The following is a 288,358-nucleotide window of genomic DNA, read 5'->3' on the forward strand; positions in this document are numbered from 1 at the left end:
GCGAGCAAATGAATTCAGAAACGTATCTCAATTTCTTTTTGATTCTCTGACGAGGAGAACATCGTCAGCTTTTGCATTTGTCCGTTCCCCGGTGGCGCTGTGTCAAATTAGACGCCCCGAAGCACTTTTCGGTTGCGCTTTTTATTAGTCGCACTGGGCCATTGGCAGCGCTCGTTATTAGCGATCCTGGTTATTTCCCCTTTGGTCGTCAAATAGGAGGTGGCGCTATTGTCAGTTTAGTCGACCCTACTCTTTCTACAAGTATAGCTTGTATTGTTTGACAAAGAAGCGGGGGGAAAGCGAGCACATAAATAAGATTACGCTTTAATAAAGGAAGAAGAAATTCAAAGAAAAAGAAGAAGAAGCTATTTCCATATTAAAAGAAGAAGAAGTCTTTTAGAAGAAGAAGAAGCCATATTAAAAGAAGAAGAAGCCTTTTAAAAGAAGAAGAAGCCGTTTCCATAAGAAAAGAAGAAGCTTTTTCCATATTAAAAGAAGAAGAAGCCTTTTAAAAGAAGAAGAAGCCTTTTAAAAGAAGAAGAAGCCTTTTCGATTATACATATACATATATTTTCTCTGTATTTTGTTAAGTTCTCAGAATATAGATCCGCATTTTACTATATCCTCTTGGCTATAAAACGCTTTCTTATTTGGAATTCTCAAACAAAGAACCTATCCCCTGAGATTAAGATATCTGTAGCCGTGGTAAATAACATTTAAGTACGTACCCACAAGGGGCGTAGCATTAGTGGCGACCAACGTTGCGGCTAGCAGAATTGTGACTAAGAAAGCGAAAAAGAAAGAAAGCCAAAATGGAGGAAGAAAATAAAATTGAAGGCGAGAACAGAGAAACTATAATGGAGGAAATGGAAGACAGAAAGGAAATATTAAACTGTTGTGGAAAAGAGGGAAATAAGGAAGAAACTATCCTATGCAGCTCATGCAAAGAAATGAAACATTGGCTATGTGAGAAGATAAGAAGAGAAAAGTACATAGGAATAAGTGAAAGAGGAGATTACGTATGCAAAAATTGCAAGGAAAAAAGGATAAATGAAAAGGAAGAGAAGAAAAGGGAAAAGGAAGAAGATAAAATGAAGGAAAAACTAAAGAAGACAGAAGAGGTGAACATGATAGAAATGTTCCAGAAGTTATCGATGCAGATAGAAGAAAGTAATAAAAAGAATAGCAGAGAAGCAAAAGAAAATAGCAGAAGATTAGAAAGAGAATTAAAATCACAGATGGAAGAGAATAACAGAGAAGCAAAAGAAAATAATAGAAGACTCGAAGAAAAGATAGATGAAAGTAGTAGGAAGGCGGATGAAAACAATAGAAAGATAGAAGAAAAGCTGGAAGAAAATATTAGAAAATTAGAGGAGAAGTTTGATGAGAATAATACAAAGTTAGAAGAAAAATTAGAAGAAAGAAATAAAAAGATGGAAGAAAGGTTCGAGGAAAGCAGCAAGAAATTGGAAGCCGTGAGGACCGAAACCCATGAGATGTTCTTGAGATTGAATGAAACGTGTGAAGGAAATAGAAAGTCGCTGGAAAGCAAGATAGAAGAAACAACGTTGTTAATCGAGAGTACAAGTTTTGATATAAATAGAAGAATAGAAGAGGAGGTTTCGAATCTCAGAGAGGAAAATAAACAAAGAAATGAAAATTTGGAGAGAAAGCTGGTTGAAAGTAAATCTCAAATTGAATTAGCCGGTTCAAGAATAAAAGAAAACGAAAGCAAGATAGAGGAATCTAAGCTCCTGATAGAAGATAGAAGTCTGGAAATGAACAATAGAATCGAAAGGGAAGTTTTAAAACTTAGAGAAGAAAACTTGCATGGACTTCAAGAAGCTCAAGAAAAAACTCTAAGTATAGAAAAGGAGATTGTGGAAAATCGAGCCAAAATGAATGCAGCAGATAAGAGAGGAAAGGAAATGGATAGAAAAATAAACGGAACAGTATCCAGGATGGATAAGACAGAGAAGAGAATGGAAGAAGTGGAAAGAAGATTAGGGAATATATCAGTAAAAGAAAGGAACGCTAGATCCAGTTTTCGATGCAGCGAGGAAGAGACTTATATCAAGAAAGAGATAAAAGAAGAAAGCTCTAGCGATGAGTCTACAACAGAAGAAGAAAGGAAAAAAGATTATGGGAAAAGATCTTACCAAAGGAGAAAGAGAAAATGGAAGAGTAGTGAAGAAAGTAGCAACAATGAGAAATTTTTAGATACGCTAGAAGAAGAATACAAAGGCTGTGAAAGATATAAATCAAGGATACCTAGACCACAGGAATTACAGCATATGCCTAAATTTAATGGGAATATATCAGAGAAATGCCCAAGGAAATTCCTGAAGGAGCTTACCACGAACATACGTTTAATGAGAATCCCAGATCACATGACTCTTAGTCTCATTGACACGTGTTTCGAACAGTCAGCAGCCGGGTGGTACCAATTAAACCAACACAAATTCAAAGATTTTCGAGAATTCAGTAGAAAGTTTTTAGATTACTATTGTAGCAAAGACATCAAGGAAAGGCAATTGGAGGCCCTAAAAAGAAAACACATCGACTGGTCGAAAATTGAAAGTCTGGAGGAACGTACATGGGAAACCTTGAGAAGCTTTAAGAATTTGAAAGAAGGATGCAGTGAAGAGGAATTAGTGAAACAAGTAATCCAAACGCTACCAGTAAGAATCCAAAGAGCCATAGCAGCGGTGAAAATAAAGAAAGTGGATGATTTAATAGAATACCTAAGGACAGAAGATATGTTGAAGAAAACTCAAAACTCTTGGGATAGAGAGAGGAACGACAGGGATGGTCGACCTTATTCAAAGAGACGTTATGATGACGAAGATAATAGCAACAGGCAAAAGTTCCGAAGACAAGAGCTCGAGGTTAGAAATCTGGATTTGAGAGGTCAGGACCAGGATAGAGGAAGAGGAACCAACTTGAGAAATAGGAACGATCACGTCAGGAATCAAGAGTTTGTTGGAGATGGAAGGTACCAGGGATATGATAGGACATATAGAGGCCGAAATAGGTTCCAAAGATATGGCAGAAGGGGAAGTCCTAGATGGAGAGAGGAAAGAGAAGAAAGACAGCAGAATGGACGAGCATCCAATGATGAAACTGAGAGAAGAAATATATCTCAGGACGAAGAGAGAAACGAGGCAATGGAGCTAACAAGAAGCTATTGTAATGATGGAAGAAGGTTCCAAGAAAGATCGCACGGAGGAGAACATTTGGAGAACGCCCAAAGTAATCGAGCGTCAAACATGTAATGCTCTTGCAGCAATCCCCAGGTGTGAGAGCTAGTGAAAAGAAACATGAAATGAGGGGAGAAACAATAGAGAAACCCAGCGACAGTTTAGAATTATGTTTAGTAGGAGAACCAGACTTTGGAAGACTAAAACCTGGGAGAACGTTTTATGTTAAAGCTAAAATAATAGAACTGGAAGTTAAATGTTTGGTAGATTGTGGAAGCGTAGTGGAAGTCATGAGTTACGAATGCTGGAAGAAAATAAGAGAGAAGTACCCGCAAGCTAGATTAGATACATGCGAGAAAGACAGGATTAGATTGGTCATGGCAGCCGGCAAGGATGAATACAAGATACAGGGATCAATAAAAATCATGATGAATATTCAAGGTGAAAATTTCTCAGTAAATTTCTTAGTGGTGAAAGGATTACGGTGTGAGATTATTTTAGGAGTGTCTTTCCTAGAAAAGTATGATGGGCACATTCATGTCAAAGAGAGAAGGCTAAATGTTGAATTGGAAGAGTCGTGTAGACTTGATATTCCTATGGAGACAATGTGTGACGAGTCAACAAAAGAAATGTGTGTTCGAAAACAAGGTCTTGTGGTTAACAAAAGGGACGTTATGTATAAAGAAAGTGAATACGACGAAGATAAACATAGAGAAATAAAGAAAAAAGAAAATGAATATGTGGCGTCCGTTAAAGAAATACAAGATAAAGTGAGCGAATGCATAGAAATCTCGGAAAACGAGAGAAGAGAATTGAGAAATGTACTTGTCAAGCATAGGAATTTATTTAGCCAGCGACCTGGACTTACGAATGTGTATTCATATGAAATAGAGGTAGACACAAATCAGCCCATAGTATCTAGGCAATATTCTATACCTTTTACCAAGAGGAAAGCTGTTGAAGAAGAACTACAGAAATGGCTAGACTGGGATATCATAGAAGATTCAAATAGTATTCACATAAGCCCCATGCACGTAGTGGATAAGCCAAACGGAGGCGTGAGACCTGTTTTGGACCTGAGAGAGCTAAATAAGCATGTATTACTACCACGAAATCAAGTAGAAAAAATTAATGAGTTATTGCATTCATTTGCGGGAAGTAAGTACTTCACATCTTTTGATTTAACGCTAGGATACTTCCAGGTGGAGATTGAAGAAAAGTCTAGAAAATACACAGCATTTAGATATGGATCCAGGTTATTGCAATTTAAAAGACTACCTTACGGACTAAATTCATCGGTGTCGGCATTTACAACGGCGCTAAATAGAATATTTGGTCTGGAAACAAAGGCATGGTTAGCAATATATGTAGATGATATGTGTATACATTCAAAGGACTGGATGGATCATATAAGCAAAATAGACTGGGTTTTATGTAAATTGAAAGAAGCAGGACTTACTGTTAAGTTAGAAAAATGTTCGTTTGCGAAGAAAGAAATCAAGTTCCTAGGGCATATAGTGTCTGGAGGAAACGTAAGACTTTGTAGCGATAAAAATGAGGCTATAAAATGTTTTCCAAAGCCTACAACCAGGAAACAATTGCAAAGATTCTTAGGGATATGCAATTGGAGGAGCAAATTTATTAGGAATTTCGCTTCAAAGGCCAAGCCTTTATACGATCTTTTGAGAAAGGAGGTGAAATGGAAATGGGCACAAGAGGAGGAAAAGGCTTTTAATGTACTAAAAGAAGACCTAACATCTAGTCCAGCTATAGGCCAGCCAGATTTTAAAAGACTTTTCATCATAGGAACAGACGCATCAAATATAGGTCTAGGGGCCTATCTCTTCCAGAAAACCGAGGATGGAGAAGATGTTGTAATTCAATATGCGAGCCGTGCACTGAAGGCGTTCGAAAGGGCGTATACCATTAGCGAACTGGAATGTTTGGCCATTATATTCGGTATTGAAAAGTTTGCGGTTTACTTGAAAGGAAGAAAATTTAAAATTCTTTGCGACCATAAGAGTCTTATATGGTTAAACTCTGCAAGGCAATGGAATCCTCGCTTGACAAGATGGGCATTACTTCTCCAGGAATACAGTTTTGAAATAGTGGATATTAAAGGAAAGGACAACAAAATTGCAGATGCCTTAAGTAGATCCCCTTTACATATGACGCAGGAACCGGAGGAAGTGTTGAAGTTATCCATAAACGCCATCATGGATGAAGAACTCGGGAACATATCGAGACAGGAATGGATAGAAAGCATGAAGAAAGATGAAGAATTAAGCGGCATCTTAAATGTCTTGAATGGAGATAGAAATGAAAACGAAAAGAAAATGAGAAGAGCGAAGATAGAAGGAAAATATGTAATTAAGGAAGGAATGATTTTTAGAGTAAGCATAGAGAAATCTAATCAAGTGCAACTCTGCGTACCTGGAGCATTAATTAAAAAAGTACTCGCAGAAGTGCATGAGAAGTCTGGACATTTCGGGATCGATAAAACATTGAGACTTGCCCGGAGATTTTTCTTCTGGAAGTGTATGAAGAGAGACGTGGTGGATCATGTAAGAAATTGTATGCTATGTATCAAAACTAAACCTTCAAAATTAAAAATGGAAAGAGAAGAGTTACACGTAACTGCAAAAAATCCTCTAGATATGATATCTATAGATTTGATTGGACCTCTCCCAAGATCGCGAGGATTTACATATATTCTCACATGCGTCGACGTGTGCAGTAAGTTTGTAATATGTTATAACCTCAAGAAGGCTACAGCAAAGGAGATAGTAAAATATTTAGAAGAAGGATTTGTCAAACACTATGGAGTTCCATTAAAAATTCTAACGGACAATGGTACACAATTTGTATCGGAATACTTTAAAGATTACTTGAAGTTTAAAGGAATTAAGATGATAAACGTTACTAGGTATCATCCAAGTTCGAACCCGATAGAGAGATATAACGGGGAAATAGTAAGAATTCTAAGAATGTTATGTCATGACAATCATACGAAGTGGTCTACAGCAGTTAACAGAACCATAAGATGGATAAATAACTCTATATCTGAGGAAACAAAGAAGAGTGCAGCTGAATTGTTTCTGGGATATATGGAAGAACCCGGAATCTTCAAGGAATTTGATTGGCCGAGGGAAGTAATATCCAAAGAAGAGACTAAGGAAGTATTACTAGACATATACATTAAGAGAATGAAGAAAATGAACAAGAAAGCAGAGAATGGTACGAAAATAAAATTAAAAAAGGGAGACTTAGTATTTTGCAAAACACACCCAATGAGCAAAGCATCAGAGAAAGCAATCAAGAAATTGTTCTTCATATATGAAGGTCCATACGAAGTCATGAATTTGTTTCGGAACACAGCGGTAGTAAAGCATACAGAAACAAAGATAGAGAGAAGGGAGAACCTGGAGAATATCCGGAGGTACAACTGCACGGAGGAAGTAAGAAAGAGCTTGGTTAATGAATAATAGAAACAGTAAGAGAAGTCAAATGAGATGTAAAGTGGAAAAAATTATAAATTTACAAATGAATTTTCCAATATATAAATTTTTTATCCTCAAGGAGGGGGATATTGTGTCACGTGCCAGTTTCGCACGACACAATGAATGTTGCAAGGAGGAATGGTTTCTCGGAATCGACGAGAGATGGCAGCACGCTATATAAAAGGAGCAAGGGAAATTATAAAAAACTTAGAGCGGAGAAGAGGGATTATATATAGTATAGTAAATTGAGAAATATATAAAAGAAGAGTTCAAATATTATAAAAGAAGTAAATAGAATGATGTATATAGTAAATTAAAAGAATAAAGAATATGGCCGTATATGAAACGTTTAGGAAAGTCATTAAGCGAGCAAATGAATTCAGAAACGTATCTCAATTTCTTTTTGATTCTCTGACGAGGAGAACATCGTCAGCTTTTGCATTTGTCCGTTCCCCGGTGGCGCTGTGTCAAATTAGACGCCCCGAAGCACTTTTCGGTTGCGCTTTTTATTAGTCGCACTGGGCCATTGGCAGCGCTCGTTATTAGCGATCCTGGTTATTTCCCCTTTGGTCGTCAAATAGGAGGTGGCGCTATTGTCAGTTTAGTCGACCCTACTCTTTCTACAAGTATAGCTTGTATTGTTTGACAAAGAAGCGGGGGGAAAGCGAGCACATAAATAAGATTACGCTTTAATAAAGGAAGAAGAAATTCAAAGAAAAAGAAGAAGAAGCTATTTCCATATTAAAAGAAGAAGAAGTCTTTTAGAAGAAGAAGAAGCCATATTAAAAGAAGAAGAAGCCTTTTAAAAGAAGAAGAAGCCGTTTCCATAAGAAAAGAAGAAGCTTTTTCCATATTAAAAGAAGAAGAAGCCTTTTAAAAGAAGAAGAAGCCTTTTAAAAGAAGAAGAAGCCTTTTCGATTATACATATACATATATTTTCTCTGTATTTTGTTAAGTTCTCAGAATATAGATCCGCATTTTACTATATCCTCTTGGCTATAAAACGCTTTCTTATTTGGAATTCTCAAACAAAGAACCTATCCCCTGAGATTAAGATATCTGTAGCCGTGGTAAATAACATTTAAGTACGTACCCACAAGGGGCGTAGCAAAGAATTTGGAAGATAACCATGTTGTGCTGGGTTAATGGAGGAGGATGAGAATTTCAGAAGTATATTTTTTAGAATTTTTTCACACACAATAGAAAGTGTGGAGAGGAGAGAAATGGGCCTGCAACATGTAGTATCGTTTTCATTGCAAAATAGGAATGATATTTGCTTTCTTCCATTGAGTGGTAAAGCAGCCTTCAGAGAAGCACCTATTGTATAACATTGCAAGAGGAGTAGCTAGGGAGTGGGCTGTTTTTTGAAGGAAAATAGTAGGAATATTGTCTGGTCCAGATGCTCGGTGAGAAGAAAAGGCGGTAAGGAAGTGCAAGACTCATGGACGTCCGCAGGATTTTTTCCAGGGAGGGGCAAGGAAGGTATTTTTTCCAGGGGGGGGGGCAAAAAAGTCACATTTTCCCCTAAAAGAGTGTTGTTCCCTAAAAAACATTGCTTAAATTTGAATTTATGTTGTTCATGCAATAATTAACACATATTATTGTGGCTAAAATGAAATTTTATGTGTGAAATACATAATTTTTGGAAGACTTTCATTTTCCAGGGGGGGGGCACGGCCCCCCCTTGTCCCCCCTTCCGGACGCCCATGGCAAGACTTCACCTGGTTCTGTAAAGACGGTAGAAAGAGAGTGAGAGCAGATAGATTTGATATGCGGGTGATCTAAAATAAAACATCATTTGAAACAAAATTATTTTGAAATGTTAGATTGAATATTTCAGCTTTATCATTACCAACCAACAGCTGAAATGTCATTGTGCGTTGTTTCCAAAGGGATGCGTTTGGTTTGTCCCCCTGGATTTATCAATGTTCAAAATCTCTTTGAATTAGTAAGGAGCTTGTTTGTGACTGTGTTTACATATTCGGTGTATTTCTGTTTCATAAGGTCTTTACTATGCTTTCGAAGGGCTTTGAAAGTGTTGTATGTGTGGGGATTGGGGACACTTTTCCACAGTTGCATGCTCTCTTTTTGTTGTGTAAGAGATGCTGCAACTCTTTATCAAAAACCAAGGGGGGAACGTTTTACATTTCATTGTTTTATGTGGCATACAGTCCTGAATTAGGGCATGAATCACGTCCGTAAACAGTTCAACAGCCCCGGTGACGCTCCCTTCGAAAGCAGGTTCCAATTGAAAAGGTCAATAGCTCGACCGACGGTGTCCCATGGCGTTTTCTTCCACAAGGGAGTCTTATGCCCGGGTTGCAGAAGGGAACTTCTCTATTTGTTACTATGTTACGATCCGAGGAACGACCACAGAGGAACTGCTCATTCACTTCGAAGGAGCGACCAGTTCACAGTTCCCAAGATTGAATCGTTCAAAAGGAACGACTAGTTTCAACAACGACCCAAAAAAAAAAAAAAAGTTTCTGAAATAAATATAGATGGCAGGAAAACATTTGAGAAACATACTTCAAATGTACTACAGAATAGTTTTTCTTCAACTCATGAAATAAACAACCAAATAAAGAATAATTGTTATAAATATAAAAATAACAAACATAAAATCAAGTCATAAAGAAATTCAAATTAAATACATACAAAATATTTACAATTACAGGAAAAAAAAGAACTTTCTAAATTAACAAAGAAGAAACGTAAAACTGTACATGCATAAAAACGATAGACAATTATTGTTTATAAATATCTATTTAATGTTCAGAATTCGATACATACAAAACCTTGTAATTCGTTATACTCCGAGGACATAGAATATTACTATTTATCAATATCTGGCCAATTCCGTATTATCTGAGCCCATAGACAATTATAGTTTATCAATATCTTCCTTTGGATATCCGTTGAGGGCGTAGACAAAAATAGTATCAATATCTGGAGAATTTGTTCTCCTCTGAGGCCACAGACAATTATTGTTTCTCAATATCTCCCTTTGGATGTCCGTTGAGAGAGTAGAAAATTACTGTTTATCAATATCTGGCCAATTCGTTCTCCTCTCAGGCCATAGACAATTATTGTTTATCAATATTTCCCTTTGGATATCCGTTGAGGGCGTAGACAATTACTGTTTATCAATATCTGACCAATTCGTTCTCCTCGGAAGCCATAGACAATTATTGTTTATAAATATCTCCTTTGGATGTCTGTTGAGGGCGTAGACAATTACTGTTTATCAATATCTGGCAAATTCGTTCTCCTCTGAGGTCAAAGACATTTATTGTTTATCAATATCTCCCTTTGGATGTCCGCTGAGGGCGTAGACAATTATTGTTTATCAATATCTGGCCAATTCCTTTTTCTCTGAGGCCGTAGAGAATTATTGTTTATCAATATCTGGCCAATTCCTTTTCCTCTGAGGCCGTAGACATATATTGTTTATCAATATCTGGCCAATTCCTTTTCCTCTCAGGCCGTAGACAATTATTGTTTATCAATATCTCTCTTTGGATGTCCGCTGAGGGCGTAGACAATTATTGTTTATCAATATCTGGCCAATTCCTTTTCCTCTGAGGCCGTAGACAATTACTGTTTATCAATATCTGGCCAATTCCTTTTTCTCTGAGGCCGTAGACAATTATTGTTTATAAATATCTCCCTTAGGATGTCCGTTAAGGGCGTAGATAATTATTGTTTATCAATATCTGGGCAATTCCTTTTCCTCTGAGGCCATAGACAATTATTGTTTATCAATATATCCCTTTGAATGTCCGTTGAGGGCGTAGAAAATTACTGTTTATCAATATCTGGCCAATTCGTTCTCCTCGAAGGCCATAGATAATTATTGTTTATCAATATCTCCCTTTGGATGTCCGTTGAGGGCGTAGACAATTACTGTTTATCAATATCTGGCAAACTCGTTCTCCTCGTAGGCCATAGACAATTATGGTTTATCAATATCTGGGTAATTCCTTTTCCTCTGAGGACGTAGACAATTGTTGTTTATCAATATCTCCCTTTGGATGTCCGTTGTGGCCGTAGACAATTATTGTTTATCAATATCTGGCCAATTCGTTCTCCTCGGACGCCATAGACAATTATTGTTTATCAATATCTGGCCAATTCGTTCTCCTCTGAGGCCACAGAGAATTATTGTTTATCAATATCTCCCTTTGGATGTCCGCTGAGGGCGTAGACAATTATTGTTTATTAATATCTGGCCAATTCCTTTTCCTCTCAGGCCGTAGACAATTATTGTTTATAAATATCTCCCATTGGATGTCCGTTGAGGGCGTAGACAATTATTGCTTATAAATATCTCCCATTGGATGTCCGTTAAGGGCGTAGACAATTATTGTTTATCAATATCTCCCTTTGGATGTCCGCTGAGGGCGTAGAAAATTACTGTTTATCAATATCTGGCCAATTCCTTTTTATCTGAGGACGTAGACAATTATTGTTTATCAATATCTGGCCAATTCCTTTTCCTCTCAGGCCGTAGACAATTATTGTTTATAAATATCTCCCATTGGATGTCCGCTGAGGTCGTAGACAATTATTGTTTATCAATATCTGGCCAATTCCTTTTTCTCTGAGGCCGTAGACAATTATTGTTTATCAATATCTGGCCAATTCCTTTTCCTCTCAGGCCGTAGTCAATTATTGTTTATCAATATTTCCCTTTGGATGTCCGTTGAGGGCGTAGACAATTACTGTTTATCAATATCTCCCTTTGGATGTCCGCTGAGGGCGTAGATAATTATTGTTTATCAATATCTGGCCAATTCCTTTTCCGCTGAGGCCGTAGACAATTATTGTTTATCAATATCTCCCTTTGGATGTCCGCTGAGGGCGTAGACAATTATTGTTTATCAATATCTGGCCAATTCCTTTTCCTCTGAGGCCGTAGACAATTATTGTTTATCAATATCTGGCCAATTCCTTTTTCTCTGAGGCCGTAGACAATTATTGTTTATCAATATCTCTCTTTGGACGTCCGTTAAGGGCGTAGACAATTATTGTTTATCAATATATCTCTTTGGACGTCCGTTAAGGGCGTAGACAATTATTGTTTATCAATATCTGGCCAATTCATTTTCCTCTGAGGCCGTAGACAATTATTGTTTATAAATATCTCCCTTAGGATGTCCGTTAAGGCCGTAGACAATTATTGTTTATCAATATCTCTCTTTGGATGTCCGTTAAGGGTGTAGACAATTATTGTTTATCAATATCTGGCCAATTCCTTTTTCTCTGAGGCCGTAGACAATTATTGTTTATAAATATCTCCCTTAGGATGTCCGTTAAGGCCGTAAACAATTATTGTTTATCAATATCTGGCCAATTCATTTTCCTCTGAGGCCGTAGACAATTACTGTTTATCAATATCTGGCCAATTCCTTTTTCTCTGAGGCCATAGACAATTATTGTTTATCAATATCTGGCCAATTCCTTTTCCTCTCAGGCCGTAGACAATTATTGTTTATCAATATCTCTCTTTGGATGTCCGCTGAGGGCGTAGACAATTATTGTTTATCAATATCTGGCCAATTCCTTTTCCTCTGAGGCCGTAGACAATTATTGTTTATCAATATCTGGCCAATTCCTTTTTCTCTGAGGCCGTAGACAATTATTGTTTATAAATATCTCCCTTAGGATGTCCGTTAAGGGCGTAGACAATTATTGTTTATCAATATCTGGCCAATTCTTTCTCCTCGGAGGCCATAGACAATTATTGTTTATAAATATCTCCCTTAGGATGTCCGTTAAGGGCGTAGACAATTATTGTTTATCAATATCTGGCCAATTCGTTCTCCTCTGAGGCCATAGACAATTATTGTTTATCAATATCTCCCTTTGGATGTCCGTTGAGGGCGTTGACATTTACTATTTATTCATTTCTGGTCAATTGAACTCTTCTAAGGTATGCGTTTTCCTATCTTTAAAGGAAGATAGATTGTGTTAGAGTGTACCAATTTTTTGTTGTTTTAAATTGTATGTATAAGACATATATGCTAAAGTTCAAATCCATTTTTATGAGTTTCCAATCTAAAAGTTTTCAAATTTTTATTAGGTATTTGTCATTTTACACCGTAAAGTTCAATTTATTTTTATGTTTGAAGTATGAGAATGTTGCATCTGGTGAAGCTTTGACTATGCGTTATATATATATATATACCGTGCGTCCATTTCGATCTGCAGCCGAGAGATCGGGAGAAGCGTGGCGGGCGGCGCTGGCGGAGATGCCGACATTTGCGGCCTGAAATGCCCGCTTATTTTTTTTAACATATGCAGACATTTATATAAATATTGCAAAACGAGCACTAACCTGTGTTATAAGAGTATGGTTTTAATTTTAGTAGCTTAGTGGCTGTATGTGCTGATGATTTTGACACTACCATCTCCTGTGAAACACGGCGTAGAGGTTTGTTTGGATAACTTTCTAACGCTGCCCCAATTTCATGGAGTTCATCGAGGAAGCTCACGAAAACCATTGACTTTTAATGGTTTCGTCGGCAGCGTAATCTTGATACAGTGTTGCACATTCGAAACCTCCAAACGATCCCCATCGACACAAAACTCTTTCAAGGATATAAACTTAAGCAGGACGTTGCTGGTCAAAACTATGATTAAAATGTTTTATTATCTGTGACTCTTATCGTCACTTCTAAAGCGTATTTTTTTGTGTATATAATTGCAGAACTTGGATGAATTACAGATGATGAATTATAACCCCGGTTAGTGCTCGTTTTGCAATATTTATATAAATGTCTGGATATGTCCGTAAAAATAAGCGAGCATTACAGGCCGCAAATGTCGGCATCTCCTCCAGCGCCGCCCGCCACGCTTCTCCCGATCTCTCGGCTGCAGATCGAAATGGACGCACGGTATATATATATATAATATATATATATATATATATATATATATATATATATATAAAATATATATATATATATGGGGGGGGGGAGGGGGGGATTGGTGTGTGTGTGTGAGAATGAATAATCTAAGCCTCAGCCCCTTCCATAGTATTGAGTATGCTTTTCAAAAAATTTATACTTTTTATGATTATATCTTTTTTTTAAAATAAGAAATGTTAAGATAAACTTGTTTCGTTCGAGACTGAAGCTTCAGTTTAAAGGCAAAAGGAGCAATACACAATTGTTCCTTTGGGAGGATCGAATCCTGGCTTCTTGTTATGTTACTCCTGGTTATAAGCCGATAACGTTTCCTATAATTCAGTGACGGGGCTCAAATTTGTAATATCCTCTCAACTACTAACTGAAATTAAAGCGAAATCTCGGTAGGGCCAATTTGAAATTCTGGCCAACACCAATAAAGTACGGATACATACATTACCTATACCGATAACCGATATAAAATTCCAAATTATTCTTACGAACCTGAATGGTTCGTTGACCTCCTTGATAAATATGTGTTACGAGATGAATTAAGATTTTTCAATGTAAAAAGAAAGCTACGCATTAACACATTTACTTTTAAAGAAAATACGGAATTGAGACTATTACCTTTGTATTAGTGCCGAGCCCATACCACTTTGAACCGATGCCAATACCCTTACAGATTCCCACCGATACCAATGCTTGAAAATGACAATAATCAAAATTTGTTCAAAATATTGATAAATATTGGAGTGTAAATATTCTTTTCCAATTGCATGCATCCATTTACCAAAGAATTTGCTTTAGAATATTCAAGAATTTCATCAGATTATGAAAATAGATTTCAATTGCAAAAATACAGCTTTTCGTGCAATATTGGTGCACAATAAAAAGGAAAATTTGAATTTTGCACATATTTTTCGGCATAATCTAACTCCGCGAATGAGTTGCGCGTATTTTGCAGACCCAGTGATAGAGCAATATGCCTGAAAAATATCGGTTGGTATCGGTAAATGAATTCCAACCCAACCTATACTTTCCGATTCCGATATCACTGGTACCACATCGGCATCGGCTCATCCCTAGTTTATATCCATAAAAATTAAATTATAACAAAAGGGCACAATATTGTACTAAATGGTAAGGTATCTATTTATAGACACATCGTATCTGTAACTATTGGTGTTGGGTTGATGCGTAAGTTCGTAGCGTTTATTTCACAGTGACATAAGTATTTTTATTTGATACTAATTTGAGATGAACGAAGACGTAAATTAATCAGTAATATATTTTCCTTCATTGTATATGACTGGGGCAGTTTTTTAATTCAACGCCTAAAAAAAATCAGCTGATTCGGGGTTATAAGCATTGTCAAGCCAAGTTTGAAGAGCATTTTCGTCACCAAAGGAGCTTCCTTGAAAATTGATGGATTGAGAGCTGAAAAGGTAGCAATCCAAGGGCGCAAGATCGGGTGGAGTAAGTAGGATGTGGGATAACCACCCAACCAAGCTCCCGGATAGCAGCTTTTGTCATGTTAGCGGAGTGTGGACGTGCATTATCATGTCGCAGCACTTGATGCTGTCTTCCTGGACTACTCGCTGACATGGTTGTTTTCATTTAAAGCGTGGGGTATCCTGAACCTTACCCATGGAATGCAAGTGTTGCACGATGGTTGAATGCAGGTCCGTAGCTAGAGGAGGGCAACTGCCCCCCTAAGAGCCTGCTTTGCCCCCCCCCCCCCTGTTAAAAATACGGAACACATTCCTACCTGGAATTCTCACTAATATTTACAATTATATTATGTGTTACTCTAGCATCATAACAAAGACACTTATTGATTTTGTTATTTATTAGGGTGTATGGGGTTCCGTATAATGTTGTATCAGGATTGTGGGGGGGGATTCGCTTCCAGAGTCAGACTTCGAGATATTATTTCGCAATTTTCAGTATCTAGAACAGTTCTGACATTTTGAGCAGTCTTGTATTAAAGGTGCCTAATGTGTTCGGATGTTTTTTTCTTGGATGTGTTACTTGGAACTGCTTAAATTTTTGTTTCCCAAGTCTACCTTTTGGTAACAGTGATTCATGTGGTAGAGAGAGGGAATGGATATCTGATTTTTGTTACTTAACGTTGCTTTTCTGCCACTTCTAGCTAATCGCAACAATGAGTGATGACGTGAAATTGATGAAGACACACTCATAAACAGTGCTGCAACCACAGGGGGGCTGGGGGCATTGTCCTCCCCCCCGAACTTGGACGGAAGTCCATTCTAGGGGAAGCAAGCATTGAAGTAAAAAAAAACAAGACTAGGAGAATCTAAGAATAGCAGGACAATTGGATGATGGAATTCGTTTTCACGTGTTCCTTCCATTTTTCTTCCAGACGGCCAAGGGCACTTGCAAGGGGCACAGAGGGGCAATTGCCCCCCTCCTCGATTACAAATTTTATACAAGTAAAAGTACATTTCGTAAAATTTTCTTGCTCGCTCCACTCGCAATGGATACTATTCTTATAGTCCAAGTTCAGAGTCATAGCTATGGGGCGGCGGGAGTCGGCTATAGGAGCCAAACGATCTATATAAAAGAAAAAATGTTAAAGAGAATACCATGGCGCCCCGTAAAATTATTTGCGCCATATTAAAACAATTTATTTCTATGGAACTTATATGAAATATTAATTATGACACTGTAATCCAAGAAGTCATTGATCAATCAAAGGATTCCTATTTGTTTATCATGTGTCAAAGACATGTATTTCACCTATGATTGACACAATATTTTGCAAAATGGTTAACATAACCAGTAGGCAAACATTGTCTGTAGTCATGCAAGTGACTCCCGTTTGAAGGAAATAGAGTCCGTGGTGGACTAAGGGACCAATGTTTTAATGTTTTAGCAAGTACAAAAATGTATTACAATTTTGTACAAAATTCATCAAAGTGTAGATAATATGCAACCATTATTATTTAATTAATTCGATTTTTCTTGCATAACACAACACAATGGTGTTGTTCGATTCTCGTTAGATTCTTTTGTGCGTAAAAATCTTGCATACTGGAAACTAGAGGGAATCATTATGAAGCATGATTTATAAAGGGCTCCCTTAATCAGTTCTGCAGAAAGGCACAAAGCTGTTAGTACATATTAATCGTCTATTAACATTATCGACCTGTAAATATCAAGTAGATACAGTCCCTATTAGCCCATGTATGTTAAACTTTATAGTCTTTGGCAATCTGGAAAGGTCATTATCGAAATATTGCTATTTGATGTTGCTCGAAGTTTTTTTGTTCGTTAGAGTTTCAAGATATCACCCCTTTTCTGTTACTTATCTCTTTTGGGAAAGGGGGCAAGTGCCTCTGTGTACCCTGCTATATCTGCCAATGCGACACCGTATATTAAAAATTTGCCCCCTCTAGGATTGACTTCGCCCCCCCCCCCCCCACCCTACAAAGAATTCCTGGCTACGGGCCTGGTTGAATGGTCACAGTTCATCATATTTGCTGATTCTCTAGTCGACTGATGTGAATCTTCGTGGATTAAAGCATTAAAACTGTCTTTATGAAAGCCCGATGATCTTCCTGAACGTGGAGAAACGCTTGAGTCAAAAATGCCCTCTTTGAAATGACAAAACAATTTTCTTGCCCTGCTTTCCCCGTTGGCATTCTCCCCGTACAAGGGGCATATGTTTCGAGCCACCTCCACTGCCTTTGTCCATATGTTAAATTCAGATACCAAGCGAACAAAATCAAAACAACTAGTTACCATGACAACTGCTGTGTGGTTTTAACGCACACAGCTGGAAAATGGAAATATATACTATATATACACAGAGCATTCCCTGACATTCGCTACGAGACTCGGCGGCAAGCGGCCCGGCATCAGCGCCTGTATTTCCCGTCGAACGGGCTCCGCGACAGTCGGTAGAGTCGGCTATTAAAATTACAGTTTTCATATTGTGTAGCCTACTAACCTTGACTAAAAAAGGTGTTGAAAATGATGTCCCTCTGCTGCAACACATTCCTGGCATCTCCGAAGGAAATTGGCATTTACACGTGCAAGTTCGTCTACTGCAATTCTCCCGATTTGTCGTACAAAACTCTCTTTTAACTCACGGACGATGTGCGGATTGTAATTGTATACTTTATTTTTTAGATTTCCCATTTTTCTTTCGAGGTTTAATATAGTGGTCCTATGTGGAATGGGAACACCAGGAAATTTTGTTGCAAAACGTCGTCGCACTTCTCCACAATTTCTCTTTCCGAAGTAACACTGGACAAGATAAATCCTTTGTTGTAATGTAAACTTTTGTGGTGCCATATTGAGCCACAATCTTCAACACACGGACGCGACACAACACAACTTCCGAGGGAGGAATATACTGGCGTCAGTCTGCAACGTCAACAGAAAGCGAAAGAGAGCGAAGGCAGGGAGAGCGAGAAAAACAGACTGTGTGCGACTGTCGCAGACCCCTTCACCGGGAGAGAGATGCTCTGATGCCGGGCCGCTTGCCGCCGAGTCTCGTAGCGAATGTCAGGGAATGCTATGTATATGTAAAAGTTTGGATATTGCCAAGGTTGCTTTTTGGCCGGTAGCCGGGGAAGCGAATTGGTTTGTTTTCCCTCAACGGCTTTACCGTTTGAAAGGTAACAATAAAGCCTTCCGCCCCGGTGGTTGGGGAAGGGCCAGTTTGTCGGAGCTCACTCAAACAGTTGACGGCTCTCAGTCACAAGGCCCGATGGATTGCGACAGTTTTTTTTATACAATTGCACAGAGCCAGATGGGTGCATTGAGATGCACAGAGTGTGAGCGCCGTATGTATAGGGACCTCTGCGTGATAAACTGCGAGGGGGGATTAGTGCTATGCTAAATAGTGCGTTGCTGGAGTGAAGTCCTGGAAGTCCTGTTAAGTTCATTTCTCTGTTTTGGAGCGAAAGCCAACAGGGAGCAGTTGTTAATGGATTGTAACGGAAAGATGCATATACGGAGAACGGCAGCGGTGTAAATAAAGGTGTACATACAAGATAGATCTCCACGAGACGCCTTTTTATCGTAACAGAATGTGGGGCTTCTCAAAACATAATGGAGGCTCGTTGCCGAGCATAACGAAGGCTCGTACACAGTACTGAATTTGTTGAATTGAGTGTTACGCTCGATACTTTCTCGACCACGGACTGCAATCTAGGACATTGCATTCTCAGGCACGTTTAAGACGCACTTTTTGACTCTCTCTGCACTCACGTGTCTAGTTGGTTACAAAATGCAACACCGAGTCGTTGATTTGATGTCACGTAATGTATTTAGTTGATTGATTAATTTAGTTAAAATTTTGGTACTAGTTAGATATAGCGAAAACACATTTAACTCGTTTATTTTCAAATTAATTTCATTTGTACTTACCTCATATGCATAGCGGAACATTTTTCAACTTGGGATTACTTTTTTTCCACTGAAAAAAGCGTTATTTTTAAAATTATAAGTATTTATTGGTCGTTGCTAATTGGCGGCCAAATCTTGACTCACGTTGTCTATCGTCAGCTGATATGCAGTGTTACCAAACTTATGAACCGATAAATGCCGCACAAATTATTCACAAAAGGTTTTTAAGTGATAATTGATCCACAAACCATTCACGGAAGGTTAGGTTAGGTTCAGTTAGGTTAGGCAAACATGGAAAATTGAATTGAAAAAAAAAACGCTCACACGTCATCTTGTAAAACTACCGCGTGGTTGCTACACTGACAGGGGGTTACATAATCGAACGCACGGAACATTTGATTCACGTAGTCGACGGTAATGGTGGGAAGAGCTATCGTGAAACGGAGATACATTAATGTCAAAAATGACATTATTTACCGGCCGAATAAGTTGCACGAATGGAAAAAGCACTATTCCCAGCTTCCAAAAGTCCACAGGAACTCAATTCCGTAAGTACTTTCCCGTCTTTTCTCCTGTAAATGTGAAGAAATGTGTTTTCGCTATATCTAACTGTTACCAAAATTTTTGGTTCCGTTGGCACGTATCGCAAATTTGCACCTTTCAGTGTGTACTGGAAAAAAAGCCTACAATTCTTACCTAAGACTTAACATAATGGGGTGTAAACAAACATTTGGGGAAATTTAAAAGTTTAAGGTTATGAACGAATCTGCACAGGACAAACATAATTACAGGGTGATTCAAAAGTCTATCGACATTTTCCTTATATCGTTAATGAATTGTTTTCATTTGCAGATGATTTGATTAGAAGAAAGAACAGCAGTCGTTTCGACTCGTCTGCGAGGAATAACCTATGCACAGATCCAAGGAGATTTCCATCGAAACTTCAAGAAATCAGGTCCTAGCAGGCAAGTCATCAGAGATATGACTCCCCTAGACTTTTTTGTTTGGGGTTTCATTAAGTCTAGGGTGTACCAAGTAAAGATCAACACCCTAGAGCAACTGACGCAGCGAATAGCTGCAGTAACAGGGGAGATCACGTCAGATATGTTCGAGCATGTGTTCCGGTCTACGCAAGAGAGGTGAGTGCTAAGCCTAGACTTACAGGGTCACCATATTGAAATGTGCTAAGTTTGTATTCTATTCTAGAGTACTTTTCGCAGTACTGTCAATTTTATCTATAAAATGAGTTTTTACTAAAATGTCAAGAGACTTTTGAATCACTCTGTATTAAAAATGTAAGAATACACTAAAAACACAAACACAGAAAGAGGAAGAGACCTTCTCTTCTAAAAAAAAAAAAAAGATGAAGCTAAACAGGGATAATAAACAGCTAGGAAGATCAAAACTGTTTGCACTATACGTTGTCACGTGGTACGTACTAACCAATCATATAAACGTTGAAAGCTTTAGACAGGCATTTGTTGAATATTTTGAGCTTGATCATCCTACAGATACTTTCCTTGCACCAGACTGACACTGGGTTCCAGATGCACTACACATGGTATCAAAAAGTGTAGCAAATTATACGAGGCAGATACATGTAAGTTGGGGGTAAGGGAACTCCTCGGTCAAAGCAAATCAATCAATCAATTTCAAGACAGGTGGATGAGAGGCGAGAAAATATCGTAACGCAACTCCCATGCTGCGTTTGGGATCGAACCTAGAACCTCTAGATTTAATTGGGTGATGTAGTTATTTGTTATTCATCTCTCAGATGGTTATCACTCGCTTGGCCTAAATGTGATAAATGCAAGAGGTTACCTTTTAAAGGAATGGCGATAGAAATTAGCTTAGATTAAATATGGGTTTTATACTCTCCATGACTGAACCGATATGGATTGGTTAAGGAAAGGATATTACTTGCCTTACAAATATATGGAGTATAAAACCCATATTTAATCTAAGCTAATTTCTATCGCCATTCCTTTAAAAGGTAACCTCTTGCATTTATCACATTTAGGCCAAGCGAGTGATAACCATCTGAGAGATGAATGAGGAATAGCTACATCACCCAATTAAATCTAGAGGTTCTAGGTTCGATCCCAAACGCAGCATGGGAGTTGCGTTACGATATTCTATAGTGACAGGAACTAGGCAACGAGAAATTATGTCACATTCAGTTACCATTTCCTCTATCTACTTCACAAACGAATTCATCCGAGAGGTTCCGTTACATGCCTTGTTTGGTTTTGAATAAAGATTATCACATATTTTATGTCTAAAAATCGATAAAGAAAAAAGGAATGTAAATTTGTTCTATAATGTATTAAATATTGAATACTTACATTTACTATTTTTCAGTATAGACCCTCCAAGACGTTTCATCAAGTTGAGTGTTTCGATACTCTTTCAAAGGCATCGTTGGAAACCGTGGCGGTACAACAATTGACATCGAATTTGTAACAACAATTGATTACATTATAAGTAAATCTTCACCGGTTTTGGATTTTCTACTTTTATTGTACTGAAATAAGACTCATATCGGTCTAGTAACGAAATTAGCGAAGATACAGTGATCAAAACATTTTTTAAAAAAATCGAGATAACTCCTGTGTAGACCTTACGAGACTTTTCGAGAAAGAGAACGATACAGACCTCTGTAAGATTGAGATGAAACGTAGTTACCGATCCTCTTGGTCTCGTTCCAAACGTTAGTAAATCATAAGCTGTATTTGAAAACCAAAATTAAAGCTATTTCGAGAAATTATCAAGAAATATGTAAGCTTCCTAACTCACAAATGTCTGCATTTCAATACAATTTCTTTAAACATATCATAGCTCATAAAGGACTACTTATGGTTTTGTGTTGCAATTTGATTTTATATTTGCAAAAACACATAATCTCTAAAGTATTTTAATATATAAAAGACAAAAATCCAGAGGGGGCCACTCCGCGACTTGCACGTTATTGGCTAGAGCTTGTGACGTCACCAAGCGGACACGAGCGGAAGAAAGCTATGCGTAGAATGTAGCAGAAAGCCCATGAAACGCTGTGTTTTCATGCATCTTTTGATATTATACACCAAAGCTGTTAATTTAATTTGACAACAAGAGATCAAATACGCGATAGAAGAATACACTTATTCCGAAACAATGCATAGTTTATTTTTCATACATTATATGCGTGATATCTTCCTACAGTGTAGGCTGTAGTCCATTGCCAGCTTTTCTTTCCAGCTAACCTATTGCATTTATTTTAAATGTCTAATTCTAAGGAAAGTTCTTGTCCGGGCATATTCTGATATCACTTTTTACTGAATATCCTGGAATTTCCCTTTAATATTTTTACGCTACTTTTCAGATTCTCCAGTTGATCGCCACGATGAGGATAAATTTGTTTTTGTTACTTTTGGCTAATCGCGACGATTGATTGATTGATTTAGTTTATTTTACTTCGCGTTTTGTGCCTCTTGGCTAATTTGCGAAGATGGGGATGAGTGATGAAATGATGAAATTGATGAATGGACATTCACAAACAACCAAGCCCGACCGGGATTCGAACCCGGGAACCTTGGCGTCGCAGCGCGATGTGCTAACCACTCGGCCACAGGGTCGGGCAGGTTAATCGCGACGAACAGGATGAGTGATGATTAGTTTAAATTGATGAAGGGACACTCGCAGCAGGCACGTATCCAAGGGGGAGCTTAGGCGGCTCGAGCCCTCCCGAAAGTTTGCGGTTTACAATAGTTAAAATAAGGTTTTTTGTTTCTTGTGGTGTGAAATAAAATTAACGTGACGATAATTTAAGGACAGAAATAATTATCGAGTCAAGCACGTATGCAAGGTGGGAATCAGGGGGCTCCAGCACCCCATTCAGGAAATTACGCTACATAAAATTAGGTTCATGGCTTCTTAAATAATGTGATGCTAATTTGAGATAAATAATTTTCGAGCCAAGACACAGAATGTTCTATAACCCTGTTATTGTTAATAGCGCGCACCCAAGGTGGGATCAGGGGGCTGAAGCCCCCCACCCCTTAATTTTTTCAGTTTACACTACATAAAATTAGTTTTTTTTATTTGATTTTACTTCGCGTTTTGTTCCTCTTAGCTAATTTACGAAGATGGGAATGAGTGATGAAATGATGAAAATGATAAATGGACATTCACACACAACCATGGCCGAGCGGGATTCGAACCCGGGACCCTTGGCGTCGCAGCGCGATGTGCTAACCACTCAGCCACAGGGTCCTGCAAAATTAGGTTTTTGTTTTCTTGAATAGTGTGCCGATAATATATAAGGAGAGAAATACTTACCAAGGCAACACGGATAATGTTCTATAACCCTGTTGTTGATAATATTGCATTAAAACTTTTCTTGCGCTTTCGGTGTTGTCGCATCACTATGCAAAGACTTGTCAGCATTTGGAAGCTGCAAACGTAGCGCCACACGTAATGTTGTAATTGTACACATTGTAATTTTTTAATCTCTGGAAAGCGCGAGAGGAAACGTTCTTGAATAAGAGAAGGAGTCGACTACTGGCAACATTAACGAATCGTTTTATCTGTGGAACGTTCTAGAATATAATGAGGTTAAAATACGCGGCTTCAATTTCCAGGTTGATCTGTACAACAGAATCGGTTAATGAGTATTCAAAGGTAAGTATGATAGTTCATACAGTCGATTAGTGATCAGTCAGTGTCTATTGGTGGCTTTATAAGATCTAGTGATTCGAAAATGAAAAGGACTAAATACCATAATGTAACGAAGTCTACTACTAGTTCCAGTTCGGGTCCAAAGCAGAAGACATTAACGACAGCGGAATTTCCGGAGCCTCAGTGTAGTGCTAGTTCGGGTCAAGGGTCGAAGAGATCGAAGGTCTCTCTCTAAAGTGAATATTTAAGCAGTAACGGGTATTGGAGCGGTTAATTAAAAAAGAAATAAGCTGCACAGATCAACTGAAAATCAAAGTTTTGAGTGATGAGTTAGTTGTACCCGGACCAAATTTTCCCAGAATTTTAGAAGTGGAGGGTTATGCATACTATTTTTGGTGGTCAGTCCTCATTTTGCCATCTTTTCCTCTCTTTGACGTTCATTTTTTAAGGAATACTTGGTCAAATTGGGTTATGACATTACCAACCCTCCCTTGGGCACGTCACTGGAGATAAATGAGTAAGCATTTAATCATATTGGGAGAAGAAACACTAGATGTGTTGGGATCGGAAGGGTTTTCATTGTGAATTAATTGTTTCGAACTGTATTCGAGAAGACCTACTTTGTTTTGTGCCAATATATGACAAGACTGCGGAAGTTGTGACAGACAATTCTGAACACTTGCGAGTGCTTAGGCCTCAATATGAATAATTTGGTGGGTTTCGGTTTTTATAAGAACTGTAAACATGGGAGGACAAGACACAGTAGTGGTGTTCAGGCTCGAATCAGAGAGAAATATTCGAGAAATTTCTGCGTCCAGTTCGCAGCCCACAGTTTGAGTCTCGCGTTGTCGAGTGGATTGTCCATCCCGTGCGTGTGTAACAGCTTCGTAAAAACACTCGAAGACGCCATAGATGTTTTGATGTCTGATGATAAGAAATGGACAAACACACATACTGAGATGGTTCCGGCACACAGTGTTAATGCATGGAAACAGAGGAGTTGAGTGGTAAAAAATGTTCCGATTTCACGTTCTGAATAATTTGGCAGCCTTGAACAGTGGCGACGATTTTGGGAATAGTTGCTCCCCATTTTTTTGCCTTCACACTATCACATCTTTATGCTAACCCTTGTATACCAAGGAAAGAGAAAGTAAACTTTTCTTGTACCCCCACTCCCGTTTTGAACCCAATTGCCACCATTGGCCTTAAATTGTGAGGTTCTATCTATACCCCTTAAAAATATGGTGTTTACCCCGCCCCACGAAAGGAATTCCTGGATATGTACCTGACTCGCAGAGAACACCTATGTCCATGCTGGGATTTGAACTAGGAACTTCGGAGGCGAAATCGAAAGTCGACCACTTAACGCCATCGGCTACCGAGCCGGTGAATGAATTAGATAATGGCTATTGTATAAATGGTGTCTTTTCGGGAAACATTCAAATAGCAATATTTCTTCCAGGTAATATATCCTAGGGACTTCAATCTTGCGGGCTTACTAGATTCTGGCATGTGGGCCAACAATCTGTGTAGTACTCTGTACTGTTTGTGATCCACATGGATTTGTGATCATCCATTTCATCTACTCACCATTCATTTTCATCTTTGCGATTAGCCAAGGGGTAAATTATACTTGAAATAAAACAAAAGCAATACAAATACAAAACAAAAATAATGGAACGATTATGCTGTTACGTTTTCCTGTATTTTAGGCACGTCGCATTTATCAGCCAACAGTCAGAGATTGCTTTTCGGTCGAATGATACTTCTAATAATCGGAGGTAAATGCAAGCTGAGAATTATAATTTGATCTCTTATCCACCTGAGTTGAGGATCTGAATTTTTGGATTTTATTTGTAACAATATTTACTACTGCGAGGAATTAAAAAAAAAACTTACGGCTAATTTCGTCACTGGCTTCCTATTCTGTAATAGTTACATTTGTTGTAAGAACATAATACATTAATTTACTTTGTATAAATATTACATTATCCATCGCTTTTCCTAATTAAATCTCATACCATATCCAACACACACATAAAATGTGTTTTAATAATAATACAGGTAGGTTTTGTTTGAGTTATTTTTTTAAGTCTACTTTATGCACAGTAAGGCTAATTGGGAGTGGACCCACAGTTTAAAGTGGGATCCGAACCACTTTGTGCTTCCACCGTGTATTGAACCCGGGACCCCTTGATTTCAAGTCGATGACGCTACCACTGCGCCATCGGGGAGACGTGTTCCTTGCATTTTTCTTCCAGACGGGCAAGGGTACTTGCAAGGGGCACAGAGGGGCAATTGCACCCTTCGATTTAAAATTTTATACAAATAAAAATACATTTCGTAAAATTATCTTGCTCGCTTCGCTCACAATTTCTTCTCTTCTTATAGTCCAAGTTCAGAGCCATAGCTATATGGGGCGGCGGGAGTCGGCCCTGGGAGCCCCCGTAAAATTATTTGCGCCCTATTAAAACAATTTCTTTCTATGAAACTTAATATCAAATATTAATGATGATACTATAATCCAAGTAGTCATTGGTCAATCAAGGGATTCCTATTTTTTGTCAGGTGTCGAAACATGTATTTCAACTATAATATAATACAATTCACACAATATCTTGCAAAATGGTTAACGTAACCAGTAGGCAAACATTGTCTGTAGGGATACAAGAGTCTCCCCTTTGAAGGAAATAGAGTCCATGGTGGACTAAGGAAGCCATGTTTTAACGTTTTAGCAAGGTCAAAAAAAGTATTACATTTTTTTCCACAATTCATCAAAGTGCAGATCCTAACCATTATTATGTAATTAATCCGATCTTGCTTGTACAATACAACACAATGGTGTTGTTGGATTCTCGATAGATTCCTTTCTGCGTAAAAAATCTTGCATACTGGAAACTAGATGGAATCATTATGAAGCATGATTTATAAAGGGCTCCCTTAATCAGTTCTGCAGAGAGGCCCAAAGCTGTTCTTAGTCATCAATTAACATTATCGACCTGTAAATATCAAGTAGGATGAAGGCACATAATGGTTCGGATCCCACTTTAAACTGTAGGTCCAGTCCCAATTAATCTTAGTATGCATAAAGTGGACTTAAAACACCAAATAATTCAATTACAATATCAAGTACGTACAGTCCCTATTAGCCTATTTATGTTAAACTTTATATTCTTTGGCAACCTGGAAAGGTCATTATCGAAATATTGCTATTTGATGTTGCTCGAAGTTGTTTTTTTTTTTTTTTTTTTTTTTTTTTTTTTTTTTTTTTTTTTTTTTTTCGTTGCAGTTTCAAGATACCATTCCTTTTCTGTTACTTATAGCTTTTGGGGGAGGGGGACAAGTGCCTCTGTGTACCCTACCATAATATGTGCCAATGCGACACAATATATTAAAAATTTGCCCCCTTTAGGATTGACTTCGCCCCCCCCCCCCCTACAAAGAATTCCTGGCTACGGGCCTGATTGAATAGCTTCTTTGGTCATTATTTACATGACAGCTCTTCTCATTGATTGACGAGAAGATTGAAAGGATGTGCAGGGAAGAAACGCCTGTCCTGTAAGTCGTACATTATATTTTCAGCACAATTTCTCAACAAACGCACATAAAGTAAAGTAACAGTGCAATTGTTAATTAGTGTTCGCTACCTACGAGATGTTCAAAGTATTATTTTCGCGGACGATGTTTCAACTTCAAAGCTAATAAATCTTATCTTGCACTCAATATTCAATGAAGCAATGCTTAGAAACTGAGTTCCGATTGTGTAAAGGTTTTTGAAAGTTGCATTGCATACGTGATGATACGGAAGGCGAGTGTGGAAGATAAGGCCAGAGGCGCAATCACGAATTTTTATCTGGAGGGAGACAGTACCAGGATAAACGTACCAATAATAATAATAGTAATAATAATAACATTAATAATGGCATTATTATTACTAGTGGTAGTAGTAGTAGTATCAAAGACGTTATTATCCTCATAAATTACGCAAAAGGGAGGTAGATGTCTGTACTAAAGCATTTATTTGGAACAAACGATTTGAAATATTTTTTCAACACCAGAAATTTTACATTAGCTAATAATTGAAAACAAGCACACAAACTGTATTTTTGAATGGCAGAAAATGAATGATAAATGCATGCCAAAGATATTTTTTTGTACATATAACATGTATAACTTTCATATGTTTTACACATATGCAACATGGAGCGACATAAAATAAGAAAATACATATGCAAGATGCTAACACTAAATTACGTACGTATTCAAAGTTTTTTTCATTACATATATACAAAACATATTATTTAAATACATCACATTACAAAAAACAATTATATTGCGAGCGAAGCGAGAAAGAAAATTTTTTGATCCAATTTTTACAATTTAAAACAATATTGATTTAATAAGGAACAAATAATATCACATGGCTCCAAGGCATTCTCTCTTTCACATTTTTTTAAAAAAATAGATTATTTGGTATCCATGGCATACTCCCGACGCTCCCTAGCTACGTCTCTGAACTTGACGAGACTGAGAAAAGCTGGCACTGCAAGCGAAGCGAGCAAGAACATTTTACGAAATGTATTTTTATTTGTATAAAATTTGAAATAGAAGGGAGCAATTTCTCCTCTGTGCCTCTTGCAGGTGCCTTTGGCCATCAATGTTTGCCCCCCCTTCTAGAATTGACTTCCGTCGAAGGTTGGGGGACAATGCCCCTGCCCTTCCCTGTGGTTGCACCACTGAGTAAGTCCGAAATTTGGAGGAACAAATTGAATCAATCCTGCTACAGCAACTTTTTGGGAAGCGATGATCACTTTATTCCAGGCGATTTCCTTCTATTATTATTGCACGTGGCAAGAGCACAAACAGGTTGATTTGTTCTCATTCTACCGGCATTCAAGAAAAAGTGTGTATAAGTAAATAATCAACCCATTTATCTCAAGCTTCCATATACGATAACGAAGTAAGTTCCATTCTGTCCTCTTAATGACGTCATAGCGCGCACAGAATCATGGGAGAAAATCTCGGAACCTCGGGAATGGCATACCTTATAAAGGTACCTTGGGAAAAACTTTTAAATGTGGTGAAACACAGATTACTCTAGGTTCATAGCGATAATGTAGAGGGGCTCCAAGTTAATGCTCTTTGTACAAGGGGAGGAGAACATTTTCTCCAAACACGTTACCGATTAGATTATATGAATCTAATTTGGGATTGTTATATTTTTAATTAATGTTGACTGAATTGTTAAAATTAATGTTCAGGAAGTAATTACTTTCACTATAAAACATTAATTACATTTTATTAAAAAAGTTAATTTGGAAATTTCCAAATTTGCGATTATTGAGAATCTTGGTGTTCGATTTGACATGCATAATCAAATGGAAAAGGGGGAAATTTTGCAAATTGCAACAATAGTATAAGTATAACTTGTACTTTTTTAAAATTTGCATAGCTTTGTTGCACGTTGTGACTAATTCTGACAATGGTGATAGTCGTAAACAAGTAAATATACTTCACCCATATTTTGATAAATTTAGGTACATAGTACTTCAGACATCCTTGTCCATTCTAGAAGTCATTGATCCTGTAAATTTGTAATGCGATTTCCTTATATTTAAAACCTGTTATACTTTGCCGATTTTCTCTCGGGGACAAAATCAGATGCAATTTTTATTTGCAGATTCCCTGACTATTGAAGCATCGGACATAAAAGTCGAAAAAATGTATTTATGTATTTTCACTTCCATACAAACACGGGAAATAACTATTAACTATTGTAGTTCGCCTTTCAAAACTGGCAGGTCCCCACAGATAATGTCATAATTCCCACACAAGGGAGAGCACCTAGTCAACGGCGCCCGCAGGTTTTTTTCTTATTACTACTATTATTATATTGATATTATTTTACTACTACTACTACTATTTATGTTTTCTAAAAATTACATTTGTAATTTCCATATTCTGTGTATCTATATATAATTTACATAACTGTATACTGACAAAAAACTGTTTTTTATAGTTAGATAATAATCAGTGTAAAATAGACTGTAAGCTTAAATGTAACCCTACTTCAAATAATAATAATAATAATAATAATAATAATAATAATAATAATAATAATAATAATAATAGTTGCTGTAACTTATGGCCTCCAAGTCACAGGAAACAACATGTTTTGTTGTAAAATATCGCTACAATTTCACCATTCCAATTACATTAACTCTTTACGGAAATTTAAGGGGGAGGAAATGCCCCCCTGGCCCCTCCCTGCGGGTGCCCTTGCATCTAGTAGCAAAAGTGATTTGGAAACAGCTAAGGTTAATGAATTACTAAGGAAATATGTTGATTCTCCCTTCCCCGGATCAGCACACATATTGTAGCTTAGTAGCAAGCATAAACTTTTAAATATCTTTAATAATAATAATAACATTTTAATAAAAAATAGAAAAATATATACATGTTGAATATTATTTTATAGAAAAAATACACCTCCCCTCACAAGTTTTGATGGCAATGTTCGCGCTGCTATACCCCCCTGAAGCCACTGCCAATTGCCACAAAATCACCATGACCTGTGGAAGGGAACATACATTTTATGCGCGGCAGTCGACTTGTTAATACAAGTTTCGCGCCAGAAAGAAAATCTCATTAGAATGAATTTGCTTTTGTGATTTAAGCACTATATTCTACTCTTACTAATTCAACCTATATACGGTCCCGGGTTTTGATACCCGGTGGAGGCACATAGTAGTTCGGGTCCCACTTTAAACTGTAGATCCAGTCCCGATTAGCCTTACTGTGCATAAAGTGGAATTAAAAACATTAACTCAAACAAACAAACTCATACCTAAAACATGAGGTAAGGAATTAATCACGCATTACATCAAAATATTTCAATGCTCATAAGGTCAAACAAATTTCACCCACCATATCACTGATTTATAGTTTATAAACATTCTCTGTACGTAGGCAACAAATTCAAAATTACTTACCTCAGGGAAATTGCTGAATGCAGTGACCACGGGATGATGCGGGATGAAGAAATGCATGGGCAATTCTCGAATAGGCCTCTACATGATGCAGGATGAAGAAATGCATGGGCAATTTTCGTATAGGTCACTAGACGATGCAGGATGAAGAAATGCATGTGCAATTCTCGTATAGGCCCCTACATGATGCAGGATGAAGAACTGCATGTGCAATTTTTGTATAGGCCACTAGACCATGCAGGATGAAGAAATGCATGCATAATTTTCGTATAAGACACTAGACGATGCAGGGTGAAGAAATGTATGCACAATTTTCGCATAGGTCACTAGACGATGCAGGATGAAGAAATGCATGGGTAATTTTCGTATAGTCCACGGGATGATGCAGGATGAAGAAATGCACGCGTAGTTTTCGTCTACGCATGCATGATCAATCTTCGATTAACCCACCGGACAATGCGCATAAAAGAGGGCATGTATTTTGAACAGTGTTTATTATTGTATGCTTCAATTTTTTTCATAACAAATTTAATGTAAAATAATGCTTAATAGAAATACATGTATTATTAGTTAAATTTGATTCTTTTTTTTTACTAATTAGCAGGCGACGACGCCACCACTGCTACATCGGGGAGGCTCCACAACAGAATTTGAAAGATATAAAGTGTCTTCGGGACAAAAAAAATCGCGTTGTTTTTTACCAACTAATTGCATGAACCTTAACGCCTCATTTTGAATCATTACCTCCAGTTGATCTCGTTGCTAACCTATTCTCATAGTTCCAAATGATGTCAGCAGAATTTCAGCGCGGATGTCAGTTTGATTTTGCTGATGGCGCTGTGAATGCTTAAAAGTAAATTGTTCATGTCATTGAAACCTGAACTGCACCACACACCCTTTTCATTTGGTCACAGTTTTCTTGTTTCAAGATCTCTAGTAATTCCTTTTACTTTCTAATGATAACGTTAAATCAGCTTCTTATGGGATGATAATATGTGAACATTTCTAGTATAGATAATTTTCATTAGTAAAATATACATGTAATGAACACCAGAATACACTTCTTTATTGCAACATTCACATATCTTTAAGTATATGTACTTAGTGAATTTGATTGGGTGGGCGCTTGCCCATCCCTGTCGCCGTCCTTGTTCGGGATGGCGTAGTGGTAACACAGCAGCCTTGTTTGATACCTGGTGGAGGCACATATAGTAGTTCGGATCCCACTTTAAACTGTAGGTCCAGCCCCGATTAGCCTGTCTGTGTATAAAGTGGAACTAAGAGCAAAGTTCATTTCAAAATAAGACGCAAAGCCATCAGTAGAGGTTGATGCTCTTCTGTTGAGTTGAATTGGTGTTTTAAGTCCACTTTATGCACAGTAAGGCTAATCGGGACTGGACCTACAGTTTAAAGTGGGATCCGAACCGCTTGTGCCTCCACCGGGTATCGAACCCGGGACCCCTTGATTACAAGGCGGCTACGCTACCACAGCGCCATCGTGGAAGCCCTGATGCTCTTCTGGAAATTACCTATTATTCCACATTGGCCTGGATTAAACACATTTTTTTCTTTATTACACCCGGTAGAGTCTAAATCAGGCATAGGTCTACCAACAGAAATAATCTCTCTTCTCTTCAAAGCTTCTCGATCTCAGGCCCTGGACGAAGAGTGTTTCCAGCACTCACCTATACTCTCTCCCACATAATTAGCTATACTACTCGCATTTCCTGCCGGCGGCTGGGAAAGAACGAATCAGCGATCACTCGAATTATATTCGACTGACATCGGGCATGTTCGTGTCACAAGTCCCCGAAAGTTCCTGGCGGGACGAGACAAATGAGCGTCGGATACACAGTATGTTGCCAAACGTACTGTAAAACGGGGAGAGAGATAGAGTTAAATAGCGCCGTTACTTGACAAAAGTTGTACAATAGTACATAGCACGGAGAAATAGTACACAAAACCCTGTACAAACAAGCTAATAAAAACAATTGACAAAAACAGACGAACGCTTGGCAGCGTTGTAGCGGGAGTTTGTTGAGACTCATCGGAGGAATTTTGAAGAACTATGCGTAAGCCACAATGCCGTGGACACTGGATGACATGTGACATTCGATAGAGACTACCTGTGCTTCCCTTCCAGTAAACATATCTCTTGTTTGTCGAACTTTCGCTCTGTTCTGCAGAGCTGCAGTCGTTGATACCAACGAACATCTATAACTTTAAGGTATGTGACACGAAAAGGAGTTCCTACTTTCTGTTATTAGTGTTCTTGTTATTAACGTTCAAAGAATGTGAACATTATTGTGGGACACTCTGTATGTTTTTCATACAAATTCTATAAATAACGCACTTGGAATTCACTGGGATAACTCGCAACACAAAATTCGCTGTAAATGAAGAAAACGTATCACAATATAAATATTTTTATGCAGATTTAGCTGGAAAGAAACTATGAGGCTGAAATGAGTAGCGGCGAAGCCTTCCTTATGCCGAAGATATACGAAGAATGACGAACAACGTGCAAGGTAGTAGGATTTAAATACGTCATTGTGCTGATGCATCTTTCTACGTGTACGTGGTTGAATAATTGCATGCTGATTTAATTTTCGATGCAGTATTTTTATAGCAGTACAATGCTACAATTAATTACTGTATGTCTATTGCTCAACTCGTTACTTCTAGTGGTAAGAGGCAACTACAAATAATTATTTTTTGTTAAATTCTGTAGTCCTCCTCCGTGGCCGTGTGTTCTGAGGCACCTTGCTATCGACGGCGACTGCGGGACGACATGGGTTCGATCCCGGGTTCAGTCATAGGGAAATTTCGCCCTGTGTATAGGGCCGATGGCAACCCACCATCGTGAGGAAATTGGGGAGCTTCGAATGAGTAAGCGTAATCCGGTCGCGAAGACAATGACTATTCCAATACTGGTTGAAGATCTCCATGCTTAGAGGTGACGAAGGAAAGCGTGGGAGGGAGACAGGCAGTCGGTAGGTAAGCCAAAGCCCCTCATGGGCTGTAACGCACAGTATTGTTATTAATTTCTGTAATTGTATCTTGTAAAACTTTGCATCAAATAGTTTTATCTAGCTTTTGAAGAAGGTTTATGACAATTAATATTGTGACGCCCGATTCCCTGATAGTTTGTTCAATTTATTGCTGAAATATCAAAACGTGTCACTAAATAATTGTGTTTGTCGCAAGTATTATTGTGCTCATATGTGAATTTTGAACATTTAAACTGAACAGATAAAGTGTAGACACAATTTCCAAAATATCAAAATTTCCATTGTTCAGTGGAGAAGAATCAAGGATTGTACAATGATAAACATGTGCAAGATTAAAAACGTAGTTAAGTTTTGATTTTCTTTCTTTGAAAGATTTGGTACATCTTGGAGGGCTATATTTTCTTCACCATACGAGGGGAAATTATTGTCATTCTTTACACAACATTCATATTGCAGTATAACAACAAAAAATTGATAAGAATGATACTTCATTATCACTATCACAATCACTGTTTTATATGTATTTTTATGTTATATAGTGAAATACATAGAAACTCATAAGTTGATTTCTGTGTATTTATATCACAAACTTTGATTTTGTGAGTGTTGCTAATGTAAAACCCAACAGTAACATGTTTATATGAATTTATGAAATAAATCATCTTGTAGAAATACATGCGCAGTTTTCGTGACTAAAACATTTGTCATTTCTTAGGTATAATATAATTTTAACTTTCTTACTACAGGATCTTGTAATTGCAAGTCATAAGGCAATTACCACATTTCAATGTTGGCTTTCAAGCAATCTATTAATGTTTGTTGTTATTGTTAATTTTAATCCTGTATCTTTTGATAATTCTAAGGCATATATATACCTGTATGTACACATTGCGTTGATATGGTGTCATCTGTGGAGAAAACATGTTACCTTTTAAACGTTATTAATTGTCCAATTTTGTTGGAATAATTTCGATGCAAAAGTTTATATCTTGAAATTATCAAAACTGGATCTCAATCTATCTATTCATTTTACTTGGATAAACTGTTTGTACAGTGATGGGCGCTTCTGGGTTGAAACGATACCATTGATACACAATGGGATTCTTACAACCAAAAATATCCGTGACGGTACAAGAGTAAAGTTATTTTTTTTTAACAGGAATTGCCAAAAGTACGTAACTTTTCTTTGATACTTCCTCAAGTGCCTTACAGCGAAATCATGATAGGAACTCAAGCGAGATATGACGTCATCAATATGGCTGCCATATCATTCTGCTCTATTTCATTTAAAAATAGTGATAATTTCTCACTTAGTAAAGATACAAAGGAGTTTCTTAATGTATTGGCAATAACAAAGGAATGTTTTTTTCTTATTTCAAGTCTTTCTCTAATAGAATTTATAGACAGTAACTTGTCAAGAACTATAAAAAATATGCCTTTCCTTTTTCATTACGGTTTCTTTTATTGATTAAATTTATAACCATGAACTTAACCGACAATTATCCTGCGCCAGAAATGCTTTATTTGACGATATTTTAATTGTCTGATACCATTATGTTTGCTACTTTTATAAGTAAATACGTTAATGGAATAAGACAGAATATCATTGCAAAGCACGCACATAATTGTAAGGATGGAAAAGATTGGATTGATCTTGCCCAGGATAGCAGGGTTTGACCGGGTGGGCCCAGCCCAGTTTTCCCCATGCGGGTTTTTTCAGAAAAACCCACCTTGAAAAACACCACCAAGAAACCCACTCAAAATGTGGGGTTTTTCAGAAAATGTTGTAAATTATTGCTTTTAATAATTGTAAGGTTCTATAATTGTCAACATTTTGAGAAAATTGTAAAATAAAAGATTAGCCAAGCTTATAATACTCAAAATAATTAATGTGGTACAAGTCACAGTGGTTTTTTTTTCAGGATATTTTTCTCAAATCATGCTAGAAATAGGCTTTTAACAAAAATACGAATTTACATGCAAGAAACAAAACAAAATTGTCTGAAATATTTAGATAAAACTTTGAAGGAACAAGGCTTATAATTTTGAAATTTTGAAATATCAGTCACTTCCGTATGTGCGCAAGCCACATAGTTTCACCTATCACTATCAACTTTTACAGTAAATTTTTCCATGGATAAAACATTAAAAAAAGGAATTGAGTACATGATATTGAAATGTCGTGAAAGTAGAATAAAGTTAATTGTGGTATAATTAAACCAAACACTTTTCAAATGATTCATTTCAGTTCTCAAAATTTAGTATGTGCGCAAATGTTCTGTTATCTTTCCAATGCCTTCCACGGAGAACGAGACCCTCCCTCCCTCCAGTCCAGTGCATTGATTGAACAGAATGGGCTGCTTGCCCATGTAGGATAAATGTTATATATGGTTAGGAGTTCTATACCCAATAAGTCGAGCATGCTCATAATCTACCACAATTTATTTTTATCTTAAATATAGGAGGTGCGGGGTACTCAAGTAAATACAATGCATACGTATATTTTCATATTTTGACCATTTTTGGCATTTTCAAACCATTTTAGAGACTACAATTTCGAGCTTTGATCATAAAATTTTCAGGAGCATTGTGACATTACTTGCACTGTAAATTCACAATCAAATTATCGAAACATAATGCACGATTTAGGAGGAGCATGGGTGGGGTGGATGGGCAAAGAAAGACAAGTCATCTATTTAGTGACCATGATAACATGTTTCTGCAGCTAGAAAACTTGACAGACTGCAATGGTATTACATGTGAGTGAAATTGAACAATGTGTTTCAAGATGGTGAATGAAAAACTGATTTTCCTCATGTTGCACGCACGCTCTATACCATGCTCTCTTTTTCCCAAAAATTGTCTACAATGCATTTTTAGAGTATAAGGAACTAAACTCAGTCATTGTAGATAATTCGTCGGTCCGCAATTTTGCAGTAAAACTTTTAAAATTATATTTCATAGTTTAGGAGAGGAGTGGTGGTAAAATTGCAAACACACATTTTGCCATAAATGTAAAGCTTTGGAGTTGCAGTTTTTAGAGTTACAAGATAACTTAAAGGATTGGTGTCATATTGTATTTGACAAAAATTTGTCACCATGTTTAAATATGGTGGACGACAGACTGATTTAACATGCCTTGCGAGAGCTTTAAGTTATGCAAATATTTGACGTTAGACTTTCGTAGATTAAGAAAACCAAGTCTCAGCTACGTTAGGACATTACTTGAGCTTGAAGTTTTTAATAAAAGAACTGTAATATAGTGAGTGGTTTCGGAAGGGTCAGCAACTTGGGGCCGCGATATCTGTAGCAATTTTAGAGTTTTTAAGCTGAAATTCATGTCGCAAATAGATACACCCAGGGAATTATTCTATTTTGCATTTGCATTTGCATTTGTTGAAAGCATTTCAAGATGGTGGATGAAAAATTGATTTTTCATATTCTGAGGTAGCTCCACTTTCAACTATCTGCCTAAACTACATTTTTGGACATTAAGAAAAGACACATATTTTATGGCATTTCTTTAAGCTATGGCTTGACAAATATTTTTTTTAACAATATAGTAGTGCATATGTATGTTGGGATCGAAATGGGGGCCACTAATGTTTTGTCCATGGGAACTGTTAGTTTCATAGCAACCAGATATTTTGGAGGATGGATACGGTATTCCATTTGGATGAAATCAATCAAGACAATTAAATATGCCAGCCTTATTTGGCATGGTTAAAACACGGAGGATCAAATTTTTCACATCAGACAGACCCTGGAAAAAAAGTGGGAATATAATCAAAATGTCCATCAGCTATTCATTGATTTGAAAAAAAGCATATGATTCGGTCAAAAGAGAGAAATTATATAATATATTAGTAGAGTTTGGAATACCTAAGAAGCTTGTTAGTATGATAAAAATATGCACCAGTGAAACAAAGTAAAATTCGTGTGGGTATTAATATGTCTGACAAATTTACAATTCATGATGGGTTAAAACAAGGAGATGCATTATCTCCATTGCTCTTTAATTTTGCCTTAGAATATGCTGTTAGGAAGGTAAAAGAAACTAAAGAAGGACTAAAATTAAATGGTGTGACTCAGTTGTTAGCATATGCAGATGATGTAGACTTACTGGGGGATGATGTGAATACAATTAAGAATAATGCTAAAATATTTTTCAAAACTGCTAAAGAGATAGGTTTGGAAGTTAACAAAGAGAAAACTAAATATATGCTTACAGGCCGAAACCAAGTGTTAGGTAATAATCAAAATCTAATTATTGATAACAACTCGTTTGAACCAGTTTCCAAATTCAAATACTTAGGAGTAATATTAACAAATGAAAATTATATTAAAAAGGAAATAAAAAGTAGGCTTAATTCAGGAAATGCATGTTACTTCTCTCTTCATAAACTTTTGTCTTCTCGTTTAATATCTAAGAAACTAAAAGTTAAAATATACAAAACCGTAATTTTGCCTGTAGTATTAGATGGGTGTGAAACTTGGTCCCTTACATTGAAAGAGGAACATAAATTGAGAGTATTTGAAAATAGGATCCTTAGGAAAATCTTTGGACCTAAAAGGGATGAGGAGACAGGTGAGTGGAGAAGGTTACATAATTTAGAACTACATAATTTGTATTCATGTCCAGACATTATTAGAATAATTAAATCAAGAAGACTTAGGTGGGCAGGCCATGTGGCACGAATGGGAGATGAAAGAGGAGTTTACAGGATTCTTGTTGGGAAACCTGATGGTAAGAGACCAGTAGGGAGGCCAAGACGAAGATGGAGGGACAACGTTGAGATGGACCTAAGGGAAATCGGTAGGGATGGAAAAGAGTATATAGATCTTGCTCAAGATAGGGAAAGATGGAAGGCCTATGTTGCTGCAGCCATGAACCTTCGGGTTTAAGAAGGCTAGAGAGTTAGTTAGTTAGTTAAAACACGGAGGAGATATTTAAACTTGAAACATCCACAAAAATAATGGGAAAACACAACTGTGAACAAACTGTATTGAAGCAGATTTAAAAGTGTGTGTGCAGCTACCGTATGTTGTATAGTAGGTAAAGGTAAAGTTCCCCGTGCATATCCAGGGTGGCTACTCACCGGGAATTCTGGGAATTATTTGTGAATAATTGGCTCCGGGAATTCTGCATGAATTCTTCGTGAATTTTTCTCCGTAGACGTGAAAAATTGCAACATTTATTAAATCCATATCCCATTGAGGGTATCCCCGATGGCGCAGTGGTAGCATCGTCGCCTTGTAATCAAGGGGTCCCGGGTTCGATACCCGGTGGATGCACATAGTGGTTCGGATCCCACTTTAACTGTAGCTCAAGTCTCAATTAGCCTTTCTGTACATAAAGTGGACTTAAAGCACCAACTCAATCAATCAAACCATATCCCATTGAATTTATAAATGCTCTGAGGCAAGTTTTTAACCGATCAATATTATTTTTATCGAGGAAGGAAAAGAAAGCTACGTGAAAAATAAAATTGAATTCTCTTGATCCGTTTATTTTCTTAGTGTCCTTTGTATGTGATAGATGCAAGATTATTGCAAGATATATCCTGAAGTTGAATAAGTAAATTTCAGCTAAAAATTCTTAAACAATTAACAATTTTCCTACATTAGTATATCCCGTAACATTAGTAACGTGTGTTTGTAGATGTATTTTGAGTCTGAATATGCGAAATCCAAATGTAAACTCTGCATCTTAAATTTAATATTTGAAATATAGCTACATATGTGCCGTTTATTTGAATTGATTTAGAATTTTTGGATACATTGGAATTACACAGACCCTATATATTGTTAATATATTTGTGTGTGTGGTGATAAGCGGTAATACGTAAGGTTGAAAAAGAGAAAACATCTTCTGGTGACCTTGAATTTTTGGAAAGTTCACCTTGAAAACTGGAAATTATACTTGAATTTTATCGTGGTCCTGGAGTGGCCACCCTGAAATAGCACCGCGCCATGAAGGCACATTCAGGGGATATGGGGGTAGGGCCCGACATATTCTTGATCTTGGCCGTTTTGGAGGTGATGTGATCACAACAAAACTCCGGCTGCCTTTACCCCCCCATGACCCATTGATTTGAGGCTGGGTGAGTTCCAGAGCTGCTTTATGCAGGGACACGTCTGGAAAAATTCCGACCTTAGATCACCCACCCCAAGATTCGAACCCGGGGCTTCTGCATGGCCGTCAGCCAGCCTGTCTACTATTTTTTACGTAATAATTTTCTGTATTTTCTCTGCATTATCACTGGGACAAACACAAACATCCACGTCTGAACCAGGATTCAAACCCGGGACCCCTGGCATTGCAGCGTGCTGTGCTAACCCCTCTGCCACGGATGTTAAGTAAACCAACACAGCTATCAAGTATTAGTGTAGTATTGCAATGCGCAACCCTGGGAACTGACCATAGATATATTAACTGTTACGCCATCCAGCAAGAGTAGAATCAAACTGTTGGTCAAATTTTTCAGAACATAGTATTTTAGATAATTTAATCACTTGTCCCGCACTATGGTTGTGCGGTCACGGTTTGGGCTCCGGCTATGGGACGCGTGCAGGTTTGAGTCTCCTTGGGGAAACGTAACAGCTTTTCTCCTGACATTTCGGCCTGTATATGAGACTGGTGAACTCACCATCATGATTAAATTGGGAAGCTACGAATGAGTAGCGTAAGCCGGTCATGAAAACCTACAACGACGACTGGGGGTTCGTCGTGCTGACCACACGTCACCCCGCAATTGGTTGTATGATCTCCCATCAGAGTAGGATCCGGTGAAATTGTGGCCGGCAGTTGGTAGGTCGGCCTGGGGCCTCAATGGTCTGTTGCGGCACGGGTTATGTATGTTCTCATTTTAATCATTTCAAGGTGTGAGACCTTCATTGTCAATTCTTAATTATGTTAACAGAAAATATTAAATAGTTTTTGATTCAATGAACTAAAACAATACAAATTGAATTTTCCAATATATTTCTATCAGGGAAAAATTTATTTCATTTTTAAAATATATATATATTTATAAACATAACATGAAAAAAACTAATAAAACCCAGTTTTGCCCGGGTTTAATTGGGTTTTATCTGAAAATAAAAACGAAAAAACCCACCCGGGTTGTTTTTTTTAAAAAAAAAAACGGGCAAAATGCCAACCCTGCAGGATAGAGACAGATGGAAGGCTTGTGTTGCTGCAGCCATAAACCTTCTGGTTTAAGAAGGTTAGAGAGTTAGTTAGTTAGTTAGTTAACCTACAATATAACGACAAACAGAAAACGAAGATATTATGAAAACATTTCTACACATTCACAGATGTTCACTTACTAAAGTAGCCTACGTAATGGCAAAAATAAAACTTGGTTCAAGAAATTTTTCTGTGAAAGAATCGTTTTGTTTACTCACTTCTTGAGATGAAATTCTTTCATTCTTGCGTCATTTTAACTCAATTAGAGTTACCAACCGTCCGGTTTTCTCCAAGACAAGTCCTTTGTCCGGGATAAAAACCGTAAATCCCCTTCATTTTGAGACACAATATGCGTTACGAAAATACGTCTTTCTGTTGGAGAAACGGAAAAAAATTACAGGGAAATTCGAGAAATATTTTGACAAAAATTTACTCTTCGGACCTTTACATGAGTTATTGGGTATATTATCCTCAAGAATTCATTACGAAAGCGTTATTTTTGAACTGAAAAAGTGTCATATTCATATTACTTGCTAAAATTCTATACTATAGTATAATATTATTACTCATATTTACACTGTGAAGTTCACGGTTCTCACATTTTCATTTAGTTGTTCATTTTTTTAAATAGTGCCGACATTTTTATAAAGTCATTTGGTAAACCCAAACCTAATCAGCTTCTTACAACGTGCAAATGCAATCTCACCGATATCATATAGTAAACGGAAGCTTCAGAAAGAGAGTAAGCTTGCCGACATTTTTGTACATAAATTTACAATACAAATTGTTATAACTGGTCGCATTTCCATCTGGCGGCTGACTTTCATGGCTCTTTCTGTCCCCCAATCGTCCTCGGGGACATGTGGCTCGTTGGTTTTCAACAAACGCAGTTGCGAAATAAAAGTTATAGGGGTAACATCGCTCTCCCGAAGCAACGTTGCCAAGCGTACTTATGTTTCTGCCAGTTGCATATCGACCTGTGGATGGTCTTTCCGGAATCTTCACTGTGCAGGACCACGCGTGCATTTGCCGTTAATCCCTGTTGGCTTCTGGTGCTGACGATATCGTTGGGGAGAACTCTCTCGTTATACAGTACGTTTGGCAACATGTGGTGCATCCGACGCTCATTTGTTTCGTCCCGCCAGCAACATTCGGGTGCCTTGTGACACGAAAATGCCCGAAGTGAGTCGATGAGAATTCAACTGGTCGCTGATTCGTTGTTTCCCAGCCGCTAGTTGGAAATGCGACCAGTATAACTTTCAATGGTTTTGGAGAAGCAAAAAACACAATCTGTCTCCAATGTAAAGGAGTAACAGTTCGATTCCTGGTAGGTTCTATAGTAAATATTTCAGGTGAGAATATACTTCAATATGCTTCGACATTCACACTAAGGTGTGGCGAACTCTCGCCCATAATTTATCATTACGCCAGGTGGCAGGTTAAAAAAGTGGAAAACATACCAATCATATAATAGGAAGATACTATATTAGAATGCCCATTAAATTCAATACACTATTAACAAATTTGTTAGTTTTCATGATATGACAAAGAAATCACAGCATTTTACTTAAGTTATTTTCATACATGTTGTATATATACACATAAAATAACTCGTTTAAGCTTTCTAGCGAAAAATATTGCAGAACACTATACTCTTAAGAAGTTACTATCATTAACTGTACACGAAAGTTATACATTTACCAGCTAACATGTAATTGTTTCAACAAATTTACAAACATTAGCCAAATTATCCCAATCTGCACCACCAATTTTTTTATTCTATACTCATGGTATTTATGAAAGGAACCATCATAGTTTGTATTCTTACACGTTTAAAGATTGTGTTTTTTTTATTAAGGTAGAAAGCTTGGGTTTTGGGAATTTAAACAGATAAGCAGTTATTAACAATTCAACTGATTCGGTTAAGCCATTTACTATTGTTTCAGCAGAAAACTTAATAACAAAATTCTATTGATTATCAATTCGGCCCAAGGAAGACCTTTCAAAGGCACCTAATCCATCCTCAACCGATAAAATTCTCACAGATTCACATCAAAAGGCACAAACTGTACATGTCAAGCTGCCAGCTCGTAATCATTAATTCAAGACAATCATAGCCTACTATAAAAACATTAAGAACCAATGTTGTTTCCTAATCTCACAGTTCCTAATCAAAATAATAACATATGAACCAGAAGACTACTGGATACTACGTTACTGATTTTTACAAATTGTTATAACTTCTGATCCGTCATAGGATCTTGTCAGTGCTATATTCTAATCAATGCATTGCTTACAAACGTTGTATTAAATTGTTACCGTTAAGATGTTACAAATCGATTGTTTAGTAATGTAATGTAATATCTTGAGCTAAATCTTATCTGTCATTTCTTCAATTTAAAATGTACTATGAACGTCTATCATTCTTACGATTTGAACTGTCTGAACGTTAGACTGAAGTTAAATTTTGCATTGTAGATGCGTATCAAGATTTTTATTTGATCTGCATGTCCATACTACCATTCTTAAATATATCTGCCCGATATTTGATGTATGCCTGCCCTTGCACAAGACTGATTTGGTCTAAATGATCATACTATCATTCTTAAATATCCCTGCCTAATATTTGATGTGTGTTTGCCCTTGTACAAGTCATACCTTTCTCATTATCCTCGAAACTTCTAGAGATAAGAACATAATTATTAAACAAAAGACTGACTCCAAGATCTAAAATAGTAGAGTTCTTCTCATCAACTTTCCAACCTTTTTACACTTCTGTTTTTGGTGCAACCGTAGTTTGGCTTACAATAACACCAGAAAGAGAAACATTTCAATAAATGAAACTACAACGTGCAGATATCCTAAAGAATCTTTAGGCATTGTGTACAAGTTGAATGCAACTTTCTTTTACAATTAGATTCATGTTTTTAGCATACACGAAGCAGGTTGCACTATATTTACGTATTGGTTTTCTGAATTTGAAAGAATTCTCTAAGAAGTTTTTGTGCTTGAGAATCCCTTTTCATTATTGTAATATCATTTCTAATATTATTATTATTCTCATTTAAGTACTTATTCTTTTAAAAATCCAAACTAACATCTTTATAATTATTTGGTTACAAGTTTCAGTATCAAATTCTAGTTTATGTACGAAGCCCAAGCCAAAATATAAGTCATATACAAGTTGTTTTTAAATATATACTTATATAGGCCACACTCATATGCACACACGGAAGATTCTCAAATAGATAGTCTAAACATTGAGGAAGTAGAAAAAAGATATCTTCTGCATGCAGTATAAACTCAGCTAGGTTGTCGAACAAAATATGTGCCCACAATTGAAGAAAGGAAATACATACACGTACTACAGTTGTCATCTTTTTAAAAAATTGTGTTTCACACTTCTCACGTACATTATTTTTTGGCCAAAGCATTTTTTTTGCATGTGAATTCAGCTTCTATTTTTAGTCTGTAGTAAAACATCTTTCTATTTTCATCAGTATTCGCAATTCAGTCACTGTCTTGTCTATTGAAGAATAGGTAATAACAGTGATCAACAACAATGTTCTAAAACACGTAAACCATTAGTATTATTAATTCTCCACACAGAACCGTTCCAGAACTTTCTTGATATTCGCAAAAAAACATACCACTTCCACTTTTACCTGCTATTCGCATCTTTTCGGTTTCATGGTCTCTCATTATTTACCCAGCACCAGTCGTTTTTTTTTCTTTTCACTTGTACACTTCATTCCATTCATTCTTCTTCAGATGCATCCGGAAGTAATGTAGCTTTGTCACCATATTGGAGATCAGTGGCTATTTTCTGAAAAGAAAGAAGATGAACAATTTCAATAAATATTATAGAATATTTATGATCAGGGGTGTCTTCAGAAAAAAATATTCGGTAGGAGTTTTGATAAGGTCAGTTTTTAACACATAAATAGGAAACATACATACATATATACATAGACGTATATATATATATATATATATATATATATATATATATGTGTGTGTGTGTGTGTGTGTGTGTGTGTGTGTGTAAGTGTGTGATTAATACTAGTTTAATTCCTTTGTTTCGAAGTCAAATTTCGAATGGCCTTGTATTAATAGCGCCATATACAGGGTGTCACTTTAATGGCGCCCACGGACCACGGAAACGTACACAGGACATCAAGACAAACAACTTTTCTTGGTAACATTTTCCTCGTTGGTGCGTAGTTTCGGCGCTACAGTCGTTCAAAAAAAGTCAATTTTGACGCCTGAATGCTGGCAACCACACACAACATTTGATCGCATCTGTGACGCCAGTTCCTGCTGCGAAACAGTGTACGACAGTGTTGCAAGGAACACACAAAGTTTGGGGAAAATGACACTACTAAGCACATTACATTCTGTAAAACTAAGATATAATCGCGTCGAGTAGACCGAACATCTAGGGAAACACAGTCTACCAGCCAGAAGACCAGCAGTCATCACAGGGAAAGGAGGAAGTGAACCAACGATACGAAAAATGGTAGAAAAACAACTTATTCAAAATGAAGTGACAATACCGGATTTTGTCTCAGCCTAGATGTCAAATATAATCATCATCAACAATAAATTTTATAGGACTTACAGTTTACATCTGACTGTTTACGACCAGCTACATGTCAAATATTTGCAAATCTGTTTGCAAGGTTGCTATCTACAGGTTTGTATATCCAATTGCCCGGATTCATGCATTGTGGTATTGTGGTGCTGATAGCAGATGTATTCGAGGTTCACGCTGTTACGTTATGGCTAAACACGCACAACCACGGGTTGGTAGGTTCTTACAACCTAATCATGAATCAGCAGGGAATACACTGCCATATTCACAGTAATGTTGCAAACTATTATATGTGTATCCGGAGAGCTTATTTTACTACTACTTATATCACTTCATCTTCAACCTTTTTGCCCCATGCAGCACAATGGCGTGTTACTTACCTTTGGAATTTTGAGTTCTTTCATTTCTATTTTGTCAACTGTTCAGTGTGTGACAGACAACTAGTATCAGAAGGATGAAGTGGATAGACTAAATTGTAGATGCCAACTTGTCAAATATTTGACATGTAAGCTTGACAAAATTCGATACTAGCCAGTGACGTGCACTGAGTAGTAGCTAGTCTAGCAGAGATAGATTAATCAATCTCATATCTCTAAATCTTTTCAAATCACAATATTTTATTGTCTTGTTAAAACCACAGTTCATATCCAACACTTTCTTTTTCACCCGCTTCTCGTCCCTCGGTGTGATCCGCGGGCAAAACTGGCCTAGCTCCCTCATATTCCGCCTTAGCAGTTACAGGTAGAAACGGCCGCCCGAAGGAAAAGGGAAGATTTCTGCCTCTACATCCCTTGCCCCTTACCTCCCGCTACAATGGTTGAAGGCCCGTGCTTTCAGGTCCCTCAGTCTATCACCTATAGAACAGATAGGGGATTAGTTTCCCTTCGACTTCTTTGTAAATCCTCTAAAGAACTCAAGGGAAAATTTTCTACAGTACATATGTTCTCTGTATTTACAGAACCTTTTACACGTTGTGCAATATGTATGTACTATAATATGGGATGTAGTTTAAATATTTATGAAATGGGAACGTGTTATGTGTAGACAATAATGTTATGCTTTTTTTTTCAAGTATGGAATATACTATAATGATTAAATTACAAATATATGTGCACGGGTTCCCTCTCGCTCTCGTTTTAGTAGTGTTTTATTTAAATATACTAATCTCTTGGCCTCCAACGGATGTATTTACGTGGGTAAGAGAACGCACGTCCATATTGTTGTTGGTTTGGTTTATTTTACTTCGCTTTTCTGCCACATTTGGTTATCGCGAAAATGAGGATGAGTGATGATGTGATGAAATTGATGAAGAGACCTCGAACAATCCAGGACAGGATTCGAACCCGTGATGAGAGTGCATTGTTGTTCCTGTGTTGTACTCTGCAGTGAAAAATGAAATAATTTGAAATGAAAAAGTATCTCTGAACTGAAGAAGCCAAATTAATATTATTGAAGAAACTACAAAAAGTGTGTTTGTTACCTGTTTTGTTTCTGTGCATAATGTGGACTTAAAACACCAAATCAACCAACCGTGGGGGAGTGGTTATCACAGCGCGCTAGGACGCAAGGAGTTCCGGGTTCGAACCCCGACCTGGGCATGGGTGTTCTTTGCGTTTGTCCCTTCATTAATGTATCGTATCATCTTCGCAATTAACCAAATGATTGAAAAAAGCGACGCTAAGTAACAAGAATCAAGTCAAATCATTGATTGATTGCTTGATTTGGTTTATTTTACTTCGCTTTCCTCCACTTTTGGCTAATCGCGAAGATGATACAATATAATTGATGAAGGGACACAATCAAAGAATACCCATGGCCAAGCCGAGATTCGAACCCAGGATCTCTGGCTTAGTAGTCAAATCAAATCCTTTTTATTTTGGAATGGGGTGGGGGATACGTGTACTTTTTTAGTACTCATTCATCATTTTGCAATCTTTTCCTGTTATTGACGTTTTATTTTTAGGAATACTGGACCTAAAGGGCCTCCCACCAACCCCCCTTTGATCACGCCATTGATTGCTACCTCAAGTGTCGCCGTCACCGCACGTCACTGAATTCTATTTGAATTCCTTTTTTTCTACCATTCTTCGTATCGTTCGTTTACTTCCTGTTAGGTTACAGAACGTGTTTTCTCGCTTTGTTTTACGGTACATAATGTGGCTGATTGTGGCTATTTCATTTTTCACAGAATATGTGTGTTCCTGTCAACCCTGGAACGCATCGCTTCAGGACAGGAAATTACGTCTCAAATGCAATCAAATGTTGTGTGTGGTTGCCAGCATTTAGGCGGCAAAACGGGCTTTTTTGAACGACTGTAGCACCGAAACGACGCACCAACGAGAAAAATGTTACTGAGAAAAGTTGTTTGTTTTTATGTCTTCTGTACGTTTACGCGGTCCGCGGGCGCCATTAAAATGACACCCTGTATATATTCAAAAAATTTAGGACGCTTGTAGTCTTAGAGAAAACTTCAACAATTGGGCGCTATTAAACATGACCATTCGAAAATTGACTTCCATGTGTTATTCTAGACACTCATGACAGTGACAGTGTACAATGGTAATGATGGTAATATTTGTAATTATTATATTTAATAAATAACTGCATATATATAAACTGCACTGATTCAATCACAAAATGGGTTCTTGATAAAAAAAGTTTGGGACTGTGAGACCTACGCGTGCCATAGTTTGGGAAACACTATACTATAGCTCTTTTCTACTCATACGGCGGTCTCTCTATATGCTGGCAAGGGAAGTGGGGAGCGGGGAAACGACTCATCCAGCGCGATAATAAAAGCAGCAGCCTGTAGAACGATGTGCACGTAGTAGTTCCTCCCCTCGACGTCGTAACTCTCGGCGCCACCGCTGTTGTCTGGTTGGTCTGCGGGGTTTTCCCAGCTCCCCACTTCCCTTGCCAGCTTCTAGAGCGCCCGCCGTATGAGTAGAAAAGACCTATAGGGTGTAATACCAAAGACTATAATACCTAGTGAACAGCATAGGTATGTTTTATGGAGTTGGAATAGAGAATGGGAAGTATCTAAAGCGCGGGGGGGTGCAGGGGGGGAGAGAAAGAGGTGGGTGGAGCTTTCGGATCAATAGTTTGACTCGACCATAAATACCGAAAAAATGGAGAGCTTCCACTCCGATATTAACTGGTGCCTCTGTAATGTGTCTGTCTAAAGGATTCTGTGCAGATTGGTGGAGAGGGAGATGGGGGAAGGGGAGGCGATAGATTTCGTGGGAAATGGAGGAGGGGGTCGTTTTGTCCTGTTCAAAAGGGGGTGGCTATTACAAGAGCGCTTTCTCTCGTTACTCATTTTGTTCGCTGTAATTACTAAAAAGAGAGAGAGAGAGAGAGAGAGAGAGAGAGAGAGAGAGAGAGAGAGAGAGAGAGAAAGTGAGAGGAAAGGAAAGAGTAAGAGACAGGCAAAAATAGAAAAAAGTAAAGTGCCCCATGTGCTTTGCACCACTTTATACGACGCTGGGTGGGCGCCGGAGTCGCTTGAACAGGTTGAAAAATTCCGGTTCTCCCTAGCCGGGGATCGAACCCAGGTCTCTCGCATGGTAGTCAGACGCCCTAACGACTTTCTTTTTTTTTTTTTTAAAGGAATACCCCTATGCGGAAGTATTCCCCGACAAACACAAACATCCGTGTCCTAACCAGGATTCGAACCCGGGCCCCCTTCGCTACAGAGGCCGACAAAACGACTGAGCTATCGCGGCTTCAAAAAAGAGGAAGACCAAAAGTTTAGAGAAAGAGGAAGAGAAAGACAAATAGAGGGGAAGTGATAGAGAGAGAGAGAGAGAGAGAGAGAGAGAGAGGGAAGGAAGGAGAGTGAGAGAGAGGTGAAGAGAAAATCGGAGAAAGAGAGAAGGAAATATAGAGAAGGAAATAAAGAGAGTGAGAGAGGGGAAAAGATAGACGGAGAAAGAGAGAAGGGAAGAGAGATAAGAAAATAAAGAGAGTAAGAGGGGGAGGAGAAAGATGGAGAAAGGGATTGAGAAAATAAAGAGAGTGAGAGAGGGGAAAAGAAAGACGGAGAAAAAGAGAAGGGAAGAGAGATAAGAAAATAAAGAGAGTAAGAGGGGGAAGAGAAAGATGGAGAAAGTGATTGAGGAAATAAAGAGAGTGAGAGAGGGGAAGAGAAAGACGGAGAAAGAGAGAAGCAAAGAGGGAGATGGAAATAAAGAGAGTGAGAGAGGGGAAGAGAAGGGCGGAGAAAGAGAGTTGGAAAGAGAGAGAAGGAAATATAGAAGAGGGGAAGAGGGAGATAAAGATATAATGAATGAGGTAGTAAAAGAGAGACAGAGATAAAGAATAGTGAGAGAGTGGGGGAGAAATAGAGAGAGAGAAAGAGGGAGATAGAGAAGAAAGAGAGAAAGAGTGAGATATACAAAGAGTGATAGAGGGAAGAGAGGAAGAGTGAGAAGGAGAAAGGGGGAGAGACCAGCAGTGAAAGAGAAAGAAGAAGAGATGAGTGAGTAGACTAATAGACGGAGTCAGAATAACAATGGTTCATTACTTGGAAACCAAACCTAAGATCTTCACTAGAACAATTGGAAATCAGTAATTTATCAGCATTTTTTTTGATTCAGTCATTTTCTGGATAAAACATTCCCTAAATGACTATCTCTTGCATTTCTTACACATTAGAATATTATGGCAAGTTTAACTTGAAATATGGAGGGAGAAGAGGTGGGTAACGAGGAACAGTTGAGCGAAAATGCAGACACTACAGAAAATAAGGTTTTTAATGTGACATAATGCATTCTGTTGACCTCACTCAGGACACATACATGGCTACAGCAGAAACATCAAGTAAAAATACACACGTAAAAATGAGAGAATAAAGTGAACTTGTAGTGATTCAGTAAAGGGCGGGTAATTCCAGACGTTTTCCTTTGCCAAGACAGATCATAAGTAAGATGAATGTCATCTGGCTCTAGTCCAACACATTCTTCCTGTGCCCAACACTTCCATTTACAACACCACAATCCATTTTTCTTCAAGAGATTCATTGAGTCCGGAGCAGTGATTTATTTCCTATTCAGGACTTCCCAGCTCAGGAACTATGGGATACCAATGAAAACACTGCCATTTCAGGAACTGATTTTTACCAGTGAGCCCCAGAGCATGCAAAGATACTAATGAGAAAATTCCACCCCAGACGAGTCTTCCACGTGCCATTCAGGCACCCTACCGACTGGACAAGCCCTTAAGTATCAGGACGATATGTCGCCCAATGTACCCTTATGAAGAGTGGAGAAATTGAGGAAGTCAAAATCAACTTTTGGACACTTCATGGGTCTCTTTGGACCACTGTGCATCGCCCCGTTGGAACTGAGATATGCACTTGAAAATAACCCACGCTTAGCTATTATTCTCTGCAGTTTGTGCTTAAACCTTCTAGTTCTTGAAAATTAGTACAAGGGTTAGATAAAAAGTAATGGCAACACTGGTATAATTGCTACTTGACTGTATTGGCAGAGGAGCACGTGTTACATTCCTTCAATGTAATCGCCCCCCCCCCCCCATCTTTACGACCTTCTGCCACACGTATGGAAGGCGTCGTACACCGTCAGCGCGTCCATCTCTGTCGATGTCCCGCAGTGACCGCCCTATAGCACGTATGATGGCTCCGCGCGTGTCGTACTGCTTCCCGCCCAGTGGTTCCTTCATTTTGGCAAAAAGGTCGTAATCACACGGTCTCATACCGGTGAATACGGCGGATGTTCCAGTACCTCCCACTACCAGTTATGCAGGAGCGCCGTCACAGTGTTCGCAGTGGGACACTTTGCATTGTCAAGCAGGATGATGGGACACCGTGTCGTCGCTTCCTTCTTAATGCGAGACGAAGGTGGTGTTGCAAGAAGGTGCAGTAGTAGGCTGCGTTGACCGTCTGCCTAAGAGACGTTGTTCTTCTTGCCTAAACATATTGTTAGGGCGCTTGCACTCTCGTCCTCTGCTTCAGAGCACTGCTGTTTTTGACTGAATAACATACAATCGCTCCCACTCACTATACTTCCTCGTCTGACATTCCTTTATCAACCACGAAACGGTTGTGGCGCTGTGACTCGCCCCTTTCACGGGACAGCAGTGTTGCCATTACTTTTTATCCAACCTTGTAAATAGCCAGGCTAACTATTTAACTTAGTGAGTGCTCTATCCACTTTGTGCTTACGCCTCTTAATCCCTCTATATAGGTTAATGCTAGTAGATAGGCTACACAGTCAACTCAGTCATCATTCTTTGTCTGTATCTTGTACTTAAAAACTTGCAGGTAGGGCCGGATTAAGGAGGGTGCTATTGATGCAGAAGGATTAGGCCCATTCCTGAAATAGGCCCAGATTAAAACAGACGAGAATTTTCCGAAAGCTGAACAGTTTTCTTTTGCTATATTAACTGAAAATAAATCTTAGAATGAAATTTCGAGCCCCAATTTAGGACGCCTAAACACAGCGTTACTTACTATACAGTTACTATTATTCTTTGCGCTGTGACGTAACGATAAGGTCAAGTTAATGCTTTCAATTGATGCAGCATCACAGACAGTTAAGATACTCAACATTAACAACTGTTGACGTTTGTTCACCTTTATAAATTACCAAATTTAAACTTTTGCCGGGAGAACAAATGTCATTCTGAAATTGATTTGCTATTCATTTGTTAAAACAGAATTTTGCACATTTTCTTCTTCCATAAATTATACTTCTTTTATTCTGGCTTAGATTGAATATTTCATTGTTGAGCAATATTTTCCTTTTCCTTCAATTTTCGGTCAAGTTTTACAGCACCATCTAGGAGCCAACTCAAGAAATATCTCAAACTTTTCTCCCGAGGAAAACAAAGAACAAACGTTGCTGGATCGCTGCCCTTTCTCATATCTAAATCCCCCCGCAACAACAATAAACCCATTTCCTATCAATCCCCCTCTCCCCTTTTCAAAATTCCCTTCTCTTTCTTTTCAAGAGAGGCAGCGAAAACGACAAAGGACGAAGATTGAAGAAAAAGGGATAGTGTCAACACTTATGAAGTGGGGAAAGAAATTGAATGTAAGAAAAAAAAGAAGAACGGTTTCGAAAATTGTTGGCAACTTTGTATGAGAAGTTTCGCGTTCGTACCAGGCAGAAAATGAAATCGAGCACACTGTAGAGTAGAAGAAGAAGAAGAAAATGTGCAGGATACAACCGTTGAGTCTGAGTTTGGAAGATAACGTTGAAGTTAGCCTTGCAAGAAGACTTCAAGGTTTGCACTTCTGAACAAACTTCTAGAAAAAAGAAGAAGAAGACAATAGTAAGAGCCTGACGAAACATGTCGAGTGGGGTTGTATTCTGTGCCTCGCTACGTATTCGTCTTGGTTTTGGTAACTTTCCACAATGAACACATCTCACTCAACTCCACATTATGCAGTGGGAATAAATACAATGGATTTGCTATAGCAGTATGACGGATATGTTCTGTGTGTGTACGTCCCTGAGGAACTTGGTAGCAGCGTCGAGGAAGGAAGGGTCGCGATATCTGGAGGGCGCCACTCAACAAAATTTCAAAGGCTAGTTGACACGTTCTTGTGGTCAAGAGTACATGGTTTAACTAAAGTACAACAAAAAAATGATCACATGAAGACTCTCGGCATTCACGTGATGCTTCTCAGGGTATGGGTAATATCTCTGTTCGTTCGTTGGTAAAAAAAATAATAAAGTCAAGTTTCCACTAGGAAAAAAAAAGATATTTTACTTCTTAGCAAAAAATAAAAATAGGTATGTGCATAAATCCATTGGAATATCGAAGAAATAACAGCTCCTTACAATTCAGTTTGACCACTCTTTCAAAACTCAAGTCAAAACACAGTGGGAATTCCCATAGCATCAGCTCATACAAGATATGTAGATAAAGGTCAGTCACTATCCTGACACTATGAGTGATAGGTGTAAATATTAAATGCCACAAGAATCACAAATTAAATAACAGAGATTAAGATTAATAATAATAAACATTTGTACAACGAGAAAGGTAATTAATAACAATAAATATTAGTGCAATGGGAAAAGGACGTGTCATAATCTTCGTTGAAGGGCATAAACGGAAATGACGCAGCTTTATTAAAAATGAAAATAAAGAAACACATTCAACTGCACTGACATACCTCTAGTTTCCTTGGGCGAATATTAATTCCAAGATTTCAAGTTTCAAATTGCATTCTTTTGAAGAACGGCGTTTCCTTTTGATTTCAGTACTTTTGGAAAATGTCTATAAAAATCTGATCTTCCTTTTTGCATTACATAAACATTGCAGATAACAATGTGCCATCATCGTGAAATAAATTTGGACACTCTTAGTCAACAGGAAGATGGAAGTTACTAATGGAATTATCAATTGTTCAATTTCAAAATTTTCATCAATATTACGAGATCACATTAATAGATTGATTTGGTTTATATTACTTCGCTTTTCTGCCACTTTTGGCTAATCGCGATGATGAGGATGAGGGATGATATGAGTAAGTGAATAAGGATGGCTAAATGTTCAACTAAGGCCAGATTTAACTTAACAGTTAATATTCTGTGAGATTGTTGTTAGAATGGAGTGAAGGAATGGTTTACATGTTGTACAGTGATTATTTTGTAAATTTAGTGTTTATTTATCAACATGAGGTTTTAATAGTAACAGAAGGGACACACAAATAACAATAACAATCTGGCCAAGCCGGGATTCGAACCCGAGACCCCTGACCTTCGTAGCGAGGTCTACTTTGCCATGGAGGCAGTTTGAATTGTGAGGGTGGTTAGGGATCAAATTGAGGATTTTCCATTTCATTCTTCGTATGTCTAGATGTTGAAAATAGTAGAATTTTACTATATATAAAGCACTGAATGTGTATTTCGGGGGCAACTATATTGACAAAATTAATTGTGTGATTTGCTTTCATCATGTGTCACAAGAAAATACCCTGGTTCATTACAGGATGACTACTTTTATGTGACGTTGACTACAAGATGGCGGCCATCTTGGTAGCATGTCCTGGTTGGTTTTACCCTGACTCACATCATGTTTTGCGACATTGGATTGGTTTGTATCTCATATAGGGGTTGTTCCAAACTATTGGCCCATGATACAAACTGACCAATTATGTGTGAAAAATTTGAAGTTACGATAAAACCGATCTTACGATCGTATTTCTTGTAAAATTTTAGCCCATTTTGATATGTTACCTTTTCATTTGAAAATTATGTTGACTCCAAGATGGCGGCTTTCAATATGGTGGCCAACTTGATAGAATTGCCTGGATAGTTTGCAACATTGGATTTGTTTATATCAACTCGCTTGTCTTTCAAATGAGTGGCTCTAAACTATTGGCTCACCCCGTATACAAATGTATGTAAATCTTATAATTATATGTTGTAGCACCAAAATTCAGCAGTTTTCTGTAATGGTAATAGTAATAAATATAATCACTGTCAATCCCTGTAGAGTTATAATAAATTAAGAAAAGTCTTGGTAGTGTGCAATATCAATGCTTTTAATTCAAGTCTCCATTAACGTGTTTCCTAAATTAGCATAAACTTTATACATAAACCATCGAAATCCCACAAGTTCAAAGGACCACTTTTGCACAATTCTGAGAAAAACAAGAAAAATCGTATAATATTGAGAGTGTAAGAAAGAAATGTGCTGTTGTTGGCTCAAATTTTTAGCATAATGAATAGTTAATTTTGCAACCCTAAATGCGGCCTCCTGCAGTATGCTGCTAGAGACAGAGGAGATGAAAAAGTTGTGACTCCGATACCTCAAAAATGTGACTCAGGTCCCTTTCTGCAATAAGCCATTCATATATATATATATATATATATATATATATATATATATATATATATATATATATATATATATATATATATAAGTGTCAATTATTCAATAATCAAATTACGTATATTATATAATATGCAATATATTATATCAACTGTTCCTCCTTCAAATTGTAGTTGTAAATTGAAGATTTTAATATACTACTAATACCTGACTAAGGGGCAGGCGCAAAAATTAAGATACGTTAAGAAGATAATAGAGCAGATAAGGGTATATACTCTTATATGTGATAAAATTCAAATGTAAATGCTATTACGTGCTGTGTTAATATACTTATATACTTTGCGGTAGCTAACGAAAGGCGATGAGAAATGGAAAAAAATAACAAGTCGGAATAATTTCTGTGTTCTGGGGATTTCTGGGTTTAGTGTCCTTAGAGGTGAGGCTCTTTGTTGTCCGTTCTTTGCGTATGTTTTGGATCTTATTCCAGTAAAGTATATTCGACTCCAAAACTAAGTGTTTATGTTTGTTGTCGAAACAACCCCCCCCCCCGAAAATATTGGTGCGGGGAAAATTTCAGGACATGATCGTTGGTGGGGGGATTTTCCCTCTGTCCCCCCGGGATTTCGCACCCTGGTCTGGAGCGACATGTATAAGCAAATCCTGAACTCCTGTAACTGTAAAAGTACATGGCGCAGAGCAGAACAAAATTCTAACCCAGGTCAAAACTGAAAGTGTACAACATTTCGTTGAAATTCGTGTCGGTGGGTGACATTTCAAATCTTTATTGGGCGAATTGACATGGAATGACCCATACAGGAATAGTGAAGAAAAATATAAGGGGACTACAGAGGCAGGTACAGGATAGAGTGACAATTTCGCACCAGTTGTGCGTTTATTTCAATATCCTCGGTATGGGCACTGCTACTAAAAGATCCTTCACTATACAAGAGAGTATGAATCCATATTGCAAGTGGAAGCGGTGTTGTAAGCGGTTTTTTAAGCTAGTCATGATGTTTGAAAAATATGATCAGTAAGTATTTACAGAATCCCATGTATTCCTTATGGAAAATCACCTTCAACTTCAAGTTGCTGCTAATCAAATGGGAGTTTCGACTTTTCCTTCGAGTAAGACATTCTTCAACGTGCCCTTTTTCCGTCCATGTACTTTTCTACGTTATTGGATGTTTGATATTCCCAAGAGAACGAATAAAATAATGTTCCCATAAGCGTCCTTGGCTCCTACGGCCAGCCTGGCAGTGTTGCCAAATCTGATGCGCATAAAAGATATAAATTTCACCTTAAATGGAGCTAAAGATGACTTTCAAGGAGCTAGATTTAGGAGGGATGAATAAAGCGCCTCCTAGGGTAATTTTAGGTGTCAAAGGGATGGGGGCGCTGCTGTTACCGTTAGCTTTAAAGTGATGACACTTTATTCTTAAGTTTTCACCGTCTAGATCTGGCGACATCATCCACTGATGGTCGTATGAAACCGAAAATAAAGGATTCCGTGACAACACTATTATGTCATCTTCACCTCAACCACGGCGCTACATAAAAGAAGCTGGGGTCGTAAGAGGGGATGGGGCGACGCAGCCAATATAACAATATCACGTCACGTGCACAATGTATATCTAATCATGGCTAAAGTTGGTCCATGTTGGCCGGAGCCAGTGGGCATCATAGTGGGACAGGGGGACGGGTGCCACAGTTCACAGTCAAACGAGTGCACGATAGAGCCAGATCTGGCTCCAAAACAGCTAAGTTGGCAACAGTGCTCCCCAGCCGCCTCGGAGAGAAGGAAATCGGGGAAATTGTCACTCTTCCCCTTAAACAAATCGCTCATGGTGTGAATTACGAAAGTCACAGAGATGAAGACATTAGGGAGCGAGGAACAAATGGAGAAATGAAAGAATGTAAGAATAACATAATGTATACAAATTAAGCAGCCCTTTTCTGTAAATATGAAGGCACGGGAAACAAATAAAGTAGAAGAAAGAAGAGAAGAAGAAAATATGAAGTGAACAGGGAAACATTTTCGAAAGGCAAAGAGAGAAAGGAAAAAAATATTTTAGGAAAACCAATCTCAGAGTTGAACACTTAAGAAGAGAAAGAAGAAGAATTCACTCATAAGGCGACATTTGTTTATTATGTTAAATCACCCTAAAATAGTAGAAAAAATTTATTTTTAAATTAAAAGCATGCAAAAGTTTAAGGTAAAGTTGGAATCCAAGCGTACCGTGAGGAACTGAAGTAGTGGGCAGAATTGCGAACGGTGGAAAACAAATTTCCCCGTGGACCTAAGTGAAACTTCCGGTTTCGGGGGCGAAACGGGCTTCCGTTCCGACAACAAAATACAATTGCCAAGGAAAAGGGATCATTCTTACTCTAAGACCACGAGTTTTAGCCCGTTGCCTAGCAACCGGTCTCTCTTTTGTTCGTCCCGGCAATGCGGGGGATAAAAGTAGTTTGCTGAATGCGGCCCCGCTATGAATTTCGTGCGCCAGAATTTCAAAGGAATGGAAATCCGAAATTGCCCGGTAACGCTGAAGTTACCCGCTTGACATTTATCCAGCGCCCTTTGTCCTTTTCCCCTCTCCTTCTCTGGGGGTTTCGGGGGGGGGGGGGGGGAGAAAGAGAAAGGGTAATGTTCTCCCACAATACAGTGAACGGAATCGTGCCCGAGCACCTGACAATGGACGCCGATGTAGCAAAATAAACTCGCTGTTGCCGGAGAACGGGACCGTGCGTTGCGCTGCCACTACGAAAGCAAATTACAGCATGATGGTGCGCGTTCACATCGATATTTTTTCCCTCTCAAAACCTAATCAACACTTCATATTTGCTACTGGCGTCAGCTTTGAAAGGTTTGCAAACAGGAAACTGTTTTCTCTGTGCGTCAGCTCTTGCATTTTCACAAAACACATACACACTCTGTGACAAACCTACTACAAAAAATTAGGTGAGGTTGGGTGGGGGTGTACACACTGTAAAGGGAAATTAGTCAGATGTATGATGATGAGGATAAATATTCAAGCAGAAAAGCTGGAAGTGTCCAATTTGGAAGGGAAGAGCTGAGAATTTCTCCTATTTTTTCTTCCCAGGTTTCACGCTAGGAGTGATAGATTTGGGATCCTCTCTCTCTCTCTCTCTCTCTCGCTCTCTTTGTCACTTTTCTTTCTTTGTGTCTACGTCTATCTTTATTCTCACTCGCTGCCACTATCTCTTCATGTATCTTGTTTCCTATCCTCTCTCTAGCTGTGTGTCTCCATGTCTTTTCAATTCCAACAGTTTGCTAAATCCACTTTAAATTTCATAACAAAATATTAACAGCACAAACCATCTCCCTACTTTTGCCAACGACTTTATAACTGTAATTACTTCGAATCACGAATGGATCTTTCAATTGCACTAGTTCTAGTAAATAAATCCCCCGTTGGGGTAAATCAAAAAATAAGGTGAATTTAGCTGTATAAGCGATTGTTTTCATGTGTGTAATTATAATTTCTTTATGTTGTAGGTGTAGTACGTATATAATTATGGACAGACTTAAAACCGCCATACGCCCAAAACGCAGAGGAGCACTACTACAGGGTGTGGTGTTCTTGCACGACAATGCGAGACCGTATACAGCCGAACGCACCTGTGCACACACCCTCCGTACAGTCCCGATCTCGCTTCCTCGGAGTACTATCTGTTTGGACCCCAGAAGAAACACCTCCGTGGAAAACGTTTTGACACAATTGAAGCAGTGCAAGAGGTTACCGTCACCTGACTCAACAGTTTGGAGCAAGAATCTTTTGCGACCGGGTTGGACGATATGGTTTCCCAGTGGAATAGATGTTTGGTCGCGAGTATGTGGAATTGAAGTGTGATGCCATGTGCATAACATACTATTCATATTCGAACTCATTCACGTTTCGGAATAAATTCAATATTCACCTTACTTTTTGATTCTCCTTTGTATAATCAATCAATTGATTGGAAAGGATCGATCGAAGATCAATTGCAGAGTAGGCGAAGAGGTTATGTGAGTGGAAAATGATGTCACAAAAACTATCATTTTATTGGTAGCGAGGAAAATGGCATCACAAAAAATCTGAATTTGATTGGGTAAAGGGTATGGTAAGGTCTCCTTAGCTTCCAAACTCACCGTGCCGATTAACATATGGATGTAATGAAGTCATTAAAACAAGAAGAGTGAAAAACGGTATGGTTAAAAGTACAGAATAACTTGGGAGAAATCGGAAAATTCATAAACCAATATCTAGTATTATAACAGAACATAGAGCAGAGCAGAGATTGTTCAGAAATACAATGTTCGGAATCCGAAAACAATTTTAGAATAAGCGCAGGAGTAGATGGGCTAGAAAATATAGTTTTGGAAGCTTCTAGGGAGGAGAAATTTCAAAGTTCAATCAGAACCATTTAAGGTAAATGGAAATATTGATTTTATTTTTTATTGATTTAGTTTATTTTACTTCGCGTTTTGTGCCTCTTGGCTAATTTGCGAAGATGGGGATGAGTGATGAAATGATGAAATTGATGAATGGACATTCACAAACAACCAAGCCCGAGCGGGATTCGAACCCGGGACCCTTGGCGTTGCAGCGCGGTGTGCAAACCACTTTATATATGTATGTATGTGTGTGTGTATATATATACAAGGAATACCCCTACGCGGTGGTATCCCACATCATTCACACTTTCTCAATTTTCACACTTATCATTTTTTTCACTATTTTCAGTTATCTCATTTGGACAAACACAAATACCCATGCCTTACCCGGGACTCGATTTAACAACGCGATTTAAAAATACAACCGTATTAAATAATGGAAACCAATATATTCTTTTTAAGGACAGAAACGTACGATCCAAATGATGGTATTTTAAAGTAATTTATAGTCTCAAAAATTTTAAGGAATACAAGGCGTATAAAGAACCAACTATCGGCTTTTAAAATACATTACAAATAGCTTTGCAAAGTATACCGGATGGTGCGGTTTAACATAGAGTTTACAGCGCCATCTATTATATGTAGACCATATTTGTATTTTGGTGTTATTCCTAATTGATATCTCTTTCATATCTCCTTAGTTTAATCGCGACGATAATGATGAACGATGATTGCTTGAAGTAGATTAAGAGAAAAAACCAAAGGAATTCTCGGGCCTTAGAGGACTCGAACAAAGAACCTTTGGTGAGCGGAGCATTCTAAGAAATGTGCAACAGATACGAATTTATGCGGTTTAAAATATAGAAACAATTAATACACAGAGCAGTGTATCTGAGTCGGTTTCAAATTCAATGACAATCGGTGCACAACAACATTCTTATTGGAAATGTTAAAACAAAGGCCTACCACAATCTGAAATGCAGGTGTGCGTATGAAGGTTGCTATGCGTATTTCAACACTATTTACATGCTTATTTTACTGTTAATGCTATTATCATTAATGTTTTTCACTAAAGTTGTACTTCTGCATTATTGATTTCTAATTGTTTTGTAACTTTACGGAGCAAATATTTGCCATACACACAAAAATATAATGTTCAGACTTATCTAACATAGTATGGTAATAATGTATAAGTAAAATATAGATAATGGAGCCTCCCCGGTGGCGTAGTGGTAACGTTTGTAATCAAGGGGTTTCGGGTTCGATACCCAGTGAAGGCACATAGTGGTTCGGATTCCACTTCAAACTGTATGTCCAGGCTCGATTGGCCTATCTGCGTGCAAAGTAGACTTAAAAGCAGAAACTCAAGCAAGGAAAGTGTAGTGAAACAAAAAGTATTTTAGTAAGTAATTTACACAAGCAACTAATTATATAAAACATTATGAAAAATAGTTCATTACTACTTTAAATGTTTGTTATATTACACAGAGGCTAATGGAGACTGGTTTACACTTTGGACATGTATATGGCCACCGATTTGCAGGAACATATTACGCTATTGCAATATGTACTATAGTAAACTTGTTTTCATGTATATTTATTTATTATTTTGTTTTGAATGCCTTTGGGTCTAAGGGGTAAAATTGGCACTCGTACACGATCAGAGGAAAAATTGAAGCAATGTAAAGTTTTACCGAAAGATGGCAGTGCGTTCGACAAGAAGAAATAATTTAGATTAACCGTAACAGAGATAACCTGATGGTAAGAGACATGTAGGAAGTCCAAGACGAAGATGAAGGGGTAACGTTGAGATGAACCAAAAGGAAATCGGTAAGGATGGAAATGATTGGATTGATCTTGCCTAGGATAGGGACAGGAAGGCGTGTGTTGCTGCAGCCATAAGCCTTCGGGTTTAGGAAGGCTACAGAGTTAGTAAGTAACAGAGATAGTTAGTTTCTTTCTAATGGAAACTGGGTGTGAGGAAGTCGAGATCTTGTCCAGTATTCGACCACATCATGGGAAAAGCCGTTCGCTCCAAAACGAAGTAACTTGTTGCCGCTATTCTTGAGACTGTGCTATGGACCAAAACGAAGGGGAGCGAGGTGTTTGCTAATGTTGAAGCCTTGTCTGGTAGAATGTTTAAAAGCTCCATCATCTTCAACAAGATGGCAAATTACCCCTCCATCCATTCATCTCCTGAAAGACATCCTTGGGGAACTCCATAAATCAAACGTCGAAGGCTCCCCCTTTTTCAGATTCGGGGATGACGTCACTGCTCTTGGAGAACGATATCAATATCATTTATTTCTGACGTCTGGATCTGGAAAAAGATATCTTCCAGGAAATTTAACGCTCGAGATGGTCGTCTCCCTATCTCTATTCAGACAAGATGTAAGGAAGGGATGTTGGAAGACAGGAGCCTCAATAGGGAGAGAGGAGGTTCTTCCAGGACGTGATAGAAATTTTCCAACGTTGTAGAGGGAGCATCGCGGTTCGAGATAAAAAGGCGCCCCAAGCTATTGCTCGCTATCTTAACCGCTTTAAAACGATGTAACTAAGCAAACGTGCTGCGGAAAATGTGAGGCAGACGCGAGTATTTTCCATGCTCTACCGAACGTATTCGTACAAAGAAGGTTTTTACGTCCGTGGATATGTTCAGAGGCTTGTTAACACGCGCATCAAAAATTGCTACTAAAGGTCGTTAACCTGAAAGTTGTTTTTTTTACACGCTCTCTTCTTATCACTCAATCCTACTAGAATAAAAGGGGAAGCTCCACGATGGCGTAATGGTAACGCCATCGCTTTGTAATCAAGGGGTCCCGAGTTTGATACCCGATGGAGGCACATAGTGGTTCTAATTCAACTTTAAACTGTAGGTCCAGTCCCGATTAACCTATCTATGCAAAGTGTGGACTTAAAAAACAAAAACGCACTCTTGGAAAAAACAAGGTCCTCTATTGTTAGAGTTTGAGTTCACTTATGCACAGATAAATTATATCTATTATTTTTTATAATTACAAATAATAACTCAAATCGTACAGGACCTTATTTCTTATACGAGTTTTTGTTTTTCTTATTAAGTCTACTTTTTGCACACGAAGGCTAATCGGGACTTGACCAAAAGTTTAAAGTGGGATCTGTACTATGTGCTCCACCTGATATCGAACCCTGGACCCCTTGATAACAAGGTGACGTTCCCAATACGCCCTGATGGAGGCTCCTTTATTGTTAGAATTTATAGAAGGAAAAAAACAATTATCTGGTAATTAAATAAAATAGATGAAAAATAAAGAAGACACTCTCGTAACTAGATAAAAAGAGATGAAAGGGCAAATATGCAACTCTATGATTAGATGAAGGACAATCGCCATGACCCATAGTTAGATGAAAAAATACAAGGGCTTCATGGTTAGATTAAATAAATAAAAGAACAAAGACAATAGCTTGATGACTGGTTAAAAATATATATAAGAATAAATATATTATTCTATGATTAAATGAGGAATAAACGCAATCCTAGTAATGCCTGCCTCATGCTTAAGTGAGAATCACTGTTGTTTGTTCTTGCCCCCCCCCCCCAGCCTTTTTCAAATAAATTAATGAAAGACAAACATATTGTCAAATGATTAGACGAAAGAATAACTGCAATAGAGTGTGATTAGATGAAAGAAGAATACAATGGCTCGCAATTAGATGAAATAGATGACACTACAAAATGCATTTTCTTTCCTGGTTTGAATGTGGAACATTTGGAGGTAACGTAGTTGATTGAAACAGATAGATAACTCCTTTACATTTTGTAGGGGGTGTTAAGGGACTTTTGACTCGTCATAGTTCATGTAATGAGGCTTTTATCAGTCACATAGTTACACACATATTATTTTGTATCTACTGATAACATTCCAGTCTCGAAATGATTTTTTGATATGTTTTAGAGTATGGCATGAGATACTAAATATATTCTTTTCACGATTTTTGGTAATGACATGTTTTGAGATATTTGAGGTCAAAGGTCAAGGTCACGTGACAAAATTATATTGTTATCCAAAGGTAGGCTCGTTATATATCACTGGAAAGCTTGTTCAATTCCCTGTACAATAAGCTTTATTTGAGCTTCCTAGGCGAAATAGGGGTGGAGTTACAGCACATTTAGTAAAAAAAAGGGCAATTTATGCGAACTTTGACTTTGAATAATTAACAATTACAATCAAAATTTTCATAGTTACTAAGTTCCATGCATAGTTTGAACTCCCCATATTTCATGAAAATCGGAGATGGTCAGGTTGGAAATTGCACATATCTGTGTTGATTGGGCATGGAATGACTCATAAATATGTATTTACATATAAATTCGTTCCCTGCTTATAACATTAAGCTCTATTTCTAGGTCAATATAAATTAAGTAAGAATTTTGGTTAAATTCAAGTATGTACGTACATTGCAAACATTTAATTTAGCAAACGAGATTGAGAATATATGTATATTCAATATGGCTTATGTATATTTCTCTCATGCTGTTACTTGATATCAACTTTTAAATAGAAACATAATTTGCCAAAATATAATACATAACAGTTTATTACAAGTACTAACAAGGGAAGGAGGCCAAAGTTTTATCGCCTAATTCCGAATTTCTGTGTAGAGGATAGATCATATCGAAATACAGACAGCACAAGACTTGTAGCTGCTAGGCACAATAATCATAGGAGCTATAAGTCTTGAAATATAAACCCTGCCTACATATTGATCAGGCCATCGTGTGAATGATCTAGACAGACGAAAACGGCTCCAGATTTTGAATGGAACGGCCAAGTATTATTCACGTAACTTATTTTTTTTGGTGTTTATGCAGCAAACGAAGTAATATACGAAGTATAAATTTCCTCGATTGAAATCCGGTCTTTATGTGGTGATACGGCATCCGGTGACGTAGTCTGAATTTTGGCCTGGTTTACAGCTACAATTCTTATTTATTATACAATTAGATATAATAGAAAAAAACACCTAAATTAATTAATTTAACTTCATGTAATTTTAAATTTTAATGATTCGGTTGTCATAAAATAGTGCACGCAACTGCAGTTCATAATCAATATTTATCTGCTCGTACACGCATTATACAAATTTAAATTTAAAAAATGATGCACCCGATTTTGTCAATTAACGGGCAGATTGTTAAATTTGACGTTAATTTCTATAAGTTTAGGAGTTAGGAATGGGTGCTGTAAGCTAATTACTGTAAAGGTACAATGTGTGTATCATCGAAGGAAAATATCAATTCTCTATTTAAACACTTTATTTATCTTGAAAAACTAAATATGCTGACCAAGGCAGTAATTTATTTTATTAAAAACATAAACTAAACGTAACGTTTCAACCTTCTAGCAAGGTCTTCATCAGACTCTGTATCAAGTACAAAAGCCTTTTGTACTTGATACAGAGTCTGATGAAGACCTTTGCTAGAAGGTTGAAACGTTACGTTTAGTTTATGTTTTTAATAAAATAAATTACTGCCTTGGTCAGCATATTTAGTTTTTCATAATCATGGAAACAAGGCTTAATGGTGTTATACTTTATTTATTTGTTATTTTATAGTTGTTTTAGCACTGCAACATTACATTATATAACAAAGCTTACATATTTATTTTTATAATCGTTATAACGGATATGTATCAGATTTTTATCCTGCATATAAAAATAAATAACTATGGATATACAAACATCCAAAAACTCAGCCATCTAGGAGGCACTTATAATATTAAGAGCTGTAGCTCTACACAAATATGTACTTTAGTTAATTGCAATCAAGTATATGGAAACATTAAATTTCACAACAGACATTGATATTAAATATTCTGTATATTTGTATTTTTTTTCATGGTAAATGTGACTTGTTATTCTTGCTACTTCATATAAGCTTTTGATAAAAAATCATGATTTGCCAAAAAGACAAGCATAATACGTTTAATTTTAGGTGAAGCCCTATGAAAATTATAATGTAATTTTAATTTGTTATTTTACAGTTCTAAAATAACTATATAATAATGATAAAGCACATACAAGTAAATAAATATATAGCTAACTGAAATTCTACTTTCAATGAAAGAAAAATCGCACTCCCTTATACTCGATATAATTTTAAAAATACCTGAAAACTGCGAAAATATTGAAGATAACACGTAACGTAATAACATATCCAGAAAAAAACGAAATCCGTAACTATTTTATATGGGAAGCTACCTAAAACAGTAAATAAATTGTTTCTGAGTGGTTGTTAAATAACCTTTCATGATTAGCCGTCAAACCTGATAGCCACCCCTCCCCAACCCGCACACACCGTTCAATTTCGCAAATAATTGAAGAGGTTTATAAAAAAAATACTTTCTTGTAGAGAAATTCGGCTAAGAACCACATGTAAGCGTTTCTGAACCGAAACATAACTACATCTGCACTGAAAATAATATTTGGGATTTTTGATCGATGCTTTTGCTAAGAATAGTAACGAACTTGTATTCGCGTGAGAGAAATAACGTATTTTGTATTTGAAAATAAGTTTCTTTCCTTGACATACACTCAAACGAAATTCTTTCATTTTCTTTCTTTCTTGCCATAAGATGGTGTGGTGTCCCTGAAGTAAAGAAAAAATGAATTGTGATAATGGCTCCTTGTTCAACCAGTACTGAGTGTTCTTATAGAGATTAAAGCCTATTAAGTTAATAAGTAGTACTTACGTTCAAAGTCCGATTCGTGTAAAGCAAATTAAATTTCATGCTGGAAGTTTATTTCTTGGGATTAGGCGCATTTCTACAGAGTGTCCCAAAATGATTATCTGGGTTTCAAGTAGACTTAGTTTGTATATTGCAACAGACGAAGGTGAATGTTTATATCGTACATGTACGATAATTGGTTGATTTGTTGTTTTAAGTCCTCTTTATGCACAGTAAGGCTAATTGGGACTGGACCTACAGTTTAAAGTGGGATCTGAACCACTTGTGCCTCCACCGGGTATCGAACCCGGGACCACTTGATTACAAGGCGACGACGCTACCACTGCGCCATCGGGGAGGCCTACATGTACGATAAGAACGGCTGTGGAAGTTTGCTACCCTGAGCGCTTATCATTTGTTTTCCATCAGTGTAGCGAAGATGTATTACAAGATGGCGACTTCCGTGCAGAAGTCATTTTGTGTCATTGAATTTGCAACGTGGTTTCAGTTCAGCGAGCTTCTCGACGGCGATTTAGAAGTGATCCTCCGTCCGATAACAACATCCGTCTATGGTTTAGTAAGTTTCAAACAACTGGATGTTTCTGCAAAGGGAAGAATTCTGGACGTCCAAGTGTGTTTAAGCAAAGCGTCGAGACACGTTGAACTACCGGATGGATATGTGCCGTGTCACGAAAGAAGCTCACATTGAACATTTATAAGGTACACTATGTAAATGTATTGAGCTGTTGTTTACTCCCATATAAGCTTTGTCCTTGTAGCTCACATGTAAGGGAAATTAAACGACTATGAAAACCAGATAATTATTTTGGGACACGCTGTATATCAGAACAGTAATTGGCTAGAAAAAAAAATCGTAGATGATCCCTTTTGAGCCATTTCCAACATTCAGCTATTTTGAGGTGGACTAAGATTATGTAGCTTTCTAGACATATAGAGAGATTCTCAGATAAGGAGGCCTGCGACAAGCACTGGCGTACGCAAGAGAAGGAAGGGGAAGGTAGCTGATGGTACTGCAACCTCCTCAGAAATTTTGAGAAAATCAAATTTTCATTTTTCAAATGAAAGCAGGGGAGGAAAAAAGTGGTAAATACAAACCTCCCTTAAAAAGACCACCGATTACCATTACTGTCTTTGCACAACTTTTAAAACGATGATTGAAGGAGAAGGTCTAAATATGGGTTTTGGAGTTATCAGCGCTCCCAGGTACTGCAGCCTGGCAGAGGCTATGGGAACTGGTTATCTGTCAAGGACAAAGGTTGCGGCGCCAATTCGCAAGAGAAAGTGCTGGTTAGTTTCGGCCTTGGACGCTGTTATAGAATTGCGACTTCCGAAAACTTTTTGCAGGTATGTTAAAATTCAGCGTTTTCTGAATCCTCATCTGCTTTGTGTAGGTTATGATATTAGCGGTACATAAATCAAATGTGGGCTTTTATATGATTTGTTTGTGAAATATGTACCACAGACAGCGAAAATAAATTGAAGAAAAAAAATAGCGTGATGGTCTAAATATGGGCTATGGCATGAGGTCTAATGTTGAGATCACATTTTCAACAAATATTTGGATGTTTTTCTTAATTTCGATTTTTCCCATTCCGCGTGATTTTCAAAACAACAGATTATTAAAAAATGTGAATTTTATAATGTTTTAGCGTTAAATGACTGTTTTTTTTAATTTTAATTGCTTTTCGTGATATTGCCACTAGTAGCCCATATTTAGACCACAATTTTGAAATACATCATTTTACCGTTTTTTGGAAATTGTTTTTTTTAAAGAAAATTGAGACCTTCTGTACTATTACATTTAAGTATACTTTTCATAGATATGCATTTTAAAGGCAGGTGCTTGATATATTAATTTTTTTCCTCCGAAAATGACATAAAAAGGGGGCACCATAATTAGACCTTTTCCTCTACGAAATATTTTATTATGTATCCTATCCCAACCTAAAATGCAGCTGCGCAATATCCAGCTTTATAATTCCAGCTCCCCTAAAAAATCCTGCGTACGGTATAGTAGTGCCGCCATAAGAACCGGCCCTCATTCACAGCGCAGAAAGGTTGATTTCACAAAATCCTGTTTCCCTGCTGGCTGCTTCGGGGAGTAGGGTTTCAAAGGTTGCCGCTTGTTTTCCCAACAGGGGACAGTGTTGGGCCTAATTGGCTGTTTGACCGCAACTTCCTTTATAGGTAAACGCGGCAACAGAGGGTCACTGCCATGTAGGTGATTTCCGCGCCGGCTGTTACGGCTGCCTCATTATAGTGGACACAAGCGACATAAGAAAATATCGATTCTTCAGGCTCAAGGCGCTTTTTTTCTCACTCTATTTCATCTTCTGTTTATCTTTGTATTTTCCTCTCTTCCATTCCTCCTCTGTCTAATTCTACAACTTTCTATGATTTTTTGCTCGTGTATGATTTTGCCTATTATACATCTGAAAATATGGTGTTCTACTGACCACACTCCTACTCGAAAATGTTTAGCAATGTACAGAATAATTCAAAATAAATGGCACAAAAAGAAACCATGCCTGTGACTGCTGTATTGAATGTAATTCACAATTATCGACATAACATGAAAGGTCAAATCATCAAGTTCTTCGTACACAAACTACACGTTTCTACGAACATTCGTCGACAAGCATTTATCTGCTGTATAGTCGACGAGCTAGCTACGTTAACGACCGGCTGGCTTTGAAGTCCACGGAGCGCGCCCACCAGCTACAACAATCACATTCAACGCACAGTGTTGCGACACATCTACTCTACGCCACCTTTTCCCTCCGCGCACAACCACCTTCCCACGGTCTCCACATTGAAGTTGCAAAGTACGACAACAGCGTATCCGCAGTCATGTGACTGGGACTCCACGTGGAGTAGACGAGCAGAATGACAGCTGCGCCCATTGGCTGAAGGTTGAGTGTGATTGGACGAAAACAACTCGCCCGCTATTTATCCCCACCCACGTTCGTGGCGGCGGCTTTCTTCAGTTCTTCGACGTTAAAGAAGTAAACGCGTGGACTATACAAAGTAACAATGGTTACAAAATAAGCCTTTTCTTTCGCTGATGCCGCCATTTTGGAAGACGAGCTTGTTTTGTTTCAGTGTTGCCAGATGAAACCTGGAAAGTTATATCGATAATTGTGTAGTCACAGATATGGTTTCTTTTTGTACCATTAATTTTGAATTACCTTGTAGTATGATATTTTTACTACAATGTTAGTTCACAAGAAATTAAAACCATTTCATTATGGTGATGCAGTTAAATATTGAAAGTTCTTAAAACTGGTTAAAACTTAGGTTAATCGCGACGATTACAGAACATAAATGTATGAGAAATCACCTATGCCCAGGTCAGCGCTGGAATCTTGAACGAAAATCACACACATAATAAAAAAAAAAATATTTTTGTTAGAGTCATGTTGGTATTATAAGCAGGAAAGTGATATCATGCAGAATACGCCACTTAGAAAAGGTGAAAATCGTCATACTCTTAGAAATGAACTTTCTTATTATACGATATTTCATTAACGTCAGTTGGGGGCGGAAGGGGGGCGAAGAGTCTGACTGGGGGGGGGGTTGTTACCTGAGTTCAATATCTGCTCATAATACATTTATCTATGGCCATAGTATTACAGGCGATGTAGACTCCTGTCAGATGTTGCCTGAGTTCCAACGTATACGATACAACAATATCGAAAGCAAATCGACCTTTGTTGAGTTTGACCTTAATAACAGCAACGCAGTGGCGTAAATTGCACCCCCGCAACCCCCGCGGTGTGGGGGGGGGCGCAGTATGAATGATAAATTAAGAGAGACCATAAATTCACAAAAGTTTTCCTATTGGCGTTCAACCAAACAATTTTTACGCCCCTACTGCAAACAGAAAATGTTAATCACTAGAAAAGCAGAAAGTGAATTACCAGATTAGAAGAAAGCCTTCATTAGCTGAATAGTTTAAGTCATCGAAGGGTAGACGACAGGCAAGAAAATGCTGTGGAAACGCTGACTTTCAACCTTGCAACGAGATTTGCAAATAATTGTGCATGTAAACTAAAAGACAAAACCCGATATTACCACTTCCATTTCAATACCTTGATTTACTACCATTTTTCGTATCCTTGGTTCACCTCCCGTTGGTCTATTTGACGCGTTCCTCGGTATAATGTGGTTGGTGTTTTGTCATTTTTCATGAAAAATGTGTTCCTTGCAACACTGCCGTGCACTGTTTCACCGTAAAGAAATGATGTGATGTTGAGTTGCCAGCATGCAGGCTGCAAAGCGGACTTTTTTGAACGACTGTAGCGCCGAAATTACGCACCAACGATAAAAATGTTAGTGAGAAAAGTTGTCTGTTTTCATGTCCTGTATACGTTTCTATGGTCCATGGTCACTATTAAAATGATACCCTGTATATTTTTTTCACAGATTCTGTTGTATTAACCTTTCGTACTAGTTTTTACACTGATTCAAATTACATGTATGTATTTTTATATATCTAATATAAATGTAGGCTGTAGAAAGAAAAGCTTTATTTTTTAACGAGTAGGGGCGCACGACTGAAAGTTGCGGGGCGGGGCGGGGGGGGGGGTGCGCAGAGCATGTTAGTTACGCTACTGCAGCAACGTCTCATATTTTCATGCTCCCGTCAAGGACTTCCGTGCCAAAGAGAGAGAGAGTTGATTGATTAATTTCAATCCACTCTATCATACAAGTACCATGCACCATGATATGGGATAGGTCAATAACATTAATGTCTAATTTTGAATACACAAAAATTAACCTATACTTACATCTACTTAAATAGTAAAAACAATAACGTTGGAAAATTTTACATATAATAATATAGAAAAAATATAAAAAAATGTAATAATTTGGGAAAGTTACAAAGTAATGTAATAATAATTAAAAAATGGTTTGAAGGATAATGTAACCAAAATAATTTTCTGTGCAATAAAATAAATGTTTTATTAACAAGCTCTTTACTGTGTTTTAAATTCCGATGGATTTGATTCTTGTAAACCTCTGGTAACTTGTTACATTATTAGATAAATAGGCGTAACTTGGAGGGGGAACTTGCCCCCTCTCACATTTTTTCAGATTTATTAAAATTTACAAGTTAGGGAATCTGAGGAACAAAGCAATAAAGAGTAATATTTGTGATTTCGCAAACGTCACAGTTATTTAGCAAATAATCCTAGAAGCTGTTTTTATTGGATGGAAAACTTTTCGAGTCTCTTTCCACAAAAATTGAGCCCCAGGTTTGATTCTGCCCCCCCCAAAATTAGGTCCTAAGTTACGCCCATGATTAGACACCTTGAAATCTAGACCACTTAGTGTTTTGGATGTTCAGACAGTTGGGAGGTGAAGGGAGTTATGGATACGAGTGCTGTACTTGTGCATATTCATATCTTTTTAGAACATTTCACAATTGCTGTGATTAAAACACCATGTTTTTAGTTTGTAACGGAGAGGTAATATTTCAAATTCACTGAAAATTTGTTTTGTTGACAATTTTGTTTCATGGAGAGTGGAGAGCGAGAGAAAGAGTGGGAAAACGCAAGAATGGTGGGAGGAGCAACAGACCGATAGAGGGAGGGAGAAAGAGAGAGGGGGAAATTATGAGAGAGGGAGAGATACGAGAGAGAAAGAGAAAAGATAAAGAAGGCAACAGAAAGAAATAAGAAGAAAAATAATACAAATACAAAGGAGAAATTGAGTAATCAAGAATTGAAGAAGGAGAATTATGAAGTAAGGAACGAAAAGGGACAAACAGGGAGGATAGAACTGGGAGAAGATAGTGAGATAGCAGAAAGGAAGAGAGACGGGAGGAAAGAAAGCAAAAAGGAAGAAGGTGCCGAGGGGGAAATCGAGCGAGATAGAGAGAGATAATCAGAGACATGGAAAGAGAAGTGGGAAGGAGGAAGGGTAGACCGAGAGGGAGAGAAAGCGTGTGAGAGATACGGACAAAGTGGGAGGGGGAGAAAGAGATGCAGAGATAAGGAGAGATAGTACAGATAAAGATGGCTGAAAAAAGAAAAATAATACAAGGTGTCTATAAAGTCACTTAACATTTAAATGAACTAATGACAAATCTTTTATTTTCTTTTTTCCAAGTGATCTGATAAAATGTACTCTATAGAAGAGAGAATAGCCGCTGTTTGTGCTCGTCTGCGTGGAATGACGTATGAACAGGTGCGGACGGACTTCACTCCGAAATTCAGAAAACCAGGCCCCACCAGGCTGGCTATTAATATCAACAAATTCAAGTGAATAGGTAGTGTTGAGGATGAAGAACGTCCTGGTACGCCAGCAGTAACACCACAAATTGTGGAAAATGTACAGGACGCGATCGCACGTAGACCCACCGCATCGACCACGCGACTCAGTGTCCATAATCCCAGCGTTTACCAACTGTGGCTTATAGCACGATGGATTGGGGCACACCAAGCTTCTTACTATGCACCAACAGGATGGGGCACCACCACATCTTGCCATCATCGTTCGTGATCACATAAACTAAGTTTTCACCGGTAGATGGATTGGTTGTGTCTCGCAACGGGGAGTTGCTCCCCCCCCCCCCCCCGATCTGATCCCCTTAGACTTGTTCATTTGAGAGTTTATCAAGTCTAAGGTGTACGGGGCGAGGATCTTGATCATAGCGCAGTTGAAACAACGCATTACGGCCGCAGTTGCTGAGATTACACCAGCTATGTTGGAGAAGGTGTTTCGGGCTGCGGTGGATTGTTGCCATATGTGCCTAGACTTGAGGGATGGTCACATTGAGTTATACTGATGTGTCCTACTGTCATATATGTTTCAGTACATATTGTATTTTATACCATAAATCCTGTTTATGCAGAAATGTTAAGTGACTTTATAGACACCCTGTATAAAGTAAAGGGAGAAAAATCAGGCGAAAGACTAATCAAGAATTGAAGAAGGAGAATGATATAGTGAGGAAAGAGAAGGTAGAAGACAGAGAAATAGACGAAAGGAAAAGAGACAGAAGTCGAGAGAGTAAGAAAAAGTGAAAGAGACAGAGAATGTTAAAGAAAAAAGGAAAATGACGAAAGATAATTCGAAAGAGACGAAACAAAAAGATGGTTGACCAAATGACATAGTATAGAAAAGGGGACGAAGCGAAGAGAGGTAAAAAGTTGTAGGGTTGGATGAAGTGAGAAGAACATAGAGATACACATGTCTGCATCTTCAACAGTAATTTGCATGGAGATACAACTTTGACGCATATCGTCAGGTAATGAACACTTTTCTGTATGCTCTGCCGGTGCGAAATCAAGTTTCGAAAAAGTGACCCGCAGTCAGGTAAGGTTCCAGCTTCTCGACCCTTAACTAGAAACGACACCGAACTCAAACTCTTCACTAAGTTCACGAAGACTGAGCATAATCTCCACGAAATGACTTCCCAGGGAGGGAAAGCAAAAAGAAGTTTCGCTCAGTTTGCAAGATGGCGGAGGCGGAATTAAACACGACTCCGAGAAGGAAGATTCTGGAGGAAATATGAGACGGCGAGGACCAAGAAGGATGAAAAGTTGGGTCGTGGTTCTTGAGCATTCTGACTGTAATGAGAACTCTCTGGTTACATATGTGCAAGGAGGGTGAAACAGGAAATGTGTGGCATGTAATTATGCGACTTGGTTTACTTTTCTCGCAAGAACGAGCAAAAAAAATATTCAGTAATAACCAGTGTTTCCAACTTGAACAGTAAATTTGTGGTCACGATGTTATGTCTCTTCACATGACTGCGTAAGAAGTAATGCGGGTATTTTCAACGCCGTAACAACATTTACACTGAGGTAAAATTCAGGAATTATACCAGCCGTCTTACCAAGTCTATTTTGACATATTATAAAATTGTGACGTTATTCTGGGCAGAAAAACTATACCTTGTCTCAGGTGCATGCGATGTTGCCACGTCTTTACTCCGCTGAATAAAAATCTGTATCAAAATCTGTCTCGCAATGTGAAATGACAATGATAACGGACTTTAACAACAGATGCAAAGAGCTTCAAACCAAGACCAATGTTGTATTTGTAGGACCACCCTGTACTAAGAAAAAGTTGTTTCGCAAAATTAATAAGAACAGTTTGTTGACAAATTTTAAAAATCTGAAAATTAAATACAGGGTGATTATAAAGTCTCGATCCATTTCTGTGAAAAAACAGATAGAATCAAACGAACAATGACAATGGAAAACCTAACACTTAGTAACCCATAATCTATCAAAACTTCTGCAGATACTGTAAACCCAACCTGAGAGTAACACATAACACTGGTAAACACACTTTTTATTGCAAACGAAATTATAATCATTTTAGGGTATGTTTGCCATTGTGATTTCGAATATGATATCAGTTCTTCTAAATTGGCTCTAGTTTTTGAGTAATGGCTGTCCTTTAAAAAAACATTAAAAAGCATGAAATCTCATTGTTAATCACTCTTAATGATGAGAAAGACGTTGTTTCTGAGATTTTCTTGTGTGTAGGGTGTCGGAACAATCACATTGAAGATCCCAGCAATAGTCTGTCCCACTAGCAACGATTGGGTGCCAAAACGGAGAGGAGGGAGGGGCAGGTGAAAGGAGAGTTTAGTCTTCCTTAGTAGACATGACTTATCATTAAGAGGCCATAGTGCAGAGGCAAAAGTGGGTGGGAAATGTCCTCCACACCCTTCCTAATCGCCACCATTGATCTGCTATCTCGTATCTGTCCCATCTACTTTAATATTTCCTCCATCATTTCCTTTATATCTTGGTGGGACCTCTCCCCTTGTTTTCCATTAAAATCACTAAGATTATCTGGAAAACTGTCAAAGTGGATTTGGAGGAAATTTATCTTTATGCTCATATTAATTACAAAATATTTGAAGTTTGTGAGCAAGTCTTGCACCAGTTCTTCATATTTTTCGTGTTTGTGACTGCCGAAGAATTTCTTCACAACTCAGACATAACTGAATCATGTAGAAGCTTCAATATCATTCTTAAAATTTGAGAGATTTGAATCGTTAATGAGTTTACGAGTTTGAGGCCCATCAAAGATCCCCGTTTTTCGTTTCTCAATACTCAGTCCATGAAGGGATCTATAGATGTAATGAAACACTCACCACCTTCATCCAAGACACGTAACAAACTACTTCAATATGCAAGATATGCTACATTTACAAAGTCAGTGACTGTTTTCTTTGTTTCTGCACAGAATATTCACCACAAATGCAGCCAATCTATCAGAATCATTTACGCGGTTTGCTCGTGAAGAACCTTTTTTTTTATTCCCCTCAAAAATCAAAATAAAACAAAAAAATAAAACAAATAAAGAAAAACGAACTTTTAATAAATATATTCTGTGTAATGGATGGACTAGAGAAATATTTTTATGTTCTAAAATAAAAGCCATGTTCTATTTCATGTCAACACCTACAGCTCTTATTGAGATAAACTTAAAATCGAAGGATATTAAGTATCTCAAGAACTAGAGCCAACTTGGCAAGACTGTTGTTAATTTTGGATTTAGCACAACCAAAATGCCATAAATTCGTTCAAAAATCTTTGGCAACTAAAAAGAATTTTTTTTTGTAGACCTGTGTAATCCATCACAGGTTGCACTTAGACTTATTCCATATGACCACCCTGCACGCCCACGCAACCTCCCAGCGGCGCACCGCTGCACGAAACACCTTTTCTAGCATTTCTAGCAGAAATGGATCGAAACTTAAAACCTTTCTGCCTGAACCGTACTAAAATTTCATCACGATCGAACAATCCATTATTTATTTATAGAATTACAAAAAGATCTATCGTTCCCAAAACTAAAAAATGGCACTCTTATTTGTTCTCACGACGATAAAAAATCAGAAGGCTAGTCAAATAAAAAATTGTTAGCATAGGTTGACGCAGAATTGAATAAACTAAATTTTCATTGACTCGTTTTTACGTAGGTCTACTGGTCAATTTTTAATTGAAGTTCAAACCCGAGTATCTATAATTTTTAATCTGACAGTAAGTGAAATTGTTGCGCACAGGGAAATATTGTTAAGATGCTGTAATATTATTTTGTTATTTCTCTTATAAATTGTTGCCAGAACACTCGCGTATCCATTACAGCATTTACGTTCGTTCTATCCATGTAGTCCTTATGTCACAAGTTCGCGTGTTTGTTTGTACGCAAAGTATTGAGTTATTATTCGGCGAAGTTATTATTTTGCTGCGTGGAAATGGCAAGTGAGTGCTGCGTCTTCATAGTTTCGTCAGAGTAAGAAGTTGACGCTCTCAAACACATCGGTAAGAAGCACAACTTTCCTTACTTCCCTTCTGAATGTACTAGCGTGATTTCGACCATTATTTGCATCACAGATTTGTAATTTTGGATATTTGAAGTCCCTTATTGCCTCTCTGGGTCAATCGCGATTTATCCCCACCTACCTCAGGGAGAAGATCATATTTAGCATATGTGATGGTGTTTCACTTGCTCTCAGCCCCATAACTGTACTGCTTTGTTACTGTACTGTAATCACGAACCACTGATTGTAAACACGAACTTCCAATCGAACCCGAACAAACACAAACCACACTCAGGTGCGTCAAAACAGCAGGGCCAAGAACTCAGACTGAAAGCACACGCCCGTATCGTCCAGACGCACGCGAATACCCACGCAAGGACTATAAAGACTGTGGCGCCATCTCCAATAACGTCACCAAGGTATGTGCAAATGTCTAGAAATTTCGAGATAATATCGTTCATTTCGTAAACGCAGTTTCGTAGATGTGTCGGATGTTATGATCGATTTGCGAACATTGTATATTATAACAATGCTTGTGTTTATTATTTTTCAGTCTCAGTTTTTCAGTTTATTATTTAGCATAGACCTACATTAAGTATCTTGTTCAGCAGAAGCTTCACTCATTATATTTATTGAAAATTTATTAATGTTCTTAGAGTCCTCCTGTGTCTCCTTATCAACCCACGACTCCTTGCTTATTACAAGAGTTGCAGCCGTGAAATAGACCAAGATATAAAATATATTGATGAAGTGAATTTTGCGAGATAACACACAATTTAGATGCGAAATACAGTTTAGAATGTAAGTTGATATGAAGGCTTAATTAGATAACGGCATGGGACCACTTTCGGTTTAAAATAAGCGTTCGAGTCTCCGACGCGTAGAACCAAATATCATTTCAATGCAACAATAACCGTAGAAATATATACCTAAGTATGTACTGTAAATCCGTCCTGTTTTAGCCCATAAGCATCTATCCACTTTCATAAATGGGTCATTCAACACCAAATCAACGCAAAAAAGTAAGATTTTGACACCCACCAACTCCGATTTCGATGAAATTTAGTATATGGTTGAAAGAAACCCCCTAAATTTTTCTCACTCTATCTCAAACAGTTTTCATTTTATAGCACTTTGAAATGTCATCAAATCAGTGTTGTCTGTCACTCTTGAGACCCTCGACACAAGATACCCTTGCTTACATTTTATTTCTTTTCTCCTTAACCAATCATCAGATCTCTTTGAAACTCTACACAAAGTTCAATGAAGTAATGAGAATTTCAGAAAAAATTTACAACTGCCTATAAAAAGACTAATAATGGATTTGTATCCTAATTTTTGTGGTGGGAAAACTCTAAGAAAATTATAGCTCTCATATTTCATTGCTTACCTACTAAAAAAATCTATCCTGTACATTGATTTCCCTTCAAAATTGAATATCAGTCAGTTTTGACCCTAAATTTCAGCCATTTGCATTATATGTGGTGAAAAGGGATACGGATCATAAAATGTAGCCTGAAATGTACTGAAAACAATGTTTTTTACCCCAGATTTCTATAATTTTTCCTAGCTGAGTTATCATAATTATCGCAACTGTCTACATAGGCCAAAAATGTTGCAAGTCATGAAACAAAAATGGCCGCCATTTTCAAACGAAGTCCAGTTTTAGATAAATAATGCCTGTTTTGAACTACCCTTGTACAGGAGTTACGACGACAAAAAAATGAAAAATTTTAAAAATGGTCGAGCGACCAGTGCTGAACCATTTTGCACAGATTAACCCTGAAATTTTAGGCAATTTTCAAATAACGTAAAAATTTCGTTAGAAGGAATAAAAAAACCAAAACTTTTATTTTTTGTAGAGAAAGAGCATGTCTTTGCAATGATTTTGAGCATCAAAAGTTTTTGGTTCCATCATACCCACATGATGAAAATTCAAATTTTCGTAACCTAGTTTTCTCACCGTAAAAATTAGGATACAAATCCATTATTAGTCTTTTTATAGGCAGTTGTAAAATTTTTTGAGTGCTCGTGTATTTTTTTCTGAAATCCTCATTACTTCATTGAAATTTGTGTAATATTTCAAAGAGATCTGATGATTGGTTAAGGAGAAAAGAAATAAAATGTAAGCAAGGGTATCTTGTGTCGAGGGTCTCAAGAGTGACAGACAACACTGATTTGATGACATTTCAAAGTGCTATAAAATGAAAACCGTTTGAGATAGAGTGAAAAAAAATTTAGGGGGTTTCTTTCAACCATAAAGGAAGGGTGTATACCAAATTGCATCGAAATCGGAGTTGGTGGATGTCATGACCTCGTTGAAATGGAGTGGAATGACCCATATTGCTATGTATTGGTAAGATAGGCTAAACTACATTTTAACGTGGAGACAGTGGCGACGATTAGGGGGCGAGGGGGGCAGTTGCCCTTCACTTTTCGCCACTTTTCCCCCTCACTATGCTAAACTTTATCTACAAAGGGAAATAAACTGTCTTTGCCCCCCCCCCCCCAGTTTGGAACCCAATCGCCGCCACTGCATGAAGATGATTATGTTCACAGGGTCTATCATTTAACGATCCATGCTTGAGGATCCCCTACCACTTGTCTGAACAAGTGTTTGGTTGCCAGAAACTATTTTTGGTTATTCCAAATATTTTCTGAGGAAAATTGGAAAGGGAGTGCGGAAGGAGTGCGCCCTTGCATCATAGAACACTTTTTTAGTAAAACAAAGAAAAAACGGCATTTTGATATGAAAATCTCAGGGGGTGGGCTCATTCAGTAGAACAGCCTCTGCGACATGTCGTTCCCTTGACAAAAACTGAAGACGTTTCGTGATAGAAATACTTTTCTGTCCTTCCATTAGATCCTGTAAAATTGATTGCGCATGAAAGCTCTCAAACGAAAATATTACCAACTTATGCTCTCCTAAATAGAAAAAGAAGAAAAAAAGTGGCGAAGTAGTGAGCTGGAAAGAGATAACTTCGTAACAAGCGCAGAATCGACTCTGATTGTGCAGCGGAAATTGCGACATTTCGGCACATAACGAATAGCAGTGTTGCCAAGTCGTAGTTGCTAAGAGATGGCGCGGCGATCGCAGAACCGGAGAATTAGAAAGATATCATTGAGCTAAAGTCAATCTGCAACAAGTAAGAGCATACATACATAGACTTTAAAGCAAGAACTTGCAATGATTTCCAATTCAGAGCATTGTTTTGATACAAAGATCAGCGACATTTCAAAAATACGATAAATCTAAGTAAATAGGTCTGGAAATTTTCCTATTAATAAGTAAACAATTCTATGATTACGTATTCTGGCCTGAATTTATGTTCATTTGTATCGAGAGTAGTCGAAATTAAGAATCTAATAGAGAAAAGATATACATATTGACACTGGCGGCGATTTGGTGCCAAACTTGAGGGGGGGGGGGCAAAGGCAGTATACTTTATCTTGGTCGATAAGGTTTAGCATAGTGCAGGGGCAAAAGTGGCAAGAAGTATGGGGGGGCGACTGTCTCCCCTAATCCCCGCTACTGGTGCAGGGCAAAACGTTCGGGTGCGGAAACTGTCCCCTAATCACCGCCACTGCGTAAGAAATTGCCCTGAACTGCACACAAATATTGCATAAGCACTGAAATTGTAGGTGAAGTAATTTCTGTCGTACTTGAAACATGGCGTGTTTGGAATGTTAACATCTCGATTAGTTAGAATCAGAAAAAAATAGCCATTTACTACATTTTTTCTCAAATTCATACAATATGCATAAAATGTATTTCAAGTCTGAAATGAAACTACTGTTTCCAATTCCACAATAGAGAAAAAAATATGTATTTTGTATTTAAGCAAAAACCTTGAATTTGTATATATTTCCTTTCTCTCCAGAAAATTGGATAACTAGGGAAGAATAAAGTGGATTAAAGGTAAATGGGAAGTTAGGTTAGAGAACGAATAGAAAAAGGAAAATAAAGTAGACGAACATTTATACTAGGTTAAAGGTTCAGCAACAAGGAAATAGAAGAGAAAAGAAGGTATGTAAAGAAGCTGGAAAGTAAGAATATATATGGAAATGAAAGAGAATAGAAGATTTTAAAAGTTGAATATAAATAGAACGGAAAGAGAAAAGAAGATAAGGGAATTAAAATGAATAAAAGAGAAAATGAAAGATCAGAAATGGATAGGAAAGAGAAAAGAAGAAAGAACAAGTGAAGAAGTGGATAGCTAAGTGATATGAAGAAAAGATAAGTGCAGTGGATAGGGAGGAGAAAATAAGAAAAGAGAAGTGATGGAGTAGATAGGGAAGAGAAAAGAAGAGAGAAGAAGTAAAGAAGTGGATAGCTAAGAGAAATGAAGAAAAGATAAGTGGAGTGGATAGAAAAGTGAAAAGAAAAGTGAAGAAGTGGATAGGGTAGAGAAAAGAAGAAAAGATGAGTGGAGTGGATATGGAAGAGAAAATAAGAAAATAGAAGTGAAGGAGTGGATAGAAAGAGAAAAGAAGAATACATAAATGAAGGATTAGATAGGAAAGAGACGGAATTGAAAAGGAAAAAAGAAGAGAATATAAAAAAGGAAAGAAAAAAAGAGAATTAATAGGAATAAAAGAGAAAAGAAGAGAGGCGAGGAGAAAAACAAAATGAAGAGAAGAAATTAAAAGGGAAGATAAAAGAAGAAAAGGAATAGAAAATATGAAAAGAGAAGTGAATGAATAGGAAGAGAAAAAGAGCAAATAATAAAAAAGTGGACAGAAGAGAATAAATGGGATGAAAAGAGAAAAGAGGAGAATGATTAGGAAAAGAAGTCGATAAAGTGGAAAGAGTAAAGAAGAGAAGTAATAATGAGAACAGAAGAGAAAATTAAAGGAACGCAGAACGGAGATAAAAGGTTAGAGATAAGAAAACAAAATAAAAGGGAATGGAAGATCAGAGGGAAGAAAATAAAAGACAAGAAGAGACAAAGAAAGGTAAGATTGAAGAATATGGGATCAACTTACGAAGATCATATTGAACTCCATCTTTCGAAGTAGACAACAACATACGTATATCAAATTACCAAAAGCTCACTTACCCCAATCGTTTCTCGCCTTAGTGTTTTCTGCCTACGCCTCCTGAGTGTGTAGCAGATTCCGAAAGCTGTGATGAGAATCACTATAGCACCTCCCAGGAGGAGGGGCATTATTAAGCTGTCCCTGTTGTAGCCCTGAAAACAAGAAAGAGAAGACGTTACAACATATTCCTGCATGTGGTGGAATAATGTGATACATAGTGCGCATGCATGAGTCGTGACCGTCGACGCAAGTACGCTTGCGCAAGTACGCACGTACGCTTGCGCCAACTGGACGAGTCCAGTGACAGAAGAGGGGTGACGGATCCAAGTGGAACTCAGATTGGGAAGCGGGTTGTCTGAAACCTGTAATTGTTCCACCTGGAAAGGGTTTATTAAGAATTTGTAATGCATATAGGCAAAATACTGCTTTAAAAACCCACACAGCAGGTTCGTGAATGTTTCTACCTATTCCCCCTTTTCGCGTGTGGACTCGCCCACTCCAGTTAGGCGAAACGGTTTACCTCGTAGAAGGGCACTACGGCTTCTGAACTTTAGCGGGAGTACTCACTGTGCGAATTAAGCGTTTGCTTTAGGGGGAAATTCTAGCCTGCTTTGATATTTCACATCAGGCTCTTTCCTTTGAAATCCTTGCGTTGAATTCAATATGGCGGTCAACAATATGCCGGACCTGCACTTGACACACACAGCTAGAGATCTCCCTGTGCCTAACCTATTTCTTTCATGATCAGGATAACTCCTTTACATTTTGTAGGGGATGTTAAGGGACTTTTGACTCGTCACAGTTCATGTAATGAGGCTTTTATTAGTCACATAGCTATACATATTATTTTGTATCTTCTGATCCCATTGCAGTCCCAGAATGATTTTTTGATATGTTTTAGAGTATGGAATGAGGGACCAAATATATTTTTTTCACGATTTTTGGTGATGACATGTTTAGAGATATTCAAGGTCAAAGGTCAAGGTCACGTGACAAAATTATATTTTTATCCAAAGGTAGGCTTGTTATATATCACTGGAAAGCTTGTTTAATTCCCTGTACAATAACCTTTATTTGAGCTTTCTAGGTGAAATAGGAGCGGAGTTACAGCACATTTAGTGCAGCTAAGCGGGCTCAAAAAGGTCAATTTGTGCAAACTTTGACCCTGAATAATTTAACAATCACAAAACAAACGAAACTAAAAATTTTCATAGTTACTAAGTTCCATGCATACTTTCAACTCCCAAAATTTCATGAAAATCGGAGATGGTCAGGTTGGAAATTGCACATATCTGTGTTGATTTGGCATGGAATGACTCACATATATTTACATTCTGAGGTAACTCAAACTCATGCACAAAAATAGCTATCGAAATAGTAATCCGAAAACTTGACCGGGTATCTATTCCCAAGTTCAAACTTAAGTGGAAAACAGCCTGTTGTCGTCTCGGCTCCGTGAGCTGTTCATTTAGGAAACGGTGTCCTTTTTTTAATCTACACAGCAGCATGCTTTTTCGGCGGGGGAGAGAGTAATAAAACATTTCTAGCAGGGATAAAAATAATCTTCTTTTGCCGGGGATAAAACGTTTTGTGTATGGGGGGTCCCCTGTATCTCCCCGTTAATTCGCATATTGGGTGTATTCATTTATTTTTGCATTATCGGTGCTTTAACACTTATTTCTCCAGTGGCATGACTTGACAGTTTATTCAATCAAAACTATTGCAAAAATCAACGAACGCCCTGTGAATAACTGAAAACAAAGCACGTGTCTAACGCCTAAAATGCACATACTTATAAACTGAAGCTAGATGGAGTCACTCAGCACAAGTAAACACTGACAGATGAGTATGTGCGTAAGGGGAGGGGGGCATGGTTTATACCGAGGAGTTCGCGTATCTCTGGGTGAGAATCGTTATTTTATTTCACCTAATTATGATTAGCTTAGAGAGGTGACGCAGCTAACTAAATAGTCAAAGCATAAATGCAAACAAGCCACATCGGGTATGTAAGTCATATCTTTTCATTCTTTGTACAGTGAACGGCAATAAAAATGGGACACGTAGATCCTGAAATACTAGCTTTTCTGCAAGGCGTTATGTGTGTTGCCTAACTTTACGGCGGTAGCAGAAGTTGGCATTGAAATATGTTATTAAAATACTTTTATCGCCGTTGAGTTAGGCAACACACTTTGCAGAAAAGCTAGTATTTCAGGATCTACGTATCCCACTTTTATTGCCGCTGACTGTACATCAAGATGAATAATGTTATATAATAAGTTATTTAAGTTAGTACGAGCGGCGTTCAAGTCAAACCGGGACATTTGTGTTTTTTCAACAAAAGAACGAATTTCAAGCAGTGGAAACTGCATTTATTTTTCGACATACTCACCTGCTACATTTACACACTAATCCCAGCGTTTAACTAATGCCTGGAAAGCTTTATCAAAGAAAGTTTTGTCAGTACGCCTGAACAGGAATGGCTGCTATGGGCTGGGAATCACAACCACCGGGATTGTCACTGACGGACGTACGGCCATCTTTGAATCGTTTACACCATTCAAATGTTTTACTGCGGCTTAGATTCGCAGTTGAAGTCTCCTCTATATCTCCGCAGATTTTACGCCTTCGTTTACAAGAAACATCATCACCACACACTGTTCTATGCATGCAGTAACATTGTTGTCTATCATCTTCATTAACCGTCTCTGGACTGGGCCACGACATGTGCGCCACCATCAGTAATAGAACACACTAGCCACTTACTCCTACGTCTAGTACCGCCACGCCAGCACACAATGTTGTACCTGTAAAATTAAAAGTCCTGCTTTGATTTGAACGCCACTCGTATATCAAGAAAGAACTTTCTCCAAAAGTGATACTAAACAGAAAATCAGGTGTGTTGAAAATGTATATGTGCAAGTGTGATTCGAACATTCCGTTGGATGCCGTACTGTTTCCGGAAAACTAAGAAATATATCCTGTCTCACATGCTCGTTGGATTCCATTGTAAATCAACAATGTTGTATTTGGTTTCCTATTAACTTGTTTTCGATAGATGGCAGGCGTGTATATGTGTATGTGTTCGAAAATCCGTCATTTCGAGCCACTCCGTTAGAATACACACCAACGTTTCGAGGTGTTCTGTGTGTGTATGATCATTTTCCGATCAAAATATAGCTTGAAATTCTATACCTTAAAGCGCTACGCTGGAAATTTATAAAACATAATACCCTGTTTGAAATTCGTTCGGCTTCGCATAATTAGGTAACTGAATTTATAGAATTGGTCCCGTAATTAAATTTCAACTCAATCCATCCCGAACGTGACGCTTGCATTGTAGCCTCTCTGAAATTAGTAAAGCACAATTAGTCGCATACACCAGCGTTCTCTGAAGTTCCGAATGGTCCTTAAATGAAATTGCATCTGCCGCAGGCAATTAAACTTTACTGGAGAGCATGAGGGAGGAATTATGCGTCCAGAGACATTGTCTGATTCATTAACTTTCCTCTAATGAAGAGCACAAAGGGGGAGGAGTGGGCAACGTTAAAATTAGGCTAAAATAAGTTTGATATGAATTTTGTGTGAGCTAGGATCATGGCTGACACAATGTGGTCTGTTTTAAGGGTATTATATTGCCTAAACTTTTACTTTCTCGTTGAGTGCAGGGTGTACCAAAAGTCAGGAGTAAAACTGCGATATACTTAGAGGTGTTCACCATCCGGAGGGCGACCCTCGTGAGGGTATACCTCACCTCACTCTTGCACCAGTGGTGAGGGTGAAGGCGCTGAAGGCAAGGGCGGGTCGTGAGGAAGAACACCTTTGCGACATGTACAGGTTGGTTATAATATCACAATTTTTAATATAGTGGTGAAGATTTGGGGAGGGGGGGTGAGGCAGTTGCTCCCCCCTTTTTGCCCCCGAACTATGACCGCTTATGCTAAGCCATGTCTACCAAGAGAAAGTAAACTACATTATAGGAATTGTAGCTTTCCTGACGACGTGATTCGAACAAGTGTTATCGGGTTACCAGCCAGGTTAAGCCTATGTTGGCTTCCGACGTTTAAAGCGCATACATTACTCTCATCTTCAGAGAATATAAAAATGGAGACCAGTGTAGGGTTAACCTTTACTCGGTCAATGGGTCACATGTGACCCATAGAAAATATAGGCGTAGTCGGCCGATGGGTCACTGGTGACCCATCGTGCTGATTAAAAAGTTCATGTGCTTTTAGCACCTTCATACTTGTATGTGAGGTTGTAAACGCTGACAGACGTTGAGATAAAACTTTGAAATGTCATGTGGAAGAAAACCCACCCACCCAGGACTCCCCCCCCTCCCCGACTCCAAAGTTATATATGGAAGCTGGCGCGAATTTTAAATTTGTACACTTATTTGACAAAAAAATGTTATAACTTGTAGACTATTTCACCAATCTATTTCGGGTAACTCTTCTTTTTCCGCTAGAACATCAGGGCATGCAGCCGTGCAGGAATCAAAACGCCAAAGCCAATAAAAGTGGTTGGGTGGCCCGCGGCCCCCAACTTTCAATGAAAAAATCATAAAAACGGGGAGTTTGCCCCTCTTTCCCCGCTATTTTTGGAAGGGGAGGCAAACTTTAGCCTTATTTTGAAAGAATGGTCCTTTCTCAACCAAATGAAAGTCATTTCATGTTCCTGAGTGCTTAGAATATGTGAAAAAACTACCCATTTTTATTATTTTTTATTGAAAGTTTGGGACCGCGGCCCACCCAACCCCTCTTATTGGCTTTGGCGTTTTGATTCCTGCACGGTTGCATGCCCTGATGTTCTAGCTGCAAAACAAAAGTTACCCGTAGTAGATTGCTCAAATAGTCTCCGAGATATAACGTTTTTCTGGAGAAAAAAAAGTGTAAAATTTAAAAATCGCGCGCAAAGGCGACGGCCAGAGAGAGGTTACTTTCGAAAACCAAATTAGGTATGACAATTATGGTACGGAACTGCCAATGTCCCGCAGTTTTGGCACCCAATCACCGCTACTGGTGGTAGACATGGTATTAGTCTCCAGTTCGCTTCGTCATGTGTACTTTTCATTGCATGCATGTCCAGGAATAAGGCAAGTTTATTAGTAGTTAATGGAACAGTCAAACATGAAAGTTCTTTGCAATTTTGCAAATGAAATATAAATGAGGGATGTAGTGCTAATGGACGATTGGAATGGGAAAGCTCTCTCTCTCTCTGCGCAATGTTGCCGCAACCAGTGAGCAGAATTTCGCTTTCCCAGATACAAAACTTCCCTTCTCATATAATTTTTTTCTTCTTGGCAAATAATTGAAATATCGATAATAAAAGTTACTAGTATTTCCATTAATCCATTAGAAACGTCAATTTACAATTGATTGATTGATTTGATTTTTTTACTTCGCTTTTCTGCCATTTTTGGCTAACGTGGCTAAAAAGTGCAGAAAGAAATAAAATTTACAAACATGAAGTGTACTCGTAGTTAGTATATTTTTCTCAAAGCATAAACTTCGCAATGGGTTAGAATTATATGTGCTACAACAATAATTTTTAAAGCTAGATCATGGAAATCCTAAAACAAATTAGGAATTTTAATGAAAGTATTTTTGAGGGAATGAATTTCCCTGCGAAAAAAGGACCTGATTTTAATATGTACGAGCCGAATATCCTTAGATTTCCCTGTAATTTAGATATTTTTCATATTATTTTCTAAAATGTTATCCAAATTTCCCTACGGCTAGGGAAATTTTATTTCATATGGCAACACTGAGTGCGTTTTGAGCTAGCCAGCTGTTTTGGAACTCTAAGGAAGACAAGCGCCATCTATAGTCTATTACGGTGGCGGTTTGAAAATGGAAAGCCACGTCTAAAAAAGTACCAACCACAAAAAAGTCCAGCATTCATTTGCACTTTATAATATCCCAATCTTCGGTAAGGCAAAAGTCCCCCCCCCCCCATTATTCCACTCGCACCTCATGGAAATGTTGCTCTGCGGGAAGGGAGGGGGGAGCCGAACGACCATTATTGCCTCTTTTTCATTCCCCCCCCAACAATGGGTTTCCCGACGATGTCACAGGGTTTGTAATCTCCGGTAACTGGGACTCCCAGGCTCGTTCACGTCCCACGCACTTTGCTGGTGGCGACGCCACGCGGCTCTTGGCGAATTTACGGCTCCGGGATTTCACGACCGACCGAGGACAGAATGTTCGCTCTCGCTCTGCTCTCATTGGCTATAATCCTGCTTTGGCGAATGTTCTGTTCGTTTCCGGGAAGCCATATGCAGTCGCAACTGTCAAAATGGATCCGTGGCTATTAATTCGGGTCGCGAACCCGATACGTTTCATTCTCAACTCATTTTGAGAATTCTATCTTCAAAATAACAAGTTACGCCAGCGTTTCATTAAAAAATCCCAACAACTGATGATGTTTTATAGTGACTAAAATAATATATTTTGCTTGTTAGAACCTATTGTAGGTTAATGCGCCTAAATCAAACCCCTTTTTAAGATCTTTATAGATTTTTGAAGGTTTAACATGTTTGAAACTGTCGATTTCCTTCCTACCAAGTCCATCATGTTCTTTCAAGGTCGGTATTGCTGCTACAACCATTTTTCGTCTTCTTCTTCTCCTAAGGGAACCAAACCCAACTAGCCTAAGCTAACCACCACAGATTATTCACTACCCCAAGAACCTACCAGCCAATGGGAATGCTTGAAACTGTTGTAGCAGCAATCACTATCTTTCCAAAGCTCCAAACAATGTAAAATGTCTGGCACCACTGTCCAAAGTACAAACTTCTGATCCGTGTGGTCTTGCTCACTTACGCATCTGTTCGGAGCTTTGTGGCAATCACGCCTTGGGAAGTAACGCATTCAAATTTGCACCAGTCCTATGTTTCTGTTGAAAGATCATTTTTAGCACGTGCGATGATCCTCACAGTCAAAAGGAGGAGTTTGGCTAAGGATAACATGAAAAAGATTGTTTGTGCACCAAATTATACCTACGTAATTCACTTTTCATATCAACAAGTAACTTTTGCTAAAAGCAGAAGTGTACCTGTAGATATTACAATAATTTGTGGATAATTTTGAAAGTGATGTATACAAATGAAAATTTGGTTAGGAAATTAATATTTCCTTGTTAAAGTTAAAGATACCCACTAAAATCATGTACGATCCTTTTCAAATTTTGTTTTTAACAATTGCATTTTTCAGCAATTTTGAACCATTTTAAGTTTATTGGAACCTACATCAGGATTTATCGAGGCTATTTTAAGATTTTTTAAACCTATTTTATGATTTTAGAGCCTAATTTAGGAACCTCAAAGCACAGTTTAAGAACCTAAAAATTCGACAAAAACTCTGTTCACTTCCCGCCACATCAGCTGTTGCTGCTGCACCAACGCCATCTGAGCCACTTTTGCCTAACCGCGACGTGATGAAATCGACGAAGGGTCACTCACAAAGAACATCCATGCCCAGGCAAGGATTCGAACCCGGATCTCTGTCTGTTGACGCAGATAAAAAAATCCTAGGCTCCTGTTGCGTAGAGCATTGAGACACAAATGGCCTTATCCGAAAAGAGAAGTGGCTAACACCGGTTCTAGGATATATTATTCAAATGCTGAAAGGAAGAAGATTACACTGGGCAGTGGGATATATTTCTGAACCGTACAGAGGGGTAGATATCCGATCTAAAAGATAATCGTAAGGGGGTGTCTGGTTGTAGGGGTGTGATAACATCGTTCTCGGAAGGGGGGGATTCTTCACCACCTCCTCGTGACAAATATGATTGACGTGGAACACTTCGTGTGTTAATCCTAACTTACCCGAGGGTCTATCAGGCTTACCACCTCTATTCTTTCAATTTTTCAACTGTGAAATTTTTATAAAACAATTTACATAAATTACATTGTTCCGTAAAGTGTTCCCAATATTTCTGTATTACTTTTGTTCATAAAAACATACATGTAATGTAAATAGGAAAATTTTTGAATGCGTGTCATTCGGGACACTCATACCAATGACAGTGCATAATTGGCTGGTAGTGATGGTAATTTTTGTAATTATTATAATTAATAAACAACTACACCTCTAAAAACAGAAAAGCATGAATGAAAAAAAAGGTTTTGGAGAGATTTAGTGAATGGTAAAATATGTGTGTGATACTCATGCAATAATTGGTTATTATTTTTATTAATGACAGTTATTATTGTAATTATTATAATTCATAAATAACTGCACATATATAATCAACAAAGGAAGCAGGGATTCAATAACAAAATGGTTTCTTGAATTTTAGTAATAATAAATAATGTTGGCCTGTGAGGGGCTCCCCCACATGGAAGCTCGGGTCGTTGTTGTTTTCTAAAAGTCAAATTTATGCACAGAAAGTTAATCGGGTTTGGACATACAGTTTAAAGTTGGTTCCGAACCACTGTGCATGTGCCTCCACCGGAAATCAAACCTGGAACCCTTTGATTACAAGGCAACGCTGTTATCAATACGCCATCGGGGAGACCTAGAAGCTAAGGTTAAGAAGGGGGACAGTGGCTCGTATGTGAGCAAAAAGGGATGCCTCAGTACGACATCTTATTATTTTGTTGGGGTGCGTTCAGAGGGTGGACGAACCATTTTCAGGTAAGCTTTGCCTGCTTTCGTGGTGATTCCCTTTCTTATCTGTTCCCAAAACCTCTCTCTCTTTCTTTCCACGTTTGCATATTTATTTTCCTTTCTTTCCACATTTCTATCTGTCTTACTCTCTATTTCTTTACACGTGTTCTTTCTTTCTCTTTCTGTATTCACACACTTCTAACTTCCATTCTCTTTCTTCCAAGTTTCTTTCTTTTTATCTCTGTTTCTTTCTACTAGTGTTTTTATTCCTGTGTTATCTTCTTCCCTCTCTCTTCTTCTATTGTTTCTCCATCTCTTTCTGTCTTTTTCTCCGATATTTCCTGTACTTCTGTCCATCTTTCCTTCTCCCTGTCTCTCTCTCTCTTTTTCCCTTCGTTTGTTTTCTCCCTCCAGTTCTCTATCACTTTTTCTATATATCTTCTTCTCTCAGTCTGTTTATCTCTTTATAAACCTGAGCGTTATTCTTGCTCCATTATAAATAATTCTTAAAATTTTTCGTGTAGTCTATTTGGATAGACAGCAGGGTGATCTTCTCCTCTATGGTCGAAGGGTCTTTTCACGGCCCCTCGCCACGGAATGCTCTGGATTCCAACCCCACATGGATTATCATTGTGTGCGTCTCTTCCGGTGACGGATTAACAACATATCCTCATGAATTGGGCATAAATTCATCTTTATTAACTGTCATCCTTTAGATTAATTTAATGTTTATCGTTAATTTAGCACGTGTGGTGAAAAGGGCGACGGTCTAATTTTAAACGTCAAGGTGGGGTCAATCCATTCATTAAGTGATGATTTGCTGTTAGTTGCAGACGATTTGATTGCCGCTTTCATCATCTCATAACTTTAGTGTAATCACCAGTTACCCTCGTCGTCCCAATTAGACTAAAAGAGCAAAGCATTCTACATAAAATAGAATAAGATACAAATATTAGTGAGTAACAGGAGGGGATTTATAAAATTTGGACCCTGGGCTATCCTTTGTTTTGAACCCAGCCGACATTATTATTATTATTATTATTATTAACAGTTTTGTTATCATGATACTTTACTTCCACTAATTTGCATAATATGCATGTTTTTCTTTTTCTTTTTCACTTTCCATTTGATAAGCGCCACTTGCACTACGCATTTCGCCACACAGCACTAATGTCGCACACGCACTGAAGGAAGGCACACGAACGGTATCCACACTAGCCGCGAATTGAGAAAAAATATGTTGATTTCAACCGTCAATATCCTTTGCTGTCTTCTATACATACGTATTTGCAATCCGGTTAAAATACAGTACTGAAAACAGGGTCATGATGTAAGAAGTTATTTAAACCCTAGAAACTCCTTCCTTCTATCTTCTTCCATGATATAATCAAGTAAAAGGACTTGACATGTTTTATTTTGCTATTATCACAATATTAATTAATTTTATTAGTCGATGGTCTCTATCACTTCTGCCCCTTCAGCGTCTCAATTTTGTGCGGCCACCTAAACTTGTGGCCCCTAGACTAAAGCCTAAGATAGCCTAGTGGCAACCCCCTCGCCGGTGAGTAATATGGAAAAGTTGCAATTTCAGCTCCATATATCCTCACGTGGTGGCCGCGGTGGCTCAGTCGGTAACGCGTCTGACTACCATGCTCAAGGTCCCGGGTTCGATCCCCGGTCGGTTCAAATCCGGGAACTTTTCTAACGGTGGAAGCGGCCCCGGCGCCTACCCAGCGTCGAATAACATGGGTACCTGGGGGAAACCCTGGGGGGTAAAGGCGGTCAGGGGCGTGATGCTGATCACATCACCCCCACTCACGACCGGATCAAGAAAGTGTGGGGCGTTACCCCCACACCCCCTATACGCCTTAATGGCGTGGTGCTATGCACAGGGGAACACTTTACCTTTTTTTTACCTTTACCTTTATATCCTAGGTTGGAAACATTGGAAGAATAAAAATTTGTCCTCGCGTGAATATAATAAGAATATATTCATTCACATAAAGAATCGTAGATTCGTAATCGTATTTTGGGGTGGCTGAAGGAAGTTAGGACGAACTGCATGACAATGAAAAGTGCATGTGGCTTGCAATATCCAGAATTGGAGCAAGCATGCGAGGCATCAGTTATCTGATGCGAACCTGGACTGTTTTACTGAGCTCCAGATTTGTGTGACGTTGTGGTCTGCAGAGCATGCAGAAACTATGGCTCCTGCAGCCAGGAATGCAACGAATGCTTTGTTTTCTGCAGGAATTCCCAACGGTCAAGTTTAGATATAGCACACAATAGCTTGGCAGGAGGAAATTTCCGTTGGCAGCTTGGAAGCGAGTCTCAGCGGATGACTGACAGTGTTGCCATGTGCATTTTAAAAATTTGCCAAGAAATTGAGCAGGCATGGTAAGGTCAACTGCACATGTGTATTTTATTATACGTATCTACCTACACGTGGGAATATTGAGGAAAACAACTATAAATTCTTGTTATAGCAGTTGACAGAAGTAACAAAGATAAATGCAAAAGTTATACTAGATTAACAATAAAAAATAGAAACAGTAACAAAGAAAACATATTATAAAACGAGAAACGTACGTCTCATAAATTTAAATTAGGAAATGTCATGATATACTTTGAAAATGTAATAAAATAAAATTAATAGTAGGGATTGTGAGACGAGACTTGTCATAGTTTCAGAACACTATACAAAGTGATGCGTTGGAAAGGACATAAAAGTATAATAATACATGTCTATGGTAATCAGTTTTACTTTTTCGTTTTTACATGTGTATAGAGGAATCGTTGGCGAGAACTGACATTGGTATGAGTGTTGAAGATGACCAGTAGAGGCGCTACTGTAGCACAAATTCCAAAATGGCTCCAAGTTCCCAACAACGGGGACAATGTGTCAAATGGCTTGGCTTCGTTTTAAGTGCACTTTATATACAGATAAGCTTGTAGAGACTGGACCTACAGTTTACAGTAGGATCCAAACCGTTATGTGCCTCCACCTGGTATCGAACGGCGGACTGCTTGATTACAAGGCAACGATGGGGAGGCTCCTGAAGAAATGTTGTCCTTTGAAATAATACCTTTTACAGGTTTCTTCAAGTAAAACCGAACAATACTTTTGTCGTTTTTATTAATATCAGAGATTAAAAAACTTCTTCATATAAAATCCACATTTCCAGATCGTCAAAGTAAATAACACTTCAAATTTCTGGACTCTCTCAGAAGAACAGTTGCGAGAATTACAGAAGAAGGTTCTAAGGGTACGTTTCTATGAAAAGCCGTTCTGTGGATATACACGCAGTTTGGTAAACACAGATGGAATTCAGAATACAAGTATCAAGTTTTTACGCAGATATTACGTCCGCTTTCTATCGTGCGTCTCCGTCAGTAGAGACCAGTATGCAATTGCGCATGCGCTGAAACTGGACGAGTCCAGTGGCAAAATTAGGGGTGTGGCTGCGGACACGGGAACCAGGTTCCGTCAAAATTGTCTCCTGCTAAAACAACATTGAAGTTTCAAACGTGGCCGGTAAAATGTGTTAAGGGGGATGTTACGAGTTGTACCAGTCATCGCAAAGACAACAAAATAAGCGATAGTAAACAAAACAACCGATTGCATTCAAGGGAAATACTGATTTGAAACCTCCAGCGTTGTTTCCTGCATGTTTCTACCTGCCTACCCTTACGCGTGTAGATTCGCCCTCTCGAACTAGTCTCGTCTTCTGCTGGCGGAGAGTATTAAGCCATAATAATTATAATAATAATGTTTATTATTATTAGATTATAGGATATTGTAATTAAGCGCCCCGATAATGCAGTGGTAGCGTCGTCGCCTTATTATCAAAGGGTCTTTGGTTCGATACCCGGTGGAGGCACATAGTGGTTCGGATTCCACTTAAAGTATAGGTCCAGTCCCGATTAGCCTTACTTAGGTGGACTTAAATCACCAACTCAATCCATCAATCAATATTGTAATTAATTGTGTCGTGCATTCGAGTAACTTTATTCACTTTAAGGGCTTAAATACGTACATATTGAGTTAGATTTTGGCGGTTCGCGACAAAGAACGATATTTAATGAAGATCCTTGATAAATGATACGTTAAGAATCGCGGCAGTATCGTATTATACTAGTGTTGCCAGGTGCAACGAAATTTTCGGTTGAAGGGAAAATAAATTCTAGTACAGAGCGTTTCAATAAAAAGATAACTAAACATGGTGTGTTTTGGATACTTTGAGTTACCTTTTTATTTAAACACCCTGTACCATTTTAGCACACCATGAATAAATGAATAAAGAAGTGAGAGCATGACTTTTGAATAAGAGGAAACACATTATTTCTGACTTTATTGTAAGAAAAACACGGCAAACACTGGTTGGAATTAAAAACACTTTAGGGTCTTTCCTAAAAACGTTTCTTGTGTTTGAGAAATGCTACGGGTGTATAACAAAGCAGAGGAATTAAAAGTTAAATAACTGCAGGTTAGAGACCCATGTGCATGTTCTCGGCCCTGAAACAAAAATTTCACAGCAGCAGCTGCACAAAATACCACCTTCACTGGGAAAAAAAGTGTGATTTATCACTCCTTCCACTTCTTGGAGTTATGCAAACCCGCAGTACTTGCATGCTCTGCGTTTGCATGCATTTACATATCTCTTGCGAGTGGATTTGAGAGCCGAACCGAGCTCCACCGCAGTATCTCATGAGGGCGGGTGGAATGAGGGGGGGATGTTTCTTATATGAATTGCTTACATAGTGCCATATAATCAACCCAACAAGTGATTCACGTCTATGCGTAAATAACGATAGTCGACATCTACGTTTAGGCAATGTAATCTATGTAAACAGCATGCCTACCAGCAGAGCATTAACAACGGGATTGTGGAAATGAAATACTGTTCGACCACGGACGTGGAGTGGACGAATCCAAACACAAGGGGAAGGGGGGAGGTAGAAAGATGTACGAAACTACGTCATGGGTTTCAGACATTGGCGTCGCCAGGAATTTTTTGTAGGGGGGATCAGGAAATTGCTAAAACTTGAATAGTAGAAATAATAATAATTATTATCATGATTATGACTATTAGAGCCGCGGTGGTGTAGTCTGTATAGCGTCTGACTGCCACGCGGGAGACCCGGGTTCGATGTCCCCGCATACAGCGGGGCTCACCCAGCCTTAAATCAATGGATACCTGGAGGCATCCCTGGGGAGTAAAGGTGGCTGGAGCGTGGTGCTGATCGCATCTCCTCCAAAAGGCCGAGATCCCCCATAGGGTAACTTCGGTGAATAACGCCAGGCGGGAAACAACGCCATTTCAAAGTTTCAACTCTGAAAGCATGGACGCATGTAAAGTTAAAGGGTGACTCACCGTTGTGCGATAAACAATGGTGTCTGGTAGCATTGCTGATAAGAACGGTTGCCATTGTCGAGCCTTCATTTAAGAGAAACAGTTTGAACAGTGTAGATGTTTGAGTTGCGTTTCGAGGAAAAAGGGTCCACATTTTCATCGCGCCGACAAAGATGAGTGTTTTTCTATTGAAGGATTAGATTTTAAATGTTAACAATGCTGTACGTACACATTACGTTTATTACGTAAGTGAATGATGTGTGTACGGTTTTCATGGTCGGTGTCGTAAGTTTAGAACAGTTGGTTAAACTGCAATCTGTTGTTTCGGGAAATAACGCCATCATCGTGTCGAGGAATAACGCCAGTCAATTTAAACTCAAATTTAAGGAAATGTTGATTTCGAAAATAGGTTTATCCTTGCCCAGTTACTTTCGAGGCGTACAGATATATATTCTCTGTTAATTTCCTCTTTCAGATGGCGAGGAAATGTAGAAATATACGGGCCAAATGGTCAGTAGATGACTTGAGGCAAGCTATGGCGCCCATCAAACAAGGGATGAAGATAGCATGTGCTGCACGTTTGTTCCAAATTCCTCGCAGAACTTTGAGGTACTGGGTATCGCGAAAAGACAAACAACCCATTCGCAAACTTGGTCGCGACTCTGTGTGACTCCTAGTACAGTTTAGTAAAGAAAATGTGAATGTTTTACTTGTAATTAAGATAATGTGAATGTTTTACTTGTAGCCTAATTAAAAACATGGCGTTATTCCCCGACAGGTCTGGAAATAATGCCATTTTGCATTAACACAGAATTTAGTATTTTATTGCTTTCATTATAACAGTGCAATCAATATTTTATTTTTACACAATAGAGGAACGTTCATTCTCCTATACATGTACGTTTCATGTTCCTAACAATATAAATGTATGAGTTCTAGAACGAAATGACCAATTGGTGGCGTTATTCACCGAAGTTACCCTATCCCCTAAATTGGCCTTCATGGCACGTTGCAAGGAGAACCTCACCTTTACCTTTATGACTATTAGTATATTCAGTAACAACTTATAAACTAATACAAATAAACTAATTTTATTTCAAATTTATTATTATACTCTTGGGAAGACTTCTACTTCTCGATACACTCGATGAGTTCCATCACAGCTGTTTTCCATTGTCTTTTTACATCTCGTACTACAGTGAGTGTACTGAAATACATAGTTAAACTATTCCATTACTAACTTTCGAAAATCTCTTTCAAAGAAAAATGTTTAAAAGTTATGAGGAAGTTTCAATGGGAAAGCTTTGCTGTGTGACATAAAAACTCTAATTTTTTGAATTTTGAAAACTGTGAAACCATTTATGAAAATAAACTACCCCCCTGTATTTTAAAGTCAATATTTTCCATCTCAAGCGGTTATTACTTTTGTTACTCTGTTTCAATACTAAGTACCCACAATCCCCGGCAAACATATTAATTAACGGTTAACTAAGTGTTAATTAATTAACTGTTCACACAGACAAGTTCGATATTGTAGCCCCGGCAGCATATTTACAAAATCCACGTGGACACCGCAACCGTAAGCATGGATTATGCTGACAGCCCAGCAGCGTAACTTGGGGGCTAACCTTGGGGAGCAGGACATGAACCCCAGCTCCAGGAGACTAAATCAATACCCGTAATTGTAAATTATAATAAGAATGAAAATTTTGAGGGGCGAGTGTCTCCTCTTGTCCCCCTGCAACAGTAGTGTTTCTTACACAACGAAACGCTTGATACAAGTAACGTGCCAATGGTGGGTGAGAAAATCGTTGCGTAGTTGGCCAAGGCTTAGGTGCGTTGATCTTTGATGTTTTTATAAAGCAGTTTGTCCGTTGTTGTCATGTTTGATTCTGTTAGTACATTTAGGTCTGATTCAGCTAGCAATTTTCTCATTTTATGAATTAGAATTAAAATCCTGAGACCCTTTTGTTTCACTGTTTAAATTCATTCATATAGCAGTCGACGTAGCTGATGGATCATTGTGTTGTGTAAGAAGATCGCTACTATTCGCTGTTGTCATAAGCCACAGTTAGAGATGCGATTATCACGTGGGATTTGTAAATATTTGACCTGTACATAGCATACAAGATTGTGTAGTATAGGGCACTTCCAAATATAATGGGCAAGTCCTTTCGTACAGTGATCTGGTACATGGTCGTTGCCAGAAATTTTTGTAGGGGAGGGGGTCAGTCAAGTCCTTGATAGAAATAATAATAATGTATTGTTATTATTATCATCATGGTTATGATTATTATCACAAAATAATAACTATTAGACTATTATCTAATAAAGAGAAATCAATGTTATTCCAAATTTATTATAATTGTTGTTATTATTATTATTTAATCATTAGGAGTATTCGATCTACAACATGAGTGAATATCCAGCGCACTAGGTTTTCATTGTTTTTCACACTTCATACAGTTCGTATATCGAAATTCATAGTTACTCTATGGAGGGGTGTAATGAGTGACACTTCCATGTAGTACACCCAAATGTCAACTTCACTTCCACGTAGTACACCCTGGACTACATTTTGCAGACTAACTAGGCTAGGGTGTCTGGACCTATGGCCAGTATAATCCTTCATGGGACTTATGTGTTTGTGATTGATTGATTGATTGATTTGCTTTCTCTTACTTCACTTTTCTGCCACTTTTGGCTAATTTGCGAAGATGGGGATGAGTGATGGTATGATGAAATTGATGAATGGACACTCACAATCATCCAAGCCCATGCCGGGATTCGAACCCGCAACCCCTGGCGTTATTTGTTTGTGATTCTCCCTTCATGCATCTCATCTTTTCACCATTCAACTTCATCTTACCGATTATCGAAAAATGATAGAAAAGGGAAATAAACAAAACTAAATCAATCAAACATATACCCTGTCCCAGATAACTGTGGAGCAGGGCTGCGCATAGCGGCAGAGGAGGAGAAGGGAAATCGAGTGGTGAAAGCGCAGTGTTGCCAACCGTATGGTCCAGACCTTAGTCCGTACGCTAAATGCACGGCTTATCAAAATTTGCACTTGCTGTTCTATCCCTAATATTTCCCTAAGAATTTCTTAAACCAAGCGTACGGACCTGGAGACAAAAATACGGCCCGTTTGCCGTGTGCGTACGGGATTGTCGCTTTCAAACGTTTGCAACGCTGACCGAGCGAAGCAGGGAAATCGGGTAACTCCCGTCGCCCATTACGCAATCCCGTTTCTCTCACTGTTCATTGGTGGAGCCGTCTCGCGTCACTACTTTCGCAGAGACTTGTTCTCGTTCGTCTGGTCTACAGTTAGCTGGTACAGGGTTTAGTTCAGTGATGTGCGTCTACGTCTAAACAACGATAGTCTACATTCTACACGTAGACTATTTTATACACGTAGATTACGTAATCTATATAAACAATGGCGAAAGTTGATAACTTAGCAAAGGGCGCTGTGGAAGTAAAACAAAATTATACTACGTATCAGTTGCTGATGTGTGAGGAGAACTTTTCATACTCTTTTTTCAAAATTCGAACAATTTCTCATTTAGGAAGAAACCTAATATAGGAAATATTCTAGTGTTTTATGGGGAAAAGACCACTCTTGCCTCACGATTGCCATCTGTTGTTGTTCTTTGCATACTATTTATCTTCTTCCATCGTTGATAGAAGAGAAGAGAAATTTTGTTGTAAATAGTATTCTTTTCATTTCGTTAGGAACCAATATAGTTGAAAATGTCACTTTCCTTTCATGAAACCATTGAAAATTAATATTAATGCACTTTAGATTGTGTACGTAGTCTATGTAGACTATAGAACCCAATGTAATCTACGCGTAGATTACATACAGACAACGCATGTAGACGTAAACTTATAGTCTACGGCACATCACTGGTTTAGTTACTCTATTCTGTTATTAACTTATACATACATCGTTCAAGAAAAATCTTAAAAAGTTAGGGGGAAATTTTAGTCGTAAAGTTCACGTTGTTTGAACTTTCTTATGATGTTAATTTTTAGAATTTTGAAAGCTTCGGAACTTATACTCAGTGTTTTCGATCTAACGTAGTTTTTACTTTGGATATTCTGTTAGAATACTAACTAAATCGATCCACGCGTTTCAAGGTGACGGAAGAAAACTTTCAAGATGGCGAAAGAAAAATCTCAAAATGGAGGATGAAAACTTTCAAGATGGCAGAAGAAAACTTATCCCTGTTACGCTCAACCTGCTTACATCTGTGTTTTGTTGTTGATTTAAAAAATAAATTCAATATGCTTCATTAATCTGAGAAGTTGCAATGCTGCTATTAGAATAATTAAATGAAGAAAACTTAGATCGTCATGTAGTATACTAGGAAGAATAAAAAAATACAGGAATTTCATAAGGAAATCTAATGGTAAGATACCTTGTGCGAAGACCAAGACAAGATGTATCTGGAGAAAATTGCCGCCAGACAAAGCGATAGATGGAGCTACTGTATTTTTTATGATACTGAACCGTTGTTGTAGAAATGCCACAGGGTCATTTATTTCTAAAATAAAGTATAAATGATATACAAATATATGCTTTTCCAGATGTGATGACACAGCCTGAACAGTACCTTCAAGATTGACTATTCTTCTTTATCTTTATCTTCTCCGTGTTCTTAGACTTAGTGTATTATTACTAAATTACTAAGGTAACATTGCAACTCTATATATACTATATAATGTACTATACTTATTCCAGTAGAGTTTTGTGTACTGAAAATTGATTTTTGTAAAAAAAAAATAAAAAAAAATAGAGCAGCCGATTTCACATTGTATAAGTTAGTTTATAAAATGTATATATACAAAATAAAGCCATTTTTTTTAAAATTTTTACTGTTAATATTAACGGAAACAGAAATTATATATTGCATAAACAATTCAAAGTAGTTACATATTAAATTATGCAATGATGTTAATCGGGTAAAATAGTTGGTCCTATACTCCAATGACACTTGTGTTATAAAATAATGGCGTTAATCTCATATTGATCGATGTAATCTGTATTTATGTTGTATTGCTCCAACTCTTAGCATATCATTTAGGCTAATCCCTTTACTGTTATTTAAAATGTGTGATTTCATAATTATTCTCGTTTATGTGAGGATGTTAAGCCATATTATTTGAAATCTATCTGAAATGGCGTTTTATTGCGGTGTAGCTATTTAAGCACTGTAAAATTACGAGGGCAGGTTGAAAAATTCGTCCGCAGAGCAATCTTAGGACTTTTATTTGCAAGGTTTGCAAGCATTGCAGGAGGTATGTGATGAGTGTATTGAGTTAGGAGAAGAATATGTTGAATAATACCACCAAGGACTGACGGGCATATCCATGTCTTATAGGGCAGGCCGCGAATTTATCGACCTACCCTCGTATTATAATTATGATGACATACAACTTTTCTGCTTTGTCGAGTGATCATTATCAAACTTCCAAGGTGTAATTTGCTCAATGCTAATTAATCAAAGCTTTATGAGGTGACGATCATGAGAAATGTTGACAACAAGAACAGTGGCAAATTAATCATAGGCAAATGTATTAATGAGATTTTAATTACTGTTTTTGAAAGAAAACTGGGTCAGAAATGTCCGTTGCCTATATAGAGCATACAAGCAGAACTAGCGGTATAACTTTTGGAGAGTCATCCATGTCTTGAAGTAATTATTTCTTTACATGTGTAGTTGTACACTGAACAGCTGCGCCATTAACTACACAGTTCTGCATTCGATGTGTGGAAACTTGTTTTTATGCCTTTCTAGGGACTCACTCCCTCCTATACTGCTCGTATTTTCAGCTGGCGGCTGGGAAAGAACCAATCATCGATCAGTTGAATTCTCTTCGACTGACATCGGGCATTTTCGAGTCACAAGACGCTGAAAGTTGCTGGCGGGACGAAACAAATGAGCGTCGGAAAGACAGAATGTTGCCAAACGTACTGTAAAACGGGGGAGAGAGAGAGTTCGATAATTGTGCACGGAAAATTAGTACACAAAAGACCCAAACACTGTACACACAAGCAAATAGAAACAAATGACAAAAGCAGACGTACGCTTGGCAACGTTGTAACGGGAGAGCGATGTTACCCCTACAGCTTTTATTTCTCGCCCTCTTATTGGCTGCTGGAAAATTACGATGCTATGAATGCGAGAATATCTTGCTTTACTGTCACTTGCATTTTGCACGGTGATGTATGCAAGTAGTAAAGTATAGACAAAGTAATCACGAGGGTTTCATCTACGGGCACTCTTTGCTGAGACCATTGATTACTAAGAGCCCTCAATCTGGCCATGCTAACCTATCCACATTTGCATTTATAGCAATTACAATTCTTCCTAGTTCTAGCAATTGCCCGCAGACTGACTCGTACCATGAGTAACTTTGCAGCAACCAATCAGAGTAAGGACGTATTTAGGAGGGGTCCAGGGGGTCCCGACCCCCCCCCCGAAAAACTTACCAAATACTAAATTAAAATAATAAAAATGTACTTTTCAACATATCTGTACGCAATTGTACCATACTCGATGGTTATTTATTTACTATGAACTCAGAAGTCAAGGGTTATTATTATATTTATTATTCATATTATTATATTTGGATCATTCTGCTTTGAAGGACAGTACAGAAGAAGATTTATGATAATATGCATAAAATATTAATCAGGAACTTACTTTTCGTCAACTGGTTCTAACATACTTTTTTTATTATTTGATAAATATTCAATTCATTATCTATTTGACATAAATTTCCTTGCATTTATACACATTTTGGCGATCTTAAGTACACGCAAGCTAGATAATAAATACATTATGTTCTATATAGTATATTCTTATACCATTATTTTACGTATTCGTGTAATAATAAAAATTAAAATATTAATAAATTTACATATATAATTAATATTTAATTAATTATAACTTATTTTAATTTAAACATTATTATTATTAAGACACTTGGTTCGGACCCCCCCCCCCGAAATATAGTTCTAGATACGTGCATTATTCAGAGGTCGAGAAATGAAACCCAAATCACAAGTTAACTAGATAAAACAGTAGCAACCAGGCTAGGTTTATGTTCTTAGCGTTTTGCCATTTTCACGTGGTACAGTCAACGGCAAAATAAAGGGACATCTAGATCCTGAAATACTCCCTTCCTTGCAAGCCGTTATGCGTGTTGCCTAGCTGTACGGCGGTAATAGGAGCTGCCATTCAAAATTTTATATTAAAATCCACTTATATCCGTAGAGTTAGATAACACACACAACACCGTTGCAGGGAAACAAATACTTCAGGATCTAGGAGTCCCATTGTTACTGTTCGTAACTGTACATGAAATAGCTGGGCATACATTTCACGCCTGTTTCTCGAGGCCCTAAAGAAGGCATAAAATCACCCATTCCATTGCATACAAAACTGTCCATCAGATAGTATTACCACAGATAAGGGTATATAAGAATGTGGACCCAAAAATTGGTCCATTGGTTGCTTCCGTTTTCCTGTTTGTTCTGTAGAAGGAAAAACTTTAATTTTCATTTTGGACTTGTTAACTTGATTTCTCATTGTTCAACGAAACACGTACGTATTTTCCTCATTAATATTATGTGACGTTCAAAATATAGAACATTTAAGGTAAAAAGGTAGGACATGTCCGGGAGAAACCGGCTTTCTGGTAACCCAAAACCACGTGGTAAATTGCTGAATTGGTTCTTGAAAAAGTGCCGATTTTATTACGTTATTTCTTCAGTAACTGTGAGGAATGAGGACATCCAGGTATTCTCCAGAATCTATTATTTACATAGATGTACATCATACTATTGTTTCCTAACAATAATTGTTTCCTAGTAAAAGTCACGCCTTCACCCCAATTTTCAGTAGCGAAGCCATCGATGCACTGAGGCTTCACAGAATAGCAGGGTGCCGTTTTCTCGTTAACCCCCAACCCTCCGGGGAGAGGGGAGTGTGGTGACGTCAGTTTTTGACCTCGACAGAGGAGAAATACAGCAGCGCCATCTCTTATTCTTTTTGGGCAGAATAGGTGGAAGCAAGAGTGCGAGTGGTGCTTCTCAGCGCCTCTCAACGGATTATTACAAAACTTCTTGCGAGTGGCGCTTCTCAGCGGGAGGTCAGTGCACCGGGTTTCTTGCATCTTTCCAGATCTGCTTATATACCCTTATCTGTGGTATTACCCTTAACGAAAACTCCATCTTTCTCTAGAGTGGCGTCACACTGATATCTCTGAACGAAAATATGCCCGTAATTTGATACGGATACATTGAGAAATATCGGAGATATGAGTACGAGAGAGAACCAAAATAGAGCTTTTCCCTACTGCATTAGGTAATAGCATATAAGCAATGGAATGTAGTGGAACGGACAAATCTATTTCTCGTGAAAAGAATAGACACTTTCTTGGTTACCGCAAAAGTTTTTCAATAACACTTTACTTCGAGGGTTAAAACTAAGTAATCCAGAAAATATATTTCCCAGAATATGAATGGAATAACTATGAGATTTCACTTTTAAAATATAGACAGTATTCACTGCATACAAAGCAATTCATGCACCCCTCTGCTTTCTTTGCCATGGACGTATGCACACATCTCGTAGTTTAAGAGCCTCATAGCTGTCCTCTTCAGAACGTGGATTATTCAACGAAATTGGATTAAACTCGAAATGAAAGGGAGAACGTGAAATAAGAAAATATAAAGAGAAAAAAATCTTCTCAGTCATTCTGCGTCGTAAAAACCGGGACAAGACTGGTATAAATGGCAACTGGAAGGTTTGGAGAAGTTTGAGAGAGGGACGGTTGCTGGAACGCTTCCAGCTCCAGTCCAAGGTTTCCAAACTTTTCATTGCCCTTGGCACAGTGCTGTCTGCAATGCCCGGAGACTGGCTGGAAAATCAATAGTCGTGTGGAATTCCCATGAATGGTACAGGAGCAATTGTGCATAGTTATGTAGACATGCATAGTAATTGTATACGGTGGATGTTCTTTGGAAGATGGAGCCGGGGGCGTGCCCCCCCCTCCAGAGATATCTGAAAAACTTCAAGTAATTGGAATGGTTAAATTGTACCGTAAAAAACATGGACGAGGGGTGCCCTGAAAGACTGATGCAAATCATCCTAGTGGTGTGGATGCTTAACTGGGGAAAGCATCACCTTATGTTTCCCCACTTTGAGCACTGCTGCCCCCTGAGAAAAAACTCCCTCGGGTGATCTTGCTCAAGGCGGTTCGTTATTATAACACACACACATGCATGGCTCTGTTCAGTTTTGTAATGTGATCAAAGTTGCTCGCTAGATGGCACTGAGATGCTGCTATATGAGGTATTAGTCATAAGCATGATCTGGACCCAGTGTCTTCGTGTGTGTTTGAGCGGGCGCTGCGCGGCCACAAGTGGTGGTAGTTCGTCGTCGTAAAAAGATGTGCTTCTTGTGTAATACTCCAGTTATTATAATGCTTTTTTGTATTCCTAATTTGTGTGACATGTGAATGTTATGCCATGTATTTGAATGCCAAAAGGCCTTTGTAAAATATCTCTATTTACATCAATAGGAAATTTACTTATTTGAAAGAAATGTATTACGAACCGGAGCATGAGGATGAGGACATTATGAGCAACAATGCACACCACACATAGGGAAAGAGGAGGGGAGGGGGAAATAGGTAGATAGAGACAAGTGACGTAGTGGTGCCGTCGGTTGACAGCCACGAGGGGGAAACAGATTCGATTCCGGGTTGGGTTACTGATTGGGAATTTATCCAGAAATGTCCATCCATGAAGCTGCTCTAGGGTTCACTCAGTCTCTAATAAATAGGAGGCGCCAAGGGATATTGTGTGGTGATGATTACATCTCCACAAATGGCTGACATTGTGAACATGTGTGGGTCCCCACCTCCACTAACTTCGCATGTCTCCCAGCAGAAATAAAAGTAATTTAAATCTATGAATTTAAAGAACGAAATGTTGGTCTTTTAAGGAATGACTTAAACATACATTATGCAGATGAACTACTTACGAGGAACAAAGTAAAACACATAGAAGAATTACATTACTACGCCACTGATAAGAGATGAGTCCTTTCAACATAAACACAATAGGATTGTCCTGACGACTGGTTAAGGCGCCAGTGCCTCGTTTGCTTGCAAGAATGCAGTATCCTCCTCTTCAATTGTTGTATTACCAACCACGATAATAATCCAGGCAGATTCGTTCTTATATAAAACAACAATTGAATCATTCTTGCCTTCTATTTTGTGGCCCACACCGCCTATATTGTAGTTTCCAGCCAATGTTGTTGTTGTTATTGTGGTCCTCCGTTTTCCATTGGACTCTGTGCAAGAGATGTGATGTGGTTCGGCGATGCACTGAGGTTATGTATTTCTCGGGTTTCCTTCCTATGTTACCCACTATGATAGCACTTTAGCACTTTTCTCTAACACTGAATACCCAGGGGCGACGCTAGGGGGTGCGAAAGGGTGATTGCACACCTTTTAATTTTCTTCCGCGCCACCTTCCGCACCCCTAAAACCTATCGAAACGCTATCAACTAATGCTGTGCCATATTACGACTTATTAAAACCATATCGTTATATTGAGCGGCAAATATTAGGAATTGAAGCCAGACCGCTATTATATACAACAGGCAAGCCATTGGTACTAATCTGAAAGAAAATCTGCATTTATTTTCCTGTACATGTGTTTGTTGCGAGTAAAGTAAGGAAAAATTAAGCGTCACGAGTAGTATTAAGTTTTTGGCATATTTTTTTAAAAAACCTTAAACGTTGATTGGTATCTTATATAGTGATTGAGGCATGTTTCACCTTTTCTTTATTATGTACATCGCACACCCTAAACTTTATTCCGCACCCCTTTAGCACCCCTAGATGATTAACTGGTGCCGCCACTGTGCATAACTCACTTGTTTGCCTTGGCAACACTGTTAATCTGTTGTTTAATCCATATCTCGAAATCATACAACGACGAATCAACAAGACAAATAAAACATTGGCAAAGATGTTTCCAAATATTCAATAACTTATTTTCTTCTCTGATACAGTATTAAGTAATTGGATTTTGTAGCGTGACTGATTTCTTTTATTATTTATAATATCTATTATTCACCGTAATAAAGTGATAGAATCCATTTCGTTAGTTGAAAATTTAATACATACGGCGCTGGAATTGTATGAAAAAAGTTTTATGACGTCGAGGAAGCGTTTGCGAGAGCATCCGTTCTTCACAGTGGAAATCGTGCTCCGAAAGCAAAGCGCCTGGTTGTTATGCAACCCGGAGATCGGGCTTGAAGTTTGGGTCAACTAACATCTAAGGATAGGACTATCAATCTCGGGAACTCAGCCTTAGCTCCTTCTTTGGGCAAACGGACAAACATCCCAGAGGCCACGCGGGTGGAATCGAAATGGAGGCTAATTAGCTCATTCTTTTCCCCAAATTTTATTTTCTCTTTTCAGCATTTTCTTTTGGTCTTTATGGTGTAGTGGTTGAACGTTTCTTGCTTCTATCGTGCTTGGGAACCCAGAACAAGGAATTGTGTTGTGTATTTAGCGTATATTTTGTCTTCTCGAGGTTAACCGCGACGGCGAGATGAACCAGGAAAGACGGGAAGAAAGAATACGGATCATGGGTTTCCGGTTTCGATTTCTGATGCACGTACACTCACCGGCAATAAAAATGGTACCCGCTTCCTTGCAATGTGTTGGGTGTGTTGCCGAACTATAAGGCAAAAAGAGGGACTCCTGGCGTCGTAGCACGATATGCTAATCACCCGCCACGGGGGCTGGGCGTATTGAAAAATGGATCTTTGATTATTTTTAGTAGCGTTGCACAACATTAATACCCCAATACCCAACACGGTATGTGTATTTTCTATAGTGTAATCATGGATAGTTTTAAATTACGCCGTAATGGAACGCGTTCATTTTGCTCAATGTAAATATGAGTCATTACTCCCAAGATATTCCAGTCACTGAGTTGCAAATTTCAGTTCAATATCTGTTTAATTGCAACAAGGAAATTCGAGTATGTTGAATCTTAGTGATCGATATAGTCCAAATACAATATCAAACCACCAGCCCTCAAATAAATTTCAACTAAAATGCTTTATTTGTATGTGCAGACACACACATACACATGCAGCTGCGGTGGTACAGCGTATGACTGCCACGTGGGAGACCTGTGTTCGATTCTGGGGTATATGATTTCAAGTGGCTACTTTCCCCGTGATGACTCTTCATGAAACAACTCTACACAGAGAAAAATGTTTGTTTGGATTAACCAAAAAAATGGTAGTGGTGAACAAATCGTTTGTTTAAATAGGCATCAACCAAACAATTGTTCACCAGTACCAAACGATTTGGTCAAGTTCTATTTGTTTGTCGTAAACAATTTTTTGGTTACCAAAACCAAATATTATTTTGGTAAATCTAACAAAATGTAACCCATTTGTTTAGGAAAACCAAATAATTTAGTCAAAATTACCAAACGATTTGTTAAATAATTTATTCATAATTACTTATGTTATAATCTGGCTAATTTTAGCTAGGGTGGATAGTTTGTAGAAAGTAACTGATCTCAAAATACACATTCAGAATAGAAAGTTCACATGAACTAAACGTTTTTGGAGCGTGTTCGTTTTTCTTCGTCACTTAACTTCTACCTATATAGTCCAGAATCAAAAGGTTTGGTCATGGGAGATTCACTTTTTTGCACTGCAGTACATTTTCTTATTTAATTTGTAGCTTTGATATTCACATATCTTTTGAAAAGTGTTAAAGCACAATATTCCACTATGATTAGAATCAAACGTACCATTATTTGTTGTACAAAAACTTATGTTTCTTCTACACATTTTGACTGAACCATCTAGTGGCCGGTGTAGGAAACTCAGTATAAAGTAAATAAATCCTGAGCTTTGTTTTAAGAATATTAGGTTATACAATAACATAAAGACTTGCTTCGAGTAATTATCTATCTACATGAGTTTCAATTTTCGACAATGGACTTTCATACTACACTTGACGAAACTGGACAATCGTTATTTCAAATTCAAAAGCACGCTTAGGCACATATAGTAAATTTAACCAAACGTTTTGTTTCTCTCTACCTACATATGTATCATTTTGTTTACGAGTACCATATTTCGTCTGACCAAATTTTTTGGTATTCTTAAACAAAATTATTTAGTAATTACAAGCAACATTTGGTTATCGGAAACAAAAAGCATAACCAAACAACTCAACCAAAGTTTTTTGGTAATTCCAAACAAAGCAGTTTTTTCTGTGTAAAAAATGCGTACCTCACTACAAACCACCGGTGAAGGTAGAGACGGCCGGGACGTGATGCTGATCACATCACCTACGATTGCGAATACGAGGAGCCCTACCTTTCAAATCCCCATTCATGCACTGTACGTAGCTTTACCTTTATATGCGAGATTGAGTTTGTTGATACGTTTACTTTATGCACAAAAAAGGACGATAAGGACTGGACGTACAGTTTAAAGTGGTATCCGAACCACTATGTGCCTCTTCCGTGTTTCGAACCCCGGACCTTTCGATTACAAGGTGACTACGTTACCGCTATGCCAACCGGAGGACCCTTATACAGGATGAGTCAAGCAACACTATATTGGCCATCTTCTCTGTTCCTAGATTTGTCTGCGATGTGAAAGGTCTCCACACCTGTGTACTTTTGTTAAAAATTGAGAAATAACTATTACAAGAGTCAAATAAAAACCTTAAAAGTCCAATAAAAATTGTAGTGTAGATTATATACAGCTCAAATTTACATGAGGTATCAACTGTTATTTACAAAACGACCTCAAGGCTGCAACACTGATCAAGTTAGCTTCAAAATGTCATTATTGTTATTTTAAAAATGGCGTCTCCTATACATACTTGTACAAATGAAGAGGAGTGATATCTTGCCCCCTGTCAGCCTAAAACTTACAGAAATTTCTCGGCAAATGAAAAATCAATATCTCTGTGCATGCTTACCACACCAGCAAGTTTACTAATGGAGGAGAAAGTTCGTCAATGGCCTCAGTTCGCAAGCAGATGTGTGGAAAGGCTTTCGCAGTGGCTCATAAGTGACTGCACGTGGACATTTTTCTTGAGGTACACAGGCACTAACTCAAAGTTGAAAATACGGTATGCGCCAAAATATACAGTACCGAAACTCGCGCATCTCGAACACGTGGTTGCGTTTGTCGACGGGGCATAGCTCCAGCTGCACGTGTTCGCAGTAGTGAAAAGGAAGTTGTGTTGTGCAGTTGTTGTTGGAAATGGGTCTCTCGACGGAGGAAAACGTATTCATAGTTGAGCATTATTTCCGCTCATACGGAAGCGGTCGTGAAGGTGGACCGAGTTTGAAAAAGGTGACTGGTCTATATGCAACCCAAATGACAATCGTCCACTCCTAACCTAACCTTAGGTTTCCTGACAGTTATGCAACCTAAAATGCACGATTGTTATTTGGGTTGCATATAGACCAGTCACTATATTGTAACATGTCCTATACTTTTGTTCATCTTTTCATTTCAGTACTGTATATGCAGATCAGCAATAGGTCTGTGCTAAAATGCAGCAGACTTGTGCAACCCTACATTCAGAAATCTACTCAATAAGAAACCAAAACAAATTAAGGGTTTCACTTTAATCACCCTTGTAATATATTGTGAATCCAGTTTAATAAATAATAAATACTTATATAGGTAGTCAAGTAAAACAGTTGAGTCCTACGAATGTATTCCTCCTTTTAGAAAAAAATCATGATTCACATTCATCCATTCTGTATCATTCAAATATTTCAAAGAGCTTCAAACATTCTATTCCGAAGCTTTTTCTTTGATAATGAATTTAGATTGATGTAGGTAGAGCCTGTACACCATTTTATCCTAAATCTTTTCCCTGCTTCAAATTTGCATCAGGAGCGCTGCAGAAGAACAAAAAAAGAAAGTTCCGCTGGAAGAGTTGGCCGGCCTCGAAAAGGTAAAATTTTCTAATGTGTTTACTTTTTTTTTACTGCTTTGGGGGGGATTTGCATCAACCGTAGTACTGCGGAGGACTTTATTGTTGCGAGCCGGGCACAAAAAAAGGGGGAGGGGGGAAACGTAGTTTCGGTCGGGCGGAATGTGAGGAGGGGGGGGGTTTATTCTACAATCAATATCGCTCTCACGCGAAATCCGAGGCGGGAGTTGGGGACGAATTGGCTTCGTTTAAAGCAAAGAGTCCACACACTGCTTTTGCCGTGTTCATTATGTTCCCCGCGAAAGCTCGGCTGAATTTATTTCGGCGTTCGCTTTTTCTGTTTTTGTTGCTTCTTAATACAGCCTGAAAGGGTTCGACTGCATATTGAAGCTAATAGAGGAAAAGCGCTTGATTTCTTTCTCCCTTTTTCCTCGTTTCTCATTGGTGCAAAAGCCCGATCGGCAGAAATATGTACAATGCAATTCGACTCTGCGAAATATAATTCCTGTGAAAGGCGTGTTCTTGTATTTGCTCTCCCTGTATATCGGTTTCTTGCCTAGCGTTGAATACCGATTAATAGAGCTCGGATAGTAATGCACTAAAAAAAACACAAAATATGCACTAAATAGTGTAAAATATGCACCCGTTTAATTTATAAATGCTGTATATTACAAACTATGAAGATTGCATGCCAGGAAATGAATATGCATTATTCTGAATGCTCATTCGCTACACAGATTCTTCAATTAATACAGTTCTGCGTTAAATGAAACACAATACATTACAGATCAAGATCATGATTGCATTATGATTGCATTTGATAACAACATGATGTCTCAAATTTCCAAACTTGAAACTCCTGTTTTCAGCTAGAATAGTCTTATATTCAGAAACACACGTTCCACTTCGCAAGATACAAGTGAACTGTATTTTAGGGCAACAAAGTCAGACACATCAAGTGTCAGATCATCCACACGTTGTCCATTTGTATGCAGAACTTTGCAAACTTCTTTCACCATTGTTGCATACCCACTGTTCTTTTTCAATACTGCATCCAATTTCTGTACATACACAGGATCTTCAACCTGGGCGAGGGCCTCTTTAACGTCTTCTATAATTTTGATGCTTGTTTGAAGTTGTAACCCTTTGCATGCGGAGTTGCCAGTTGATTGTCTAGGTGAGTGAAGTGAGAATGACGTACTTGCCACATTTCATACAACCAAGGAAAAAGGAAAGAAGAAAGAAAGAGAAAAGATATATGAGAAGAGAAGCGAGGAGATGAAAAATAAATACAGTATATGCTCGGTGTTGGTTGTGGGTACAAAAATTTGCACATCAACTTATCTTCATACAAATATGCACCTTCATATGAAATATGCATTTTTAATTAAAAATCCTTAAATATGCATTTGCATATGCAATATGCAAAATGCATAATTATCCGAACCCTACTGATTAAACTGATGGACTCTCGGGAGACCCGGGTTCAATTCCTAGGGTGGCTGATCTAACGTCGGAATTTTTCCGGCCTTGTCCCCGCATAAATCGGCTCTGGGGCTCATCCAGCCTCAAATCAATGGGTACCTGAGGGTATTCCTGGATGGTAAAGGCGGCCGCAGCGTGCTGATCACATCACCTCCAAAATAGCCGAGATCGAGAATGTGTGAGGCACTATCCCCACATCCCCTATACATGTGTAAGGTTTCCTGTAACTGGAGATTTTTCTCTGTTGGAGGCAAATAAATACATAATTAAATAAATGTGCCTTCATGGTACAGTGCTACATACACAAGGGACATTACCTTACCTTCTCTCACAATGAAATTATTATGTCCAGATCTTGCTCAAACCTGAGACCTTCGATGTAGAGATGAATGCAAGATTTGAGCTAACAAGGTGACTAAACGATTTCTTGTTTTTTGGATTTTTCGTAGTGCACGTTACTGTTTGCTACTTTTGCTTCGAGAAAGGATGAACGATGATGAAATTAAATTGATGAAGAGATATTCACAAATAATATCACATGTTCAGTGAGTTCTTCTCGAGTGAGGAATATAATATTTATACACACACACACACATTACTTTCCTAATAATGAAAAAATATAAATATGCTGACCAAGGCAGTAATTTATTTTATTAAAAACATAAACTAAACGTAACGTTTCAACCTTCTAGCAAGGTCTTCATCAGACTCTGTATCAAGTACAAAAGTAACAAGATACCAAAAACAGGGCATTATATACACAAAACATTACTCCCTCCAGACTAATAGAAAGTTGTTTTGGAACTTTCTCGCAGGTGGCTTTCACTATACTTTCACCTAAAAGGCGAAAAATATATACTTTCATATCGAATGTGAATTGGGCTTTATATATCACGCTCTTTTTCCTTCATTTTCTTCCTTCTCCTCTCCTCTTACTCTCTTTTCCTTTCCACTCTTTCTAACACTTTCTTCCAGTCTTTGTTTAACTTCAGTCCCCCATTCCAGTTCATTGTGTCTTCTTCACCTCTCTTCTCTATTTCCTTGGCTTCCTTCCATTTTCTCACTAGCATTCTCTTCTCCCTTCCTATCTGCTTAGCCTCATCCCACTCTATGTCATGTCCTGTTTCTCTCGTGTGTTTAAATATCGCATTTCATATGGAAGGGAACAAAGAGGCAGCTTGACATTTTTGCCAAAGAAATACAAGATGAAGAAAGAGGGATTTTATTGGAACTTGAAATAGAAGAAGAAGGCAAGTTAAGCTACCTTGTTATATTGATGAAAAGGAAGAGAGGAGAAGAAATTGAAACCGCTTGGCATCAGAAGAAGTGTGCAGCAGGGGTATTCTGCCACAAAAGAAGTGATGTAAGTGAGGTGACAAAAAGAAATTTCATAAAGAATATGGAGGACAGAATAACGAAAATATGCACGAAGGAATGTGAAAAAGAAGGCAAAATAAATAGCCTATGGAAACAGCTGGAAAAGAATGGCTATGAGAAGCAGGATAGACTGGACATAAACAGAAGAAGGAAGAAAAGAGGAAGGGGAGAATTGGAAGAGAAAGAGAAAGATGAAGAGAAAGAAAAAGAGAGGTGGTTTGGAATAAGGAGTATGGGTGAGACCACAGAAAAGATATGCAAAGTGCTTAGGAAAGCGGGCATTAAAACTTACAGGAAGGGAGGGAGAAGCATCTTAGGAATAGCGAAGAATGCAAACAAGAAAGAGGAAAACAGAGAAGAGGAAGAGGAAGGGATTATCTACGAAGTAAAATGTAAAGAATGTCAGAGTGTGTACATAGGAGAAACGAAAAAGAGACTGAAAGATAGGTTGAAACAACATAGGGATGATGTACGACTTAAGAGAGAGAGAAATGCGATATTTAAACACACGAGAGAAACAGGACATGACATAGAGTGGGATGAGGCTAAGCAGATAGGAAGGGAGAAGAGAATGCTAGTGAGAAAATGGAAGGAAGCCAAGGAAATAGAGAAGAGAGGTGAAGAAGACACAATGAACTGGAATGGGGGACTGAAGTTAAACAAAGACTGGAAGAAAGTGTTAGAAAGAGTGGAAAGGAAAAGAGAGAAAGAGGAGAGGAGAAGGAAGAAAATGAAGGAAAAAGAGCGTGATATATAAAGCCCAATTCACATTCGATATGAAAGTATATATTTTTCGCCTTTTAGGTGAAAGTATAGTGAAAGCCACCTGCGAGAAAGTTCCAAAACAACTTTCTATTAGTCTGGAGGGAGTAATGTTTTGTGTATATAATGCCCTGTTTTTGGTATCTTGTTACTTTTGTACTTGATACAGAGTCTGATGAAGACCTTGCTAGAAGGTTGAAACGTTACGTTTAGTTTATGTTTTTAATAAAATAAATTACTGCCTTGGTCAGCATATTTATATTTTTTCATAATAATGGAAACAAGGCTTAATGGTGTTATAATTTCCTAATAAATAGATAAACCATTTCGATACACATTTATAACATTATTTTTGACTTCCTGAAATATTTTGAAAGAATATTGATCACCGAGGATGAAGCAGAAGTCATAAAACAAGGCAGTGTCAGTGGCGCTTAATGTACACTCTTGTACAAGTCCTGTAAAAATTGTTCGCTGTGTCTTTCATAAAGTTTGCACTGAAATATAATAAGGTTCGGAGTTGCAATATATTCACTGGTGAAGGCACTAAGTTCTTTTAAAGGTGAGCTGCGGCGATAGTATGATTTAACCTGCAGCGCAATATAGTTGTGAGGGAACTTCAGGAGAATCGAACATATTTGAACATATTCATATTGAGGTATGAAGTTAGGAACTTACGATAGTGTCGTGAATCCCAAAGCTTCTTCCTAAGTCAGATGACGTAAGAAACTGCAGAAAGCCCCTGGTGTCGCGAAGTCCCAACACCTCTGTCCAAAATTCAGATAGTGAAAGATAAACTGGAGCTTGGTAGTGTCGATAATCACAGCATTTTAGTCTAGAATCCAGAAAGTGGAAGAAACTTTGAGCTTCTTGGGAGGAAGTCGAGAATCCCGACAGAGTAAGTTAATTAGACAAAATACACCTCAAAATACCGGGGTACTCATGCTCTCAGCCTCGAACCCTTAAGTTCTTTCATGACATGATGTTGTAACATGAAGTTGTTACATGAAAATAATCTGAATATACATAGTTGAGTCTTGTGAATAATTCAAAGTGAACTGACATATTTTTTTAAGTTAGCAAATCTTCCCATATTGAGAAAATAAAATGTCAAATACATAGCCATTAGTTCGTTACATAAAGGTTAGTACATTGAAGGAATAATTTCATGATTGGCCAATCCACGCTTACATCATAAAGTTATGTACATCTGACAAATTAGTTTATAAACAAGCTTTATGGAATCTCTTCAATATTAATATTTTTAAAATTGTGACTTGTACCTATTTGAATTTATGAAATTGTGCAAGGGCGTGTAATCGTGGTTTATTTGAAATGATTGCGGTTGATCTGTCCAATAGATACATTTTTAGTGCGTCACACTAAACGCAGTTTTTGGAAACGTACTGCTTGATTCTCTGTGTATGTTGATGCACCAAAAGTACATCATTACAGGGCAAAAGGTGTAACTTTACTGGCTGTACACTGTAATCACTACTACGCTATCGTTGAGTTTCGAGAGCAAGAGACAAATAGAAGAGAAATGTAAAAGATGGAATGAGATTAAAGAGGAAATGCGAAGGAGAGAATGGAAAGGGAATAGAGAGAGAAGATAAAGAGGGGAGGGAGAGGAAGGGGAGAAGACAGATAGATAAAGTGAAAGCGAAAAGGAGAAAAGAAAGACAAGTGACGATAGTAGAGAAGAGAGACAGAGAAGAAAAAATAGATAACAAAAGAGAGAGAGATAGTAATTTGTCACCTTTTAAGTTCTCTTTATGATCAGCATGCAACGGATTTGTATGTAAACACATATTTATATATGAAGCTGAAATCAGTCATATTTTGTATTACCTTTGCACATCATGGCGTGTAAACTCGAAAAATTCAGTCTTTATTTTCCATATTTGTACATGTATTAGGTTTTGGCTCACATTTATCATATTAAAATTATTTTTACATATTATTTCTATATATCCGAACATTTCTCATCATATACTCCATATTCGCTGAACAACTACATGTGTGAATTTCTTGCGAATAACTGACAAATTTGAAATACGAGGGTCACTATTTATATTTTGAGCCTTTGGCAATACTGATTGAAGTTAGGCGCGATTTGACGTTTGCATGGAATCGTCTGGCATTATTGACCATAACGTACTTCAAATGTTTTGTCAATAGCTTCATTTGTGTTGTTTATGTTGCCTTGGAGATTGCGCGACAACAATAAAATGGAATTAACTCGTGAACATTTTCGTGCGATGATTTTTTACGATTTTCGACGTGGATTATCAAGACAAGAGTGCATCGATCAACTTACTTCCACATTTGGCGATGAAGCCCCATCCTTTGCCACTGTGAAACGCTGGTATAACGAATTTAATCGTGGCCGCCATTCGCTCACCGACGAGATTCGCGAAGGTCGTCCAAAATCAGTTGTTGTTCAAGAAAACATTGATGCTGTGCAAAACCTAATACTGCAAGATCGTCATGTGACATACTGTGAGATTGAGGCAACCATAGGCATTAGTTCCACCAGCATATATAAAATATTACATGGTCATTTAGCTGTGAGAAAGGTATGTTCTCGTTGGATCCCACACAATTTGACAAAAACTCAAAAAGACGCTCGCGTCAATTGGTGCAAACAAATGCTCAATAAATACAATCGTGGTGCTTCAAAAGACGTATATAAGATTGTAACAGGTGACGAATCATGGATATATGCATATGAGCCGGAACGTAAACAGCAGTCGACTGTATGGGTGTTTCAAGATGAACACAATCCAACAAAACTTGTTCGCGCTCGAAGCACATCGAAACAAATGGTCGCCTGTTTTTTCGGGAAAACTGGTCATGTGGCAACTGTGCCTTTAGAGGAACGTAGAACGGTCAACTCTGAATGGTACACAACAATTTGTTTGCCAGAGGTCTTCGGTCAAATACGGAAAACAAACAAACGCCGTCGGATCATTCTTCATCAAAACAATGCCAGCTGTCACACATCTCGTCTAACAACCGACTTTATGAACAGTCAAAACATCGAAATGATGGGTCATCCGCCGTACAGTCCTGATTTGGCACCCAATGACTTCTTGTTCCCGAATGTCAAGAATAAATTGCGTGGACAACGAATTTCGTCGGCGGAAGAGGCCGTTGATGCGTTCAAAAACTGCTTTGACAAATGGTTCGAACGAATGTAAAAGTGTATTGACCATAAAGGAAAATACTTCGAAAAACAATAAAGCAGTTTTCAATGCCAAATTCCTGTTTTTTCATTGTTAGGCTCAAAATATAAATAGTGACCCTCGTACACTCCCATTACTTCTTGCGATATTGAACCCAGTTTTGCTCAATGTGAACCCATCTTAAGAGGCAACAGAAGGAAATTCACGTTCTTACTTCAAAACAACAGAAAAACATTTTGTATTGTTTAATAATTAATGTCAATGTAAGCGTATTGTATTTTATGTAGCTTGTGTAGTGTCTTCTGTTATTAAAAAGGTAAATTCTTACAATTTTAAATCCATATTTAACTCCATATTTTGGCGAAAATAACTAAATATGTATTTACATTTTTAGCACATTTTTACTACATATAGATCTGTTTCCTGATGATCAGATAGGTAAAACGGGACAGGGACGTACAATTTTAAAGTAGGATTCGAACACTGAACCTATGATTACAAGACACAGAAAGCCAAATTAATGACCAAAAATGAATGACAATGTGTGTTAGTAAGGCAAATCCTATAATCATCGAAATCGTTAAACATCCATTTTGGTGCCTCTGCTTCCATACATTCGCAAACGTTCTTCCCGAAATGCAATTTTTTATGCAACACCAACCACGAATCGCATGCAATCGAGATGCATGTCCACAATCGCCTATGACGTCATTACCAGAGCCAAACATCAATCTTTCACCCGTGCAGCTAGAGTTTACGTGATCAGTAAAAGGGAAAAAATGCACCATGAGCCTAATGGAATATCACGTTATAAGTCCCGTCTGTTCTTATGGCGCCATAAAACTTGCCTTTAGACATCGATGAACGCCTCGTAGCGTCCGTTGCCGCGAGAGGTCGGGTCGAGCGCCTGGAGGTATATGCTTCCCGCAGCTCATATTTCTGGTCGAGTGATAAGCTGGGTTGATGGCTTAGCGTTTGCTGGGCGGGAAGATATGAGGTAAACTCGTGGTGGAAAATATTTGAAGCCGCACGCGGTTCGGAAAACATATCCAAGAATTTGTGTCGCCCTAGTCGACTACGCATTTTTGAATCCCTAACTGTTCTATCTGTGTAAGAATAATCTGTGGTCAACTCCGATTTCTTTAAAAGATGTTTAATTTCTTTTAAAAAATACTTTATTGTTAATACCATGTACATAAAGGTTGTTCCAACAGATTTCTTACTAAATAATAATGTAAAAAAAAATATCTTGCTGATACAAGAAAATTGTACATCAATATAAATTTCTGTAACTATGAGGACGTGTAACCAACTATAGTGTCGTCTTGCAAAAATGTAAACCAATTTTCTGTATAGAAGGGGAAAGCTCTGTAAACTCGGGGGATACTTTCCAGGTTGCTGAAAAGTTGGTGATTCATGGGATGCCAGGGGAAATATCTTGCCGTGCTCTTCGAGGCGGCTTTGGTGTACGCTAAGGTGGATATTTCTAACCCAGAGATTAGATTCCCCCTCCACGCAATCCCGTTTCCTCTCACGTGTTCATTGGTGAAGCCGTCTCGCGTCACTGCTTGCACAGAGACTTGTTTTGGTTCGCTTGCTCTAGAGATAGCCGGGATAAAGTATATGTATGTATGGTGTAAGTGGTGTGTGTATGGTGTATAAGTGGTGTATGATACGGTGTATAAGTAGTAGGTGCCCAATGACAGAGTCAATTATGATGAGAAAAATAAGACCAACGTTCAGAGTTCCGGAAGATGTTGCTAAAAATGAGAAATGTATTTGGACAGTTCCACGTGATTTTGTCCCTGAGAAAAACTACAAAGTAATATTATTCTCAGAAATAAATGTGAGAAGCAGTTTAGTTCGTGATGTAAACATTTAACGTGCATGGAAGAGGCATCTAACATACTCTTAGATTTGTTTGTGAACAATTTTTCGGTCACAACAAGTTTCAAGTAAATCTAACCAAACCGAGTTCACTTTTTTTAAGAAATACTAAATAATTTACAAATAATTACCAAGTTAGGTTAACGTTATTGTTGCTTCCAACATAATTTGTTTCGAAATTAAATCAACGTTTAAAATGTTATGGCCACATCTACCAAAGCAGTTTCTTAGTCTAATGCAAGCATTCGATGACATACATGTAAATTACACATTGCATGTAATTTACACACATTTTCAGTTTAGAAATATGCTGACTGAGGGAAAGTTATACAACTGACAGTGGCGTATGCTGAGTCCAAAACATGGACTAGCTCACTATTTCACGTTCTTCTAGGCTATGCAGGAAGAGAGAAGACTAGGCTTGCATAAACTTCCGGTATAAGTGTTCTCACACCCATTTTGCTTGCTCTTGACTTCTTCAAGGAAGCCACGTTGCCATCACAGCGGCATATATGTTGCAAACTTCTAAACATTCAGGTTGCCAACTCCTAAGTATTCAGGTTGCAAACTTTTAAGAATTCAGGTTGCCAACTCCTAAGAATTCGGGTTGCCAACTCCAAAGAACTCAGGTTGCCAACTCCTAAGAATTCAGGTTGCCAACTCTTAAGAATTTGGGTTGCCAACTCCTAAGAATTCGGGTTGCCAACTCCTAAGAATTCAGGTTGCAAACTCCTAAGAATTTAGGTTGCCAACTCCTAAGAATTCAGGAGAATCGCAATGAAATTTCTTATTGAAATGAGTAAATTAATTGTTTCTAATTGTTTGTTACTGTCTATTTTACTGTCTAGGCTTCAGGATTCGCAGATAGCCTAGCTAGCCGAGAATAGACAACTGGACCTAATTTATATATGCACACATAGGTATATATTGTTATTTTCTGCTTCTTTAAACTAATCGAAGGCTACTGGAAGGCAGGTTGATACTTAATTATGTTATACTGCACTTAAATGCAAAGTACGCTGTGTAGAAAGCACATCGATGTAATATTCGAATGTAAACTTATCTAAGATAACTGTTTCAAACACAAACGTTTCTCACACAAAAGCACACTTTTTCATCGAATTATGCTTACGTGAACCTCAAGGCTCACTATGTGGTTAATTTTATAATTTGTTATCTGATTTGATTATTATTAGTATTATACTGTATTTTTAAAGCTTGTTTGTAATTTTCATGTATTAATTCAGTAATAATGTTTATTATGGTTCAAAATTTACTAATATTCTTCACATTCTATTAACCGAGATTGTAAATACAGTCTATGGAAATGTTTCAAATGTTAATTTTACAAGCAAACATCAAGTTCGAAATATTAATGCTTTTCTCAATGAAAATGTTAATGCTCTATATTCCTAAAACTCTTAAAATACTGTCACAGATCTTACTTACAACAATGGAAAGGTTCAATCTGTTCATTTTATATCGTTTAGTAAAATCAGTAGAATCAAAATTACAATATCAAACGATTTACGTTTAGTCTTTATTGACAGAATTATATATTTACCCTTGCACAAATTTGTTTGAAGTTCCTGCAACGTTATAGAGATCAAGTTCTTGATATTTAGATTGTATAGCTACACAGAATGTTTATACGCCTGGTTGATTAGTTTTGCGTTAATTGGTTGGGAAACTTCCCAAATTTGCTGTTAACCTAACATGTGAGATTTTAACTTATTATATTTATTCTTTTTTTTTAAAGTTACTTAAGTTCTTACAAAAACTGTAAAGAGTTTACTACAACTTACAAATATAACAGATAGGGTTTCACAAAGAAATACAATTATTTTTTTTCCGAAAGGAAGTTTCCAACGATTTGTCATTTTTGTGCTAAGGTCGGAATTTTTTTGCGTTGACCATAGTGGCTTCGGGAATGGAAATTTCGGTGTAAATATTCAATATTCTTAATTGATTTTACATCGCAATTCTGCAACTTTTGGCTAATCGCGAAGTTGAGACTGAGTCATGGTATTATGACATTGATGAAGGTAAACTCACTAATAATACCCAAGCCCAGGAAAGGTTTCAAACCCGGGACCCCTGGCGTCGTAGCGCGCTGTGATAGCCACCACGGAAGCCGGCTATTCAATATTCTTCATTTTCTTCTAATTATATTCTGTGAGGGGTGTATGTCAAAATTTAACTTACTCTGAGAGTCAAGTCCTTCCGAAAAAAGAAATTAACACACGTTAATTCTTTACAATAAAATACTAACTTCCTATTACGAGAGGTTTGCAGCGTTAAGACGATCGACTCCAGACGATGACGTCAGGACTGGGCGCTGAGGCCTGAACCTCCAAGATGGTCTTGGTGAAAAACGTTTAATCGTAATTTGTCTGTGGTAGTGGAATCTAAAAAATTGTTCGTGAAGTGGAAGACGCAGTGAAATTAAGGCTTAAGTCATCATCTCAATGTTAAAATGTGATTTTTGATACTTTAGCAATACACAGTAATGTATGAAAATTAAATAGATGATTGTGGGCTGAAACTGCCTAGGTGAACTTTTTTTACGTTTCTGAGATTATTAAATGATGTTCGAAGGTATGTTATTACTGTATCTTATTACTTCACATAATACAGCCACGCGTTCAAATATCGAAAAATAAATTAAAAATCATAAATATGGATAAAAACAGGAATGAAAGAAAGTGATTCCTTGAGGAAATTTGCATATATCCATGTTAAGAAGAAAAAGTGCGACCTGGCAATACTGCATGTTTACAACATTGATTCCGATACAGGAAAGCAGCTTTGGTAAGTAATGTAAGAAAGAATTTTTTCACGGAACTGGAACTTCTAAAGTGAAAAATCACAGTGGCAACTCGAAGTATGAATTAAGTACTATTAGTGAACATATATTATTTGAAACTGAAAAATACAAGGGTCGCTTCCACAGAATAAAAAGTAAAAAGGTAAAGTGCTCCCCTGTGCATAGCACCACGCCATGAAGGCGTATAGGGGGTGTGGGGGTAACGCCCCACACTTTCTTGATCCGGTCATGAGTGGGGGTGATGTGATCAGCATCACGCCCCTGACCGCCTTTACCCCCCAGGGTTTCCCCCAGGTACCCATGTTATTCGACGCTGGGTGGGCGCCAGGGCCGCTTCCACAGAATAAGCATTCTTTTCTATAATAAACAATGATGTTGTAGCGATTGATAAATTTTGTAAATTTCTTTATTATTCAAATTACTTTTCGATAGCCCTCGTATAAATTCTTTTGTAGTCTAATCCTTTTGAATGTATATTTTATCCTTGTTAAAATTTGTAACGCAGTTTCTGCCAAGCGAAAAAGAACGCAAAGCAAGTTGAAGCTTGCATTCTTTTTCTTTCTTAACAACAATGGGTTCTTTTTCGTTCGGCGCTGCGCGGTTCTGTAAGTAAATTTTGCTGCATTGTGTTTCTCGATATGCCTTTTTGGAAGGGGTGATTGTTGAAAGCTAAAAATAACTTTACATATGTCCAAATCTTTTGTTGAGGAATAGAATTGCGCAATCCCGCGAGTATAAATACCAGCAGTTTCGCTGGCAAAATAATCAGAATAGCAGTAGATTCCGGAATCTTTAGGTGATTAAATCGCTTGTCGAGGTCCAGGGCTGGGAAAATACGGGCGTTGTGTGGGGAGTGGCTGGTCCGCTCTCCCTTCCACAATGTCCGAGGTTTTCCGTAAGCCACCTTTCAGGATTTGTGCTGGTCAGCATGATCCTTGAAGGGGATTTTGGCAGGCTTATAAATAATTCATATATAAATATTTAATCTTAATAATTTGAACTTAGAAATTATTCATAAATTTTAAATCCTGTCGAAGTTGGCACTGGTCAGTGTGGCTCCGATGTAAATTCAAATTAAATAAATTAGGCTCATCAAAGATATACATCCTTCTCGTCAAGTTAATTTTTATTCTAAATCATTCTGAATTCTCCTGGTCAGGAGGTTCAATTAATTAAAAGCTTATTTCTTGTTACTTTAATCCGAGAGCATACCTCTGGTCAGAGGGTGCCTTTTAAATCTCGCAGCTTATATAGTTTTCATGTCCGTTTTTAAAGTCTGAGTATCCGGAACGTTAAGGAAAGTTTATTGGTTTCTCTTATTTAGGTTTATATTAGATGTAATTTTGAAACAGCTATAATAGGTGACCGGTCGAGTATATGTTTTTCTAGAAATTCATTTAATGTAAAAGTCTATTGTTTTGCTTTTGCAATGTGAGTAGCCAAAAAGGGTAGACAAGAGTCCCCTATTATGTTAAGGAATTCCACGTGGACATTTGTAATTTGTGGCCGAGATATGGCTTTGATATTGGGTAGAGAAAGGCTCCCCTTATATTTTGTTATGAATGTTATTGGAGGTTGGCCCTGAAGATGGTAGTATACCTCATGAGTTCTAGAGAACATAAGGCAGATGTGAAAATATGACAGAAGCACGAATAGAAATTTACGGAAAGATGTTATGCAAATTTTTCTTTGGTTTTGGTTAATAGGAATTTTGTCGACCTTTAGTTAATAATTTGTCACCGTTATTTGAAACCAAGTTCAAGCTGTGTTAGTTCTATGATGGGATATGGACGTGTAATATAAGAGAGAGCTCTCTGGGTTTTATGTTTACTCTAAAGCAAGTTTCAGTCTGTTACGGAGTCGTTATTGATCTAAATTTTATTTTAGCATTGTAGTTTTCTTTTGATCAGAAGTTTGTATATTTTTCTTTTAACTTAACTATGTTTGGATTTGTAAATAAACTTGTAGTCGTTAATGGATATTTCCTTATAGTAAATTTGGTTCATAAGTACAAATTAACTGGCCTCCTTTTGTTTTGATGAGGTGTCCCGCCGTCACTGGTCAGTGAGGCGGAGGATTTATCAATCCATAAGATGTCAGTTTAGATTATGCTGACTTCGCTCGCGACTCGCATGAGTATCCTCGCTGGTCAGTGGGATGCGGGTGCGATCACGATGGAAGTTTAAGCGTAAGGAAGGTTACCTACTTTAGAGTTAAGGTTCTTAGATAAGTAAGCATAAATTTAATTGTAATTTTGTTATTCAAAAGCAGACCCTTACCCGAATTTTGGGATGCGGACTCTCATGCACCGCAGGAACTGAGCGTAGTCGTGGCATATATTATAACAGAAAGATAATTGTAGGCAGCGACGCCCGGTCTTGGTCTTTCGAGGGGACCGAGCCGGTGTGTCGTGCCTTGGCAACGGGCTGACGGCCTTGATTGTGGCAATGTACAGGTATGAATGAACTGAGGCCATTGTCATACTTTCTCCTCCATTAGTAAACTTACTGGTGTGGTAAGCACGCACAGAGATATTGATTTTTTATTTGCCGAGAAATTTCTGTAAGCTTTAGGCTGGCAGAGGGCAAGAAACAATTCCTCTTCACTGGTACAAGTGTGTATAGGAGGCGCCATGTTTATGTAACAAAAATGACGTTTTGAAGCACATCTGGTTACTGTTGCAGCCATGAGATTGTCATATAAATGACAGTTGATACCTCATGTAAATTTGAGCTGAATACAGTCTGTCCAGTAATTTTTGTCGTACTTTTGAGGTTTTCATTTGATTCATATACAGTAGGCTAATACATTTCCAAGGACAAAACGTGTCAATTTCGGTTTGATCAAAAGACATCTCGAAGTCGCCAGAGCTGCCGAACTCACCTAAAACAGAACTGGAGTTACAGAACTGACGTGGAATGCAAGGAAATCAATAACATACTGTATTTCCTCTGTTTCCTGTTCGCATTCTCTTTACATATAAAATTCTGACATTATTGCTGCAACTCACAACAATGAAAATGACTATTGCTGACTGACGTAATAATTCATGCTAGCTGACACAACTATGGAAGCATCTCCGTGACAACGTGGTGACGAAAGACTGTTAGACAGTGCGAAATAGGCGAGGAAGGAAAAGTGTGATATAACAGACAAATTTCTCAATAGCGCTCAACTCTCAATTAGCGTCCCATGGAACTTCGTGACAAGAAGAAGAACCAAGCCAATAGCAGTAGCAACTTTGGCCGGAGACTGCAGAAGAAGCGGTGTGGCCCAGTAAACAGGACAAGAACAAAACTCTCAACTCCGGTACTCCAACGGAAGGCCCTCGATCTAACAGGTTAGTGCGCTGATTAACTAACTCTCTAGCATTCTTAAACCCCAAAGGTTTATGGCCTTTCATCTGCCCCTATCCTGGGCAAAATCAATCCAATCTTTTCCAGTCTTACCAATTTCCTTTAGGTCCATCTCAACGTTATATATCCATCTTCATCATGGCCTTTCTATAGGTCTCTTACCATCAGGTTTCCCAACACGTATCCTGTAAACTCCACTTTCTTCTCCCATTTGCAACACAGGGCTCGCCTAAGTCTTCTTGATTTAATTTAATTATTCTAATAATAATTCAATTTCCTAGTAAATGGAAAACAGCTATTATCTCTCCAGTACCCAAAGATAGACAAGTAGACTCGTTGACAAACTAAAAACCGATTTCCATCAAAAATGTTGGAAAGTATTATACGTATATACTGTTGGATTAAAAATTATAGATACTCGAGTTTGGAATCAAATTAAAAAGTAACTAGTATACCTACATAAAAAGGAGTTCTATCAAAATTTAGCTTATTTAATTCTGCATTTCTATGCTAACCATACGTATTTTCAAGTGTGACATATTACTTATCGTCGTGAGAACAAAAAAGTGCTCTTTTTTGTTTTGAAAACGATCGTTCTCTTTGAAATTCTGTAGATAAAAAAACAGTGGTTCGATCGTGATGAAATTTTAGTATGTTGCAGGCAGAAAGGTTTTACACACAATTCTCAATTTTCAGATTTCTAAAATTTATCAATAAACCGTTCTTAGCAATTTTGCGAAACAACTTTTTCTTAGTTTTGGATAGTCCTAATATTACAATATTGGTCTTGTTTTGAAGCTCTTTGCATCTGTTTTCAAAATTCATTATCATTGTCAATTTACATTGCGAAACCGATTTCATACAGATTTTTATTCAAGGGAGTAAAGATGTACGTGCAACGTGACAACAGCGCACACGACGACTCGTATTGACAGCCAGCAGTTTCCACGGTTCAACGGATATCGCTGTGTGCCGTCTTACCACGTTCCACGTACAGCTTCACTCCTTTGTATAAAAATCTGTATGAAATCGGTTTCGCAATGTAAATTGACAATGATAATGAATTTTGAAAACAGATGCAAAGAGCTTCAAAACAAAACCAATATTGTAATATTAGGACTATCCAAGACTAAGAAAAAGTTGTTTCGCAGAATTGATAATAACGTTTGTTTGACAAATTTTCGAACTCTGAAAATTAAGAATTGTGTTTAAAACCTTTCCGCCTGCACCATACTAAAATTTCATCACGATCGAACCACCCGTTTTTTATTTATAGAATTGCAAAGAAAGCAATTGTTTGCAAAACTAAAAAACCTGCACTATTCTTGTTCTCACGACGATAAAAATATATAAAATTCTGTTCGCATAGATTAACTCAGAATTGAATTATCTAAGTTTTGGTGTAACTCGTTTTGATGTAGGTTTACTGATTAATTTTTAATTTAATTTACAAGAATTACATTCCTCGCTGCTAAATTGAGGAAGTATATTTTAAAAAAATATTCAAAATTGTTCAGAACGTGGGGCCAATTAGAGCACATATTACCAGGAGTCAAAGTGTTCCACGCGAACGATAACCAGCACCATGATAAGAGCGAAAGGGATAAACGCGAAATTAGAGCGAAAATTCCATTGCGTGGGCGACCCTTCCGCATTTTAATTCCCACCGCAAATTGCTTTTTTTTTCGCCAACCTCTCTTTTTGTTCCCAATTTCAACAGGGCGATGGAAAATTTCTAACATCCCCCCTACTCCCCGGACGTCTGCCGCAATTGCAAACCAGCACGGCATCGGCGTTTTAGTTAATGGAGCCTCCAGAAACCATCCCCTGGAGGATCTGTCTCCGTAATAACCATCGACAAAGATGACAGGGAAATGGAGTTTGTAATAATCTTGGAAACGGCTGGATGGCTGGTCTTTAAGTAATTTTTCATCCATAATTGATCCGCCTGACAACAGGCTATTAAGGAGTCAGAAAAGGCCCAGAACCTTTTTATTGGTTCTGCTAGATTTTACGAGGGGGTGGATGGAGGGCATCGGCTGCTCGTAGAAACTGCGCAGAGACGTCGAGAAGTTGGAAGGAAGGGGTGCGGGGTTGGGGGTTGTCTTCCAGAGAAACGAAGGCGACGGATTCTATTATCATAATCAGGAAATGCCCACTTCAATCTTTGTCCTTAATGGTTTAATATCTCTGTTTCTCCTCATATTATTTTGGTCTTTGTTTTCCCTCCTCTCTTTTCCGTGGAGGAATATTACGAAGAATCCTTTCACAGAACCGCTCAAAGCATGATTTCATTTCAGTGGCTGTCTGTTATAGTTGAGGAGGAATATGACTCTATTCTCCGTTCACTGATGGACTAGCGTTAGCGTAAACAAATTTACATGACTTGTGATACATCCTATTGGATAATTCCGCACGGGAGTTATCCTATTGGATGATTTTCCTCAAGAATTTTGCGCTAGAAATAATATTGTAGCACTTAAACTTTTACACATGCCGTTCAAAAGTCTTCAGTAGCGACGTGGGTGTGTTAGTGTGTGTGTGTGTGTGTGTCCATTTCTGACATTTTCCAAAATTATGTCCAGCTACATTTTTAGAGTTTATTGAAAAAAAAAATTACAGCAGTGTTTCAAAATTCTCTCTGCGCTACATTTTTAGATTTCATATTTGTTATTTAGCGTCGTTTCTCTGCCACATTTGGCTAATCGCGACGATGAGGATGATATGGTGAAATTGATGAAGGGACACTCACAACGAACACCCTGCTCAGGCTGGCATTGGAAACTGACACCCCTGGCGTCGTAAGGCGATGTTCTAACCACTTCGCCACGGAGAGCGACACCTTAGTGAGGCTCAGCTATGTAGTGCATCCTAACCAGGTGTCTTTCTAGAGAAACTGGGTGAAGTGTCCGTTTCCCATTCAGGTCACGTCTCCGAGTTCTCCATGGTCCACCATCCGATTTCGGGGAACAGCGGAAGGAACGAGAATGCCTTTGGTTTGTCTTGGAATTAGAACTCAGCGTGTGTTGTAAAACGCAGGCTGCTTTTGTCCTACCTTGCTTGCCAAAGAAGAAGAAAAAAATGCATAGAAAATGCATCATTTGCTTTCGTCGGCCGCCAAAAGAGGCTAGCAATGAGGCAGTATGGAAAAGACTCACGTTGCGGGAACATCGCATGAAGGAACTTCCCCGTTTTTACGTCCACACGGTCAGATGAAATGGGAAGCTGGTATGGTGAAAGGTCAGCAAGAAAGTGACCCATCATTTTCTAGTTTATTCTGTTTTTCCATGGCCGTAACGCGACAGAGATGCATTCAGTAAGTTCGCTCGAACTTCTTCGCTTGACATCTTCACTTCTTTGTACACGAAGGAATATTTGGGGTATTTCCCTACTTCTTCCTGTAGAAGTGGTTCTGAAAAAGTCTCCAAACTTTAGGGAGCAAACATCACTCTCCTCACCTGGAGACTTCAAAGCATTAGTGAAGCACATAATGTTTAGTTTGCCACCTAAAAGTAACGTGTTACTAAACCAAGTGCCTAAAAGTAACGCGTTACTAAACGAAGTACGAAAAAGTAACGCGTTACTAAACCAAGTACCTAAAAGTAACGCGTTACTAAACCAAGTGCCTAAAAGTAACGTGTTACTAAACCAAGTGCCTAAAAGTAACGCGTTACTAAACGAAGTACGAAAAAGTAACGCGTTAGAGAACCAAGTACCTGAAAGTAACGCATTACTAAACCAAGTACGTAACAGTAACGCGTTACTAAACCAAGTGCCTAAAAGTAACGCGTTACTAAACGAAATACGAAAAAGTAACGCGTTACTAAACCAAGTACCTAAAAGTAACGCGTTAGAGAACCAAGTACCTGAAAGTAACGCATTACTAAACGAAGTAAGTAACAGTAACGCGTTACTGAACCAAGTACCTAAAAGTAACGCGTTAGAGAACCAAGTACCTGAAAGAAACGCATTACTAAACCAAGTGCGTAAAAGTAACGCGTTACTAAACCAAGTACCTGAAAGTAACGCGTTACTAAACCAAGTACCTAAAAGTAACGTGTTACTAAACCAAGTGCCTAAAAGTAACGCGTTACTAAACGAAGTACGAAAAAGTAACGCGTTAGAGAACCAAGTACCTGAAAGTAACGCATTACTAAACCAAGTACGTAACAGTAACGCGTTACTAAACCAAGTGCCTAAAAGTAACGCGTTACTAAACGAAATACGAAAAAGTAACGCGTTACTAAACCAAGTACCTAAAAGTAACGCGTTAGAGAACCAAGTACCTGAAAGTAACGCATTACTAAACGAAGTAAGTAACAGTAACGCGTTACTGAACCAAGTACCTAAAAGTAACGCGTTAGAGAACCAAGTACCTGAAAGAAACGCATTACTAAACCAAGTGCGTAAAAGTAACGCGTTACTAAACCAAGTGCCTAAAAGTAACGCGTTACTAAACAAAGTACGAAAAAGTAACGCGTTACTAAACCAAGTTCCTAAAAGTAACGCGTTAGAGAACCAAGTACCTGAAAGTAAAGTATTACTAAACGAAGTACGTAACAGTAACGCGTTACTAAACGAAGTGCGTAAAAGTAACGCGTTACTAAACCAAGTGCCTAAAAGTAACGCGTTACTAAACGAAGTACGAAAAAGTAACGCGTTACTAAACGAAGTACCTAAAAGTAACGCGTTAGAGAACCAAGTACCTGAAAGTAACGCATTACTAAACCAAGTGCGTAAAAGTAGCGCGTTACTAAACCAAGTGCCTAAAAGTAACGCGTTACTAAACGAAGTACGAAAAAGTAACGCGTTACTAAACCAAGTACCTAAAAGTAACGCGTTACTAAACCAAGTACCTAAAAGTAACGCGTTAGAGAACCAAGTACCTGAAAGTAAAGCATTACTAAACGAAGTACGTAACAGTAACGCGTTACTAAACCAAGTGCCTAAAAGTAACGCGTTACTAAACGAAGTACGAAAAAGTAACGCGTTACTAAACCAAGTACCTAAAAGTAACGCGTTAGAGAACCAAGTACCTGAAAGTAACGCATTACTAAACGAAGTACGTAACAGTAACGCGTTACTGAACCAAGTACCTAAAAGTAACGCGTTAGAGAACCAAGTACCTGAAAGTAACGCGTTACTAAACCAAGTGCCTAAAAGTAACGCGTTACTAAACGAAGTACGAAAAAGTAACGCGTTACTAAACCAAGTACCTAAAAGTAACGCGTTACTAAACCAAGTACCTAAAAGTAACGCGTTAGAGAACCAAGTACCTGAAAGTAAAGCATTACTAAACGAAGTACGTAACAGTAACGCGTTACTAAACCAAGTGCCTAAAAGTAACGCGTTACTAAACGAAGTACGAAAAAGTAACGCGTTACTAAACGAAGTACCTAAAAGTAACGCGTTAGAGAACCAAGTACCTGAAAGTAACGCATTACTAAACCAAGTGCGTAAAAGTAGCGCGTTACTAAACCAAGTGCCTAAAAGTAACGCGTTACTAAACGAAGTACGAAAAAGTAACGCGTTACTAAACCAAGTACCTAAAAGTAACGCGTTACTAAACCAAGTACCTAAAAGTAACGCGTTAGAGAACCAAGTACCTGAAAGTAAAGCATTACTAAACGAAGTACGTAACAGTAACGCGTTACTAAACCAAGTGCCTAAAAGTAACGCGTTACTAAACGAAGTACGAAAAAGTAACGCGTTACTAAACCAAGTACCTAAAAGTAACGCGTTAGAGAACCAAGTACCTGAAAGTAACGCATTACTAAACGAAGTACGTAACAGTAACGCGTTACTGAACCAAGTACCTAAAAGTAACGCGTTAGAGAACCAAGTACCTGAAAGTAACGCGTTACTAAACCAAGTGCCTAAAAGTAACGCGTTACTAAACGAAGTACGAAAAAGTAACGCGTTACTAAACCAAGTACCTAAATGTAACGTGCTACTGAAGCAAGTACCTAATAACTAACGCGTAACTAAACAAATGCCTAAAAAGTAACATACTGAAACAAGTAGCTAAAAGTAATCGTGCTATTACATCAAGTACCTGAAAAGTAACGCGTTACTAAACAACTGCTTGAAAATTAGCATGTTACTAAACAAATATCTAACAGCTAACAAGTTACCACAGCAAGTACTTAATAAGCAACGCTTGACTGACGTAAGTATATAAAAATTATGCGTTATTAAGTGCAAAGAAGTATGCCCATTAAAGCGAATACCTAAAAAGAAATGTCTTTCTAACGGAAGTGGCTAAAAAGTAAGGTCGTGCTAACACAAGTACCTAAGAAATAAGTCTAACGAAATAAGACTAACGAGGTCTATAAATTTTTATTATTTTTCTTTTAATATATAGTGAGGTGTTTAGGAGAAGTGGAAGGAGTCAAGTCGCCAATGTAGTGGCAACGTTAACTCAAAATGTAAAACTTCGGCGTGAATTGTTCACTACCACCTAATTGACTTGGAGGACCTGTCTAGCATTGCATTTGAGCGTAATAGGTGAAGGCTTTTCAAGATGGCTTACATGCAAGTAGGTGGAGAGGTAAAAATGAATGGTTTTTCATGTGCGTATCTTAAGGATCCATAGCAAGTCCTGCTCTATATCTTCTGCCTGCAATTTTTCTAATGCTGTAACCACCTTTGGAAAGTACACTTCAGACTGTTTATGCCTGAAAGAGATATTTTAAAATCGAACACTTGTGTATGTCTCAATGGTGGGCTGAACTAAGCAAAAATAATGTCATTATAACACTACAAAATGCAGCGTGGTATTTGGAAATTTTCCAGAGGAAATTCCAGTAACTTCTCTTGAAGCATGTGGATATTATATAAATTATAAACATGATTGTTCAAAATGGATTTGACAATTCTAAACGCTTGTTGTAATAGAGGTTCATAATGGTTGATATATAAAGAGGCATCTAACCACAGCTTATCTGGAACAATAAGTTCTCGCCTTGTGCTCTGCGAGTAATCGGTAATCTTACACACGTCAATGTGATAGTCAAATTCAGCCAATGCTTTTCTCCAATATGGACTTGCGTGATGGCTTCCTATATGTCTTCAGAACGTCCTCTAAGATGGTATTGAGGGAGAGGTGAGACAAACACTAAGGCTGTGTCCGAAAGGTACAGACTTGAAGTAAGGTCTTCACGGAAGTAACGTCACCTGGTGCGTTTCGAAAGCGCCAAGTACACAAGCAATCGAGACCGTAGCTCGGAATACAGATCGTTGCACACTCAGTCACGTGATTTCCGCACTCGTTATTCATTTGTTTAAGGAGGTAGAGAGCCAGCAACACAGGCTCAGACCATCAAGTTGTTGGTTAAAGTTCTTATAATGTGTAGAAATGTATGTGTAAGAACATTTGAAAATGCTATGTGATTTCTGTGGTGAAAACAAGTGTTTAAACGCGAGGAAAACAACGAGTACTCAGTTTTATCTACTGATCGTATTTGGCCCTGCAGTCGAAGGCAATTCGAAAGACTTTCACTTCCAGTCCACGTCTTAAAGACCCCACTCCAAGGCCATACTCGGAGGATGCTCGCTTGAATTATGGTCTTGCACCTTTTGGACACCTACGTCTTTCACAAAATCCCAAGTAACAAAATCTATCGCTGTACGACAGAGATATCCCAGCGATTAGCCGCAGTTGTAAGTTGGTGTTAATTAATTACTCCGCAATATTGTCGACTTTTTTGTGGATAACCCTGTATATATTTATCCCCTGAAGTGACAAAAAAACATCAACTGGAGGACATACACAGTAAGTGGAAAAGAGAATTCTCACTTAATCAGCCTGATTCCATGTGCATAATAGATAAAAACTGACCTATCATATGAATGGTGCCACTTATTATTATTTTTTCTTAAAAAAAAAGAAACATTTAATTTACTGCATCAAATGTTGATGGTTCAATAACAACTGCGATATTTTGTTAACTCCATAAATCTTTATAAAATGTTTTTGTACACCACGGTTCATGTAGACGCATGAATCACCGTTCTGTATCCGATGTTTTGTCCAATCTCGCAACACAGCGCCAGATGGTTCGCTAAGCAGCCCGCAGGGGGTAGGGACTGCATTCATCTCTGTGCATGTTGCGACTCGCTAATTACCATGTCGCCAGGCAAACACCACACACAAACATCATTTATTATGATGCTGACGACGCTTAACTAATGTTACTTGACGCTCAGGTCATGAACTGCGGAATATTTTTTTAAAAAATAAGTTGCAATTGCGCTGGCAACGTCAGTCGTGGAACGATCAAAGAGTTATTTTTAAAAGGCAGTCTATTTACCGTCCTAGTCTGCAAGGCCTACTATTATAATTTTTCATGTAAATTTCCCAATATCCTAGCAAAGCTGAAATCTGCACACAGATCGGATTTTGATTATTTTGTATATACGGAAGCGGTCGTGAAGGTGGACCGAGTTTGAAAAAGGTGACTGGTCTATATGCAACCCAAATGACAATCGTCCACTCCACATGCCCTAACCTAACCTAACCTTAGGTTTCCTGACAGTTATGCAACCCAAAAGGCACGGTTGTTATTTGGGTTGCATATAGACCAGTCACTATATTGTAACATGTCCTATACTTTTGTTCATCTTTTCATTTCAGTACTGTATATTTTGGCGCATACGGCACATCAAATGTAGAAAAAGTATTTTTGTGACCAGTGCCTTGCCCAAGAGGGTTTGGTGGAGATCAAACCCGTCCTCCCTTGGCCAGTATTCCTTTAAATAGAAGAATGTTAAAGTCAGAAAAGGTGGCAAAATGAGGACTGACAACTAAAAACAGTATGGCCTATGTATCCCCCTCCTTTCAAAATTCCTGGGCACGCCATTGTTTGCGGCTATGCTTTTCTTATTTATTAAAAGTTTCGACACAAATACATTCATATCAAATACTTTGATTGATTGGTTTGATATTTTAAGCCCGCTTTATGCATAGTAAGGCTAATCGGGACTGGAACTACAGTATAAAGTGGGATCCGAACCACTATGTGCCTCCACGGGGTATCGAACCCGGCACCACTTGATTACAAGGCGACGACGATACCACTGCGCCACCGGGGAAGCTTACATATCATCAAATACATATGCATCTGTGTCAAACACAAATAATATTTTAGAAATATATACAACCAAGAAAGGTTCGTGACTGTACATCTGTAGGCTTTTCGCTTAAGGCGAGGAGGGACAATTTCCTCTAGATCTTTCTCGCTGGGGCAGCTGCCGATCACTGTTGCCAACTTTGCTCTTTTGGAGCCACATCTGGCTCTTTCGTGCACTCGTTTGACTGTGAACTGTGGCACCCGCCCTCTGCCCCACCATGATGCCACCACTGGCTCCGACCCATAAAGACCAACCTTTGCCATGAGTGTGCATTTTGCACGTGACGTGATATTCATATATATGCAGCGTCACCCACCCCTTCTTTCCTCCACAGGTATTTTTATATATAGCGCTGTAGCTAAGGTGAAGATGACAATATTATTATCCGGGAATCCTTTATTTTTTATTTCATATGAACATCATTTGATTATTGAGATGGGTGATGCCGCTAAATCTAGGCGGTGAAAACTAAGGAAAAAATGCCATCACTTTAAAGCTAACGGTAATTGCTACGCCCCCCCCCCCCTGGACGTCTAAAATTACCCTAGGAGGCACTTTATGCAGCCTTCGTTAATCGAACTCCTTGAAAGTCATCTTTAGCTCTATTAATGGTGAAATGTAGCTCTTTTATGCACATCAGGTTTGGCAACACTATTTTGATGGCCGTATGAGGCAAGGAGAAATGCATTAGGTTTATAGAAACATTATTTTATTCGTTCTCTCGGGAATATCAAACATCCAATGACGTAGAAAATTACATGGACGGAAAGAAGACACATTGAGCTATGTCATAGTAGTAGGAAAAGTCGAGACTCGCATTTGTTTAGCAGTAACTTAAAGTTGATTTCTCATAAGGAATACATGGGATTCTGTAAATACTTATTAATCATTATTTTTCAAACATCGTGTCTAGCTTACTAATCAACTTGAAAAACAGTTTTCACTTGCAACATGGAGAGAAATTCATACTCTCCTGCATACTATTCCCTCTTTTAAATAGCAGTGCCCAATCCGACGATATTGAAATAAATGCACAACTATTGCGTAATTGTCCCTCCTCGCCTTAATTGTATTTCACTGTAGGAGGTACTCTTCGGAGTGTTGCTTCCCTCAGAAGTAACTCAGTTACAATTACTTGACTCAAAACTAACTCAGTTAGAGTTACTTGGCTCAAAGTAACTCAGTTCTAGTTAATTGGCTCAAAGTTAACTCTTTTACAGTTCCTTGGTTAACCCAGGAACTTGGCTCAAAGTTAACTCAGTTACAGCACTTCACCCAACAAAAGTTACAGAGTCGCTTCGCTCAACAAAAGTAACTCAGTTACTGTTATTACCTTCACAAGATAGTGTAACTTCTAGTCACTTAAGATGTCTATGATATCTCGGGTCTTGTAATCTAGGCGTTCCGGGTTCCATCCCCTGTGGAAGCACAATGCAACATTCTACGAATCACATTTAAAATATGGTGTAAAGGGCAAAGTTTTCGAGAGGTACACAAATGTCAACCTCGCTTCCACGTAGTAGAACCTGTATTCAGTGGCGGCGATTATGGGGTGCGAGGGGGGCAGTCCCCCCACTTTTCGCGACTTTTGCCCACGGACTATGCTAAAACCGTATCTACAAAGGGAAATATAACCCAATCTCCGCCACTGCCTGTATTGCATTTTGCAGACTAATGAGCTGTGGCGTCTGGACTCTCAGCCTCTGTGGGTGCTTATGTTGTCTCCTGTCCATGTGTGTTCGTGACTGTGTCTTCATCCATTTCATCTTATCACTATTCATCATCTTCGCGATTAGTCAAAAGTGGCTGAAAAGAGGAGTAAAATAAAACGAAATCCATTTAAACAGTAGGCCCAGTTAAGACAAGCTTATCTAAGATCGATTGATTTGCCTTATTTTACTTCGCCTTTTGTGCCAGTTTTTGGCTAATTTGCGAAGATGTTGATGAGAGATGATATGATGAAATTGATGAATGGACACTCACAAACATCCATGCCCAGCCCGGGATTCGAACCCGGGACGCCTGCCGTCGTAGCGCGATGTGCTAACAACTTCGCCACGGGGACCGGCAGCTTATCTAAGAAAAAGTGGTCTTAAAACAAATTTGAATAACTCGTGTTTAACATATCTCATGCACGAACAGCGAGCAAACTGTTGTTTTTACTAAGATCAATTTTCACTCAATTATAAATAACTTCATATGTTTAAACATGAAACTGTAGAGACAAGATAATTCAAAGAAAATCATTAACTTGGAAAAATTACATCATGCAAAAAAAACCACAAAAAAAACATTTGCTCATAAAAAAATTACAATTTTATTTAATTTTAAAATAGGTAACCGTGTCACAGTTACTCTTTTCAAAAAGCAACCAGTTGCGGTTACACAAAAAAAATAACTGTTACTTTCAAAGGCTGGTTGCACTATAGCATGATGCTAGGGTTCGAAACTGTGATGCAAGTCTTTGGATCAAAAACGGTAGACTGGACAACGTTGTGAACGGATAAAGGATTTAAACGTAGAAAATTGAACATCACGAAGAGGGTGGACATTACAAACTGGAATATGGGAATTGAAAGTAAAGATGAAGAGTGGTGTCTGAATGAGAAGAAACTCATTCATACGCATACCAAGGAAATTAGCCGAGAGAAAGAGAAGATGAGATGCTGGAGGATCCTGTTCCAGTTTGCAGCTTCCGGATTTCCAATGTCTTGGTTTCTATGGTTCTCGAAGAGAATGTTACAGCCTGATGAAATAAACCACAGCCCTTGTTAATCTCAAGGCAAGGAGGATCCAAGAGAATACCTTAAGGGCGAGAGGGACAATTTCCCCAGGTCTTTCTCTCTGGGGCAGCTGCCGATCACTGTTGCCAACTTCACTCTTTTGGAGCCACATCTGGCTCTTTCGTGCACTCGTTTGCCTGTGAACTGTGGCACCCGCCCTCTGCTCCACTATGCTGCTACCACTGGTTCCGGCCCTTAGAGACCAACTCTTGTCATGAGTGTACATTTTGCACGTGACGTGATACCTCCCCAGCTATTTTTATTTATTGCGCCGTGCATTAGGTGAAGATAACAATATCGTTATTCGGGAATCCTTTATTATTGAGATGGGTGATGCCGCCAAATCTAGGCGGTGAAAACTAAGAATAAATTGCCATCACTTTAAAGCTAACGGTAATTGCAGCGCCTACACCCCTCTGACACCTAAAATTACCCTAGGAGGCACTTTATGCAGCCTTCGTTAATCTAGCTCCTTCAAAGTCATCTTTAGCTCTATCAATGGTGAAATTTAGCTCTTTTATGCACATCAGGTTTGGCAACACTGCTAGGATGGCCGTAGGAGGCAAGGAAGAATGCATTACGCTTATGGGAGCATTATTTTATTCGTTCTCTTGGGAATATCAAACATCCAATAACAGAAAAGTACATGGACGGGAAAAGGGCACGTTGAACAATGTCTTAGCCGAAGGAAAAGTCGAAACTCCCATTTGATTAGCAGCAACTTGAAGTTGAAGGTGATTTTCCGTAAGGAATACATGGGATTCTGTAAATACTTAATAATCATATATTTATAAACATCGTGTCTAGCTTACTAATCAACTTAAAGAACAGGTTCCACTTGCAAGATGGAGAGAAATTCACATTCTCTTGCATACTAATCCCTTTTATAAATAGCAGTGCCCAATCCGACGATATTGAAATAAATGCACAACTGGTGCGTAATTGCCTCTCTTCGCCTTAAGATATCGTCCTGTAGTGACGCTCCACACACACACACATGCTCTAAAGGATGTTATTGTGAACATCGGCAATATATACCAGCAATAACCGGTCAAAACCGGTTTACATATACAGTCTACTAAGAACTTCTCCTGACATCTGGTGACAGCGCAGCACAATTACGAGCGGCTAGAGAACGCTTTGGCAATGTGTTCCTTATCTGATGAGCACGCTACGTTAACAGCACTAAATCTAATATACCTAATCTATTCATATGCTTATTACTGTTATTACATGCACGTCAGTTTACTATAGCTGTCGCTTGCAGCTCGTGCACAAATTAGCTGCACTGTGAACAAAAACACTTGATGTAAGAGTTTGATTGCTTCATTGCTTTATTTTACTTCGCTTTTCTGCCACTTTTGACTACGCAGCGAAGATGAGGATGAGGATATGATGAAACGGATGGAAGAACAATAACAAGAACACAACACGAGCACCACGGATGATTATACTGGCCGTGAGTCTAGACGCCAGAGCCTCGATAGTCTGCAAAATGTAGTTCAGGGTGCATAGGCATAGCTAGAACTTTATATTAGGGTGTGCACAAAGAAAAGAAGATGAGGTCTTGTACCTTTTTAATAGCATATTTTGCGACACAATCACTTGGCTCTTTAACTGCACTGATGTTTGTAAAGGAATATAAATTCACTAAATGACAGTGTTGAAAATTTCTGAATATATGTAGTAGAAAAATCAAATTGCATAGAAATTACACACACACACAATGTTCATAAATGCAAACAAATACATCAAAATACACGTCATCTATAACAAGAGGCGTTAGTCAAAATGTGCAAAATGTCCTTAAACTCATCAATAACTTCATTTACATCAATAGACTAAGCTTTTTCCTGTTCCACAAATAGCAAGAGCAGGGTTTCCAATCTATCCTGCTTCTGAGTTGATCTTAATTTACTTTTAACTTGGGTAAGCTTGGAGAAAGCTCTCTCACACGTGCAGCTTGTGGCAGGTATAGAAGAAAAGCGCTGTAGTACAGAGTATAATTCAGTAAATATCGAAAATCTATAGACACTCGTTTCATCAGCGATAATGCACACGTTTGTACCAAGTAATGCCATTTTCAACTTCTTACAAACTGCCGCTTATTTTCTCTCTTATTGAAATATCTGTCTTTAATTCTCTTTGATAAAGCAGACCATTAGGGTATGCGTAGGAACACCCGGCACACCCCGTAGCTACGCCTATGTCAGGGTGTACTACTTGGAAGGGATGTTGACATTTGGGTGACTTTCAAAAGGTACACCCCCTTCTGTCAAAGTGTATACTGCGGTACAAAATTGTATTCTGAACCCGTAGTGAGGAACTTTATGAGGGGGTAGAAAATACCCCGCCCCCTGGCAAAGTCAGCACCTATGCCCTCTGGGAAAAATAGCCTTAGTGCTGAGGGTGGTGAAGGCGCCGGGTAATGCAAAATTCACTTCACAGCAACGTTTCAGTTGTTGTTTTTTTTTTAAAAAAAAACAAGCTTTTGAGAAGCAGGGACCATGCTTACAAAAATGTACCAGCATGAAAGCTACGAAACGTTCGGTACTTATCACATCACCACGGCGTAGGAAACTGTGATGTAAGCACCCCGCGAACCTAACCTAACGGAAAAGCCTCCTTATCTCTCAACTCGGCGCTCCATCCTCGGCAAAAATCTCAGCGTTAACGAACTTTTTCGGCGACGACGGTCACGTTCACACGAAGAACACTTTGTCAAAGAGCATTTTGCTCCCGAAAGAAAAACCTCATCAGCTTTTGGAAGGGGCCATCCCCCCACTTCCCCTTCTAATCTCCTCAGCACGGTGCAATTCCCCCTTTTTATCCCCTCCTCGTCTTCTTCCACTCCTCTTACGGGGTATAAAGAATTTCCCGCTTCCATGGAGAGACAGCCTCTGAGGACAATGAAAATCATATCTCGACCATAAAACAAAAGGCCGAGGGTGGGGGAGGGAGTGATATTTGACACTCCAATTCCCCCTCTTCAATCCGTGGACGAAAATCTCTCAGATTGAATTTGCTTAATGTTGTAAGGCTTGAGATAAGCGCAATAGGTTCTGTAGGAGATAGTAGGGCATCCGAGATAATCCTATTTTTAAAATCCTTGAGGCGAAAATCGCAGCTGGGGAACTCTTTCGAAAAGTACTTGAACCATAAAGCAATCGTCACTTTCCAAGGGCGTACGCAAGAGGATGGCTCAAATTAAAGTGGGAAAACTAAACAGCAAACAAATATTTTCCGTTACATACATGCAAGTTATTGGGATTTATCTCTAGAAGTATAAATTGCAATATATTTATTTTTAATGTATTGCTTTAAATATACTTGTTTCATTAATTTACAGTTTTACACAACTTCCATAGTGTGTTGTTCATGTTGTTGCACAATACCAATGTGGGCACTAATGTATTTGTATTGTAACAGATTATTTACAGAACGTTCCGGGAAGAAAGAAGCAAAAGGAATCGAAACACCCCTTTTTGAAATAATAGACTGAGTCCGGTACACAAAGGGAAGTAAGCGCTCGTGGAGTTGGCGCGGAGAAGTTACAGCAGTTGGCGCGGAGATTTTGACTGGAAGGTGGTCGCGCAATTTAGTGCTCTATGTCTTGAGTTTTGCATACCTCCGGTGACATTTTCTTCTGGCGAAGTGGTAAAGTAGTCTCTTCAGTCGGAAGACCACGCTAGTCCGCCGTTGTTTGCAGAGGCATAAGAAACGTTAAATCGGCATTAAGGCTCTCCGGAAAAGAGATCGTGCGGAAGTGAACTCACTCTGCAGCGGTTTAGCAGATTTTCAGTCAGTGACGCCGAGGTTGCAGAGAAGGATTTTCTCCAACGACAAGACACCAAGGATCGTCGGAAAAAAAGACGGAACAACGAGGATTTTAGTGAAGGGATCCCCAGTGTCGAGAGCTCTTGTGTTATAACCCCCACAAGCTCGATCTTCTGATGAAAAAATCCCACTAAATTTTGAAAAGCGCTAATTCTTTCTTAAGGCCGGCCATGTAATCGTGAGTAAAAAGGTTAAATTTGTTATTTTTTATAAATATATGTGAGAGTGTTTTTTTTCTTATATTTCTTTTACCAAGATAATCTAAAGTACTGGTGTCAACTCTTGTATTGGCTTTACTCATGTAAACCAAGAACCACCAGCGAATCAGTGTGAACCTTTAATTATTTTTTTTTGTGAAGTTTTTTCTTAGTTTTCTTCTGTAATAAAAGAAAGTAAAGGTAATTGGTTATTCTTTCCTTCAAACATTAAAAATCTATAATAATTGTTGAAATCAGTTTATCTCAAGCGAACTGTAGTTAAAAAGCAAAGCTAAGTCTAATACTAATAATAATAACGATAAAATCACGTTTTATCGTTATAGTATGTATATGCACTTCTAATTAAGCTATTTCGAAACTCTCTGAGTCTTATCAATCAAAAAGCTAAAAGAGTATCATTATGCAGTGTGTTCCGTTCAAACCTACCACATTTCAATTCATCATTGCTAAAAGGTTATGAAACATAATGGAATGCGAGTGGTACTAGACTAAAGGCACTGAAGGAATGCTTGTAAAAATGACACCGATGTTTCCCTGTCAGTCTCTCTGATCGAAATGAAGGTAGACGGGACGGGGAGCAGAAGGTTTTAATGGAAGGGGGTGAAACAAGAAAACTGCCCCTATTGGTAGTCTGCCAGACGACGCGACGCTTTAGCTTTCTAGTTCGAAACTTCTTTTACATTTTAGATTATTTTGTAAGTGAACGTAACCTAACACAAAACAGCACAACAATGTTTAACATGCAACAGTTACTGTTCATTGTTGAACTTCGTTACAGTAGCTATGAAACTACATCCAAAAACTGGCGACCAGACGCGCATAAGAATTATATTGTGGTAAAGCTTCAACATCGGATTTCCACTCAAAAATGGAGAGATGCTGGCAGCTGCAGGATATTACGTAAGTTGTTGAATATTATCATCTTCAGTCGCTTTCTGGCTAATAACGACGATGCGAATTTAATGATGACGTGATTAAATTCAAGAAAGAACACTTACAAGGACACCCATTCCCAGATCGAGATTCGAACACGGGAACTCCTGTGGCAAGATCGAAACACACTCGGTCACCGAACCGAAATGTTTATGTTATTAATGCGACATTGATTTGGCTTATTTTACTTCGCTTTTCTGCAACTTTTGGATACTCGCGAAGATGAAGGTGATGGGACAGTCACAAAGAAAACCCATTTCCAGGCCGGCATTCGAACCAGGGACCCTTATTAATGTTATATACGTATGTTTAAAAGTGTTTATCTGTAAAATAGATAAACCCTGTCGCCAACAGGTCTTAGAGTGCCAAAGCCTGCCAACCATATTTCAGTTACATGGCACCTAGTCATCCCATAGAATCCCATCACCGCTGCTGTATACAGCTTCATGGATTAGATTGCAGAATGTATGCTAGTTATTCTCTTTATCTGCTATTCTATCTACTAACAAAATATAACACACGGGATTTTTTTCCTGAAGTAACTTGGATTCTTGCTGTAACACGATTATGCTTTGTTTCCATATTAAACACACTGTAGTTGATAACCAAAGCAGTTTTATTATATATATAATTAAAAGCACTTTACGCGTTACGTTTCCACCCTATATCTCATGGATTCTTGTCATTCGGAAGGCAAGAAAAACTGTAGGATCTTTCCCGATAAGGTTTTTTCCCTACCGTTTGGTAGGGGACCTCGTGGAAGTTCCACCTAGGACAATGGGCCTGCCTATGCGTTGGTGGTCCTATACTATGGTGTGATAGTACATGAGGTTTTCCGAGCTAGTACGAGTTTGTCTGCTCTGGAATGTAGCTGGGTCGGGAAGGTCCTATGTTTGCTCAGCATCCACTTTTGTTATGCTGGGGTGAAGGCCAGCTTGCCACAGTACAATTACAGTAATGACAGTAATCCCTGAGATTTCTCCATGTCACTTCAGGAAATGTACAAGGGTCGTTCAAGGTTGACCGGGATTTTCGTACGTAAAAAATCGATGAATAGCCGAATCATGATGAAACGTGCGGGTGACGTAATGTATTCCTTCGCGAGTAACTAGCGCCCGGCATGACGTATTTCGCGCATGCGCAGCAGTTGCAGCGAACATGGCGTCAAGCAGTGTGTCTGTGGCTGTGGAGCAGCGGTGTGTAATCAAATTTCTCGTGAAGGAGAAAGTGAAATTAGCTGAGATTTTCAGACGATTGCAAGCACAGTATAGTGAACAAACGATGTCGCGGACAAGAGTGTACGAATGGTGTGAGCAGTTTCGCGAAGGACGGGAGCTGGTGAAAAATGAAGCGCATGGACACATTCGCCCGACTGCAGTCACACCAGTGAATATCGCACGTGTTGAGCAAATGATTCTTGAGAATCGGCGAGTAACAGTGCGGGATATTGCTGCCGAGGTGAATATCAGTGTCGGGAGTGTTGAGACAATCATTCACGACCACTTACGCTTCCACAAAATCTGTGCAAGGTGGGTTCCCCGCCAGCTGACATTCGATCAGAAGTGGACACGCAGGACGGTCTGTGAACAGCTTCTGAATCGGTTTCGAGCAGAAGGTGATGAATTGTTGCAATCCATCATCACGTGTGATGAAACATGGTTGCACAATTCAACCCCAGAGACCAAAAGACGCAGCATGGAGTGGCGGCATAAAGGTTCCCCGCCCCCCAAGAAAAGCAAAACGCAGCCGTCCGCTGGAAAGATCATGGCAAGTGTCTTCTGGGACATGAAGGGCGTTATCCATGTGGATTTTCTGGACAAAGGGAGCACGATTAATGCCCAGTATTACTCCACATTGTTGAGTGGTGCTGTACGAAAGTCTATTCGCAAGAAAAGACCTGGGATGTTGTCTGGAAATGTCATTCTTCTCCATGACAATGCCCGCCCTCACACGGCCAATGTAACAACAACAACTCTGGCCGACATGCGCTGGGAAGTTCTGCCCCATCCCCCTACAGTCCGGATTTAGCCCCCAGTGATTATCATTTGTTTGCACCCCTTAAAGACCATCTGGGAGGGAAGAAATTCACGACAGACGAAGCACTGCGGAGCGATGTTCTCCAGTGGCTACGACAACAACCAAGTTCTTTCTACGCCAAAGGAATTCGGGAGCTGCTAGAACGATGGCAACGGTGCCTCGGCGCGCACGGAGAATACTTTGAAAAACTGACGTAGTTTGGTGTTTCTTCTGCTACCTATATCCTCTGAAGAAATAAAAGTCCCGGTCAACCTTGAACAACCCTTGTAGTTATGTAATGAAGTAAGTCTTCATAGCCAGTGTGTATGTAGGTATGCAGATAGTAGGTATATACTATAAGACCACTAATGGTTCTTCCTTTTGGGTCTGCGAATAAATTCCTTAAGCTAGTAGGTTACGTTGAATCATAGTTATTTCAAGTGCTTTGTGCAATTTTTATTACCTTAGATTTAAACATGTCAGTATTTGCAGAATCAAAAGGAAGAATGGTGTATTATAAGAGATCGCTGTGAACATGAAAGCGAGATCTTGTTATACACAGATGCAATCGACATTTATATCGAATGTATTTGTAAGCGATATATCAAGTCGATTGCGGTTGGTTCTCCGGCGCAAGGCTGTAAGGTACAAATGACTTTGCGTCCCTCTCCCAACTGAAAAAAAGAGGCCCTCACAGATGGTGGAGACGTTGACGGCGTTGTGAGGCTTTAAACAAACATCTACCTGTACCAACGCTAGTTGGCCCCATCTTTTCAGGACCTTGAGAGACATAGATTGCCCACGAACCATGTCAGATGGAAAGCACCTCAGACGTATAACTTCACGGCCTCAAAATCAACAACGCAAGGATCCATTCTAGATCCCGAGTTGTGGAATCTAAACTTGGAGCCATCTATCAAAAAATTAGGAAATATTTCGGAGATCAAAAGCACACTAGACTTTGCAGATCACGTAATAATTCTAATGAAAGGTAATTCAAGAATAGAGTTGGAAAGATATCAGGATTGCGATAAACTCTCTCGAGGACTTGCGTGATACGGTGAAATTGACGATTGCCACCCAGAAGACCTACTTTATAATCCTAAAGGGTAAGTTGAGTGCTAATAAACACCCACAGATAAAACTCAGAGAAAGATCCTAGAAGAGTAACGGAAGCTATATATCTAGGTGTAAAATTACGAGAAATGCAACGATGATATGAATTACGTAACATCAAAAGCTGAGACTGCAATAAATAAATTGGTAGCAATAGGTTCGAACACATTCAGACCCCTTATGTCGCTTACAAACCCATACATATTCAAAATCTAAAACGCAATAGTTTCTTTCGACGGACCAATCTGAGAAGACTACCTAGAATATACAACATATGTAACAAAAATAACACCATCACAAATGAAGACCAAACACATAACCGCGATATACTGGTGCAAGGAAAGCGAAGAAAAGAGAATTTACAAAGTAATTGGCAGATATGCCCCTACCATTGCAGAATTAACTCCCAGATCATCCAGGAGTGGAAGTAAGCCTCTACGGCAGGAGACTGTACCACTTCTTCCCATGTATAAGATAGAGGCTGATAACAACAGATTGCTGTCCTTGACGTCTCCAACGACGAACAGACACTTCACTCACTGTAAATGCTTCTGCCTCTCCATTTTTATAACCCGTTTGATGTGCACTTTGCAAAAGCTGACTCACTGAACACCTATTTACAGAAGCATCAGCATAAGAACAAATCACAGAGCTCACTACTAAAAATAGACTGACTATTTGTTGTGAAATGTTGTTTGTTCTAACACAACAAATTTAAGGAAAACAAATTTTCGTTAAGGGTGATTTCTTTTACCAATACATGTACTTCGGTAAAACATCCAGGAGAAAACTTGATTACTGAAATTTCCAAACACTTCATTCTATATTACACTAATTCCATGGTATATTTAGCCAAAGGGTTAGAATTCAGGTGCCAGTCCCTTTTCCTCCGTCAGGAGCCAGCTCTATTTTTCTTATTTGCAAATATGGTCTAAGGAAGCCAAGAATCCAACCAAGATAAAGCTACACATTTTGAAATATGATCTTAAAACATTTAATGTATTAATTGGATTGGATTAAAAGTAATTAATTCTTGGGCGAGAGTGATTTCTCAAGAATGCTCAACTGGTAACATGAAAAACTATGCACTAATACTAATATATGGCCGACTCTACCATATCGCCAAAGATTTTAAAATTCGGCTAGCAACAGTGGAAAAAATATAATGGCATGTTTATTATGATGATGTAATGTTACACGTGATACAGAAAACACACAAACATTAAAAAACACATACTGTGCTCGTTATTTATTTATAAAAAAGATCAATTTCCATAAGCGAAATAGAAATATTTTTTAAGAAAAAATTAGCACTGAATTTGAAAATTCAGGATGCAGGTGAAAATTTTCAGGCGTCCTATATTTTTCTACCCTTGTCTATGCATACATACTCTGATCAATACACCATCGAATCCAAGGTTTACCTAAATTTTCAAGATCAAAGACCCGAGAAAAGGGTACACCTGGAATTCGAAGAAATTCGGTATTTAAATTTCATAATTCCTTTGCTGACGCATGCCTGAGGATTTTGCATCTATGCACTTTGAGATGTAAATTTTAAATATCGGATCGTGGCTTTGCATTCTGATCTCGCCAAGGCCCCGCAATATGTTGCTACGCCAATGGATAACAATGTACAATAATAACCATCTCTTCCGCCCTGGATCCCTTAAAAGAGCTAATACCTAGAGCATAGTTGTCTCCTGCTAAAAGAACCATATAGCTATTTTCATATAAAGCAGTGCAAGCAGTACCCGATTCTGAAATTCGCCCCTCCCAATAGTATTTTCTGAATCCGCCACTGAGCAGTGTGAGCAACTCGTGTACTATAGAACAAATTACCACACTGCAGAATTTATTTTACTTTATCAAAGTACTTTTCATTTGCTCTACAAATACCATGTTGAAGCGTAGCAAGCATTGTTTGCAGTAAGAACGCAGGGCTCAACAACCACCCGTCCATCGGTACACCACAGGTGCACCAGGAGGAAATAAAGTAGAAACAAACTCAACCAACAGACATCGTTCGCACCTGTACAAGCAGTTGAGGTAAAAACTGCAGATCTCAAAGCAGATCCAACTTTTCCACCCAGTCTCCACGCCTCCCTTTGTATTGTGTGGAAACTTCGACTTCGATATTGCCAGTTCCCGACACATGCATCGCTTCCCACAACTTTGGCAGTGTGCCGAATATAGGCCGAGTTCACCACTAATCAAAATACATCTGCTGCGTTGAAGTTTCTTCATAGTGATGGTCGCGTATAACAACAGGCAATTCCAAAGTAGGAATATTTTCCAAGCTTGTGCAGTTTTCTCAAAAACAAAATTATAAGTGTATATTAGAATGTTAAGAAAAAGAAGACAACTTGCACGTTGTCAGGATGTATTCTGTTTTGTTGATTTGGAATATGTCGATATGGGAGTGAATGGCAGTATGAATTGTGTGCGTCTGTACTTTAAGCCATTTCGTACTCTTCAATGTGCAAATTATTTATTTAAAAAGTTAAAAAAAAGGGTGTAAAAAGTCCCTTGGGAAAAAATAAAAGTGCACAATTCCAACACAAAACATTAAAAAGTAAGAATCAACTAAAAGCTTCCAATCAGACAGTGGAAGAGACCAGCTCTTCTAAAATATCTACAAACATTCGATAAAACACTTGTCATCCCCAACAGGGATGACAAACAGCTGGGAAAATTAAAAGTATTGTTTGGTTAATAAAACAATACCCACAAACAACCAGGCATTGTACGCTTCATTATGTACGAAATTTTCAACGTTCCTCATTTATATGGTTCGTTGGTAGGATGGATAAACTGAACATAGATCGTTATAGAAGTTTTGAAGTGTGGATTACACTAACGTCATCACGCGAAACGTCAATTGTTTCAAAGTTATGGTTCAGCAAACAGAACTGTCAGAATTTGACACAATTTATTTCGATTTACAACAGGATTAGTTAGTCAGAACATTGGTACATCATTAGAAGAAGATTCGATCGAAAATCCTTTCGTAGGCAGAATTTGTCATGAAGTTTATCGCATTTATATGCCTCAGAATTTGTCTTCGAAATTAAGAAGGTTATTTATTATTCTCGAAGATTTTGTTAGTTTCACAATTATATGCATGGATTCTGTATAGAGATTTTGCTTAATGAACCAACTTAATACCATGTTAACATCATTATTCGCTCAGTTCGTACATGAACCAGCTAATCTACTGTTATATGTGCAATGGCAAAATGTTAAGTTGGATATCATTTGTGACTTAGTACTTTTTGTTGTGTTCTGCGATAAAATCGGAGTAAATAAGGTATCAAAGCAATGTATAAAGCAAACTATCATTACAGCGTCGTTAGTTCGAAGATTGTTTGCTTGCAATTGAGAAGCAAGAACGGTATTAACAGCTAACTGCTAATCCATAAAATGTCAAAATTATACATGTACTGAAATCAAAATGATGTTGCTTGAACCAGAGTGTAATATTCACAAACTAATGACTGTTTTGGTGGACTACCAAAGAGACTGACTGTAGAAACAACAGCTGCACATTGTCAGGATATATTCTGTTTTGTTGATTGGGAATGTGTCAGTAATGAGAGTGAATGGCGAAAACACGGATTGTATAAAATATTGTTTGAGATTAATAAAACCATATGCATAAATAATCAGCCAATGAACACTACACTATGTATGGAATTTTTTCAGCGTTCATAAAATATCTTGCACCAATGCTTTATTTTAAAGTTGGGTAAGTTATAAAATGGGTGCGAATTTACAATATAGAGAAAGTCTCCAATTTTGTTAATTTTCGGTATACTAACTAATTTTGACCTCCTAATCACGAATCTGTTGAAAAAACCGGGGGTCACATCTGAAAATTTGAAAAAAAGCCGATTGAATTTTTTTTATATATATAGGTGTATATGCGTAGTTTTACGAACAAAAATGTAATCTCCTGTCATTGTGTCCAACCACGCCGTTGTTTTACAAGAAAATGATTTATGATGTTCAATTCTAGTACGATCCCTATTTTTTTCGATGAATTTAGGGGTGAAATGAGGGCTAATGGAACCTAACCTAACAGGCCTAACCTAACCTCGTGTGAATGGTTCGTGGGGCTAACGTCAATGGTTTGTGGGGCTACCCGTGGATGGTTTTTGGGGCTAATGTCAATGGTTTGTGGGGCTACCCGTGGATGACTTTTGCCGCTAACGAACAATTTTTGTACAATTTCCAGACGTGACCCCCGGTTTTTTACAACAGATTCATGATTAAGAGGCCAAAATTAGTTAGTATACCGAAAATTAACGAAATTGGAGACTTTCTCTATATTGTAAACTCTTACCATAAAATGTAACGAGTGAGAGTTACATGTTGCCCTTACCTTGTCAGACAATAATTTAAGTTTTGCACAAGTTTGAAACAACACTCTCAAAGCATGTTTCTTCCTGGTAAATAAATCCTCTAGTTGTGAATTTATGAAGGTAATGCAAGAAAGATAAGTACCGTTACAATTACAGATGTAACTTTGGTAATGAGTTACTGACGCAATTATCTAAAGAGTAATGCACTAAAGAAAGTGCTACCGAAGAAGAAACTGTACACCCTTACATTCTACTGAAATTCTAATTCACACAACACGCGAACGATGAGCGAGACTTTATACAAGTTTAAAATTTGATCTTGAAGTACTTACCACTCAACTGGGTTTTTCTATTATACTATCCAAGTTCCGTTGCAAGAATTGAGACACACTTTATACTTCGTAGCATACCATTTCTCTTTAATCGGTTATGAATGCAATTTACATTTAAACACAAGACGTTTCGTTAAATTGACATTTCTACTCAACAAAAACGAATCGAAATCAACGAATTTGTAACAGTGGCATTTATACAGCGTTCTTGACCGCAGCGAGTCCCTGTTAATAGTCACACGTACAGTGGAACTCCAGCACTGGTTAAAAATCGAGACCGAACTTTAATTTTGGAGAGATCATTAAATTTTATTGTTCCTGAAAGTTATATTTTAAGATCACCTGATTCAAGTTCATTTGATCAGAAAGTTATTCAGCTATAGTTACAGCTTACACATTTTGAAATGTAACTCAGTTAAGGTACCGTGCGTAATAACTACATGTTCATGTGTGCGATACGTTCCACGAGTTAGAAAATGTAGATTAGTGTTGCATGGATGAACTGTAAGTGCCCTGTTCTCCCCTTTAACAGGAATTGAATTATTGAAATTCAAATATGTTCAAGTTTTGTTAACGGTGTAAACTTAATACAACACTGAATAAATTTAAAGTAGCCCCTTATAATTAACAATGTAAAATATCTTATTTCATCAAACCAATGCATCATTTTGCATCTTAATACTTGCCATATACACTAAACTGTTTGATTGATTTTGCTTGATTGCTTAATTCTCTTTATTTTGTGCCACTTTTCGCCAATTTGCGAAGATTTGGATGAGTGATGATGTGATGAAATTGATGAATGGACACTCACAAACATCCATGCTCAGGCCGGTATTCAAACCCGGGACCCCTGGCGTCGTAGCGCGAACTAAACTGTGTCATGCAATGAATCTGCTGAGTATAGTTAATAAATTTCTGCTTCAGCTTATTTTCATACAGTTGTGTTTTTTTATTTATTTTCTTGCCACCATCACTTAATAAAAACATGACCATATTATATATATTTACGATTTTTGTGTTTTAAGTTCACATTATGCACAGTAAGGCTAATCGGGACTGGACCCAGAGTTTAAAGTACGATTTAAACCACTATGTGCATTTACCGGGTATCGAACACGGGATCCCTTGATTGCAAGGCGACGACGTTACCACTACGCCATCGGGGTGGCTCTATTGTATGTATGTATTTATTTAATACCTACCTACATAATAATATCATACATGGGTCTGTAATATACTTATTATGTTCTGCAGCAGTAACTTCAATTACTTTTTATCTACAATAAGTTCAACTCTTTTCAAAATAAATGACCACGCTCATATAATCAGAAATAAACTTCCGGCGCTACTCAAGGTAGGTTTGGCGCCCCTTCTCAACGCCCTTGGCCTCAGGCTCGAATTCCTGTCGCGATTAGCCTGTCTGTGCTAATCTCTTTGCGAGCAACACTACGGAGAACTAGAAACGATCTCCAAATGCAGGATCTTCTTCTTTGGATACCTACCATCCGAGCGGTACACTAGCATAGAACTCTCAGCCTCCTCGTATTGATTTAATAGCCACCACTTCAAAGAGAATGCCTAATTAGTGAGCAACTGAGCCCGGTCGCCCTAAATAACCTCGGCAGAAACTTCGTCTAAACACCCAACCTCTGTCCCCGCGGAAGAAGGTACTCCCTGCCCGCAATATGCTCGTAGCTCACCGCCGCATCAAAGCTCTGACCAGGCCGCTTGTTTCTGGGCATAGCGGTGGCTTCCGTTGCGGAGTCCCAAAGAACCCCAGTGCAAGAGTTCTTGCAGAAACTGCTTCGGCAGTACTGATGACATGATAGAGAGGGATTCTGCTACATTGTGCAACGGTAAGGAATGCAGACAAGACAAAACTTGGCAGTTTCGCCTGTCTCGAATTGCACATACTGTTGCTTTTTCCTCGGTCTCGTCTCAACAAACGATCACGGTCTAATGTCGACATCTAAATCCAAGTGGTCAGACAATTTGGTCGGGTGGGCTTCAAAGGTGGAGGAATTTCATGTGGGGGGTCTGCTTTATGGGCTTTGAGATTCTATCTTTCTTTTCCTATTTAATCTCTTTCTTTCATTCATTATTCTCTTGTTTTTTCCTTTCCCTCTTTCTCTCTTTTCCTATTTACTCTTTTTCATTCATCCTCTCTCTCTCTATTTCTTTCTTTTCGAATTTGCTCTTTCTTTCATTCTTCGTATCTTGCTCTGTCTCTCTTTCCTTTCCTCTTTACTCTTTCTCTCTTTCTTTCATTCTTTATGTTTCTTTCTCTTTCCATTTCTCCCATTGTTCTTCTATTTCTCTACCTCGTTCTTTCTTTCTACCATTCTCTCCAGTTTTTCCATAATTTCTCTATCTCGTTTCTCCTTCCTCCTTTATTTGTGTCCTTTCTTTCTCTGTTTATCTACTCGTTCCTTCTTTCTTTAGTTTATACATATTCTCTTTTTCTACTTCTTTCTTTCTCCCTTCCTTTATCTGTTTCTCTCTCGTTCTTTCTATCTTTTTCTGTCATCTTAAGTTTCTTTATCTCTTTTCCTCTATCCTCCTTCGTTTCTTTGTCTATGTCTTTCTATCTCCATCTCTCTCTCTTTCTCCTGTTTATCTGCTTCTTTACTTTCTCTATCTCGATCTTTCTATTGCTTCCTTTGTGTCTCTATCCTCCTTCGTTTCTGTATCTCATTCTTTCTTCTTTTGTTTTCTATAACTCTCCTTTTCTAACTCTGTCGGAAATCGACATACCCCATGCAGTTTTTAAATCTCTTTCTACATTTTCAGAGTTTACGAAATAAAAATCGCACCAATTTTAAGCCATACTAACGCATAAGCCAAAATTCCTCTAGATAACAGTTATCACTATTGTATATTCCCTAAGGAAGAAATTTTGAGATATAAAAAATTGTTTTATTCAGCAAGATAACTGCTGTAAATTTGTAGCTTTACAGCTCAAGTTCTTACAAGACACTGGTCTGGTATTGTATTGCAACAAATCGGTGCAGGATTTTAAATATGGCGTACCGGAAACCTACCTTATTTACAAATTTATTTATAATATAATACAATAGTAAAGAATAACGTACTTCATAATTTATGCAGCCTACTTCAAAGAACGGTGTATTCTCCTCTAAATTCCATAAAAGTCACGAAGAACATGTGGATGTGTTTAGCTATACCTATTTTCTACAGTATTGTAGAACACACTGTAATCTGAAAAAAAAATATTCATGTTTCCGTTGTGGCCAGGCAGCACGTATCGTGTAGAATCAAGTGTCTAATTGTAATTATAGTATAAAAATAGTAATATGACAGCACGTATTCAGTATTTAGCTTACCTAGTTAAGGTTGGCAAAATTTGTAAAAAAAGAAAATAAATAAATAAACAACTGACGTTCCAAGGAAATTAGTGTCAAATAGATAAGTAACTGAATTTATATCGAATATCAGAAAAAGGATGTTAGAACCAGTTTACGAAAAGTAAAGTTCCTGGTATTAGATTGATTGATTTGGTGTTTTAAGTCAACTTTATGCACTGTAAGGCTAATCTGGACTAGACCTACAGTTTAAAGTGGATCCGAACCACTTGTGCCTCCACCGGGTATAGAAACCGGGACCCCTTGATTACAAGGCGACGACGCTACCACTGCGCCATCGGGGAGGCCTAGTTCCTGGTAATGTTTTATGAATATTATTATAAGTAGTAATAAATTCATGCCTTCCAAAAGTTATAAATAAATAACCCTCGATTAAACAACAAGTACTATATTTTCATTATGTAATTTTGCTTATTTACTTAGTAAGTCTTTCGGAAGGGGTCCGGACCCCCTGGAACCCCCTAAATACGTCATTGGTCGTGGCAGTGTTTAAATATTTTCCAAAGTATTATCAGCTCACATACTTGCGATGAGCTATATCCTTTGAAATTATTATACGAGGGTGCATCAAAACATAAGTTACACCTGACTATTGCGGGTCAAGAAATGTATATCAAGGTATGCAGCAAACTTCAAGAGAATATGGATACCGTGTATGTATTCTTCCGTGTCTAGTTTCTGTAAGAATGTGTAAAAAAAAGGTATCTGAAGGTTCGATTCCCTTCTTGGAGTAACTGAGGAATGGAGGAATCCGCAAGTGGTTTTTGATAACAATGGGAACTACTTGTCAAAATTTCCATATCTTCTGCAATTCCAACACTCTTTAATGGCCGTTCTTACAATCATTCAAACCCATAGGCGCCGACTCCATGGGGCTTGGGGGGCTCGAGCCCCCCCCCCAATGTTAACGATGTGGGTGCAGAGCCCCCAAATAATTTTGCTTAATATAATCTAATGTATTATATTGCTTCTCTTGTAAAGTTTACTCTGAATTGTGTCACATGAACTTATCTTTAAATACACATTTGAAATGTTCTAGACCATCAACTTTGGGGGCTGAGTCTGCTAAACCATCAACTTTGGGGGGGCTATGACCAGAGACAGCAAAACACATGACTTATTACTATATACTAAGTATATAATTATGAGTATTATTAACATTTTTACTAAAAAGAGTGTCAAAAGAAGATGTGCATGAACTAGGAGAGTGGATGGGACGTTCGGGCTACAAATGGCTCTCACATGACATTCAGAACGAGATCATTGATATATTAGGGAGGTCTGTTTTGCTCCCCGTGGTAGCAGATATTAAAAGTCGGGAATATTTTGCTATTATGGTTGACGAAACTTGTGACATATCAATCCGTGAACAATTGGCATTTTGCATTCGAACTGTAAATGAAAATTTTAATTTAATATTTTTGAGGAATTCATGGGCTTTTACGAGATTCCGAACACTAAGGCTAAAACTTGAAAAAACGGAGGGAGTGAGTCTTTCATTAATTTGTTTCAGTGATCAGAGCCCCCCCCCCCCCCAATAATTTTGACAAGTCTGAACCCCTTTCAAACCCTTGCGACTCTTTTCAAACTGCTAACAACACTTCACATTGACTGATCGTGACGCCCCATACTCCACTGTTATTTCATTAATTATGTCCCAAGTTCAACTAACAATTGAGACTTTTCGACCACAGAAATGGTACATTTCATGGCCTCGAACTTGGAGCAGTAACCTTCCAGCTGACAGTTGGGAAAAGTGGTCGTGAACTTCACTCTACGCATGCGCACACTTATTGCGCATTCATAACAAGAGATGGCGGTAGGGGCAACTTATTTCTGAATTAACAACGCGTGAATAAAATATGTTCACACTCCTTCTAGTTTGTATTTCATGAAACGCGACACATCTTTACCTACATATATGTTAAACTTATAGTATGTTTCTAAACTTCTGCGTTCCATACGAGCGAGAAAACTCGAGTTTGTACAAGAAGAAATTGTAGAGTAATGTTTGAATAACTAGAAAGGATCTACTCTATCGAGAAATGAATTTACTTAATTAGGACGGTCTTTGTACTCTCAATTTATTATTGAACGTTAAATAATCAAACTATATTTTGCAGTTTCGACTTTGTAATCTATACACTTCATATAACTAACTAACTAACTCTCTAGCCTTCTTAAACCCGAAGGTTCATGGCTGCAGCAATACAGGCCTTCCATCTGTCCCTATCTTGAGCAAGATCTATATACTCTTCTCCATCCCTACCGATTTCCTTTAGGTCCATCTCAACGTTGTCTCTCCATCTTCGTCTTGGCCTTCCTGCAGGTCTCTTACCATCAGGTTTCCCTACAAGAATCCTGCAAACTCCTCTTTCCTCTCCCATTCGTGCCACATGGCCTGCCCACCTAAGTCTTCTTAATTGGATTATTCTAATAATATCTGGACATGAATACAAATTATGTAGTTCTAAATTATGTAACCTTCTCCACTCACCTATCTCCTCATCCCTTTTAGGTCCAAATATTTTCCTAAGGATCCTATTTTCTAATACTCTCAATTTATGTTCCTCTTTCAATGTAAGGGACCAAGCTTCACACCCATATAATACTACAGGCAAAATTACTGTTTTGTATATTTTAACTTTTAGTTTCTTAGATATTAAACGAGAAGACAAAAGTTTATGAAGAGAGAAGTAACATGCATTTCCTGAATGAAGCCTACATTTCAAGTAAGAATTCTAAAGTTGTTTACCGTTGTCTACAGCGTGACTAGAGATATAGTACAGTGGCATCCATAAGTATTGATTGATTGATTGATTGATTTGGTGTTTTAAGTCCACTTTATGCACGGTAAGGCTAATCGGGACGGGACCTATAGTTTAAAGTGAGATCCGAATCACTATGTACCTCCACTGGGTATCGAACCCAGGACCCCTTGATTACAAGGCGACGACGTTACCACTGCGCCATCGGGGAGACCTGGATCCATAAGTATTGCTCAGCAAATTGTCCATGACTATTTTCGTTGCTTTCCATCTTCATCCTACATATTTTTAAGGACTGCATTTTTACGTATACTGGTTCAGAGGTTGTAAGCAGATCGTTTGGTGTTTTTAAACGAGGTGATTGACAATTGAAGACTAAACTTGGTAAACGCTGTAAGTGCCACTTACAACGTTTACCACTTTTAGTCCTCAATTTGCTTGGTAATACTTATTGATCCCACTGTAAATACTTCATTAACACGGATGGTAAGCGGGGTAAGTAACCGATCTCGTTTTGAGAACGTCGCCGTGTTTTGAACTGTCACCATTACCGTTGACTTCATAAGTGGCACGTAAAGGAAGGCAGGGTTGGCAACGGCCACTGGGGTACCAGAAGGAGCTGATGGGGCTACAACCCATACAGAAATTTTCAGAAAATCAAAATTTTCCATTGGAAGCAGTAAAGAACTCGGAGGGAAAGGAAAGTGAAAAATCAAAAGCCCCCCCCCCCCCTAAAATAACTGTCTTTGGACAACTTTTACAACAAACGTTAAAAACAGTTATTACGAAATATTTTATAGTGAGTTCCCCTCTCCTAGAACGCAGGTAGGTAATATAAGCCATTACAATTCCAGCCCCCTCCGAAAACAAATGCTGCGCATCCTACAGTGGCCACGGTAACTATCGTTCTTGCCCCGTCAACTTTTCACAAGAAATGTATGGCTATTAATATGTATATTACCATATACAATGCTATCGGACTTTGAGAACCTGGATCTCAAAGAAAACATTCGTGCTGCATACCACGCTATCACAACAATATTACGCAATGTACAAAGAGCTTTCCATTCTCGTATCTTTACCTGCAGGGCTCAAGCTTTTCCTACCTGAAACAAAGGCTACATTATCAATATTCAACATTCATCACTTCAAGACTTCCGACTTTCCCTATGAGATCGGACTTTTGGAACACCCTGCATACATAAAGAAGTGTTCTGGCAGAGCTAATTGTTCGAGCTAATTCCCGATACTGTGACATGGAGGATGGGGGAAGAGACAGATTGCTGAGAACCGTAATCGCATTTCCCTGCCTGAATTCTAATGGATATTAGTTCCCAATTTCTAAATCGTTTTAACATTTATTGGATTTATTCGATGCACTATGTCTCTCGTTTGTGTTTCAATGTCTATTTCCCTTGATTTAATTCATGAAGAGTCATTGTCTACCATCCCTTTTTATGGGATACCCTTTCATCGTCTGAGCGAGGCTAAACTTGTTTCGATTTGTTTTCGAGAAAATAAGTTGTTCCCTTTCCTTGCCAGCATTCATTTTCGTCTTGGAAAAATATTACAATTATCTCGAATAATATATCATTCTCTTTTCTTAATGTGTATTTCAATGTTGTTTTCGAAATAATGAAAATTCTCACTAAGGTTGAAAAATAAACCTTTCTTTTACGCACAAATTTCAATAGCTAGCAACCGGAAGTTCAGATTTTGCCGGCACTTAGCAATACTAGCGACCTGCCGGCGGAACACATGAACTATAGACCCACCAAGGCATTTGAAACACTGGGCATGGGAGCAGTGGAGCTACTGTCGCGGAACACAGCGTTCACACCTTCTCTTCCATACGCTATAACATTCCAATACTGTACAGAAGCCACGTATAGCGTATTGCGAACACTGTTTCCGAAATTTTCCCACATACATTTGCAAACGTTCTTTCGGTGCCACGTCATCGTTCCGACATTAGGGGGGTTGCATTCACGTTAATCCCATCACAGCTTCCGCTCGTGGCTGGCTGACGTGCCTGATGGATTACAGAGACCACGTATCTGAAAAGCGAGTTTCTGGAACGCGGAGAGATATCGAGCTGGCAACGTAGAACATGCAGTTTGCGGTAACACCTAAATAAATAACGCCGGCCTGTTTCCAAGCAATATCGCGAGTGACGACGGGACGTGAAGGCAATATAAAACCTGGCGACCCCAAATGGTGCCATACCCTTAATGGAAGAGCATGGTGGGTTTTATTCGAAAGTGTAGTCGGCTGGTGCTGCATAAAAGTATTAAAGAGCACTAAATGTACGAGAAATTAAGGGTTAGCTACTGCAGAGTATTCGAAATTAGCTGCAGTGAGCCTTAAAATGTGACAGGAATTTTTGTGTTTTGTTTCTATGTAAGTTTTTCAAGTCGTCACCATTGGCGACTAGACAGGGACGTGTAGTCAGTCCCCTTTCGCCTAATTGCTTATCAGTACAATACGATATGATTTATGACTTTTCCGCCGTTTTAAGCGAAACGGGATATTCCCTTTCGCCAAATCCCATTTCGCTTGAAGGGAAATATTTCAACTTAGGGAAATTTAACGGTCTCTCAACAGGTAGATGCGTGCTCTGTTTAGTTAATTCATTCTTGGCTTTCCTTGTTGTCACACACCTGATCTGTCCAGCCAATAGAAAAAGGACAGAGGTCTCCCCGATGGCGCTAGTGTCGTCGCCTTGTAAACAAGATGTCCCGGGTTCAACTTTAAACTGTAGGTCCAGTCCCGATTAGCCTTACTGTGCATAAAGTGGACTTAAAACAACAACTCAGTCACTCAGTCAGAATAAGGACAGGTTAGGTTAGGTGTATGCTTTGTGTATATTTTATTTTATCTCATTGTAAAAACGACAAACGCCCCAGGCTGATGGATTGTGTGACAATGCGCCTTTTTAAGAGTAACACCTGACTATTTGACTGGACAGATCTGACTGACTGTTCGTAATTAGCATCGGCATGTTTCGAATTGTCTGGTGTTTCAACGTCACTCGCAATAATTCCCTTCCAACCGCTTCAGGCGAAATAGGATTAGGCGGAACGGGATATCCCATTTCGACTAAAATGGCGGACAGCTGTCGACAACGACGTAAGTAGCGGCTCCGATGGCGGTTCACTAAGATCTTTTGTCTGCAGTCACAACCACAGCCTGAACTTTTTTCTTTGCAACTTGTGACATCATATGTATGTATGTATGCTCAATTCTAATTGCCAATCCTCATGTATATAAAAAGATAGGGCTGAGTCGATACCGGTATCGATATCGGAAAGTATCGGTTGAAATTCATCTACCGATACCAGCCGATACTTTTCCTGCATTTTGGTATTTCAGGGGGTCTAATTATCCTGGAAATTATTCAAAATTCAAAGTTTTTCATTTTATTTTGCACAAAGTTTGCACGAAAACTGTACTTTTTATTACATAACATATTCTAATGTAATTCTTGAATATTCTAAAGCATTTTTTTTGCTAAATCGATGCATATAATTGGCGAGAAATATTTACACGCCAATACTGATCAATATTTAGAACAAATTTTAATTATTGCAATTTTCAAGTATCGGTATTGGTTCAAAGTGGTATCGTCTCAGCCCTAAAAAAAATGAATATGCAATAGTATTCTGTTTTGTTGCTTAGCAACAAGTTGCTGAAAGCAAATTAATATGAATAACATTTTGGAACAAGTCCTCGTGTGAGAAGGAGAGCGACGTAACTCAAATTTACCAAATTCACAGCAGAAATAATGTATTCTCAGAAATACAGGGTGGCCCAAAAAAAAGTAACCCAACACAATACAACGGTTGTAAATTTCGGTTGCCTTTTTATGGGCCACCCTGTATGTGTGACTCGTAAAAAAAAAAAGTCAGTAAATTGGAGATACGTGACTTCCTGCTAAGTATTAGAAGTTTCGATATGTCGAACTTACTCTAATACAGTTCTTCAGAGGAGTTTATTTAAACGAAACTAAAAAATAGCATTTTTGAAGTTACGTTCCGCTGCTTCTCACACGGCGAAGTGTTCTCGGATTACCAGACATGTTAGATCGATCTTAGTGTTACACGCTAACGATGATATAATCTGGCTGGTTATACGATAACACTTGTTCGACAGAGGCGCAACCACGAATTTTAGTCTAGCGGGCAAGTACCAGTATAAAAGTGCTCTAATAATAATAATAATTATAATGACATTATTATTATTACTATTATTATTAATATTATTAATAATATTTTTGTAGTAGTAGTATCAAATATGTTATTATCCCGGTTATGTTGCCTCATGAACACATAACCAGCCACCATAGGCGTCGCTACATAAGGGTAAAAGGGGGCATTTGCCTCTCCCTGGGTGTTTCCTGAATGCTCGTTCCTGATTCTGCAGGGAAAATGCACACAACAAATTTTCAGAAATGTACGTTGGAGTTCAACAAATTTGTGAGCACATTGATGTGGTACCAACACGACTTCGTTGCACTTCACGGCAACAATATCGTGAAAATTACCCATCAGAAAGTGTAGAGGAGTACTTTCGTCTACCTCATATTTTTATAATGTGTTCATATATTTAGTTTTGTGTTTAGTGCTTCAGTGTTAGAAGTTACCGTGAAATTTACAATATTATACCGTGAAAAATTTAACAGCCTGCCTGTTAGTTTTAGAAAACGGTATACAACCGTTTCTTATTTCAATTTGAATATTTTATCATGCATAAAGATAAATAATGATTATAAATTACACTTGCTTACACCATAAATGTATTGTTTAAATTACATAATTAGGGTAACTATATCAAGGCCGTTACTACTTTAAAAGCGGTCAAGATATTTTTTTAGCGGAAGTTGAACGCCATCCAATCCAAGATTCACGTAAATTTTAAACATCTAAAAGTCGAAGAAAAGAATCCTGGACACATTCCCTGCCCAAAAGGAAAAACGAAAATTGTCTGTCATCTTTTTACAGGGTGCTTTTCCCCTAGTTTGCCCCCTCCTGCAAAAACTCATGACGGCGCTCATGCCAGCCACATACTTAAGTAATCCATGTTCGCATCCATATAAATATATTCATTTTCTGTGTACATATACTCACGGAATATATAATATACTGCATCAATTTCTTGTATGAAGTCGGAGTACTCACCTGAAAGAAAAGAGAGAATTTTAATGGAAACATTCAAATTTGATAAATTATTAGAATTTATTTGTCATGTTTATCATACAGTCCAAGGGAGAAACATTTTCCGGTTTTTACACGAAATCAAATTCAAAATTTCAAAACTTATTACTTTAGCATATTACACCATTTTTAAACTTTCATATTTCTCAGGGCTAGACAACGCAAATTAGACTTATCGCGTTTTTCCCTTGTACTTTTCAATTATAACTCTTATCTACTCTTACGGCGGGCGCCCTACATGCTGGTAAACGAAGTGGGGAGCGGGGAATACGCCGCAGACCAACCAGGCGACAGCGGTGGCGCCGAAAGATACGACGTGGCGGGAATAAGTACTACATGAACCTCGTTCCACAGGCTACTACGCTGCTTATCGCGCTGCATTGGTCACTTCTCCGCTCCCCACTTCATTTGCCAGCATGTAGAGCGCTCGCCGTAAGACTGGACAGCGAAGTTTATGTAAACAAAATAGTTCCTTTCCTATATGTTAGTTCTGGTAACATTCATTTACATGAATACAGGGTAATTATAAATGATTCATCGGGTTTGAAAGGGCTGCATTAAAAAAATATATAACACATACAGTAAAGAATGATACATGAAAATAAACAGAAACTATCCAAGTTTCAGACTGTGGCTTCCTTTCGTCACACGACACACATCTATGCGATATTTTATATCAATCAATAATCTTTTATATCGAGACGAAATCGACATTCTCCTTTCGAAGAATGCATACAAAACCGAGAACGAAATAGACCGAGTGTCTTTTCGTCTCGTAGAAGTTTTTATCCCGCATTTTACACCAACTACCCCCTGTAGAATTCACTTTTGTCTTTCATCAGCCTCTGAACCCACATCACGATTGAAAGGCCAACGGTTTAATTTCCTGAATTTCGTGTGCAAATCACATTCCAGCAAAACTTCAAAGTCACTAGAGGCCACATCACCCCCGCCTCCACCAAAATACACGTTGGGGCACGTGGTATCGACCAGTGATAATGCGATTACTTCCTATCAACCGAGCGGCAAAATCATTGATACCGTTTCCCTTCAGGTAACTGGCGCACGTTGGGTTGCAATAAATGTCGCCGGCTTTCCTGGGGAAGGGGTTAGCGTGTTGTCCTGATTTGTATTGCCTGAATCATCCGCTCATAACTCATTTTCATCGCCATGATTATCCTAAGGGGATTAACTGGCGGTATACGAATGCTACAAACAATGAAATCAATCAATCCATTTGGAATGATCATATGTTGACATGGTCCGGAACAACACCAAGGCGACATTCCACCAGGGTGCAAAAAAATCATTTTTGTTAATTTTTTTTATTTCAATCGATTATCTTTATTAAAAAAACACGCTTAAAATTCCTTGTATGGTTTTTGGCACCATAGTAGATATATTCTTTATGTAGTTTACAACTTCAATAATTGATAATTATTTATTGGAACCACATACAGACTTGGTTTATATGTCATTATGCAGCAAAACACTTCAAGTTTTTTTTATTAGAAATCAGTTATGGTTCAATGTGTGCACCGTTGGTCATCCTGGACACATCCCAACGAAAGTCAATTTCCTGCCAAACATTAACCAGCATTTCAGGGGTAACATTAGCGATGGCTGTTGTGATGAGATCTTGAAGTTCATGAAGATTATGAGGTAGGGGAGGGGTGTACACCCTAACTTTCACAAACCCCCACAAAAAAAAGTAGAGTGGAGTGTAATCTGAAGACCATGGCACTTAGCTCTTTCCGCACCAGTGAAAGTCGCCATTTTCAACGATAGACCGGTGGCGCCGCATGTGATCAACTCCGCAACTACACACTACGTGAGTCAAAACGTGAAGTGTTTTACTGAATAATGACATATAAACGAAGTCTATATGTGGTTCCAATAAATAATTATAATTTATTGAAGTTGTAAACTACATAAACAATCACCCTATATATATATATATATATATATATATATATATATATATATATATATATATATAGAAACGCTTTCTCTAGTAAACGGCGTTGTAAAATATTTGAAGAGTTTGATTAAAGCAAATAAAAAATATACGTAAATATACTTCATTTTTCTGCTTCTGATAGTACTGTATGTATGAACCTACTAGGGAAAGGTTTGTTGAGTGTGCTAATGAAACTATAGTATTTTCAGTACCTTTTTTTCCAGTGAAAATAAAACATTCTGGATGTACTCCATAATTGTAACTCAAAATAATAACTTAAATACTTTTAGTGTCTTTGTAGCTGAAATTTAGAGATAGAATTTGAGTTTGAAAAATATCAGCTACCATGATTATTTACAGTGTAATGATAATGACAAAATTTACGGTTTAACATTAGTATTATGTTTATTTTTCTACACAAAATATTTGCTATTTTTGCCTATAAAAATTTTTGAATTTTAAATGAAGAGAAATGTGTGTTTAAATTTCCTTTCGTATGAGCTTCACACCATCAGTACATATTTTATTTATGTGCATTATTCTATAAATTATTTATTTAAAGTGATTTAAATTGCGATTTTAATCAACCTGATTTTTGCTCGAGACAAGAACCACATCGTCGCTTAAAATGCGAAACTACAACGTCATCAGCTTTGGAAATTCTAAACGAGAAGGACATCAGTAGAGACCGGATGTTAGGCAAAATGCCTATTCTATACTCTTACAGATGTCATACAAATGATCAATGTAAGATCATGTCAAGGTATTAAGGTTTCGTACACAAGTTTATTTTGCCTATTTGTGCCTATTTTCACGTATAGTGCTTATAAAATGCCTATTTAGCCTACTTGATTTTCGAAATAAACTTACGAGCATGGCAATAAAACAGTTCACATGCACAGTATCGTAAAAATTCCCCTTCATATTTTCCTTACGTTTCCGGCAAGCCAAAACTTCTTTTTGGAAGGACGTGGATTTTTTTATTGAGTTGGTGTTTTAAGTCCACTTTATGAACAGTAAAGCTAATCGGGACTGGACCTACAGTTTAAAGTGGGGTCCGAGCCACTGTGAACCTCCACCGGGTATTGAACCCGGGGTTCCTTTATTACAAGGCGACGACGCTATAACTGCGCCATAGGAAGTACGTGGTTTTACAAAGTCCTGGCCTCTATTGTACACCCAACGGCAAAAGAAACAGTAGACGAATTGTCCACCCCCATTTTCATTCGGTCTGTATTACAGAATGTGATGACAATGAATTGAAATAAGCAGAGAACAATGCCTAATTCGAACCAGCATAGTTTCATTCCTTAAAACAACACAGGATGTAGAATAGCGGTGGACAATTTGCCTACCACTATCTTTGCCGCTGACTGTACATGGTCAGCCGCCGACTTAAGGTAAAGCAAGCGGCGCCATCAACGTCCCTAACCCTTCCTTAAGCTGCCAATCACTTTCATGCAAAATTTGATGACGTAACTCGTTGCCCTGTACGATCAATGACTATTTCTTAACGATTGATTCATTGATTTGCTATATTTTATTTCGCTTTTTATGCCACTTTTGGCTTATTTGCGAAGATGGGGATGAGTGATGATATGATGAAATTGATGAATGAATTATCACAAACATCCGTGCCCACCCCAGGATTCGAACCCGGGACCCCTGGCGTCGTGGTGCGATGTTCTAACCACTCCGCCACGGGGGCCGGCTTCTTAATGGCCAAGGGCTATTGTGTCACAGTTATATAGTCTTCTAATTATAATATCAAACATGTACGAGCTTTATTTTTTTAATTAGGGGCCGTTTTGAAATAAAACGAAAACATGCAAAGGAAAAAATTTAATTACCTCTGTGGCTGTTCATATGTACATTCAGCTACTTCTCAACGTAGTTCCCATAGTTGTTGAGACACTTGTCGTAGCGGTAGATGAGCTTTTGTAGATCCTCATAAAATAAATCTGTCGCCAGGTCAGACAGCCAATCCGTTACGGTCTGTTTGGCTTCATCGGCGCTGTTGAATCGCTTCCCAGCGACGAAAGTCTCCAAGTGGAGGGATAGGTGATAATCGATAGGGGCGAGATCCAGACTGCACGGAGGGTGGTCAATCCGCTCCCAGCCAAATGAGTCAATGAGCGACTGTGTGGCAGCTGCAGTGTGTGCCCGTGCGTTGTCGTGCAGCAACATGATACCGGAAGACAGCCGTCGTTTATTCTGTATTGCTCGGCCAAGTTTCTTGAGTGTGTTGCAATACACGGCTGCATTAACTGTTTGTCCATTCGGCAGCAATCAGGAGCACCCCAAACCTGTACCAGAAGAAGGTGAGCATGAGTTTCTTGGTGGAGGTCGCTTGCTTGAACTTCGCCTTTATGGGGGATGATGTATGGCGCCATTCCTTGGATTGTTGTTTTGTTACGGGAGTGTAGAGGGACACAGATGACTCGTGCCCAGTGACGATATGGCTCAACAGTTCGTCATCTTCCCTTTGGTACCGTGTCAAAAAAGACAATGCACTTGCCATTCACTTACTCTTGTGTTCCTCTGTGAGCATTTTGTGCATCCACCGAGCACACAGCTTCCTGAACTTCAAATTCTCCACTAAAATCGTGTACAGTACAGAACGTGAAGTTTGTGGAAACAAATCGGACAGCGTTGACACTGTCAAACGGCTGTTGGCTCGTATCGCGCTCTCAACATAATGCACCTAAGAGTCCGTTATGATTGAGGGGCGTCCTGGTCATGGTTCGTCATGAACATTCGTTCGACCGGCCTTGCCTTCAACAATGACATTCTCACCATACCCCTCATGTAACTGGCGACAAATGTCTGCCGCTTTCAAACTTTTCGCGGTCAAAAACCTGATCCCTGATCGTATCTCACACTCGGTGAGATTTTCAATCACCTGCACCACTTCCATTGTCCGCCACAACCACACCAAGCGTTTCACAACGTGCAAATGGCGTCTGTTTACGAGAAGGCATGTCGGTAACTAACGCACATGCGCAAAATGCTAAGCACACAGTGTTGGCAACGTGAGCGCAAAACGGCCCCTAATTAAAAAAATAAACCTCGTATTAGTTTCTTTGAATTTGGTCCCGGTATATGAAGTGTGTTTTCATAATTAAATAGAATATAATTTAACGACATATTTCATTTGGTAGCATGCATTTAGTGCCTATTCTTAAGATTATTTATTCCTGTTTTAGTGCTATGTTCTAGATTTTAGTGCCTTTTTGCCTGCCCATTTGTATGTTTAGTGCCTTTTTGCCTGCCCATTTGGATGTTTAGTGCCTTTTTGCCTGCCCATTTGGATGTTTAGTGCCTTTTGCCTCCCCATTTGGATGTTTAGTGCCTTTTTGCATGCCCATTTGGATGTTTAGTACCTTCATTGCGAAGATGAGGATGTTGATGGAATTGATGAAGTGATACTCATAAAGAGCACCCATGCCCAGTCCGGGATTCGAACCCGGAACCATTGACATCTTAACGCGCTGCGCTAACTACTCCGCCTTGGAAGTCGACATTGGAAATTTTAGATGATTAAGGTTTTACCGTTGAAAATTCCAGACGAGAACGCATCGCTGTTTGTAAATTCGAGATTAGAACGAGAATTTGAAATTCAAAACGAAAACGAGAAATTAAATGAAAAACAAGAAGGATATCACTGTTTGAAATTAAAGACAAGATGTCACTTTATGAAGTTCAAGGAACAACGACACAGGGGTTTGAAATTGACAAAAGGCCAAAACTTGATGCAATTAGTATTTATAAAAAAAACGCCAATATATCTGCTTCTAACAGACGTTTGCAGTTTCCTACTAAAATAATATACCCAGAGGGTAAATATTTGCAACCACAAGAGTGGGTGCAAGTGTTCAGACCAGTAGCGGTTTCTGCCTATTTGCACATTCGCACGTGCACACCCAAATAAATCTGTAATGCAATTAATTTTTATTATACTTATTCACTGAATACTATCTCCTTTAAAACATCAAATGTTCCCACACCCCATCACCGGTCATATAAGCTATTTATTACCAGCGCCTACAGACTGAGGTGCGTTCGCTTCGCACAAGTCGCAGTGTGCTCGTTTGCGCTGTTTGCAACACGCAAGGATAGAGAAGGGATTGGCGCGACTGTGGCTTGCAGTATTAGAGGCTTTATGAGCACTGCTAGTGCTGTGTTCACAACAGGCCCGTAGTCAGAATTGGTCTCCAGGGGGGCTCACAGGTTTTCAGGGGGGGCTTACAAACAAAGTTCATTTTTATAAAGTTGAACAGTATTAAATTAAGGTAAATTATGTGTGTCGGGGTCGTTAAGTTAATGTAAAATATAAAATTTAGAGATATTCAAAAAGTAGTATTTGTATATCTTCTAAAACATCTCTTGGAGTGTTAATTGACTGGTCGTGACACCATCCCTTGATGCACACTCCATACTATTTTTGATACAGTTATTTATATCATACAAGTAAAAAGGAACAATATTCACTTCAATCATAGTGTCTACCACTCCCAGCCGATGCAATAAAACTCCCCTTAATTCCCAAACTTGGGATCTGTTGATATTTGACGCAGATGTTGAAGGAATGTTCATGATAACGTCAAAGTCACAGATTTCTGTCAAACGAGAGGCTGCAACAGGGGCTGGGAAGACCCTCTCCTCTGGAAGAAGTTTCTAAAGTCTAGAACTGGGATTCTCACACTTTTTCGTTTCACGGCGCCTTTAGTATTTCAAGATTTTTCCGCAGCGCCCAAGTCAGAATGTCGGCCTATCCAACATTAGCATCGTTCAGTTAGTGGGGTTGGGTTGCTTGCCTTACGTTAAAAAATAAACACACGTTTCAAATTCAGAAACATGTTATGTGTAAAAAGTACTAAATAAGCAAATACTTAGAAAAAATCATATTATTTATGTGAATATATTGGAACATGTGGCTGCTCCCTTGCAAGCTAGCCACAGATCCCCAAGCGGTGCGGCGCACACTTTGGGAACCACTGGTCTAGAGAATCTTCTAAGTGATCGCTGCTACTTAGACTTCGGCTCATAAACAAGATTGAACGATTATATAGCTGACGTTCATGTTCTGTGAATTTATCTTTCATTTAGTTGTGAGCCAAATAATATCTGCTGTCTAAATTTTCACTCTTCACCTCAAACAAATTAGAATACAAAATAGTTTGACCTATTGTCAAGGTGGCTGGCGGCATTACCAGGGGGGCTGGCAGCCCTGCCAGGGGGTCTCAGCCCCGCCTGGCCCCTGCCTGGCTACGGGCCTGGTTCACAATGCAGTGTTGCAATCCCATTCCATTCGAGATCATGTGGCAGAGTAGAGGCAGCCCACACATCATCGTAAATCGAAGGATTTGTTTTTGGAAAAGGGACATTTCTATGGTATCTTCGTCCACCCTGTTCCGAGCATGGCAGGGGAAAGAAAGAAGGAGAGGAAGGGGGTTAACTGAAGGCGAAACGCGTGTTTTAAACAATGTCTTGCATTCCCTTTGCTTCGTGCAGCTTGGACAAAATAAACTGTCCTTGTGGCGCTGTAGTCGATCAACCCGCTCGGGGGGAAAAATTGATGAGTCAGCTATTTTCATTGTGTGCCTGTTCATGCGTTGCAAAATTGTTGCACTGTCAAAAGTTCGTTCCTGTTTCAGTGCAAAGTGTTTGATTTCATGATGAAAGGGAAAACTGTACACAGCTATAGCATATACGTAATATTTAACGTTGTTGAATATTTGGAGGAAAGTTAGCTACAAAGCGCGCAGCGACTGTAGTAATAATACGGATACAGCGGAAGGGAAAGAACAATTCTGAAGAAGTGGCCATGTTATATATGTACGGTTTTGATGACGAAAAAGTATAGCCTTATTTTAAAAATACTTTTGAGTGTTACTGTTAAAGAACATGTTTATGGTAGATATGTGAGTATGTATTTATTTAATACCTACATAATTACATAAAAATAACAGTAATATCTTGGCATAAATTCTTACATGATTTAGAAATATGCTAATTAAGTGATTCAGCAGTGACTTCAATTAATTCTTGACAACAATAAATCCAACTCTTTTAACAAACAAATAGGCACGCACCCGGTGGGTGCACATAGTGGTTCGGATCCCACTTGAAAGTGTAGGTCGTCACTGCTTGCTTTTCTGTGCTCAAACAAATAAATAGCCACGCTTAGAATTTGTCTCTAATCAAGTAGAATGATTCGATATTCACCCGGTCCTGCTTGTTTGATGTATTTAGAAATTATTATTCTTGTTCACTATTATCAGCGGAGCAAGGAGGGAAGTTTTTACTAAATATTTTGCAAATCGACAATAATTTTCAATATTGTAGATCGGTATTTATATGTTTTTGAGTGATTTTGTCAGGTTATCGATTGTTGAATTATCTATACCCAATATCGCTCTTCTCGAGTTCGACGGAAAATTCACCGAGGTTTTTCAAATTTGTATAAACTAAGATTGTGAAGTACAACTCTCCCATTACCTCATTTTCAGTGAAAGGTGGGCATAACTTGGTTTGCCAATACATTTAGCATCATTATGTATGCAAGAACTGGTGCGAGTATTTGAGAGAGGTGACTTATAACATTCTTCTGGACGCAAGGCTGATGTGCACACCCACAGAACCAGACCACAGCCGCCACTGGTTCAGAGTAACTCATAATCTACCCTACAACAAGTAAAAGAAGTAAATTGCTGTTCAAATAGTACATTACCCCTTTATCAGTCCTACTGGAAATTTTAGACCCTTGTAGAGATAACTAGAAATATGAAGTTTAGGCCACCTAAAGCCACTGAAAAGTTGTAAATGGCGTCATTTTAGGTCGACAAGAACTCGTGTTATTATTTTTTTTGTCCGGAAAAATGGAGAACGCAGGCCATAAAACGTGTGCGTAAATCGCGGTAACGTTCCAAAATAAAAGGGCCTGAACGTCACGACGCCGCTTGTGCGATTGATGAGAGGCTATTAAAACCCTCGTCGCCATTTTGAAGTGGTCAGCTGGTGCTTATCTCTTGCAGTGTTGCCAGTGCATAAAGAATTGCAGTGAATCTAGAGGGGGGAATATTCTCATGATTTTTGAAATATTTAATGCAGCAATATCGGCTATGATAATAATGGTACAGTACTAGGGAAGGTAATGTGATATTGGTAGTCTCGTCTCGTTCACAGTATCCTCCGGAGTTGTAAATGACTGTCTCATCATGCTCGTCTCGATTTGTAAATCTTGTCCCGTTTCGACCTCCTAACTCCAGTCACGTTCTTGGATCAGTATGGTAGACCAGGGGAGTTGCCCATAGGGGCAAGTTGGCAAAGTCCAATTTATTCCCACCAGTCGAGAGTTGGCAACATTGCAGGTTACTGTCAATTTGTGGCATCTCTAGAACCAACTCACAACTAATAAGTTGTTCACAAAGTTTCTAGTGCATGACATATATCAATTCTTACTTGCGAAGTAAATTTTCTCAACTCTATATTATTTCTCATACGTTTTCAGAGTAAGCAAGCACATATTTTATGCTAAGGCTATCCACAAGACCATGGTATTGTACCGATACTACATTCGGATACTTTGTTAAACTGCAATGTTTAGCAGCGATATGACCAGGAAGTCCAATATGGCGATCGGGGTGAGTTGACAATAGGAAGGAAGGGGCTAGTTGACAATACTGTAGGCCTATTGAGAAAATTGTTCTTCAATTAATTGTTTCATCAGAAACATCTTAGCATATAGACACATTGTTTGTAATAATATATATTAGATTAGGATTATAGAACAGTATATTGCATTTATATTTGTGATATAACAATAAACACTGGGTAAAAAAATCAGTAAACAGTTTTCTAAGCTTTTTTTTAAAGTTTGGAACATTTATGTCTCATGTTATACAGTTCATTTGAAGACATTTTTGTAATCCGTGATTTTTAAGGCAGTATATTGTTTGAAATAAAATATTCCAAGCCTTGTTGTCAACTGACCCCGCACATATAGTCAACTCATCCCATATTCGGGGTGAATTTACAATACTGAAACGCTTTGAAAAAACAAACAATAACTTTACAAGTTTTAGCATCATGGTGTAATAAAAATTCACAGTGGTCAAGGAAAGTACAGGTATTGCTCGTAGCATTTCATCAATAGTATATAATTATTTTTAAGATCTGCAAAGATTTAAACATAAAAACATGCTCAACTCATCCCGGTCTCCCCTACTTAAGGGGCAATTCTCGATCACGTGGTCTCGAGTCTGAAACAATAAAAATGAAGTTAATGGGCAGCCATTTAATTGATTGATATTTTGATTTCCTTTCTGCCACTTTTGGCTAATCGCGAAGATGAGAATCAATTGTGATAAGTAGGCCACGATAGTTATGCATTTTGCATATGTAAATGCATTTTTCAAATGTTTTTTGACAAATGCATATTGCATATCCAAATGCACACATAGCTATCCATCATATATATAAACTTATTGCATATCTTAAAGCCAATAAGCACTACAAAAATTGGAATTTACGTCTGTGCGTTTGGTGTAATGTCTTCTTATTAAAAGAACTTCCAATTTCCTTCCCTCACTGCTGTCTTTCCTCCACTCTCTCTTACAAATCAAGGAGATAGGACTTCTCTCGTCATCTTTCCTGGAACATTCAACAACTGCTCTTTCTTTTTTTGAGAGAGAGTTTGAGTTTTCATTTTTTTTATTTTAAGTCCACTTTATGCACAGGAAGGCTAATCGGGACTGGACCTACAGTTTAAAGTGAAAGGAAACACTTGTGCCTCCACGGGTATCGAACCCGGACCCCCTTGATTACAATGCGACGACGTTACCACTGCGTCATCTGAGAGGTCCTTTTTGAGACAGAGAAACGACAACAATGCAAAGGACGGTCTGTAGACGATCTTGAACTTTACATGTCAAATGTTGCCTTAAAAGATTGTCTAATTGCATCTTGTGAAATACAGCGAGGTTTTTTTCTGAGTATAAAAATATTATTGCCTAAAACAGGAGTTTCAATGTTGAAAATTGAAATATCATGTAATCAAGTGCAATCATTATCTGTAAGGAATGCAATTCTTCTTCCACATATGAAACAGCAGTATAAAATAAACAACAGCATGTGTATGAATTAAGAATTGCAACTTTTTAATTTATTGCATGCTAAATCGTATGAGCTGAATAAAGAAGAAGTGTCTGTACATGTAGGGTATTTGCGGTAACTGAAAGAAAACATTTTAAAAAGGTAAGGTGTTTCTCTAAAGCGCATATTTATTTCGCATTCGCAACACAGCCTGAATGTTAGACAACCAGAGAAACACTATCATTGTGCGGATTGCATAGAGTCACGGATGTCTGTTTGTGCGGAATTTAATATCGGTCGTTTTCTATTATTTTTACATCTCACCCCTTCCCACCCCACCCCTAGGGATGTCAGGGGTGTATTACCTCCACAGTATTTATTTCCAGATTGCAAGTTGTAACGACCGCCATGTTAGGCAGATTTCAGTCGTATATTGGCATTTATCTTTTTCGTATACTTTCAAGTTAAAAACTTGGATTAAATTATTTATACTTAATTGTTTTCATAATTCATGTATATATTTACGTTTTATCTTATGTTATAATATTATTTGCGTATTTTTGCAACATTTATTCAGAATTTATAGGCTAATAATTATCCCAAATAATATATGCAACGTTTTCATTGTTTTTCAAATCCAAAATGGCTAGGATTATTAATATCTTTCACGCAAATTTTGTTGTTTAAGCACAAGTTAAATACATTTCTTCTTAATATCGATTTTTGTTCAACAATGTACAAGATTGAAGTAATTTGTCTTCGTTATAAACTAAATCTTTATTTAATCATTTTTATGTGCAAAGGCAAATATGAATTATTTGATAAAATCAGTTTAGTTATTTCTATATAGTTTAATATTGTAATATTATAGCAAAGTATTTCTCCCTCGTTTTCAATAAAATATCGTTTTCCTATTGGCTGTTTACGTTAGGAGTTTTTGGCGATGTAAAAACTTCCACGTTGGCATTTTTAATTGTTGCCAACCTGAACTTCAGCTTACTATCGCTATTTAACATTGATGTGTTATATAAATTATCAGTTTTTCTTGTGTTATTTTATGTTATGAGTTTGTATTATTGTAAGATAGAACAATCTGTTATGCTGCGCTTCGCGCTTGAGGTAGGCAGATGAGGTCTTGCTATTAACTGCGAAGGCGGTGCGCGGACTCTCGTGTTAAATAAGTTGCTTATCACTGCCTACGAGCATGCATGACCCAACAAAATATAATTTTAACATGTGCGAATCAGTATGTACGCGCGTGATTCGTGATTAAAGATTTTGGACATTTTCATTTTAAAGTATTTGAATTTTATTTACTGTCACGTGTCGCAATTCGGTGGTTTCCTTCGTGGAGGAAGGGTGGATCGTCTTAATCCCGATCCCTGGGTGAGAACTGGTGCTCCCAACTGACCAGCCGGAGCAAGGAGCGGTGTGTTGCCAATTCGGATCTCCATGCCCTGGAGTTACGAGTGGTGGCACGTTGCAAAGTGATACGTGTACCAAGTTTGGTTGAAATTGCTCCAGGCGTTCGAGAGTTATGCCGGAACAAATATACACACCCACACACACACATACATACATTTATATATATATATAGAAGATTGTTTGCGATTCCCTCTGAGTCTTGCGCCATGTTGGAAGTTTTACCATTTGGCGTGATCTTACGGATAGAGCAACACGATTATGTTTTATACAAATCTATTGATGCGGTTAACTACTACTAGAATGACCACGCTTGCACACAAACTGAAGAATCACAAATGCCTAAATCCAAGTATGCTGATGTAGTGAAATGTTTCTGTCGCTGTTGCGAGCTGACAAGCACCATCCCATATTCACGTCACTAAATCAGAAATCCGTGTTCTCACGAAGTTCGCAGCGGGTGGAAAATAAAAACAAATGAGGAGAGGAATGCGAATTACATTGAATCTTAAACACATATTTTGCACTTTTTAGTGCATAACTGTCCAGGTCCCAGACGATCACAAACATATATAGACTACACAACACATATCCCACAGAGGTTTATACTGACTGTGAGCCCAAACGCCAGAGCCTCGTTAGTCTGCAAGGAATGCAGGCTCGGGTGTAGTACGTGGAAGGGAGGTTGGGTGTCTTTAGAAAGTGTCACCCCCTTACACCGTGGTAGTTATTTGAAATGGAAGTTGCAGCGTTCAAGAACAGAAGGGCGGCGTGGTCATTTCCATGTCCAAAATTCCATTATTTACAAGTATAATTGTTACTAAATTTTACTACGATATACAGTTATTAATGCACAAATAAATTTGCATTTCCCATATTGAATTCTTAGGTGCGTCACTGTAAGGAGGTGAAACTTCTAACCAAAGACTGCTTCATACGTAGAACAACTAGGTATATTTACTGTTACATCGCTGAAGAGTATTGAACGGTAGATCTCCATATGAATGCATGCAAAGTCTCCCCTTTGCTCATATGTATGCGCAATACGTTGATCTCGCATGATACAGTGTCCTGGCGCTTGGGGAACCAAATCTGTTTGTTTCGCACCGGCAGTTGCACGGTTATCCTTATGAATATGCAATACAATATCGTTATTCTTGGTGCTTGCGCCCCTGGCATGCACGCAACCGGTAGAACTTATCTTTGCTGCGGGTTGCCTGATAACGCAGGATTCTTTGGCACGGTGCCCGCAAAGAGGTTGGAACTGCAAGCATAAATGTGAAATGCTTCGTGGTGATTTAAAGTAGTTATCGTGTGTATCGAGATGGTAGAAAATCGAGAATGCAGACTTGTTGAGACAAGACTGAGGAAGAAGCAGACGTTTGTAAAATGTATCATTCAAAGGAAAATACACAATTACGGAGATCATCATGATCAAATCTGATCTCCAGTCAGTATTTTTGGGAGCAATATTGCAGTGTAGAACACGAATACACATACTGTTCAAAATATCCTAAGTATACAATTCCACATTCATCCATTTTTTACATCCAAACTTAGTGTGACAACATTTTTCAAAGGTTAGCGAATGAAACTCATTCGAATGTTAGAGCAGCAATGTCGTTAAAATCTGAGGGCAGGGAATGAGGCAAAGAGGCTTGTTACCAGTTTTGCGACTGGAATAACTCCCTATGCCTCGACGCCTTGTAATCAAGGAGGCACAAGTAGCTCGGATCCCACTTTAAACTGTAGGTCCAGTCCCCGTTAGCCTTCCTGTGCACAAAGTGGACTTAAAACAAAAAAAGTTCAAATTCGAATAATTCCGCAAATTTATACAGAAGGTAGACCTTCAGCTGAAATTATCATGGCAGTGTGATACCATCTAAGACTAGTGTGTTATTTATTTCATTTCAGTGAAAATGGCCACCGTGTTTCAAGATTTTTTGATTTTGATATTAAAATTTTGGGTGCGTCAGCACTAAGGCTATTTTGCACCCGTCACATTATACGTGATCCAGCCCCTTATCGTTAAACATAGCAACTCTAACGTTGCATATCTAAAATCATAAAATATTAAAATCGTCTGACTTTCATTAAAAGCTGAGGCTGTAAAGGAGCACTCAGCACAAATAAGGACAAAACACAGGACAATACAAACAAAATTATACTGGTCATGAGGCCAGTCGCCAGAGCCTCGTTAGTCTGCTGTCCAGGGTGTACTACATGGAAGTGAGGTTGACAAATGGGTGCACTACGTGGAAGGAGCACCCCTTACACCCCGTGTTTCAAGATGGCGAACGAAAAACGGATTTACCCCGTTGTAGGAGGTCCAAATTCTGCTGATAATTTCAAATTTGTGTTTATACATTTTCTTTAACATAATAGCAATAGGACATCAACTTGAGTACAGTTCGGTAAAATATACTTATCTGAACTTCTTGCATGATAAAATGGTGAACTTTAGCAACACAATGCAAAATAGACTTGGCGTGGTTGATGCGGAAATATTTAATATATATATATATTATATATATATATATATATATATATATATATATATATATATATATATATTAGGCGCATCCAGACAGTAAGTTTCCCACTCGCCCACAGGTGGCAGGCCATGCGTATTGAAACCGGTTTTGCGCATGCGTGAGAGGCACATGCCCTGGTTAGTGATTGTCCTAGAAGACACCTCCCGAAAGTCCTCAGTAGCGTCGCGGCAGCGGTGAAACATGGCAGCTCTTATTCCATCTCCCGCCGCGTGCGAGGTTCGTTCGGTGATCAAGTTCTTGAACGCACAAAACATACAGCCGATCGAAATTCATCGTCAGCTGTGCCACGTGTATGGGCCAGACGTCATGAACAAGCAGATGGTGCGTCGTTGGTGCAGGACATTTACTGAAGGCCGGCAAAATGTGCATGGCGACGAGCGCAGTGGGCGGCCATCGGCCGTTATGGACGAGTTTGTGGAGCAGATGCAGCAGCGCATATTGGAGGATCGTGGCGTCACGATCACGGAACTCAGCAGCCATTTCCCGCACATTTCTCGGTCGTTATTGCACGGCATTTTTACCAAACGCCTCTTGTTCCGGAAATTGTTTGCTCGCTGGGTGCCGAAACAACTGACGCCAGAACACAAAGGAAAACGCATTGATACGGCGCTGACATTTCTGCGGCCTTAACATGATGATGAAGATTTTATCATCCGGATCATCACAAGGGATGAAACGTGGGTTGCATACAGCACCCCAGAAAGCAAGCAGCAGTCCATGTATTGGCGTCACAGTGGATCTCCATGCAGGACGAAGTTCAAACAAACTGTGTCGGCGCGAAAAGTGATGTGCACGGTGTTCTGGGACAGACAAGGCATTCTGCTCATCGAGTTTCTGCCCAGAGGTGAGACTGTGAACGCTAACCGTTACTGTGAAACACTGGGAACATTGCGACGAGCCATTCAGAATAAGCGACGCGGTAAGCTCAGTGTCGGGGTGATCTTGCTGCACGACAATGCGAAGCCGCATATGGCTAGACGCACTGCAGCCCATCTGGACAGGTTCTGTTGGGAGGTGTTCGATCATCCATCGTACAGCCCGGATCTCGCTCCCAGTGATTACCATCTGCTCTTGCACCTGAAGAAATTCCTGTCCGGTCAACATTTTCAACGAAGAGGTTCAGAGACGGCTGTCACACAGTGGTTCGGCGCCCAGGTGGCGGACTTCTACGATGCATGTATAAAGAAGTTGGTCCCACGTTATGACAAGTGCCTGAAATCCGGCGGGAATTATGTTGACAAGTAACTGGACAAGTGCTGTATCTGTGGCAATAAATCATTGAATGAAATAATGTTTCCTTTTTGTGCACGACCCCAGGGAAACTTACTTTCTGGATGCGTCTAATATATATATATATACGTATATACACAAGCTTTATGAATAATTTCCTTCACTTTATTCATGAATCACATTCATGATATTTTAAACTGAAGAAGTTTTGTGTAACTTAACATAAACATATTCGATTGCTTCAGCTATCGGTAACATAGCAGATCGTTTTATAAATATGTCTGAACGATTGTTGTACTGAACATTCTGAAATAGCATATTTTTTCTGGTTACTAAATATTACTTTTTGATTTACAAATGCATTACGGCTGTAGTTATGCACATTTGTAACTCGTCGTCAAGATGTGTCGAAAGGTAGATTTAATAGAAGTTATCAGAGACGTCGTCAAGATGGGGTTCGGAGCCACTGAGCCCTCGAAAATTTCATGTAATCCTTGCAAACTTTTCCGTGACTTACAGGAAAATATACATTAATACTTTTCAAAATTCCAAATTATTTATTAAAAAATTTTACAAATAGATCATAAGCAGTTTGACCTTTTTGTAGCTCTTGCACTTGTTGGATTATAGAATAAGTTGAATTAAACATATTGATGTGATTATTGCAGATATTCGAAGAAATAGCCAACGTGTAATATGTTATTTTAAAAAAAAAAAGACTGGCCCTTGACACACACTTCACTGTTCATTTTGTATCTTGTTGAATAATTGAAATCTACTCTTGTTCATACAACATACATACATACACACACACACACACATAAACACACACACACGTATATAATATATATGCATTAGATGTGAATTTTAGACTTCTCTTTCGGATATTAAAACTGCTACTACTGTATATACAGAGTGTCCCACAAAGGGGTTTACACTATTTGAATGTTAATAACAGAGAAAGTATTACAGATAACCTGATGGAACTTGTTGTATCTGGATCTGTCATGATCAGTGCTTGTTGCCATTCATTTGTTTTTCTTTCATTTCAGTTCAGTTGCCAGTGGTGACAAGTAATTGACAAGATGGCTGGGAACCTTTCCGTTGAGCAACGGAAGTGGATTTTAAAGTGTTTTTGGAAATGTGAGAACGTGAAAGACATGCAGAGACGATGGCGGGCAGAATTTGATACTGTGCCACAGTCACGTGTAACAATTACGAAATTACGCGATACGTTTGAGAGGGAAGGAACTGTGTGTGATCTGGGACGGTCTGGCAGGAAGAAATCAGTATCGGACGAAAGAGGGATGGAAGCAGTGGTACAAACTTTCGCAATATCCCCCAAGAAGTCCATACATCAAATTCTGCCCGCCATCGTCTGTGCACTTCTTTCATGTTCTCACATTTCCAAAAACACTTTAAAATCCACTTCCGTTGCTCAACCGAAAGGTTCCCAGCCATCTTGTCAATTACTTGTCACTACTGGCAACTGAACTGAAATTGAAGAAAAGCAAATGAATGGCAACAAGCACTGATCATGACAGATCCAGATACAACAAGTTCCATGAGGTTAGCTGTAATACTTTCTCTGTTATTAACATTCAAATCGTGTAAACCCCTTTGTGGGATACTCTGTATTAATAAAACGTAAGGCAAATATGATGTATTCTATACATATAATGTAATTAATATTATTTATATATAGAAAATAATATAATATTTGTAAGCCATATTAAGTTTCATATTTTTAACTTATATAACTAAGTTATACATATGCAAATTTGCTCACCCCCCCAAAAAAACACCAGCCGACTTATGTTCAGGCCCGTAGCCAGGCAGAGGCCAAGGGGGCTGAGCCCCCCCCTGGAACTGCCGTGAGCCCCCCCGGCATTGCCATCAGGCCCTTGACATTAGGTAAACCTATTGGTATGACTTAAGATGACCGGACCCCTCTCCGATTTTTTTCATATTTGACATACTTACTAATTGAGGCCTGCTAATGACCAATCTCAAGTTAAAATTTGTCGGAAACGTCTAGAAATTGAAAAATAATTGCGAACCATTGACGCTATCCCCACGAACCATTGGCGCTAGCCCCATGAACCATTGACGTGTGGTTAGATTAGTTTCGGTTATGTTAGGCAAACATAGTTAAAATTTGGTGTCGTGGTAGTATCAAGAATATATATATTTCCTTGTGAAACAAAAAATTTCGCGAAAATCGACGGTTTCCATTCCGAAAACTAACGACTTATTTTCGCTTATTTTGCAATTTGTAGACGTTTCCGACAACTTTTAACTTCAGATTCGTGATTATGACGCCTCAATTAGTGAGTATGCCAAATATGAAGAAAATCGGAGAGTGGTCCGGTCATCTTCAGTCGTTCCAAACTGTTTTGTACAATTTCTTTGCACTGAAGAGTGAAAATGTAAACAGCAGATATTATTTTCTCAGAACTTCGGTGAAGGATAAATTCACAGAGCACGAACAGCAGCGGCAAGTATTTAGAAGATTCTCTTCTGTAGACTTGAGATAGTTCCTTCATAGAGAAACTTATTTATCTGTACCTTCGCTGCCGCTGTTGCAAACTAACGTTTAGACAGAAATCTGTGACTTTGACGTCATCATAAAAATTCCCTCCGCATCTGCGTCAATGGTTAACAGCTCCCAAGTTTTGGGAATGAAGGGGTGTTTCATTGCTTCAGCCGGAGGTGGAATGTACTGTAGGTACTATGATTGAATATTGTCCATTTTCTCTTGCATGATATAAATACGTATCTGTATCATCAAAAGTAGTATGGAGTGTGTAGTAAGTAGGGGCGTGCGGGATCCCGAAAAGTCAGGGCCGGGATCGGGAAAAGAAAATTCCCATCCCGATCCCGACTTCGGGAAATGACTTCCCGACTTTTCGGAATCCCGAGCAGTCGGGAAATACCGATTGGTCATTTGAAAAAGTTGTTAATTCTCGACGTTTTCTCCATTGCAAGTGTCTGGAACTTATCGGAAATTGCTTGTTTTTATTCCAACAATTACTTAAGTTGAAAATGACGTGTAGAATTCGAGATTCTCATAGATTATATCCCGTCCCGAATTTCGGGATTAAAAACATTTCCCGTCCCAACCAAAAAAATTCTGTCCCGCACACCCCTAGTAGTAAGGGACGATTTCAGTAGTATACAATTAACATATTAAGTGGTATTTTAAAAGATATAGAAAAAAATGTGTAACTTAATGACCCCCTTCAACACACACACAATTTGCCTTCATTTAATAATGTTAAACTTTGTAAAATGGACTTGGTTTACAAAGCCACCCCTGATAACCCTTGAGCCTCCCTGGAGATCAATTCTAGTTACGGGCCTGCTTATGTTCCTGGAAGTTATATCCTCTCTTGTTTGGCAAAGTTTTTATATGAAAAATAGATTTTTAACCTCCCCGATTACGAAATACTTCGGCACCCCCGATCATAAACCACAATAATTAATGTAAATAAGTTAATATTAAACCCTACACAAATCCCAAACTTCCTACTGGCCGACAGGTTATTACATTAATATAATAAGTAAGATTATAAGGCAGGGTGCACGCAAAGGAAATAAATCCACATAGTAAACATACATTATGCGCAATTTTCGATAATTTCTCCACCACTAGCAACCCTGGAGCATGTGCCACAATTATTTTTCCACCTACAAACTATCATTTCCCAAAGGTGATTTCCTGTGTTATTTTATTGCAGCCGGAGAAGGTAGCCCCACCCTGGAGAGGGGAATGTTGGATGAAGATTCCTTTCTTCCCCTTCCCTTACCCACCCCCTAACCCATCTTCCCTCGCTTTCAGCTCTTCAATATTTGAAGTGTTCATTCCCGAGAGGCATCTCGCACACCGCACATTAATCTCGTAACTTTTGGGAATTTTCGCATTTGGCGCAGAGCTGAGAAAGCAGCGATATATCACGCAGTGTTGCCACCTTCACATTTATTATCCTTCCACTTGTCTTGCTACAGTGATGAGAAAATACATTTTTCTCTATGGATGTCACTAATATTGTTTAGAAATTAAATTACGGATCCGTGAATTTCCAATAAGGCTATTATGATCAGTTAGTTTCGCGTTGTTGGGAAATTTAAAGTATTGGTTACCTTTCCGCGAAGAGAATTCATAGAAAATCATCGTTTCAAACACAATAAATTTGAATCTTAATTTATTTCACTGTAATGTCAGTGGCGGCGAATAGGGAGCAAGGGGGGAAGTTGCCCCGCCATGTTTTGTCATTTTTGCCCCCACTAGGCTAAACCTTATCTAAAAAGGGAAAGTAGTCTGTCCTTGCCCCCTCCAGTTAGGGCACCTTGCCGCCCCCAGTTTTGAAACGCAATCACCGCCACTGTGTAATATTATCTGTTTTCCTATATGGTAGCAAAATGTGGCTAGAAGACTCGTCTCGAATGTTCATGATATTAGTTTATGCTTACGAAGTATGTTGATACTAACTATTATAATGTGTAATTACGATATAAATTCACTACTGTGTCAAAATTCAATGAAAAGTAAAAAAATATGATAGAGAACGTTATTGTATATGTATAATTAAAAACCGCCACTTCGATAAAATAGAACGTTACCTAATTCCAGAAAGGGGGGGGGGGGTGTCGAGGGATGGGCTGGACCCCTCCCCTTCCCTTCCATCCAGATTCAATTCACTGGGTGGGTGATATCAGGGGCACTTTTTTCCGGTAGCGCCACTACCCAGGTACAGGGTGACTGAAAAGTTACATAACTTTTGTACAAAAAGCGATAGATACACAAACATTGCGCTGCATGTTAGCTTTGTCAATGTGGATATTTCTTAAACATTTAACAAAAAAATCATTCTCTACATGAACGTTCAGCGCGGGGAAAAAGTTGCTAGATGTAAAGTAAAAAGAATCATGAATTAAAGACAGCTATGGAGTCGATTGCAATAATTATCGATGTGTATCTCTGTGGGTATTTATCGTATTGAAGAAAGAACGATAAATTGTTATGCATTTTATGCACTGCAGACGATTTATGGGGTTATTTATGACATATTCATAAAAATGTATGTTTTTTAAAAAAATACGAGGTGCACTGGCAACAATGGTCGTGTCAGAGGCCAGTACCAGGTCTGTCCGACATTTGGCTCTATGTTATTTAATCAATACCCAGATGAAAGAGTTGAAACTTGTCGTACAAAAAGATAGGTGGATTTTCAGAGGTCAGGTAAGCATCTCTGTACAATGGGTTGCCTAATTAGTAGGGGTTTTCTTGGAGAGGATCGAAACTACTTACGCCCGTGGCTGTACAATCTCCTCCGACCTGTAACCATAACAAATGCTAAGAGGGAGAAGGCCAGATCCTAATCACGCAGCTCCTAAGCCCAGCCTGACCTCTCTCTCACACCTGGGACTGAATACGAATGGTCCTTTTCTTTTCCAGGGAACAAGTTGTTTTGTTGCACCCCCTGCGCCCCCTAGCTACTTCCAGCTCCGGAGTCCGGAATGGCCCTGGAGGAAAGGAGAGCGCCTCCCCCCACTCCGGGGAGCGATTCCGGGAGGAGGAAACAAATAAAAGAATACGTTTTCTCGAAGTTTCTTTGTTTCCCCCTTAGCTTATCGGGTGACAAGTGAAGGTGCCGCCGACCGGATCAAGTGGGTGTAATGGAGAAGAGGAGGTGCGGGAAGGAAGAGGAATGAGAAGGCAAAGGAAACCAAGTCCATCGATTTTCCGGTGCTCGCCTTCCTCAGAGATATATCAGGAATAAAGGTGAGCCGCTGGAACATACGGTTGCGGTGTGAGAGTAAGGGCTTGAGAGTCGAATATCGTCGGCGTAAAACAAACACATCGTAAAAGAACCATTCTAGACTGGAACATACGGTTGAGATATCGATAAGAACTTTAGACACTCGAATATCAACTGTGTACAATGTAATATATTGTAAAACAATCATTCTAGACTGAGACATACGGTTGAGATATCGATAAGAACTTTAGACACTCGAATATCAACTGTGTACAATGTAATATATTGTAAAACAATGATTCTAGACTGAGACATACGGTTGAGATATCGATAAGAATTTTAGAGACTCGAATATCATCTGTGTACAATGTAATACATTGTAAAATATTCATTCTAGACTGAGACATGCGGTTGAGATATCGATAAGAACTTTAGAGACTCGAATATCATCTGTGTAAAATGTAATATATTGTAAAAGAACCATTCTAGTCTGAGACATACGGTTGAGATATCGATAAGAACTTTAGACACTCGAATATCAACTGTGTACAATGTAATATATTGTAAAACAATGATTCTAGACTGAGACATACGGTTGAGATATCGATAAGAATTTTAGAGACTCGAATATCATCTGTGTACAATGTAATACATTGTAAAATATTCATTCTAGACTGAGACATGCGGTTGAGATATCGATAAGAACTTTAGAGACTCGAATATCATCTGTGTAAAATTTAATATATTGTAAAAGAACCATTCTAGTCTGAGACATACGGTTGAGATATCGATAAGAACTTTAGACACTCGAATATCAACTGTGTACAATGTAATATATTGTAAAACAATGATTCTAGACTGAGACATACGGTTGAGATATCGATAAGAATTTTAGAGACTCGAATATCATCTGTGTACAATGTAATACATTGTAAAATATTCATTCTAGACTGAGACATGCGGTTGAGATATCGATAAGAACTTTAGAGACTCGAATATCATCTGTGTAAAATGTAATATATTGTAAAATAACCATTCTAGTCTGAGACATACGGTTGAGATATCGATAAGAACTTTAGACACTCGAATATCAACTGTGTACAATGTAATATATTGTAAAACAATGATTCTAGACTGAGACATACGGTTGAGATATCGATAAGAATTTTAGAGACTCGAATATCATCTGTGTACAATGTAATACATTGTAAAATATTCATTCTAGACTGAGACATGCGGTTGAGATATCGATAAGAACTTTAGAGACTCGAATATCATCTGTGTAAAATGTAATATATTGTAAAAGAACCATTCTAGTCTGAGACATACGGTTGAGATATCGATAAGAACTTTAGACACTCGAATATCAACTGTGTACAATGTAATATATTGTAAAACAATGATTCTAGACTGAGACATACGGTTGAGATATCGATAAGAATTTTAGAGACTCGAATATCATCTGTGTACAATGTAATACATTGTAAAACAATCATTCTAGACTGAGACATATGGTTGAGATATCGATAAGAACTTCAGAGACTCAAATATCATCTGTGTAAAATGTAATATATTGTAAAACAATCATTCTAGACAAGGGGGCCTGCAGGATTTCTCCTTGAGGGAGCAAAGTAAGATTTCATATCTTTCCCCTCAATCACAGAATCTTTATTATTATTATTATTTTACAAATCATAAAATTCAAATTCAATTGAAAACAATTTGTCATTGCATAAAAGTTCGGATTCGAGTTTCCTGCTTCGAAACTCGATTCGCCATGCTTCCTTTCAGTGGCGGCGATTGGGTTCCAAAACTGGATGGGGGGGGGGGGGGGGGGGGCAAAGACAGGCCGTGTCCGAAAGGTGCAAGACCGTACTTGAAGCGAGCATCCTCCGAGTATGGTCTTGGAGTGCGGTCTTGAAGTCGTGGACTGGAAGTGAAAGTCTTTCGAATAGCACTTCGACTGCAGCGCCAAATACGAACAGTAGATAAAACTGAGTACTCGTTGTTTTCCCCACGTTTTAAACACTTGTTTTTCACCATAGAAATCACGTTGCATTTTCAAATGTTCGTACACATAGCCTACATTTCCACACATTAGAAGCACTTCAACCAAGAACTTGCTGACCCATAATGTATATTTAACCTGTGTTGCTAGCTTTCTACCTCTCTGATTTTAAACAAACGAACAACGAGTGTGGAAATCACGTAACTGAGTCAGCTTCCATCTGCACTGCGAGCTGTGCACTTGCGTACTCCTGTTCTTGGCGCTTTCGAACTGTACTAGGTGACGTCACTTCAGCCAAAACCATGCTTCAAGTACGTACTAATCGCCGCCACTGCTTTCTTTCTATAAACATCACTTTGGGGCCTCCCTGATGGCACAGTGGAAGCGTCGTCGCCTTGTAATCAAGGGGTCCCGTCGATTAGCCTTACAGTGCATAAAGTGGACTCAAAGCACCACTCAATCAATCATTCAATATACACATCACTTTGTTAATGAACAGTTCTTTTTGTACTTTTTCACAAGACACAGATATCAAACAGTGCCCTTCATGGAACCTCTGATCTATGTTTTTACGTGCAGAAGGGTTATGTAAAAAAATAAAATAATGATTCAAAATGACGAGGTGTGAATTATCTGCACTATTATAAGTGATTGAAAATTGTTGAAATTACAGTTTTTATTCCAGAAGTGCAAAAACAACCACTTGAACTGGAATAGTGTACAATTCGAGATTTTCACTGCAGTTTCGAAGCGTGTTGTGCTAACCAATACATTAACCTGACATTCGCTACGAGACTCGGCGGAAAGCGGCCCGGCATCAGCGCTTGTCTTTCCCGGTGAACGAGTCCGCGACAGTCGCACGCTACAGTCTGTTTTTTTCGCTCTCCCTGCCTTCGCTCTCTTTCCAATTCTGTTGACGTTGCCGACTGACGCCAGTATAATCTTCCCTCGGAAGTTATGTTGTGTCGTGTCCGTGTGTTGAAGATTGTAGCTTAATATGGCACCACAAAAGTTTACATTACAACAAAGGATTTATCTTGTCGAGTGTTACTTCGGAAAGAGGAATTGTGGAGAAGTGCGACGACGTTTTGCAACGAAATTTCCTGGTGTTCCCGTTCCACATAGGACCACTATATTAAACCTCGTTAAAAGGTTTAGAGTAACAGGGTCAGTTCTGAATAAAAGTGGAAAGAAAAATGGGGAAATCTAAAAAATAAAGTATACAAAGACAATCCGCACACCACCCGTGAGTTAAAAGAGAGTATTGTACGAGAAATCGGGAGAATTACAGTAAACGAACTTGCACGTGTAAATGCCAATTTCCTTCGGAGATGCCAGGAATGTGTTGCAGCAGAGGGACATCATTTTCAACACCATCTGTAGTCAAGGTTAGTACACAATATGAAAACTGTAATTTTAATAGCCGACTCTAGCGACTGTCGCGACCCGTTCACCGGGAAAGACAAGCGCTGATGCCGGGCCGCTTGCCGCCGAATCTCGTAGCGAATGTCAGGGAATGCTCTAGATGTTTCTATCAGTTATTTTTCAATATTTTAATACGTTTTAATAATATCCAATGCATTTCTGTTTCTACTTAAATGAGTAACCATTGTACACACAGTGTCCAAAACAGCACAATTTTTGACTCCATGAACACATTAAAATTCAGAAACAACTAATGATGCATTTTCTATGCATCTCAATACACAGAAAAATGCATAAAATGAACACTATTACTTTTAAATAATTATTTAGTTCTAAAATAATAGTGTAATTTAAAACTTGCCACCAGGGGACACTACTATCAACTTACGCTACGTAGATAATATATAGTAAGTTTACCATATTTTTTTACTAGATAGAATGGAAACAATATTTGCAAATCTTCTTGATCTAATTTCGTGTCACCATAGATAAAGATACAGGAAATAACGTTCACAGATAAGGAGTTAATTGCATGCTTTATCATGAACGTCTTGCTATAATTCCTCTATGAATTAAGCAAATTAGAAAAAGTGAAATTCGTTGACGCTTCATGAGACGAGAAAAAACCGACCAAATTGTTTGAAAAGTAAACTTAAAGAGGAAATTGGTTTACCTATGTTGACATCCTGAAACTTAATAAAAATTAATTACGTATCCCATTATTGATTAATGGTTGCATACCGATTGTCACGAGGTTTTTCAGTGTCAGTTTAAGAGATATTAAGGTAAGAAGTGAAAAGTATTTTGGTGCAGGTTAGTACTTTTAAAATACCTATATGCACTGATAATTACATTTTCCACTGGAGTGTGGTATCATACAAATCTTCCATTCCGAAGTAACCATTGACGTTAATATACCGTGGTGGGTCGAGGCTTACAACATTAGAAGTAATCAATTTGTTACTTCATAATAAACGTGTGTCAGGTTAGGCAGCCAGGTTCAGTCTTCCTTCCGAAAACATATTTACTTTTCTCAAGTGAAAAAAAAGGTTTCTGCCTTACTGGTGTGATATTTCGCACCTTCTAGAACACATTTAAATCCTTACCATGGAAAAAACACAGAGAAAAAAATCATTACATGAATAGGCGTAACTTGGCTGGTGCAAGGGGGGGTCACTTATTCCCTGGGAATTTGCAGGTTTATTAAAATTTACAAGTTAGGAGACTTGAAGAGCAAAATAATAAACAGTAATATTTGTGATTTCGCAAACGTCACAGTTACTTAGCAAATAATCCTCGATGCTATTTGTGATATGGAAAACATTTCGGGACCCTCCTGCCCCCCCCCCCCCCCATGAAAGTTAAGGCCAAGGGTTGATTCTGCCTTGTCAAAATTAGCCACCAAGTTTGATTTGCCGCCTCAAAATTATGCCCTACCAGAATAAAACACATTTTTGCCCAAAGGCAAGGATACACTCTGATGCCTAGTGAAAGCTTACAGTAATTCAGATCCCACTTTAAACTGTAGGTCCAGTCGTGATTAGCCTATCTGTGCATAAAGTGGACTTCAAACAACAACTCAACACTCCAGTATTAAAATAATAAGAAAATGTGGATGCTGGTTGCAAAATTGGAAGGAGGGGTGGTGGTGGTAAGAATTAGCTTGTAAGTAATTTTAGCGGGTGGAAAGTGTTAACGTATTGTATAAAAATAATAATAATAACAACCCGTGGCTCTACAGCCCTTGAAGGGCCTTGACCTTTCTCCCGGCTGCCACAATCCTACCTAGAGGTGCGGAGATCTTCAACCGGTGACGTGGGGTCAGCACGTCGAACCCTCAGCCGTTATAGAATATATCCATGACCGGGCTACGCTACTCACTCGTAGCTCCCCAATTTCCTCACGATAGTGAGTTGCCACCGGCCCTATAAAAATGCCGAAAACCCACGCGGACTCGAACACATGCCGTCCCGCAGTAGGAGCCCAAAGCACAGCGCCTTAGGCATCACTGCCACGGAGGAGAACTAACGTGTTGTATGACGTTATTTATTCGTAATACGCTCATGTCCATAAATTAAGTGTCATGGTACATCAGACCCATACAGCCATCTAACCAATTTGGTTTACGTATGTGAGATACAACTAAACATGAAGAAAATACAAGAAACCAACAATCGTAGCGGAAAGCAATTGTAAAAATGGAAAAAGCAAATGTAGAGCCAGCCACATTGTGATTGGTACGTCTTCGCACGAAAGCAAAGTTGAATGCCCCAAAGAAATTATAATAGCGAATATGGTGTTCGCTGACAGCGATGCAAGCCATACAACGATGTGGCATAGTGCGGGTAAGAGTATTGAGCTGTTTCTGAGAAACAGCATTCCACTACTACAACAATGCTGTACGCAGCTCTCGAGGGGGACGAGGAGGGTATTTCGTCCTGCAACGAGTCGCTTGAGCATATGTTTTAATGAGTTCAGATCGCGGGAACTCGCCGGCCAATCTATGCGCCGGATATAACCTGATTCCAGGGAGTCATTGACAAGATCCGCTCTATGGGTACGTGCTATTGGTCCATTAGCAGGAAAGCAAGTCCCATTGCACCCGCGAATAGGCGGACGTATTGTTGAATAATCTCTTCCAGGCATATCTGGCCAGTGACGTACCCCTAGCAAAGGCGTGGAGAGGTGTACGAGAGCCCATACAAGGATCCCAACACCTCTGAAATGATCACGTTCAATGATGTTCTCCTGGTTATATCGACTTCCACCCAGTGAGCGAATTAAGGGAGGGGGTGTCGGGGATTTCCCCCTTAAAACATTTATCCTCGGCAAAATAAACTTATTTTTATCTCTGCCAGGGTCCCTCAAATAAAAAAATTTCAAAGCATATAGTATGCCTTCTTTAAACCATGTAACAAAACACAGTCGAAAAATCATTCGTCTCCATGGCCCAGTCATCAAAGTATGCAGCCTTGTGGATTAAAAAGGACACCATTCTGTAACTGAACAACTTACAGAGCCGAGACACAGCAGACTGTTTTCCACTTAAGTTTTTATTACATAGTGTTAATATTTGACGTGTATTAGAGTTCACAACAACTTTTAGGTTAGTGACATGAACATTAAATTTGAACTTGGCAATAGAAATCTGGTCAAAATTTCGGCGTTACTAGTTTGATGTCTCTTTTTTGTGTATGAATTTGGGTTTTCTTAGAGTCTAAATTACGGTTTCCATATGATTTAATGATCTAGGTTAGAACCAATGCTGAAAGGAAATAGTTTAGTTTACTGACTGGTAGGCTATCACATACAAATTTGCACACCCAAATGGAATCACAAATACGCCACTGAGCTTCCATGTGACCACCATATGTACACACACCTCGTGGTGTCGATATAACCAGTGGCATAAATAAGACCCCCGCAACCCCCGCAACCCCCGCCGCGCGGGTGGCGCACGAGCTTCGTGGGCGCAGTAAGAATGATAGATTAAGAAAGATCGATAGTTCACAAAGTTTTCTTTTCGGCGTTAAAATATATTTCAACCAAACATATATATTTATGCCCCTCCAACTGCAAACAGAAAATGTTAATCACTAGAAAAGTAGAAAGTGAATTACCAGCCTTCAGTAGCTAAATATTTCAACCTTCGATTGTTAGCACTAAAACCAGAGATATTTTGGTTATGTTACTCATCTACGTATTGTACATGCTGTTTATTGTGAACCGTGCTGGTTGTTTGCCGATGCATGGTGTTGAATTAATGATTGGAAAGGTTTAAATAAAAAATCAAAAAACACGAATTGTGCTGAATTCACTTGAACGCATGTATGGAAAAATCATAAAGATATTCAAACAATTTTGCAGCAAGTGGCGTGAAATCATTAAAAGAATTTTAGATTACATTATGCATCTGTACTTTGACTCTCAGAGGACATCGACATCATAGACTTGTTAGCGAGGTATGAAACCCATGTATTTTCATATATAATTTTTTAGTTTGTCTGTCGTCATAACCATTCGTAACAGTTTCTCCATTCATTCAAATTACATGTATGCATTTCCATATTTTTACATACCCCTAATATAAATATAGGCGGGAATTAATATTTTAGAGGGCACAGAGCGTGTCAGTTACGCTACTGAACCGGGAAGACACCATTGAACGTCATCATATCAGAGTGTATTAACCTAAAGACATTTTTACTCTGTTCGTAATGTGGCTACACATTTTTGTCCAGCTACGGGTAACATCTCATAACTCCTTTGTGCACAGGTGCCATTGAACACCTAGCACGGTACGTCCCTGAACTGAAATTAGAAATTGCAACACGAGAGGGAGTCTTTCGTCTTTAATTAACACCCCAGCCGACGAATGCAACCCAACGAACTCGAAGATTAAACCCCGTTTTACGGCCACTGGTCAGGAATTTAATTTCTCTTTGCGCATTATCACCTGCAATTAGTAAGTCTTCCTCTCTTGTGGAAACAGCAGACACAATTTCTTGTAGTAAAATTCTCTTTTCATTCTTGCTTTGCTGTTACATACAAGTTTGTTCCTCTTCTTCTTCTTTGCGTTTTATAGAGATCTTTCTTGTCCAGTAACAGAAATAAGAATAAACAAGGTATTTATGTTGCTTCAAATGTTTTATATTTCTGAATATTCATGATTCTATTATCGCCACCTGTTGTAAAGATTTGCAATGGTCTATGTAAAAATTTTAACAAATGCCTGCTCATTTTCAAAAGCAGGACACAAACAAACAAGAAACACACAAATATATTTATATTTGTATATTTTTGGGTGTGTATCACTTCCATGTAGTACACCCTGGCAGTGGCGGTGATTAGGGGGCGAGGGGGGCAGTTGCCTCCCACTTTCCACCAATTTTGCCTCCGCACTCTGCTAAACCTTATATATAAAGGGATATATACTGTCTTTGCCTCCCCCAGTTTTGGCACCTTCCACCCCGGTTTTGGAACCCAATCGCCGCCACTGCACCTGGACTGCATTTTACAGACTAACGAGGCTCTGCCGTCTGTAGGGCCTGTGTTGTGTTCTGCCCATGTCAGGCACGTAACCAGGCGGAGGGATAGGGATGCTGAAGCCCCCCCCCCCAAATCCTACAAGCATCTATTTTAAATAGTGCATAGTGGTAATTAATTTCACTTCATTAGCAGGATTAAACATCTTGTATAATAAGTTGTAATATACTGAGAAGTTTATCTTCAGGGCTTCTACCCCCCCCACCACTTTTTCGACATGGATGCACCAACTCACGAAATAAAATTCTGGCTACGGACCTGGCCCATGTGTGTGTGTGAGTGTCACTTCATGCATTTCATCACATCACCATTTATCCACATCTTCTTGACTAGCAAAGGTGGCAGAAAAGCAAAGTAAAATGTAGCAAATCAATCATTCAATGTGTGCGCGTGTGTATCTGAGGAGCAAATAAAAATGGTTCGTCCCCTTTTATTTAATTTCGGTGAGAAATTATAACACATTTCCATCATAGACTGGTTCCTAGCTATCAGCCGTGTCATGCGGGAGACCTGTGGGGTTAAATATCTGCGCTGAATGGAAAAGATAATTATGTGAGACCTTTCGTTAGCGGCAGAACGGATGCTGTCAACGATAAGCTTCTTGTTTCACAATCATCTGTGGTAGAGGGAATTAGAACTGCCTCGGTGGCCGAATGGAGCAACGAGAACTGAAGGTTCATTATTATAAATTCTGTTCTTAACCGATTCTAATAATGTCTAATGAAACGGCAGCCATGTTGCTTTCGAAATCATCTGCAAAGAGGATTTGTCTACGTCATGGTTTCCAGAGAGTTTTATTTTTTTCAGTAATTGTCTGTTCCGTTATTTGGGAATGTTGCCGAGGAGCAGTTGCGGCGATTGGGCGCCAAAACTGAGCGGCAAGGATAGTTTACTTCGTCATGTAGACAAGGGCAAAACGTGGAAGGCAAATGCCCCCCCACGTCCCCACTGCCGAGGAGGGATGGTGCCGAAGCGAGACAGAGAGTCAGGCAGCCTTGTGAAAGACGAGGCGAAGAACTAAACAGACTTGTCTAAAATTGAAACGAGGCAGGAACTTCGTTTCCTATAATCTCACTATCTATAGATTTTGGTGTTATATTTGAAGGACCTGATGCAAATTTATTTAACTATACAACTTCTTCAGATATACCAAGCGGATATCTACGTTATATTATTTACAGATAAGTCACATATTTTGTTTACGGTAATTGGAAAATCAATACGTTAGTGGCAATTGTAAACATGTTCTGCGCAGTTGCAGATATTCAGGATAAAGGCCATTTTCTCATGGTTCGTAGCGTCGAAACAAGGCTTAAAACAGAAAGACTTTAAAAAAAGTGTTGTTTGCCTTCATGACCACTATATAAGCTATGAAAGCTTGTGAAGTTACGCACTGTATATGTTGTTTATTGGTATCATATTTCGAGACCGACATTTATTATCCGAGACAAGATGAAACGGACACTTATTATCCGAACCAAGACTAGAGGAGATTTATTATCCGAGATGAGATTAGACGAGACTTATTATCCGAGACCAGATCGAGACTCATTATAAAAGACAAGGTGTGACTGAGACTTGTTATCCAAGACGAGTGAAAAACCAAGACTTATTATTCGAGACCAGACCTAGACGTATTATCCAAGACGAGACCGAGCCTTATTATCCGAGACCTTACCGAGACTTACTACCGAAGACGAGACGTGACCGAGACCTGCTATGTAAGACGAGACGTGACCGAGACTTACTATCGAAGACGAGACGTGACTGAGACTTACTATCGAAGACGAGACGTGACTGAGACTTACTATCGAAGACGAGACCTGACCGAGACTTACTATCGAAGACGAGACGTGACCGAGACCTGCTATGTAAGACGAGACGTGACCGAGACTTACTATCGAAGACGAGACGTGACTGAGACTTATTATCGAAGACGAGACCTGACCGAGACTTACTATCGAAGACGAGACGTGACCGAGACTTACTATCGAAGACGAGACCTGACCGAGACTTACTATCGAAGACGAGACCTGACCAAGACTTACTATCGAAGACGAGACGTGACCGAGACCTGCTATGTAAGACGAGACGTGACCGAGACTTACTATCGAAGACGAGACGTGACTGAGACTTACTATCGAAGACGAGACCTGACCGAGACTTACTATCGAAGACGAGACGTGACCAAGACCTGCTATGTAAGACGAGACGTGACCGAGACTTACTATCGAAGACGAGAAGTGACTGAGACTTACTATCGAAGACGAGACTAATTATTATCCGAGACTATAGACACAGACTTATAATCCAAGGCGAGATGTAACTGGGACTTGTTATCCGAGACGAGAGGAAGCCAAGAATTACTATCCGAGACGAGACCGAGAATTATCTATCCAAGAGTCTCGTCTCGTTCGAGATTCGAATAAATCAGAATCGAAGGCAGATGATTTTTTTTGTCCAGAATATACAGAGTTGTTGAGATCCCGTATACCCAACTGTTCAACGTTCTCGTCTTTGGTTTCGATCCACGGTGCGAGTTCCAAAATATCGGTGTTTACCCAGCAGCGGGGTGGCAAATCGAGGTTACACAAACATTCTCTGAAGTTCAAAAGTGATGTATAATATTGACGTTATATATTGATAGTTCTTACTTTTTCTTTCAAAACGCTAGGGAACAGGGGATTTCTTTGGCTCCCTTCAGGGTCGGAACTGGTGCAATACTAAACAGCAAGTTTATATTTGAACAAACATTAGGTGATTCAACTGTTTCCACATAGTAGCCGATCTGACAAGACACAAGAAATGCTACCTCACTGATATAAACTTATCACAGGAATCATTTGTCATTCATTGGTTACCAATGCAACTACAAATGATCACAAAAATCACAACTTGAAGAAAAATCGCAACTACAGAAGTAGTGCAGTGTCCCGGGTTCACAAACCGAAAATGGGGCTCCGTGGGGCTCGCAGTGTTGCCAACTCCTCACTCGAAAAATCACCAAGGTTTTTGTTTTTGGGTATAACCTAACCTAAAGCAAGAAGCTGGCAACACTGCTTGAGTTTTATTTTCTCGCAGTGTTGCCAACTCCTCACTCAAAAAATCACCAAGGTTTTTGTTTTTGGGTATAACCTAACCTCAAGCAAGAAGCTGGCAACACTACTTGAGGCTTGCCCTGCAGTGTTGCCAACATCTTACTCGAAAAAATCACCAAGGTTTTTGTTTTTGGGTCTAACTTAACCTAAAACAAGAAACTGGCACTTGTGTGCTTGCAGCGTGGCCAACATTTTACTCAAAAAAAATCACCAAGGTTTTTATTTTGGTCTAACCTAACCTAAAACAAGGAGCTGGCAATACTGTTTGAGGTCTGCCTTACAGTACATAAAGCAATTTGCCAACCTACTGGTATTTTTGCCATAGTTTTTTACAAAAAAAAAAGAGGAGAAAAAGAGAGAGAGGGAAGAGTTAAACAACCGACAGTATTACCAACACCTACCTACAGCTTTTTTTTCTTACTTGGCAAGGGCTACCTTGCTTAAGGCTTAGCCAATTTATATACTGGCGTAACATACATACACTGAGCAAGAAGAGCCGGCAACAAATATATACTGCCGTAAAAGAGAGAGAGAGGGATGGATGGATGGATGGCAACACAGTATGTGTGTGTGTGTGTGTGTATAATATGTAGCATTATTAACTAGAGTGTGTTGGCAACCCACCTACAACTAAAAAAAAGATAGAGATACCAACATTGATGTAAGATGAGGAGGGGGAGAGACCTAGAGCTGGCAACAGTGGTGAGCGAATATGCATTATTTCCAAGTTCTGGGTGCCAATGTATATCGTGATTTTTGTAAACCTCTCTCGGGGGAACGATGTGCTGCACACGCGCGCGTGCTGGTGCCTCTTATTATTTTTCGTATTGTGACGCAAACAAACAAATAATAATTATTGTTTTTTTAGGATGCCTGGCCCCTAACCCCGCCAGGGTGCGTGGTGCCCAACCCAAAAAGGTTCTAACGGCTGCGGCTCTAGATTACCGCACCTCTGTAGGGTTTCACGTGTTTTTTTTTTTTTGTATGGTAGTGATGGTGCTGGCAATAGTGGGTAGGTTAATTGTTGTTGTAGTATTTTGGTTATTTGGCAGAGTGCTGCTGGTAACTGGAGGAGTTAGCGTGGGAACGTGAGGCGGTGGCGTCTGATTGTCTCCGCCGCTATTGTTCCCACCGGAAGGTCCTCCCGGCTCAGTTCCGGTCGGTCTTTGTACGGGTGGCCTCGACGGTATTGTGTTGATTCCACCGCCGGGCACGCCAGGTACACTCGGGTATTGATCAACATCCGGCGATCCAAATCATGATGGACAGGTGTGTTGTTTTTTTTGTTATTATTTATCGTCAAAGGCCATGTACACGTAACTCGAACCAACCTTGGAATTTTAGCTACCGACAGGTATAAGTTTTTATTAGAAACCCCGCGCACATCAGTTGCAGTCGAGTATTGCTACTGGGTAGTCGCATAAAAGTGTACGCTATACCAAGTGTAATATCAAGTGTAATAGAAACCGAATTAGTTTGGTCTGTCAGGTGAGTACCATATCAGCATAAGTTATACGCACACAAGTTGCTTGACCAGCTATAAAACTAAAATTTACGCAATTATACTACTGTTTTGTGTGTGTTAAATTGCTAGCAGCTTTTTGTAGGTAAGTTTTGTTTTTTTGTTATTTTTTTTTTTGCATGTGTGTGTGTTAATAATAATTGCGAGCGGCGTTAGTGAACAGAAAGTGTTGTTTTGATTAAACAGCGAAATTACGCTAAACAAAAAAATATGAGCATATATAACATGTGCTTGAAAAAAACTATTCTTCATCGCAAATAACATAAAAGCGAGGTAACAATTGGAGGGAGAGGGGGTAATGATTATGATCATGTTAGTTTACTTATAGTGGATAGTATTGACGCGTGTACACTGGGTTGGATTTGTTGTTTTAAGTTTATTTTATGCATAGTAAGGCTAATCGAAACTGGGTCTACAGTGGGATCCGAACCACTTCCACTGGGTATCGAACTTGGAGTTTACAATTATACAAGTGTACAGGGGAAAACTTTATTTTTTTGAATTTGTTGATACTCTCGATTGGATTTTGTTGTTTTAAGTCTATTTTATGCATAGTAAGGCTAATCGAAACTGGGCCTACAGCGGGATCCGAACCACCTCTGCCGGGTATCGAACTTGGAGTTTAAAATTATACAAGTGTACAGGGAAAACTCTATTTTTTGAATTTGTTGATACTCTGGATTGGATTTTGTTGTTTTTAAGTCTATTTTATGCACAGTAAGGCTAATCGAAACTGGACCTACAGTTTCAAGAACCACTTGTACCTCTACCGGGTATCGAACCCTTGATTACAAAACTATTGCTGTGCTATTGCAGAGGCTAGTGGAAGTACTGATTGATTTGATGTTTTAAGTCTACTTTATGCACAGTAAGGCTAATTGGGACTGGACTTACAGTTTCAAGAACCACTTGTGCAGGTATCGAATTTTTGATTACAAGACTATTACTGTGCCATCGCAGAGGCTAGTGGAAAGTACATAGTTATTCGAATCTTATTTATTTAAAATATTTAGTTTTTTTTATGCACACTTATTGATTTTTAAACCTAAAGTTAAATAAAATCTGGCAATTATATCCAAATATACTTATAGCTACAACGAACATTCACAAAAAATGGCTTGAGATTTTTTTTGCTACGTAAACAAAATGGTCGACATGCCAAATATGAACAGGCTATATAGATTTGAGAGATGGATAGAAAAAAAAGTTAATTAAAATTTAATTTCATGTTTGCAACACGGAACTTAATAATTGATTGATTGATTGATTTAGTTTATTTTAACTTCGCGTTTTGTGCCTCTTGGCTAATTTGCGAAGATGGGGATGAGTGATGAAATTGATGAAAATTGACATTCACAAACAACCATACCCGACCGGGATTTGAACCCGGAACCCTTGGCGTTACAGCGCGATGTGCTAACCACTCGGCCACAGGGTCGGGCAAGTACTAGTATATACATAGACCAAAGTTACATAGTTCTAAGCCCCATAGGAGTCGAGAAAATCAATGTCTTGGAAAACGTCTTAAGACAAATATCTTAATCTTTAAGAAAGTCGACTTCCGGTATCTCAAGATGTTACTTCCGGTCTGTCAAGAAAATTTTCTAAAGACAAAAATCTTAAGACGTTTTCCAAGATATTAATTTTCTCGGCTCCTAATTGAGCTAGGATGATGATTTTAGGTTTGTTGGATAGGATTCGACGAAAACTATTCGACTAACAAATAAAATCGATTCCACCCCCTCAAGTTTTGGAAATACAGACAATTTTTTTTATTTTTTGAGAAACTTGATTTGCCGGCTTAGTTTTTACTCTAATTCGAAAATTTTAATGATATTTGATAAAAAATTGAAGGTACTCTGCAACCTATTGGAAACATAATGATTAGTGCTTACTGTTTTCGAGTTATTTTAAATTTAAATTTCAAGATGTAAGTTGTTTTGTAACTCGTAAACTATGGGTCGTAGAAAACCCATTCTTGTTTTATCTGCTATTGCTCGACAAATACTATAAACACAAATAATGTTTATTGTTTGATTTAAAAAATGGAGATCGAAAATAACTTTGTTTTCTGAAAATAAAAAATGTGTGTATGGAAAAAAATACGATTGTGTAATTTTTTATGATGTAGGTTTGCATGTAAAAATAAGTATACCTGAAAGTTTTAGAATTTCAAAATAGCTATATATATATATTTGCTATTATATCAGCCAAAATAATAGAACATATATAAACAAGAATATTTTCATAGTTTCATACCTCTACTAGATTGGTGGAAAAATATACTAATGGGCAATAAAATCTGAAGAAAATTTGTGTCTAACAAAAATAAACTAAATAGAATTACACATGCATACAATATTTATTGTGTTTTTTTTTCTATCTACAATTATATTTTTCTTATATATTTTTTTTATTTTTTTATAGAGTTGATTAAAACACATATTTGAGGAAGGCAACACTACCCATATATAAATAAACATACCCCGAAAAAATGCGCTCCATGAAAAGTTGCCCTGTGTGCAAAAAAACTATATCCAGCAAACATTTTGCAAGACATTGTCGCACCTGTGTGCCAGGCAAGCATTTGGCTGCCACCGAACTGTGTTCCGGATGCAATAAACACATTACAATTGCGTATGCCAAGAAGCATAAGCTTACTTGTCTAAGCAAAAGTACATCTGGGGCTCAACCGTCGACCAGCTCAATCAAGAGGAAAGCGGAAGCCGACTCGTCACCATCCGCCAAGCGCATCAAGACTGTGGCTAAAGCGAACCAGTCTGCTTTCCAGCGTTTGTTAGAGGACTTTCCCCTTACTTCGGAGGGCTCATGCGACGTGCGTAGTTTTTTGGAGAACGTGCAAGCCCAAATTATTTCCATCCTCAGCGATGCACTGGCTACGCACTCCTCCACTAAATTCTACGCATCGCTACGTTGCTGGTACAAGAAGCCGTCTGGTGAAATTTACAGGTTCTGCCACAACACCAAGGCAAAGGCGCTGCATCTGGCGGATGTCGACAACCTCAAGGTCATCTACAGCAAGTTTGTCGAGGAGCTGCTAGCAAAGCAAGAAGAACATGAAGCTAAGGGCTCGGGGGGTTCGCTGTGTGGGGAGCCTCACGAACTGCGCGTCAAACTTTCCAAGTTTGTCCCTCTCTCTGCCTCCAGCTACGTCCCCTTACCAGAAGCGATTGTGGAAAAGAAGGCCGTCCTGAACATTCAGAACAGTGACGCCAAGTGCTTCGTTTGGTCGGTGCTTGCAGCGTTGCACCCTGTTCACTGGAAAAAACAACCACGCCGAGTTAACCACTACCTACCCTACGAGCCAGAGCTGGAAGATGCGATGGCTGGTATCGACTACCCGGTGGAGGTCTCGGACATTCGCAAGTTCGAGGCCCGTACACACAACCCTCAGTTGGCCATCAACGTTTATGGCCTCACTGACGAAAATGTGGTGTACCCCATCCGGGTGAGCGACGTAATTAAATCCAAGTTACAGACTTTGGAAGATACTATGACGAACCTACCATCGTCAGACGAACTGCAGGTCATCGGCAAAAGCGTCGCGAACATAAAAATTCAATTGGAGGCTTATCAAGATTTCGAACACATTCAAACCACCATCGCTACGCTTCAGGCGTCTCTGGAGTTGATCAACGAAGAAATTAAAAATATTCACGCTGAAGCAAGTGCGTTGACGAGCATACAAGACACGTTGAGCACGGTTCAGCAGAAGATCGAATATTTAGAAAATTTGAACGTCGAATCGAACCTTGCTCATTTTCATCACGTACTGGACAACATACAGGGTGACTTGGAATCGTTACGGACGAGCGTACCTTCGAGCGAAGATTTGGAAAAATTGAAATCGGCGGTGACGGCACTATCCGATTCGAGCGACATCAAAAGTTCATTGAGCGATCTCGAGAGTAGGGTGGCCAATCTCCCCACCTCAAAAGAATTACACGCTTTGAAAAGGAGCATATCACGTATGCTGAAACGATTAGAAACGGAAACGGCGAACGTGGAACAGATTCGAGACGAACTTGCTTCGCTGGTGTCGACGCTGCCCACTTCGCAGAGCGTTGCCGACCTTCACACGCAGTTTACCGAGATGCGAAGCATCGTGAACGATCTTACCGAGAAAAGTTCGAAATTGAATCAAGTCGAGAACCTTCAGAGTATCGTCGTCAACATCAGAGATCAAGTTGGAGTGCTGGAATCCACGCAGGAATCGACGCTGGCCTCTTTCGGTGCCAAGTTGCAAGAACTCAACGAAAACTTCAAGCAGTTGAACGTGGAAGTGAAAATCAAACCGTCATTTTCTACAGTAACGGATACCATCGTCGAACATTTGTTGCCCGTACAAAATACACTGGGACAGCTTCACAGCAACCTCGTTAGCGTCGATACTAAATTCGCTAAACTGCATTCTCTGCAAGCCATCGAAATCAACAGCGTACCCAATCAACAAAGAATCTCCACGTTCGTCGAAGGTAACAAACTGTACATGTTACATCCTTATCATCCGTACTACAAGTTTCTCCTCGATGGCACGATTCAGATAAATGAATTTTCGTACTGGTCTCACGGCAGAAAAGCTAGCATTCCCACCATGACCTTGATATCGAATCGTGGTGTCCAGAAAGCAGGAAACATTCCTCTGGCACGTTGGAACGAGACGCGCAACATATATGAAATACACGAAGACGAAGATCTCACCGTTTTCGACGTGAGTGCCGGCGATAAGCTGATCATTCAAAACACTGGTGAGGTGCCACCCTCTTTGAATCCCATCACGCTTGTGCTTCTCTTCAAACGTAATCTCTAAAAAATGTCTAGGCAAGCCATCGTCGAAGAATTGCATAAACCTGCACGCCGCAACTACAAACGTTTAGCTGTGGTAACCAAGGGAATCGATGACCTTTGGCAAAGTGACCTCGTGGAGATGAGTAGCGGCAATCTAAAAAATGTGCATAAATTGAACAAGGGCAACAAGTACCTCCTCACCGTCATAGACAAGTTTTCGAAATTCGCATGGGCTCTACCTTTGAAAGCCAAAACAGGAACATGCGTCACGGAAGCATTCAAGACAATTTTTCGCGAAAGCGACAGACAACCCCGGTTTTTGCAAACAGACAAGGGGAAGGAATTTTACAATGCCGTATTCCAAAAGTTTATTCAAAAACATGACATTCGACATTATTCAACCTTCAGTCACATCAAAGCCAGCATCGTGGAAAGATTCAATCGAACCTTGAAAACACACATGTGGAAACGATTCACGCTTCGAGGAAATTACAAATGGGTCGACATACTGCCGGAACTCGTCGACACCTATAATGATACGGTACACAGAACGATAGGCATGAAGCCAGCTGATGTTACGAAATCTGACGAGCAGCGTTTAATTTCTACAGTTTACTGTCCAAAGTACACTCCCACGACTACCAAGAAATCAAAATTCAAAATTGGAGACCAGGTGAGGATCAGCAAATTCAAACGCACCTTCGAGAAGGGGTTCACAAAAAATTGGAGCACGGAACTTTTTACGGTGGTTCGAGTTTTACCCGGAAACCGACACACGTATATAATAAAAGATAGTAGCGGCGAGATTTTGAAAGGAAGATTTTACGAAGAGGAACTTTCTAAAACAAAACATCCCGACACGTACCTCATCGAGAAAGTTTTGCGTAGGAAAGGCGACAAACTGTTTGTCAAATGGCTGGGACTTCCAGAAAAGAGTTGGATCGACGCGAACTAAGTGATCTTATGAGTACGTGGAACGTGGTGAAACGTCTACCGGATTCGGAAAGTCAAACGAAAAAAAAGAACGGCAAGTTGCTTCCCGACAGCATCCGTTGTCTGATCGTAGGTCCTTCGGGGTGTGGGAAAACAACACTGCTCGTGGACAATTTTCTCCTCGCACCGAATTGGTTAGATTGGAAGAACAGGCACCTCTACGTATTTTCGAAAAGTCTCGAACAAGCGAAATACCAGCAACTGATAAAACTGTACGATGGTCTGGACATTGCAACGTTCGCTTCGGAAATAAAACCACTCGACGATTGTCGTAAAAATTCAGTCGTTGTGTTCGACGATGTTATCCTGGAAAATCAAAATGAAATTCGCAATTTTTTCACGCAAGGTCGTCACAAAGGAATAGATTGTTTCTTCCTAGCTCAAACGTTTTCCAAAATTCCAAAACAGTTAGTACGCGACAATGCTAATTTCATATGTTTGTTTCGTCAAGATCACACCAACCTCAAGCACGCGTACGATGACTACGTAGGCGGAGACATGAACTACAATCAATTTTCGGAACGCTGCTGCTCCCACTGTTGGAACAGTGACGATTTCGGATGTGCGACGATCGACATGACGAGAAAACCCAACGACGGAAAATACAGAAACAAAATCAACGACTTTCTAAACGTTGCAACGTTGTGAGAAACGACGTGTATAAATAACGTTATGACGAAACGAAAAATCGAAGACGAAAATCTCAAGCTTCGCGATTACCTCGCGAAACGCTTCAAAGGTTGGAAATCCGAGAATCGCGGATTCTACGAAGAGAAGAAACGTCAAGATCAACCTGTGATCGACGCCATCAGCGATCTAGGTAAAGAAATTAAAGGCGTCACGGAACAAAATAAAAATTTGATCAACGAACTCGTACCACTTGCAGCTAAAAGTTACACCGTACCCACGCCCATTTCGAGCATTCCTTCGACGCCGTTCGAACTGAAGGACGTACCGGCCCAACGTCGAGCCATAGGTAGCACGTCGTCGTCTTTGGATAAGATCGAGTTGGGACCTTTGGCACGAGACTACCTGAGCACGGGGAAATTCGACAAAGATGAAGTGTTCGGATTGTATCCAAGCATGGAGAGCAACGAAGGCGACGGTGTGGTTTGGAAGATTGGAAAATCGAAGGTGAGCTTCGAAGGCAACGACATTAAAGTTAATTTAGGCGAGAAGGATAGTTGGACCAGGTATCCGGGTACGGTGGGACTGTGGGAACTCGTTGCCAAAAAGCAGCCGAAAGATTACACCGACGAAGATTACCAGAGTTACAAGGAAATTTTGATCATGACGGATGCCTTATACCAAAACAACGACGCTACGCAGAATAGGGTCAAATCCAGCAGCGGCGAGAAGTACAGGAATCTCATCAAACCGATTTGGAACCAGGTGAAAACAGGCAGCGGCGTCAAACTCTACAACACCCTGCCCAAAGAGTTTGTGTGGGTGGACGACGTGCGCAAGCTCATAGACAGGTTGTTGGTTATTGCAGGAGAGGAGAATGCAGGCAATCGTAATTTCTACAACGAGAAGGTAGGAATTGTGGACATGATCAGCACAAAACTTTCCAACTTCATCGTGAACGACGACAAGGGCATAGGTTACCTCATTAAAATTATCAACACGCTGCCTCCGAGATTCTGGAACGTGGCCGAAGGAAAGGGACTCGTGAACAACATCATCAACAAGTTACCTTTCGAGATGCATTTACCCGGCTACCAGCTCTGCGGACCGGGTACCAAACTCGAGAAAAGATTGGAGAGAGGAGACAAGGGAGTGAATCCGTTGGACGCCGCATGCAAAGATCACGACATCGCCTACAACACCACTCGCACTGATCTGGATGCACGTCACGAAGCAGACAGAAAGTTAGAGCACGCAGCTTTCGAAAGATTCGTTAGCAGAGACGCTTCGCTGGGAGAAAGAGTTGCAGCACTGGGCACCACCATCGCCATGAACACGAAACAAAAATTTGGATGGGGTGTGTAGAAAGAAAAAAATTTCTCGAACCGTGAAAAAAATTTCTTCGGTATATAAATAACACTACGTAAAAAAAAAAAACTCCAGTTGTGTTTGTCATCTTATAAAAAAATAAGTAAACAATCACTAGATGCCCAAGCATTAAAACAAATGCTAAATTCATCAGTCGAATATGTAAAAATTCAGGAATTGGAAGTGGACAAACCTTACACGATAACTTCCGGTTCAATTGTTTCTACCCAGTATGGTCCCAAGGCGCGTCTGTTGCTCAACGCACAATACAGTCTATTTTTACCAGATCGATACGCTAACATGTTATCCGACGAGAAGCTAGCTATTTTAATCGAGAACAAAACTCAAATCGTGTACAAGGGTACAAAGGAACTTCTTGGTAAGAAAACAAAGCACGTAATAGAATTTGTGTAACGGTTCTGCGTGGAGTATATCCTTGAAAAAAAAATTACACGGAACAAAAAAAAATCTCAGAACATTTATATATAAATAACATACCGAAAAAAATTACACAAAACAAAAAAAAATCTCAGAACATATATATAAATAACATACCGTGAAGATAACATATAGAGCATCAACATGAAGCCCAAAGGTGTCGTGTACCAGATACCATACTCCAATCTGAAAAATTTAGGTGCCCTCGATGGTTTACTCACCAAGAAACAACGCGAGAAGAAACGTTCTTGCTTGACGAAAGGACACGGAATGAAATTACTTCTCAGCACACCTCAATTGAGACGCTTACAGCGTTCGCGAAAACAGCAAAAAATCGGAGGTTTCATATTCAGCATCCCAGCCATCCTGGCAGCTTTGGGGGCTGTTGGAAGTTTGGCCGGCGGTAGCGCCGCCATCGCGAAAACCGTCATCGACTCGAAGAAGAACAAAGCCGAGTTGGAAGAACAGAAACGTCACAACCTGGCTATGGAGAAAAAGGGGAAAGGTATAACCAAAAAACAAAAAAGCAACCTCGATGCTTTGAAGAAATATAAAAAAAGAAAAAGCCCTGTCCAACTTCGATATTAAATCTCTGATCGAACTGTTGGGAATAAAAAACTTCAGGGGTGTTTTCATGTCCGATTCTCTACCCTCTGCTGTGAAGAAAAAGGAGTATGGCGTGGTCAACCTGGACAGTTACAAAAATCCTGGTACACATTGGATATGCTACCTCAAAATTGACGATAACAATGCATTTGTTTTCGATTCGTTCGGTGGCACACCACCTGCCAGGTTGGTGAAGTATCTCAGTGTTGCCAACCTCTACTACAATGACAAACGCATCCAGGGTTTCACCGATGTTAACTGTGGCCACCTATGCCTTTCCGTTCTCGCATACATGTCTAAAATAAATAACCCGTCGGTAGAACATTTTCAGAAAGCATTGTGGAACCTGAAACACGATGGGCGTGTTCCATCTCACGAGCGAATCTTCGATCCTGAAACTCACGCTGCACGACGACATCGTCTATCCTAAATCCGTAGCTCTGCGTGCATTCTACAGCATGTACCTCATACCTAACGTCACGCAGCACAACAACAAAATTAGCGTCGGAAGCGAACACATCGTCGTCACGCCAGGCCAATACAATCTTTCCACTTTGCAAGCTCAATTACCCAAAGGCACGTACCTTTCTCAAAATTCGGTCACGCACAGAGTGGAAATCGTGTCGGCGACGGAGACCGTGGACCTGGGCACCATAGGAGAACTTTTAGGTTTCGAGAACAACACAAAACTCGAAGCTGGCATCAAGCACACAGCAGTCAATATTCCTAAATTTCTAGCCATAGAAACTCTAAACGTTCACTGCAACGTGGCGGAAGGCATGATCACAAAATCTTCGGACGGGGAGTTGGGAAGTCACAAGCAGACGGGAATCATAGCCACGTTCAAACCCAGTTCCGAGTTCATGGAACCGATCATCTACACACCCTCTTCACCGATCTATTTTCCAGTATGCCGCAACCGCATAGACAACATAGAGTTGGTGGTGACAAACGAGAAAGGAGACGTGGTGGATTTCGCAGGTGCCACTACGACGGCCATCGTGGAGATCAACATATAATAAATAACACGCATAGTGAAAATGGAGCAAATCGAAAGTTACGAATTACAATCTTTCCCTCCCAACCGTCGCACGTTCGCCAATCTCAACGAAGCGAACAGGGAGATCGAATACGACGTGGACGTAGGCGACGGGTTTGTTCATCCTCACAGAGCGGACCTCTACCTTCAATTCGACGTGGTGAAGAAGGAAAGCGGAGACGCGTTTCCACCCAATGCAAATTTGATACTCGTGGACAACTTCGTGCCTCACCTGTTTTCGCAGGTGGAGGTGAGGAAACACAACACCGTCATAGACAGAATAGACTATCCAGGCATCACGTCGACGGCAGTGGGAACTTTGAAATTATCCAAAACGGACGCAGCATACTACCAGGCGGGAGGATTCGACGCGGGGACCAAAATATCGACTAGAAGTCACACGGTGCTCTTTCCCATGCGTCTGCTGCCAGGATTCTTCTCGGACTACAAGGAGATCATGTGGAAGGGAGGATTGCGCGTCACGTTTCGAAGAGCAGCCAACGACAACGACGCGCTGATGCGATACACCAACTTGAACGCGGACGGCACGCCGATAGCCAACACATTACCCGAAGCAGCCAAGTGCGTCATCCGGAGCATGGAATTGAGAATGCCGATCGTGGAATACGAAACAAACTACGCCCTCAAGTACAAAGTGGAGATCTTGAAAAGTCCGCAGGTACCGATTCACTTTCACGGTTACCAGTGCGTGCAGAAGATGGCGTCGGGAAGTCACATGGAATTCGACGTGACGACACAGTTCAACAACATACAGTTCGACATGCCAGATTTCGTCGTGGTGCTCTTTCAAACCGGTCGCGATAACAACCAGGAAAAAGATTCCAGCAAATTCGACAACTGTAAGATTAAGAACGTTTATTTGAAGAATGGACGTAACGAAGTCTTCCCGCGCGAGAATTACAACCTCGACATGACCAAAGACGATTACCTCAAACTTTACGAAGCTTACACCTCTTTCAAACGCGTGACCGAGGGAAGTATGGACATGTACTACACACCCAGCGAATTCAAAACCCGCAGACCCATGTTCGTCATCAACACATCTAAGAGAAAGCAGGTGGTGGTTAAAGATCGAACCAACATCAAGGTTGTCTGCGAGTTCCACGAAGCCTTGCCCGAGGACACCATGTGTAGCGTCATCCTGATTGCAGAGAAGTCCTTCGTCCACGACGTGAAGAACGAGAGGGTCACAGAGCAGTTTTAACAAGTTTTTTAACATTTTTTCTTGCACAATAAGAAATTTTTGTACTAGCACAATCAGTTTCAATAGCACAATACGAAAATTTCACTAGTTCAAGATCAGTTACAATATCAATTTCATCAGTTATCAGTTACAATATCTTTTTTCTCATCAGTTTTTGCACTATAGCACGAGACAATCAGAAATTTTTGCACAAAAATTTTGTTGTTGTTGTTTTTACATGAGAAAATTAACAATAAAATTCTTTTTTTTATCGTTTCAGATGCTGTCGAACATCAAAAACACATACACACACACTAAAAAAATAAGCATGCAACTTTATTTGTAACACACACATACATTCTCCATCTTCATCAAAAAAATATTATAATAAACATAATTATTTTTATCTATCACACAATAAAACTTTATATCCAAAAATATTACAACATCAAATAACACTAGAGTCGTTAGTACACGTTGCATGCATTACGGAGGTCCTCTGTAGGGTTTCATGGATGTTTGGGGAAAAAAAAAAAACACGTGAAACCCTACAGAGGTGCGGTAATCTAGAGCCGCAGCCGTTAGAACCTTTTTGGGTTGGGCACCACGCACCCTGGCGGGGTTAGGGGCCAGGCATCCTAAAAAACAATAATTATTATTTGTTTGTTTGGGTCACAATACAGGTGCGCGCACGCGCACGTGTGTATAGTACATCGTTCCCCCGAGAGAGGTTTACAAAAATCACGATATACATTGGCACCCAGAACTTGGAAATAATGCATATTCGCTCACCACTGTTGCCAGCTCTAGGTCTCTCCCCCTCCTCATCTTACAGCAATGTTGGTATCTCTATCTTTTTTTTTTAGTTGTAGGTGGGTTGCCAACACACTCTAGTTAGTAATGCTACATATTATACACACACACACACACATACTGTGTTGCCATCCATCCATCCATCCCTCTCTCTCTCTTTTACGGCAGTATATATTTGTTGCCGGCTCTTCTTGCTCAGTGTATGTATGTTACGCCAGTATATAAATTGGCTAAGCCTTAAGCAAGGTAGCCCTTGCCAAGTAAGAAAAAAAAGCTGTAGGTAGGTGTTGGTAATACTGTCGGTTGTTTAACTTTTCCCTCTCTCTCTTTTTCTCCTCTTTTTTTTTGTAAAAAACTATGGCAAAAAATACCAGTAGGTTGGCAAATTGCTTTATGTACTGTAAGGCAGACCTCAAACAGTATTGCCAGCTCCTTGTTTTAGGTTAGGTTAGACCAAAATAAAAACCTTGGTGATTTTTTTTGAGTAAAATGTTGGCCACGCTGCAAGCACACAAGTGCCAGTTTCTTGTTTTAGGTTAAGTTAGACCCAAAAACAAAAACCTTGGTGATTTTTTCGAGTAAGATGTTGGCAACACTGCAGGGCAAGCCTCAAGTAGTGTTGCCAGCTTCTTGCTTGAGGTTAGGTTATACCCAAAAACAAAAACCTTGGTGATTTTTTGAGTGAGGAGTTGGCAACACTGCGAGAAAATAAAACTCAAGCAGTGTTGCCAGCTTCTTGCTTTAGGTTAGGTTATACCCAAAAACAAAAACCTTGGTGATTTTTCGAGTGAGGAGTTGGCAACACTGCGAGCCCCACGGAGCCCCATTTTCGGTTTGTGAACCCGGGACACTGCACTACTTACAGAAATCACCTAAAATCACAGCTCAAAATATAAGCCAAGAAATCACAATTTTTGACATCATTATTCGTTACTACATTATGTTACGTGATCAAAGAGCATTAGCTACATTCGCAGCAGAAATCGTCTATAATACTTTGCTTTCTGCACGAGAGCACAATGTTCCGTGTGTTAGATGACGTAAACCCCGTAGTCAGTGTTTCAAACCTCGCCGTGTTTTTACTATAACATGACGTGTCGAGTATTTTTTATTTTTTAAAAAAAAAATGTAAACTATGCTTGCCTAACCTAACCTAACCTTACGGGAAATGGCTTGTGGGGCTAACGTGAATCGTTTGTGGGGCTAACGTCAATGGTTTGTGAGGCTAACGTCAATGGTTTGCGAGGTATTAGCATAATTTCAAATCCGGGGATGAAAGTAGGTATTTTTCGGTGAACAATGTTCCGACACTGCATAAATCGAAAAAACACTCGCACAGCGCGCGATGAACCAGTACGCTATCGCCATAATTTGTGTTAGAGAATCGAAATAACGAATAACAGTAAGAATAGTAAGTTAGCAATGTAAAGAAGTGCGAAATAAATTATTTATAGGTGTCACACCTATATGAAAGTAGTACCGCATTTATATTAAAGATATCCTATATAGCTTTCTATATGCACTCTTTATGTGGCGACAGAAGTATTCTATACTCTCTGGAAATAAATTTGCTTTCTTTCAATTCATACCCAAACAGCCAACACAGTGTGTTATAATAGATGTTATTGGTTGAAATTGGATTTAATAGGTTTTGAAAGCATAGTAATGTATACAGTAGTTTAATAAAGAGAAACTCGTGCCATCTACTGAGTAACTATTTCATCAACGCCGCGTGTATTTAATTGTACGAATGATTGTATGTATTCATGGATAATGACTTTGTTTCACCAACCCTATATCGATGTTGAATTGAATTTTTGCTTTAAGTTCACTTTATGCACAGATAGGCTAATCTGGACTGGACCTACAGTTTAAATTGGGATCTCCTGCGCCAAAATGTCGCCCCACCAGCAATTTTTAAAGGTGTTTTGTTAAACTATTAGTTACAGAAGTGCATCTCCTGCCATCCTTACCGATTTCCTATCAGATCTAAATTATCTTTACTTGCATTCAAAGCTTTTGAGACAATATTGTTAGAATTAGCGCATTTTTCCCTCCTTTTAGGGTTACTTTCATACTTACAGGTATTTCCAATAACTGGTGCTTGGTTGCGACTTATCCGCTTCACGTACATGTATATGAAAGACAAAAAGAGACAAGTGTCTACTATAGCCGCATGGAGCGCTAATGTCGCGGGCAACGCGAGTCACTTGTTAAACAAGATGGCGGACAAGCCCATGAATGCAAAAATAGAATAGGCTGTTGTGGATGAAATTTCTTGTGAATGAAGGCGCAAAAGTGAGTGAAATTCACAGAAATCTCCAAGCACAGTTCAGTGATATGTCCATACGATCCATATCGAGGTGGCTCGGAGACCACTGAAGTGGTTCCCGTGAAAATTCAGAGAGTAGAACGCCAGATCTTAAAAAAATCGACGGATTACATGTCGACAACTTTCGGAACAGACGAATCTCTCTGTTATAAATTTGAATACAATCATAAAAACGACGTGATTTGATCACTAAGGCGTTCTGTTGCAGGAACTCGGCTGGGAGTAACTACAACACCCCCCTTACAGTCCTGACCTCACTCTCAGCGAATTTAACCTGTTTGGGCCCATAAAGGAGTTCCAGTATTTAAGCAGTGACGAAAAGGTGAATCAAGAAGTCCAGTCACGGCTCTTGCGTACTAAGAAACCCTTAGGGGTCCAAGCAGGTGAAAATTGCTAGGGAGGTCTGGACTGTAAGGGGGGTGTGTGACAGTCAATCCCAATCGAGAAGCTGCAGTTGCATACTGGTGAGCAGGATGCGTGAGTGCATTGTCGTGCAGCAAACGAATGCATTTAGTGATCAAACCAGGTTTCTTACGCTTCTAGTAATTATCAAAGCACTTGTGAAACGCTAAGATAATCGTACCAACCACGAAAACGAAATAATTCCCAAGCAACCGAATACCGGTCACTTTTAAACACAGTCGCAACAGGATGCATGCAAGTAGGGGCACGGGGACTTCTCAGACACAATGTATTTTTGCTTTTATCTTTGATGTCCGTAAATATTATTTTAAGGTCAATTTCAACATTGGATTTCATATGACGACAAGAACATTGTGGAAGTTGGAACCAATTATAGGATAAAGACACGATTAACAGTCACGATCCAAACTGTCGCTCTATCATTTGGGCCAACTACATCTGTTACCATGGCCGTGTCCGAAAGGTGCAAGACCATACTTGAAGCGAGCATCCTCCGAGTATGCTCTTGCAGTGCGGTCTTGAAGTCGTGGACTGGAAGTGAAAGTCTTTCGAACTGCACTTCGACTGCACCGCCAAATACGATCAGTAGATAAAACTGAGGACACGTTGTTTTCCTCGCGTTTTCACCAAAGATATCACATAGAATGTTCTTACACACACATTTCCACACATTAGAAGCACTAACCAAGAACTTGCTGATCCATAACGTATATTTAACCCGTGTTGCTGGCTTTCCATCTCCGCGATTTTAAACAAATGAACAACGAGTGTGGATATCACGTGACCTAGTCACCAACCATCTGTGCTGCGAGCTCTGTACTGGCGTGCTTCTGTTCTTGGCGCTTTCGAACGTCACTTCCGTCAAGATCATACTTCAAGTACGTACTTTGTACCTTTCGGACAGAGCCAAAATCAACGTCCTGTTTAAGTGCGTGTTGCCGTGACGAATGCGTTAGTGTGCGAGAACGCGTGAAACGTCCAAATTAAAGTTCCGTCGGTGGGGAGAAAAATGTCTGCATTGCAGAATACATAACCTTCTCTAATCGAGAACGTTCTCTGCTCGAGAAGAGGAGAGTTGGCTGGAGGAACCAGGTACACGGTGACGTCACTTCCGGTAGCAGGTAACGACCATGCTCTCGGCTGTATCCCAAATGGCATCTGGTTCCTTTTGCAGGGTTGCACGGTCCTTGAAAGTTTTCCCAGGTGATGGGATAATTTTGAAGGAGGTCTCAAGAAAATGTTTGAGCGTTGGGAGGTGGTGTTGGGAGGGGGGTTCTGTACCATAGACAAAGGGGAAGTCACCCCAGAGTTCATGTCTACAAGTCTATAGCAAAAAGGGGGACATTTTTGTGGTGCAACTTACGCACACAGACAGGGAGGTAACGTGGCATTCCTTCTTCCATGTAGGACACCCTCGAACAGTGGCGTGTCCAAGGGGGGATTGGTGGGAGTTATAACCCTTCCTTTTGGTTCAGTATTTCTAAAAAAAGAACGTCCAAGGTAGGAAAATATGGCAAAATGAGGACTACATAAAATATGTACACATAACCCCTCCCTTTCAAAAATCCTGGGCACGCCACTACTCTCGAAACCACATTATTACAACTACGCCTTAACAAACAGCCAAGAACGTGATTAGATGGGGATCCGAAGGGGGGGAGGTCCTCTCGAAAGAGTTGCTGATCACTAAAATTACACAAGGTTTATGAACAATAAAATTAATGCGAAAATGCTTGCTTGCTGTTTGTTGTATAAGCTGAAGTTTATTTACTTGAGCCAAACTAAAATAAGGATAAGGATTCCATTTGGATGAAATTGTCTAGTAGCAATAATGTCTCAGAAAAGTAATGAATAATAATTATCAGGGATTTCATTTTCCAGCAACTGTAAATAACATTATTTTGTATTCTACATATTTCATGTTTTGCATTTGTGTTTCAATTTGACATCGGATTCGGTTCCCGGTTTGGACATGGGTGTCCTTTGCAAGTGTCTCTTCACGAATTTTTATCACCGTTCATCCTCATCATTGCGATTAGCCAAAAGTGGCAGAAAAAGCGACGTAGAATTACAAAAATACAAATACGATAATTTGCCTCTTCCTCCAGTATCATTTTACATACATATAGTGGTTATAATTAGGAAATGTAACTCATTTACTTTCGTCAAGTAACTAGTAACTGCATTAAGAGTTACTTTTCTTTACCTTGACGCATGGAAAGAAACACTGTTCGGCCAGATTTTTTAAGCAGACCCCGTAGCGGAGTGGTTAACACATCGCGCAACGACGGGAGGGGTTCCGGGTTCGAATCCCGACCTGGGCATGGATGTTTGTGAGTTTCAATTCATCACTTGCATCATATCATCACTCATCCCCATCTTCGCAAGTTAGCCAAAAGTGACACAAAAAGCGAAGTAAAATAAAGCAAATCAATCAATCAATGCAATAAACTCTTGTAATAATCTCGCTTGTAGTGAACATATAGTGAACCTGAATCAATAGTCCCAACCTCAATATACAGTAGCGTGCAAATTAATCCGAACAAGATGCATACTTTTCCAGGTATACAATAAGCTTAAAATACGTTGCAGTTTTAAGCTTTAGTTTCACCTTTTTTTTAAAATAACTGCACATTCTCTCTCGATAATGCCCTGTGCTATGAACAACGATCCGTTTTTACTCAATAGTTTATTGTTGAGGACCCGAAGTTGAGTCTATTGTTGAAGTATTTTGTTATCGTCGACAGACGAAGAGTCAGTTGTGTTTTCCAACAGGACCTAGCAAAATGTCATACATCTCGAAAAGTCAATGAGTTCTTTGATAATAACAATGTACAAGTACTCTCCTGGCCAGGAAACTCACCTGGCTTAAATCCAATTGAAAATGTATGGTCTATCTGCAAAAGAATGTCAAAAGTGGATTGTTCAACCAAGAAGAAAATGCTTTGTGCCCTTGTTAACGTGTGGTACCACGATAAAGAAATTAAAAACATTTGTGCAATTTAGTGTCATCCATGCCTAAACGTGTCAATAATGTGATTACAAACAAGGGAGGTCACATAAAGTACTAAGGGTATTTCCAAATACATGTATAGTTATGTATATTGCAGCAATTGCAGTAAATGACAAAATGTGTATCTTGTTTGAATTAATTTGCACGTTACTGTATATTACGAGCTTCGTTTATAGTGAACACTCATCTTTGATTGTAGTGAAAGCTATAAATGAAGTTTCCATGAAAAATTATAATTATTTGCATAATAAAGTACTTCAAAACTAATGTTTAATTAACTTGAAGACTGGTTTGGATACTGGAAGACCCATGTTTGCCAGTCAATTTCATGAGAGTTATTTTACCCACATCAACACGATTAGTCAAAAGAAAAGCTACATAAAATAAGGCAAATATAAACAATGGCATTTGTAATATTTGAATATCTAACATTTTTTTTTCCTGCGTAGGATATATGAAGCCATGGCCGTATATAAAGGAAATGTTCAACGAGTTCCTCCTATTGGTTTAGCAATCATTCTGAGTGAATTATATAATCATTTCACTATAATACTTGAAAGAGTTTTCAAAAACTTATTTATGATTAGAGGTGACCCGCAGATATAATTGGCAGTCAATTACAATAATATTGTTTTCTTAATATTTCATATTTATTCATAAACTCAGTATGTTTCATAAAAGGTTACGTACAAATTAAACTGTACATGATAATAATTAACCGTACATAGTTTCAAAATATGAAAATACAGACTCATTGCCACAGATAATTTCCAAAATTGATAATAGTAATAATGAATAATAATAATATTATTATTAATGTACATTTACTGCACACATTAAGATTGTTTAAAAGGAAGTATTATATTCATGAATTGCAAACTGTCTAATAATGATGATAACGCTAGTAACCTGTAAACAAACGATCAATAGTGCATTTTCGATGGCGTAATGGTGACGTCGTTGCCTTGAAATAAAGAGGTCCCGGGTTTGATACTCGGTGAAGGCACATAGTGATTCAGATAATGTAGGTCCAGTCCTGATTAGCATTTATGTGCTTAAACTGGACTTAAAAATAAACAATTGCAATTGCATTACCCTTGGGCCGCTGAAAATTGAACCCATGTCATTATTTCATTATTTCTCTCTCTCTCTCTCTCTCTCTCTCTCTCTCTCTCTCTCTCTCTCTCTCTCTCTCTCTCTCTCTATATATATATATATATATATATATATATATATATATATATATATATATATATATATATATATATATATAGTAAGTTCGCCCCTTCTCGAAATAACCCTAGGGCATCCCCGATGACGCAGTGGGTAGCGTCGCCGCCTTGTAATCAAGGGGTCCTGGGTTCGATACCTGGTGGAGGTACATAGTGGTTTGGATCCCACTTTAAACTATAAGTCCAGTCCCAATTAGCCTCACTGTGCATGAAGTGGACTTAAAACACCAACTCAATCAATCAATCCTGTGTACGCGACTGTTCTTGCCAGTGGCACAATATTACCAATCATGTTGAAATACTGCAAATTCGTGTATAATTAGAATAAAAAACATATCTTTATTTACCTTGCTGAGAACGAATTTGGAATTACAGAGCCTGTAAAGGGGCAAATTCTCTCGGCTTCCCCCTCCCCGTTCCAGTTTGAACACCGCTGTTACCTTTTCTTTCAAGAAACCACGGTGATATTTTCCTCAAGTGCACTGGCAACCATGAAACCTGAGCAATTTCAAGCTTAAAAAATGTTGCAGGTGTTTCGGAAATCAACGGAGCAGGAAAATCGATAACCTGGGTCCAAGTGAATGTCACTCCCCCTTTTCCAGGCTCCCCCCTGTCCCTGTGCTCCTGGAATTTGCGAATTGGGGTTGCCGAAATGTCAGGGGGAAGGAATAGGCGCAGTTCGACATTTGTGAGCTCCGGGGCGAGTGGGAGGGGAATGAACATCAGATGATTAAAATAATTTTGACGTTGAAGGAAATTTGGTGTAGTACGTGGCAGCAATGGGAAAATTATGTTGTAAGGAATGTTGAATTTTTACCCCATGTAGCTGTTCGCATTATCGTCTCGTTCACGACGCAAGAATGTCAGCCTTCACTTCAAAATGAAATCAGAACAATCTAACAATGGGAATCGAATCCATAAACTCTTGATTATTACTTTCGGATTAAAAATTACAGACACTCGAGTATGGAGTTTATGTAGTAAACCTACATAAAAACGAGTTACACCAACAATGAGAATAGCGAAAGAGCATGCGGTGTTGCTACATTTAACGCACATCGCTACTCCATTGTATAAAATCGGTTTCGCAGAGGTTACAGTCACAATGGGTTTTAAAACAAAGAGCTTGATTAATTTATTTGGTTTATTTTACTTCGCTTTTCTGCCACTTTTGGCTAATTGCAAAGATGGGGATGAGTGATGATATGGTGAAATTGATGAATAGACACTCACAAACATCCATGCCAAGGCCAGGATTCGCAATGAGTTTGAAAACAAGGCCGACATTGTTTTTGTAAGACTACCCAATACTAAGAAAATTTCTCTTCACAAAATTGATAAGAACTCTTTTTTGGTCAATTAAAAGATCTGAGAATTGTATTTAAAACCTTCCGTATTTAAATTTCACGATTGGACCACTACTTTTTAACATATCGAATTCCAAAGAAAACGGTCGGTTGAAAAACATTAAAAAAAAGTCACTGTTTTCGTTCTCACGATGATACAAAATTTGAGGCATACTCGAAGAAAATGTTTACCATAGATGGCGCAGAATTTAATAAGCTACATTTTAATGTAACTTCTTTTTATGTAGATTTGCTGGTAGATTTTTAATTGTAGCCTAAACTTGAGTTTCTATAAATGTCTAGGTACTATCACTAAGTCTGAAACATGAAAATCTAAAAATCAAAACCTGCGTATTTTTGTACTAAAAACACTCGTCCGCATTGTTCGTAATGAATTTACAGTTCGCACTTGTCTCCAGACACCTTTCAGACTGCGAGTCGATCTGCATTGCATGCAGGAATCAAACGCCAAATCAATGCTTGCGGGAAAAGGTCAGTGTAAGTCACGATTTTAGCTCCTGCACGCAAAATCAATACGCGACACAGTTTACTGTGCTCCAACTCCCTTTCACTCGCTTCTAATGGAGTGTTTATCGCGTGCAAGCCGCAGAGTCTGCTGTACTTAGAAACGTCAAATTGTCTGCCATAGTCATTAAAGAGCGTCTGCTGTGGTTAGAGAAGCCAAACTATATCCCGTAATTAGTGAAGTCACTCTTCTGTACTAAGAGAAGTCAGTCAATCTTCTGTACACCGAGAAGTCAGTCAATCCTTTGTACACAGAGAAGTCAGCCAATCCTCTGTAGACACAGAAGTCAGTCAATCTTTTGTACACAGAGTAGTCAGCCAATCTTCTGTGCACAAAGATGAGAGACAGTCTTCCGTACTAAAAGAAGCCAGTCAGTCTTCTGTAATCAGAGAAGCTAGAAAGTATACTGTACTCAGAGAAGTCAGCCAGTCTTTTGTACTCAGAGAATCTAGATAGTCTACTGTACTCAGATAAGTCAACCAGTCTTCTGTATTTAGAGGAGCTGGCCAGTCTTTTATACTCAGAAAAGCTGGACAGTCTTCTGCACTGAGAGAAGGCATTCAGTCTTCAGTACTCTGAGAAATTTACCAATCTTCTTTACTCAGCGAAGTCAGCCAGTCTTCTGTACACAGAGAAGTTAGCCAGTCTTCTGTACACAGAGAAGTCAGTCAATCTTCTGTGTACAGTGAAGCGAGACAGTCTTCTGTACACAGAGAAGTCAGACAATCTTCTGGGCACAGTAAAGCGAGACAGTCTTCTGTACCAAGAGAAGTCAGCCAATCCTCTGTACACAGAGAAGTTTGCAAATCTTCTGTACACAGAGTAGTCAGCCAATCTTCTGTCCACAAAGATAAGAGACAGTCTTCCGTACTAAAAGAAGCCAGCCAGTTTTCTGTACTCAGAGAAGTCAGCCCATCTTCTGTGCACAAAGATGAGAGACAGTCTGCTGTACTAGAAGAAGTCAGCCAGTCTTCTGTACTCAGAGAAGCCAGTCAGTCTTCTATGAGAAACCAAATTGCCTGCCATACTCAGTGAAGCCGAACTGGTAATCAACCCTGTATTTTTGGCTCTGTCCGAAAAGTACAAAGTACAGACTTGAAGTATTGTCTTGGCGGAAGTAACGTCACCTAGTACAGTTCGAAAGCGCCAAGAACAGAAGTACCCAAGTACACAGCTCGCAGTACAGATGGTTGGTGACTAGGTCACGTGGTTTCCTCACTCGTTGCTCATTTGTTTAAAATCACGGAGGTATAAAGCGACCAGCAAGTTGTTGGAGTTCTTCCAGTGTGTGGAAATGTATGTGTACGAGCATTTGAAAATGCTATGTGATTGCTATGGTGAAAAACAAGTGTTTAAATGGCGAGGAAAACAACGGGTACTCAGTTTTATCTACTGACCGTATTTGGCGCTGCAGTCGAAGTGCAATTCGAAAGACAAGACTTCCAGTCCACGACTTGAAGACCGCACTGCAAGAGCATACTCGGAGGATGCTCGCTTCAAGTACGGTCTTGCGCCTTTCGGACACGGCCTTAGTATCCAACTTTGGCACGTAAATCTTTAACTTAATGCCTAACTTGAAATATTTATTACAATTCTAGTTGCAGTAATTATAATATTAGTATTCACAAGACATGATAAAACAAGTTAACGCAAAATAAAATAAATTTCTTTAGATGGGAAAAATTGTCCATTGTTGGCGATAAAAAGCGAAACCAGTGAGATTTATATTAAAAATTCATGAAATGGATGATAATTTTGAAAAATCTACTTCGAATATAATTCGTCAAGAATTATCCTGTTTTGGAGAGAAAATTTAAGTTCTCTCATTTATTTCCTTTACCCAAACAATTTATCACGGCTACAAGAGATGCCATGATAAATTATTTGGGTGGGCATGGCTTCTTTCAACGAAAAATTTTTTTTTTTTTTGCTATTGCAAAAGTTGCAAAAAAGCGACGAAAATTAGAAATAGCGTTAATAAGAAGCTAATTTTTTTAAAAAAAATTACCCGAAAACAGTATCATACCTTTACTGCTATCCATAATGGTGATACTGATTAAGCAATTTTCAAGAGAGCACACAGGAGAATACATTCCTGGAATTCGAACACAAAACACCTATGTCTATGTTTTGGAACGACCGTCGACACACATACAACATTGAATGGAACTGCGCAATAGTTCAACAGAAGACAAATATAAATAATGCTTGTGTTGTAACTACTGATAGAGTACGTCCTGCAAAAGATTTACATCTATTGAAAACAGGGTGGAGTAAAATTATGAATTTTATTTTTTACTTTTTGTATCGATTTTTTTATATAAAAAAACACGCTCAAAACTTCTTGTATGCTTTTTGGCAATATGTTTTTTTCTAGAAAGGCTTTTTCTAATAAATGGCCCTGTAAAATATTTGAACAGTTTGATTAAAGCAAATTAAAAAATATATATAAATGTACATTTTTCTGTTCCCGATACTGTATATGAACCTACTGTGGAAATGTATGTTGAGTGTGTTAATGAAACTATAATAATTTCAGTAACTTTTCTTCCAGTGCAAAAATATAACATTCTGGATGTACTCTATAATTGTAACTTAAAAAATACTTCTTGTAGTTTCTGTAGCGAATTTTGGCATTTTTGTAAACGATAGTTTGCAAAATATAAACTGCCATGTTTATTTACAGTTTAATGATAATGACACAATTTACGGTTTAACATGTTTAGGATTTTGTATATTTTTCTACATAAAATGTTTGCTACTTTTACCCATAAAAGTTATTGCATATTAAAAAATAGAAATTTAAGTTTGCTTACAGTTTTATTATTACCCTTCGTATGAGCTTCACCCCACCAGTACATATATTTTGTTTCCTTTCACCAAAGGTGATTTTGATATCTAAAAAACTCTTATGTAGGGGAGACCGGGGTGAGTTGATCACGTTTTTATGTTTAAATTTCTACAACTCTTAAAAATTACTATCTACTATTGATGAAATGCTACAAGCAATACCTGTAGTTTCCTTGACCACTGTGAATTTTTATTACACCATGATGCTAAAACTTGTAAAGTTATTGCTTGTTTTTTCGAAGCGTGTCGGTATTGTCAATTCACCCCGTATATGGGGTGAGTTGACTATATGTGCGGGGTCAGTTGACAATATGTGTAATTATATACATGGATTGGAATATTTTATTTCAAACAATATACTGCCTTAAAAATTACAGATTACAAAAATGTCTTCACACGAACAGTATAACATGAGACATAAATGTTCAAAACTTTAAAAAAATAAGTTTAGAAAAGTGTTTATTTTTATATCACAAATATAAATGCAATATACTGTTCTATAATCCTAATCTAATATATATTATTACAAACAATGGGCCTATATGCTAAGATGCTTTTGATGAAACAATTAATTGAAGAACAATTTTGTCAACAGGCCTACAGTATTGTCAACTAGCCCCTTCTTTCCTATTATCAACTTACCCCGATCGCCATATTGGAATTCCTGGTCATGCCGCTGCTAAACATTGCAGTTTCACAAAGTATCCGAATGTAGTATCTGTACAATTTACCATACTCTTCTGGATAGCCTTACCATAAGCAATGTGCTTGCTTACTTTGAAAACGTATGAGAAAGAATATAGAGGTGAGAAAATTTACTTCGCAAGTAAGAATTGGTGATATTGATCATGCACTAGAAACTTCGTGAACAAGACGCTCAACTTCTTAGTTGTGAGTTGGTTCTAGCGATGACATATATTCACAGTAACCTGCAATGTTGCCAACTCTCGTCTCATAGGAATAAATAAAAAAAACTTTGTCAACTCACCCCTATGGGCAACTCCCCCCGGTCTCCCCTACATTATTCAATAAATTATTTACTTAAAGTGATTTAAATCAACCTGATTTAAACCAATCCACATTGATTGAAAATATACGTCGTACAAGAACAATGCAATTCTAGTGCAGTTGTAGCGCATTCCTCATTTTTCACGGATCATTCCACGCGCAATGACAACAACGAGACGGGGACAATTCACATTGACAATTCGTTGCGGCAACAATTCGCCATATCTCTTCACTTGATGTAACTGTGTGCGAATTTAGCATGCTAAATCTTCGTGCCAAAACAGTGAAACTCAAGTTGTGTCCAGAAAAGGTGCAATAGTATAATCATAAAATTTAATGTATGGGATTTGACACTGCTGTTGTTGTTGATTTATTTTACGTTGCTTTTCTGCCACTTTTGTCTAATCGCGACGATGGAATTCCGTGAACAAATTTTAAAAATTTGCGTTCGACTTGTTCAATTGTCGATATCAATTACAATAACGTCGTTCTCGTAACATCGTTAACGTGAGGTCTCAGAGTGAATACAGAACTGTCAGTATAACTAAACAACAGTGCTGCACAAACGAGTGGAACAATGTCAGTATCACACAAATAACCAAATTGGAAAGTAAGGAACATTAAAGAAGCCGCCTTCATAGCGAAAGTCCAAAACCATATCAGTCATCGCAGTGTAGAACTGAATTAAATATGATCCCCTATTGTCAATAATTTGAAATAGTAGCTTAAGTGGAGGAAAAATTAGTACAGTATTTAATAATAAACATGCCATTATAATTTTTTGCAGTGTCGCCAACCGAATTTTGAAATCTGAAGCTATGTGGTAGAGTCGATAAGAATGTGTTGCATTGTTTTTCATGCTGTTACCAGTTGAGTCTTCTTTAGGTAGGCCACTCTAGCACAAGAATTACTTATTTTAAATTCAATCTTGTATTAATTAATAAATTAAATGCCTTACCATCATATTTCATGCCATATCTTAGTTGGATCCATGGTTTCCTTAGCCCGTATTTTTAAAACAAATTAGAAAAGGGGGCTGGCGCCTGAATTATTTAGTTTTATCTACCCTTGGTTAGAGCAACAGATTGTAGCTTCGATCCCCACCACTAGCAAAAATAAATTTGTTCACCTAAAGACAAGAGAAGAGGTTCTTTCTCGAAACGTAGAGTTCAAATAAGTACAGTTATAAAATGGGTATTGTCCAATTAACACTGTACGCTATAAGTCAGTGATGAAAACAGACGCATCGTTTCGATGCTACAAACCCTTAAAGATCCTGAATATATGCAACCAAGCATTTGAAGCCATAGAGGAAAAATGGTTTAGATAAATTGTTCATATCATATCAAAGTAACGAACGAGTATTGGTAATTTGTTCATTTATGCCGCATTTATGGCACTTTAGTCTAATCGCGACGATGAGGATGAGTGATATCATGATTAGATTAAATTGGTGCACCCATGCCGAGGCAGGTACTCGAGCCCGGGAATTTAGGTGGCAAGATCGAAAATCGACTGCTTCACTCGGTTCGGCCATCGAGCTGGTCAAAGTCACGAACGAGACAAAGCCTGTTGAGTGTCTCGTGTCGAAGTGTCTGGTCTAGTTCTTTGTCCAGATTCTGACAAAGTCGCCTCCGTATCAACTCTATCGGAAGGTAAAACCACAGACAAGGGTATAACCTTGTTAAAATTATCTGCTCACGAATGCTCGCTTTAGGAAATGTAATCTTACTAACATGTTAATCTCAAGATTCATTTAGCATTTGATTGACGCTGATACTGAAGAAGAGCGGTAAAAATTATATTCTGCCCGCTATGAAAATAGTTTGTGGGTGTTTATTGCGCAAGCTTTATATTTTGCATGTTAGTCAAGAATATGTGAATGTTTGCAACAGTGGAATTGAACCAAGAAGGGAAAGGTTCCACTTTTTGAACAAAATGGGCTGAATACTTTGAATACATATCAGAGTTAAAATAAAGGTTTTAAAAACAAACCACTTATGGAATATTGTTAGTATGGTAATGATGAATAAGTTTGTAATTGTAAGTTTCTTCATCCGGTTTTTAGTTTTGGTTGCTATGAGTTGTTTTTTTATTTCCCGAAAGTAAGGTGAAGTGGTCTCACCGATTCAATTGAATCCGCATATCTTAGTGCTTTAGGATTTCATTTGCTTGTCACATTATAACTAAATTTACTAAAGTCTACGCGATGAAAGAACGAAGTTAAACTTCCCGACTCCAAATGAAGGAGGTGTCCATAGCTGGACTACAGTGTTGCCCAGTCAACACTCAAATGTCTTCGCGGTTGACCCTAGAAGATCGGGAAGACCAGAGGCTTTCCTGAAAGTCACCAACTCCCTGTTGCTAAACGGTTACGGCTGTTAAGTTTAGCAACGCAGTATAAAACAAAAAAACAAATCGTCTCCATGGCAATGTGGGCCTTCCTTAATTGGCTCAAGGGCCGACACAGGCTCTTTCTAGCAGCCTACAAAAGCGACATCTAGGAACCCTCGTCACTTGGATTAAATTTTCACATGGTATGTCATCGCCAATTGAAGTGAGTGGGAACGTGGAAGGAGTCGAGAATAATTTGTGCAGCACAGTGTCTATTTTAGGTTAACAATTAATTTGATTCAGTCGTCATTAAATGGAACTTCAAAAGATCTTGACATTCCTAGGGGGAGGTAGAACCATTCCCTTTGGATTTCATTTTATGGAGTAAAGCAGGGCGATGTACTTAACTCGCTGCATTTTCGTATTTCTAATTGCATTCTTAATAACTGGTCCACTGCGCTTACGGCAGTTAATATACGTCCCTTTAGCGCTAACATCCTCATGCTATAACTGCAACGAAATACCCCCTCCAAAAAGGGAGGTCTATGAACCCATGCCTTTCTCTTTGTATAACGTTCTTAAATATTGTAGAACAGATTATTTTAAAATGTATTGTACACTCCTCGCAAAAAGTTTGGAATATAAAAGTTTTGCCTGGACCAGCTTTTCTCAAAGTTGATAAAAAAAAACCTGTCGTCATCGCCCAATAGGGATGACGAACAGCCGGAAAGGTTAACGGTCGCGCCGGTCGCAATGACCCTCACCAAACTTTTGTTTGTTTACCAATCCGTTAGGTAAATGGGTCATACTCCCAGTAGCTTCTTATCCCCTTCTGCCATCCACAGTCCCACAGGTGAAATTCGGATTGCGTTCACTTGTCGGCAAGAAAGGTTGTACGTGGGTCACTGTGACCCACCGCGACTGTTTACGTTTGTGCAAGTATACAATGCTGACCATATGGAAATAAATTAATTATCACCTATTTCATACATAAGTGTACTATATTTCTTTCCTTATTATATTACTATTCAAAAAACAAATACTATTTGGTTTTTTTCCTAAAGATATATTTATTATTTGAGACACACGCAGAAATGGTGCATTTATTCAACATGTATTTACAAACAGGGTTATTAAAGGTCCAGGAATTTTAAATAAATTAAATTCCGGTCCAGGAGTGAAATTCAGCAAGCGTGAATGGGTTCTGGACCGTAAGGAACCTTTTTATCTGTAAGGTATTTAAATTCGGTCCAGGAACGTTTTTACCAGATCAATTTAAATACGGTCCAGGGACCTTTCTCAATGAAACAATACACAACTTGGATGGCATTTAAATTGTGCGAGGAAAAAGGTTCCCCTCCTGTTACGGAACCAAATAGAACCCATTAGAATGTATGGGTTTATGGTTCCTTAACAATCCCAGGGTTGTTAATTTCCAGGAATTGTAAATAAATTCAATTCCGGTCCGGAAGAGAAAATCAGCACGTGTAAATGGGTCCATGGCCGTGAAGAACCTTTTTATGTAAAAAGTATTTTAATTCGATCCAGGACCCTTTTTTCCGGATGAACTTAAATAGGGTCCAGAAACCATTTTAATGATACAATACGCAACTTGGACTGAATTTAAATTGTGCGAGGAAAAAGGTTCCGGTCCTTCAGCGTGATACGCACCCACTTATTGTATCATTTTAAGTGTTTAATATGTTTAAGATGTTAATTGTCTGTGATGACGTAATTTCTTTAGTTCAATTGCGTAGTCTTTTATGGTTATGGACTAACCTTAAAACATTTGATTGTGGGTTGTGAGGTAAGAGATATTATTATGAATGTTGGAATAATGGAAGTGATTTTGGAAATGTGAATGTGGAAGAGGTATTCCTTTCTTTCCAACTTCTTTATCCTGTTTAATATCGTCACCAGATGTAACAATTGTATTTATCATTTGTAGATTTTTCATGATATTAATATAGACATATGAAAATTGTAAATATTCAAAATGTGTAACTTGATATAGTCACCAGATATAACAATTGTATTTATTATCAATTTTAAATTTGTATGATAATGATGTAGATAAATTATGTATAAGAAAACTGTATATATTCAAAATTTGTAATTTGTGTAACAGTGTCATGCATGACATATTTTTAGGACACTTGGTGTAGAGCTGGTATAACAGCTAAAACCAATAAAGTATGAATGAATGAATGAATGTGAATGTGGTAATTTGTGTAGTGAAGAACAATTATGAACTTAATACAATTTTGTTTCTAATAAGGAGTTTAATTGCGAGTGCACGTTGGTAAGGTTTACGTTAACATATCCTTATCTGATTTCCCACAACCTGAGGGCTTCATAGTAGGCTGATAAGTCTCAGGCTCGCCGTTGAGGAACAAACATAAGTTGTTCCATTGAGAATAAACCGGGGAACGTAACAAGCGGAACCCAATAGAACCCATAAGAATTTTTTGGTTCCTGGACCTGTAACAATCCTGTTTACAAATATTACTAAGAACACAAAAATGTTAGTAAAAATAAATATGTACCTTTATTTATTTGCCTAATGATGTAAAATAAATAACAGAAGGACAACAAAAAATATATATTTATATATTGAAGAGAAGAAAGTTTAAATTTGGGGGTCACAGTGACCCACCGCGACCTCTCCCGGGTTAAAAGTCTGTCTGAGGAAAGCGAAATCAACAAGAATATCCCAAATACGTAAGACTACGGTGCAAGTACGGCACAACGGAGGGTCCAGTTCTTGTAGCAAGTGAGCATGCGTTAGACGGCTGTGTCGTTGTGTGGAATTACTTCTTGTTGATATTATTTTAGTAAGGAATTACTTTCCTTGACAACAATTCGTCTCTTCTTACTCTTTTGGCGCTCTGCTCCCAACCCCCTCTCTCTCTCCCTAGCTACGGCTCTGTTTGGTAAACACCTGTTTGAAAAGTTCCGTTGCGCTATACCCTGGAAAGCAAGAGGTTGAATGCGCACTGGACATTAAGGTTGAAGAAAACTGCTACTTACCGTCCACTGTAGATACGAGGTTGGGTCGCTGAAAGGCCAGCGCGGCTCCAGCCATGACCTGCTGGGCTTCGGGGTCGAGGTCACGTGGTGCCGAACCTCTGCGCGAGACGGTGTCAAGGTCGTGGTGCCACGAGAGACCTCTGGTTGCACGGTCGAAGCATTAACCGCCCTCTGGGCATCTACAGCCAAGGTGCCGGAAAACTCGTTTGAAGTCTCCGTAGACACGTCTTTCGTCGCCACGACGGTGATCTCTTGGTCTTCTAGCGTCGTGCTGGGCGTCGAAGCACTATAAGTCGTCGTCGAGTGCGCTGACGTAGCTGTCGAGAGCGGTGCGTCGGTCATGTTCAGAGTCGAGGACGCCTCGTCGCTCGCGTTGGTCGCCAAGGCAAGGTCGTCGTGCGCCGTGGTCAAGTTGTTGGTGCTGGTGGTCAACACGGTGGTGGTGGTGGTGGGCCGCGGTCGTGCGTGGTGCGGCCGGTGCGTGGGGGGTTGGTGCTTCGCGTGGAACCCGGGAATCGCCGATAGGATGTTGGTGGTCAGCAGGAGCGGCACCATCACGGCGGCGATGACTCCGCACACTAGCACCACGGTCACCACGAGGAGCACCACGGTGCGGCGCGAGTTCGATTGCACCCTCCGGATCCTTTTCGGCATCCCATCCTCCTCTCCGTCCTGTGGCAATATGGTGTAGTGCAAAGAATTCTCCCCTTGCTTCACTGTCTTGTACATGATGCGGGTAGCTCGAGCACCTAGGCGCGACTGCGACCGTACCACGTGCTTCGCGAAGCGGAGCCCGGCGCGGAACGGCACGGCAGAACCAATCAATACATTTTGCAGCTCGCGACAGTGTTGCAACATTGCGAAAGCGTAAATTCCCTGCGACGCATAAGATTTCCCCCCTCTTCATTTTTTTTGTTCTTGTATAAGTCCACTTTATGCACAGCTATGCCGCTTGATTGATTTTGCTTCCCTTTTCTGCCACATTCGACTAATCGTGAAGATCAGGGTAGATGCAAGGTCGCATGCAGGATTGTTTCTTAAAGGGGGAAGCAGTGGGTGAAATGTGGATGATGCTTCCTCCCAGTTAGGAGAATTCTCATAAATCATCCCCAGCAGTAGGTTAATGTAGAGAGAGAGAGAGAGAGAGAAGAAGAGAGAGAGAAAGAGAGAGAGAGAAAGAGATAGGGAGAGAGAAAGAGAGAGATAAAAGAGAGAGAGAAAGAGAGAGAGAGGGAGAGAGAGAGAGAGATAGAGGAAGAGGAAGAAGAAACTCTCTCTCTCCCACCCTCTCTCTCTCTCTCTCTCTATGAGAGAGAGAGAAAGAGAGAGAGAAAGAGAGAGGGAGAGAGAAAGAGAAAGATAAAAGAGAGAGAGGGAGAGAGAGAGCGAAATAGAGAGGGAGAGAGAAAGAGAGAGATAAAAGAGAGAGATAAAAGAGAGAGATAAAAGAGAGAGATAAGGGAGAGAGAAAGAGAGAGAGAGAAAAGAGAGAGAGAGAGAGATAGAGAGAGAATGAAAGAAAGAAAGAAGTAAGGAAAGAAGGAAAGAAAGAAAGAGAGAAGGAGAGAAATAAAGAAAGAAGGAGACAAAAAGAAGGAGACAAAAAGAAGGAGAGTATCTTCTTCTTCTTCTTCTTCCTTTATCTCGCTTTCTCTCTCTCTCTCTCTCTCTCTAGAGAGAGAGAAAGAGAGAGAGATAATGTGCATAGGTACTTAATGTGCTGTCTTTCACGACACCCCTCGTCCATGTTTTCATCTACAATTTCACCATTTGATGTCTCAGGGGGCACTGCCCCTCTGCAGGCGCCCTTGGATGGTAATAAGATGAAGCATGAAGGGACTACAAACACATATGGACAACACAGAACAAAATCAGATGGAGGGTTATGCTGGACCTACAGTTTAAAGTAGATCCGAACGTGCCTCCACTGGGTATCGAACCCGGGACCATTGAATTCAAGGCGACGGCGTTACCACTACGCCATCGGGCTCTCCGCCTTCAAATTGTCGTCAACCTAACTGGCGATGGTATCTTCAACGAACGCCAAGTAGGTTTCGTACCACTCCCTTTCCTGCCATAGTTCTTTTGCATGCTAACGAGGCTCTGGCGTCATCTGCAGACAGGAGAATGAAAGTGGAGACTCATTGTCTCTCTGTCGTGAAAGCTCTTATGAATTTTATAATACTAATCAGCACCCACGGCCGTCCATCTGTCCGTACAGCAAAAAATATCTGAGGGAAACCCAGATAATATCCACAATGTCCAGATCAAATCCATGGGTATCCATTAGACATCCATGAGATATTCAGTTCTGGATATCCATTGTACATCCATAGGATATCCCCTCATATATACATGGGGAATACTGAATAAGTCCAGATGTTTTCAAAAATTGACATAAATGTTTTGATATCTGTGGACAGATGAAATATTTTTTTCTGGCACACACTCACTTGGTTGTCAATTTTTAAACTAAATATTTGGTTACGACAAACAATCTTTTGGTTATTTTAAAACAAACTTTTAACAGACAATCATTTCTTGAGAGCGTGAGTATTGTTGATTTGAATTCAGATTTATGGTGAAAAGTCAATAAGAAATACAGGATATTTTTTTTAAGCTGATTTAAATTGTATGTATTTCCTAGTTCTACAATAATCATTGTTTCTTACAGGAGGCGTCCAAGGGACACTAACCCCCCTTTCAAAAGAAATGTAGTAAATTTAAACATTTTGTACTATCGTCCATGTGACTATTCTACGCTCAAAAATAATATTCACTTTCTTTCTATTGTACTTATGTGCATAAAATTAACAGAGAGCCAGTGATTAAATTGCTCTGTAAAATTAACTATAACGAAATGAAGTTTGCACTGTACTGATCACTCATCGGTCGCTGTTAACCTGACTGTGCAACCAATCGACGTTAAAGAGATCAACCAATTGGCCACGAGAAAACGATCGATTCTTTTGACGTGCTCCAAATTCGGTTAAAGTGGGGTAGTGGGAATTTTTCCCTCGAGAAGTTGGCTACACTGATGAAGTGGGACAGCCGAAGAGCCGGAATCCAGGCAGAGTTCGATCCGCGCTCCCTCTAGCAACAATAACATTGCGCCAATAACAATTGTTGGAATGACAAGTTAGACGAAGCGCAAGAGGTTGGCGGGGGAGGGGGGGGGTAGTAGAATGTCCACAAAATCTGGCCGAACGCCAGGGGCGGGCAGCGACGGAATGGGCCCCAATAATGGGCTGGACAGCTCGAGAGCGTAATTAGCAGACGTTCGCTCGGTTTATCCGGCTCGACGGGGGGAATAAATGAGTTTCTTTTACGTTTTTTTTTCCTCTTGCCGGACAGGTCTTCTTGTGGAACTGGTCCAATCAGAATTAACTTCGATTTGCAAGCTATTTGCGAAATTGCTTTGCAGATTTGCTTACCAAAAACCATCTCGGTCACGGCTTCAAAAATTGACAACTTCAATTCCCAATTCCAGGATAGGAGCTCTGCACCAGGCCCGTACTCAGGAGAGGGGACATGGGGGCCATGCCCCCCCCTGATCCATGAAATATTTAAATGCAAACCTCTAAAAAACTACCAAAATAACAGACGATTTTTCAAATTTGTAAATATTTCAATTTTGTTCTTGCATAAATGAATCTGTTTATCATTAACACACTGAATAAACATTTTCATTCTAGGTTAATACGTGCAGTATCAGAAACAGAAAAATGTGTATCTACATGTATATTTTATTTGTTTTGGATTTTTTTAGAACAGAAATATCTTATGTGTTTCAGTGTTATTTAAAATTAAAAATCTGCGACCTATTAGTACACCAAACACGTTAAGATCACAACTGGAAAGATCTGGACTGTATGGAGGGTGCTGCGCAATTTCCCAATGGAACTTAGCTACAATTTGCACATTAGCTGTATGTGAGCTAGCAGTGTCCTGCAACAAGTTTGCCCTGTGAGACAATGTACCACGGAGCGTTCATTGGAATACAGATTTTTGTTTAACAAGTTTTAACGCAGGAGTCTCGGTAAAGTCACCGGCAATAATATTAGACAATTGATCCTGAAATATTCGATTCCCTGAAAGGCGTTATGTGTGTTGTCTAACTCCACGGCGGTGGCAGAAGTTGCCATTAAAATCCACATATTACGTAGAGTAATAATGATATCCACCAGTTGCCACTAACCAACCGTTGCGTCATGTAAGAAACGTACTACTATTGGCTGTTGCCATTAGCCACGCCCACAGTTGCGATTTCCATATAGGTTTTGTAAATATGCTTCCTCCCGGTCATGAACTTCATCTCATCACCACCCATTCTCATTTTCGTAGCCTAAAGAGGCAGAAAAGTGACACGAAACAAGAAAAATGCAAGCACAAAACGCCGATGTGGCAACACCGCAAATTTTACCCAGCCACCTCATTACGCGTCACCGACCATAGTGCAACCTGATAAGATGCGTGGAAATTATGATTTCATTTCATGTGTACATGGATAAGCAGTTATGCGAGAGTGATAGCCTAGATTATAAGTTCGCTTCTGATTGTGGAACTCCCTTCTTCTCCAACGAGGAGTAGGAGATGTCTGAATCTTCTCTTCTTTGGAATGAATATATTTGAACTCGCCCTTTCCCTCGGCCCTTCCGTGTCAGGGTTTAATACAAGGGAAGGAAGGGATAGCCCTTCCTTTATTGCTCCCCGTAGTCCAATAGCAGCTTCGTTCCTTATTCAGAAGACGGATGAAAAACAGAGAGAAACTTGTTTCATTATTCGGAATTACAGAGGAAGTCTTTTTCAAGGGATCCTTCTCGGATGCTGGAAAGGGTGGCAGATGTACGGGACGTCTCTCTACGAAATGCTCCATAGTTCATGAGAATCCATCGGCAAGAAACAGTGTTTCCAAATGCATTAAAATGTCTAATTGCGAGGCAGTGTTGCCACAGTGTTTACCTATACACTAGTCCCTTTTTTTTCTTGCTGTCTCAGTGACACAGTGTTGTTCTTATTGTTCTTATTGTACTTGTCCATGTATAATCAGTACCAGCAGCCTCGTAGCTAGATATTTTGGCGCCCTAGGAAGGATTGTGGTTTGCCCCCCAGCTTAACCAAGCACCGATATTTTATGTGGGTCCTTCGATATTTTCTTCTTATGCTACCGTTATACAGGGCAGTTTCCCCTAGGAGAGAACAAAATGATGGTACTTGTAGTAAGGTAATGTGTATTTATTGATTGAGAAAGGTAAGAGAACACAATTCTCCGTACATGATCAACATGTTTCCCATCATTTGCAATACATGATACACAGATTCACAATTCTTAGAATTACATATACCAGTGGCGTATACGGAGTCCAATATCTGGGCTATCTCACTATGTCACGTGTTCCTAGGCTATGAATAGAAATAAATTTACCAACTCCTAAGAAATCAGGTTGCCAACTCATAAGAAATCAGGTTGCCAACTCATAGGAAATAAGGTTGCCAACTCATAGGCAATCAGGTTGCCAACTCATAAGAAATCAGGTTGCCAACTCATAAAAAATCAGGTTGCCAACTCATAGGCAATCAGGTTGCCAACTCATAAGAAATCAGGTTGCCAACTCATAAGAAATCAGGTTGCCAACTCATAGGCAATCAGGTTGCCAACTCATAGGCAATCAGGTTGCCAACTCATAGGAAATCAGGTTGCCAACTCATAAGAAATCAGGTTGCCAACTTATAAGAAATCAGGTTGCCAACTCATAACAAATCAGGTTGCCAACTCCAGAATCAGCATCATCTCACTGAATAATATTATTTACAATTTCTGATCGATTTCTCTCCTGTATATAATTCTCTAGACTTCAGATAGCCTAGCTAGCCCAGAATATACGCCCCTGACATATACAGTTTCTTTCAGGGGAAACTGACTTTTGGGCCACCCTGTATATAGATATACAAATATATACATACTTTGGAAAAAGGAAACAATGAAAAACTCATTAAAACTAATATAGGTCATATTTAAAGATTCGTAGATAGCATTTCTGATTTAGAAAATAATAGTTTAGAATATTTAAGAATATTTCAGTCCTGTCTTAGTGTCTGAAGAACATCTTTAAATGGAAAACAGAAAATTCCGGTAGTGCGTTACCAGAATGTAAGCCTACAAGTAAACGGAGATAAGAAGGCTAAGAGTAATAATTATTAAAGTACATAATACAGTATGTTCTCAGTACAAAATTTGTAATTTAAAATTATTTAACTCTGCTTGGGAAAAAGCTAATATAAATTATGAATTGCACATCATTTTAGTAACATTTACAAAATAATAAAACCCGACTAGAGGCCACTTCGTCAGTTGAAAATCTTCAATGGGAACAAGGATCACCTTAGATGCTTTCCATCTAACGTTACCTCTGCCAAATGTAAATTTCTCTGACGCATATTCTCACACTTTGAATGCGCCTTAGGCTTCAGCCCCTATTCTTCCAGCCTATCGTTCGGTACGGGCCTGATTACTCCTGCATACAGGGTTTTCCTAAAGTCTTTCCCACTTTCAAATTCACAATAACTTTGTAACGAACAGAGATATTTCAGTGGAATAAAGTTTGTACTGCACAACAGCTCTTAAAGTTTTGCCTGGTAACGCTGCGTGTTGAGATTCAGGAGGCACGTGGATTGGCATCAGAAGCTCAACATTATGGCCCGCAAGGTCGCTAGACCTGACTCCGTGTGAGGATATTTCAAGACGGAAGTGTACACTGAAAAGCCGAGAGATCTGGATAACCTCAGAGCAAAGATATTTGTAGTCATCACGGGAATTTCGGATTCAGGACGAGATTGCAGGAATGCATCGATGTGAATCGTGCCCAGTTGGAGGTGTGACGATGAGGGCGACAGACATGCAGTGTTGCCAGGTAACACTTTGAAGACTGCTCTGCAGTACAAGCTTTATTTCACTGAAATATCTCTGTTCATTACAAAGTTATAGTAAACTTTTATGTGGGAAGGGCTTTAGGAAAACCATGTATTTAAAACTTTCTACTTGTTGCTGGAATGTCTTGAACGTTAGCACGGGTAAAGAAGTGAAAGATTTGGGCTGGAAAGATAAAGATAGCATGAAGAACGAAATGATCGTTTTATAACCCGCTACTTGACCTCTGATGTTACAACAAGATGTTCTGGCTGTGGCAAAGAGCGAGTTTGCCAGCTTTTGAGTTTTACGGCTTCGGGATACTGGCCAAAAGGAAAACGAACATCAAGAACACGGCCATGGTTAGCAGCTCCTTCGTAGTACCCGATGATGCTCAGTAATCACCGGTCGACAAAGCGAATCTGACGGAAATAAGTCATAATAATATACACCATTGCTATTTCCTTTCTCTTTGGAAAATGTTTATCATTTAAATTGCTTCATCAGTAGGGAACGGATTTTAAGGTGCAGCACCTTTCCAAAAATATAGCTGTTTTCACACCGATCGTTTGAGATATGTATTTTAGGACATGGAATCAAGTAAAATGAACACACTTTGTTGCACCGTTTCGTGAGATGAGCAGATTTATCCCCTCTTTGATGCTTCAGCGCCTCTTCCTTCCTTTTCTTTCATGTCTTGTAAAAAAATTCGACAGAAAAATAAATGATTTTCACTCTTCTTCAGCAGCTACATAAAATCCTATAGTCTCATTTTGTAGAGTAGAACGAGAGCTATAAAATGGTATAATATAATCATTGCAGCCCCAACAGTTCCCACAATAAAGTAGAAAAACCTGCGAGAGAAAACACAAACTTCAACAAAACCTATTCGGCAGAACCACCGTTCTCTCTGCGGTCCGCGCGCATCATATACACAGTTCTCTATGCGGTCCGCGCGCATTATATACAGAAGGCGAAGAAAAAGAGAGCATTGAATAAAGACATTTTATCAGCACAGTGTTTGCACTGTTTTGAAAACATTTTCAGAACTTTTTCTGTCCTTTTCCGACCATAATTTTGCACCTTGAAATCCTTTCCCTAGTCAGCAGCCTGTGTATATAACACTAAGGCGGGATTAATCTCAACAATCAATTTTCGCTAACAGATGGCGCAATTTATAGTTATATTTTTCTTACTTCCTTCTACGTTAAAAGATAAACTAAATTGCACCATAGTACACATATTGTACAATTCTAGAATTTTCCGTTAAAATGTATATTTTATGTTTTGTAGTTTTAAACCTAAAAAAATTAGTTTCGTCTTTGTTAAGTAACTCTCACTATGTTTGTATCAGTATGTGTGCCTATATTTAGCACTTCTCTCTGTGTAAATACATCTCTCTCTCTCTCTCATTCTCTTGAGGTTTCTTTTACATAAGGTTACTTGTGCGAGTGTTCTTCTCAGTTCCATGCTCAGTTTATACTCAGATAGGCTAATTATGACTGGGCCTACAGTTTAAAGTGGGATACGAACTCCACATGTCCAAGAATTGAACCCAGAATTACTTGATTATAAGTCGACAGCGTTTAGTTAGCCATTGCACTATTGCAAGACCATTTGTTTGTTCTCTTCCATTACCAGTGGCGGCGTAGGGCAGCCCCCCCCCCCCAGTGACGAATTAAGGTGGGTGCTATTAATGCTGCAGCATTAGGCCCATTCCTGAAATAGGCCTAGATGAAAACAGACGAGAATTTTCCGAAAGCTGAACAGTTTTCTTGTACTATATTAACCTGAAAATAAATCTTAGAATGAAATTTGAGGCCCCAATTTCGGACGCCTAGACACAGCGTTACTTATTATACAGTTACTATTATTCTTTGCGCTGTGACATAACTATAACGTCGTTGTGTTTATTGTTCACTGAAGATTTCAAGTTAATGCTATCAGTTTACTTAGTAATTTAGCTGCGTTTTTTGCAATATATTGGCAATTGTTGCCACTTTATTATTGTTCGGTCCAGCATCAGGCCCCCTCCCCCTACTTCTTGCCACTTTTGCTACCGAACTATGCTAAACCAAGGGAAAGTATAATGTCCTTGCTCCCTAGTTTTAGCACTTTGCCCCTCCAGTTTTGGAACCCAATCGCCGCCACTGCACATTCCTCTTCTACATGTTTGTATATAGCTTTCCCCCTTTTTTTGCCCCCCCCCCCCCAATTTTCCTTTCTGGGCCTTTTCCACTTCTACATGTATATCTGTATGTCTCTTTGTTCTGGTAAATCAAAAGGTAAAGGACATTTCAACATAACATCTTCATTTCCACACAAGAAGAACTACACATACCACTTTTCCACATATGCCCTCTGCACGGCAATGCATTTCTGTATCCCGTCCGCGAAGAAGGTTTTTCGTTTCTCATGAAGCCACGTCTGCACCGCCTGCTGGACCTCGTCATCTGACATGAACCGACGACCCACCTCGCACAAACTTTATAGTACCCTAATTTATCATGCACTATTGCATATACTGATCCGAAACCGATGCCCAAGAGTTCCGCCACTTGTGCTATTGTGATTCTTCGATCGTCCCTGATCGTCCATACGTGTGATCTTTTTGCTCCGCGACACTCGACTGAATGGGGCAATGATGGATACTCCTACTTCCATGTCACTAAAGTATACACGTGATGACGTCAGACACACACCGTCTTCGTTTATTCCTGCGAAAATATAAAATTGCCTTCAGTTTTTTATTTACCGTATCTCTCTCTCTATCCGTATCTCCTTCCATCTCTGTGTAGAGGTCTCTGTCTATCTATTGCATCCTCTCCTTCTCTGTAGTTTTTCCGCTTTCTCTATCTATTTGTCTAGTTCTTCTTTCTTCCTTCTCTCTGTCACTCTTGTTCTATCTGTCTCTTCTCTCTCTCTCTCTCTCTCTCTCTCTCTGTCCCCCACTATCCATCTCTGTATTTCTCCCTCCCTCTGCCATTCTTTCCCTCTCTCTCTATGTTTTTCTCCAGTTCTGCCCCCTCTCTCTGTCATTATTTTCCTGCCTCTTTCCAATTTCTCTTTCTAGTAGGTTTCTCTCTCTCTCTCTCTATCTCTTTCTCTCTCTGTCATTCTTTCCTTGCCTATCTCTTTCCTATCTCTCTCTCTCTCTCTAGTTATGTTCTCCCTCATGGGCGTAACTTGGGACCCAATTTTGTGGAGGCAGAATTAAACTTTGGCCTCATTTCGAATGTATAGAATCAAACTGGGCCAAATTTTGAAGGGGTAGAATTAAATGGGCCTAATTTTGAGTGGGTGGAATCAAACTGGGCATAATTTTGAGAGGGCAGAATTAAACTTTGGCCTCATTTCGAATGTATAGAATCAAACTGGGCCAAATTTTGAGAAGGCAGAATTAAACTTGGACCTAATTTTGAATGTATAGAATCAAACTGGGCCAAATTTTGAGAGGGCAGAATTAAACTTGGACCTAATTTTGAGTGTATAGAATCAAGCTGGGCCAAATTTTGAGAGGGCAGAATTAAACTTGGACCTAATTTTGAGTGTATAGATTCAAACTGGGCCAGATTTTGAAGGGGTAGAATTAAATGGGCCTAATTTTGAGTGGGTGGAATCAAACTGGGCATAATTTTGAGGGGAAAGAATTTATCTTTGTACTAATTTTGAAAGGGTAGAATCAAATTGGGCCTAATTTTGAGGAGGCAGATTCAGACATGGGGTCTAATTTTGAGAGGTAGAATCAAACCTGGGCTTAAGTTTGGGAGATGAGACTCGAAAAGTTTTCCATTCAATAAAAACAGCGTCTAGGATTATTTCCTAAATAACCGTGACGTTTGCGAAATCACAAATATTACTCTTTATTGCTTTGTTCTTCAGGTCCCCTAACTTGTAAATCTTAATAAACAAACATGAAAATTTAGGGGGGCAAGTGCCCCCCTTGCTCCCGCCAAGTTACGCCTATGTTCTCCCTCTTTCTGTCATTCTTTGGAGCCTCGTAGTCTACTCGGTAGGACGTCTGACTACCCTGTGGGAGGGCTTCGAACCCTAGGGTGCGTGATCTAGAATTTATCCGACTTTGTCCCCTCACAAAGCTGCTCTACGGTTCACTCAGCCTCAAATAAATGGGTAACTGGGGGGCAAACCTGGGGGTAAAGGCGTCCGGACCGTAGTACAGATCACATCACCTCCAAAATGGCCGAGATCGAGAATGTGTGAGGCCCTACCTCCACATTTTCTAAAAATGCACCTTTACTGTCATTCTTTCTCTGTCTCTCTCTATTCTATCTATCTTTCTAGTTCTATCCTCCCTCTTCTTCGTTCTATACTTTCTTCCATCTCTCTCTCCCTCTCTTTGTTTTGTGTGTGTGTGTGTGTGTACGCGCCTAGTGCTCGCTCACTATATGTCTCTTTCCTCCCTCCCTCTGTCTCGGGGGAAAAAAAAACAAAGAAAAATTCTATGAAAGCGTCCTCATTGCACTCTGCTATCGATCGTGCGGGAGCAGTGCGTGACATTCTCTCGAAGTAGCGAACTTTCCTCCCGGCGCCTCCGTGTCTCCCGCCCGGGCACGAACGCGAGACTTCCAGCTCCGAAAACGTTACCCGAAGCAAAATAAAAAATGAAACAAGCACATCTCGTGGAAGCAATGGACGTCGCTTTCGCCTAACAGCGAGGAACATAAAATACAATTATCCACCGACGGAAGAAGAGAAATATTTTATAACTTCCTTTTTTGCCTGAGAAATCTTTCCTCTGCGCCCAGATGGAAAGGATGAAATAAACAGCCAGAATATTTCCAGAAACGTAGCACGATGTAAGATTTACAACCGTGTGTCTAAAGGCTGAAATGAAACTGGAAAACAGTAATGCACTAGCGCTTCATTCTCGTCTTGTATCATTTTTCATATAATGAGAAGGTTCAGGCTATGTTGGAAGGGTTTTAAGTAAGGAACGATATACAGAGAGAGAAAGGAATTACAGATAGGGAAATGAGTGACTGAGAAAAATGAAGAAAATAAGAATGACAGGAAAAGCAGAGAAGGAAATAGAGCGTGCGAGATGGGGAGAGGACAGACAGGGTAAGAATGACAGAGAGGGGGAACGATATACAGCAGGGTGCGACATCCCGGGGGCGGAGGTGTGAATTTCCCCCCACCAACGATCTTGTCCTGAAATTTTCCCCCAACAAACAAACAATTGAAGACTAAAATTGGTAAACGCTGTAAGTGCCAAAATAATTCAAACACCGTTTTCCACGTTAAACTGTGCAATGTGGCATGCTTTATAATGTGGTAAACATGAAAAGTGGCTGGTAGCCCTCTAAGTAGTTCAAGGGGCGTGTAAAGAGGTCGCTAGTGTGAACGTTCTTACGGGCTGATGTGCGGAACGATGCGATTTCCCAGCACTTTCGCTTTTGGCACTTACAACGTTTACCACTTTTAGTCCTCAATAAGTTTGGGATTCGGATATACTTGGCTGGAATAATATCGAAAGCATACAAAAAGAACGGACAGCGTCATCTCTTAGTACACCACTGAACCCAGCAATCCCCAGAACACAGAAATTAGACCGACTTGTTATTTCTTATCCATTTCTCATCGCCTTTTGTTAGCAACCACGAAGTATATAAATATATTAATAAAACACGTAATAGCATTTATATGTGAATTTTATTCAGGAATTTTCGCACACAGTTCTGGCATTCCCTTTGGAGTAGCCTGAAGAGGATCTCCAGGCAAGAATTCTGGCTGCCTGTGACATTGTTCGAACGACCCCGGGGTTGTTCCAACGGGTACGCCAGAACTTTGTGCGACCATGTCATGCCTGCAGCGAAGCTGGGGGACGCCACTTCGAACAACTGTTGTGAATGAGCAGCTTGTGAAACTTGTGCAGGTAATAAAAGTATTACATCTTCATACACCGATTTTCGCTTATAACTTTCGACTAAGTCGTTTCCGGACCAGGAATCCTTATGTCAAATTGATGCATGTGCCGTTCTCCATCATCCCTGAAATTTTGTATAATCAGCCCGGAAACACCCTGTATATATATATATATATATATATATATATATATATATATATATATATATATATATATATATATATATATATATATATAATGTGTGTGTGTGTGTGTCTGCTCCTTCCCCCACCAATCTGCAGAGATTTCGCAGCCTGATATATATATATATATATATATATATATATATATATATATATATATATATATATATATATATATATATATATATATATATATACATACATACAGGGTGTTCCAAAATGAATATCGGGGTTTCAATGAAGTGTATCTTCTATTAGATGTACATTACAGAAATGAAACATACCTTAAAAAGAAAGGTAACTCAAACAGTTTTTGTTTCTACTTTGCAGGTGATGTTTACTAACTCCGCCGCAGCACGGCGCTAGTAGTAAAGATGGAGATGACTCCTGAGCGTAAAGCCTTCTGTGTCTTGGAATTCACAAGGTGTAACTCAGCAATTGGAGTGCAACTTGCTTTTCGGCGGGAATATGGATGTGATTCCCCATCGAATAACAACATCCGAAGATGGTACAACCAATTTAAGAATAAGAGATGCTTGTGCAAAGGGAAGAGCTCCGGAAGACCACGTCTACCAGTTGAGCAAGTGGAACAGGTCAGAGCAAATTTCGGTCGGAGTCCCAGAAAATCTGTAAAGCGGGCGAGTCGAGAACTGTCAATGCCGTCCACGACTGTTTGGAGGGTGTTACGGAAGAGACTGGACATGAGGCCGTACCGTCTACATCTGTTACAGGCCCTAAAGCCTGAAGATAATGTGACCAGTGCCAACTTCTGCTAAAATGTGCTGGACATGGAAGATGATTTTCTTACACGTGTGATCTTTAGTGATGAAGCCTCATTTCATCTTAGTGGACGAGTGAATACGCATAATGTGTGTATTTGGGGGTCTGAAAATCCACACCAAACAGTGCAGCACATGAGGGATTCGCCAAAAGTGAACGTCATTTGTGCTCTATCCAAAGAACAAGTGTATGGACCTTTCTTCTTTGTGGAAAACACTATCACTGGTACTGCTTATGTGGACATGCTCCAGCAATGGTTCTACCCTCAACTGGATCTTGAGCAAAAAAGGAACATCATCTGGCAACAAGACGGCGCGCACCCTCACTTTCATCGTGAAGTACGGAATTGGTTGAATGCTGTTTTTCCCCAACGATGGATCGGTCGTCATTGTGAGGATGACGTGGCTCTTCTGCAATGGCCCCCAAGTTCTCCCGACCTCACCCCCTGCGATTTCTTTTTGTGGGGGTATGTAAAGGATAGTGTATACGTGCCACCGCTACCTGTCGACCTCCCTGAATTGCGACGCAGGATTGATGCAGCTGTGGAGTCTGTTACACCAGACATGCTAGCTTCAGTGTGGGATGAAATTGCCTAGACTAGATGTGTGCCGTGTCACAAGGGGATCAGATCCCACATTGAACGCTTGTAACTTGTGACAAAAACGGTTTGAGTTACCCTTCCTTTTAAGGTATGTTTAATTTCTGTATTGTATATGTAATAGAATATACACTCAATTAAAACCCTGATATTCATTTTGGAACACCCTGTATACAGAGAGGGAGAGAAAGGCTAGAGACAGTGAGAGAATGACAGAAAGAGAGCAGGAAAGAAGGAAGTAAAGGGTGAGAGATGGAGACAGGATGAGTGAGTAACAGGGAGAGAGAAGAGAGGAAAAAAGAACAAGATAGAAAATGGAAAGAGATAGAAGGGAAAGAAGAGTACGAGAGAAGAGAGATAGGGTGAGAGTGACAGAGAGAGAAAACAGAGACATAAAGAAAAGATACGGACGTCGAACGATTGACAGAAAGAGCAGTAAACAAAGAACTAGAGTAAGAGATAGGGACAAAGAGAGATACAGACAAGAGTGACAGAGGGAGAGGGAAAGGAACAAATGAAAGAAAGGATTTGGTAAGAGAGAGAGAGAAAGGGAGAGCATGGCATAAAGAAAGAAGGCAAGAAGGAACTAAAGACTGAGAAATAGGCAGAAAAAGTGAGTGACACAGAGAGAAGGGGAAATGGAAAGAACAAGACAGATAAAAGAAAGAGAGAGAAGGGAAATATATATATATATATATATATATATATATATATATATATATAAAGGAAATAGACTTGCATCGAAATAATGACAGGGAGTGTGAAAAACTACAAACGAGAACTCGAGGTTTATTTTATTACTTTATTATTGCAAAAGCAAACTACAACTAGTTTTATTTGCTAATGGAATGTTATTCATTCTGTTAGTACAGCCACTTGTTGAGCAGGCCACCATTGCTACCTAAATCTTATTCAAAAGTGCACAAAATTAAATGCTTTCTTACGGCATTCTAATGCCATTATTATTATTATTATTATTATTATTATTATTATTATTATTATTATTATTATTATTATTATTGAGAAACTTGGTTGGACCCCCACTGAAATGTATTTCTAGATACGTGCCTGTCTGTATATTGATTAACTAATCAGAATTATGCAGTCCTCTACAGCATGGAGATTTGATAAACGATTTATAAGTGAATCCTTGAAAATGCTAGCTTTTGTTTCCCAGTAAGTCAGTGCAGAATATTACAAAATGTCGCAGTTGGCTTCGAAATGGTCCATGCCTTTTCATGGCGCCTGTTAGCGTTCTTCAATGGGGGGAATGGGAATTCTCCGTGGAAGTGCATCTGGCGAAAACGACCTGTCAACATTGACTTTCCGAGGTTCGACGAAAATTGATACTTCAGCGGCCGGAAACACGTCATCTCTGGCAACTGTCAAACGATAACATGAGGTTCCTGGGTTCGCGTTGGTTATCATCCAGAGAGAGAGAGAGAGAGAGAGAGAGAGAGAGAGAGAGAGAGAGAGAGAGAGAAATGCAGAGAAAAAGAGACATAGAGTGATGGAGAGGGGGAGGGAGGGAGAGGGAAACGGAGATACATTGTAATCTCTTCTCCCCACCTCATCCTCTCCCGTATTTGTTATTGGAAATGGAAAACGGTGAGGAAGTTTAGGAGAAGTAGGATTGGACGTCAACAGCACAATTTGCTGTTACGAAATCGACTGTATTTGCACGAGATATGAAATTGACAGCATTTCAATAATCAACAGATTGCATTTCCAAAATCTTTTTTTGACCGAATCTACTGATACAAGGAGAGGAAAAGCGAACTAGAATGAGAAACATGAGAAAAGTTGCATTCCAAACTAACGAATTCATAAATGATTTGCCTTTAAGGCATCAATGTTTAACATGTATATACCGGGTGTCCATAAAATCCCTTTACAACTTCAAACATTCACTACAAATGCAAATGATGAGATATTTGAGTGATTTTTTTTTATTGTACTCGTTTACTATTAAAGTTTGTACTAATAGTCAATTTTTGTATTTCCGGTAACATTGTGAAGAAAGAGAGGTCCTCGAAAGAAAAATGGCTACTCCGCAAGAAAAGGCACAATGTGTGGCGTGGTTCATTGAAACAAAATCTGACACTCAGACTCAGCGAAACTTCAGGACTAGGTATGGGAAACAACCACCATCACGTCCATCAATTCGTGAACGGCACAGGAAATTCATGGAGACCGGTACAATTTTGGATAAAGCAAGAAGTGGAAGAAAACGAGTTTCAGAGGAAGACATCGAACGTGTAAGACAAGTCTTTGTTAATTCTCCAAAGAAATCCATTCGCACTGCTGCCAGACAGTTACAGCTACCACGATCAACAGTGCACAAGGTCCTACACCATAACCTGCGATTGATTGCGTATAAAGTGCAACTGTTGCATGCCATCGAGCCCAATGATAAACCGAAACGCAAACCATTTGCAGTAGACATGCTTCATCGAATATCGGAGGATGCAATGTTTCTCAACCGAGTGTGTTTTACTGGTGAGGCAACATTTCATGTTTCCGGTAAACTGAACACGTACAATGCGAGAATCTGGGACTCATAAAAACCCCATCCGACAATGGACCTCAAATGAGACAGGCCAAAGGTGACTGTGTGGTGTGGACTGATGTTCAATCGAATCATAGGTCAATTTTTCTTTGCGGAGCAAACAATTACTGCAAATGTTTACCTTGACCTTTTGACTGAATATGTGACACCACAACTGGCTGCCCTTCAACCAACCGTCCTTTACCAACAGGATGGTGCACCACCACATTGGGGATTAAATGTTCGTGACTTCCTGGACCAAAAATTTCCCGGTAGGTGGATTGGACGGGATGGCCCTATTCCCTGGCCACCTCGTTCACCAGACATAACGCCCCCAGATTTCTTTCTATGGGGCTACGTTAAAGACACTGTGTATCGAACAAAGGTACGGAACATTACTGACCTCAAGCAAAGGATCACTGATGCCATTGCCACCATTGATGAGGCTATGCTAGAGCGGACATGGCGCGAAATCGATTTTCGCCATGACGTCCTTCGTGCAACCAATGGTGCCCATATTGAGGTTTATTAAGTTATGGAAAAAAACTTCAATATATACTGCTACTATGTGGCAAATTTCATTTAATTATCTCTTCATATGTGTTTGAAATAAAAGCTTGAAGTTGTAAAGAGACTTTATGGAAACCCTGTATATTTATATACCGTGGGAGGGGCTCTCGCCTGCCATATTATTGCATGAAATACGTAAAAACGTTGCATTTCTCTTTATTGTCGGACGTGGATAACTGCAAAAGATTATGAACATGATTTGCCTTTTAGATGAAGTTACTGGGTCAGAGAAAATTAGTCAATTGCTCATTAAGTCTTTATTTGTGAGAGGTTGTCATGTTTGGTGTTCACAATATCGTTTGATGTATTTGAATCATGTTTTCTTGAGCTTCTTCGGATAATTGGCCAATCGATAGAGAGCCTGCCAACTCTATCAGCCGTCCTAGTTCCCTATCCAGATAAAAATAAATATTTGTTTATTGCGCGTACGTCAGACACAACAGCTCCCTAATTGATTGTATCGATGCAAGCAACAACCGACAGGATCGAAAAGCACACGACAAAGATGAAAGCGGTGAATCGGTAATACAACAAGGATGAGTTAAAACCATTTTCTTTGATTTTTTTTTATTACTTTGCTTTTCTGCAACTTTTGGCTAAACGCGAAGATGAGGATGAGTGAAAATGTGGTAAAGGAAAACTCAGAAAGAACACCCACGCCCAAGCCAGGATTCTAAGCCAGGAACTAAACCACGGAGTTCGACATGATTGATTGATTGATTGAGATGGTGTTTTAAGTCCACTTTATACACAGTAAGGCTAATCGAGAATAACGTAATTGTTATTATTGGAATAATAACCATAATTATTTCTATTATTCACACGACACCGTCTAGCGGAACGGCAAGTCCTATCAATCCCTAAGATTATATGTTTATTTTATTAAGTCTCTCTGAATGCTTCACGTTGACCAGGGCATTCACTTGTTTTTCTCAGTTGTCTCAGCCTCTGAGGCATGTTTACAATGCATTGTGTTGTGCCATGCAAACCTCCCGAGCATTCAGGAAACAGGTAATACTTCTGGTTATAGAGTCAGCGGTTTGCATGGTGGCAATTAAAAACACGATTCGGCATAGAAGAAGAGCTCGATGGCCTAGTGATATAGAGGTGAGACAAGCTGAGAGGGGACTGACTTTTGGGATTGGAGTTGAGAGAAGAGGTGGTTAGCAGAGCAGTAGGTCAGAAGTGGAACGACGCTCTGGTCGACGAATTGGAGAAGCTAACAGAGGACTTCGCATATTCTATTCAGCTTAATACTTCAGATAGACAGGTAATTATCCTAACACCCAGCCATGATTCAGGTTCAACGGTTCACAAAACCCAACGAGTAACCATTGTCTTTTCTGTAGTTTAGTTCCTTAGTGTGATTTTGTACATTTCGCATAGCCAAGCGTTAACTCGTCATGCCAATGACGAGTGCTCTCATCAGAGGATGAATGATGAGTACTTTACATCACCCAGCAATTAATTACACGAAGTAATAACATTGCTTTTACAGCGCTGTGTGTCCACTTTTTTTTTAACGATTTATCAATGGTCTGGACAACCCCTACAAAACTTCCTGGCGACGCCCATGTTCAGAAAATAAATAAATTAATTTTATTTCATAATTGTTTTGCCATCCTTTTAACTTGAGATGATCAAAGTAACGAAATATTGTGTGGTGCCTCCTTTTCTGCAGAACTGAGTAATGTAAATCTAGTCCACAAATTCGTCATTGAGATTAACCATTATTTCAATACAATTCACGGGGCAAGATGACATGCTGATAAGGTCATGTCAGACGCCTAAAATTGACTACAGTCTGTCCGAGGAACCTGAGGAGCAAGCGAAAGAAAACAAGTCATCTGCGCAAGTAGTGGCTGGATTGTGCTTGGCCAATAAACGTGTGAGAAGCTTTTTCTGAGAAGCGCTGTCGTCACTTTTACAGTGTTTAGACATTCATTCATTCACTGGGACGTTACACTATAAGGTCTCCACCTAGCAAAGATAACTGTAACCTCACGTTAAGAAATCTCTAAAGACACTGAGTTGGCAACATCCCATTTACTCCAAGTGGACTTGACAAGAGCTGCCAGTTCCTACAACGGACGGTATTGGTGGGAAAGGATTGAGGGGAGGATATACTGGGCTCCACGTGTACTTGACATATGGTTGCCAGAGGGAAACTCTAATTAGAATACTGAACGACCGCTCTTCACCGCATTGGATGGTAAATTTAAAACATTCTCGGAGTAAATGTCAAGATTTAGGAAATGCACTGTTAAATATTCCTCAAGCATAAATTTCAAATAGACACCCGCCGAATTCACTTGGTATTTGAAAAATCTAAGTTATTGAAATCACTTTCTTTTGGCAAAATTTCGAATGATGTAATCAATGTCATCGGAAGTTTAATTCAACCAGAAGTATTGTTCAGATACTTATTTCACTCTAGATTCTACCTCACCATGGGATATTGGAGGGTTAATAGCGTCACATCTATTCTTTTTTTTCCTGAGTTAACAGCGGTCTCAACCTGTGGTATTAGTTTCGGGGTTTCGATCGGAGGACCTGTTACAGTTAAAACTGATGAGCTACAGAACAAGACAGATTTGCTTTAGACACACTTCCCGAACAGAATTTAATTTCGTTACTTCCTTTAGAATTTCCGAAAGACAGATGTATATAAAAATGGATGTATGTGTGTGGGTGTGTATGTATGTTTGTTCCGACATAACTCTCGAAAGCCTGGAGCAATTTTAACCAAACTTGGTAAACGTATCACTTGCAATCTGGAAAGAATACTTTGGGGGTAAGACACCCCTGGCACCCCTAGCGGTGGGGTGGGAAGGGGTGATATGTAAAAATAATCGAAAACGACCGATATTAAATTTCGCACAAACAGACATCCGTGACTCTATGCAATTCCGCACAACGATAGTGTTTCTCGGGTTGTCTAACATTCAGGCTGATATGACGTTGTGTTGCGAAAATGCCCGATATTAGTGTGGAATCTATAGTTTTCGGAGTCAATCCCAATGCCGTTCAACTCCAAGTTCATCACCTATCGGCATGGGGGGGGGGGGGTGAGAGGGGGTGAAAATAAAATGCCACAAATGACGTAGATTACTGTCGAATCCATAGTTTTCGGAGCCGCTAAGCTAATTGGTGACTTTCACGATCGCATTTAAAATTAGTTACATTTTACACTATGGTTAGAATTCATTATTTTCCTGTCTAATACAAGATTGGGATAAATAAATATCCGGGCAACGCCGGCTAATCAGCTAGTATATATATATATATATATATATATATATATATATATATATATATATATACGGTAGCCACACTGCCACACTGCCACACAAGGATGTTAATTTCAACCACCAATATCCCTCCACTTGTCTTTCAGTCGTTGACATTCAAAACGTTAACATATAGACTTGATCTCCGGTTGTAATACAGTACCCAAGAGAGGGTTATGATGTGAAAAAAAGTTAAACTATACTAAACTAAACTTCTACCTTCTTTCATGATATAAGCAAGTAAAGGGACTGGGCACGTTTTTTGATTTTGCTATTACTACAATATTAAGGAACTTTCAGAGTCTCATTTTTGTGTACCTCCCCCTCCACACATGCCTTTCGGCCCCTATGCTATAGCCTAGGCATATTGGCAACTCCCTCCTCTCCCCCATCTCCGATTATATACGTCACAGGATGATATCGTAACATGGGGACTGAATCTGTATACAATAACGCCACACATTGTGACAAATTTAACAAACAACCTTACCTTTCGAAAGTAGTATGAAGTTTTTTTCAAATTGATTCTGAAGGGAAAAATGGTGTTCCTTAAAAGAGTGGCATATGTATTTCAGTGCACAAGACAAACTCGATGGCGTCTTTTACCATCCTAATGTTCCATGGAAGCCATTAACATATTCTATTTTAATTGTTGCTTCGAGATATATCATTGTAGGAAGGCGTGTTATTGTTGTCTTCTTTCAAAAAAATATATTATTGTGCTTTTCTGTTCACATGAAATGAATATTCAACCAATATGTAGCAATGATCTGCTTTGCTTAGTAAAGAGAAAGAATATACAACCACCTGCAATAAAAAGGGAGGTAAATTTCTTATATCCGGAAAACGGATTTCTTCAAATTTACAGAAGAAATTACTTAACGAATGCAGTTTCTTTATAGTTGTGGAAGTTCGGGGAAGTATTTTCTCGCATCGTTCATTGAATTTTGCCGGTAAATCATCTATTTTTCGATATAAATGTGTGACCTATGCACGAAAGCTGTTGCATCCATTTCCTTCCAGCCGGATGTTGCCTGTGTGTGATGTAATCACGGTAAATGCCGGTCAGCGTTTCCAAACATGTGCTTTTTGTAACTGAAGAAGATACGTTTCCGCAAATGGTTTGAGGGGGCTATGTGTCAATGGTTCGTGGGGCTGTGTGTCAATGGTTCGTGGCTATGTGTTAATGGTTCTTGGGGCTATGCGAGAATGGTGTGTGGGGATACGCATTATTTTTTCTGAACAAATTTTTAACTATTCTAACCTAAACGTGACCCAACCTAACCTAACCTTACCGGAAATTGTTCGTGGGGCTATGTATGAATGATTCGTGGGGCTATGCGTCAATGGTTTGTGGGGCTACGTAGGTATTTTTGGGTGCAGTGGGGTGCAAACACTGTATGCCGAGTACGGTAGTGAAACTGTGACCGCCATTTTTTGTGTTACCGAAGGCAAAAAGAAACGAAGAAAACTTACTCGATATGTCGCAAATAGAGCTTATTTCCGAGAAATATGCGATATGCCATCTTCAACAATGTTTCTCAATGCAGAATACTTAAGTGCGAATATTTTCAAATTAAATGAACTAGCAAATTTCATCCGTTTTCCGGATATAAGAAATTTACCAAAAGGGACACCTATATCCTGAAATACTCGCTTCCCCGCAAGGCGTTATGCGTGTTGCATAACTCTTTAGGGGTGACATGACTCGCAATTGAAAATTTTGCTATTAAAATTTACTCATCGCGTATATTTAGACAACACACATAATACCTTACAAGGAAGCGATTAGTTTGGGATCTAGATGTCCCATTGATAACATGCTGTTTATATAAAATACCATATTTGTACACCAAGTACATGTTCTTACATGTAGGTCCTTGATCTCCTTATCACCTTCTTACAATCACCTTGGGCCACGGCTTTCCTTCTCTCAGCCTTTCATTCCCAGCGTTCTAAGATCTTCCACATCATCAAGCCACCTTCTCCTGGGTCTGCCTCTTCTCCTTGTCCCATCGGGTTGACAATCAGAGACCTGAGATTGGAAGTGAATATAAGTAAAACAAAATAGATGAAGATGGGAGATGAAGAGGATGCCAGAAGAGAGAATAATGAAAAACTAAATGCAAAAGAGTATCAAAGAGTTTAAGCATTTAAATCACGATTGTTATAGGTCCAATCCAAGAACCCATAAATTCTATTGGGTTCCGCAGCAGGACTGGAACCCTTTTTGTAGCACAATTTAAATTTGGTACAAGTTGCATATTGTTTCATTGAAAAAGGTTCCTGGACAGTCTTTAAATTGATCCGGAATAAAAGTTCCCGGACCGTATTTAAATTGATCCGGAAAAAAAGTTCCTGAACCGAATTGAAATTGAATTGAACAGCAGACAATAAGACATAAGCAGAAATACACGAAAGGATAACAAAGTGGAACTGATGCTATTATACCTTGGAAAATGTATAAGATCTCAAATCATTTGGTGGACCTGGATTTCGGCATGACACGAACCAAATTTATCAATATGTTAAAGGGGTATCTCTCTTAATAATGTATTTATTATGAGAATTGGATTTGTCAAATTGAAGTTTGTTGTAATGATATATTGTACCAGTGTTTGTGATACTTGTTTTGTGTAATTCAGATGAAATGTGTAAATATCTGAAAATTTTTGTTGTCACAGTTAATAAGAAAACCTGTTCTGTCACCAAGATGTCTGTATATGTATATTATGTATTATCTGTCTATGTTTGTGAATATGTGTGTAAAGGAGGAAGGAGGGAGAATGTGTATGTGCGTACATACAAGTTGTAAATGAAAATGTAATATTTTGATATTACCTTTCTGTAATTGGAGACTTGTCTCTGTTGATGGGAAATAAATAAATAAATAAAATATGTTAAAATCCAGGAATGTTTGTTTGTTTGTTTGAGTTGATGTTTTAAGTCCACTTTATGCACAGTAAGGCTAATCGGGACTGGATCTATAGTTTAAAGTGGGATCCGAATATATGCAACAATACTGGATCAGAATGTTGGGTGATGTTAACTAGAAAAGAATGATCGGGTGTTAATTTGGGAAAGGAAGATCCTAAGAATGTTTGGAGCAGTAAGAGACGAGGAAGGATGGAGAATGCCGAAGTTCAAGAACTGTTTGGCGAACCGGATATTGTAGTTTAAATTATGCAGGGGAGAATAAGATGGTGTTCAGAGAATGACGGAAATTCTTATTATCAATAATTGAATTGGCAGGAACACGGAGAGATATTCTGAAACTGGCCCGTAAGGCAAAGGGTATTGAAATATTAATTAAGCTAGTGACAGGAACCAATGTGCGAATTAACGGGGAGGTGCCGGGGATTTCCCGCCCTCCCCCCACAAAATTGTTATCCCGGCAAAAGAAAAGGATTTCTATCCGTACCAGGGATGTTTATACCCGCCTCAAGGAAAATGGAATTGAAGGCATATCCTTTCTAATTACCACAATTGAAATAGCTATTATATTCGTGACTATTAATGGTTCAGTCGTCAAAGATTTTTCCCTGCTGAAAAGTATCCACTCTTGTGGATTCAAGAAGGACGCCATTCTGCAACTAGCTAACCTAACCGAGCCAACGTCAGTAGTCGGTTTTGCACTTAAGTTTTATTTTCTATTTTATTTATTTATGTCGTCTTCTTTTACATGGCAAAGTTAAGGCTGTGGAGCCTTTTCTTCCACTTGACCATGTTTACAAAAAAAATTTCAAAACGGAATATTGAAATATTGAAAAAAGAAATAAATAAAAAATTATATAAAAATTACAGAGAAATAAAAAGATTCAAAGAAAAATACATATAAGAATGGAAATCTGACCTGTAGATACGGGCACACACACTCACACTCACACATACATATTCTTGCCCTTACACATACACACATGTACACATACGCACGTACAAGCAAATACATAACATTACACTTACTTAAACACAGTACGAAACGGTATACTTTGACGATAATTCATATTACCTATTACGTTAAATTATTTTTGTGCCGTAAGTCCTTCTATGATTCTCTGCAACCGCCATTTTATAAGGAAAGTCAAACATTTAATTTTCATTATATAATATGTGTAACTTTAATAATTTTTTGAACGTCACAATTGAGGAACAGATATGAATTTCAGGTGGCAACTTGTTCCAAAGGCCTACTGAGGTATCAGTAAAAGAATTTGCATAAAAGTTGGATTTGTGGAGTGGAATGGAGAGCGGAGACCTTTCGCGCGATCTGGTGTTGCGGCTGTGAAAGTCAGAAAGATGTTTAAATCGGTTATAGAGATATTGCGGGTCTTTTATTTGGAGGATTTTGTACAGTAAAATTAACTTATGGAAATTACGTTTGTCGTTTCATTTAAGCCACTCGACCTTCGCAAAGTACGATGTCAGATGTTCTGAATATTTTAGATCGAAAACGAAACGAATTCAGGCATTTTTGATTCGCTGTAGTCGTTTAGCTTGCTTCTGGTCGACATCCAAGAAAGCAATGTCGCAATAGTCAACAATGGGAAAGACGAGACTGGACCAGTTTGATTTTTATACGTTCAGGGAGGAAGTTTTTGAGCCGATAGAGTGAATGCAATGCACCGAAAGCTCTTCTAGATACCGAGTTAACGTGCTCTGCCCCGTGAGATGGTGGTTGAGTATCACACCAAGATTCTTAAAAGTAGTGGATACACATGGCAGAGTGCTGATATTCTACATACATTAAAGTGTTAACAAGAAACTTGTTGGCGAGTTAGATGGACGTTAAGTTTGAACTCGGCAATAGAAATTTGGTAAAGTTTTCTGTGTTATTATTTCGATGATTTCCTAGAATGTAAATACAGCGTGTTCCGCTTAGGAGTAGGCTATAATAAAAGAAAATTTCATAAAATTGTAACAAATAGTTGGAATAACTGATAGTTGGCAACACTGTGCAGAGTAACTGAAAAAGTTTTAAATGTAACGTGCTGTGGCAGATCGCGCAAGCGCAGAAGCTATAGGCTCGTTCAAACTGTTGCGAAGGCATCATTCGCCATGAAGACGTCACAACAGAAGGTGTTTTCTGTTTTGGCATTTGCAGAATTTAAATCTGTAATTCGTGTGCAGCGAAGTTTTCGCACCCATTATAACGTTGGTGCAGCGGGTGATGTCCCAACATAGGATAGGTGTGGTGTGGAGTCATGAAGGATAAAATCATCGGTCCTCTTTTTTTTCTTGGAACGCACTGTAAATGCAGCAATTTACATGGACATGCTACAGCAATACGCTGTGCCTCAACTTCCAGAAGGAACAATTTTCAAGCAAGACGGAGCCCCATGCCACTTTGCCAAAGAAGTTCGCCGTTTCTTAGATGAGCACTTTAATGCACAATGGATTGGTAGAGGATCGCGGTTCAAAACGTGACCACCAAGATCACCGGACCTTACTGTGCTCGACTTTTTCTTTTGTGAAGGACCAGGTTTATGCTACAAACGTTCTAGATATACGAAACTTACAGAAAAGCATTCGTGCTGCAATCAACAATGTGACGCCACAAATGCTAGAAAATGTATGGGCTGTGGTGGAATACCAATTAGACATTTCCCGCGCAACGAATGGTGGTATAGTGTTTCCAAATTACACATAAATGTTATCATAAGATTTAATGACTTAGGTTAGAAACACTGTTCTAAGGTACTTATAACCTCAAGGCTGTAGTTTAGTTTACTAACTGTTAACATATATACAAATTTGCATACCCCCCCCCCCCAAAGAAAACGACATTCCAAAATGAAATCCCCCTCAAAGCAAAAAGCTCAATTCGCAAAGTGACAGGAACATCAGAGCAAGTTTGTAAGATATGAAATCGAGATGGATTCATCAGATCAGGGATTGAATTGAAGAAAAAAAGGAAATGGAAAAGGCTGTTACAAAGAAGGACATATTGCAACATCAGGAAGAATAAATTAAAGTTGTTCCAATTGGATAAAACTCAATATACACCTCCTCAATTCAGAAATAAGCTAAGAGTTGTATAGGGTTTTTCCAATAAGAACTATATGATCTTACAATGAAATAAAATAGAAACTATTTCAGATACAATCAAACTTATTCATATTATTTTGAAACATAGTTTATAACACATAATTTAAGTGCCCAACTCGACTTCGTGCACACGAGTGAATTCGATGAATCCAATATTCCATGACTTTGTGCAATAACTCGGGCCTAATGTCACGAATGCAGCGTTCGATGTTCAATCTTAATGCATCAAGGGTTCGTGGTCTGTTTGCATAGACTATAGATTTCAAATAAACCCACAAAAGGCAATCTAAAGGAGTTAAATCACAACTTCTTGGAGGCCAACTAACAGTTGCATTTCTTGAAATTATCCTTTCACCAAACTGTTCTTGCAATACGTCGATAGTGGCATTAGCAGTGTAACATGTGACACCGCCTTGTTGGAACCACATGTCCACCAAATCAATTTCATCTAAATTTGGCCACAAAACATCTGTTAATATCAATCGGTACCGCTCACCATTCACTGTAACTTCATCTCCTACCTCGTTTTGGGGGGGAAAAATGGTCCGATGATGACACCATGCCATAAACCACACCATACAGTGACCTCTTTCGGATTTAAGAGCTTCTCGTGAATCTCTTGTGGATTGTTTTCACACGAAACAACAATTTTGTTTGTTGACATATCCACTTAACCAGAAATAAGCTTCATCTGAAAAGATAATTTTTTGCCCCAAATTATGATCCGTTTCAAGTTTTTTTGGATAATAACCAAACGTTCTTGAAGCGTGTATTTAGCTATAATGAATTGTCACAATATACTAAACACAAATGACAACTAGTAACAGTTGCACCATTTGAAGCATAGTTGCCAGTTCATTTCAAAATCATATCATTCTTATTGGAAAAACCTTTATAATCAATAGAAAGATCGAAATCGAATTGAAAATTGTAATAAGTATAACAAATAATACTAATGTTTTCAATTTAAAAATCGATTCGATGGAATCGAGGTTTAAGATGCCTATTTTTGAAAATGCCATATAATCTTTGACGACCTTCACGGTGAAGTGACATCGCGCAAATCACGGCCTGGGCATGAGTGTTCTTTATGAATGTTTCTGAATGAATTTCATAATATCATCAATCATCCTGGTCTTCGCGATTAGCCAAAAGTGACAGAAAAGTGAGGGCAAAGAACATTAATAAAATAAAACTTGCGCTCAGATTCACGTCATTTTATGAAACCAAGGGAGAATATCCAGGAGTAATTGTGCATCTACATTGTCAACTGCAATAATAACAAGTATGCACAACTTGACGGTATCGTAAACCCTATTGAAATCCTTCAAGAAATTACGAAGTAATAGACACGTACCTATATCACAAGATCTCCTAAACACGTCATTATTAAATGTAACACAATCTTCTTGTCCTCTGGTGAGTCCGATCGATCCAGGAGAAAGTGAAGAATCAGTTAAAATTGTGACCTGACTCCGAGTAAGTAGATGCACTCATTGTTACTAGAAATTTAGTTCTCTATTGTTGAACTCATACTGTTAAATAACAATGCAACTTACGGCGTCGATATAGTGCTTTGGCTAGTCGACTACCGAAGTCATACAGAGGTTTCAGGTTCGAATCCTGGGTTTGACACTGTGAGCTTCTCTTCATCAAGTTCATCGAATCTTAATTAATTCTCATTGTAACAATTTATGAGTCACTCCTTTCGCTGCTATGTTTGAATAAGTTGCATCTATTTGATTAAGATATATTTTGACTTCGTGGGTTTCATGTCGCTTTTGTAACTATTGGGTAATTGCGCGATGGATGAAAAACATAATGCATTATAGGACAAAGATAACCATATATCCAAGCTTTTGAGGATTCGATTCTCGGACTTCTGGCTTCTCAGCAGAGCATGGTGGCTACTCTAGGACCATGATAAAATTCATGTATAATTACCGGTTTTCAAGGCGAAGCTTCCACAAATTCGTGCCTACAAGCAGATGATTTCTCTACATCAACTTGTATTACTGTCTCTCACCCCCCCCACCCCCTTCTCCTCAATACACACACAAACATGCATATTAACAATGTAAAGGCTGTGCGTGATTCCAATGTATCCAAAAATTCTAATTCAATCAATTAAACGGTATATATATTTAAAATATTTAATTTAAGCTGCTGAGTTACATTTGCCATTTCACATACTCAGACTCGAAATATATCCACAAACACAAGTCACAAATGTTACGGAATATACTAATCCAGTAAAAATTTTTAATTGTAAGAATTTTAAATTCAAATGTACCTAATAAACTTCAAGATATTTGGCAATAATCTTCCGCCTGTCAGATATATTGTTCTATAAGGACATTAACATAGTTAACGAATGGGGAGAATTTAAAAGCTAAACGGGAAAAAAAAACTTGCCTCAGATTATGTATAAGTTAATGGGGTTTGGATTAATAAAACTTGCAATTTTTCACGTCTCCAGAAAAAAATTCACGCAGAATTCCCGGAGCCAATAATTCAAGCAAAATTCCCTGAAATCAAAGAATTCCAGGTGAGTAGCAAGGCTGGCAGGGGTAGCTTAGTCAAGACTCGAACGAAACAAGACACGTGTCTATGGGCTTGTGGTGTCTGGTTCGAACTCCATGGTAGGCATATTGAACAATGGTTCGAATCGCACTCTGAACTGTAGGGCCAGCCCTGAGTATAAAGTGGGCTTCAATAAAAGTTTATGAAACAAGAAATTTGGACAGCTAGTCTCGGTATTGTCCAGATTTCACATATGTCTGTTTCATTCTCGGTACCGCCTTGACAATTCTGAAGGTTTTGGTTTCGTTCTCTTATCGGGACGCAATCGAAACGTGTATCTGGGCGATCTTTAGTACGTGTTCACGTCAAGATATTATTAATATCTAATACAGTACTATAAGCTCTAACTTGGGTATGGCATATCCGAAAACGTTTTCCTAAACATTTGTAGAGGTATCTCGTATGTTGTATAGTTCGTGTGCGCTCGTCGAGACTATCGCCCCAAGTGCGCATGCGCTAGATGGGCGATCCCACTGGCAGAAGAGGGGTGACGGCTGCTACTGGAACGCAGCCCGAGAGAGTTTTCTTTTAAATTTGCTCGCTACTGCCAGAACATGGTTGTTTCAAACACGCTGTAGTAATGTCGCTGTTTTTGTTCATTTCTAAGGAAATACTGATCTAAATATATAGAGTGTAGTTTCGTGTGTGTTTACCACCTACTTCCGCTTTAGCGTATCAATCGGGCTAGGTTCGTCTTCTGTAGTCGAACAGTACTTGGATTGAATGGTATGAAGGTGACTCCCTAATGGTGTATTGGTAACACTGTCGCCATGTAATTTGTACTTTTTGTTTTTGTTGTTTCATCACTTTTCTGACGCTTTTAGCTAATCGTGACGATGAAGATGATTAGATGAAACTAACACATCTGCCCAGAGCGGGACTCGAACCATGAAACTTCAATGACGAGATCGAAAGTCGACTACACTTAATGCGTTCTATGAGCCGACAGCTTGTAATCGTGGGGTCTCTAGTTCGTTCCGGTGGATACACCAGTCTCAATTAGCTTACATGTGGGCTCAATCGAACGAACATAAACTAAACGAACCTATCTTTGAACCAGTTATCCACGAACGATTCGTCAAACCTCCACTACCTTTTCGTATCAAATTCGAGCAGCTTTTAACTCACCAACACCGGTAACACGATACAGAATGTGACGTGTTTCTTCAGGAACGGAGTCTCGCCTGATGCATTTGGAGGACGTTTGCAGGGCTCGACTCCTTTGGGAACTGTACCAACCAGGAGTTGAGCGTACAAGTTTGTTTCTTCGCATGACAACAAGACCACAGGGCCCTGCTTCCTGTTCCGTGTTACAGGTCTACTGGGAACAAAGGAAGGAAGACTGGGTATATGTCGGCCTGCTGCATGAACTTCGACCAGCTCAAATTTCCTCGTGAAAAGAAAAGCGCAGCTTCGGACACCAAAGTTCTTTTGTTCTCTGTTTCTGTTATTTAGCGTCGCTTTTCTGCCACTTTTGATTTGATTGATTATTTGATTTTGATTTACTTTACTTCTGGGTTCCGCTGCAGGACCGGAACCATTTTTCTCGCACAATTTAAATTCGGTCCAAGTTACGTATTGTTTCATCCGGAAAAAATGTTTCTGAGCCGTCTTTAAATTTATTCAGAAAAAAGGTTCCTGGACCGTATTTAAATTGATCGGGGAAAAAAGGTTCCTGGACCGAATTGAAATACCTTACAGATAAAAAGGTTCCTTACGGTCCAGAACTCGTTTACGCTTGCTGATTTTCTCTCCTGGACCGGAATTAAATTTATTTAAAATTCTTGGACGTTTTACAACCCTGATGAGAATGAGTGATGATAAAATTGATGAACGTACAATCACAAACACACATGGACAGGCTGTAGCGACGATTGGGTTCTAAGACTGTGAGGGCAATTTGGCAAAACTGGGGGGGATGCAGTTTATGTTCCTTGAAATATAAGGTTCAGCATAGTGCGGGGGCAAAAGTAGCAAAATGTGGGAGGCAACTGCCCCCATGACCCCCAATCGCCGCCACTGTGGACAGCACACAACACAACTCCCATAGAGGAGGGATTTCGTTCCTATTTGAGGCGATCAGCAAGTTTTTCTGAGGGCCCACAGGTTAAGTTGCCAGGGCTCCTCTGATTGAGCCAGTACGCCCCTGCTTTTTATATCTTATGATATTGGGAACCCACTCGACCACATATCCCATAAGAAAATAAAACAGTCTAAGTCTTTTGTCATGCCCATTGACTCGTACAATACAGTTACTCTGTTGATACGTATTCTAAGTTCACCGACAAGGAAAAATCGATCGACTGTTTCTATTTAATGGTCATGTCAGTGAATTTCGAGTTCTAATTTTGTCATTGTTGACGTGCTTTTTGTCTATTTCGTATTTCTTTTTTCAAATCGGCACTATCTGTTGGATTTGTGAAATTACAAATATCGTATCAATCCATAAGATTATATTTTATTTTAAAAGCCTCTCTGAATGCTTCATGTTGACCAGGGCAAGTATCAGTCACTAGCGATCGAGGTATTCCTTCAACTGCCAAACGTTTTAAAATTCATACGGCCATAAGGGGAGTAGCTAAGGAACAAATTGAAATTAAAAAAGTGCCCTGTTAACATTTGCAATAAACGGCCGCAATTTTACCCACCCTTTCCGGATGGTTCCAAATTTTGAACATGGGACAATCTTGGGTAACGATTTTTTAAGAGCTCATAAAGCAAATTTGGATTTTGAACAAAATCGACTCACTTTGAGGAGATTTGGTACTCCTCCGCGGAACCAGTTAAGGACGGAACACAAGAAAACCACGTAACGAACTGTGAAGTTCGTGGGATCTTACGAAGAATGTTAACCAATTAATCAATGGGTGATGTAACCTATTCATCGTTCATCCTCGATGATAAGAGCACTCGTCATTAACATGACGAGTTAACGCTTGGCAGTTGAAGGAATACCTCGATCACTAGTCACTGATACTTGGCTCCCGAAATCCACAAGAAAACTCTGACGTTGTCCCCCTATCACTGTATTAATATATATACGTTCCTCATAGGGGAAAGTAGAGACTGAAATTTGTTTCCCTACAAAATCTGCACATACGTCTCTTCTATGGGCAGTCACTGCACGTTTAAAACCTCCTTGTTCTGAAAACAAGTGGCTGCCGAGTGATTGGGATAATTACAAATAGAGCAGCGTGGTCTCTCCCGTTGCTCTCCTCTACTTTCCTGGCCTCGCCCTCCTGAGGATGAGGAACCCCGCGAGTTCTGTCCGCGGAAGTTTCCACGTCCTCGCCATTGTTGGGCATTGCCATATCGCCTATTGCGATCTGAATTATTATTAGGGCGTGCATTTCTATACTCCCTATTATACTGCGGTCGTCTATTATTACCCCGGTAGGAACCTCTATAATTATTTCCTGACTCATAATTGCCTCTATAATATGGTTCTCTAAATTGCCTCTGTCCAGATGAGTCGGTGCTAGGGTTATGCTTTTGATTATCAATGCTATCTAGTCTAAAAGTAAGACTAGCTAAGCTAGCTTCCAAACCAGTTTCCTGAGCCTGGGTTTGAACCTGGTTACTTTGAGGATTGTTAGCTAATTTGAATTGTTCGACCTCCTTTTGCAAGGCATTGAATCTTGCATCGATATCTGAAGTTGGTCGCAATTGTGTAGACTCAGTAGTAGCCAGATTGTTATTATGTAATAAAATGTGCTGCTGTTGCGAGAGTGTTGGTGCTCTGCTCAAAGGAAGGAATAAACTGTCCCTTTGATATTCGCACCTTAGCTCTTTCAACTTGCGCTGCCTCATCAAAAACTGAAGCTTTTCAAAGGATTTTAAGTCCTTGAGCAACCCATGCACTGACTCGTATTTTTTATGATGGATATCTTTCATGTAATCCACTTGCAATCCCAAAATAATTTGTTTAATCTGTTGTTGAACTCCCATTTTAGGATCTGCTTTAAGTAATAGTAATTGCTTGTCCCGAACATAATTTGTAACTGGCTCAGTTTCTTTATGTAACCTGTATCGTATTTGTTCCTCGATCTGGAGTTGATCTAAGGACCCTGTAAATTCGTCTTTAATTTTTTGTCTCAAGTTCTCATAAGAACTGTCGTGATTCTCCTGGACATCTTTCCAAGCCTGATACCATCGTAACGCTGGCCCGGCCAAAAGGGCTGGGAACATTTCCTGCTTTCTGGCGCTGTTCCAACCATTTAAAATGGCAAGGCTATCTACCTTATCCAAAAATTTTGATACATCTTCCCCGGCTATCCCTTGAAATGGGATACCCTCTAGAATAGTTGGGGGAACAAACTGAGACTGAGCCATAGTTGCAAACTGTGTTGGGCCTAAATCTCTAAAATCCTGACATTGTTGCTCTAATTGTTTTTCATATTCCTGTTTCTCTAATAATTGTCGCTGAAGGCGTCTAGTTAATATTGGGCTACGTTTAAACTTGGGGGTTGAACTTGCAGTTGGACCGCTAACATCTAAAGTAATACCCGTAGTCCCTAGTGCTATGTCCAACAACTGGCCCAATGTTTCATCGAGTTCATCAGCAAGGTGAAAGCTCGACATCTATCATGGCATATATAATAAAAATTTCCCCCATTAATGTTAAAATAAATAAAAAAAACAACTTTTAAGCCATATGTATTTTCAAAATCAAATGTGGCAAGGACATAAAAAATTAAACAAGTTCGCAAAAAAAAAAAATTGGGGGTGGGGTTAAATTTTAAATTGGTTATCAACTCTTTTCATTTCTGAAAAAAAAATGAAAAGTCCTGTATCTCCACCATGTAACGGACCAGGGTTCCTTATCTCAAATTGACACATGTGCCCTTCTCCATCATCCCTGAAAGTTTGTATCATCAGCATATAAAAATGGATGTACTTTTATGTGTGTATATGTATATGTTTGTTCCGGCATAACTCTCGAACGCCTGGAGCAATTTCAACCAAACTTAGTACACATATGACTTACAATCTGGAAAGAAATACTGTGGGGGTAAGACACACTGGCACCCCTAGGGGTGGGGGTGGGTGGAGGTGACCTACAAATAATCGAAAACGACCGATATTAGTGTGGAATCCATAGTTTTCTGGGTCGCTAAGCTAATTGTGTTGAGTCAGGCAAATAATTTATTTATTCTTGCTCCTGAAGGTGAAACTAAAAAAGTTTATAATCAGGTTATGAGTTAAATTAATATTAAAGTGAATTTGTAAAATATTTTACTTCATAATTTGAGTACTTGCACTTTTAAATGCCTCTGTAAATAAAATTACTTACATTTTACATTATAGTTAGAATTCATTATTTTCCTGTCTAATAGAAGATTGGGATAAATAATTACTCGGCCAACGCCGGGAAATGAGCTAGTAATAATAAGAAAAATCACAAGATAATAACGATTGAATTTGTCCCAGGTTCGAACCCTTGGTAAGATATGAACTTATCATTGCGTTTGTCCTATTACCTATTCATAGCGGCGTAAAGTGACCGAAATTGAAATAGATAATGAGGGTTTCTCTTTCCTATTTACTGTTTAATAGTTTGAGAGATAATGATGTTTTCCTTAGCACTAGTTTTTTGTCGGACATCCTGCACGTGTATGTACTTATGTATGTACATATATATGTGCTGACTCCGTGGCGGAGTGGTTAGCATACCCCGCTATGACCCGAGGGCTCTCGGGTTCAAATGTGAGTGCCCTTTATCAATTGAGGACTAAAAGTGGTAAACGTTGTAAGTGGCAAAAGCGAAAGTGTTGGGAAATCGCATCGTTCCGCACATCAGCCCGTAAGAACGTGCACACTAGGGACCTCTTTACACACCCTTTGTACTACTTAGAGGGCTACCAGCCACTTTTCACGTTTACCACATTCAGAGTGCTGCATATTGGTCAGAATCGCTTACTACGCCCGCCTGTCTGGTCGGGCGGGCGAGTAAAACTACATAACTGAGTTTTGACCCGTCAAGCATCGAAAGCCTACTAGTAACTGGAAGGCCTTGTAAGACGAAGCTCGCTTATCTTCAGCGTACGCTCATTCAGGTTTTGCACCGTCTCCAGATACATGAGTCACGCAGTCACCGTTGCCAACTTTTAGATTCTAAACTGGTCTAGGAGCACTCAAAATGTTCATCACTTTTATCAATTTGAAATTGCAGACATTTATTCCTTGGTAGAAAACATTTGTATCACTCACACCCAGTGGTGGCGATTGGGTTCCAAAACTAAGGGTCAAGGTGCAAAAGTGGGTGGGGGGGGGGGCCAAGGACAGTTTAATTTCCCTTGATACATGAGGTTAGCGTGGTGCAAATGTTTCAAATGTCAGGGGGAGGGAGGCAACTGCACTCTCTCGGCCCCGCCCCTAATTGCCGCCACTGCTGACACTTGTAAAGGAGTACGAACCAAGTTTCACAAAAAGTGCCATCGTAAATATTTTGGAACTTTGTGTTACAGGTGGTTGTGTACTTTTTGGGGGGAGGGTGCTGCCCTATGGCGCAGTAGTAGTGTCGTCGCCTTGTAATCAAGGGGTACCGGGTTCGATACCCGGTGGAGGCACATGGTGGTTCGGATCCCACTTTAAACTATAGGTCCAGTCCCGATTAGCCTTATTGAGCATAAATTGACCAAATAAATGAATGAATCAATCCAACAGATTTTCTCTCTGGTGTAATTTTGTCAATTCAATATCCATATTAGTTGCTCAAGATCCCCCCACCCTGAACACTAAGGCACGATGGTTCATAAAATGGAACATGAAATCAGAATTTGCATTATAAAAGGTTTTTGAATATTGTCATCTCTTTCAACAAATCGTCGTTCGCTCATGTTGTTGTAACACCAGAAAGCCTTGTTTCCATGATATGAAAAACTCAATATGCTGACCAACGCAGAAATTTATTTTATTTAAAACATAAACTAAACGTAACGTTTCAACCTTCTAGCAAAGTTTTCTTCAGACTCTGTACCCAGTAGAAAAAAAATGTTGTTGCTACTTATCTAGTTCTACAGACCGCATTGATAGTAATACGATGCAAAATATAATTATTGTTAGCTTGTATCTTCATACGGGTCCAAATAGCAGGCAATGCTACTTACACATTTCAACAAACGAACAACGTAAAAATGAAACCGAGAGGAGATTTACGATTTCAAGATCAGAAAAGTGACATAAAATGAACAAGACACACAAACCTATTTGAAGGCCTTCGAAACAAATTTGGAAAATGCGTGGTAGTTGGTTTGACATAATAATGAAACTAATTTGAGGAGTTACAAAAATCTTAGGTACAGTGGCGTAGCAACATATCGCGAGGCCCAGGGCGAGATTAGAATGCAAGGCTCCATCCGTTCTTTAAGTTTGAAATGTCAATGTGAATCGATATACAGTCAAGGAAACGTCAGCAAATTATTATTTTTATATAATAGCCTATAATAATAATTAATTTCTGACGTAAATTATATTTAATAGTACGCGACAGAGAAATTTACACGTGGCAGAGCTACATTAACACGCTGCTGGAATTTTCATTAACCAAGGCAGTAGTAATAGTACGTTTTTTAAGATGTTCTTTAGACAGTAAGACAACTGAAATATCCTTAAATAAGAACCTTTAAATATAACCTATATATTATTTAATGAGTCGTTCTTTGTCTCCTCATTTCAAAATTTGTAGGATGTAAATGTCACAAACCATGGCTTAAGTAGAAAATATCGAAGGACGCACATAAAATGTCTGTGCTTGATAGAACGGGGGGAAGGGGCTGCGCTAAACCACAATCCTGTCTAGGGGCCCAAAGTATCTACCTTCAAGGACTTCAACACAATCGGTTTCAACATCAACAAATCTTAAAACGATAGTCATTTGCACCATAAGTGTGAAATCTTTGGTGTAATCAATTGATACAGCTAATTTGACTTTTTTAATTAGCAATTTTACCTTTGTTGCACATTAATTGTACCAGTTTACTTGAATTTTAGGGCTTAGATGATAATAATAATTGTGAATCTCATTTTGTTGTTACGTCTTAATGTTCTTGTAATATTAAATATTTGACGCAGTGGCGAAACAAAATCGTAAAGTACGCGTCCACAAGAAACAAATTTGGGTCCCCCAAGTACAGTCAGATTCTTCCAGGAAATGTATGTAATTACTTAGAATGGCTGGTTGTGGCTACACTTACATTAATAATTATACAAATCGATGATCTACCTCTGAATTTTCACATATTATAACATATCTTTCTTTGACATTTATGTATTCAAAAGAAGAAAATACAAATACTTATTTTTCCCTTTCTCCGCCCCTCTTAACAGCTGGGTGGATAAAACTAATGTTTTTTTTTTTTAATATTCTTTCATATTTTTTATTTAAATCGATCATTTCTTTGGCATCGTACACAGACATATTTTCTAAATAGAAAGGCTTTTTCTGATAAACGGCCCTGTAAAATATTTGAACAGTTTGATTAATGTAAATATGCATTTCTCTGTTTCTGGAACTGAACATAATGAAACTAATATGAAAAAGTTTGTTACGTGTGTTAATGAAACTATTATAATTTCAGTAACTTTTCTTACAGTGAAAATATAAATTCTGGATGTACTTTATAATTTTAACTTAAAATAATATTTACAGTCTTTGTAGCCGAATTTTAGAGGTTTTAATGATAGTTAGCCAAATATCAGCTATCATATTTATTTACAGTTTAATGAAAATGACACTATTTACGATTTAACATGATTAGTATTTTGTATATTATTCTATTTAAAAAATTACTATTTTTTCTTATAAAAATTATTGAATTTTAAATCAAGGGAAATTTAAGTGTTTCTTTCAGATGACATATTACATTTATTTTCGTATGAGCTTCACCCCATCAGGACATATATTTTGTTTCCTTTATTTCCTTTCTTAGAGCATAATAAACACCATTAAATGAATACGATATTAATATACTTTCACAAAAAGTGATTCTGATATCTACAAATTTCTTGTGTACATTATTCTGTAATTTTATTTAAAGTGATTTCAATAAGTGATTTTTAAAATAGAATTCCCCAATTTAAATTTTGATTTAAATCAAACCACCTTGCTTAACTGAAAGCTGGCTTCTGGGCAGAGAATGATACTTTTACATTAGATCTTGCCCTTTCTCGTTCAAGAGTGAGGCTACTGAGTCCGGTAAATTTGGGCTGAATCATACCATTCGACACTACCTTCCAGAAGTTTTTCCTAAGTTTCAAATTTTGAGAAAGATAGTTCTCCTTTCGTGGTTGTTACTTGAAGAGTAGGAAACAAACAGAAGGCGGTACAGGATACAGAGAACACTGGAAGCTAGTGTAGAGCTATCAAGGAGAAGAAACTTTGCCAAAGCACTTGATTTCAGATTTAAGCACATTCCTGAAACGTAAAACTTTATCAGGATATTCTGAAGATAAATCATCTTCGTGCCCGTTACAGAGGGCAATAGCTGCATCTGAAGTTGTAGGAACGATGGAAGAACTGCTAATATTATCCATACCCTTCCTCAGTTTAAAACACCGGAAGCATTTAAATGCCCCATACTTTGCTCCGTGGCAGTTTGAGGTGCTTTATCATTAACATATTAAAATCGTGTAGGCTATGCAAGGTCACGAGACGGAAGAAAAGCGAGACAAAGGGCTTTCTATTCAAGAAAATAATAATTGGATAAAATTGTCCAAGCAATTTTTGCGTTAAAGTTTCACATGAGAAATGAGAATTGTTTTGACTTTTTGGGGCCCCTTAGGCTTAGAGCTCCCGCCCGCCTCTGATTTGACGTATTCATTCAAATTATAACGTTAAACTAGAATATAAAACCAGATAAAAAATGTTATAATTTTATTGTCCACAAAAATTAGCCTTATCTATCTTTCTCACTTCCATTTACTACGTTTTTCGTATCAACCTCATGGGACGCGAGACCCCTACATGCACGAGGCCCAGGGTGGTCGCCCACTTCACGCACCCCTTGCTACGCCAATGGTTATACAGTGCGTCCATTTCGATCTGCAGCCGAGAGATCGGGAGAAACGTGGCGGGCGGCGCTGACGGAGATGCCGACATTTGAGGCCTGTAATGCCCGCTTATTTTTGTGGACATCTTGCAAAACGAGCACTAACCTGTGTTATAACACGCAAAAGTTCTTCTGTAATTCTTCCAAGTTCCACCCTTATATACACAAATAAATACGCTTTAGAAATTATATTAAGAGCCACAGATAATACTCTGTAAAACATTTTAATCATAGTTTTGACCAGTAACGTCCTGCTTAAGTTTATATCCTTGAAAGAGTTTTGTGTCGATGGGGATCGTTTGGAGGTTTCGAATGTGCAACACTGTATCAAGATTACGCTGCAGACGATCCGTTGAAAGCTAATGGTGTTCGTGAGCTTCCTTGCAATCCGAAATCTCCTAGCTCAAGTTTTTTTTTCCTTCGCGACTACAGAGCTGTGAATATAGTGGCAGGCAGATGTAAACCAAGAGCGTGTTAATTTTGTACTGTGCGTAAGAGTGTTATTCTTGGTTACTTGCAGTTACTTGTTTGTGTTATTGCAGTGTGTATGTGTGTTGTGTCAGTCAGACGATTGGAATGCCAGCCGCAAGGTTCACGTTAGAACAAAGAATTTTTATGTATGACACTTACGTGAAAACAGACTCGTGTCGAGACGTGTGTAGGCAATTTGTACAGAAATTCCCAGGCGTTTCACCTCCACATAGAGATACGGTTAGACGTCTTGTCCTTAAATTACGAGAAACTGGATCGTTAAATTTTAAAACACCTAAGCAAAAACGACGGATTCTAACCGAAGCAAAACTCGATGAAATTGGTGCAGCGTTAGAACGTTCTCTAAACAAACCTCTACGCCGTGTTTCACAGGAGATGGGCGTGTCAAAATCATCAGCACATACAGCCACTAAGCTACTAAAATTAAAACCGTACAGAGTTTCTATAGTGCAAGAATTACGGCCCCCTGACAACGTAAGTAGAGTAAATTTCTGTAATTGGGTTTTGCAGAATATTGTAGATGGTATTGTTGATCCACAGTTAATAATTTTTTCGGATGAGGCATGGTTTCACTTGCGTGGTCATGTTTGTTCACAGAACAATAGATACTGGAGCACTGAAAATCCCCGAATAATACACGAAGTTCCGTTACACGATGCAAAAATTGGTGTGTGGTGTGCTGTAAGTGTCAAAAGAATAATAGGGCCTATATTTTTTGAAGACAATAAATTCAGAGAGGTACCGCACACAAATACTCGCGCCGTTTTTTCAGTTGTTATCAGATAATGAGAGACAATATGGGTATTTTCAACAAGATTCGGCCACAGCCCATACCGCCGCTGATTCTTTGGACGCTATAAGGGAGGTGTTTGATGACAGAATAATTTCAAGAGGTTTATGGCCTTCACGTTCGCCAGATCTTACCGTATGTGACTATTATTTGTGGGGAACCTTGAAAAATAGAGTCTACCGAAATAACCCTCATAGCATCGACGAACTAAAAGACAATATAAGGGCAGAACTAGGAAGAATTACGGAAGAAGAACTTTTGCGTGTGAATCAAAATTTCATCAAACGATGCCAGGAATGTGTGAATGTAGGTTGACATCACTTTGAACAACTCTTATAACACAGGTTAGTGCTAGTTTTGCAATATTTATATAAATGTCTGCATATGTTCATAAAAATATGCGGGCATTACAGGCCGCAAATGTCGGCACCTCCGTCAGCGCCGCCCGCCACGTTTCTCCCGATCTCTCGGCTGCAGATCGAAATGGACGCACGGTACAATCTTAAGGCACCTGCGCCTAGCAGAAATTAAAATATTTCCCTGCGTTATTAAATATAATGGCCGTTGGCAACACTGACAGCAGTGCTCGCGTCTACTTGCAAGAACAACCATTCGAGTCTCACGGGTCTTCTTAAGACCCGGGTAATAGAAAAGCCTCGCTGGCATCTGTGCCTGACGTGAAGCTCGCTTGCGCGATGTCGAACACCTGGGCTTGACGTGCGTGTTGCATATTATTGTAGGCGCGCCTCCTCGCAGACGGGTTTTTTCCGGGTCTTGTGCAGGTCTCTAACCACGTTATAAAGCATGGCACATTTCACGTGGAAAACGGTGTTTCAATTATTGTGGCACTTACAGCGTTTACCAATTGTAGTCTTCAATTTCATCATATCATCACTCATCCTCATTTTCCTTATTGCCGGCCCCCGTGGCGGAGTGGTTAGCACATCGCGCCACGACGCCAGGGGTCCCTGGTTCGAATCCCGGCCTGGACATGGATGTTTGTGAGTGTCTCGTCTATTCATCAATTTCATGTCATCACTCATCCCCATCTTCGCAAATTAGCCAAAGGTTGCACAAGAAGCGAAGTAAAATCAAGCAAATCTATCAATCAATCTTGCGCATGTATGTATGGCGGAAAGGGACACCCTGTTTACAACCGCCTCGCACATGCATGGCTTCCACACATATATAGAACCATAATATGGCTTTCTATTATATCTTCCCTTATATTAATTTATCATCGTCTCTTCGCTCCCTTTGTAAATATATATATATATATATATATATACTCACTACCCAATTACATTTTCTCATCATTTTCTTTCAACGTGTCCCCTCATATATTCTCTCTCTCTCTCTCTCTCTCTCTCTATATATATATATATATATCCCTTTTTCTCGGTCTTTCTTTACTGCTTCAGCAATACTCTAAATATCTTCCAAATGTCCAGGATTAGTACACATTTCTGTATGCGGTACCGAGGTCCATAGCTTCTACGCAAAGGCTGAAAGCCTCTTTGGCACGCGTCCAGACACTGGTGGTATAATGGGATAATAACATTTGCATTCTTCTGCTTCCATAGCCGCTATGTTGCATTACCCAGGTTAATGTATTTGTTTAAATTTTTGTTGAGAAGTAATGGCTATGTCTACAAGGCATGTCTGTGTTGGTCGCCACCAACGAAGCAAGTGCGCATGCGCTGACTGGACGAGTCCAGTGGCATGGCAAAAGGTGGTGGGACAGGTTTTGTGACAGTGAAGGTCGTGTTTTCTCGTTTCGCCTTATGCCTTATCACTGCGGAAATGATTTTAAGGTGCAAAATGATGGTCGGAAAAGGGGGAAAAGAAGGATCTGAAAATGTTTTCAAAAATGTGCAAGAAAAGGTGCTGATAGAATGCCTTTATTCAATGCTTTCTTTTTCTGCCCCTTCTGTATATAATGCGCGCGGACCGCATAGAGAACTGTGTATATAATGCGCGCGGACCGCAGAGAGAACGGTGGTTCTGCCGAATAGGTTTTGTTGAAGTTTGAGTTTTCTCTCGTGGGTTTTGCTACATTATCTTGGGAACTATTTGGGCTGCAATGATTATATTATACCATTTTATAGCTCTCGTTCTGCTCTACAAAATGAGACTATAGGATTTTATGTAGCTGCTGAAGAAGAGTGAAAATCATTTATTTTTCTGTCCAATTTTTTAACAAAACGAAATAAGACGAAGTAAAAAGGTGCTGAAGCATCAAGGAGTGGGTAAGAAGGGGATAACTTTGCTAATCTCACCAAAAAGGTGAAACAAAGTGTGTTAATTGTACTTGATTTCATGTCCTAAAATACATATCTCAAACGATCTGTATGAAAACAGCTATATTTTTGGAAAGGTAATACACTTTAAAATTCGTTCCCTACATGTCAGCACACACAAAAACGTTGTTTTCCAGTGGTAAATTTAAGGCGAAATGGGAAGTCTCCTTCGCTTTTTGCCATTTCGCCTATAGCCGGAGAGGAAAATAATTCAGGTGAGGGATGGATATTTTCGTTACTAAACATATCCACCCACCTGTGAGCAAACACCTGTTGTTTTCAAGTAGCGGTGAAGTGAAGATTTTTGGAATAAATGTATATTTTCCTTCTTTCCCTCTCAGTACACACATATGTAAAACTTGAAATGGAATCGTCTGAAGGAACATCTCTGAGTTTTGAAAAAGAGGCTTAGAAATGGGAGGATGTGCTTATTGGATTACGTGGATGAAGTCTCCTATTGTGTTAATCTTGGAGAAGTATAACTTGTTGTAATGCATTATTTGTGTTTGTGTGTTTTGTGTTTTATACTTGCATTTGCTTGTCGTTTACCAAATATAGGGGGTGGGGGAACCCCTGAAGCAGGCCTGCTTTCACCCGCCTACATTTGAGGGTATGCGCTTAGGTCCCGGTGCCTTTAAATAATCCAGGACGTCTTATGCTCCGAATTTATCGGTTCCCCCGGTCTCTTTTCCTTTCTTTATTGTTATTTATTTATAATATACAATACAATTACATACATGTACATCAAACAAAAGAAAGTATATACAGGGTGATTGGTAATTCGACCTATTCCTGGAAAGGGGTAATACTAGAACACTTTTGCAACAAATTTGACACTAAGCACCGGGGGTCGGAAATCAATGGGTTTCGAGTTATTGCAGTTTGTAGATTTTCGTGACATATTCCGACTTGCGACCAAAAAACTAATAATTGTGAAAAAACTACTACACCCTGGGCACCTAATCGACACGTTGCTAACAGCTGTCGAATGAGTGACTACTGTGGAAAAAAATCATGCCCAAAATTCCCATACCCCCAGAAAGAAACAGTCATTGGTGCACACGTCATGAAGAAATTTGGAAATTATCGTTTAAATCGAAGAGGATTACTCAAAAAAAATGGTAACACACTTAGCGTAAAAATTACGGAAAAAAAACTTCCTCGTTTCATAAGCTCTCCAAAAAGATACAAATGTTGTCAACTGGCACACGGGTTGGGGGAAAAATCTGAATAAAAAGCGGAGAAGGCGCATTGTAGACCTCTTTGTAAAGTGCAAGTAGTAGTAGTAGTTTTTTCACAATTAGTAGTTTTTAGGTCGAATTACCAATCATCCTGTATGTACAAGATCAGATAATTCAGTTACATATATTATTTAGTTATTATCTCTCTCTTTTTTTCTCCAAGATTGTTCAGATCATTCTGGTGTCCAGAACGAGTCGTATTTATTGATTTATGACATTTGTACATTGATATTATATATTTTTAATATTAGGGGTGTATGTTATTACGCACACTTTCCATAAGATATTAACATCGGAGTTTAAATAGATAAAATTATGATTAATATTGCAGAATGATATGATACAAAGAATTACACTAAATAGTTATAATAATTACATGAATGAAATACAACGAGCACTCACTAAGTTACTGTTAGTTGGTTACTCAGTTTAATAATACATTTTCAATGAGACAAGAATTTAAATAAGATTCGAACATTATCTAACTTGAGTTGAAGTCTCTTGGGAAAAACTGGTATTCAGCAGCAATTTCGTCTGGGATGTTTTATGCCAGTTTAGTGTACCCTCTATTGAAAAAAGTATTGTGGTTGTTCGGGAGTTAGAAGGAAGTTTGTTTCAATACGTTTAATTACCAAATGTTTAGTAGAAGTATATAACTGATTTGATAAGTAAGCCTATATTACGAGAGCAAATCCAAAATTCATTGCCTCTATTCATTTTCAGCCGAAATATTAGTGTGATTGAGAAACCGAGATATACTTCAATACAATAGTTTTTTTCTTGGAACGGCCCAACGTTAACTCTCGGCTGCACCGCGGCACGGTGCTGCTGTCAGTTCGCAAAGATGGCTGTAGTACTCAACATGTCCACGTCATATGAGCAGCGAAGTGTTTTTAGTTTTCTATGGAGCAAGGGACGAAAACCCTTGGAGCGCTCTGGGGCATGCACTGTGTAGTCCAGTAGAAGTTCCTGGCAGGACAGAGGTTCATTTGCGACGACCAAGCGAAGACCGCTGTGCGGCGGCGGTTCCACGATGAACCAGCCGAATTCTACAACAGCGTCATCTCCAAACCAGTGTTGCCACAATATGAGGGCACAATTTCCCTTTCCAAGGGGCAAATTTACTTTTTTGGATCAATTTTTCCCTTCACCTAAGCAAATGATATAATAATAATAATTAGTAGTAGCAGCATTATTAGTGGTGGTGGTGGAAGCAGTAGTAGTACGTAGTTAAGTATTCCGTTGAATTCGTTATTCATTTGAATATAAAATATTTTAAAAATAAATCACATTTCAGTTTCATCACTTCCTGACCAGATGTTCCAGGTTTGAATCCTGGTCAGGAATCCATTTAATCGTTAATCCTCATCGTTGCAATTTATCCAAAGATGCATAAAAGCTACGTACAATAAACGAAGGAGCAGAAACAAGTAGGAATAGCAAAATAAATAAATAACATAAAAATGTGGATATGAAATTCAAAATTAACATAAACTGTAGTGATGTAGTCAGATGAGCTTAAAATTTCCCTGCAATTGTGGTATTTTTCATCGAAATTCCCCTTTCCCTTTTGGCTAAAATTTCGGTCCGAATTTCCCTGCAAAAGGGAAATTTCCCTTCATGTGGCAACACTGCTCCAAACTAATGCTGTGATTGGACAAATGGCTGTACCGCTGTGGTGACTATGTGGAAAAACCATGCAAGCGTAGCGTTCCACCCAGTTGAACGCGGGAATCGAGCCAAGGGATGTAACTCACCCCCATCAATTGTAACATTTGATGGTAGAGACGGCTCCTAATAGGGCCAGGTGTGAATACCTAGCTTAGCATTTAGGAATTAATGTAAAACTCATGTTTTAGTTTAAACGCTTCTGACTGAGAAACGAGAATGGCAGGTTAGGGGAAAATAATACTTACCCCGTTCCGTAACGAAATAAAGCTATTACTCCAGCTCGTCCTCTCGATGATTTCCAATCAAGAGACCCCGTGCTCCCTCCCTCACCTGGTTTCGTTCTCTCTTTGACCTTCGCTAAAGCCAGCGTCAGGCAGCCGCTCCCGCAACCCCCGCGCGGTGTAGGGGCCCCGCATTGGTCTCTCTAAGCTCCTGAGGTTTTATATACCGTAACGAACTGTGAAGTTCGTGGGATCTTACCAAGAATGTTAACCAATTAATCAATGGGTGATGTAGCTTATTTATCATTCATCCTCGATGATGAGAGCATTCGTCATTAACATGACGAGTTAACGCTTGGCAGTGCGAAAGGCACAACTAAAATTAAACCCCTAACTAGCAAAACTAACAACTAGAAAAGACAATGGTCACTCATTGGGTTTTATGAACCTTTGAACCTGAATCATGGCTGGGTTAGGATAATTACCTGTCTATCTGACGAATGAAGACAATTTCGAAGAATAAAATAAACTAAGTCCTCTCTAGGCTTCGTTGCAGGTTGAAGAATTCTCACTGCCTGTGACATTGTTCGAACGACCCCGGGGTTGTTCCAACGGGTACGTCAGAACTTTGTGCGACGATGTCATGCCTGCAGTAAAGCTGGGGGACTCCACTTTGAACAACTGTTGTGAATGTAGCAGCTTGTGAAACTTGTGCAGGTAATAAAAGTATTACATCTTCATACACCGATTTTCACTTATAACTTTCGACTGAGTAGTTTCCGGACCAGGGTTCCTTATCCCAAATTGATATATATATATATATACTTTTGGCTAAGAGCGACGATGAGGATGGGTGATGATGTTATGAAGGGACAGTCACAAAGAAACCAAGACCTGGATTCGACCACGTCATTTTTTCTTTCTCGGATACAGTTTGTTCAATTTTCAAACTGAAATAGCGTGCTATAAAATAAGTCTAGGCGATATTCCATAGACATCCAATTATGTATCTGGTTATGTCTTATTAATTAATGGTTCTTAATATTAATAATAATGTAATTTTATTAAAATTATGTAATATTTTGTGGTGATAGGAGCACATAGTGACATGAAAAATATTATCGATATTACCTAAAATAATACAATCTCCATATTGTAGATAACCACACTGTTATGTAAAGTTTATAACACCGAAAGATAGCTACACCTATTAATGAAATTTGGAAACATTTCTTGGCATTAATTAGCAAAATTAACGAAATTGAAACAAACAGGAAAAATAAAAATATCAGAGATTTATATAAAGGTGTAAATGAATTTAGAAAGGGGTGGCAACCTAAAGTAAACTTGATAAAAGATAAAGACGGTGATTTTCTAGCTGACCCAAGCGATATTCTAAATAGATGGAAGAACTACTTTAATGACCTTTTAAATGTCCATGTAGGAGATAAATCAGAAGTAAATGAAGTCCACACAGCAGAACCTTTAGTTCCAGAACCTAACTTGACTGAAGTTAAAGATGCTATTAAAAGGCTAAAGAATAACAAAGCACCTGGCATTGATTTAATACCAGCTGAGTTAATTAAATATGGTGGAAATTCATTAATATGTCAAATTCATAAATTAATTTGTTTAATATGGAATAAAGAAGAAATCCCTCAACAGTGGAAAGAATCTATAATTGTTCCTGTGTTTAAAAAAGGTGATAAAATGAACTGCAGTAATTACCGTGGAATTTCTCTACTCTCAACAACATACAAAATATTATCTAACATTCTTTTAACAAGACTTTTCCCCATATGCTAATGAAATTATAGGTGATTATCAATGTGGATTTAAACGTAACAGATCAACTACAGATCAAATTTTTCACATCAGACAGACACTTGAAAAAAAGTGGGAATATAATCAAAATGTCCATCAGCTATTCATTGATTTCAAAAAAGCATATGATTCGGTCAAAAGAGATAAATTATATAATATATTAGTAGAGTTTGGAATACCTAAGAAGCTTGTTAGTATGATAAAAATATGCACCAGTGAAACAGAAAGTAAAATTCGTGTGGGTATTAATATGTCTGACAAATTTACAATTCATGATGGGTTAAAACAAGGAGATGCATTATCTCCATTGCTCTTTAATTTTGCCTTAGAATATGCTGTTAGGAAGGTAAAAGAAACTAAAGAAGGACTAAAATTAAATGGTGTGACTCAGTTGTTAGCATATGCAGATGATGTAGACTTACTGGGGGATGATGTGAATACAATTAAGAATAATGCTAAAATATTTTTCAAAACTGCTAAAGAGATAGGTTTGGAAGTTAACAAAGAGAAAACTAAATATATGCTTACAGGCCGAAACCAAGTGTTAGGTAATAATCAAAATCTAATTATTGATAACAACTCGTTTGAACCAGTTTCCAAATTCAAATACTTAGGAGTAATATTAACAAGTGAAAATTATATTAAAGAGGAAATAAAAAGTAGGCTTAATTCAGGAAATGCATGTTACTTCTCTCTTCATAAACTTTTGTCTTCTCGTTTAATATCTAAGAAACTAAAAGTTAAAATATATAAAACAGTAATTTTGCCTGTAGTATTATATGGATGTGAAACTTGGTCCCTTACATTGAAAGAGGAACATAAATTGAGAGTATTTGAAAATAAGATCCTTAGGAAAATCTTTGGACCTAAAAGGGATGAGGAGACAGGTGAGTGGAGAAGGTTACATAATTTAGAACTACATAATTTGTATTCATGTCCAGATATTATTAGAATAATTAAATCAAGAAGACTTAGGTGGGCAGGCCATGTGGCACGAATGGGAGAGGAAAGAGGAGTTTACAGGATTCTTGTTGGGAAACCAGGTGGTAAGAGACCTGTAGGAAGGCCAAGACGAAGATGGAGGGACAACGTTGAGATGGACCTAAAGGAAATCGGTAGGGATGGAAAAGAGTATATAGATCTTGCTCAAGATAGGGACAGATGGAAGGCCTGTGTTTCTGCAGCCATGAACCTTCGGGTTTAAGAAGGCTAGAGAGTTAGAGAGCTCTTGGCAAATAAAGTGACCTATATTTGTATTGATGTTTAATCAAAAAAGTAAGCAAATACAATCTGCCTAGCAAAGAAACGTTAACGGAAGCAGAGGAATCTAAAGTTGTTTTCGCATTATACAGTGGCGACGATTAGGGGGGGCAGTTGCCCCCTCCTTTTTCCCACGGCACTGTGCTAAACCTTACGTACGAAGGGAAAGTAAACTGTCCTTAGCCGCTCCCCCCCCCCCCCAGTTTTGGAACCCAATCGCCGCCACTGGCATTATATTATCAGTAACTAGGGCTGTGCCAAGACGATTAAAAAGCCTATGTAGAAGCTATGGACTTCGGACTTCGTTACCATATACATAGGCTTACCATACGTCCGGGATTAGCCCGGACAGTCCTGGTTTTTTAGTGCTGTCCGGGGTGATGTCCGGGGTTTTGAGAATCTGAACATGAAAATAGCTACCGGTATTGAATATACACGAACATTTTTAAGGTTTTCAAAAGACTGATACTTAATGTACCAATATTTCTAAAATGGGTGAGTTTGTTATGTCTTTGCCTGGAACTCTGCTCCAGTTGAGAGAGTACTTTCAATTATGGGGAATATTTGGTCTGCAGAAAGAGGTAGACTTCTAGTATCCACTGTTAAACATCTGCTGAATGTTAAAATTAATTCAGAACTTTCATGTTGTGAATTTTATGATGTTATTAAAACAAACAAGCCATTTCTGAAAAATGTCATGTCTAGTGAAAAGTTCAAGTGAGTCAACTAACAGAACAGAGAACAGAGAGGCTTCCTAAACATCAAATGTATTATTCAATTAAACATTTGAAAATTAATTGATTGATTTTAGAAAATAATGTTAATATTTTTTCTTGTACAATTTATAGTTTAATGTTCCAATAAAATGTTAAGGCTTTTAAGTAATTTCAATTTATTTTTGTAAAGAAAACTGAAATTCAGCAGTAACGAGTTGATCGCAAATATGCCCTGGGTTGGACCCCAAAAAATATGGTAAGCCTACACATACAGCCATGTGTATTCCTGGATATTTAAAACATATTGAGAGTACTACTGAGGAGTAGAGAAAGAGAGTGAGAGAGAATGGTCGAGGGAAGGAGTGAGAATATGAAGAGAGAGAGAGAAAGGGCTATAAACACTGATGGGAAAGAGAGGAAGATAGATGGAAATAGATAGATGAGAGACAGAAGAAGAGTATCTAATACTGAGCGACTGAAAGGAGAGGGAAAAGAGAGATAGATAGAGAAAGAGAGAGAGAGAGAGAGAGAGGAAGAGCCGGCAATAGACCGAATTGTTATGACACTTCTTGACACAAGCAAGAGAATTCGCAGGATTAATTGTTATACATTTAAGCAATTTTCAGTGCAGTACCCAATCGCTATTTGCGTGCTGATGTCCGCCATCTTGAAAAGAGTCCGCCATATTGGAACTGTGGCAGTTTTTACAGAAATGCTTCACAAAAAATACTTCAAAAATCAAAATAGTTGTTTTATGAAAAAATATTTCTCGAGAATCACTTCGAGTTGGAAATTTTAATACTTTGCGAAACCAAAAATAGTAATGTAGCCGATTTATATTTGAAGGTAAAGAAACGCTTGTTGCAAGACTATATTTAAATTTAGAGGAACTGAGCCCTTAAAATATTATTATTTATATTTAGAGAAGTTACTTTAAATAACATTTCAAAGACACAATTTACAAGAATTCAATTTGATTTCTAAAATGGTAAGGTAAATTCTTTTTCTGTGCATATAGCACCGTGCCATGAAGGCACATTTAGGGGATGTGGGAGTAGGGCCCCACATATTATCGATCTCGACCATTTTGGAGGTGCTGTGATCAGCAGCACGCTCCGGCTACCTTTACCCTCCAGAGTGATCCCCAGGTATCCATTGATTTGAGGTTGGGTGAGCTCCAGAGCCGCTTTATACGCGGACTAAGCCGGAAAATTTCCAACCTTAGATCAACCATCCCGGGAATCGAACCAGAGTCACCCGTGTGGCAGTGAGACGCCCTACCGCGGGAGTGTTTGAATGTTATAGATTTTTTTTTGTCCTTTTAAAGAGAAAAACGTTTATTCATTGGCACTGATAATACAAGAATAGTGAGCATTATATACAATCATAGGCGTGCGCAGGCCCTCTGATTTAGGGGGCGGGGGCAAATGCCTTGATGAAAGTTCAGTCGAAGAAAGAAGAACCTTATTCCATCGCACTGTTGTATTGTATTGATCGGTACTAAACAGGGACGTATATAGTGTGTGTGTGTGGACTCACAGAAAATCACTCTATTAGAAGAATTCCAGGTTCCGTGGTACAAACATTCTCTGTTCCGTTCCCGCTATATTTTCCAGCTCTGTGGTGCAAAGTAATTTACATATAAACATGCTGGCGTACAGCAGATTCAAAACAACTACACATAATGTATTCATTTCCAATTTGTGACCCATTTATTCTGCGACCACATAGGTGTGACACAACTAGGCTAGCGAATAAAATGCGTGAGTCTTAATCATAAGTAATTTGCTGGAGAATGAAGTGAGATAGTCCAATTACATAAGAAATAAACCCGCTGTAGTTGCTAGGAACTTTAGTCGGCTTGAAAATAATGTATTCTTAAAGAGAATAATATTGTTTATTAACGACGGAAATAAGATTTCTCTACACTAAATTTCTAAGTGAGATTATTAGGAGGGGTAACTGCCCCCTTGCCCCCACTCGTTCAACGATCGGTCGCCTTACATGAGGCTGATCATGCTGCCTGCAAAGGCGTCTGCTGAACGCATGCGTCAATTGTGGGAAAAATGACAGCTCGCTCTGCGACGACATTAATGAGCATTTCTACATTCAAATTTCTTCATATAGGAGAAGTATTTATTTTACACGAGAGAGCTCAACTAAGATTATATTACATTTCTTGGATCTGAAGTGAAAGAAAGTAATAATTTTTTCCCCCACAATTGACGCATGCGTCACTTCAGATCCAAGAAATGTAATATAATCTTAGTTGAGCGCTCTCGTGTAAAATAAACACTTCTCCTATATGAAGAAATTTGAATGCAGAAATGCTCATTAATGTCGTCGCAGAGCAAGCTGTTCTTTTCCCACAATTGACGCATGCGCAGCATGTACCGCATGCGTTCAGGAGACGCATCTGCTTCAAACAAAACAACAACATAAAAAAAAGAGGGCGAAATACTATCTCGTAGAAGAGTGAAGGTACGTTAGACGTCATTAAACGTGCTGAAACGGATCAAAGCGATTAGGGGACGTCCCAGAACACAATTTAGAAGCGACACCGTTGTGTTCGGAATCCCGAAGTCTCCCGGCAGAGCCAAAGGGAGCACGAATTAGGTTCGCGTGGTTGAGCCTTAATGGCTGAGGACTCTCGGTTACCAACAGGTGAGATAAGGGCGAGGGTGGAATGCCTCCCAGCTACGTGTTCGATCCGACTCCCAAGTCACGTGAGGCTTCCCAGATAAACAATCTTCTCTAGCGCTCCTAAAGCCTCGTTTACACGATGCTAGTTTCGCAGTGGGCAGTGTAGAACCGTCAGACAGGCTCTGAACTGGCTGTAGATGTGTTGTTATAGTGAACCATATTGATGGTGACGTCAAGAGCAAACAACTTAGAAAAATTGAGGTCAAACAAGCTCGTTGCGTGATCTTTCTCTATGTAGAACATGGATCGTCTCACTCTGATGGCACCAACACCGATTATTTCGAAGTTCAGATGAACGAGATCAATTTTAATCCACTCTAAATGAACTTGGTTTAAAGATTTGCATTGCACCAACGAAAAACGACGTTCAGGAGATTCCGTTCAACTGATCCGATATTAATTTGTAAGGCTATACCTGATTGGCTGGCTAAAACAAATGAAAATGAAGAACCCCATAGAGTAATGTGATGTGTTAAAGTATCAACATGTAGGAGAAGGCTGCAAAGTTCTCTGAATTTGAGAGATGTACTAATCAACCTTGTCAATACGTACAAGGATGTAGTGGAGTGTAAAATAATAATAATATTAAAAAAGAACTGACGGCACAACACAAAAGGAGAAGGAGAAAGCATGGAACCTTCTTCTACGGGACTTTAATGCCTTACGAAATGCATTCGATTTTGAGAGAAAAGTGTATGCTGAACCTCGCCCGCTCAAATAAAGATATATTATTATTATTTCTATTATTACTGTACTGTGGTAAGTATTTGAACTTTTCATTTCGTAATTCTTATATATTTATATTGTCGTGTTGTGTAAATAGCCAGTAACATGTATTTTCGTAAATTTATACAATCATATTTCAAAAACACCATGTAGCAATATCGTAAACATTGCTGTGTTCTATTTTACCTTGCACGTAATATATGACATTTATATATGTTTTGTGTTCTGGGATAGAAAGTACATTACGACTTTGCACCAAAAACTACAAATTAGTATTATTATTATTTTGGCAGTTTTTATTGTACACAGTTCTCCAATTATCAGCATTGTACATCCAACATCTCTAGCGTTTGTACACCCTCGATATCACTTTCCGCTCTTCTTATATTAAAAAAAACAACTGCCTGCAGTGGAAGCGTCAGTATCGTGAACCAGGATCAGACACCAAAACGGTGGCGAATGGCCGATCAGAAGATAAACTCGTTTCGATGTTCCTAGATCGCGATCAAGTGTTGAACCGTCTTCGTGCAATGGAATTTTCCAGTGATCCTTTCCCGATCCGAGTTTAACATTTGATCTTCATTCGTGCACACGGCCATTAGTCGTATAGAAGAGATTTTAGTTGATATTTAACGTCGCTTTTCTTCCGATTTTGGCTAATCGCGACGATGAGGATGAGTGATGCGCATGGGGGGCAAGAGGGGCCACTTACGCCTCCTAATACTATCATTTAGGAATTAAGTGTAGATAAATCTTATTACCGTTATTAAAGAACATTATTCTCTTTAAAAAATAAAGTATTTTTAAGACGACGAAAGTTCCAAGAAACTACGGCGGGCTTATTTCGTATATAATTGGACTATCTCACTTCGTTCTCCAGCAAATTACTTATTATTAAGACTCACGTATTTTATTTGTTACCTAATTCTGTTACAGCTATGTGGTTGCACAATAAATTGGTCACACATTTGAAATGAATAGTTGTTTGAATCTGCTGTACGAAATCACGTTTATATGTGAATTAGTCTGATACACAGAGAAGGACAATAAAGCGGAACAGGGAACTTTTGTGCCGCGCAAACTGGAATTCTTCTAATAGACTGATTTTCGGTGGATCCGGACACACACTATATACGCCCCTGTTTAGTACCATCAATGCAATACAACAGTGCGATGGAATGAGTTTTTCCTTTCTACGACTGAACTTTCATCAAACTTTTTGCTCCTCTTAATCAGAGGGTCTGCGCACGGCTATGGTGATGATATGATGAAATTGATGAAGGGACACTCACAACGAACACTCATGCCCGGGGTAGGATTCGAATCCGGGACCCCTGACGTTATAGGCGAGGTAGACAACGCGTAATTACGGGTCGTTCAATATATAAGTTTCCGTATGCTGTAAAAAAAATGATTTTTAAGATACATTAGAAAACTATACATACATGTGTAGGAGGATGCTTCCTCACTTCTCCACATAATCCCCATATATATTCAGGCATTTGTTCCACCAATTTGTCCATACCCTTTGCAAGAAAATCACGGCTCTGGCTATTGAGCACTATTCTCACATTCCGCTTCACTCCTTCATCTGTTTCGAAACGGTAACCTTGCAATTCAGACTTTAACACCGGAAAAATATGGAAATCACTCAGCGCTAAATCGGGGCTGTATGGAGGGTGGGGCAGCCGTTCCCACCCCAATTCTTCAATTTTGTGTTGTGTTTGCACTGATGAGTGGGGACGAGCGTTATCGTCAAGAAGAATGACACCAGCTGACAGGAGACCTGGTCGCTTATGTCGAACTGCGTTTTTCAGTTTATCCAATGTTTGACAATAACAGTCAGCATTAATTGTTCTTCCTCGTTAAAAAAAAGTCCATAAGCAGAACGCCCTTAGCATCCATGCTTCTGAACTCCATATGACGCGAGCCCGCGCATGCACCTTCACGTCTGATAACGAATCGATTGTTGTTCCTTGTAGACGAAGGATGGCGCTTGTCAACCATGTGCATCTTTTTAATGGCTTTGCTTTATATTACAATATTTTATAGCACAGGGAAACTTATATATTGAACGTCCCTAGTATTTTTCTTTATACGAGAATGTCCCATAAGTAGCAAGCCTAACCTAAAAGGGAACAGGAAAGCATAGCACAATAGCAACCTATTTTTCTACGTAGTCTCCCTGCAGGTCCACAAACTTTTGCCAACGCTTCTGCAGTGCTTATATCCCGGTCTCATAAAAGCTTTCCTCAAGGCTTGCAAAATAGTCACCCACAGCACTGATGACGTCATCATCACACTGATAATGCACAGCGCCAAAAGCTTTTTTCAGTTAGGAAAGAGATGAAAGTCTGACGGAGCAAGATCGGGTGAATAAGGGGGATGTTACAACAATTCGAACCCACAATCACGAATGGTTGCCATCGCAACAAGCGATGTGTGAACATGTGCATTGTCGTGATGCAGAATCGCCCCTTTAGAGAGTTTTCTCCGTCGCTTAGTCTTCAAAACACCCCGTAATTGCCTCACCAGGGAAGCATAATGCTCTCCGCTCATGGTGTTTCCCTATCGGAGATGATCAACCAACAAAACACCCTTAGAGTCCCAGAAGACTGTCGTCATCACTTTCCCAGCAGAGGGTCCGGACTTTGCCTTCTTTGGGGTGGGCGGAGCTAGGGTGTTTCCACTGTTTTGGCTCCGGTACATAGTGATAAGCCCAGGTTTCGTCAACAGTCACAAGTCGTTCAACAAATTCGCCTGGTTCGGCCTGGAACAGCTCAAGATATCGTTCCGAGATCATGCGTCTTGTCAACTTTTGTTCACTTGTCAGAAGTTTTGGAACCCAACGTGCAGAAAACTTTTTCATCCCCAACTGGTCATGCACAATGCGCTGCACTGTTGATTTTGACATCTTCAGTTCCTCTGCAATATATCGCACAGTCATACGTTTGTCTGCAAGAATAATCTTGTGCACTTTCTCTACATTTCCTTGTGTCTCCACTGGCCTGCCTGGGCGAGAGTCATCCTCCACACTCACTCTCACCCGCTTAAATTGGGCTACCCATCTCTTCACTGTGGCAGAGGATGGAGCATCCTCTCCTAATGTTGTCACAATATCCTCATGGATTTCCTTGGGACTCAACCTCATTCTCAACACATACTTGATCACTGCTCGTATCTCTTCTCTCTTCATTTTTCTGGCGTTACCCACTTAGCACACTTCTAGCTCCTGCCAAGAAGAATAGGATGGTTAGAACTGGACACCGCTTTGCATATAGACTTACAAAGAATTGCTATTTCAAATCCCCAAATTAATTTCAGATTGAACTATGGGAAGCCTATCAGGGTCACTACTTATGGGACACCCCTCGTATAACAGAAAATTTGCACTTATGTTTATCGCATGGAAATATGTGTTACTGGTGGATTTTTACATTATAGCTAAACATACACAAAAATTATAACTTTTGTGATAAAAACACAGGGATGAGCTTGCAAGTTTTCAAATATTCCTTTATTTTTCAATACATTTTATAACAGTGACAGGGATAGTGAGATATCCTTCTTCTTATCAAAGATTTCCAACATTACATTAAAACAGTTAGCGTTATGTGGCAGTCACATATTTATGTCACCAGTACTATGACACTCCTCTTTTCATCATTAATGAAAATAACCAAAATTAGCAATTCTTGAAAACGGGGGTGCATTTCTCCTTCTGAGAGGGAGGGGAGGGGGGTTCAAAATTGACCTCTACACAGTATCTGTTCCTCGCAACGTTTGGAAGAACATGCGCGTATTGCGACCAAGCACTTCCATCTTTTCTTATCGGACTCAGGAGGACATGCGAAGTCCGGAAACGAGGCTCCTGCGAGATGTTTCGAAATTTTTAGATTTTTTCGTCTTCTTCTACGAAACGAGGAGAAAAAAGTTACGACCTCTCTTCTTCCCACAAATTTAATTTGGAAACCTCAGGTCGCCCGGGAAACTTAATTTATTTCCTGAATCACAACGTCCTGAGGGGAACGGGGACGACTTCTACGAATTCAATAAAGAAAAAGGAGAAATGAAATATGAAGTGGCAAGGAGACACAATAGCAGGAAAGGAAGCAATTGTATCCTCCCAGGCTCTTAAAAAAAGTTGATATTGTGGTCCAGAGATGGCGCTTGCAAATATATTCTAACAAAAATAGATGCTTCATCTGCTTTGGTAGCAAACAGGTTATGAATTTCGGATTTCATAATGTTTGTTTATTTTTAGTAAAAAGATGAAAGCAACTTCACGCAAAATGTATTCGGTTAGTACTAGAGAGAGATTATTTCCGTAACATCTTTGGCTGATATGAATTTGAAGCATCGGAACGAGTCACAACTCTCAAAGCAGCCAATTAACCAAGTGAGCCGCTGACGTCATCTCACCCAGAACCTATCACTAAGCCCGTTGTTCAGGTTCTACACGCCCACTAGGCTCGCTAGACAGATTTGCTTAGTTCGCTGGAGATTCGAGTGGTGAGATTGAAGCGATATTTTACAACAAAAAAATGTTTTGTGTGACTTACAGGCCGTAAGTTGCAGTAACTATTGTTCTTGTTGTTGTTGTTATTATTATTATTATTATTTTAATGTACCCTTCGGCACGTAAAACATGAATCAGAAGAATCATGAAGGACAGCAGATTAAGTGGACTCTGACTGATTGATATCTGTGCTTGTGACAATTACAAGAAGACAAGGAATTATTCATCAACAAAGTGATAGATGTTTATGGAGAGGAAGAAAGGCGAACCAAATTTCTAGCTACATAGTAGACTCGAGTCTGAACTTGTACACAACACCAAAGTACAATTCAATTTGAATTTTATGATTTGCAAAGAGTAACTAATAATAATATTAGGCGCATCCAGAAAGTAAGTTTCCCACTCGCCCACAAGTGGCAGGTCATGCGTATTGAAACCGGTTTTGCGCATGCGTGAGAGGCACATGCCCTGACTAGTGAATGTCCTAGAAGACGCCTCCCGAAAGTATTCAGTAGCGTCGCGGCAGCGATGAAACATGGCGGCTCTTATTCCATCTCCCGCCGCGAGCGAGGTTCGTTCGGTGATCAAGTTCTTGAACGCACAAAACATACAGCCGATCGAAATTCATCGTCAGCTGTGCCACGTGTATGGGCCAGACGTCATGAACAAGCAGATGGTGCGTCGTTGGTGCAGGACATTTGCTGAAGGCCGGCAAAATGTGCATGACGACGAGCGCAGTGGGCGGCCATCGGCCGTTATGGACGAGCGTGTGGAGCAGGTGCAGCAGCGTATATTGGAGGATCGTCGCGTCACGATCACGGAACTCAGCAGCCATTTCCCGCACATTTCTCGGTCGTTGTTGCACGACATTGTTACTAAACGCCTCTTGTTCCGGAAATTGTTTGCCCGGTGGGTGCCGAAACAACTGACGCCAGAACACAAAGGAAAACGCTTGGGCACGGCGCTGACATTTCTGCAGCCTTACCATGATGATGACGATTTTCTCAACCGGATCATCACAGGGGATGAAACGTGTGTTGCATACATCACCCCAAAAAGCAAGCAGCAGTTCATGCATTGGCGTCACAGTGGATCTTCATGCAGGACGAAGTTCAAACAAACTGTGTCGCCCCGAAAAGTGATGTGAACGGTGTTCTGGGACAGACAAGGCATTCTGTTCATCGAGTTTCTGTCCAGAGGTGAGACTGTGAACGCTAACCGTTACTGTGAAACACTGGGGACATTGCGACGAGCCATTCAGAATAAGCGACGCGGTAAGCTCAGTGTCGGGGTGATCTTGCTGCACGACAATGCGAAGCCGCATATGGCTAGGCGCACTGCAGCCCTTCTAGACAGGTTCTGTTGGGAGGTGTTCGATCATCCATCGTACAGCCCGGATCTCGCTCCCAGTGATTACCATCTGTTCTTGCACCTGAAAAAGTTCCTGTCCGGTCAACATTTTTTCACAGCGACGTAGAGGTTCAGACGGCTGTCACACAGTGGTTCGGCACCTAGGCGGCAGACTTCTACGACGCAGGTATAAAGAAGTTCGTCCCACGCTATGACAAGTGCCTGAATTCCGGCTGGAATTATGTTGACAAGTAACTGGATAAGTGCTATATCTGTGGAAATAAATCATTGAATGAAATAATGTTTCCTTTTTGTGCACGACCCCAGGGAAACTTACTTTCTGGATGCGCCTAATAATAACAACAAAAATAATACCAGTAATAATAACAGTAATAATAGCAATAATAATAATATTACTAATAATAATAAAAGTTTCTAGGACTTTGCCCCCCCTTGAGGAAAAATCCTGCGGGCGTCCTTTCTCTATACCCAATCATATCAGTACAATTTATACTCATTTTACAGTCACAGTACATTTCTGGGTTCTAAAGAAACCCATTCAAAACCATGGCATTGTTACAACAATCAAACAAGCGAAAAATGAACAGAAAAAGCAACAACTATTATTATCATTATTATTTTATTATGTCCCTGTATGAAATACAACCTACCTTAATTGTCACATTTAGCAATAAAGGCTCCAATTGTTACGGGATAGAGAAATAAAAACATTATTGGGAATTTGCACGGGGCTTACTCGATACTTCGAAATCTCAAGAGATATTCAATCAAACATCTAGATCAGGGTTTCTCAACCTGGGGGTCGCGAAGGGAGGCGAAAAAGATAAATGTAATTAGAGTCTAGTAGCGGAATGAATATTTTTTTTAATTATTTTGAATTTAGTTTGATAAAGATATTTTTATTTCTATACTTATGATTAAATATAGCAAAAAATATTAAACATTTTTTTAAAGATGAGGAACCGTTTAAAAAACAATTCAAATAAAAGAGGTATGAAACTAGTGAATACTACATATTGAAATACAAGAAAAATACAAAAACAACAAAAACTGCATATTGAAATACAAAGCAACATGAAGGCTAGTGTGAAACCTGAGCCTGGTGTGATTTCACTAGTGTGGCACAATGGGTCAAGAGAGATTGAACAATTTAATGATCTTATACTCAGAGTCAGATGTTGTTAAACAAATTAACTTAGACGATTTGATTGATGTGTACAGTTTGAAGAATGAAAAACGTAGAATGAGTTTGTGTTGAGTCAACAGTTATTGTTGAGGCATCAAAAGAACTTTTCAATTTAATTTTTCTAAAATTTCTGAAGCTTACTATTGTACCGTAACTTTTTTAAAGTAATATGAGAATTGTATCAATAAAAAAATAATGAAATGCAAAATGCAATAATCGTACTGTTTTGCTCCATTTAAAACTGACAACCAATGTACTAATTAATATTTGTTTATTTAAGCAAGGAAATTTAACATTTTGAAGGCCTAAAACTCAGTGTTTTTAAGTTGTTGTTTTTTTTAATTTCCGGCGGAAGGCCTCCGGACCCCTTATAAACTATGGGATATTCAATAACCCCCAGGTACATCATATGCTTCTCCCAGTCTCTGCCCCCCCCCCCAAAGCAAAAGCTCAAACTCCGCCCATGGTCATTACATTTCAACTACAGTTGAAAAAACTTGCTTGAACAATAAATAACCCGGAACGGGAAGGTAAAAAGTCTTTAAGAATGGTAAACCTAAACATTGTTTTGGAGAAGCGTTGAGGTTGCAGCAGCTATATTTGTAAACAATTGAAAATGTATTATTTTCTCGGCTATGCCGAGGTAATTACAAAGGCTAAGCACCAATTCGCAATAGCTGACCTGTGTTTGTTAATAAATCAATGATTTCGTCGACAATTGGAAAGAGATTGGTTTCGTTTTGGATCCTTAGTTGTTCTTTGCAGAGTTGTATATGTGCTTACACACATAAACGCTTATTACAAACCAAAAAAATACATATGGGGGTTGCTGGCAAGAGGATGTGATGAAAGTGGGTCGTGAAAGGAAATAGGTTGAGAACCACTGATCTAGATCATACTAGACTCACTGAAGTTAAGGTCAAATTACATAACTATAAACGGAATGAAAGTAGAAGATATTCACATTGTAGCAGTACTTTTTGGACACTTTTGCCCCCGCACTATGCTAAACCTTATGTAACAATGGAAAGAAAACAATCCTTGGCACCCTAGTTTGGCACTTTGCCCCCTCAGTTTTGGAACCCCATCACCGCCACTGCTTGCT

At 38.9% G+C, this 288,358-nt stretch overlaps 2 protein-coding genes across 2 annotated transcripts; both read right to left on the reverse strand.

The window, feature by feature from the left end:
* Positions 1-42,285: 42,285 nt before the first annotated feature.
* On the reverse strand, positions 42,286-227,574 carry LOC145980634 (uncharacterized). Its single transcript, XM_083113670.1, has 3 exons — positions 226,795-227,574; positions 81,724-81,855; positions 42,286-44,667 (listed from the first exon to the last, which is right to left on the reverse strand). The coding sequence occupies exons 1-3, from the start codon at positions 227,521-227,523 to the stop codon at positions 44,599-44,601; spliced, it is 930 nt and encodes a 309-aa protein (XP_082969796.1). The 5' UTR covers positions 227,524-227,574; the 3' UTR covers positions 42,286-44,598.
* A 55,202-nt stretch (positions 227,575-282,776) lies between these two features.
* Positions 282,777-283,373, reverse strand: LOC145980884 (protein GVQW3-like). The gene has a single exon (XM_083113968.1). It carries the CDS (start codon positions 283,371-283,373, stop codon positions 282,777-282,779), a length of 597 nt encoding a protein of 198 aa, XP_082970094.1.
* Between the last annotated feature and the right edge of the window lie 4,985 nt (positions 283,374-288,358).

Source organism: Lepisma saccharinum, chromosome 28 (genome assembly GCF_977018435.1).
Source record: "Lepisma saccharinum chromosome 28, izLepSacc3.1, whole genome shotgun sequence".
NCBI lineage: Eukaryota > Metazoa > Arthropoda > Insecta > Zygentoma > Lepismatidae > Lepisma > Lepisma saccharinum.

Excerpts from the sequence above, each read along its gene's own strand:
- LOC145980634 (XM_083113670.1), bottom strand. The coding sequence starts at position 227,523 with ATGTACAAGACAGTGAAGCAAGGGGAGAATTCTTTGCACTACACCATA. Across the intron at positions 81,856-226,794 it reads CCTCGTATCTACAGTGGACG|GGCTACAACAGGGACAGCTT; the intron begins GTAAGTAGCAGT and ends TCTTGTTTTCAG. Across the intron at positions 44,668-81,723 it reads TAAGGCGAGAAACGATTGGG|AAAATAGCCACTGATCTCCA; the intron begins GTAAGTGAGCTT and ends CTTTCTTTTCAG.
- LOC145980884 (XM_083113968.1), bottom strand. The coding sequence starts at position 283,373 with ATGAAGAGAGAAGAGATACGAGCAGTGATCAAGTATGTGTTGAGAATG.